Source organism: Apodemus sylvaticus, chromosome 19 (genome assembly GCF_947179515.1).
Source record: "Apodemus sylvaticus chromosome 19, mApoSyl1.1, whole genome shotgun sequence".
NCBI classification, from domain to species: Eukaryota; Metazoa; Chordata; class Mammalia; order Rodentia; family Muridae; genus Apodemus; species Apodemus sylvaticus.
In genome coordinates, this window is record NC_067490.1 from 11,622,646 (window position 1) to 11,834,817 (window position 212,172).

Consider the following 212,172-nt stretch of genomic DNA (forward strand, 5'->3'; position numbering starts at 1 on the left):
CCAACAGCTAAGAATTCTTAAAGGACCAGCTGACTTTCAGCAGGAGATCTTTTAAATAGCCAGGCCCACAAGGTAAATCACACTACACACAGGTGTGGATGTTTTTCTGGGAACTTTGAATCACCAAAAGGAAAAAGAGAATCTGTGAACCAAGTTCAGAAATGATTCCTGCATTGATCAGGCTTTTCTAGAAGAACAGAACTAAACTAGTATAATGAATATATGTAACAGGACCCCTTAGCATCCTGACATCCAGTTCTTAACACAACTGACTCCATGATGGAAGAACCATTCAGGCCTTAAAACTCAGCACATAGCACCACCTGACAAAACGAAAGCAAAGACATAACCCATCATAGTTTTGGGAAGGTCTCTAAATGTGCTAACCTTGCTTTCTGGTTAACTGTCCTCATTAACTTAAGTATGTCAACCCAGAACATGGTGTTTGTGCTTAAAAGTTCACCCTGAGAAAGGCTCAGGGATACCCCGAGATCCTGAATACCCAGGGTAGTAGCTGGCCAGTTGATAAAGACTTTAATTGACTTAAAAAGTCAATGACCGAGGGCTGACGTGGGGCACGCCTTTAATCCCAGCATTTGGGAGGCAGAGGCAGTCAGATTTCTGAGTTCAAGGCCAGCCTGGTCTTCAGAGTGAGTTCCAGGACACCCAGGGCTATACAGAGAAACCCTGTCTCAAAAAAACAAAAAAAAACAAAACAAAACAAAAGTCAATGACTCCCTTTTTTTAAAGATTTATTTATTTGTTTTATACATATGAGTACACCACCATTGCTCCCTTCAGACACACCAAAAGAGGGCACCAGAGTCCATTACAGATGGTTGTGAGCCACCATGTGGTTGCTGGGAATTGAACTCAGGACCTCTGAACCATCTCTTCAGCCCCAATGACTCTTCATTGTCTGTCTGTTTATCATGTTATTAATCATGCCCACATAGTGAACACCCCACAACATATAATTTATATATTACAAATTGTGTTTATAATATAGTTTATATATAATACACATGTAATTTATTAAGTCATATTATGCTGAAATAGTGAAGACAGCTGTCTTGCATCTGAGAGATTGAAAACCAGGTGGCTGTTTCATCCATGAGGCTGGGTGACCCAATATGATACTGAAAACCTGGAGGGTTTTCAGCTGCTGCCCTCTGGCAATGACAGAAGCTGGGAACGCTGGTTCTTATATCGCCAAAGGAATCAACCATGTGACAGCGCAAGACCATGCAGAGCACCCTTCCTCTTGTATTCCTGCTGGGACCATTTCAGGCTTTGCCTTAGCTAACCTAAATTCTGTTAGACTGCCTGCTTGTGCAGAACCCCCTCTAGCTAACTGCTTCTCTTAGCTTCTGTCAAACTGTTTGCTTGCTAAGCCCGCCCCCCTCTAGCCGGATGCTAGCCGGGCGGTGGTGGCACACACCTGTAATCCCAGCACTCTGGGAAGCAGAGGCAGGCGGATTTCTGAGTTTGAGGCCAGCCTGGTCTACAGAGTGAGTTCCAGGACAGCCAGGGCTACACAGAAAAACCCTGTCATGGAAAAAAAAATTCCCAATGCTCTGTACACTCAGAGCTGTGCTTAGGTCCCATATACCTAAGTGTGGTCCTAGCTGGCTGAAATAAAGACTTTCAGTTGGTTCTAAACTATGTCTGAGTTGTCATTTCTTGTGGGCTCTCATAATGATATATTTCTTTTTCTTTTCTTTTATTGAAAATATTCTCCATTTACATTTCAAATGTTATCCAGCACTTGGGAGGCAGAGGCAGGAGGATTTCTGAGTCTGAGGCCAGCCTGATCTACAGAGTGACTTCCAGGACAGCCAGGGCTACACAGAGAAACCCTGTCTCGAAGGAAAAAACAAACAAACAAACAACAAACAAATGAGAAAGGCATCTGTTAGAGTAGAATCCGTCTAGACCTTGACCATCTCAGACTAAGCGAAACAACTGTCAACCCAACAAAGGGAGTTCCAAGCCTCAAGCAAGAACTCACCAATTTCCATTGAGGGACCCTAAGGGCTTTTTCCAGTCCCACACCCTCCTTACAGCTTCCCTCTCCTGCCTGGGGAGTTCCATTCTCAACCCACAGGAAAATATTCTCAGAAAAATATTCTCAGAAAAAACTGCAGAATGTACTGACTGATAGTCACCTGACCCTCTGGAAAGTCCCAGGTAGAGTTCAAATTCCTGTCATGCTTGCTAGTCAATAGATTTAAAGTCAATATGCTTAGCCAATAAGTTTGAACTGTGACTGAAATAGAAAATACAGCCTAACTCCAGCCTTCTAAGGAGCCCCAAACACTTCATATTCCAGAGCTCGCTCTTTGTTAGAAAGTAGGTAAAAGGTCACATTCCAGAGCCCACTCTTTGTGCTCTTTGTTAGAAACTAGGTAAAAGGTCACATTCCAGAGCCCGCCCTTTGCTTAGAGCTGTCAAAAAGGCCTTGAACAGGTGACCCTGGCCTGGTAAGGTAACTGGAAATGAGCTAAGCTTATCTTGGTTCTGTAAACTGCTTACACCATTATCCCTATCCAGGAGTTCACGCAGCTATAGACATTCAAGAAAATAGGAAACTAATTACTCCACTGAGCGCAGGCTCCAATAATTTAAACTGATTGGCCTAAAAACTATGGAGTGGTACAAATTGATTGGCTCGCACTTCCGCAGGTTTAGCATCTTCAGATGCTAAGAAATGATTGGTTTGTGATTCGCGGCCTTTGTTGTAAACTTATAAAAGCTGTTGCAATTCAGCCCTCGGGGTCTACAGTCCTCTACCTCTGTGCAGTGTACGGCTGTGGAACCCAGCATTCTGGAATAAAGAAATCCTCGGGTTATTGCATCGAGACCGTTTCTTGAGAGTGATTTGGGGGTCGCCTTCTGAGGCATGGGGTGCTGGGGCACCCTCGGTTTTGGGGGGTCTTACATAACCTTGCTGATGTAAACTGTGCACCTAGAAAGTATAAAAGCTGCTTATAACAGCTATTCGGGGGTCACTTTCTAGTCACTCGCCTTGAGGGACTGATTGAGGGTTGACCCCATTGAGCCTGAAAATAAACCTCTTGCTTTTGCATGGATCTGCGTCATGGTGTCTCACTCGGGGGCATCTCGAAGTAAGTACCACTGACTGAGGGTCAGGGGTCTAACACACATTAAGGAACCTATGCTGCATGATAGCCAACAAGGAAGGCTTGTACCGATACCCAGTGCTAATACTGCTGATTCCTTCAATGAAAGGTGGATTGTCCCAGATTAGGCAGCCATAACTGTTGACGTAAAAACCACAGCTCTCCTCTTAAGGGAAAGAAAAGATAGCTTATTTTTTAAATGACCATGGCCCAGGAGCATCTAGGTTACTGCAAATTCCATGTTCCAATGGAGAAGCAGTTTTGTGAAGATTTTGTTTTATATAGCCTTACAGAAAGCCATAAAGCAAGGCAACTTTTTCTTTTTTTTTTTCTTTTTCTTTTTCTTTTTTTTTTTTTTTTTTTTTTTTTTTTTTTTTGGTTTTTTGGATTTGGTTTTTTCAAGACTGGGTTTCGCTGTATAGCCCTGGCTGTCCTGGAACTCACTCTGTAACCAGACTGGCCTCAAACTCAGAAATCCACCTGCCTCTGCCTCCCAGAGTGCTAGGATTACTGGCATGTAACACCACCGCCCAGTTTTTTTGTTTGTTTGTTTTTTTAAGATTTAGTTAGTTAGTTTATGTATATGAGTACAGATGCTGGATAGATAGTTGTGTGCCATCATGTGGTTGCTGGGAATTGAACTCAGGACCTCTGCTTGCTCTGGCTCCACTCACTCTGGCCCAAAGATTTATTTATTTTTATATGTGAGTACACTTGAGTCACACCTGAAGAGGAACTCAGATCTCATTATGGGTGGTTGTGAGTTACCATGTGGTTGCTGGGAATTGAACTCAGGACCTTCAGAAGAGCAGTCAGTGCTCTTAACTGCTGATGAGAGACCCCAACTCAATGTTTTTAGACCCCTAAACAACTAGCCCAGCACAGAGTAACTTGTTTTTCTGCTTTCATCTTGAGAAAGATAGCCCACCTTGTTCTAGTTCCAATGTTTAACTATACAATGCCCCAAGGACATTTGCTCCAGATAATCTCTAACCTTCCTTAAGGCATAAACTATTGCCTGACTTCCTCATTCTGTACTTCCCCATTCCATGCATAATTTGTCCTCTACCCCTTGCCTTTTTTGTCATTTTTGTCCTCCACCCCTTGCCTTGTGATTTTTCCCCTTTAAATACCCCTGACTTCAGTTGCACGGGGTCCCACAGCCCTCTACCCCTGTGCGGTGTATGACGGTGGACTCCAGAGCTCTGGAATAAAAATCCTCTTGCTTATTGCATCAAGACCATTTCTTGCAAGTGATATGGGTGTCCCCTTCCAAGGCATGGGGCGCTGGGGCACCCTCATTTTGGGGGTCTTACACTGAGCCTCTCCAGTCCCACAAAGGAATTTTAAAATACATTGGTGGGTACGCCAGAGCAGCAGGTGCAATGAGATGGGGAAGGGGCTATTTCATAAGCCCAAGATGCTGTCTAGTAACATTTTAAACTCTTGGATTGGTGGAAGATAGTATTCTGGGAAGATAAACAGCTTCTGCAAGGTTTTAACTTATTATTACAAGGTGTTAATTCAGGGACAGGGGATGGCTTGTTCCAGATGGCTAAAACTAGCCCAAGACAAAGTAATTAGCCTCTGAACCTACAAAATTCTAATCTTTGAAATGGAATACTGAAGCCCCAGTTGGTCCATCAATGTCTGTAGACACAGGCTCCTTCCAGGAGTTTTTTGGTCACAGACACTGCTCCTTTTCAAGAATTTTTGTTCACATGCCACACTTCCAATCCCAACGATGGCCCACTTTTATTTTTCTGGTTTCTGTTATCACTCCTAGAGTCAGGAACTTCAAATGAGAAAGAACATGTGACCTTTTGCCTTCCTAGGCAAATCTAGAATTCTACCTGCAAAGTTCATAATTTCACTCTTCTTTACAGATGAATAGTGTTATGCCCAAGTCACAGGGACCACCCAGGAGCCAATTCTGATACAAACACATAAGGGTCTTTATTACAAGCTCTCATGCAAAAACTCTCATGGTCAGCAGCCAGTCAGAGCCCTGAGTCTAGGAGAGCAGGGTATTTACTGTAGTTACAGCAAGCTTGGGGAATTTCTATAAGGGTCAGCAGGTTGCATTTCCTGGCATTATCTGCAGGACCCAAACATGGGAGCAAATCACCTGACCAACAGGATGACTAGGTTACATAGTCTCTGCAGGACACTGTACTGGCTAGTTTTGTGTGTCAACTTGACACAGGCTGGAGTTATTACAGAGAAAGGAGCTTCATTTGGGCAAGTGCCTCCATGAGATCCAACTGTGAGGCATTTTCTCAATTAGTGATCAAGTGGGGAGGGCCCCTTGTGGGTGGTACCACCTTTGGGCTGGTGCTCTTGGGTTCTATAAGAGAGCAGGCTGAGCAAGCCAGGGGAAGCAAGCCAGTAAGAAACATCCATCCATGGCCTCTGCATCAGCTCCTGCTTCCTGACCTGCTTGAGTTCCAGTCCTGACTTCCTTTAGTGATGAACTGCAACATGGAAGTATAAGCTCAATAAACCCTTTCCTCCAAAACTTGCTTCTTGGTCATGATGTTTGTGCAGAAATAGAAACCCTGACTGAGACAGACACCTTAGGTTATCTCTATGTACTTTGACCCTGCTGTTGTAGCTTGACTGAATGTTGCTAGGCAGGAGAGGTGGTTGACACAGGATGTTTGCTTCAACGGACTCTGTGGTTTTCTTCCTGAAATTGGAGTTCCAGTGACTTTACAAATTTAAAAAGAGACACTTGGGGAAAAGATTCATTCAAGAGCAAGGGTGGGCTTCTCATGAGCACCTTACCAGCAGCCATATTTACCATTTTGGTGCCCTGCAAGTGGTGCCTGAAAGAATTACTAAGAAATTTTCCTAACCTTTAAAAAAATGTACATATACATTTTGGTTTGGTTTGGTTTGGTTTTTCGAGTCAGCTCTGTATAGCCCTGGCTGTCCTGGAACTCACTCTGTAGACCAGGCTGGCCTTGAACTCAGAAATCCATCTGCCTCTGGCTCCCAAGTGCTGGGATTAAAGGCGTGTGCCACCACTGCATAGCGTACATTTACTTTTTTGTTGTTTGTTTATTGTGTATGTTATATGTGAGAAGAAGAAACTTGTGTGCGGCCGTACACAGGAGGTCAGAGAACTACTTGCTCGGGTAGGTCTGTTTACAGTCCGCCCTGGGGATCAAACTCGGGCTGTTAGTCTTGGAGGGAAGTGGCTTTACCCTGCCGAGCCATCTTGCTGGCCCTCGCGTCCTTTTGGAGCAATGAAATTATAGACTTATCTCTGAAGGTGCCCTGGGTAGGATTACAGTCTGATTAGAATCTACCGTGGTCCATGGAAGTTGCACAAGAGGCTGATAAGTCATATTCTTTACTACAAATGAGGTTTCTGGTGAGATTTCCAGAAAACTGCGGGTTTATATCTGCTTCAGTATTGGTCATTTTTACATTAGAATTCCTACCTGAGATATCTTTATACCAAAAGAATATTGTCTCTTATGTTGGCAGCCACTACAACAAAGTCTCATTTGGTTGGAATTCTTGACACTCGGCCACTAGAGGCATTGACTAGACTCCAAGAGAGAGAGGCACCTTTTTCTTCACTTTGCCCCATAACTCAACCTTTATTTTTATTTTCACTTATGTGTATATATTTCTTTACATGTTGCAGACCGCACTGGGGGTCTGCCGCGGGGGTAACCAGGGTTCCTTGGTCCAGAAAGACACAGGTCCGGCGGAAACACGACAAACCAACATGACCACAGAGGTGCTTTAAAACCTGAGTGTATTTCTCGGGTATCTCTCAAAGTCCAGTCTAGTCAACATCTCGAATTAAGCATCATATACATTTGTAAAAGGCTACTTAGGCTTTCTCGGGCAATACAGGGTGTTTACCCAAAGTCCAGGGCCCATGTGGCTAAACTGCTTCTTCATCTTGGTCTTGATGTAGCGCTGGCCTGGGAGCTGTAGAAGGATGGTTCTCGTGCCTAGCCTCCTGGCGAAAATGGAGACATTGTAGAACTTGAGAAGCTGTCTTGCTTGTGCTGTCTTTTAAGAGTCCTTTTGCCTAGCCTGCGGGTTGCATTCTTTTCAGTGCCATGCTTGGGGCCATCGTGGGCCCTGGGCAATCACCTCTAATGGTTAGCTCTGGTAGCAGTCTCTAGCCTCTAGCCTGGTAAAGCTAACTGGCTGCAGCTTGATGAATTAACTAACTCATTTCTCCTCTGAATGTCTCTCTCTTAGGTAGAGAGAATCTATTGCCTCTGTAAATCAAAAATATCTACTGTCTCTCTGTCTGCCTCTCTGACATTCTCTCTCTCTCTCTCTCTTTCTCTCTCTCTCCCTCTCTGTGACTCAATTTAGTCTCTCTGAGTTAGTAAGTATAAACTGTATCCTGAATCCCTGAATCACACCTGGTTAAGCTAAGAAAAGTTGTTTTCCTTAAGGGCTCCCTGAGTGAGGCCTGTAACACAAAAGGCCAATTCCTCATAAAGCTTCCCTTGCTATTCAGGTGGGCCTGAGATAGCCTGTCTGCAAGCAAAATCAAGAGTCAGCAGGCAGAGCTAGATTAACTTGTCCAGGAGGTAGCTAGGGACCAACTCAAATGTAAATTCTACCTTGCCCAAATACTCATCTTTCTGGCAGGGACCTAGTAAGATTTTTCAGATGTAAATATCTTTAGTCTGGGCTATTGTTTGGAAACTATCTGCCCTGAAAGGTAGTAGGCTAGAACCTGTGACTGGAATTTCTGGAATGCCTTCTTTACCATAATAACATAAATGGTTGAAGCAAAGCAGAATTTTTTGTTATAAGATGGATTCTAACATATCTATATTTGCTTAGTTGGGCCATGTCTCAGCTATAAGAAAATAAGAGAGTTTAAGAAATTGCCAAGTGAGATTTATCTGCTTCTAAATATACGGGGAGGTCCATTATTCCCAGGAGACATTTTTTCTTTCTTCTTTCGCCTCTGTCTGTAAAATATCATGTTTACAGACCTTCACAGGGCCACCTTGGCATTTACATATATAGTGCTTTGAATGAGGATGGTTGCCATAGGCTAATATATTTGCTTAGTCCACAGGGAGTGGCCCTATTTGAGAAGGATTAGAAGGATTAGGAACCTTGGCCTTGTTGGAGTAGGTGTGGCCGTGTTGGAAGATGCAAGTCACTAGTGGTGGGCTTTGAGATTTCAAAACTCACATGCCAGGTATTTTCTCCCTGTGTTTGTATACCTGCCTGCCACCATGTTCCATATTACCCTAGTTACAGACCAGTTGCCAAGTAATGTGATAGTTGGTATTGTCAAATTTACAAAAAGGAAAGTCACCTAGGAGATAGGTGTCTCAGCATGCCAGTGAGGGGAGGGGTTGTCTTGGGTGTGTTAAGTGACAAGACTTGCTCTCTGTGGGTAGCACCATTCCTTGGATGGGATTTTGAACAGCAGAATGGACAGGACAATGGACTTGAGCAGTACCATGCATCTGTTGCTTTCTACCGTTTGCCTTCACTTCTGTCTAAGTTAGGGTTCCTACGGTTGCAGCAAAACACCAAGACAAAAGAGCAAACCAAGGACAAAGAGCTTATTTGGCTTATACTTCTGCATAGTTTGGTTCATCTCCATAGGAAGTTAACGACAGGAATTCAAGCAGGGCAGGAACCTGGAGGCAGGAGCTGATGCAGAGGCCATGGAGGAGTGCTGCCTGTTGGCCTGCTCTCATCCCTTGTTCAGCCTGCTTTTCTATATTTTTTGTTTACAATCCAAAAGCTTTCCCCTTTCCCAGTTCCCCCCCCCCCATATGTCCCATAAGTCCTCTCCTCTCCGTCCATTCTCCTATCTTTCCCCCTCCCTTTTCTCTGTCCTGGTACTCCCCTACAATGCTGGATCAAGCCTTTCCAGGATTAGGGCCCTCTTCTTCCTTCTTCATGGGAATCATTTGATATGCTAATTGTATCTTCAGTATTCAGAGCTTCAGGGCTAATTAATATCCACTTATCAATGATTGCATTTCATGTGTATTCTTTTGTGATTGGGTTACCTCGCTTAGGATGATATTTTCCAGTTTCAACCATTTGCCTAAAAAGTTCATGAATTCATTGTTTTTAATTGCTGAATAGTACTCCATTGTGTAAATATACCACATTTTCTGTATCCATTCTTCTACTGAGGGATATCTGGGTTCTCTCCAACTTCTGGCTATTATAAATAAGGTTGCTATGAACATAGTGGAGCATGTGTCCTTATTGTATGCTGGGGAATCCTCTGGGTATATGCCCAGGAGAAGTATAGCAGGGTCCTCCGGAAGTGTCATGTGCAGTTTTCTTAGGAACCACCAGACTGATTTCCATAGTGGTTGTACCATCTTACAATCCCATCAGCAGTGAAGGAGTGTTCCTCTTTCTCCACATCCTCGCCAACACCTGCTGTCTCCTGAGTTTTTATCCTTAGCCATTCTGACTGGTGTGAGGTGAAATCTCAGGGTTGTTTTGATTTGCATTTCCCTAATGACTAATGATGTTTAGCATTTCTTAAGGTGCTTCTCGGCCATCCGAATTTCTTCAGGTGAAAATTCTTTGTTTAGATCTGTACCCCATTTTTTAATAGGGTTATTTGGTTCCCTGAGGTCTAACTTCTTGAGTTCTTTGTATATATTGGATATTAGTCCTCTATCTCATGTAGGGTTGGTGAAGATCTTTTCCCAATTTGTTGGTTGCTGTTTTGTCCTTTTGAAAGTGTCCTTTGCTTTACAGAAACTTTGTAATTTTATGAGATCCCATTTGTCAATTCTTGATCTTAGAGCATAAGCTATCGGTGTTCTGTTCAGGAACTTTGACCCTGTGCCCATGTCCTCAAGGGTTTTCCCCAGTTTCTTTTCTATTAGTTTCAGTGTGTCTTGTTTTATGTGGAGGTCCTTGATCCACTTGGAGTTGAGCTTAGTACAAGATAAGAATGGATCAATTCATATTTTTCGGCATGCTGACCTCCAGTTGAACCAGCACCGTTTGTTGAAAAGGCTATCTTTTTTCCACTGGATGTTTTCCCGCTCCTTTGTTCAAGATCAAGTGACAATAGGTGTGTGGATTCATTTCTGGATCTTCAATTCTATTCCATTGGTCCACTTGTCTGTCCCTGTGCCAATACCATGCAGTTTTAACACTATTGCTCTGTAGTATTGCTTGAGGTCAGGGATACTGATTCCCCCAGAAGTTCTTTTACTGTTGAGAATAATTTTAGCTATCCTGGGTTTTTTGTTACTCCAGATAAATTTGAGAATTGCTTTTTCTAACTCTGTGAAGAACTGAGTTGGGATTTTAATGGGGATTGCATTGAATCTGTATATTGCTTTTGGCAAGATGGCCATTTTAACTATATTAATCCTGCCGATCTACGAGCCTGGGAGATCTTTCCATCTTCTGAGGTCTTCTTCAATTTCCTTCTTCAGTGACCTGAAGTTCTTGTCATATAGATCTTTCACTTGTTTGGTTAGAGTCACACCAAGATACTTTATATTGTTTGTGGCTATTGTGAAGGGTGTCATTTCCCTAACTTCTTTCTCAGCCTGCTTATCCTTTGAGTATAGGAAGGCAACTGATTTGCTTGAGTTGATTTTATAACCTGCCACTTTGCTGAAGTTGTTTATCAGCTGTAGGAGTTCTCTGGTGGAGGTTTTCGGGTCACTTAAGTAGACTATCATGTCATCTGCAAATAGTGATAGTTTTACTTCTTCTTTTCCAATTTGTATCCCTTTGACCTCCTTATATTGTCTAATTGCTCTAGCTAGAACTTCAAGTACTATATTGAAAAGATATGGAGAGAGGGGGCAGCCTTGTCTAGTCCCTGATTTTAGTGGGATTTCTTCAAGTTTCTCTCCATTTAGTTTGATATTGGCTACCGGTTTGCTGTATATTGCTTTAACTACGTTTAGGTATGGGCCTTGAATTCCAGTTCTTTCCAAGACTTTTAACATGAAAGGATGCTGAATTTTGTCAAATGCTTTTTCAGCATCTAATGAAATGATCATATGGTTTTTTTCTTTGAGTTTATTTATATAGTGGGTAGCATTGATGGATTTCCTTATATTGAACCATCCCTGCATCCCTAGGATGAAGCCTATTTGATCATGGTGGATGATCGTTTTGATGTGTTCTTGGATTCAGTGGGCAAGAATTTTATTGAGTATTTTTGCATCGATATTCATAAGGGAAATTGGCCTGAAGTTCTCTTTCTTTGTTGGATCTTTGTGTGGTTTTGGTATCAGTGTAATAGTGGCTTCATAGAATGAGTTGGGTAGTGTTCCTTCTGTTTCTATTTTGTGGAACAGTTTGAAGAGTATTGGTATTAGGTCTTTGAAGGTCTGATAGAATTCTACACTGAAGCCATCTGGTCCCATGCTTTTTTTGGTTGGGAGACTTTCTATGACCCCTTTTATTTCTTTTAGGGGTTATGGGACTGGTTAGATGATCTATTTGATCCTGATTTAATTTTGGTGTTTGGTATCTGTCTAGGAAATTGTCCATTTCCTCCAGATTCTCCAGTTGTGGTTTTTTTTTTTTTTGTTTTTTGGATTTGGTTTTTCCGAGACAGGGTTTCTCTGTGTAGCCCTGGCTGTCCTGGAACTCACTCTGTAGACCAGGCTGGCCTCGAACTCAGAGATCTGCCTGCCTCTGCCTCCCAGAGTGCTGGGATTACAGGCGTGTGCCACCACTGCCCGGCAGTTTCTGTTGTTATATCTCCCTTTTCATTTCTAATTTTGTTAATCTGGATACTGTCTCTGTGCCCTTTGGTTTATCTATCTTGTTGATTTTATCAAAGAACCAGCTCCTGGTTTTGTTGATTCTTTGTATGGTTCTCTTAGTTTCTACTTGATTGATTTCAGCCCTGAGTTTAATGATTTCCTGCCTTCTACTCCTCCTTGGTGAATTTGCTTTGTTTTGCTCCAGGGCTTTCAGGTGTGTCATTATGCTGTTAGTGTATGCACTCTCCATTTTCTTTTTGGAGGCACTCAGGGCTATGAGTTTTCCTCTTAGCACTGCTTTTATTGTGTCCCATAGATTTGGGTATGTTGTCTCTTCATTTCATTAAATTCTAAAAAGTCTTTGATTTTTTTTTCTTTATTTCTTCCTTGACCAAGGTATCATTGAGTAGAGTATTGCTCAGTTTCCATGTGTATGTGGGCTTTCTGTTGTTTTTGTTGCTATTGAAGACCATTTTTACTCCATAGTGATCTGATAGGAGGCACGGGATTATTTCGATCTTCTTATATTTGTTGAGGTCTGTCTTGTGACCAATCATATGGTCAATTTTGGAGAAGGTACCATGAGGTGCTGAGAAGAAGGCATATTCTTTTGCTTTAGGGTGAAATGTTCTATATATATCTGTTAAATCTAATTGGACCAAAGCTTCAATTAGTTTCACTGTGTCCCTGTTTAGTTTCTGTTTTCCTGATCAGTCCATTGAGGAAAGTGCAGTGTTGAAGTCACCCACAATTATTGTGTTAGGTGCGATGTGTGCTTTGAGCTTTAGCAAAGTTTCTTTTATGAATGAGGGTGCCTTTGCATTTAGAGCATAGATGTTCAGGACTAAGAGTTCTTCTTGGTGTGTTTTTCCTTTGACCAGCAAGAAGTGTCCCTCAGTGTCTCTTTTGATGACTTTTGGTTGAAAGGCAATTTTATCTGATATTAGAATGGCTACTCCGGCTTGTTTCCTGAGACCATATGCTTCTAAAATTGTCTTCCAGCCTTTTACTCTAAGGTAGTGTTTGTCTTTGACACTGAGGTGTGTTTCCTGTATGCAGCAAAATATAGGATCCTGTTTACATATCCAGTCCATTAGTCTGTCTTTTGTGTGTGTGTGTGTGGGGGGGGGGGATTGAATCCATTGATGTTAAGAAATATTAAGGAATAGTGAGTATTACTTCCTGTCATTTTTGATGTTATCTTTTATATTTGATTGGTTATCTTCTTTTGGGTTTGATGAAAAGTTACTTACTATCTTGCATTTTCCAGGGTGAAGTTTCCTTCCTTGCATTGGTGTTTTCCTCCTATTATCCTTTGTAGGGCTGGGTTTGTGGTAAGATATTGGGTAAACTTGGTTTTGTCATGGAATACATTGGTTTCTCCATCTATGGTAATTGAGAGTTTTGCTGGGTATAGTAGTTTTGGCTGGCATCCGTGTTCTCTTAGAGTCTGCATGAGATCTGCCCTGGATCTTCTAGCTTTCATAGTCTCTGGTGAGAAATCTGCTGTGATTCTGATAGGTCTTCCTTTATATGTTACTTGGCCTCTTTCTCTTACTGCCTTTAATATTATTTCTTTATTTAGTACATTTGGGGTTTTGATTATTATGTGACGGGAGGTATTGCTGTTCTGGTCCAGTCTGTTTGGAGTTCTGTAGGTTTCTTGTATATTCATGGGCATCTCTCTCTTTAGATTAGGGAAGTTTTCTTCCATAATTTTATTGAAGATATTTGCTGGCCCTTTAAGTTATAAATCTTTGCTCTCATCTATGCCTATAATCCTTAGGTTTGACCTTCTCATTGTGTCCTGGATTTCCTGGATGTTTTGGGTTATAAGCTTTTTGCATTTTGCATTTTCTTTGACCGTTGAGTCCATGGTTTCTATGGTAACTTCGGCATCTGAGATTCTTTCTTCTATCTCTTGTATTCTGTTGTTGATATTTGCATCTATGGCCCCTGATTTCTTCTCAAGGTTTTCTATCTCCAAAGTTGTCTCCCTTTGTGATTTCTTAGTTGTTTCTACTTCTGAATTTAGATCCTGGATGTTTTTACTCAGTTCCTTCACTTGCTTGTTTGTGTTTTCCTGTAATTCTTTAAGAGATTTTTGTGTTTCCTTTTTCATGACCTCTGCCTGTTGATCAAAGTTCTCCTGTATTTCTTTAAGTGATTTTTGCATTTGCTCCTTATTGGCTACTATCTTTTTACCCATATTTTCCTGAATTTTTTTAAGAGATTTATTTGTGTTTCCCTTGTAAGGGCTTCTAGCTTTTGATCATTTTTCTCCTGAATTTCTTTAAGAGATTTATTTATGTCCTTCATGTGTTCTTGTAACAGCATCATGACCAGTGATTTTTAAATCCAAATCTTGTTTTTCTGGTGTGTTGAGGTATCCAAGACTTGCTGTTAATGGAGAATTGGGTTCAGATGCTGCCATACTGCCTTAATTTTTGTTAGTAACGCTCCTATGTTTGCCTTTTGCCATCTAGATCTCACTGGTGTTAGTTGGTCTTGTTGTCAATGCAGAACTCACCAGTACAAGCTGCCTCCCTGCAGCTGGCCTCCGGGTACACTGCTGGCCCTCTGTACTGTCTGGAGATGGGGCGTGTAGCCCAGGCTACTCCTGATCCAGAGGTAGCTACCACTCAGCCTGCTTTCTTATACAACCCAGGACCACCAGCCCAGGGATGGCACCATGCACAATGGGTTGGGCCCTCACCCATTGATCACTGATTGAGAAAATGCCTTACAACTAGATCTCATAGAGACCATGTCATCAACTGAGGTCCCTTCCTCTCTGATGACTCCAGTCTGTATCAGGTTGACATACAAAACCAACCACTACAGTTTCCCTGCTTTGATAGAGTGTACCCTGAAGGGTAAGCTAGAATAAACCTTATATCCAGTAAACTGTTCTTGTCAGACTGTTTTATCTCAGCACTGAGAAAAATAAGTGAGACTGGTGTATATACGTGCAGTACTGTAATAACGCTGTAGGCCACTCTTTGTTGCTGTAAGAATATGAAGGAACATCAAGTCTGATGTACAGCATTCCTCTCATAATTTTGAGTTTTGTAGATCTCCTGCGCTTATAAACAATCCACTGGAGAGATGGCTCAGCAGTTGGGAGCACTGACTGCTCTTTCTGAGGTCTTGCGATCAATTCCCGGCAACTATGTGTTGGCTTATAACCATCTGTAATGAGACTGATGCCCTCTTCTGGCACACAGGAGTACATGCAGATAGAGTATATATGCAATAAATAAAATAAATATATATGGAGGGAGTCATGGCTCCAGATACATATGTAACAGAGGATGGCCTTATTTGATATCAATGGGAGGGGAGGTTCTTGGTCCTGTGGAGGTTTGATGCCCTAGTATACGGGGATCCTAGAGTAGTGAGGCAAGAGTGGTGAGTGGGTAGAGGAACACCTTCATAGAGACAAAGAGGAGAGGGGGAAAGGGAGATGAAATGGGGGGTTTGTAGAGGGGTAACCAGGAAGGGGGCTATCATTTGAAATATAAGTGAATAAAAAGATTAATAACAAAAAGAAGAAAGAAATGGAAGGAAGGAGGGAAGGAAGGAAGGAAGGAAGGAAGGAAAGAAGGAAGAAAATCCACTGATGCTGACATACAAACATTTGTATATTAAGAACGTGAGAAAACAGTAAATCTTTTTAAACATTTATTTATTTATTATATATTAGTACGCAGTAGCTGTCTTCAGACACACCAGATGAGGGCATCAGATCTCATTACAGATGGTTGTGAGCCACCATGTGGTTGCTGGGATTTAAACTCAGGACCTCTGGAAGAGCAGTCAGTGTTCTTAACTGCTAAGCCATCTCTCCAGCCCCAGTAATTTTAATAAATAAACAGGGATGGACTGGATTAAAAAGAAACAAATATAAAGTCAGAATTATACAAACAGTATCTAAAGCCATGAACAAAGCAAACCAAGAAGGTTAAAATTACTGGTAAGTGTCTGAAGTAGATCTTAGCTTTGTATGTAAGAAGTTGAGGTCACTTGATTTTCTTTTTTGGGGGGAGGGAGTCATTTTTAGGTCTTCGAAAGTTCTCAGGTTTAAGAAACTTCAGTCTGAGCAAATTTTTTGAGGCTGTGATGACTCAAAAAAGAAATACTTTGTTTTGGAGAGAAGCCTGTTGGGGTTTATTTTTTTATATAGGTGTAAGTCGCTAGACGTCCTAATGAGGTTTCAGTTAACAACAGAAGATATTTATAGTGTACACAGGAAAGCATTTGAGTAAAATAGAATTCTCGGTATTTTGGTTAGAAGGTACCTGTACTTTACCAAGTTATGGAAAGTTAGTGGCTCAGTTTCACCTCTTGGGCTATCATGGAAACAGATCAGGCAGCCCCTTATGCCTTTCCGTATTATGACTGTACAGTCTTTTTTTATACTCCCCTCTAATTTTATTTACCCTTTTTACTTTTTTCAACAGATTTATTTATTTTATTTATGTGAGCACATTGTCACTGTTTTGTTTGTTTGTTTGGTTGGTTGGTTGGGTTTTTTTATGTTTTGTTTGTTTGTTTGTTTCGAGACAGGGTTTCTCTGTGTAGCCCTGGCTGTCCTGGAACTCACTAGACCAGGCTGGCCTCGAACTCAGAAATCCACCTGCCTCTGCCTCCCAAGTGCTGGGATCAAAGGTGTGCCACCACCACCCAGCTGTCTCTGTCTTCAGACAGCACCAGAAGAGGGCATCAGATGCCATTACAGATGGTTGTGAGCCACTATGTGGTTGCTGGGATTTGAACTCAGGACCTTCAGAAGAGCAGTCAGTGCTCTTACCCGCTGACTAGCCCTTGCTTGAGTTTTTTAACAGGAAAAATCCCCTGATAGTTCAAGGTATGCATGTACTGGTCCAGTCAGTACAAAATCAAGCAGTCCTAGGGGAGTGAGGATTATAGGAAAGATGGAGAAGACTCAGAGGCAAAGGTTAGAAATAGGGTAGGCTGTCCACTCAGGACTGTGGCAGCCCGAGTTTAATTCTCTTAGGCTTTATATACTTTACAGAATCGTGGGAAACAAAGTCCCAAGCCAGCAGAGACCGAGGCTGACATACATTCTGTATCCATCTGGAGGCCTCCCTCTTCCTCCCTGATCCTTCTGCCAAGACTAACAGAACGTTCAGCCCCTCTCCTTGAGCTTCAAGTGTATCCCCTCTAATCCTTCCACATGTCAGCAGGCCAGGAAATCTGCTGTTAGACCCTGGCCTGACTTCCCTCTGCCTGACAGGCAGGCTGTCACAGAAGCAGACAAAATGGCCCCCAACATATGTGTACAGTAGCCTAATTCCCATCAATGTGCCGTCTGTGTTATTTAGATTCAACTTTATCTAGGGATGTGAACTAAAACAGGAAAATAAGTAGATGTGACAGAGAATTGTTAAAAATGATATCATTGCAAGGTTTGTGTAATGAGATGAGATTTTTATGCTAGGAATAAAAAATAAAAGGGTAGAACAAGACTAGAAGCTTGAAGCCAAGGAACAGAGGTCTGGGTTGTATAAGGTTCGTGGACAATGTGATGACATAGGTCTGATGATTAAAGTCCCCAAGGGGATGGGGGGGGGGGAGGCTGGTGAGATGGTTCAGCGGTTAAGAGCACTGACTGCTCTTCCGAAGGTCCTGAGTTCAAATCCCAGCAACCACATGGTGGCTCACAACCATCTGTAATGAGAGCTGCTGCCCTCTTCTGGTGTGTCTGAAGACAGCGACAGTGTACTCACATACATAAAATAAATAAATCTTTAAAGCTCCAAGGCTAGACTGATTTACTCATGGTAACAAAGAATGAAGTCGTGTGAGATTTCTGAGAGCTTGTGAGAAAATTCCAAGAAAACAAAATGAGTCTGACACCCTTAGTTTCTTCAAAAACGCGCAGTTGCTCTTGGAATGTGTTTCCATGCTAAACAGGTAATTCTCAACAGAGGAATCTCATGACTGAGAAGCACTTAAAAGAAATGTTTGATGCTCTTAGTCATCAGGAAAATGCAAATCAAAATGATTCTGAGATTCCACCTTATACCAAACAGAATGGCTAAAATTAAAAACTCAAGAGATAGTACGTGCTAGTGAGGTTGTGGAGCAAAGGAACACTCCTCCACTGCTGGTGGGAGTGCAAACTTCTACAGCCACTCTGGAAATCAATTTGTCTGTTTATCAGAAGATTGGGGATAGTTCCACCTCAAGACCCAGCTATACCACTCCTGGACTGTACAGAGCCTTATTGGGGTGTGATGCCACAAGGTAGGAACTTGACATTGGCCAAGGACCAGGGCTTCTGGCAGGAATCTAACATTAGGGCATAATAGGGAAGTAGGTTACAGCAGAAATTTTTATCCTAGGGTGGAGAAACTCAGAGTGAAGGTTAAGTTCCTTGTTCCTCCAGGTCTACGAATTCCTGAATTAAGCAGGTGACCCACCCAGCTGCCTGAGCAGTAGAGCCAAGGACCGCCAGAAGACTTTTCCCAGAACTCAATCCAGAGTCTGGGGGGAGGGATTTGACCAAACTGTTAAAACGTCTGACCTTGATTAAAGTTGGGGCCTTGATCTGTAAACTATCATCCTGGCCTCCTTCTTTTCACCCCTTCCCCATCTGTCCCTCAGCTTCTGTTCCAGCAACCCAGTTCGTAATAGCTGCAGGGAGCTACAGAATACAACACCCAACAACATGCATGTTTATGTGGCTGTGCGTATATAGATGAGGGTGGCTCTGACACTGTGGTACGGAAAGCATTAAGTCAAGAAGTTTTTACAAGGTAAAAGCTAAATGTTAGATAAGGATCACACACGGAAACTCATTAAGACCCAGGGGGCATAAAAAAAAACTTTAAACTCTGAAGATTTGCTGTTAACTACAAGTCACTCTGTATTCTAATCAGAAAGATTGATGTTATCTGTAAATTGATCCTCTAAATCTGTTTATGGGAAACATTATTCCTGATTGATTTTGCATTTCCTTGGGCCAAATGGTTATGATAATTGTGCCAGCCTCACTGGATACATCTTTTGAAATGGTAATACCAACTCTTCATATATAAAAATCCTTACTTTAGATTCAAGCCACCTCTGTGGTTGTTTCTGTTTGTCATAGCCGAATCCATGCCTCCTGAATACCAAAGCCCCTCCTCGGTCTGAATATCCCCCCCACCCCCTGCACTGGGACCATCCATGGTACTTTACTTGTGTGATTCCTCTTAACCCCCAGAGTATAAATTGACTGATGCTCTGAATAAAGTTGGGGCTATGGCATGCTACTTCACCTCATCTTCAGGCTCCAGTTCTCCAGGTCCCACCATCTTTAGAGCGGGAAACAGGTAACAATTGTGGAAACTGGCTTAAAGGAACAAAAAAATGCATTAAACCTTAACCATGTGGAGAAGTGGAGTCATATCAAAACCAAGATTTAAAACTTTTGGGGTTGTTCTGCTTCCTGTTTCCCAACTCCTTCCTGCCTAAGCTTGGCTGTCCTGGAATTTGCTCTGTGGGATTGACCTTGATCTCAGAGATCTGCATAGCTCTGTCTCCTGAATGCTGGGCAGAAAGGCATGTACAACCAAAGCCTGTAAAAACAAGAGTCTTGTGACCTCAGCTTCTTCAGAAACACAGAGTTGTTCTAGAAATGTGCTTTCAAGCCCCTCCTGGATATAGCAGATGGGAGTGAGTTTGCTCAACTTACTCATTACAACTGGATATTATTAGTTGCTTAGATGCCTCTATAGAAAAACAGGTTTTTGTCATGTGCAGTTTGTCCTTGGCCTGTATACTTTATTCAGCTGACTCCTCTTAAGCCTCAGAGCACACATTGTCTTATGCTTGAAATAAAGTTGGCTAGTCTTCCTTTTTAGGCTGCGTTCTCCTAGGTCCTGACGCCTCTAGAGCAGTAAACACCCGAAGTGGAAACTTCTGGTTTCTTTGGAAAGTCAGTTATGTCTAATGATCTTTTGCTGGGGCACACACAGGTGAAAGGATGTCTTGCTAAAGCAGACACGAGAAAGAATGCTTTGCTATAGCTAATGGCACGCATGTATTAGTTTGTCTTTTTTCCCCCCTTAAGATTTATGTATTTATTATAGGTAAGTACACTGTAGCTGTCTTCAGACACACCATAAGAGGGTGTTGGATCCCATTACAGATGGTTGTGAGCCACCATTTGGTTGCTGGGATTTGAACTCAGGACATTTAGAAGAGCGGTCGGTGCTCTTACCCAATGGATGAGCCATCTCTCTAGCCCCTATTGGTTTGTCTTATGTAGCATTGTTCAGCTCTGCTTGTGGCCACACTGCTACTGAGAGAAATTCACTCATGAGGTTCAAGTGACCTCTTGCTGCTTCAGAGGCCTTGGGCCAGTCAGTGAGCCTTCCTGTTTCTTCAGGTATTTAACTACAGCTGCTAGTTCATGTGTGGTGTCTGCCTGCCCAGAGGACTGGACTGTCGCTGCTAATTTGGATTTGGTGCTTGCTATGGGACTGAAATGTTGACAAAGAATATCGAGCTCACCCCCAAAGAACTACTGCTGAATAGGTCCATTTCTTCCATACTCTAATAACTTCTCCACCCACCTCTGGTGGATGGTGGGCTAGAAGAGACGTTGGACATTAAAATAGGCTGCAGAAAAATGTATGCCTACAGACTCCTGCAGATAGCATCTCTCAGCCCTCATCAGAAAAGCTTCTTTCTGCAGTGGATGGTGATTAACACGGGCTCACGACTGATCAAGGTGCGGGGATTAAGAAACTACAGGATGCTTAGCCCCAAGTAGAACTCCAACATCATACCCTCTCCTGCCATGGCTCGGGGATTATTATAGAATAAGTGAGTGAGCAAATTCTAAGGTCCGGAAGCAGCAGATGACTACAAACAACAATAACAACAAACAAACAAAAAACACAGAGTTTTCAGGACAGTTGAACGTATGGACTCATGGGAGTTTCACCAAGGGAGGGAGTGGGCACAAAGCCCCACCTCTAGCTGAAGAGCTGGTGGTGACAGACTGAGAGCAGCCGAGGAGAGGAGAGTCAAGAGTTTTGTTTTTTAAAGATTTATTTAAGCCGGGTGGTGGCGGCGGCGGCGCATGCCTTTAATCCCAGGACTTGGGAGGCAGAGGCAGGCGAATTTCTGAGTTCAAGGCCAGCCTGGTCTACAGAGTGAGTTCCAGGACAGCCAGGGCTATACAGAGACACACTTTCTCGAAAAAAAAAAAAAATCCAAAGAACAAAACAAAACAAAAAAAGATTTATTTATTTATTATATGTAAGTACACTGTAGCTTTCTTCAGACATTCCAGAATAGGCTCACAATGGGATCTGACTCCCTCTGCTGGTGTGTCTGAAGATGGCTATGGTGTGTACTCCTATACATAAAATAAATAAATAAATCTTAAAAACAAAACAAACAGAAAAGTGAGGATGGTATGTATTCTCTCCTCTATCAAAGGGACAAAGGAGGATCTTTCTTTTTGTTTGTTTGGGTTTTTTGTTTGTTTGTTTTGTTTTTCAAGACAGGGTTTCTCTGTGTAGCCCTGCCTGTCCCAGAACTCACTCTGTAAACCAGGCTGGCCTCGAACTCAGAAATCCACCTGCCTCTGTCTCCCAAGTGATGGGATTAAAGGCATGTGCCATCACTGCCCGGCCAGTAAATATACCTTGAGATTCTAGTTTACACAGCTCTGAATGGGCCTTTCCTGGGTCGCTTCAAGACACCTGAAAGTTTTGCTAACGACACACATCATTTATTATGATTTGAGAAGAAGAAAGAGAAGTTTAGGGAATTCCCACAGAGACATAGCCCAGGAGTGCCTGGACTTGTCGGCTAAAAAGAATCTCACACAGAGGCCCGCTCTTATTGTAAGAAACAGGGTGTAGCAAAGAAGAACTGATAGCAAAGGAGCGGACCCTCCTCTTCCCTCTCGGCATCAGAGCCACACAAGCCAGTCGGTGGTAAGTGGTTTAAGAACCAATTCCGTAGCGCATCCCTGACCAGCTGAAGTGTGCACCAAGGAGGTAACTGTTGCTCCCTGGTGGTCTGAGTGATCGTCGGCATTGGTTCAACACCTGTGAGCGAGAACCTCAGCAGGACTGGAGCAAGACTTTGGCCATTGGCATCTGTCAGCTGGGCTATGCCTCCCAGATGCATAAGCAGAAAAGCGATATTGAGTGGGGAGATTTTTAAAATACATCCCAAAACATCATAGATTTTTTTTAAGCCAGCATTAAATTTAAAAAGGAAAGCATGTATTGCTTAAGAAATTTAGAGATGAGAATTAGCCAGGAGAGGAGCAGATGTCCTCACTGGCACAGTTTGTAAACCGCAGGGACTGGCTTTGGCTCTTTGTCCACGCATGCGCGCCAGCTGTTAGTACTTGCCGCGAGTTAATACCCCGAGAGAGAGCCGATGTCCAGTGGTGAGGTCTTTAGCTCCATATTGTTGGATCTCTATAAACGAAACACTTCATCCCTCCATGATGAAGCAGGCTGTCTGGGAAAGGGCAGCAGGTCCTGAGTCGTCAGGCAAAATAGATGTGGGCAGTAATGAGGAGCAGGAAGAGAAGCACCGCGCTGGCCTGCACGACTCTCCTCCAGAAGGGGCTGTCCAGGTCTTCGCTCCAGTCTTTCATCTTGTCCATGTGCTCCTCGCTCTTTCTGGCCGCCATTCTCCTGGCCAGAATCCCTAAGGCCGTTGACCTGTCCATGGATACCACCTGCTTCCAGGTTTCCTCTAACTCCTCCTCGGTGGTGATCTCAGGGCCTGTCTTAGACTTTGGCTGTGTGTCGAGACCACAGAACAAGTCCCAGAACTTCCAGAGGCAGGTGTGGGCCTCCCCAAACATACCTGGAAGAGAGGGAATGGATGGTCAGGGGCCAAGCAGGAAGGCAGTGAGGCCTACCTCAGCAGCACGAAGTTCCTCGGACTCCTTATATGAAAGCCTGTTGTCTGGCCGGAGAGATGGCTCAGTGGTTAAGAGCGTGGGCTGCCCTTCCAGAGGTCATGAGTTCCATTCCCAGCAACCACATGGTGGCTCACAAACATCTGTAATATCTGGTGCCCTCTTCTGACTGCGGGCATCCAGATAGAGCACTCATAAAATAAATAAAAAAGAAGAAAAAGAAAGCAAGAAAGCAAGAAAGAAAGCCTGTTGTCAGCCTGTGCAAGAAAAGTTCTTAGAAAAAACGACTAAGACACAGGGTGAGAAAGGGGCTTGGGGAATATTGGGGTGCTGAAAGCTCAGATCCTCTTGATTAGGCAGCCCAAGTAAGTGTTATAGGGACCCATTGTGTTCCATGTCAACAATACCGTTCTCCATCCTTTTAAGTATAGGACAAGCAAGTGGTGGCCTCTCTTCTGTCTACGTCTGCTGTCTTAGTCAGGGTTTCTATCCCTACACAAAACATCATGACCAAGAAGCAAGCTGGGGAGGAGAGGGTTTATTCAGCTTACACTTCCACACAGCTGTTCATCACCAAAGGAAGTCAGGAGAGGAACTCACACAGGATAGGAACCTGGAGGTAGGAGCTGATGCAGAGGCCGTGGAGGGGTGCTGCTTACCCGCTTTCTCAGCCTGCTCTCTTATAGAACCCAGGACTACCAGCCCAGGGATGGCACCACCCACCATGGGCCCTCCCACCTTGATCACTAATGAGAGAATGCCCTACAGCTGAATCTCAAGGAGGCACTTCCTTAAGGAGGGGCTCCTTTCTCTGTGATAACTCCAGCTCCTGTCAAGTTGACACACAACACCAGCCAGTACACCTGTCCCTGAGGCATTATGCATTGGAGGACAGGGGGAACCCCATAAGTCCTAGAAACAGACATTGTTCTCTGTAGTAACTTCTAGGCCGTGTCTTCTCCTGGAAGCCCTACTCCTCTGCTTGGCCAGCGGGGACAACTGCAGATACCAGGGCTCCGGAGGACCATCCTATGGCTACCCAGAAGGGGGGCCTAGTAGCTTCAGAAGGCTGCCACTCCTTTCTCTGGGACTCCTAACTGGAGCTGCACATCACACCAGAGTCTGTCTGCGCTGATGGTGCTGGCTGACCCCTCAGAGCCGGGGCTGGCCAGCAGCATCAGCGCCGTGCTAAGTTCTATCCCACTACTCAGGGCCCGGCCACTGCCCAGAACGTGACCTCTCCTAGTCACTCCTGGGAATAGGGCTCTGCTGGGTGACAAGACAACTCCACTTCAGTCAGAGCTGGTTGTGCTGTGACATCTGATGTCTCCTGAACCCGTGTCTCCTGCCCCCTGTCCCTGCAGCTGAGGCTGGAGATTTACCGCAACAGGGGAGGCCTCGGAGACTATGGAACTCTCAGCCAGAGAAAATGGCTTCCGTTACAGGAAGGACCCTTTGGTGACATAGTTATCTCATTTTGTGGCTGAGAGTCCCGATCCCCTGTCATCCTGTGGCTTCTGGTCTAAATTACGGCATTACTCTATCGGACACACAGGCTGCAGGGAGAAGCATTGGAGATATTCAGAGAAGTCATCTAGTGATTCAGCCAGAGTTCAAAGACACCTTCCAGGTAAGGCTGTGTAGTGAGCATCTGGCTGTTTCAGGGGCACGTTTCGAGGTTCCCGGCTTGCTGACTGGTTACCCAACCGCGGAACGCCTTCTCTCCCCAGCTTGAAAGTGACCGTTTACTCCAGTGGAAGTCTGACTGGAAGAAACCTGAGGGAGGCGTTCTCCACCGTGACCCTTCTTTTACACACTAGTACTTCTCCCCCAGCACTGTGCTTCTGGAGTGCTCTGTCAGAGGTACGGCCGCGTGTGCACTGTGTGTGCAAGGGGCTAAACCCAAAGGCTGGTTCTCGAGACTCGACCTTCACCCATCACACAAACATTTCTGGGAAATGTCTCTAGAGCACCAGGCTTCCCTTTCTCCCTTTCTGGTGCCCACCCCTCCATCATCACCTGGCTCCCCCATCCTTTGGTCTCATAGATTCCATGTGTGCAAACAACCCCAGAAACATTTTAGTGGGAAGAAAGTATAGCGCTTCAGTCCGGATGTGTCTTGGGGTAAGAATAATGGGGTAGGGGGTGTTTGGGGCAGCTGTGTGGAGAGCAAGGTTCCTTCCCAGTCACAGTGCCTCTCTGTGGTGAGCTGCTGGAAGCTTAATCTGTGGCTTCCCCTGTAAGAAACACAGAGATCCCCCTGGCTGAGGAGCTGACAGGCTCCTGGCCTTCACTGGTAGCTGGAGAGCAGAGTTTTTGAGAGCATAAACAGAGTTTTAACGTACAAAGTGACCAAGACAAGACAAAATCAAAGTAACATTTCTCTGAATCACCCCCTCTGCCCCTCCTGCTACTGGGTCCCAGGGAAGGCCACAAACTGTCAACAATCTTATTGCAAAAATCACTCTTAACCTGTAAATTTTAAAATATATTATTCATAGTAATCCACCCCCCCCCCCCTCGCAAATAGCGTATAAAAGATGTCTGCTTTCTGTGTTCGGGGCTGACTCTGCCTGCGAGGATGAGTGACCCCACGTACAGGGAACAATAAACCTCATGTTCTTGTATCAATCTTTCGTCAAGCTGTGTGCTGAGGGGTTGTGTGCCTGAGCTCAGACCCTGGCTTCGGGGTCCACACAGGGTGGCTTCCCCAGGCTGGGGGGGGGGTGGGGTGGGGGTGGGGTTACCGTTCATTACCTGGCTGGGATGTGAAACTGGGGAAGGTCTTCCACCTCATCTCTTTATCTAAAGCTAGTCTCCTCTGTCGGCTGTTACGCAAACTCCAGCAGAGACCGTGGAGCTGGGTGTGGAGAGAGCAGGGAAGGCGTGTCACCCTGGGGCCTTGGCCCACAGACATGTATCCAAATCTGCTTCTCTTCTTTATAACAGGTTTTCCCTGGGTGACCTAGGCTGCCTTGAAATGTGCTGTTTACCCAGCTGACGTAAACTGGTAATACTTCTGCCCCGGTCAGCTCTGACGTCACTCTTAACCAGAGAGTTCACCCTCTTGTCCGGACTAGGTAAAGCTGCAAGCAAGGCGGTCTTGCATCTCCATACCCGTCTGTGTCACTCCCTCTTGATTGACAGGTGCCCGGGACCCCCACTCCTGCCAACACCAATTCCTTGGACTAGAGTGGCATTGGAGTGTGTCATAACACTGTAATAGGCTCATTACCTTGGACAAGGTATTTAACTTCTCTAAGCCCAAGGTTTCTTTTTCTTTTTTTTTTTAAGATTTATTTCTTTTTATATTTAAGTACACTGTAGCTGTCTTCAGACACACCAGAAGAGGGCGTCAGATTTCTCTACAGATGGTTGTGAGCCACCCTGTGGTTGCTGGGACTTGAACTCAGGACCTATGGAAGAGCAGTCAGTGCTCTTAACCGCTGAGCCATCTCTCCAGCCCAAGCCCAAGGTTTCTAATAAATACGTAAAACAGATGACTGACACTTGCCTCCTGGGTGGGAGTGGGAAACAGCTTGTGAAGAGGAGGCTGACAGGTATCTCTGAGGCTTGTAATCCTGTCCCCTGGGCCTTCTGCATGAACTGCCCTGACGGCATGGGTCTAGACTGAGATCAGTGAACTCAGTGCTTCAGGGACAATAAGCCCTTTGTAAGTCCAAGTCTCAGACTTAAATGAGTTTGTAGCTGATGGACCATTGAACAGCTTTTGTTTATCATTATTTTATTGTTGTTGTTATTGTTGTTATCATCATTATTATTATTATTTATTATTATTACTGTGGGGGAATTTTTGAGCCAACACTCAATTGCAGCCAGGCTCCTTCCTATGGTCCTTTGCCCATTTCTGACCTACTCCACCCATGATGCCCCTGTTCCCAGGATCCAGCCATTCCTCCCCTCCTTGGTGATTTACCCTGTGGGACTGACTCTTCCTTGAGCCTCCTGACTGACCTACGGTGGCACTTACATAGTGATCAGGAATCGGTTCCGTGGCTAAGGAGATGGCCAGTATGATCAGAATGGTGATCAAGAAAAGGCAAAAGCCAAAATAGAGGTAATGGAGGCCGCAGATGAAGACGGGACACTGGCGGTCTACCCCGCAGGTCACGGGTCCGTAGTAAAACTCGGCCAGCAGTCGAAAGACACCAATGGCGCTTCCCGCAATCAAGCCCCAGAAGGCACCCTGCCAAAGAAGCCGGAAGACAGTTAGACAAAGACAATGTTAGGCAAGACAATGTGGCTTCTTCCTCCCTCTGCCGAGGAGCTGGGCTCTAAAGTTAGGTGCGTTGTAATGGGGGCACTGATACCTTGCAGGGTCTGAGCACGGGAGGAGAAGCCAGGCCGTGGCACTGTCCTCGCATCGAGCAGGGGACTTAGGAAAAGTTGGAAACACTTTTAACTGAGGCATCTCACACTGTCGGAAAGAGCTTCACCTTCCTTCTTCCAGCGTGGGCGCCCAGGTCCGAGAGCGCATGCTCGGGTCAGACCCAGGAGCCAGCTCTGGCTCATTCATTTCCTATGCTGTTCTCCCATCATCCCTCAGCGAATCATGTTAGCCTCTGCTTCCAACACGTGTCCCGAGCCCAGTCCCTTCCCCTGGCCCTCCCCTCCTCCATCTTTTCTCTTTCAGGGGTCCCCACCTCCTTCCTAACTCTCCCTTGGCTCTGCAGGAGCGTCTGCTAGAGAATGCTGAGTCTCTTCCTGGACCCTCCAGTGACTTCTCAGCACCTGTCACCAGGATCAAGCCTCAACCCTATAGTGTGCTTCACCCCTACGCCATGCCTCACCCCTGCGCCATGCCTCTCCCCTGCACCATGCCTCACCCCTACACCATGCCTCACCCCGACACCATGCCTCTCCCCTACGCCATGCCTCTCCCCTACGCCATGCCTCTCCCCTACACCATGCCTCACCCCTGCGCCATGCCTCTCCCCTACGCCATGCCTCTCCCCTCCACCATGCCTCTCCCCTCCACCATGCCTCTCCCCTGCACCATGCCTCTCCCCTACACCATGCCTCACCCCTACACCATGCCTCTCCCCTACGCCATGCCTCTCCCCTCCACCATGCCTCTTCCCTGCGCCATGCCTCTCCCCTACACCATGCCTCTCCCCTACACCATGCGTCATCCCTACACCATGCCTCACCCCTACACCATGCCTCTCCCCTATGCCATGCCTCTCCCCTACGCCATGCCTCACCCCTAACCATGCCTCTCCCCTACATCATGTCTCACCCCATATGCCATGTCTCAAATCTATTTTATTTTTTACTTTTAAGTATGTGTATTATGTGCCTTTCTTAGTCGGGGTTACCATCATTATGAAGAAACACCATGACTAAAAGCAAGTTGGGCAGGAAAGGGCTTAGCTGGCTTATATTTTCACATCACAGCCTATCATCAAAGGAAACCAGGACGGGAACTCAAATGGCAGGAACCTGGAGGCAGGAGCTGATGCAGAGGTCATGGCTTGCTCCTCATGGCTTGTTTGGCCTGCTTTCTTATAGACCCCAGGACCGCCAGCCCAGGGATGGCCCCACCCACAATGGGCCCTCCCCCACCAAACACTAATTAAGAAAACACCCTGCAGGCTTGCTGACAGCCTGAAGGCTCCCTCCTCTCTGATGACAGGTTTGCACACATACATGTCCAGAGGCCTCTACAGACATACCAGATGTGGGTCCTCTGCCTCACGGCCCTTCTTAGATACTCTGTCGCTATATCTGCTCACCTTGTGTCATCTGCTGCCCCCAGTGAGACCGTCTGCCTGCTCTACAAAGACAAGGACTAGATATTGGCTCAGGAGTCGTGCCTAGAGAGACTCTTGCAGGCTGGGGTGGGTGTAAGACAGGATGACTACAGAGGGGCGGGGGGGGGGAGCTCAAAATTTGGTCAAAGGACTGAAAGCAATCCCTTCTGGAAAGAGATATGAAAGAAGCAAATGGATACCCTACACAAAACTGGGTGGGAGAGAGAGAGAGCCTGGGAAAATGCTTTAGGTTAGTAGAGGTGACCAAGGAAGTGTGTACAGTATACCTGTCACCTTGAGCCGGGGACAGCAGGAGAGCTTTGGAGATGTGCCAATATCCCAAGTTTGTTGTCGCCAGAGAGAGGCTGACTTCTATGGCCCCCTCCCCTTCCAGCCCATCCCTTCCCAAGGAGAGCAAAGCTAGGCCACTCTGGGGCCCAGGTTCCTCCTCTGACATTTATGCTGCTACATTAAGTCTTCGTGAGCTGGGTGGACTGGCAGCCCTGGTGGGGGTGGAGGTGGGGGGAGGTGGGGGGTGAGGGGGTAGAGGGTGAGGGTGAGTGGGGGGGTGCTGGTGGGGTCTAAGGGACTGAGCAGCCGAGACGGGCCTTGGAAAGAATTCTCTGCCAGGTGAGGCAGCCGAAATATATTCCTGGCAAAGCAAGCAGTCCGTGTAGGAGAAGGGTCGAGGGGGAAGGGGGAAGATCAGCAGTTATTGATTTGGGGCAGCCTGGAACTGTGGGCCGTCCACAGAGAAGGAAGGGTCTGACACGAGTGTGTGGGGACAGATCACAAATGACCTTGGGAGTGTGCGTGGGAACTTGTGCAAGACTAGGCTGCTTCAATTCTGCCCAGGGTAACAAGAAAGTTTAAGACATAATTCAAAAAAGAAAATTAAAGACAATAAGAAATGTAAGACACTCGGGCTAGTTATGCCTTTAAAGGATCAGGTCCAAAGGAAATCCCCATTCCCTAAACCCCCAAAGGCAGGCCAAACATCCAGAAATGTGCTCAGTCTAGACTAGAGGAGGATTTCTGGTGGTTAGATAAAAGACGGCGTTCCTCCAGAGACTGTGAAGCTAGTCCCCTCTACCCAAAGGAGTGGAGTGGTTGGCAGAAGGGTCATGTAACTACGTGTGGTACCCATCGGCCCACCAGAGCTCACGATGGCCTCTGAACTCCCTCCGTATCACAAGTCCCTGTCACACACTTCAGAGTTCATGCTAGCATGCTCCTCCGTACCCTAACCGTCTGCTCTGTAAAGGTAAGGACCAGAGAGCAGCTCAGGAGTCGGATCTAGAGTCTCTCTCTCAGGCTGGGGCGGATGTAAGGCGGGATCTTGAATGCAGACAAATAGTAACACAGGGTATTTGAAGGGATGTGAGGCAGGGGTGGGGTGGGAGAGAAAGCTGAGGCTGGCGGTGGTGGCGCACACCTGTAATCCCAGCACTTGGGAGGCGGAGGCCGGCGGATTTCTGAGTTCGAGGCCAGCCTGGTCTACAGAGTGAGTTCCAGGACAGCCAGGGCTACACAGAAAAACCCTGTCTCAAAAAAACCAAAGAGAGAGAGAGAGAGAGAGAATTTGCTGCTTTGGTGGAGGACCTAAATTCAGTCCCCAGCACCTGTATCGGATACCTCACACCCCATCTCCTCCTGCCTTACCCTAAACCCTCTCCAGCCCATGGGCTTCCCTCCCTGAAACGACTCATTCTCCTTAATAACTCTGCTATCCCTGCTATGCCCCTCCCCCACTCTGTTCCTACCTCCCTCTATATATACTTTCTCTTGTCTCTCTCCCTCCCGACCCCGCCCCAGCACTGGCTATATCCAGTCTACTTCTTTCTCTCTCTGTCCTGGACTCTTCCAGATGCCTCTGACTGGTCTCTCTCATATCTATAATAAAAGGCTTCTCCTCATCAACCATACCACGGAGCAGTCACACCATCAGTTTATACACGGAAGATTGTTGATAAAATTAACCATCCATTGGAACCTTTTGGTTTGGGTTTGTTTTTTCCCTTGGGGCAGGGGAGTGGGTCTTTCTCTTTCCTTTTGCTCTGAAGCGTGACTGAAGAGTTGGTTCAAATAATCATCTCAGCACAGAGAAAGTGAAGGAATCTACCGCTGTAATTCAACACAAAGTGTGGGCTCCCTCCATGGGCAGAGGCCAGGGAGGGAGATAGTTGTCTAGAGGTAAGGATGCAGCAGAGGGGTTCGCTCTGGTTTTCATCACTTCCACAAGCTTACGGGGGCAGCTTTACTTGGTAAGGAAGAAAGGGAAGAAAACAAAGGTGATAGATTCCTTTCCCAGGGGCTGGAGAGGTGGCTCAGTGGTTAAGAACACTGACTGCTCTTCCAGAGGTCTTGAGTTCAATTCCCAGTGACCACATGGTGGCTCACAACCATCTGTAATGGGATCTGATGCCCTCTTCTGGTGTGTCTGAAGACAGCTACAGTGCACTCACATAAAATAATAAATAAATCTTTTTTAAAAAATCCTGGGTTCTGGAGAGGTGGCTCAGCGGTTAAGAGCACTGACTGCTCTTCCGAAGGTCCTGAGTTCAATTCCCAGCAACCACATGGTGGCTCACAACTATCTGTAACAAGATCTGACTCCCTGGAGTGTCTGAAGACTGCTACAGTGTACTTACATATAATAAATAAAGAAATCTTTTAAAAAAAATCCTTTCCCACAACAGTGAGTTTAGACCAACCCCACTGGGAAAGAGGTCATCTCTCAGAAAGCAGATGATGCCCTTGTGTGAACTCCTGATACCCAAGAGACTGGGCTGAGGCTGCTCTTGTAAAGATATCTAGGGTATGAAGACAGCCTCTCACACCATTCCACGTGAATACTCACCGGCTCGTTCACCCTCTTGCAAAAGACGGCCAGCAGAAACACGGCAGTCACACTTGGGGTCAGACAGCTCTTAAGAACCTGCATATACTCAAACAGTATCTCGTTGGGCGCCATTTCTATAATGGGGATCCAGACAATGGTGACAGCGAGCAAGATTATAACAAAAAACCTGTGAAGTAGACCAACACTCAGTGATGACGTGAAGATTTCCCTCCTGCACAGAAACCCTGCAAAGCCTAACCAGTAGCTTTTCCTTAGTTGTCTATGTTTATTATTATTATTATTATTATTATTATTGGATTTGGTTTTTTTGAGACAGGGTTTCTCTGTCCTGGAACTCACTCTGTAGACCAGGCTGGCCTCGAACTCAAAAATCCGCCTGCCTCTGCCTCCCAGAGTGCTGGGATTACAGGGATTACAGGCGTGCGCCACCACCGCCTGACTGTCTATGTTTATTATTATGACTACTATTGTTGTGGTTGGGATCTACTTGGGGGAGAGTTTAGTGGCTCTCAGCATTTGAAAGAAATGCACTCTACATGTCTACTAGAATCTATTGGATCTATGGTGCCATTTAAATCAGATGTTTCCCCGTTTGTTTTTTGGTAGAGTGAGCTGGAGAAACTGGACTATTGACATCGCCCACGCTATTAAATTGGGACTAATCTGTTTCTTTATTTTATAAAGTTGAATTCACCAGGATTCTTTTCTTTTTTCTTCTAATTTTTGTTTTTTACTTTTATTTTAGTTTTTTGTTTATTTATTTATTTTTGGTTTTTCGAGACAGGGTTTCTCTGTGTAGCCCTGGCTGTCCTGGAACTCACTCTATAGACCAGGCTGGCCTTGAACTCAGAAATCCACCTGCCTCTGCCTCCCAGTGCTGGGATTAAAGGCATGTACCTCCACTGACCTGCTTAAAAATTTATTTATTTATTTTATGTATGTGAGTACACTGTCACTGTCTTCAGTGGACATACCAGAAGAGGGTATCAGATCCCATTACAGGTGGTTGTGAGCCACCATGTGGTTGCTGGGAACTGAACTCATGACCTTTGGGAGAGCATCCAGTGCTCTTAACCACTAAGCTGTCTCTCACCCACCTTTATGGAAGAGATCTGGAGTGGAAATTTCTGGTTATGTCTTGGGATGCTGAAGCAAGACCTGTGAGAGGACATATTTGGAGAGAGTATAAATAAGTCTCAAAGACAGCGGTGGATCGCTTGCATAGCTAGCAAGCTTACCAGCTGTGCAATGCTTCATTGGTCTTGAATCTTCACTGATCTCTACTTCACTGAGTGAGGTGCCACAGGGCAGAGAACTTCTCCTGGCGTCCCTGATGGTCCTGGTCTCTCCCACTGACTCCTGCCAGTTCTGCGGAGGCCTGGCTGTTTCTGCTGGATCCTGCCACCGGTGCTGATCTGTGTTTGGTGACATTTTTTAAGTGGACTGCTGGTATCCCGACAGCAGAGATTGGAGTCACCACAAAGCACTACTACTAAACAGATCCACGTCCCCTTGTCCTATTTACCATCTTTTCTCCCCTATCTTTGGACGTTGGGCTAGAAGAGGGAACGGAGCATATTATTAAAGTAGGTTTTGAAATATCTAAGCCTACAGAGACCACATGTACTGTACAATGAGTTTTGATGTGGTCATACCTTAAACTCTATACTGTGCACACAGAATTGAGCTGTTACCAGGAAGCTTTTTTTTTCTTTCTAAAATTGTGTTGTACTTAAATATGCTTAAAATAAACTGTTCAATGTCTGGGGACTCAAGTTTAAACTAAAACTGGCTACTGAGTGGTGTTGAAACAGACCTTTTCTTGCCTCATGCGGACCAACACTCTGCTGGATGTGGTGTTTGCTGAGATACCACACGCACACACCGCTCTGCCAGTCCGTGTCTCTTTATTATAGAATTGAGATGCCATTAGTATTCAGAGTTCTTGAACTAATCCCTAATTCCTGTCACTTTGCTGAGTTGGCTGCGTTTTGTATTTTCTCATTTCTTCTTTGCTTACCCGCCTTTGCCCCTGTAGCCTTGTGAGTGTGTTTTTCTTCTCTTCAGTTCAAAGGATTCCTTCAGATACAGTCTGTAGGAGCTGGCTTAGTAGTCATAAACTCCTGTAAACTTTTTTATCATGAGAAGGTATCTTAGTGTTTTACTTCTGTGAACAGACACGATGACCAAGGCAACTCTTATAAGGACAACATTTGATTGGGGCTGGCTTACAGGTTCAGAGGTTCAGTCCATTATCATCAAGGTGGGAACATGGCAGCATCCAGGCAGGCATGGTGCAGGAAGTGCTGAGAGTTCTGCATCTTCATCTGAAGGCTGCTGGGAGAAGACTGGCTTCCAGGCAGCTAGGATGAGGGTCTTAAAGTCCACGCCTGCAGTGACACACCTACTCCAACAAGGCCACTCCTACTCCAACTCCCTGGGCCAAGCATATACAAAGTATCACATGAGGTTTTTCTTTCTCCTTCGATTGTAGAGGATAATCTTGCTGGATATAGTAAATTTAGGTTGGCAGTTTTATCTTTCAGAACTTGAAATACTTTATTCCAAGCCCTCCTTGTTTTCAAAGTTCCTGTTGAGAAGTATGCTGTTATTCTGATCAAAGGTCTGCCTTTGGGTGTGACTTGGTGTTTCTGTCCTGCAACTTTGAATATACATTCTTTGACCTATATATTTAGTATTTTAACTATAATATAACGTGGAGAATTGACTTCCTTGTTTCATTCAGTCATTTGTGTTCTCCCGAAATTCACCCAAGAGTTTGTGTCTTCTTTGGGTCTTTGAACATAATTATTATCATTCGTTCGAATTCCTTGTTTGGAATTTCATCTAATTCACACTTGTCACAGGCTTTGTAAATTTGGTGTGTGTGTGGAGGGGGATCATATGACTTGCTTTTCATGTGTCTTATGTGTCAATCTTTGTGCATCTAGGGTTAAGTCACAAAGTTAAATTACACTCATTATTTTCATTACCGTGTTTGCAGTGTTTAAGAACTAGATTGGGGGGCTGGAGAGATGGCTCAGAGGTTAAGAGCACTGGCTGCTCTTCCAGAGGTCCTGAGTTCAGTTCCCAGCAACTACATGGTGGCTCACAACCATCTGTAATGGGATCCAATGCCCTCATCTGGTGTGTCTGAAGATAGCTACAGTGAATTCACATACATAAAATAAATAAATAAATCTTGGCTATCAATCTGTCTGTGGTGGATTATGGTTTTTTTTTTTTTTTTACTTTTTTCTTTTTTTTTATTCGATATATTTTTTATTTACATTTCAAATGATTTCCCCTTTTCTAGCCCCCCACTCCCCGAAAGTCCCGCAAGCCCCTTCTCGCCCCCTGTCCTCCCACCCACCCCTTCCCACTTCCCTGTTCTGTTTTTGCCAAATACTGCTTCACTGAGTCTTTCCAGAACAAGGGGCCACTCTTTCTTTCTTCTTGTACCTCATTTGATGTGTGGAGGATTATGTTTTAAAGAAGAAGAAGAAGGAAGGAAAGAGGAAGAGGAGGAAGAAGGAGAAAAAAAGGAAGAGGGAAAAAAGGAAGAAGGAAGGAGGAAGGAGGAAGAAAAGAAGGAGGAGGAGGAAGAGGAGGAGGAAGAGGAGGAGGAGGAAGAGGAAGAGGAGGAAGAGGAGGAGGAGGAAGAGGAGGAGGAGGAAGAGGAAGAGGAGAAAGAGGAGGAAGAGGAAGAGGAGGACGAGGAGGAGGAGGAGGAAGAGGAAGATGATTGTATTATGGCAAGGTGTCTCTTTCCTCTGGCAGGCCACCAGACTGAATTCTCAGTATTCTACTGAGAACAGAATACAGCTCACTGCTGCTGCTGACCGGTCTCCGATCTCCTGACATTCTTTCCTGGGCTCTCAGAGATGCCTGTCACATACAGATGTGAGTTCCATAAGTAGACAATCCTGCATGGTCAGCTCATAGACTGGGTACAACTCTAAAGAGGTGTGCGCCGCTTGGATCCTGAGTCTGCGTTCTACTCCAGACTCTGGTTCTGACTAAGTTTTCACCTCACTGTTTGTTATGTGTTTTTGTTTTGTGTTTTTTAGATTTATTTATTTATTTTTTGTATATGAGTACACTATAGCTGTACACATGGTCGTGAGCCACCTGTGGTTGCTGGGATTTCAACTCAAGGCCTTCAGAAGAACAGTCGGTGCTCTTAACCACTGAGTCATCTCTCCAGCCCTGTGTTTGTGTTTTTTGTTGTTTTGGTTTGGTTGACTTGAGTTGGGTTTTTTCTTTCTTGCTTGCTCACTTGCTTTAAAGGGGGAAAGAAGGGGGCTGGAGAGATGGCTCAGCGGGTAAGAGCACTGACTGCTCTTCCAGAGGTCCTGAGTTCAGATCCCAGCAACCACATGGTGGCTCACAACCATCTGTAATGGGATCTGATGCCCTCTTCTGGTGTGTCTGAACACAGCTACAGTGTACTTAGATATAATAATAAATAAATCTTTTTAAAAAAATAAAAAATAAATAAATAAAGGGGGAAAGAAGGGCCACAGAGTGAGGTGGGTAGGGAAATGGGGGGGGGCATCTAGGAAGAGTTAGAGGAAGAGAAAAGTGTGACCATAATATATTGTTTGAAAAACTTTTTTTTCTCCAATTACAAAAAAGACAAGCGAAAGTTGCCTTTAACAGTTTCCCTCAGGATTAAGTGAAATAATAGGTCAGCTTGTATAAATATCCCTTGATGGACTATTTAGGAGAGGTACATTAAACTATGCTCATTTTTATTCTCGCTATAATCAATAGTTCCTTTTTTAAACCACATGGACACAGTACTCTTTGTGACAACCATCGCCTTACATTATCATCATGAAAACGCATAAGAATAACCCCCAACACCCACATGGACTGAGAAAAAAAAACAATAATTCTATGTCAAGTATTAGCAGCCTACTTTCTAGGCAGTCACTGACAGCGGTGACTGACATGACTGGCCACTTCACCTGCCAGATATCATGAGTTCCTTCTCGGTGGCGGCAGGCCGAATCCAGGTGTAAATGTTCAGCGTGAACAGGGCGCTGGAACTGTTGAAAATGGACGTCAAGGAAGACATGAGGGAGGCGCACACTGTGGACAGCATGAAGCCTTTCAGGCCTGGAAGAAAAGGAACACATTGCCTGGTCTTCCGGCTCCTCTGGCCAGGCCCGAGGAGGCCTCCGCCTCCAAAGGACCATCGCCAGACACCAGTGTGTGCTTTCAAACAAGCAGCCTGGGCAAGGCTGAAGCCGAATTCCATCTAAGACGCTGTGCTGCATTTGTCATTTGATGGTGACAGGACGCTAGTTTCCTGCTGCGTCCTTCCAGAATCATGGGAGCTACAGTTTCTTGGGGAGGGTTAGTCTGTGCCAGGTTAGAGTACCCTTGCTTACTACAGCCCTGTGAGGTGGATGGGGTGTGCCCCAACTTGGAGGGGCTCCTTGCTCTAAGCAAGAAGTACGGCTCTTCATCTGTGAAGTGGGCAGACTGTGCCTACCATTAAGATGTAGGTGTTAGGCAGGAGGTTTTGGGATGAAGGCCAAGATGGCAGGAACCAGGAGGTCCCTGCTTCTCTCTTCCGGTCAGGAGCCTACTCTCCTAAAAGCCCGGGGAAGATTACCTACACAGAATAGCAGACGGAGCTGACACCTGGTTCCAGATTCCAAAGTGGCCACCGGACCTAAGACCCACTTACAGGGCCCTAATCTCACCTAACAAAGCTAAACCCATACCTTACCAGCCCACCACCACTTCTTCTTCCATACCCTATAGGAAGCCCTCCCACCCCCCAGCCCAGGGGCAACTTCCCCGATCTCCTCCTGTGAGATCAGGGAAACCCACCCGCCCCCTGCCCCAGTAAGCCTGTCTTTATACTTTAATTTGGCTCACTCGGGCTTATCGAGTCTGTGGAGAAGCCATGCTGTAGAGAAGGTAAGTGCCCAAACAGAGGAAGCAGTCACCCATCACACTAGAGATGTAACAGCTTGTACCACTACCCGCTGCCTGGTGGGGGCGCTGCTCTGTTTGAATTTGTTTTGTTTTCTTTTGTTGGATTTTTCTTTCCCTTTTTTTTTCCCGTTTTTTTTTTTTTTTTTTTTGAGACAGGGTTTCTTTGTGTAGCCCTGGCTGTCCTGGAACTCACTCTGTAGACAGACTGTCCGTGAACTCATAGATTCACCTGCCTCTGACTCCCGAGCGCTGGGATTGAATGCATGCGCCACCACTGCCCGGTTGAAAGGTCCTTGTGCTATCAGGAGAGTCCAAAGGTAACCCTATCTGACCGCTCCTTGTGGCAGTATCCCAGCTAATTTTAGTGGGTCCTCCAGGGCTAGAAGACACAAGGGTGGGATTCCAGAATTTTCCCTCCTTTAAGCACTACCCTACAGTCCTAGCCCTGGCTGCTTTAGGACAGGGTACTTCCCAAGGCTCAGGATGAGAGTTAGATAGCTCCCTTCCTAGACTGTAGTGTGGTCAGTGTCTCCCTCAGTCCGTATTGGAGTTTGTGCAAATGTGATCTCCAGGGACGATGCCGACTTTTTTTTTTCTTTAAAAATATGTATTTGGTCGTTTCATTGGAATCCGGTGAAGTAAATGTGAAGGCTCACTGCCACCTGTTGAAGAACAGTGTGTGACTGAGCAGTAGCTGGTCTTTAATCCCACAGTATAATAATCAGTTTGAGAACCACACTGTTCCGTGCTGGTGTTTTGTGTTCTAGGGGCTTGCAACAAAGACTTAGGCTGTATGGAACCAGTTTTCTGAATAAATGAGCAGGTTACCTAAATAATACAAATCAAGTGTGCCCAGGCTGTGCCTCTGTGAGGATGTGTACTTCAGGCTTGGGAAGGGAAGAGAGGGCCGAGGCCTTGCTCCTGCCTGAGTCAGCAACACACAGCATGGCCTCTACGTGCAGAGTGATGGGCTGTCCAGTAAGGAAGCCATTCCTGTAGGCTCCTCCTATCGGCCTTTCCAATGGGAGTCAGCGAACCCTTGGTGGAGACGCCCACTTCTTACCGGGAGGCGCCACTCCTAAGACCAGCACTGGGTAGGCCAGGGCACTACAACCGGTTCCTCGGCCACAGAACTTCTGGCATTCTGAGGGCACGACGCACGCCACTTTGTCTGCAGAGAGCAGTAAGGGTTGGATCAATATCCTGGCTGTAGGGCTCTCAACTCTGAGAAGCTTGGGGAAAGGGAAGCTTGAGGAATCATACTCGGGGCTAGAAAGATGCTTCAGCGGGTAAGAGCACTGACTGCCCTTCTGTAGGTCCTGAGTTCAAATCCCATGTGGTTACATGGTGGCTCACAACCATCCGTAAAGAGATCTGACGCCCTCTTCTGGTGTGTCTGAAGACCGCTACCGTGTACTGAGCAGGGCCAAGCTGGAGCGAGCCAGCAGAGGTCCTGAATTCAAATTCCCAGCAACCACATGATGGCTCACAACCATCAGTACAGCTACAGTGCACTCATATACATAAAATAAATTTAAGAAAGAAAGAAAGAAAGAAAGAAAGAAAGAAAGAAAGAAAGAAAGAAAGAAAGAAAGGAATCGTACTCGGACAGGTAGGTGTCAGATCCCTGATCCACTGGATCATGGATCCAGTCCATGATCTTTCTATACAAAGGGACGAAGAGCTATGACTGGGGATCTAGGAAGTCAAGTGCTCTGTCCTACCGGCCCCAGAGCAGGCCACAGAACCTCTACCAGGCTTTCCAAGACCCCCACTCAGAAATTCACTACCCTTTGCGCTAAGATGGACATAGTTCAAGCTGATAAATTAGACCCTCCCGAGTCATAGAGAGCAGAGAGGTTGATTTTCTAGTTATAAATATCCATGAGACCCAATGGCACTGCTTGATTACTGAAGACCAAAGGGTGAGATGTTGAGTTGCCCTCCTCTCTATTAAAGCTGGGAGTCGGGTAGGGGAGTAAAGAAAGCACGTCCCAGGTCCCAGGGCAGACCGAAGGGTGAGGTAGAGTGAGAGGTGGCCACCGCGCATGCAACTGAATACTAAGAACTGTTCTCCATTTTCTTTGACCTCGACAGAGACACTTAGCAGGGATGCAGTGCTAGAATTCCCCCCATGCTACCTGGGCTGCTAGGTTTGTGTGTGTGTGTGTGTGTGTGTGTGTGTGTGTGAACCTAACACAAGCTAGGGTCATCTGGGGAAAGAGAACTTCAGTCGAAGAAATGTCCCCATCGGGTTGACCCGTAGGCAATCTGTGAGTCATTTCCTTAAGTAATGTTTGACGGGGTAGGGCCCAGTCCACTGTGGGCAGTGCCACCCCTGGGCACTGGGAGGTTCTGGGTTACATAAGAAAGGCTGAGCAAGCCATGAAGAGCAAGCTAGCAAAGGGTTTTCCTCCATAGCCCGTTTCAGTTCCTGCCTCCAGGGTCCTGTCTTGAGTCCCTGCCCTGACGTCCCTCCGTGATGGACTGTTACCTGGAAGCGTAAGATGAAGTAAACCCTTTCCTCCCTAAAGTTGCTTTTAGTCACGGTGTTTAATCACACCAACAGAAACTTAACTAGAGCACTACACTTATGGTAACACCTTCCAGAGTAACTGTTCTCTGTTGTCTCTCAGACTTGTTGCCTGAGAGACAGGTCGAGTTAGCAACAGTCAACGTGGGGGATGAAATACGTCATGGCATTCTGATCACTCATTAGGAGAGGCAGCCAAGTTGTTAATTGTATTTAGTGGAAAGAATGTGGGTCTTTCTTCCAGTCTCCCCACCTCCCCAGCAGCCTCTTCTAGATTGTCTCCTGAGTTCAGCAAGCACTGTGAATACCCAGTCTGGAACTGTAAGAAACACTGTACCAAACTGTATCAAAAAGATCCCTGTTCATCACCTGAGACCCATGGCATGAGGCCTGCGATGGGACGGAGCACCCGGAACTCCTAAAGACTGCGTTCCAAAGTTGTGGCTGGGCCTCTGGTGGGGAGGAACAAGACTGTGCCGTGGGGAAATGCTTTCATCTGTTTTTCCAGCCTCCTTATCGCCTTGGAATGTCTGTATTGTTGCAGGTCTGTTCAAACACACGGCCCTAGAGGCAGCCCCAAGAACCACTACACCTCAGGAAGACACACCCTATTTCAAACGTCCTCCAGGTTGCCAAGGGGGCATCAAGGGGGAGTCAAGAATTCACCTGGGAACAAGATGCGGCTGATCATCCCTGGCATCACCATGAGGAACATGGGGAGCAGCCTCAGATAGCCGCACAGGAGGCAGCCACCCTCCATGTGAAGCCTGCTCTTTCCTGCCAGGAACCGCTGGACAGAAACCTGCCAAGGAGAGGAGAGAGGATGGAGTCAGAGGTGTCTCAAGGCTGGGCTACCTCAGTGCAGATAAGATACGAGTTTCTGCTGCGGTGACACGATGCATTCGGAGTCTGCCGGGGTTCGCTAAGATGCTCGGACTTCACCCGTACATCTTTGGGCCCTCCAGGGTTGGAGAGACAAAGTTTACAAATGCACATCTTGCCCCATTCACAGCTAATGGATGGGGCAAGGCCATCGTGTATGGTTTGGACCTCACTGCTAGCATTACCAGATGTGGCAGTCCTGGAACTCACTCTGTAAACCAGGCTGGCCTTGAACTCACAGACACCCGCCTGCCTCTGTCTCCTGGTGCCAGGATCAGAGGTGTGTGCCACCACCACTGGCTCTACAGCCTTTCTTTTCATGTACAGACCTTCTTGCTAGGTTTGAAGGTACATGTCCTTGATCCCAGCATTCAGTAGGCAGAAGAAAATGGATCTCTGTGAGTATGAGGGCACACTGGTCTATGTAGAGAGTCCCAGGCACACTGGAGCTACATAGTCAAACCTTGTTTCAAGAATAGAAAGAAAGTATAGAGCCCGGTGGTAGTGGCCTACACCTGTAATACCAGCACTCTGGGAGGCAGAGGCAGGCAGATTTCTGAGTTCAAGGCCAGCCTGGTCTACAGAGTGAGTTCCAGGACAGCAGAACTCACAGAGTTCTATACGGAGAAACCTTGTCTCAAAAAAACCAAATCCAAAAAAAGAAAGAAAGAAAGAAAGAAAGAAAGAAAGAAAGAAAGAAAGAAAGAAAGAAAGAAAGAAAGAAAGAAAGAAAGTATAGATTCTCCCATTGTTTTGGGGACCAAAGGTGCTGTAAGAGACATCATGATGTCAGACCAAAAGGAATGGATCAGCCAGAGGGTAGAGAATCACTTAGAAGGAAAGGTAAGACAGAAGACAGGGTAGAGTGATCAAACCATCCAAATAACACACTAAATACCTTATTTTTAAAGAGCATTCAAACAGTGGGAAAATATGCCTGTATTGGCTGGTTTTGTGTGTCAACTTGAGCTGGAGTTACCACAGAGAAAGAAGCCTCCCTTAAGGAAATGCCTCCATTAGATCCAGCTGTAAGGCGTTTTCTCAACTAGTGATCAAGGGAGGAGGGGCCCATTGTGGGTGGTGCCATCCCTGGGCTGGTGGTCTTGAGTTCTAAAAGAAAGCAAGCTGGGCAAGCCAGGGGGAGCAAGCCAGTAAGCAGCACCCCTCCATGGCCTCTGCATCAGCTCCTGCCTCCCAGTTCCTGCCCTGTGTGAGTTCCAGTCCTGACTTCCTTTGGTGATGAACAGCAGTGTGGAAGTATAAGCTGAATAAACCCTTTCCTCCCCAACTTGTTTCTTGGTCATGATGTTTGTGCAGGAATATGAACCCTGACTTAGACGAGGCCCATGGTGACTTAAAGGCGCGGGATATAAAACAGTGTGTACACTGGGGAATTATTGTGTCTGAAAAAAATTCCACCAAGAGGAAATCTATGTGGTAATGTGATTTAGTAGTAAGAGGAACAGTGGATAGGATTTCCTCCACCTACCCCCCTACAACCCCCACTTCTGAGACAGAGTTTCTGCTGTTTAGCCCTGGCTGTCCTGCTGTCCTGAAACTCGCTCTGTAGACCAGGCTGGCCTCAATTTTTTTTTTCATTTTCTTTATTTTCAATATATATTCTCTGTGTAGCCACGGCTATCCTGGAACTCACTTTGTAGACCAGGCTGGCCTCAAACTCAGAAATCCACCTGCCTCTGCCTCCCAAGTGCTGGGATCAAAGGTGTGCGCCACCACTACCCGGCTCAATGTATATTTTTAATGATTAGGGAAGAATGGAATTATGACACCGTCCCGTGAGAGAGCTACAGGCAGCTGCCTCTGGCCTTGGAGTGGATAGAAGCCAATGCTGAGGGCGAATGGAGGGAACATAGGCTGCAGTTCCTGGTCGCAGAACAGCTGGTCTCCCACCAGAAGTACCAACCTTGAAATTGTGTAAAAGAGACACTGTGGAAACCGCCATTGACATTAAAACCTATCTTCTCGAGATTACAGAGGGAAAGAGGGTACCAAGCCAGAATAAAAGGAACTGGGGACTTTTATAATTACTGAAATGGGAGGAGATGTCTGATGCAGGAGTCACGGTGAATCTTAAACAGAAGGGTGACCGGAACAGCTTGTCTCCCCCCCCCCCCCCCCCCAGCCAGGCAGAAGTGGCTCCCTAAACTTAGAGAGAGGACATAACTCTCCACCTGGAGTCCTGAATTCATCGGCCAATTGTCGGCTGTAACTCACGCCTCGTTAAAATGCTGGTGAGCCAAACCATTTACAGTTTTGTCTTTTTCTTTCTTATTCAGTTAAAAGTTTTTATTAGGGCATTGGTCGGGCATCGTGGTGATCCTGGGTTCCATCCCCGGCGTGACAATTTCGCTTTTTCTTAGGCAATTTCCTTCGCGGTTCGGCTATGGATTTGACTCCCCAGCTTTTAGTTAAGTAGCCTTATATTTTCAACATGGTTTCATTAGTAATGCATACAAAGGTTTGAAATGAAAAAGAACGGCTTGGACATACATAAATCCAAAAATGTTTGGAGAGGGAGAGTAACACCAGGAAGCTCGGTGTTACCGCCAGGGGGCGCACGGGAAGAGAGGATGGAATTGTTAAGGAGACGAGTGCCTTTGAGGAGAGGCCTGGTCGGAGCTAGAGCAAAGCAAAACTCAACCAGCTAAGCCTCCAGCCCGGAAAAGACAACCTACGGCATTTTCTGCTCTCCTGGAACTCACTCTGTAGACCAGGCTCAGAGATCCATCTGCCTTGGGATTAAAAGCATGCGCCATCTTTTTAAAAAAAGCTGCTACTCAAAGGGGCGGGGTGGGGGGGGGGTGTCCGTCCCAAGATGGCAACGGAGCCTGACTCGGGAGGCATGAAGAATGCAGGGGTGAGTGGATTCCTGGGTTTCTGCTCCAGTCTCAGGAAACAGTTGAAACCAGGTGGTGTGTGGCAGGGGGAAGTATAAATTATATAAATACCGTACTCGTTTATGAAACTCTCAAAAAAAACTTTAAAGACATAAAAGACATCTGTAATTTATAAATCAGAAACACATGTGGAAGTTTCATATAAAGCTAAGGCCTCCAAATCACAAACGCTAGAGAGTGCTTCAAAAACATATTATCAAGGCTAAAGTATCATAAATACTTAAACAATACATTTCACCATTTAGATCAACTGGAGGAAAAAGGTATTTCTTACAATACTATTGAGGCTACAATTACAGATTAGGAGGCAAACCATGAGCAAGAGCAGACAAGCCGTGGTGGCCTGCATATGCAGGGACACTAATGAACAGTCATGTCAGTGACCGTGCGTTCAATTACCTGATCGGCACACCCATAGAACAGAGACACAGTAGTGGCACCTAAGATGAGTCCCGGCCAAGGGATGTCTCCAGAGACACAGTTTCGGAAAATATGGAAAGCGTCCTGACGGGGTGTGTAGCACTCGGGCTTGGCCGTCCAGTTCGCCTCCTGGATCCTTCTTGGGATGGCTTCTGGGTACTTATTCACCAGCTCCTGATACCCTCCCACTTCATAAAAGGCTTTGGAAACAAAAACAAAGAAAAACAAAAGATGTATTTATCAGTTCCTTGATGAATATTAGAAAGAACCTAACTGAAGACCCAACATTGGAAATAAGACCCACTGTGACCTGTCTCCCACTATAAAATATAAGAGCTGTGTAGAATCAACGCATCATGGGTGCGGGAAAAGACTGGCACTTCCAGGGAGAAGAAATTCAGTGGCCACTGGGCTGTGTGCTCGGAACCCCACCTCCTTTATCTGGTTCCAGAACCCTTCTTTCAAAGGTGTGCGTGCTTTGTGTAGCATGAGTCAAATCGTCCCCTTTTGAAGTCTTCTGGAGGACCCTGGCTTAGCTGGCGTTCCCTGTCTCCTGGTGAGCGACCAGTAAGGAGGAGCACACACAAGTCCCTGGCCGGACTAGAGAAAATACAATACGCTCTAGGATTCTGCTGAAGCTGTCACAAGTATTACTTCCTCTGGGTTCTTGTTGGTGCAACATCTGGGAGATCTTTTGTCTACCTGGTCCATTCTTAACTCTGGGTCCAGCCATGCCTAAAGGCCTAGAATTTTTATCTGTAGAAACTAAAAAAAAAAAAACGAGCCAGGCGTGGTGGCGCACGCCTGTAATCCCGGCACTCTGGGAGGCAGAGGCAGGCAGATTTCTGAGTTCGAGGCCAGCCTGGTCTACAGAGTGAGTTCCAGGACAGCCAGGGCTACACAGAGAAACCCTGTCTCAAAAAAAAAAAAAAAAAACAAAAAACAAAAAACAAAAAACAAAAAAGAAAGAGAGAGAGACTAAAAACGTTAGTTTCATACCAGTTTTTAACTGAAATTCCAACATAGATTATCTAAAGAATCTTGGTTTAAAAATAGATTAACATTATTTTCCCTTAGATGCCAACAAAATGTGTTACACATCTTAGGTAAACTTTCCTCCATGGCAAAGACCAGCTTTGGCATCACAGGGTAAACCAAGGCAGGCAGTTGATGGGGGTCAGCACTGAGAGTCAGTCCAGATACCGACAGGTATGGCAGCCAGTTATTAGAGAAAAGAAAGGAAAGGAAGGGAATCAAACACACACACATACACACTCACAGTCACACACACATGTACAACACACTTTCACACACTCTCACACACTCTCACATTCACACACTCACATACACACAATTACATACATACTCACACACAATCACATACACACTCACACACACTCTCTCTCTCACACACACAGAATGCCTCAAGCAAATGCCTCCGGTGATTTATTTCTTCTCTTAACCCCTTCTTATACCCCTTAAGACAAAGTTTTTTTTTAAAGTAGCCACAAGTTGCACATTCTCCAGAGACAGTCACCACAAAAACATATTCTTTGAAAACAGATTAAAATCATCGGACAAAAGGAAATCACAACAGGATAGTGATTACATATTTCTTATACGAAACTTATATCTAACTGAACAATTCTCATCAATCTTTCTTTCCAAGAGCTCACTGTGACCACAAAGCAGTGATTTTTTTTTTTAGTCACATATTAACAAAGTTTAAGCAGGCCAAGTCTGTAGCAGAATCTTTTCCCTGTGCTTGGTTGTCAACATCCTGTACTAAGAGGCAGGTCGTCTATCTCACGCCTTACTTTTTGAAGTTCTGATTGGCAGTGAGGTGGGCCAATCATCTGCTTTCTGTTCTTGTATTCGTAATAGATTTGCTCTTTATTATAACCTGCTACAAGGCACAAACCTGTCACCTCAACCCTAGATCCCAAGATCAAGGAGCTCAGGCTTGACCTGGGGTATACGCTTTCTTCATTCATTTTAACCTGTCCCAAGCCTAGCCTTCCTGCTCTACAGTGACATGCTTGTGATGATGTGTGGATGTAGCTGCCAGCAGCTACGAGAACTGGGTCCCTGGAAGAGAAGCTGGGGGATAGATAGGAGGGCGGTGGAAAGAATGAGGGCCAGAACAGCAGTATTGCCGATCAAGGCCCAAGTTTAATGGAGGTCTGACAGTTTAAGAGTTTGAGCGAGCCCCTCCCCCCCAGACTCCGGGGTGAGCTCCAGGGAAGTGGTCTGGGGTTCTTGGCTCCATTGCTCAGGCAGCTGGGTGGGTCACCTGCTTAATTCAGGAATTCGTACACCTGGAGGAACAGTGAGCTTAACCTTCACTCTGAGCACTCCACCCTAGGTGGAGCAGGATCCTGACTAGCAGGGAATCCCTGCTCAACAAAGGCTGGGAGAGGAAGTTCACCTGGCTTAAGTTCGGGTTCCTACCACGTGGCGTGACCCCCGCTATGGCTCTGTACACATGAACCCTGCCTGTGCTCCTCTCTCTAACTCAGGCAGCTTTTGCCACACGAGCAGGACAGGGCACACTTCATTCTTGGTTCTGTTTTGTTTTGTTTTGTTTTTATGGATTTGGTTTTTTGAGACAGGGTTTCTCTGTGTAGCCCTGACTGTCCTAGAACTCACTCTGTAGACCAGGCTGGCCTCAAACTCAGAAATCCGCCTGCCTCTGCCTCCCAGAGTGCTGGGATTACAGGCATGAGCCACCACCGCCCGGCTCACACTTCCTAAAACTACTTAAATCAAGTCAGAAATTCCATAAAATTATTAATTTATCTAGGCAAAGAACATTCATCTTCATATTGATGTGCAAGACATTTGCCCAACAGAGTGGGCTATCACACGGGAAGCAATCGCACCAGTGAGGCAGTGAGGGTCTCCTGAGGTCCACTCACACCATGCCAAATGAATGATGAGTGTGGTTGTGATGGTGTGTATGTGCTTGGCCTAGGGAGTGGCAGGATTAGAGGACGTGGCCTTGTTGGAGTGGGTGTGGCCATATTGGAGTGGGTGTGACCTTGTTGGAGTGGGTGTGTCACTGTGGGTGTGGGATTTAAGACCCTCATCCTAGCTGCCTGCAAGCCAGTCTTCTGCTAGCAACCTTTGAAGAAGATGTAGAACTCTCAGCTCCTCCAGCACCATGCCTGCCTGGATGCTGCCATATTCCCACCTTGATGATAATGGACTGAATCCCTGAACCTGTAAGCCAGCCCCAGTTAAATGTTGTCTTTACAAGAGTTGCCTTGGTCACCGTGTCTGTTCACAGCAGTGAAACCCTAACTAAGACAATGGCAATGACAAACATGAGAAGGCATATCAGGAACAAGAAGCAATCCCAGAGGTCCTGAGTTCAATTACATGGAGTTAGAGTTGGGAATCCTAGCGAAAGTGCTAAAGCAAAACAACAGACTCTCCTCCGCTTCGTGCCACACTCCTGCACATGCACACTCCTCCAGCCTATGCGCACGCACGCACGCGCACAAACCACACAAAGATCGGCTCTCAGCCTGAAAGAACAGATTAGCTTCATGCTCACAACCACTCTCATACATCAGCGGCCAAAAGCAAGTTCTGGAAATAAAGTGAGCATCATAAGCTAGTAATAAAAAAAAGGGGGGGAAACTGACTGAAAAGTGCTCAATCTTACCATATCTGGGAGTTAAGAAGTAAGACGGCTCTGAGAAATGAGACACTTTTTCAGCATGTTAAAATGAGCAAAACCAGCCAGGCGGAGGTGGCGCACGCCTGTAATCCCAGCACTTGGGAGGCAGAGGCAGGCGGATTTCCGAGTTCGAGGCCAGCCTGGTCTACAGAGTGAGTTCCAGGACAGCCAGGGCTACACAGAGAAACCCTGTCTCGAAAAAACCAAATAAAAAATAAATAAATAAATAAAAATAAAAATAATTAAAAATAAAAAAAATAAAAAATAATTAAAATGAACAAAACCCTTACAGGCTGGATGAAAACCAGAGGGGAAAAATGTGTGTGTGTGTGTGTGTGTGTATGTGTGTGTGTGTGTGTGTGAGTGTGTGTGTGCATGTCCCACTTGTTACAGCTCAAAAGTCACTCATGATAAACAGTGTGAGTAAAGTGGGAACAAAAGGACTCTGTAAAAGGCTGTCAATCTCCAGATAGCTTACAGCTTGTATTGAATAGTGGAGTGTCTGAGGTCTCCTCTCTGAGGCTGCACATATACCACAAGCACGCCTGTCACCTCCACTCTACTGAGCCCTCTCAATCGGCTATTAATTCATTCCCATTTAGAGAATGAGAGTGCTTAATTCTTTGGGCTGTACTTTCTGGGAAGGACACTTTGTGTGAGCGGCAGAACTTTTGGATGGAGCATGTGTGATTTATTTGTGAAGCAGTCATTGATATCTACGGGATGGCACGGGTATGCTGTGAGGCGGTGAACTGAGTGTGTCGAATCACACAGCTTGGGGTGACTCTTCTGGACCTGAGCAGGCAAATGGAAGGGGCTTCCAACCAAGAACATTATATGGGCTGGGGAGGGGCACGCTGGACCATAGCCGTGGAGTCACTCCCCTTACCCCTGCAGCGAGGGTGCCTTCAGAACTTACAGCTTGACCTTTGATCTGCTCACCTTTGACCTGTGCTCTTGGGTTCTGACTAGTTCAGTCACTTCATCTTCACCCATGTAAGATGCAGCAGCTCATGAGCCCCGTGTAACCCTAGAGTCAAAGATGTCGCCTGGGGGTGCGGGGGTGGGGGAGGAGTGGCACTTACTCACCGTAACCCATTAACAAGGCTGAGCCCAAAACCATTATACCGGCTTGTAGGGTCTCAACGTAAACCACAGTGGCCAGGCCGCCTGAAGAGGAAGAAGAAAGGAAAAGAAAGCCATAGTACTTCCTGTTCATAGCTTCATAGCAACTGGAAAATTGTCTGCTCTGTATGCCCTGCCCCACCCAACCTCCTTTCAGATTCCTTACAGATCTACATCTGATAAATCTAACCCATCCTCTCCTTCTCCCTCTCCTTCTCCCCCTCTCCCTCTGTCTCTTCCTCTCCCTCTTTCCCTCTCCCTCCCTCTGTCTCCCTCCTTCTCTCTTTGTCTCCCTCCCATATTTTGTGGACTTTGGGGTGGGTTTTTCCCCCCGTTTTTCCAATTTTGTTGACCCAATAAAACTCCTACTAAAAGCAATGGGATAAATTCTGAAGGTGTAAACTCCATACCGTTTCAGAAATAGTACTGTTCTGTGCCTACAAGTACAACTTTGCAAAGTAATGAAAGAGCAGTTGTGGGCGTCTCCCGAGTTAATGCGCCCACCGCTCGCTTGTTCCAGACGGGTTCGTCCCTTCTTTCTGTGTTCGAATGATGTTATCTGTCCCCAGACAGCAACAGCAGCAACAGAAGACAACATCGAAGCAGTAGAATGCTTTGACTTTCTAAGTCCAGTTTTCCTTTGCTATCCATGTCTTTTAAAAAGTGAGTAAACTCTGACCATTTTCCCAGAGACTCAGTCTGGAAGCTCCGTTCCTGGGCTCTACCAGATAGATGGCACCTTCCCTCAGTCCCTGCCCAGTTTTAACAGCCCAGACTGTCTCCAAGCATCACCGAATATCGCTAGGAAGAAAAAGCCAGCTTAGACTCCTTGCCACGACTGGGCAACTTGTGACTGCTTTCTCTCCCTCTGATTATCTCTCCTTGACCTCTGGCCACACTGTGTAGAACAAAATGACTGCTGAGAGCTCCTACCCTAGGCAGAGGTTGCATACGTGAGATTTGCCTTTTTGTATATAACATAATATTTTTAATTGATCATCTGGATAGTTCACATAATGTATCCCGATCACCCTGGCTTCCCAGTCCTTCCAGGTTTGCCGCCACCCACCTTGGTGGCCTCCCCAACTAGTAAATTAATTAATAATTTAAAGTCCAAGCTGTGTGGTCCATATAGTCACTGGAGCTGGGCAAACTTACAGAGGTCAGCCCCGGAAACAGAAGTGAGTCCCACCCTACCCCTACTCCCATCGGTAACCACCAATCATGTAGTGCTAATCTTCAATATCCCTGTCCCTCGGATGTCCACCGTCTGTGTCGCTGCCGGAGAGGCCATGTCGATATCCGTGGGCTGTGATGCTTGGGAGGTGGGGGGCGGGGCGTGCAGACAAAAGGAGCCCACGCTGCCTCCTCCAGGGGCCATGTCTGAGAATCGCCTTTCTAAAAGCCCATCTGAAGGCTTGACCAGATGTCCTCCTCGAGGGCCTACCTCATTCCCTTTCTCTGCTTTCTGCACTCCCACTTTGTCACCTGGTCACCCACAGTGTCGTGCCCCGTTTCGCCATACACGTGATCGCTGCTGATCTGTCATCAATCGCTCTGGGACGAGATTATTCCAACCCAACATGGCTGCTAGAGATAGCTCGGACCCCATCATACTTCCTGACATCTACAGACTAGGGGAAGCCCCAGTAGTTCCTAGGTCTCTGCCGGAGTGGTTGCTGTCAGTAGAAGTTCAGGTGTGATTAGGGCGGCCTCACCTGTGATAGTATACAGACCAATGATGGTCAGCACGGTCAGCATTGTCTGGTAAATATCGCTGTCCCAAACCATTTTCAAGAACATGGCGCCAAAGCCAATCTCCATCTGAAATGGGCGCGAGGTTAGCAGGTGCACCTTCATCTCCAGCCGAATCAACAGCCACCCCAGAATGAAACAAGCCTTGGAAGCCATGTGAGAGAGGTGTCCTCTGGGCAGCCCCCTACCACCAGTGGACACCAAGAGAGGTCTGTCCCAATTCTGTGCTCTCTGAGTTTAACCAAGGGCATGGGTTAGCCCAAGTTGCCCAGTTAATGCAGCTTTGCCTCAGGGTGGGGATTATGCTCTGAGAGTGTAATTCTACAGCTAAAGAAAGACCATGGCCTGTGCATGCGTGCGTGCATGTGTGTGTGTATGTGTGTGTGTGTGTGTGTAAGCATCTGTTCAAGAAAAACACCTTTTGCGTTATCTTTCTAATAATTATTGGTACCAGGTGTGTATGGGGCTGGGGGGGTGGGGAGGCAAAGCAAATGAAAGGAAATGAGGCCAGGCCTTCAGATGGGCTCTTCTAGAAAGCTGTTTCTTGGGCTGGAGAGATGGCTCAGTGGTTAAGAGACCTGACTGCTTTTTTCCGAAGGTCCTGAGTTCAAATCCCAGCAACTACATGGTGGCTCACAACCATCCGTAATGAGATCTGATGCCCTCTTCTGGTATGTCTGAAGACAGCAATAGTATACTTACATATAATAAATAAAACAGAAAGGTGTTTCTCAGACATGGCCCCTGGAGGCAGCATGGGCCGGCGCATCAATGGAGACTTTTAGTTCTCCATTTACCCATACATTTAACAAGCTCGCCGGGTTGGCAAGCTTATTGTACAAGACCACGTGATAGATATTGTAGACTTTGAGGGCTGTACACTGCACTGCCTCTAGGTTTTTCAGTCCTCTAAATTAGGTATGAGAATCGTTCTCACCCCAAGGGCTGCACAAGGCAACCATTCATTGGATTGGCCTGCTGACTGGGTTTGTCAACCACTGACGCAGCTGACCCTGACCTTGAACCACCTGCACATTACCTGGCTGACCTTTCTCTTTCTTTTCTTTTTGTATTTTTTGTTTTTGTTTTGTTTTGTTTTTTGTTTTTTTTTTTTTTTGAGACAGGGTTTCTCTGTGTAGACCTGGCTGTCCTGGAACTCACTCTGTAGACCAGGCTGGCCTCGAACTCAGAAATCCGCCTGCCTCTGCCTCCCAATCTTTTCTTTTTTTAAAGACTTATTTATTATTATATGTAAGTACACCATAGCTGTCTTTGATTTGAACTCAGGACCTTCGGAAGAGCAGTTGGTGCTCTTAACTGCTGAGCCATCTCTCCAGCAACCCCCCCCCTTTTTTAAAGATGTATTTATTTTATGTATACTATAGTACATTATAGCTCTCTTCACACAGACCAAAAGAGGGCATCAGATCCCCATTACAGATGGTTGTGAGCTGCTATGTGATGGCTGGGAATTGGCCTCAGGACCTCTGGAAGAGCAGTCAGTGCTCTTAACCACTAAGCCATCTCTCCAGCCCAACTTTTTCTTATTCTGCCCTCCAAAGTCAAGTATAAAATGGGCACAGATGGGCTGGAGAGATGGCTTAGTTAGGAGTTAAGAGCCCTGGCTGCTTTTCCAGAGGTACTGCGTTCAATTCCCCCTGCAACCACATGGTGGCTCACAACCATCTCCGGTGGGATCTGCTGCCCTCTTCTGGCCCGTGGGTGTACATGCAGATAGAGCACATACAGAAAGTAAATAAATCTTTAAAAAAAATACTTAAAAAAAAAAAAAAGACAGAGATTCATCCAAGGATTTATTCCCTCAGATGACTGCTAAGGCCCCACAATGCTGTAGACACTCTGCCGTATTCAGAAGACAAGGACTGGCAAAGCTTAGCTTCTGCCCTCACTGAGATCATGGGGAATAAAGAGAACGTGGCAAATGCCGCTCATTTGGTTGGTGACTTCTCTTCAGTGTCATGTGTGCAAAACTAGGCTCAGGTGGCAGCGCAGTAAACACCTCGGAAAAGGCCCATGGTCTCAGGTCACTTGAGTGGAAACGGAGAAGACATATAATGAGCAAATACGCCCATGAATTACCTTCACACACTGGTACTGTGCTCCTCATAAAGAGAATAACAGACTCGGAGGGAGTAGAGACAAGGAGGCACTTCCCTGTGTGTCTCCACACAGCTTTCCGTAGACGACACTCCCTCCCCATCATTACTCGGAGGAGGAAGGTCACCTCTGTGCAGAGGCTTTCCTGGGACTTGCCCGGCCGGTCCCCTTCTCCGTGTGCAAGGACTCACTGAGATCCTGCTGAAGATGTAGACTATTAGGAAAACAACCGTGAAGAACAGCTGGATCCGGAGGCTGCCAAACCTCTTCTTCAGATATTCCGGCAACGTCACCACCTGCCAAGGCAGCAGAGCAAGTCGCTGTCAGATGGTATGTCACGGAGATGCTGCCAGATCGTGGAAAAGGCACAGAGAACAAGATGTGGGCTCGCTGCCTTTGGCGGCAGTTGAGGTCTGATCAAGACGGGAGAAGAGGCAGCTTAGGTCTGTACATGCTGGTTTTGTGGGTTAACCTGATACTCTGGAGTAATCAGAGAGAAAGGAGCCTCCATGCAGGAACTGCCTCCATGCAGGAACTGCCTCCTTGAGGGCTAGCTGTAAGGCACTGTCTCAGTCTGTGATTGGTGGGGGACAGCCAGCCACTGTGGGTGGGGCCATCCCTGGGCTAGTGGTCCTGGGTTCTGTAAGAAAGCAGGCTGAACAAGCCATGGGGAGCAAGCCAGTAAGCAGCACCCCTCCGTGGCCTCTGCATCAGCTCCTGCCTCCAGGTTCCTGCCCTGTGTGAGGTCCTGTCCTGACTGCCTTCACTGATGAACAGCGATGTGGAAGTGTAAACCAAAGAAACCTCCCCAACTTGTTTTTTGGTCATGGTGTTCCTTCTGTCACAGCAGAAGGAGCCATGGACTGGGATGGCTGTCTTCCAACAGCTTAGGTTCCAGGCTCTGCTCGATCTTAGGAATGCAGAAATAAACCCAGCTAATTAAAAATGTGCAATAATAGTAAATTACCCATTACAGAACAAACGGGAGTGCTTTGTCACGTTTGGCTGGTGGGAGATGGACCCTAACAATTCAGGCAGTTCTCAGCTGCCCCTGCGTGAACACTCCAGTCCCGTAGAGTCCTGTTTTCTTACGTCATCTCGGGCGGTGTGCGCCGCCCTGAGCACAAGGACTGTGCCCTCAGTGATCACATGCCACTTGGCCCCAACAGCTCCTGGCTCAAGAGAAGTGAATCGGGGAGAGGGTAGTGCCTCCCTTTGTCCTGGCTAGTTTGTGTGCTTTGTCACGTACATCCATTGTGAGCTCCAACTCAAATTCTGCCTGGGTAGTGGTTTCAATACACTCAACCCAGGGAGTAGCATGATTGGAAGGTGTGGCCTTGTTGGAATGGGCGTGGTCCCAGTTTTTAAACTGTGCGTGGCTTTGTTGGTGTGGGCGTGTCCTTGTTGGAGGAAGTGTGTCATTTTGAGGGCGGTCTTTGAGCCCATTCTAACTGCCTGGAAGCCAGTCTTTTGGTTGCCTTAGGAACAAGATGTAGAACTCTCAACTCCTCCTGCATCATGTCTGCCTGGATGCTGTCATGTTCCCGCCTTGATGGTAATGGACCGAGCCTCTGAATCGGTAAGCCAGTTCTGATTAAATGTCCTTTCTACGAGTTGCCTTGGTCATGGTCTCTCTTCACAGCAATGAAAACCTAATGAGACTACAGCTTCACAAGGACTCGGCTGAGGTCCTCACGGGCCCGGAGACCTTTGCCTAAGCTCACGTAGGCTTCATTCTCTTAGCCTTTCTTTGACTCTACGTCACACTCTGACATATGTCAGTCATTCTCCCAGGAAGGTTCTAGAGTCCCCACCCTGTTTCTAAGGTGACTGTTTGGGCTCCCATAACAAGAGAACAGTTTACACCCCAAAACGAGTAGTCAGCAAGAAATAAGCAACCTCGGGGTTTAAATCAATAAAATTGAAATTTTTAAAAAATACAAAGAATAAAAATTTTAAAACCCTGAAGTTAGTTCTTTGAGAAAAATTAATACGATTGGCAAACGCTTAGCCAAGTTAACTAAAAGATAAAAGGAGAAAAAAATTAATAAAATTACAGATGAAAAGGGTGACAGCACCACAGATACTGGGGAAAATCCAGAGAAAAAAAACATACTTTAAAAAATCCATACTCGTGGCTGGAGAGATGGCTCAGCGGTTAACCGCACTGACTGCTCTTCCAGAGGTCATGAGTTCAATTCCCAGCAACCACATGGTGGCTCACAACCATCTACAGGAGAATCTGATGCCCTCTTCTGGTGTTTGAAGACAGCTACAGTGTACTCATATAAATAAAATAAATCTTTAAAAAAAAAATCCATACTCCACCTAACTGGAAAACCTACAAGAAATGAATACATTTCTTGATATATATGACTTATCGATGTTAAATCAGGATCAGATAAACAACTGAAACAGACCCAAAACCCCTAGTGAAATAAAAGCAGGCATTAAAGGTCTCCCAACCCAGTGGGCCCTGTGCACAGTGGAGCTGGCTCTGGAGGCCTGGGTGCGGGCGGGTCAGCCCTGAGGATATGAGAGTCTGAAGAGCTAACCCTGCCTCCAGCCTATGGACACCCAGATCCAGGGCTCTCAGTTGGCCCACCCCAAAATCTGCATAATCTGTGAACCGTTGGAGTATAAGATCTAAAGCTGCAGGCTCTCCATGACACGGGGCAACTGCGGATAACCCCGGAGGAATCCCAGTGAGGATCCAATACTGATGGTGTGACAGAAGCCAGGGACCTCTGAGGTAGCCGTGGAGCAGGAGGAAGCACAGCCAGTATTGCAATCCGAGGAAAACAATTCTCCAGTCAGCAAAGCCCCAGTGAGTTTACCTTGGAGAGGCAAAGTATGTTTCCCTTCAGCAAACAGGGCCCTGCTATGTTACTGACTTGGTCACCCTGTTTTTTGTCATGTATGAACATCCTAGGGGGTGGTCTCTAAGTCCCCACTGGGCAATACAATCACAATGCATAACAATAGTGGCTATTTCCCAAGGAGCATTGCCACTCAGATAGATTAATGATTGAGCTGAAGACTTCGTAGAAAAATGTTAAAGATATGTATGGTTTTAAAAATTAGGTTAAGGGGCTGGAGAGATGGTTCAGTGGTTAAGAGCACTTAGCATCTTCCAGAGGTCCTGAGTTCAATTCCCATTAACCACATGGTGGCTCACAACCATCTGTAATGAGATCTGATGCCCTCTTGTGGTGTGTCTGAAGACAGCTACCATGTACTTATATATAATAAACAAATCTTTTTAAAAAATGTGAAACTTGGGCTGGTGAGATGGCTCAGCAACCACATGACGGCTCACAACCATCTGTACAGCTACAGTGTACTCATATACATAAAATAAACAAATCTTTTTAAAAAGAATATGAAACTTGTAATCATTATGTGTAGTTGAAACACATGATTAAGAAGTGATTGTGGGGCTGGAGAGATGGCTCAGCAGTTAAGAGCACTGACTGCTCTTCCAAAGGTCCTGAGTTCAAATCCCAGCAACCACATGTTGGCTTACAGCCATTCGTAATGAGATCTGATGCCCTCTTCTGGTGTGTCTGAAGACAGCTACCGTGCACTTACATATAATAAAAAAAAAAAGTGATTGTGACGTGTGTGTGTGTGTGTGTGTGTGTGTGTTTCCTGCATGAGAGATTTCTTTTAAGTATATAAGGACTAAGAGAAAAACTAAAGTGTTTGGAGCCTTGCTTCATCCACCAAGTGTGTGTGCCTGGTTTCCATTACCCCACATCTCCTCCTTGGATGACTGAACTCACTGTTGGAGCCGGCCTCTGACAGACTTTAGACAGACCAGTGAGTGACTCATTGCAATGATCATTTGCAAGCGAAGACTTGATTGGATCTGGGTGTTTCCCCTTTCCCACTTTGTGCTGTCTGCATTATAACCACCTTTTAATTACTGCAACCAATACCTTAGGTATTTATTTTGGCTCATGATCCATGGCCAGTTGGGCCAATTGCTGTGTCCCTGTGGTAGCATCATAGCAAGTGAGCGTGGCAGAGAAAACCATTCACTTGGTGGGCGGAAGAAAAAGAGGGAAGACTGGATTGGAGTACAAGCATTCCACCCAAGGCCAAGACTCCTCACTCTACATCTCTGAAGCTTCTCTTGCTTCCCAGTAGCATCAGGGGATGGAGACTAAGCCTTTAATAGGCCTCTGAGGGATGTTTGTCTACACCACGGTTGTGTGTTCATCTCTGAATTAATGTAATATGGTTTTGTTGACCTTTTCTTTTTTGTTTGTTTGTTTGTTGTTGTTGGGTTTTTTGTTTTGTTTTTTGGAAACAGGGTTTCTCTGTATAGCTCTGGCTGTCCTGGAGCTCACTCTGTAGACCAGGCTGGCCTCTGAACTCAGAAATCTGCCTGCCTCTGCCTCCCAGAGTGCTGGGATTACAGGCGTGCGCCACCACCGCCCGGCTACACCTTTTCTAATACATGTCAACACTTAGTCTCAGACAGCTCTGTCTTTCTTTGACAACACCTTCACTATTTTTACACCTTTGACTTTCAAATAATTGTGTCAAGTTTCTCACAGAGCCCTGCTTTTGCCTCTTGGGTGGAATTTTATCCCGGGAATAGGCCAACTGGGAAGAAATAGCATTTTGGGGTGCTAAGTCTTCTAGTCACTGACACGATGGTTCTCTTCATTTTTCCGCATCTTTTTTTTAAATAATGTTTTGAAATATTTCCTGTAAAAAGCCTTGAAAGGTAAGCTCCTAAGTAAAAAGAAGGTTGTGTCTGTCTGCCCAAGACATTTTAGGAATCTGCAGATTTAGCGGAGTGTATAGCAGGGTCAAAAGACCAACCAAGCCGGGCGATGGTGGCGCACCCCTGTAATCCCAGCACTCTGGGAGGCAGAGGCAGGTGGATTTCTGAGTTCGAGGCCAGCCTGGTCTACAGAGTGAGTTCCAGGACAGCCAGGGTTATACAGAGAAACCCTGTCTCAAAAAAAAAAAAAACAAAAAAACAAAAAAACCACCAAATCCCAAAATACCAATAAATAAATACATACATACATACATACATACATACATACATACATACATACATAAAAAAGACTGACCAAGTGTGATCTATCTGTCATGGTGTTCATGTCCTACACATGCAATATTCACTTTTTAAAAAGATATCATAAACTATAGAGTAACTGATAATGGACCCACCTCAGCCTTGCTATAGATAGGCACAAATATCCAGCCAAGAACAAAGAGCATAAATATAGTCTGAAACCAAGAAAAAAAAAGAGAAGAATTAAATCAGGGGCCCATGTGGGTCAAGGTCATAAGAGAGATGCAGGTTCTACAACTGTCTGATTCCAACCTGGTGACATGTCGCTAATGGGCACATACAGAGGAAGACCCAGACGTGAACCTTTTGACGCCAGAAACCTAGCTTTCAAGCACATTATCCCTGAACGTTTATTAACTTACGGAGTTCCACTCCAAGTTATTTTTTTTTAGCATATTGTTTTTCTACTCCTGGATAAGAATTAAGGTGACTTATGAAGCAATTTTAAAATAATCTAAACAAAGAAAAGAAACTAGTCGTAGTGGAACATATATACAATTCCAGTGCTCAGGACACAGGGGCAAGAGGACAGCAAGAAATTTGAGCATGGGATTAATGTCTCTTATTAACTGATCTATGTAGGGAGTTCCAGGCCAGCCAGGACTGCATAGTAAGGTGCTCTCTCAAAGAAATAAGAAAAAAGAGAAGGAAAAGCAGGGGGAGAAGGGGAAGAAGGGGAGAGGAAAAAAGAGGGAAGGAGAAGGGAGGAAAGAAAAATGTAAAGAGGAAAGAGAAAGAGACAAGGTGATAAAGAAAAAGACATTTTATTAAGTTTGGGCTCCGTAGAAGTATTCTTTATCTCTTATAGTTTATAAGAATATAAAGCACAGTAACTTTCTCATCAGTCAAACGAGACAAATGATTTATATAAATAGGCGAATGATGCAAGATTAATTAATTTATCCCTTGGGCGAATAAGTTCTGTTCACCCAAATCCATCAACTCAAGACAAATCCATCAACTAAATAAATAATCCAGTAACTTTATATGGTTTATAATTTATCTTATGTTGTTTATAATTGAAACATGTGTTTCAAGTTAGAAACTTTGTAGTGACTAGTCCGCCATCTCAGGTTGCTTGGTTGAATCCTTTCTCAATATGTACTCAAGACACAGACGCTCATGTATGTGTGCTTATGTGCACGTACACACACACACACACACACACACACCTGTGCTCCTGAATACCACAGAGAAAGATGCATACACTTCAGTGTGGGACTCTTCTCCCCATCTGACTGATGTAACATTCTTTGAGCACTGTATCCCTATGACCCATGGCACATACATACCCTGTCTCTTGCCTTACTAAGGAGAATGAAAAAGAGCACAATCCTTTTGAAAAACCAAAAACATGGGCTGGAGAGGTGGCTCAGCAGTGAAGAAAACTGACTGCTCTTCCAGAGGTTCTGAGTTCAATTCCCAGCAACCACATGGTGGCTCACTACCATCTATAATAGGATCTGATGCCCTCTTCTGGTGTGTCTGAAGACAGCTACAGTGTAATCATATACATAAAATAAATATATAAATCTTAAGAGGGACTGGAGAGATGGCTCAGCAGTTAAGAACACTGACTGCTCTTCCAGAGATCCTGAGTTCAATTCCCAGCAATCACTTTGTGGCTCGGATGCCCTCCAGTCTGGTGTGTCTGAAGACAGCTACAGTGTACTCATATAAATAAAAATTAATTTAAAAAATTTAAAATAAAATATAATGCATAAAAAAATCTTAAGAAAAGAAAAGAAACACCGAAGACTTGACTCTGTTAATCCACACTTTCCAAGGCATCTTTTAACAGTCACTTAAGGTTAAAAAGCAGGTTTTTTTGTTGTTGTTGTTCGTTTGTTTGGGGTTTTTGGTTTTTTGGGGTTTTTTTGGGGGGGGTGATGAGATGTTTGTGCAATGCTCAAGTAGAGATAGCTTGGTGCAGAAGATATCACTTACGTTCCATTCAAGCGCCCCAACAGCAATTCCTGAAGCTGCGCCTGTGCCAGCCAGGGCCATATAGTGGCCGCTGCCAATGTTTGAAGAATAAATGGAAATGCCCATCTGAAAACCAGAAGACAATTGCATGTCAGAGCCCTGATGTCGATTGTGTTTCCGGGCTGCGAGTGTGGCTCAGCCATACAGCACCTGCCAAGCCTGTGCAAAGCCGGAGTTTCATCCCACGGAACCCACCATTCCAGCAGTTGGGAGGTGAGAGCAAGAGGATCAGAAAGAAGTTCAGGGTTGTAAGTTCAAGGCCGTCCTCGGCCACTAGTGAGTGTCTGCGCACAGAGAACCCCTCTGGTGGAGCTGTGGGTTTGTGGTTTGTAGGTTTGTGGGTTTGTGGAGCATTGCCTATTTCTTTACTTTGTGACAAGGCCTTGTGCATCCCAGAGAGGCGGTCTCAGCCTAGGCTCACAGTACTGACCATCCCAGGAATGCAACGGTCCTACCTCCTCGGTGACAGTCTATTGTTAATCACAGCTGACTCTTCAGCCGTGGGAACCAGATACCATAGATTCTTGGCACAAAGATTCTTGGCGCAAAGCTTCCAACAAATGGTCCAGAAGAATCCGTGAGAGACTCCCAAACTTCTCTCTGAAACCTCACAAGCCAGGCCACCATCTGTCTGCATTAATCTCTTCAAGGTTCCTACAAGACTACCTATTAATCTTTGAGCTTATATGCCATATGCTATATACTATATGCTATATGCTATATATATAACATATATGTGTCCCTTTAATATATATGTACTATATACTATCTTTAACATACAGTATGACGCATGCTTATAAACTATGTTATATACCATATATTATGTCATATAACATTATATATTGTATTATACAATATATTGTTACATATTACATATTGTAATATATTTTACCTTTCATATGAAATACTATATATTATATATGTAGTGTATATATATATACACTACATATGCATTTATAGTAGTGGCTCATATGTGTGTGTGTGTGTCTGTGTGTCTGTGTGTCTGTGTGTGTAAGCAGAGGCCTGGGGAAGTACTGTTTACCCAGAAACCCCCCAAAGCAGATAGATGCTGCCCATGTTTAGCTTTTCTGACATTTCCTTGGGCATCTACAAGAACGTACCTTTCCCCTCTCCCAGTAAGTCCATTCCAATGTGTGTTAACCAACTACAGAGCACTAAATGAAAAACTCGGCCAGAACAAACAAAAGAATACGTGAACACAATGTCATGGGTTTAATTGTACCCTGAAGCGGCAGGAGCGGCAGAGGTAGAGCCATATCTACAGTAACCCTGCTCCTAACGCTTGGCAAAGTGAGGGTTATAGCGGTGGGACTCATATGGGCCTCTGGAGCTGGCTCATCAGGCATGGTGTTTCCTAGAATTAAACAGATAAGAAGCTCTAGATCAGGGCTGGAGAGTTGGCTCAGCGGTTAAGGGCACTGAGTGCTGCTCTTCCAGAGGTCCTGAGTTCAAATCCCAGCAACCACATGGTGGCTCATAACTGTCTGTAATGGGATCCGATGCTCTCTTTCAGTGTGTCTGAAGAGAGTGACAGTGTACTCACATGTATAAAATAAATAAATAAATTCTTAAAAATAAAAATAAACTCTGAAACAAATAAAAGAGAGGCTGTATTAGATCACAACATCAGAGAATCATGCCCATCAACCAATTCCCAGACTTGGGTCCATTTACAGATCCCCAAGGCTCTTTAAGGAGGGAACGTGTCGCAATACCCGAGTGTTTGACAATTAGCCTTCCTCTTACCCTTCCCTAGAGAGATATATGGTCTTTTACTAGGATAACTGTACCTTAGAGACATAAAAACAATCAGACTTCCCAGAGGCTATTGGATACTGGTTCTTAATCAACACTGAATCCAGGAGACCCTAAGAATCATGTGACCCTCCAGTTAAAGTATGGTCTTGCAGAGGTCAGGTGACTGATGGAGTTTTAACTAAAGCCTAGCTCACAGTAGGTACAGTAAGTTGCCAAACTAATCCCGTGGTAACTTCTCCAATTCCAGGATGTATAACTGGAATAAATACACTTAGAAGTTGGCAGAATTCCCACATTGTTTCCGGGACCAGTGTACTGAGGGTCCTTATGGTCTGAAATGCTAAATGCTGTGGGAGGGGAAAATAGTGAACCCAAACCAACGTTGAATCCCTGGAGGAACTGCAGAAATTAGCGTCTTGAAAGATCAGGGACTTGAAAGATGCAGGAGCAGCGGCTTCCACCACATCTCCTAATTCTCCTATTTGACTCAAGAAGGAGTCAGGTCAGTCGCAGACAATGACTATCAGACATGTAATCAGGTAGTGATTCCAGTTGCGGCCATGCCTGGTGTGGTTTCCTAACTGTGCAGATTAATACATCTCCCAGGAACTGTTATGCAGCTATTGATCCAGCAAATGTTTTTTACTCAATACCCGTTCATAAGAAACACCAGCTTACTTTCACTTAATGAGGCCAGCGGTAAACCTTCGCAGTGCTAGGTCAGGGGTATAATAACTCTCCAGCCCCTTGGCAGGAAGTAGTCCAACAGGATCTGGGTTGGCTGTTTCCTCTGCCTAGTATTATCTGATCTACTATGTTGATGACATTATGCTGACTGGCCCAAGTGAGCGGGAGGTAGCCACAACTAGGTTGACTTGCAGGTAATGCATATATATGCATCAGAGGATGGGAAATAAACCCAAACAAAATTATTTCCCCCCCAGGGCACTCCCAGCACAGATGCAGAACTGTGGATGGTCAGAAGTCTCTACTGCTGTGGGGTTTGAGTCAGTCCTCCTGGACAGAATCTCCTTCCAAAACTCTGATAGTTAACGCTGGTTGTCAGCTCAGCTAGACCTGTGTGCCGGCTGGTTTTACGTTAACTTGACACAAGCTAGAGTCACCAGAGAGGAGGGAACCTCGGTTGAGAAGATGCCTCCATAAAATCGGGCTTTAAGCAAGCTTGTAGGGTATTTTCTTAATTAGTAATTGATGAGGAAGGGCCCAGCCCATTGTGGGTGGGGCCACACCTGGGCTGGCGGTGCTGTGGGTTCTGTAAGAAAGCAGGCTGAGCAAGCCATGGGGAGCAAGCCAGTGAGCAGCACCCTCCGCGGCCTCTGCCTCAGCTCCGGCCTCCAGGTTCCTGCTCTCTTTCAGTTCCTGTCCTGACTTCCTTCAGTGATGAACTACAAGGTGGAAGTGTGAGAAGAATTAACCCTTTCCTTTCCAAATTGCTTTGGGTCATGGTGTTTCTAAGACAACCTGGAATCAACCAAATTGAGAGCAGCTGCTCATTCCTTCAAGGTTTTTTTGTTTGTTTGTTTTGTTTTGTTTGTTTTGTTTTGTTTTGTTTTGAGACAGGGTTTTTTTGTATAGCCCTGGCTGTCCTGGAACTCACTCTGTAGACCAGGCTGGCCTCGAACTCAGAAATCTGCCTGCCTCTGCCTCCCAAGTGCTGGGATTAAAGGTGTGCACCACCACTGCCCAACTCTAGGGATTTTCTTGATCAGATTTTTTAAAGCAGGAGGACCCTGGGTGTGAAAAGCGCCTTCTGGCGCAGCGCAGATAAAAGGACGCAGCGCAGATAAAAGGACGTTGGAGAAGGAAGCCTTTGCTGCCTGCTCACCATCACCCCCCACCCCACCCCACCCGTCCCCCACCTCCCACCCCCACCCCCACCCCCAGCAAGTACATCCATCTGTTGCTACTGCATTCTTTTACTAACCAACATCACTAGGATTCCAACACAGACTGAAGGGCTGAGGAGAGGCTCCACGGTTAAGAGCACTAGCTGCTCTTCTAGGCGTCTTGAGTTCAAGGCCTCTAGAAGACCTGGTGGCTCACAACGATCTATAAGGGGATCTGATGCCCTCTTTTGGCCTGAGGATATATATGCAGCAGAGCACTCATATATTAAATATTTAAAAATTCATATTCACCATATATGTATACACCATATACTCATATGCTATATACATATATAACACATATATACAACATATAAATATGCAACATTTATATCATATACATATATGACATATACATATACATCATATATACATATACCACATACATATACAACATGTATGTATACAACATATAAAATGCAACATTTATATCATATACAATATATACAACATATACAACATATACATACACATCATATAAACATGCAACATTTACATATATATCACACACATACACACCATATACAACATATACATATACAACATATAAACATGCAACATTTACATATATCATATACATATATGCTATATGCAACATATAAACATGCAACATTTATATATCCATCATATTCCTATACACTATATATAACATATACACCATATATGTATACACCATATACATATATACCATATACATATATGCCATATGCATGTATGCCATATACATATTCAACCTATACATATACAACATATAAAGCTATCAGCCTGTCCTTTTAGAGGACCTTAACAAATACAATAACCAAAGCATTATTTAGCACACAACGATTCTCCCTTCTACCTCACCCCATGCAGCACCAATCTGTTCCGCAGCACCAGCTGAGGTACACGCCGTTCCTCTGCTCAGAACACCTCACACTCCACTGTCCCGGAAAAGGCAGGGTCCACTTCAAATCCCACTTGGGTAACTCTGCCTTCGAGAGATCTTTTCTGGGTTGCCGTACCCAGCACAAGCAAGCTTGGCTTTTGTCTGCATCTGGCCTGGGCACTTCCCGCTCGGCTTATGTCCTCTCAAGTCGGGCACTGTAACTTGTTCAAATAGGGATATTGGGTTGCCGGGGCGGCCCCGTGGGCCAGAGTGCTTGCTGTTAAATCGTGAGGTGCTGAGTTCAAACCTCAATGCTTGCACAGAAAACAGGTGCGGCTGCTGTGTGACTCTACCCCACCCCAACCCCCAGCGCTATGGAGGGCAGAGACAGGAGGATTGCTGGGAGCTCCATTAGCTGCCAGGCTAGCCCCAGGTTCAGAGAGAGACCTTGTTTCAAGGAAGTAAGTGAGACAAAGGGAAATGGAGAAGGACATTCAAGGCCTGTGCATGTGCACAAAGGAATGCGCATCTGTAAGGCGCGCCATTCCTTCGTTCTGGACTTCCACGTGGCAGAGGTGGGGGGTGGGGGACACCTAGACATTAAAGAAACCACCAATTACAGGGCACACACCTGTAACCCAAGCACTCAGGAGGCTAAAGCAAGAAGATTGTGAGTTCAAGGTCAGCCTGGGATACATGGAAAGATCTTTTTTTTTTTTTAATGAAATTTTGTGTTGTTTTGTTTTTTTAAGAGATACACATTCCCTTTATATTGTGAGAGTTAGCTTTTTGTTTTTTTTCTCCTCCCACCCCCACCTTCCCTTTCTCCCTCTTGCTCAGGCCTTGCTCGCTCCGCCCATGAGTTCTTTATTTTTTTATTTATTATTTATTATTATTTTTATTTTATTTTTTTATTTTTTAAATTTTTTTTTTCGAGTCAGGGTTTCTCTGTGTAGCCCTGGCTGTCCTGGAACTCACTCTGTAGACCAGGCTGGCCTCGAACTCAGAAATCCGCCTGCCTGCCTCCCAGAGTGCTGGGATTACAGGTGTGCGCCACCACTGCCTGGCCCATGGGTTCTTTATTTGTTTCTCATTACAGATGGTTGTGAGCCACCATGTGGTTGCTGGGATTTGAACTCATGACCTTCTGAAGAGCAGTCAGAACTCTTTTTTTTTTTTTTTTTTTTGGATTTGGTTTTTTTGAGACAGGGTTTCTCTGTGTGGCCCTGGCTGTCCTGGAACTCACTCTGTTGACCAGGCTGACCTCGAAGTCAGAAATCCACCTGCCTCTGCCTCCCAAGTGCCAGGATTAAAGGCATGCACCACCATCGCCCGGCTCACCTCCCTTTTTTAAAAAAGATTGATTTATTCATTATACATGCAGTGTTCTGCCTGCAGGTATTCCTGTGGGCCACATAGTTATGAGCCACCATGTGGGAATCGAACTCAGGACCTCTGGAAAAGCAGGCAGTGCTCTTAACCTCTAAGCCATCTCTCCAGCCCGAAGACTGAACCTTTTTTTAGAAAGGAAGGAAGGGAGGAAGTCAGTCATCCAGTTAGTTCTGATTTAGCAACTTCAAACTATTTCAGATTTAAGACAATAGTTAAAGTACTAAACAAGTCAACACAGACACACACACACACACACACACACACACACACCGAGCAGCCCGTCACAGAGTAGCTTACTCACCAACCACCATGCTAGGTTCTGGCCAGCCAGGAAGAAGTCTTTGATTGTCCCGCGACTATGTGACAGTAAGGCCTGCAACAAGAATGCTCTGTTGGGAAACAATGCACGGGGAAATCTGAGGGCGCGCGCTGGTCTAGCTATTCTGCACCTAATTAAATACAAGCCTGGTCTCTCAGCGTTAGTCCGTGGGAGGGGCGCCCCGGTATGTCAGCAGGGAAAGGCAGCACGAGGCAGCCAATGTGTACAATTGGGTTGTGCTCTAGAAGAACACACAAAGTATGCACAGGTGTCTGAGTGTTTGCCCAAGCTCTGGAAAGAACAGAGAAAAGATACAATCTCTGGTTATCGCAGAATGATGACATGGACAAGGGAAGAAAAACAACTCCTTCCTTAAGTCTTTTGTGTACATTTCGCTTGACAGGCTGTGATGGTTTGTTTATGCCTGGCCAGGGGGTGGCCCTGTTGGAGTGGGTGTGGCCTTGTCAGAATGGGCGTGGCTTTGTTGGAGTGGGTGTGCCGCTGTGGGTGTGGGCTTTAAGACCCTCATCCCAGCTTCCTGGGAGTCAGTCTTCTCCTAGCAGCCTTCAGATGAAGATGTAGAACTCTCAGCTCCTCCTGCACCATGCCTGCCTGGATGCTGCCATGCTCCCGCCTTGATGATAATGGACTGAACCTCTGAACCTGTAAACCAGCCCCAACTAAATGTTGTCCTTTATAAGATTTGCCTTGGGGGCCAGAGAGATGGCTCAGCCTCAGCAGGTAAGAGCACTGACTGCTCTTCCGAAGATCCTGAGTTCAAATCCCAGCACCCACATGGCGGCTCACAACCATTTCTAATGGGATCTGATGGCCCTCTTCTTATGTGCGGGAATACAGGTAGGCAGAACACTATATACATAGAAAATAAATAAATCTTTTTTAAAAGATAATATAAAGAAGGAGAGGGATCAAAATATGCCAGATAGCATACATGTTTTATGTCTCCAAGGAGAATAGTAGGGGCAACAGATGTACTGGTTCTCAAATCTTGGCCAGACATGGGTCCCAGCTAGGGCTGAAAATAATCTGGGATGCAGGGAGAATTTCTAATAACAGCACTGGAGGAAGAACCCCAAAATTAATGCTTAAATACTAGGAGCCCCTGCTAAGGTCACCAGGAAATAGACGTCCCATGACTGAAGCCAATGAAGGGAGATATTAATCTCCGTGGAGTTATGCTAAGGATCCTCTTTCCCGCTTAGCACAGAGCCTGTACAGTCGACCCTTGATGTGGATGGGGGCTCAGTTCCTGGAGACTTCGTGAACACTAAAATCTGAGGATACTCAAGTCGGTCATATGTCAGACAGCTTTGCATCTGAGCCTCCTCCTCCTCCTCCTCCTCCTCCTCCTCCTCCTCCTCCTCCTCCTCCTCCTCCTCCTCCTCCCTCTTATCCTTTCAGGATCTGAGTTCAAGTCACAGTAGAGGCCTGTGCCTTGGCGTGCAAGGAGAACTGGTTCCTGGACTCTTTCAGCTCAAGTCCCTTTTTATAAATGTCATATACTATTTGGATGCAACCACCGGTAGGTACATCCTCTAGCCCGCTTTACAATGCCTCTGGATTTATAATTTAGGAATTATAATACGTAAGCGCTGGAAATGAAAGGAATTCTCAGACACTTTGAGCATGATTGGCCAGATCTGCAGCTGGGGAACAGGTGTGTGGATAGAGAGGACGGTGTGTTAGAGCGGCACGCTTGTGTCCATCAATCACAAGCAATACAATGGTATTTCAAAATACCACTCAGGTTTGGGGTTCTAGGGAGCGGGGCGGCCACAGGTGAATTACTTGACTGGTATTTCGAGGCAGGGTGGCGAGGTGGGCAGGTGGGACGGTTGTAGAACATAGGAAGAGGCCGTGGTCCCCAATGGTCTTTGTTAACGTTGGTAGGTGGTGCTTGGTTGGAAGGGTGGGGAGAGGCAGGCAAAGGTGGGCAGGGCCATCCCTTCTGAATGACAATGGTAGGAGGAGGCCGGGTCTCTGCAGGAAGGGTGTAACCCCAGCCCAGAGGTCAGCACATACCCACAGCCCGACGCACACAACCAGCAAGAGGTAGAACGCCATCACCAGCGTGTCTGTGGTGCTGTGGATACTTAAACCCAGGGCGCTCTGGTTCCAGATGAAGCCACGGTAGTTCTCCGCGGGGTCCATGGCAGCGGTTCCGAGACCGGGAAGCACTCGCAGCCAGAACCCCGAACAACGGTTCTGTACCCCGTTCCATCTCTGGTTCGCAAGGCATCCTGGGAAGAGCCACGGTGCGGCCCGGAGGCTCTGCCACCAAATTCTTCCCAAGCGCTCAAGACGGCTTCCCTTGCCAGGTCAGTCCCTCTGCTGTCTCCCCATCATTAGCCACAAGGGATCATCCTCGGCCAAATTTTGGCGCAGGTGGGACTAACGTAGGACGACTGAAGAAGGGTCATTTAATGGTGTCTTTACGAGCCGTATCGGATCCTGGAGCGGAACCTCGAACCGGTGACATCGCGTCTTCATTTTCGGTTTATATTTTGATCATAGTGAATTTTTTGCATTAATTTTAATTAAACTGTGATGTCAAGATGCTATCTGCCTTTGTTTGTTGTTTTGGGTTTTGGGCACTTCTTAAACTGTGTGCAAAACTTACCTTACCACAGCCACAGCTCTGGGTGGCAGAGCTAACCTGAGCTAATCTCAGAAGCGTTTCGCTTTTATGCAGTCCAACTTCTTAAATTATTTATTTTCTCTGTATGGGTATTTATTTTGCCTACATTTATGTCCTGTGTATCACGTACATGCCTGTTGTCCTTCTCAAAACCCTGGAATGGAATTACGGACGTCTTTGAAACCACTCTACGGGGTTGAATTTGATCAAAGTATGTGATACGCATGAGAGCCGCCAGGGGGCAATATTGCACCTGTAGCTAACTTCTTACTCGAAACCCCTCACTTTGTACTAACAGAGGGAGACCTATTAGAGTCTTTCCAAGGATTTACTCTTCCCTAGAAAGAATGGGCCGATTTATCGAGAAAAACATCCTTGAGATAGGGAGTTCAGTTCCTGTTTCTTTTCCCACATTCTAAGACGGCCTGAGAGTGCTTAGATTCCCCACCAGGTGTCGCTGTCTACTCATAAATTAGCACACACAAAAAAGGCCAAGCTTGGTTTGTTTTTTGTTTTGTTTGTTTGTTTGTTGGTTGGTTGGTTTTTTCGAGACAGGGTTTCTCTGTTTAGCCCTGGCTGTCCTGGAACTCACTCTGTAGACCAGGCCGGCCTCGAACTCAGAAATTCGCCTGCCTCTGCCTCCCAGAGTGCTGGAATTACAGGCGTGCGCCACCACCGCCCGGCCAAGCTTGCTTTTTTAAAAGTTATTTATTTGGGTTTTGAGACAGGATCTCGTGGTGTAGCTTTGACTGGCATGGAACTTGTTATTTAGACCAGTGTAGTCGCGAACTCACAAAGATCTGCCTATTGCTGGGACTGAAAACGGAATGACCGCACGCTGCCCCAGATTGCCTTCAGAGGCGAGTTGGCAATGCTTCTGATTCAGCATCGCAAGTGCTTAGAGATCCCCGTGCCCTGCAAACGCTCTGACTTGGTTCTTAAACGTATCTACCAGTGGTGGCAATGACCAATTTACTAACACTGAGAACGTGTGGCAGTGACCTGCTGGAGAGCGAGGAGAGGTGAGATGACCAACGAGTTCTTTATCTGTCCCCAGCCATGTGGTAAATGTTTCCAGACTGAAAATCCAAAGATCTGGAATCCCAAACCGCCCACCTCTCTCGGGAGCTCATACCCCGCCAAAGCCTGGGGACACAGGACAAACGCTGGGCGCAATCAGGGTTTCCAAACTGGAGGCCCGTGAGTAATTGGGGAACCCAATTGGGGAACCTACAGGGTGGGCCAACTGTAGCGCAGGTGGGCCCGGTGGAGTGGAGCGAGGAGGACCAGTGGAGAGGACGGAGAGGGGAGCGCCTAGGCTGGACCCTGCTACCAGCTGGCCGACGGGGCGGAGCCACATCCGGCCCCCCAAGGGCCTGGAGCCCTGCTCCCCAGGTGTCCCTCCCCCCACCCCATCCCGCGACCCAGCAGCACCACCCCCAACAATCTATCCTCCCCTCCCCCAGCCGCGGGCACTTCCGGGACCACTCTAGGCCTCACGGAGGTCTCATCTTCTCTGTGCTCCTGCTTCTGGAGCCTGGCCGCTGGTGGCCTGGTGTCTGTCCCTAAAGCTTGCCCTGGCGGTGGGCACAGCGGAGCGGAGCGCGCGTCGCCCAGAGCGCACAGGAAAATACCGAGGCTGGGAAAAGCGAGTCTAGAGCCTCAAATTACTGCGGAGCCTTCCTTGAGCTAGGCTCAAGATGTTTTTGGTTTTTTTCCAAAGGTAGCCCTGACCAGACCTGAACCCGAGACCCCCCATCCCCCTTATAAGGCCACAAAGAGGTGATGGGGGGTGAAGGGCCAGAAGGTAGTCAAGAGTGTAGGCTAGACCCTCTTGGGTCCCTGTAACCCCCAAACCCGACTTCTGGGTGCTCATCTCCAGAAATGAGGTACTTCTTTGGGACACCAGAGGAGCAGCTGAATTATCTGTTTTTTATGTACGTTTTTATGTGTTTCTTTGCTTTTCTCTGTACTAGGGGTTGAGCCCAGGGCCACTGTTTATACTAAGCAAATACTCTTTCGCTGATCTCACACACACACACACACACACACACACTGCTAGCCCAGGAATTTTATTTTGGTTTGAGACAAGGGCTCACTCTGTATTTATCCTTGGCTGTAGGGAACTCCCCAAGCAGACCAGGCTGACCTTGAACTCCCAGAGATCTACCGGGCTCTGCCTCTGTGAGTGTTGGGGTAAAAAGGCGGTGTGCCACCACACTGGGTCAGGGATGTTTTAGAAAGTTCCAGTCCCACTCGATTCTGCTTCTAACAGCAAAGTTTGCCCCGCAGCCAATCGTGGCACCCCTTGGCCCGTGAGTGCTCGGGTGTGGTTATACCCGTCTGTGGGAAAGCTTCCCCCAGGAAATCAGTAGAACATACTGTCTGGGGGGGGGGAGGGTGCTTCATAATCTACTACCTTCTTTCAGTATCCTCATTTCTGACTGTAGGGGCCCTTCCGAGAACACCTGTCAAGATCATTGGGAACCTGCCCAAAGACTTCAGAAAAGAGACAGGGGCTCCCCTCCCCTCCCCTCCCCTCCCCTCCCCTCCCCTCCCCATCAGCATGAACTTCATGGAGACCCAACAACCAAGAACTATGAGCGTTGGACCACAATCAGTCGTGCAGAACTGGGGGACGGCAAATGTTGGTTCCTGTTCCTCTACCTTCAGGTCACTGGAAGGCCAAGAGAGAAGCTAAACCCCTAAGGGACAGATAGAGACAAGGCAGGCCTGTCCCCTAAGGGTGTCAGGTGTTTCCGCTTTAGACAATGATCAGAATCCCAACCTCCAGGTCCACAGATTTGGCTTTTTTTTTTTTTTAAACCCAGGATCTCACGGTCCTGGGACCGTGGTTGACCCGTCGGATGTTATTAACTGACTTTGCAGAGGAAGGAAAGCAAGACGTAGAGAAAAAAGAGGAGACTCAAGGTCAGGAGGCAGACATGGGAGACAGAAGACATTCAACCCAGCCCTAGGGTTCAGAGAAGTGGGCGATGGAGCAGAAGTAATCGGCGTCATCCTCCGGCAGCACCGGGCTGATAGTGAGTACCCAGGCGTTGTGGGCCACGTCCACCGAAGCTGAGAATCTGTCAGGGATGTCGACGGGTCGGTAGTGTTCCTCTTCTGAGTAGTAGTATAGAAGATGCGGGGCACCTCCTGGCTGCTGCTGATACCACGACACCCCAGTGCCTCCAACCGTGGCGTGCTGGGAATTGATGGTGCAGCTGAGTTGAGCTTCCTGACCCGGGAAGACCAGGAATGCATCAGGCTGGGTCAGGATTGGCTGAAACACTGAAAGATACAGACCCACTGGGGGCTAGCCTGGGCTCCTCCCTACCTTGCTACAAAGATTCTATCAGACCCCCAAAGGATTCCCACTCCCAAACTTTTTCAGAGCCTGGTGCCTTGGGATTTTTGGCCCTGGAGGGAGCGTGGCGGGCCTGGTTCTGTGAGACAGTTTGCTTGATCTCCTGCTCCGTTTTTTCCTCTGAGAATGGAGGCTTTGGAATAAGTGACCCCTAAAATTAGCATTACTGTCCAGTCTCCAAGAAGCCATGTTTAGTTGAGGGCCTAGTATTCAAGTGTGACCTTTCTAGGTCCCCCTAGTACCTACTACGCCCCTTCTCTCTACCCTTACCCTCAATCTAATAACTCTTCCGAACCTCAGCTACAAGGTAACTGCCCCCCTCCCCCAAACCTCCCAGAACGCATAACCAACCTTCATCTTGACTTTCAAACTGCTGGCCACAGGGGATTGCCTTAAAGGCCCTGTGGAGCAGGGGGCTGCCCATCTTTATTAGCTTCCTCTGTGAGAAACAAAGGCAAAAAGATACCCTCTCCTCAGAGACTCTGAAGGACCACAGTCTAAGTGGACCCACAAATTGGGAAACCGAGGTCCACACAGAAAGTAGCTTGCCCCTAGTGCTGAACAGAGCTGCCCGTAGCCGGGTCTCATCTCTACCTCAATGCCCCGCCTAGGATCCACCCCACTTACCTTATTGGTTTGCTTCTTTGCACGGTTCCCAACCCCCAGCTAGTGCCAACCCCCACCCCATTCCTAGGTGTGTCTTACCTGCCAAGAAGGTTCCCATCAGAAGCAGAGGCAGGCAACCAGGGCGGGCCATGACCAGAAGCCAACCTGGAGTTCTGCAGTACTGGGCTCTGGGTGTTTGTGATTCAGGGATGGGGAAGTCTCTGGACCACAATAGAACATGCAAATCAGCCCACAGACTGAAGGACACATGTGTCTGGGGCTAGTGTCAGGCCCCATCTTCTAAATGTCCTGACAACTCAGCCAGCAGGAGACATGGAAACCTTCACGTCCATTTGCAAGAAGTCGGCATTCCCCAGAGAGCCCCTCATACCCTTCCCTAGTCCTCTATCTACCTGTGATGACTGTGATTCCTGCTGTCAACTTGACTGTATCTACTATGCTCTGCCCCACTGAGCCATCTCTCCAGCTCCATTTTGCTACTGTTGTGAACTGTTTTGAACTATGATCCACAATTGGAGGGGTCACCTGTGATCCAGATCTCAGGCTGGAAGACCCAAGTTCCTGACCTGGATCTTGGCATGGAGATCTTGAGGCATAGTGGCCATGAAAAGTTTAGTCCCAGGCAAGGTAGTACACGCCTTTAATCCCAGAAGACTAAGGCAAGCAAATCTGTGAGTTCAAGGTCAGCCTGGGACAAAGCAAGTCCAGGTGTAGTGGTACACAACTTTAACCTGGGCCACACCGCCAGGCGGTGATAGCAGAGATTTTGGGCGGTGGTGGCGCATGCCTGTAATCCCAGTACTTTGGGAGGCAGAGGCAGGTGGATTTCTGAGCTCGAGGCCAGCCTGGTCTATAGAGTGAGTTCCAGGACAGCCAGGGCTACACAGAGAAACCCTGTCTCAAAAAAAAAAAAAAACAAATCCAAACAAACAAACAAACAAACAAAAAAACCTGGGCCACACCTCTAACCTGGGCCACACATTCTTCTGGAGGCCTCCATGAGGACACTGCAAGAAGGAAGCCTCACTCTTCTTCACCTGCTTGCACTGACTGGCCAGCACATCTGTTGGACCTACTTCCACAGAAGAGCAGCGCAAACACCAGCCTCGTGGGACTGAGCGACTACTAGATCCTTGGACTTCCCATCCACAGCTGCCGGTTATTGGGTTAGTTGGACTACAGACTGTAAGTCATCCCGATAAATTCCCTCAATATAGAGAGATTCCATACTTCCTGTGACTCTAGAGAACCCTGACTGATACACAACCCCTGGTAGGGTCTGGATCTAGAACAGCGGTTTTCCAACTGTGGGTCTGTACTCCTTTCAGGGTCGCACGACCCTTTCCTGGGGGTTGCTTTTGTCCATCAGAAAACAGTTCATAACAGTAGCAAAATGGAGCTGGAGAGATGGCTCAGCGGTGACGAGCACTGACTGCTCTTCCAGAGGTCCTGAGTTCAAATCCCAGCAACCACATGGTGGCTCACAACCATTTGTAACAAGATCTGATGCCCTCTTCTGGTGTGTCTGAAGACAGTGACAGTGTATTCACATATATAAAACAAGTAAACCTTTTGTTGTTGTTGTTTATTCGAGACAGGGTTTCTCTGTATAGCCCTGGCTGTCCTGGAACTCACTCTGTAGACCAGGCTGGCCTCGAACTCTGCCTCTGCCTCCCTGAGTGCTGGGATTACAGGCCAAGTAAATCTTTTGAAAAATGTTAGGAGGAAGTATGGGGGGGGAGGTATGGGATGTAGAACAGTTGGAGGGTGGACAGGGTAGGGGGAATAAAATCTGGAGCATAAAAAAATAAATTAAAAATAATGTTATAAAGGATTTTCCAGTATACTTACTTTTAAAATAGCTACGGGAGCATGCCTCTGCCGGCAGGTTAACGAGGGTGACCCCGGCTGACGCCTCCTGTTAAACCTTGTGTCTCCTATCAGCATAATTCTGCCATCCAGGGAGAGCGACCCCGGTTAACAGCTGCCAAGGAGAAGCAGCTGTGGTCTGTCTCGTGATAACTCTGGCAACAATTTTACATCGGAATCTCCCTATTTGTCCAGCAGCCAAACCTTAGGATTTCAGTCTCTGTAGAACATGACTAATTGCTCCAAATGTACACTGGGGCCGTGAAACTATATAAGTTAAAGGGTATTTCTGTTGGAAACTGGGCCCCCTTTTGTACATTAGCTGGAACCAATCGTACGCTATTATTACAGAGTTGTCCGGTTGTTGATCCCCGAATGTGGTGATTTCTCACTGGGAAGGCACATTAATTCTGTAACATCATGAATCAAGACCATCTGGGCTCCTGTACAAAACAACTAACAACAAGAAAGTATTGTGAAAGCTGAAGTAATCAGAGTCACAAGCACCCCGCTGAGTTGTGACGTGTGTTTCCGTGTGCTTTTTTTTTTTTTCAGATGGAAATAGCTAGGTTAACAAAAAAGCGTTTATCCGGAAGGCAAAGTGGGCCAGTGGGGCGCTCTAGGGAGGACCCAGACCCCTTCTTACCCATCCAGAGATGTGCCTGCCTACAGAAGGCAGAACAAACAGCTTAGCCACGGGGTACTATGGATTCTGACCCTTCTGACCCTATGGATTCTGGTGGAAGTTCCTGGAGAAGAGATGGAACACAGAAGGAGAGGGACGGGAGGAATATGAAAAGGAAAGATTGAGGAATAGAATAAAAAACAAAAAAAACAACAGGGAAAGGGGCTCTGGAGAGATGGCTCAGTGGTTAAGAGCACACACTGCTCTTCCGAAGGTCCCGAGTTCAAATCCCAGCAACCACATGGTGGCTCACAACCATCTGTAATGGGATCTGATGCCTTCTTCTGGGGTGTCTAAAGACAGCTACAGTGTACTCACATATAATAATAATAAATCTTAGGGCTGGAGTCAGCAGGGTCAGAGTGAGCAGGGGTCCTGAGTTCAATCCCAGCAACCACATGGTGGCTGAACAGTGTACTCATATACATAAATAAATAAATCTTTTTTTAAAAAAATGTAATAACCACAGAGGCAACCACATGATGGCTCACAACCATCTGTACAGCTACAGTGTACTCAATTACATAAATAAATATATCTTTTTAAAAATGGAATAACTGGTGGACTCAAAAGGGGGGTGGTGGAGCAGGGCAGTGGTGGCGCACGCCTGTAATCCCAGCACTTGGGAGACAGAGGCAGGCGCATTTCTGAGTTCAAGGCCAGCCTGGTCTACAGAGTGAGTTCCAGGACAGCCAGGGCTACACAGAGAAACCCTGTCTCAAAACACCCAATCCCCCCCCCCAAAAAAGGGGCGGTGGGGGACGTTAAGAGTGAAACATAGAACATAGAAAGGACTGGGAGGAGGAGGAAAGAGAGAGATGGGAAAGTATAGGACAGTGAATGCTGACTAGCATTGCTGATAGCTGGGATTATAGCTCAAAAGCAGGGCACGTAGCATCCATGAGTCCCTGGATACAAAAGAAGTGTGTGTGTGTGTGTGTGTGTGTGTGTGTGTGTTTGTGTTTTGGGGGCAGGGGGAATAACAGGGACACTAACAAGTTTCAAGAAAGAACAAGTAGGTACCAGGAGCAGCAGAGCCAGCTAGAGACAGAAAACAAGACAACGCAAACCAAGTATACAACTGGAAAATACACACGCACTCTCCTGTAAAACTGAGCACACGTTCACACCAGACGACCTGCAGTTCTTCCTGTGACATTCCCAAGAGGTAAAAACTGCTCCCACAAGCCCTCAAAGACTCGTAGACAGAAATCTATGTAACTTTTCATCATCTCTCCAAATTCCAAAGCAGCAAATGAAGACAATGAGTGAACAAACTCCTCAACTCCCAGAAGGCAGAGCAACCCTCAGCAAGAAAAAAAAGGGACGCAAATACAGATACCAACAACGGATCAGGTCTCAGGAAGAATGCATGTACCACATATGCTCTGAACCCGCTTATGGGACACCATGGCAAAGACCGCAGGAGTCGGCCGTGGATGCCAGGGAGGAGGGGCGATCATACGAATGTGAAAAGCAGGATTCCCTAAAGATGAAGGGGATTTGGGGGACGAAGGTAACATTGCAGAAGGGCTCCGCATGCTGTATGTGTGCAGTAAGGGCAAGCCGGGGACTGTCCACAGAGGCTTGAAGCTAGAGGTTTTTCAAAGGTGAAACGGATTACGTAAGGTATTTTGAAACAATAATCCTTGGCTACAAGGATCAATAACAAGGGTGGCCCCAGTCCAAGACTAAACACAGTTGCTGGGTGGATGGCCTTGCAGGAGCATTTCTGTGAAGTCCTGGTGGCCTTTGTGCAGAGATGTGGTTGTGGCAGGCTTGTGGTTAGCTTTCGTCATTAGACACACATGTATAAAGTCCCCACCAACAGCCACCCAGGTTAGTTAGGGGAGGAGGGTGGAATCTAAAGACCTTTCTTTCTTTGTTTCTTTCTTCCTTCCTTTTTCTTTTATATTTTATTTTTTGGGTTTTTTTTTTTTTTGGTGTTGTTGTTTGTTTTTCTTTCTTTTGGGGGGGGGGGTTGAGACAGGGTTTCTCTGTGTAGCCCTGGCTGTCCTGGAACTCACTCTGTAGACCAGGCTGGCCTCGAACTCAGAAATCTGCCTGCCTCTGCCTCCCAGAGTGCTGGGATTACAGGTGTGCGCCACCACCTCCTGGCTTGTTTGTTTTTCAAGACAAGGTTTCTCTGTGTAGTCCCGGCTGTCCTTGGACTCTGTATTCCACACTGGCCTTGAACTCACAGAGATCTGCCTGCCCCCACCTCCCGAGTGTGTGCTGGGATTTAAGGCTTGCAGCCCTGTGGCCAGCTAAGGGCTTATTTTTAGTCTCACAATTTCTGAGGGTCACCAATGGGAAGGGATGATGGAAATGCTCTGTATCCTGCATGTAGTCCTTTTTTTTCTTTTTTCAAGACAGGGTTTCTCTGTGTAGCCCTGGCTGTCCTGGAACTCACTCTGTAGACCAGGCTGGCCTCGAACTCAGAAATCCGACTGCCTCTGCCTCCCAAGTGCTGGGATTACAGGCTACAGGCATGCGCCACCACGCCCGGCTTGAGGCAAATCTTATAAAAGACAACATTTAACTGGGGCTGGCTGACAGGTTTAGAGGTTCAGTCCATTCTCATCATAGCAGGAAGCACGGCAGCGTGCAGGCAGGCAGGGCACGGGAGAAGGAGCTCAGAGTTCTGTATCTTCATCCAAAGGAAGCGAGTGGCAGACTGCCTCTCATGTGGCTAGGAGGAGCTTCTCCGAAGCCCACCCTGACTGTGACACACTTCTTCCAACAAGGCCCTGCTTCTTCATAGTGCCACTCCCTGGGCCAAGCATGTTCAAACCACCACATAAGGACTTCAGTCTGGAGCCTGGGCTATGGGTCTGACCAGATCTCCACTGGAAGGCCCGCCCCTGTAGGTCCGGTTACCAGGATACTGGGGATAAAAGCATTTCCTGCCTAGATGTCTTGGCAGCTCCCACTGCCATGGAGACCACTGGAAGCAGAAGGAGCTGCTGGCGCCCAGAAAGCTGCAGAAGAAGCAAGCAGTCAGTGGGCTTGGACTAGCTGAACCAGTAGGTGAGCAGGGGCTGGACCAGAGAGCCAGGAGCCAAGTCGACCTAATACAGCAAAACTCACACACACAGTTCCTGTGTGGGCACTGGAAAAGGAGCAGGAGGAAGAGGTTCACAGCTCCTTGATCTGTCTCCTTCCTTCTACAGCCATGTTTGTCACTGTGATGTTTGGAGGTAAGCAGAGACACCCCGCTCCCCCCATCCCTGAACATAGTAGCCATACTCAGGAGCTATGTCTCCCTCTACCCTAGAGACCTAGAAAGGCAGGGATAGACTGGGAGGGGGGTGGGTAGTTGAGAAAGCTATTCTCAAGAGGAAAGGACAAGAGGCAGGGCCAGAGTCTGGGGAGGACTTCGGTTGTGGTCCCCAACCCTCTATACAGCAAGAAATGGGACGAAAGAGTGCAGTTTGAGCATTCGCTGAGGCTGAGTCTTTGCCCCATAATCCTAGTGGCTTCTCTGGGCGTGGGGTGGAGGGCCTCTCAGTTGGAGGAAGCTGTCACTTCTACCCACTCATCTCTGCCCCTCCCTTAGCTGGTTGCCAGGAGCTGGTGAACCCCTGGTGCAGCCTGGTAAACTTCATTGTGCATCTGAAACAGAAGGCCCAGGTCCCCCCAGAAAGTGAGAAGGCCTGGGGGGCCTGGGGAGGGGAGGGAGGGCTTAGGGTCCCATGCTAGGATATTGCCTGTCCGTGTCCTTCCATGTCTTCCCAGTAACCATTGCCCTCCTGGCTGAAGACGGGCACTTGGTGAAGTTAGAAGAGGAAATCGCCCAGACCCCTTCCATGGCCTGTTCCCTGTTACAGGAGCAAGGGACCTATGTCCTGGTACAGGCCATTAGTAAGTGGGGTTCAAGACTCTCCTTTGCAGCTGCTACACTATAAGGGAGGGACAGGACCGTAGGCCACAGACCAACTAAGATCCTGTTTAGCCTCAGTCCTGTCCCCAACCGCCCCTATCCGATGCTTGTCCTAACCCCTAATCTGGGCCAGGAAACAGAAACAGAACAAAGGGTATTATGGGGACCAGCAGATGGTCTAGGGCCCTTTGTCCTCTCTGTACTCTGTAGAAGGAAAAGATGGGACCCCCACACAATATGAGTCGCTACTGGACAACCTGGATGACCAATATCCAGAGTTAGCAGGTGAGTGTTAAGTTTGGGTGGGGACACATCTACCCAGCTCTCACCAATTCCTGGGCCTTCCAGAGGAGCTGCGCCGGCTCTCAGGCTTCCCAACCACAAGCAATGGTCAGAGAAGACGCACGGGCATTCGGCGTGGCCACCGGGAGCAAGGCCTCCCTTCAAGGTCTCGAAGGGTGACCTCCTTATCATCCAGAAACCGATAACTGAAGCCAGAGCGGCCAGGTCCAGAAAAGGTAGGGAAACCCAAGAAGATGCAGGAGGGAGCTCCTTTACTGAGAGGCAGACATTGGTGCTGGGAGAGATATAGCTTTCATACACATACACACCCAGAAGAGTACACATTGTACTAGCGATACACCCCACTGTACCGCCGGATATAAGCATCCTAAAGGCAGAAATGCTCTGAGTTTTCTCCGGCCTAGCACATAGTAGGTGCTCAGTGCATAGCTGCTGTCTGAACCCAGGGACCATAGCGACCGTGTGATAAAGCAGTGTGAGCTGGGGTCTGAAGGGCCCAACTTCCATCCGGCAGGTCCTATGACCCGGCACACCACAGCCAAGCTGGACTCGAATCCAAGGCGACTGGCCCTGACCTCTGCTCTATGGTGAACTGCAAACAGACAGCAATCCAGCAGCATTCCTCTTTCAGAATCTGGCGTTACTAAGACGTTGCATCAGCGAGAAGGGAAAGGTCACAGACAGGATGTGAGAGCCCCCGCCTCCCCCCCCACCCCATCTGAGTGCAGAGAAAAGGATCCAAGGACAAAATAAGAAGAGAGAAGGCACAGATGTTCCTGTGGGCAGAGATATAGGCTCCTCTTGAGGTTTTAGGTCCCAGGGAATCACTTTCAAATGCCTCTCCCCTCTCCCCACCTAGGAGTGTCCTTGGTTATCCACAATGCAGATAACAGGGTTCCTCCCACCCCACAGGTTGAAGGACAGCCCAGGGTTACATAACAAGATCCCCCCCCACACACACACCTCCTCTCTCCCACCTCCACAAAGATGAGGCATAGCACATTAATGAGACAGCCATTCCCCTATCTCCCCTGATCCCGCCTCCCAGCAGACAGGGTAGTAAGTGGGAACGCAGCAGGCTGTGGTCTAAAGTAAACTCTTTAATTGAACATTTATGTCTCCGTGGGGTGAGAATTGTCCTTCCTTACTCCCAAGTACAAGGACCATCTCTCCATCAAGCTGTCGGTGAGGGGGTTAGGTGGTGAGCAAGCCTACAGCCTCTTCAGGGCAGGGAGCTCAAACCTGTTGGGGGAACCACAGCACAAACCGCTGATCAGCCGGCGGGTACCGGAGGGACAGCCGCCTCCCACCCCCACACGCGCCAGAACAGCTCCTCACCGTGATTGTATTTGCACTGTTTGAGGGCCTCGCTGAAGCCCTCACACAGGGTCAGATCGCTCTGAGTGGTGGAGCAGTCCAGGAACTGCTTGATCTCATAGGAGCAGGGCCCCATCTGCAGGGGGTGAGAGGCGGGACGGGCAGGGGCCTGGGAAGAACAGAAGAGGCAACTGTCAGCTCAAAGGTGGTGCCCTCAATTAAGGGCCAAAGCTGGAGGCTTCCTGCCTCTCCCAACTCCCTAGCCCTAGCACCCCCAGGATGAATGAGTACCCGTTTAGCCTCCCAGCTGCATCCCCAGTGAACCAGCGGTTCTCTAAAGGCCGCTCAACAGATACAGACGGGGTTGTCTTTCTGCCTCAAAACGGGCATGCTGGGCCAAATGCAGGAGGGGGAAAGAGAAGGCTCTAGAAAAAGCTGTCCACCACACGTGTTCAGAGTGTAAGCCCTACCCCAAAGTTACAGCACATTCCTGGCTCACCACCCGATTTCTCTACACTGCTAACTGGCATTTGGATTGGGCTCAAGATTGGCCGGGAGCGGCAGCCACCCTTGTGGGGCACAGGTCACCAGGGAACAGATACCACGAAGGCAGGCTGAGCTTTAGTGAGAACGAGGGCTTCAGGAAATACTGAATCTCTCCCCGCTCCACTAGGGTCAGGCGCCCTTGGACAAGTCTTTGTGCCCTTCTGAGCTTGAGTGTTGTCCCTCTTAAAAGATCTAATGGGTGTCAGTCTCCGACAGTCAGATATTTTGCCTTTGAATGAGGGCTGGGGCGAGCTTTCTAGCGAGTGCAGTAGATTTAACGACCATGAGGCTTAGGACCCTCAAAATCCCGGGCCTGACACAACTCTGAACATATTGGGTCACTCCTCACTGGACACTTAAGCATCGCCTTCTGCAACCAGGAGCCAATCCTGCCTCCGTTTCCCTTGAGCCCTCCCCACTCACCTGCTGGACCGCAGGCTGGGCAGGCTCTGAGCTGCCCCCACTGAAGGCACTGGTCAGGGCGCTACCCATGACGTGCCCTACAGCTGAGCCCACGGCTACGCCTGCGGCGGTGGATGCCATCTGAGCCATAAGACCCGGCTGGCCTGAAGAGGCAGGTGCGGGGGCGGCCGCCGAGGGTGGTGGGTGCGCAGGAGGGGGCGCTGGGCGGCTGCAGGAAGCAAGAGGAGAGAGACGGGTTTAATGCTCCGGGAACAAACCCCTCTACTCCAGGTACCCGGGCGACCCTCATCTTAGACTCGTGCTTCTGCGTCCCCGTCCTCCCGTCCTCCCCGCCCCCCATCCCAGCCAACATGGCGCAGCAGACTCCAAGGTCATTCTGCGGACGCCCTTGGGAGGGTACCTACGTTTCCTTCACCGGTCCCCACGGGGTCCCTGTCTCCTTCTCACCTGGCCGGCCTGGCAGCCGCACTGCGGCTTCCCCGAGGCATGACAGCGATGGAATCAAATTGGAGCTGAGTAAGAAGCGTGGACTGTCGCAGTCGCTCAGTGCGGGGCAACTAACGCGGCAGCTTCCCGAGAGTCAGGTGGAATGGGCGGGATCTGGGGGCGGGGCCTCTTGGACACGCCCACAAACTGGGTGTGGCCAAAGCTCGGCCTTCCAGTAACCTCCTGGATTTAGGGCTCCTGAGCCTTCCCGAGGCAGGGCGGAGCTCCGAGAGTCCTAGGATGAGCAGTCAGCTTTGGAAAGCAGAAGACTCAGGCAGGGGCGGGCGAGGGCAGGTCTTTCTGTTAGGAGCATCACAGAACCCAAGCGGAATAGGGTTTTGCCACAAGCCCAGGAGGGAAGAAAGAGGCACGTGGACCACCAGCGGAGAAGGGAATGGAGACTCTAGGCCAGGCTGTGTTCTGTAGAGTCCCATCACAAGACAGTTATTTTCAATAACCATCCCAGGATCACCAAAGGCCTTTCCCTGACCTCTGGAACTCGGTTTTCATAGTCTTTTCCTCAGAGACCTTGGCTGGGATCATGCCATAACCTCTGGGGAGATAAAAATTAAAAGAGCTGGGTAATCCAAGCACTTGGGGGGACATAGGTAGGTAGATCTTGCGTATTCGAGGCCAGCCTGGTCTACAGACCAAGTTCCAGGGCTACATAGAACTGTCTTCCACAAAACAAAACAAAATATAGCAAATACTCATAACCTTTGGCCAGAGTAGAGCAGGCACAGAGAGGCCTTGAGTTCTTTTTCCTCTTGGGTCAGTGTTTACTGTGACAACAGAGATTACCTGGCACAAAAAATTAAAAAGGAAGCCAGACAGTGGTGGCACACGCCTTTAATTCCAGCACTTGGGAGGCAGAGGCAGGCAGATTTCTGAGTTCGAGGCCAGCCTGGTGTACAGAGTGAGTTCCAGGACAGCCAGGGCTATATAGAGAAACCCTGCCTCAGAAAAACCAAATAAATAAATAAACAAATAAACAAATCAAAAGGAGCAGGGAGTCAAAACTATTCAGGACCACACACTGCCCCTTCTGGTGTCCCAAACTAAACCTGGTTTCTTTCAGCAGCCTCTGTAGCAGGCCTCTTTCACCAGGACGTCAGCTCTCTTCTGAAGTGGAATCAATCACCACCTACTTGCAGGGTAGACTTTCTGAAGAGGTAAGTAGGTAAAAGACAAGCCACTCTTTCCTCCAAAAAAAAAAAAAAAAAAAAAAGCCAGGCTCCCACTAGACTCCACTGGCTTGTCTACTTGGTCTCTGCTTACCTGGTATCCAGCCGGCAAGTGGTAACATTTTTCCAGCTTCAACTCTTCTGTGGGCCTCTGTGGCTAGCCCACCTGGATAAATTTGCCCTTCTGCCCTTCCAGATTCTCCACGAGGTGTGGTAGTGTGGGATAAGGTGGGTGCCTTTGGCTGGTAAACTGCAAGTTCCTCAAAACACAGTCGTGGATCCCTGGCAACACTGGAGGCTGTTTAGGTTGCATAAATAAATGTTTTTTTAGGGTTTGGGGGTTGTTTTGTTGAAGCAGGGTCTTTATATAGCCTGGCTGTCTCAGAACTCATTCTGTAGAGCAGGCTGACCTCAAACTCACAGAAATCCAAATGTCAGCATTAAAGGCATGCATCCAATAAACAGTTTGTTTTTAAAATGCTATACGTGGTGGTGCACGCCTTTAACAGAGGCAGATCTCTAAGTTCGAGGCCAGCCTGGTCTACAGAGGGAGTTACAGGACTGCCAGGGCTACACAGAGAAACCCTCTCTTGGGGGTGTGGGGCTGGATTATGAATGCCTCATTTATTTTATGATTCATTGACCAACACTGCTGAGGTGAGGCTGAACCAGACCTTGAAGTCCTAGAGAGGATAATACAACCCTGTAATCCTACCAGTCTCGAGCTGGGGGCCTGCCTGGGCTACATGTCTACATCATAGGCAACTCTGTCATGAAAGATAGAAAGAGGCGTGAGGAAGGCGGGAAAGGAGGAGGGATGACGGGAAGAAATGGCAGCCTTTAAAAGGTGAGGCTTTTAAAAAAGATTGCATATGGCCAAATAAAACCTTGAGGCTTTTAAAAAAGATTGCATATGGCCAAATAAAACCTTGCAGCACCTCACCGGCCCACCAGAACTCAGAAGAGAGCTGAAGGCCTGGGGGAAGAGCCTGAAGTGCCTTGTAGAGATGCTGCCATCCAAGAGGGGGCGCTGCACGCTTGGACACCCCCTGCAGAGATTAGAGTAGTCCCAGCAGTGGAGGCACACACCTGTAATCCCAGCACTCTGGGAGACAGAGGCAGGCGGATTTCTGAGTTCGAGGCCAGCCTGGTCTATAGATTGAGTTTCAAGACAGCCAGGGCTACACAGAAAAACCCTGTCTCAGAAAACCAAATTAAAAACAAAAAAAAAAACCCCGAATAGTTGAACTGTTCTCAGCTTGTGGACCTTCCCCCCAACCCCCAGCTCTGACTCTGTCCGTGTCTCAGATGGTTGAGCCTGACTGGTCAGGAAAGGCCTGTGGGCCAGTGTGCCCCCCGGCCAGAGAACAACCTGAGATTCCAGTGTCCAACTCAAACATCTCTGCCTCTCTCTTCCCAGCCTTCTGACCCATTTGCCTGCTTGTACAGAAAAATCTGGTCCCTCCCTCCAAGATCCTCGCTGTCTCTGGTCTGATGTCGTTGCATGTATGTATGTGCGTCAGCGAGGGCCAAGTGTCAGCGGAAGTGGGAAGAAGGCGTCAAATCCTAGGATAGCCACCATGTGGGTGCTAGGAACAGGAGCCGGGGTTTTGCTGCAGTAGCAACAAGTGCTCCTAACCACTGATCCATCTTTCCAGACCCGTCTGTTTTGTTTTAAGGTGTAGGGTTGACCAACTTCTGCCACTTGCCTCAGTTTCCCCCGAGGTCACATTTCAATTGCCGGCTCCTTGCAGGAGATACGGTACCACGTTTTGTTACCTAAGGCTGTTTGGATTGGGGATTCGACCACCTGCCACCGGCTAAAAGAAGTCAAGCCACCATGGGGACCTGGCGGGGGATGAAACTTCTGGAGTGGGGCTGGAGAACAGAACTGAGCTCTCCCCGGCTCTCACTAAGTTCTATGGGATCCAGCCCCTCGGGGCACTCCTCCCTCACCCGGACCGCTGTCGCAGGCCGGTTGAGTTTAGAACAAAAGGCAGGGGAAGGCGGGGCGGTGGGGGGTGCGGTCCCGGCGCCGGCGGGGGGCGGGGCGAATGCTATAAGGGGCGGCGGCCCGGCCTGGCCCAGCAGGCCCAGCAGCCCCGGGGCGGATGGCACGGGCCGCCTGCACCCTCCGCGCGGTTTCGCGCGCCCTTCTGCTCCCGCTGCCTCTGCTGCTCCTGTTGCTGCTGCTGCTCCTGCCGCCGCCGCTGATGGCCCGGGCCAGGCCACCACCGGTGAGTGCCCGCCACTCCTCCCCGAGGGAGGGCTGGGCACGCGGGCTGGGCCCACGGGCTGAGCTTGACCCACCGAGCGCCCTGGCTACCCTAATGCAGTCGGTCCTCCAAATGCCTTCTGGGTCTCTCTGAGCGTGCTAATGAGCTTTCCCGTGGTTGGCAGTGTGCAAGTAGAGCTGGTGAGGCGCGTCTCTGCGCTGGACTCAGTTTGGGGACCGGCTTCTCCAGCCCCAGCTAGGGATGCTGGGGTGTGTGTGTTGGTAGAGAGGTAGCAGAGGGAGTGGATGCCAGGGCCCCTTGTTCATCACAGGAATGAAGCAAAGCAAGTCTGAGAGGAGGGGGGAGCAAAAAAAAGGGGGGCAGCCTCCGGGTGTGTGGCTGCAGTGAGCACCCCTGCAAGGTGTGTACTGTGGATGGAGAATAAAGGCAGATCTGGAAAGGAGAAAATGGGGCCCAAGTTGAGAGATGTGCCGCAGCCTGCAGGAGGCAAGTCTGGGAGACCAGGGAGCCGACCGAAAAATGCACCTGAGAGCGTCTGCGTGTGCGAGCATCAGGTGGCACCCACAATCAAAGGGGGCGCTGAAACTGCGTGCTGTAGACTTTCGGGGTGCGTGCGCGAGGGCGCGGGGGGGGGGGAACAAAAGCACAAAGAGGGAGAGAAAGGAAAGCGGGTGCAAGGAGGCAAAGGGGGAGAAGAGGGATTGAAGGGCTCCCAGCCTGTGTGTGTCCCAACCGCTGCATCCTTCCTCCAGCGTGGTCCCTCAGGCGACCTGTCAGAGTAGTGACTAAACTGGACTGGAGCAGGAACCACTACAGATCTCCAGTGCCCACTGGATACCCCGCTCTCCGTGGCTAGCCTAAGCAGCCCGCCAGCTCAAGGCATGATGGGAGGAAGGTATGATAGGCAGGTGTCCCGGGACCGGTCCCTCAGTCCAGCCATACCGTAGGTCCATCTGCCAGTCTTACTGCACACTGGAAGCAAAAGGGTTTCGGAAAGGGGAGTGGGTAAGGTGGATCAGGACCTCCTCATGCAAATCATGGAGTTCCCTGCCCTAGAACTCGGAGCACAGTCGTTAGCTCCTCTCCCCTCCCCCCACCACCACACAAGCCATCAATTGGACTCATGCATTCCGGAATTGCGCTTGCCCTGACTTCTTAATGAGGACGCAGAGCTGGAAAGGGCATCAGCGTTTAGGATAAAGCAAGGCAAACCACCCCGATGTTTGCTTGTACAGGGCTTGGGGGGAGGGGGGGCAAGCCTGGGGTGGGATCCGGATCCGAGCACGGAGGATCTGTCACACTATAGATGTGCAGAGAGGGTCGGTCACCTCTAACGCTTTTATCCTTAGACGGCCATCAGCGGGGCCAAAGGAGCTCGGTAAATATTTATTCATCCCATCCCCCCAGCTCGTGAAAGCTTCACAACCTCGCAGCCAGGGAGCCAGCAGGGATGGGCATGGGCTGGGTGGGACGGGGTTTAGGCAGAAGCACAAGGGTGGTCTGTGTATCGCTTGAGTGTGCGGTTTGGGCTGTTTCCCTGATTTCTCTGCTGCTCTGCTGTCTGTCATGGTTACCCACTACTGACCCGTTTCATCCCTGTTAGACCAAAACCAAAATTGAGGTTCAGGAAGGGACAGCAGCAGGCTGGTCTTCCCCAGTGATGTCCTAGTTTCTTAACTACCTTCCATTTGGTTCCTGCCATGGTCTGTCTGGGTTGGGAGTCACTCCTAGGACTGACCTTGAGGGTCTGAGATATGCCAGGAGACTGGGTCTGCCAAGAGTCCCTTGAGTATGTCTGAGGCTGCGGATTGGCAGCTGCCAGGCCAGAGGGTGGGGCAGAGTGAGTCAGGTCCCTCGACGGGGAGGGAGGGCAGGAGCAGGCGGCAAGACAGAAGGGTGCTAGCTGAGAAAGAGAGAATGCACTAGAAACGTAAATGCTGCTTAGGAATGTGGGTCTTGGACCTGAGCCAAGCCAGTGGGGGAGCAGCGGGGAGCCCATAAGTTCTGAGGAGAGGCAGTAAAGTCCCAGGGCCCGGCCCAGCTCTTGTCTGGCTTGCTGTGTGATCCCCGGGGGAAGTCTTTAACCTCTCTGGACTCTGATTCGTGCTCTGGGATATTGGGGATTCAGGATAAAATTAGAATAATGACTGTGCCTCCAGACACTCGCCGGCTATAGATGAGACCAGGGGTTCTCTGAGCTCACCAGTCTCGCTCATTAAATCCTAGTAGTCCCGGGAGGACTGAGAACTTAGGAAGAGGAGGTTCTCATGTGGGAGGGAGTACCGGACCGAAGCGGGTAGAGTCTCCTTCCTAGGAGCTGCTCTGGGTCCTTGCTGCTGCAGGGAGCCTCTCAGATCCTTCTCCCACTGTAGCTGACGTCCAATGAAGACAGTGACTTGTTGTCCGGGTCACCATGGAACAGAATTCAGCTTTCAGAAGTTCAGAGCTACTGGCTATGACCACGATGCCCGATGATGGGGTGGGGTGGGATGTTGAAGGGACCGTGGTGGAGATGGGAAGGGTGATCCACTTCCATTTCTTTTCCCCCTTTTGTGGCTGCTCTACTAGTTTTACTGAGGGGCAGAGAAGAGGGGCCAGGCTGAAGGGCTGGACTTGGGGGATTTGAGGGCTGACAGCACCCTAACGTTCTTTGAGAGGGTCACTGACTCCCCCTGATAGAGGTGGGGAGAGGAATCTGTCTCTCTTGCTGGCCAGGTTGTGCTCATATAGAACCTGGTCTCCATCTTCATTGTGACACTTCTGGGGTCCCCAGGTAGAGTTTCAGCGACTACCTATGCAAATTACCTGGAAGGTAAAGGGCGCTTTGTAACTTTTCCAAAAAAAGGAGACCTGGAGCCAGGTGGTGGCAGCGCATGCCTTAATCCCAGCACTTGGGAGGCAGAGGCAGGCAGATTTCTGAGTTCGAGGCCAGCCTGGTCTACAGAGTGAGTTTCAGGACAGCCAGGGCTACACAGAGAAACCCCGTCTTGAAAGAACAAAACAAACAAACAAACAAAAAACAAAAAGAAACAAACAAACAAACAAAAGGAGACATGGAATCACTTTCATGGACAATAGGAGATGCCATCTGTGGTCCTGAGACATTGTCAGGATGGGAACCAGTTGTCTCTACCCTCCCTGCATTAAAGGGGCAGGAGGTCCCAGATCGGGCAGGGGGTCTTTATTAGAACTGGGGCCTCAGATGGGTAGCGTGCCTCTCAGTGGTAGGGCATAAGTGTAGGATGCCTTGGACTCAGTTACTAGCGTCCCACATATACCATGAAAGAAATCTCAGTTACTCGGTGCCCAAGGCCTGTGCTAAATGCTCAACACATATCACCTCGGGTTCTCATAGCAACACTTATTGGGAGTCTCCTCCCCATTTGTTGGGTGAGGAAGCCAAGGGCTGTACTGCAGGCTGCATGCAGTCCCTCCATGCTGGGGGAGCATGCGCACAAGCTTCCTGGGTATATGCGGAGAATGCAGTTAGGGCTTTATAAGCTCATGCTCCCCTAGTCTCAATGGGCTCCCATCTAGACCTCCTTAGCTGGATCATCAGGAGCTTGTGACAGACAGACAGCACTGGGCCCTCTAACAGGGCAGCAGGAGAAAGTGATGCCTTGGGACAGGGTCAGAAAACCAGAGGTCAAAGGTAGACTCACACATCCAAAACTCAGGCTGATGAACCTAACCTTGTGCCAGTATAGTTTGCAGCTCCTCCACTGCCCTGCAATCCAATGGGGCTGGGTTAAGCATTGCTGTGCTAAAGAACTCCATCTCAAACCTTAGGCCCTGGAGATCAGAAATCTGACTTGATTCTCGCATCGTTTTTTCTTTTTTGCCCAGGAGAGTCACCATCACCACCCTGTGAAGAGAGGGCCTCAGCTCCTACACGCAGCTCTGCTCGATAGCTTGACATCTGTCCCCGCCTCCCGATGGGTCCCTAGTCCCGCTAGTAGCTCCAGACCTCTAAGATGTGGTGTGCCTGACCCGCCCGAAGTACTGAACGCCCGGAACCGACAGAAACGCTTCGTCCTGTCAGGAGGGCGCTGGGAGAAGACAGATCTCACTTATAGGTAGGGACCAGAAGGCAGGGGAGCAGGGCACACCTTTATTCCATGATGCACAAGACCAACATGCACACCGCACACAGACCTGCATGCCCACTGACCCTCATCCCCCCAGCCCCTCATGAACCTGGAACCTTGGTCTAGACACACACACACACATTATGTTCTCTTGTAGCCAAAGGAGCCTCAGTTCATGCCTGGGGGAAGATTTCACATGGGCTTTAATAGAGACCGATAAGGCCCAGGCCTGGGTCCCCTAGTGATTAGGAAAAAGCCACAGCCCTGGTAGTTTGCTCGACTCCGCCATAACAACTTGGACCTTTTGTAGGTGGACACAGTAATGGTGGACTCCTTGCTGGTGATATGGGAGGCCCCTCAGCAGGTGGTGAAGAAGCTGAGACTTAGCTTAAGAGACAATGGGGTAGGGACACAGGGCGTTGGAGCTGAGTAAGGGGTGCACAGTTTCTGAACAAGTTCCTCACAGTGAATTGTATGATCAGATCTCGGGACCCCTGGCATTGTATCCTTCTTACTGAGTGCAAACAGACCCAACCCCATACAAAGGTGGACTCACACATCCAGAAACAGCGCTCCCTGAACCTGAGGGCCAGGACACGCCTCGCCCCAGCCCTGAGACACACACCCATTGATCATCCAGGGGCAATATTTCTTTCTTTCCTTCTTTCTTTTTTTGTTTTGTTTTTTTGTTTGTTGTGTTTTTCAAGACAGGGTTTCTCTGTGTAGCCCTGGCTGTCCTGGAACTCACTCTGTAGACCAGGCTGGCCTCGAACTCAGAAATCCGCCTGCCTCTGCCTCCCAGAGTGCTGGGGTTACAGGCGTCCGCCGCCGCCGCCACCACCACCCAGTGCAGACCGTGCTCTTAACCGTTGAGCCATCTCTCCAGCTCTGCAACATTTCTTTCTTGAGGGGAGGTGACAAGAAAGGCTTCCACATAATAGCCTAGCCAAGATGGCCTCAAACTCACAGACATCCACCTGCCTCTGCTTCCCCAGTTCTGGGAAGAAAGGCGGCATCAGGAGTCACCACATTCAGCTCCAAGGGAGGCTTGGCTCTTCAGTCCTCAGGGGCTTCCTTGCCCCATGCCCAGGCCCCTCCCCCTCCCCCCAGGATCCTCCGGTTCCCATGGCAGCTCGTGAGGGAGCAGGTACGGCAGACAGTGGCAGAAGCTCTCCAGGTATGGAGTGAGGTGACCCCACTCACTTTCACCGAGGTGCATGAGGGACGCGCTGACATCATGATCGACTTTGCCAGGTGAGACCTGTGGGCTGGGACCTTTCTGGGACCTTTCTGGGCAGCCTCTAACTGTGTTCTTCCCCCCACCCTTCCCCTCAGGTACTGGCATGGGGACAACTTGCCATTTGATGGGCCTGGAGGTATCCTGGCCCATGCCTTCTTCCCTAAGACCCACCGAGAAGGCGATGTACACTTTGACTATGACGAAACTTGGACTATTGGGGACAACCAGGGTATGTGGTGTAGACCCATCTTCCAGACAAGGCAACTAAGGAGCACTTAGTGGGGTCTAGAGATTAATTAGGCTACTGGTGGCAAGCGGTGGCGTTCACTAACTCACTCTTCCCCCTCCTCCTCCCCCTCTCCCTTTCCAGGCACAGACCTACTGCAAGTGGCAGCTCATGAATTTGGCCATGTTCTGGGACTGCAACATACCACAGCAGCTAAGGCCCTCATGTCTCCTTTCTACACCTTCCGATACCCTCTGAGCCTTAGCCCAGATGACCGAAGGGGCATCCAGCACCTCTATGGCCGCCGGCCCCAGCTGACCCCCACCTCCCCCACCCCAACCTTGAGCTCCCAGGCTGGGACAGATACCAATGAGATTGCACTGCTGGAGGTACGAAGGAGGAGGGTGGGAAGTCAGAGGTGAGACCCCGCCCCTGTTCCCTCTGCAGCCCTGCTGGTCTTAGGGCTCCAGCATGCTCTCTATTCTGGCCCCTTTATTCCACCACAGCCGGAAACCCCGCCAGATGTCTGTGAGACTTCTTTTGATGCAGTTTCCACCATCCGAGGCGAGCTCTTCTTCTTCAAGGCAGGCTTTGTGTGGAGGCTGCGCAGTGGGCGACTGCAGCCCGGGTATCCTGCCCTGGCCTCTCGACACTGGCAAGGACTGCCCAGCCCAGTGGATGCAGCTTTTGAGGATGCCCAGGGCCAGATTTGGTTCTTCCAAGGTGAGTGGCGATTGGAAGACAGCCAGGAATAGTGACAGAGGACTCAGGGACACAGTGGGTAGGGAGACGGTGCCCTGAGGACTTAGAGCCGCGAGAGAATGGGGCTCATTCCTTGGGCACAGCTGAGCGTCTCAGAGGTGGCGGCTCGGCTCTCGGAAGGTCTTGCACACTGCGGCTGCGCGCTAATGTGTGGGGCGGGGCTTAGAGATTTAGGCTCAGGGGCAGAATAACTCAGAGTGAAGCTTGCAAAGAGCGGAGCAGGAAAGTGATCTAGGCATAACCCTGGAGCCTGTGATTTCAACTCTCATCTGGCAGAGGTGACAACCTAGACCGTTCCAGGTGGCAGGACTTCATAAACTCAGGTGAGGCGTGGGAACCCTGTATATGCACTCCAAGGCAGGCAAGGGACCTGGGTTCCAGGGGCTGGGACCCCGGGATGGTCAGCAAACATGTGCAAAGGGCACCCCTCTGTCGACCAGAATGACCTTAATTTGGGTTATCGAACCTAAGTTTATCTTTCGCCTCACCCAGCTCGTTCTAGCGTCCCCCTGGGCTCGGGTCGCTGAGAAAGCACAACTGACCAGCAATGCTCTGCAGACAAAAGAAACAGGCAGGGAGAGTCCCTGATGGCGGCCAAGCCGATCCACAGGGACTGGGGATGGCAGTGGTGGTTTGGCAGCTCCTGGCAGCAGCCCTCTCTGGCAGGTGCCCGGTACTGGGTATATGACGGTGAGAAGCCAGTCCTAGGCCCTGCACTACTCTCCAAGCTGGGCCTGCAGGGGTCCCCAATCCATGCTGCCTTGGTCTGGGGTCCTGAGAAGAACAAGATCTACTTCTTCCGAGGCGGAGACTATTGGCGCTTCCATCCCAGAACCCAACGAGTGGACAATCCTGTGCCCCGTCGCGCCACTGACTGGCGAGGGGTACCTTCGGAGATCGACGCTGCCTTCCAGGATGCTGAGGGTGGGTAGAGGGTAAGGTAGCTGGAGGGGAGTGAGCATCCTGCTTCCCTCCCTCACTCTGCTCCCCCCATACCTCACCCCCCCACCCTGCCTAACTTCATAAGGCCCAGCTCATCATCATAGAGCCATTGTCTAGAGCCAAGAGCTCTCCTCTTGGTGGCCAACCAGTGTTATGCCCCATGTTAAAAAATGAAATGGAGCCGGGCAGTGGTGGCGCATGCCTGTAATCCCAGCACTTGGGAGGCAGAGGCAGGCGGATTTCTGAGTTCGAGGCCAGCCTGGTCTACAGAGTGAGTTCCAGGACAGCCAAGGCTATACAGAGAAACCCTGTCTTTAAAAAACCAAATCCAAAAAAAAAAAAAAAAAAAAAATGAAGTGGAAGGGGCTGGAGAGATGGCTCAGGATGGTTAAAAGCACTGAATGCTCTTCCAGAAGTTCTGAGTTCAAATCCCAGCAACCACATGGTGTCTCACAACCATCTGTAATGGGATCTGATGCCCTCTTCTGGTGTGTCTGAAGACAGCTACAGTATATTTATATGCATAAAATAAAATTTTAGAAAGAAAGAAAGAAAAGAAAGAAAGAAAGAACGAAAGAAAGAAAAAACGAAAGAAAGAAATGGAAGGCCAGAGGGGTACAAGGATTTGCCCAGGTCCCTTGGCCACAGCCAATGCTTACCAAGGATAGACAATGCTTCAGGCAGGGCACCACACTTCTTACATGTCTCTAGTAGGTCTCAGAACAGCCTTCTGACATCACGAGCTCTCTCCAAACTGGTCCCGCACAGCTCTTTTTGTTTGAGGCATAGTCTTCCTACATACCCCCTGGCTCACCCGGGACTTGCCTTGTAGACCAAGTGAGGCTTGAACTCACAGAAATCTGTCTGGGATGGAAGGCGTGCATCACCATGCCTGACCATAACGGATCTTACTAGCATAGTGTCAGGGGCAGACAGAGGCATTGGGAAGAAGGTCACTGAACGTCATAGATGAACAACGGTGTTCCTGAGCTCCTGAGCACTGAAGCACCAGGTTTTGTCCTAAGTGCAGAGAACTCTCCTCTGCTTCTGTGCTCCCAACCCTGGGTCTCACCGGGAGCACTTTGGAGTAGCTTCAAGCTCTGTATCTCTAGTATTGCCTTCTGTGGTGTGGAAGTTAGGGGGAGTTTGGTAACAGGAACAGTATTTGCTTTCCTGCAAGGTAGGATTTGAGCTGAGGTTCCTGGTACCCACTGAACCTGTCTGCCTGGTGGGCTTACAGAAAGGTTCCCTGAAGGGAAAGGAGGTTGTCCCTGCAGGGCGTGGCGGCACACACCTGTAATCCTAGCACTTGGGAGGCGGAGGCAGGCAGATTTCTGAGTTCGAGGCCAGCCTGGTCTACAGAGTGAGTTCCAGGACAGCCAGGACTCCACAGAGAAACCTTGTCTCAAAAAACCAAAAAAAAAAAAAAAAAAAAAAAAAAAGAAAGAAAGAAAGAAAGAAAGAAAAAAGAAAAGAAAGAAAGAAAGAAACAAAGAAAGAAAGGAGGTTATAGTAAAGCCAGCTCTGGAGTCTGCAGTTTATTTATTTACTTATTTTGAAGGCAGGGTCTCTTGTAGTCTAGGCTAGCTTCAAACTTAGTATGTAGCCAAGGATGCCCATGAACTCCTTATTCTCTTGCCTCTACCTTCTGAGAGCAGGGAATCCAGACACGAAGCTACCATGCCTAGCTTGGCAGATGCCTAGCTTGGTGACCAAGGCCTGTGTGGTGTCTGACCCTCGGCCCAGCCTGACAGGCTTGTGCAGAGTTTAGTACCCACTGACGGACTTCCTTCTCTCTTCAGGCTATGCCTACTTCCTTCGTGGCCATCTCTACTGGAAGTTTGACCCTGTGAAGGTGAAGGTCCTAGACGGCTTTCCTCGCCCCATAGGTCCTGATTTCTTTGACTGTGCAGAGCCTGCCAATACGTTCCGCTAATGACACCTTGGATGCATTCAGGGGTACTGACCCCTGCCGGGGGCACTTGGATCATTAAAGAGACCCACAGCCGTATTCATGGCTCTGGGCTTGAATTCAGGCATGGGACAGACAGGGCCTATGTCTCCTCAGGGGAGTGGGTTGGGTGTAGCCACTGTTTCCAGGGAGGACCATGCTGGTCATGGTCACCTGCCAACAATTGTCTCAGACTTGGCAAAGGCTTTGGCATTACTTAAAAATAAGGGAGGTTTTGGGCTGACAATATTTTTCAGCTACTGATAATCCGCAGTTAACCTGCCTGGCTGCCCAGGGTCTCCATCTCTGTCCCCCAAAGTAGAACCCCCACAGAAATTCAGGAACCATGGTGTGTTTGTTCTGTTCCTGTAATGAGGTTCCTGGTGGTGGTGGTGGTAGTAATGAGATGCCCAGGGTACCTTGTCGCCCCAGCTGGTCAACTGAGCCAGTATCTTTCCTGGTAAGTCAGCTCTGGAGAGATATTGGACTGATCACATTCTGTCAAGTGATTTAGACAAGTGTTTCCTGGAACTCAGGCCAAAGGTACACAGCCAGCCAGGGAGGCCGTTGCTTCCTCCTAGAGACACTGAACCTCAGAGGCCCACATACCTCACAGCCTTGCCCCAGGCCACTTCTACCTGGGGCTCTCTTCCTAGCACAGGTACCCTCCAAAGCCATGTAAATGTGTGTACAGTGTATAAAGCCTTTTTTAAAAAAAAAAAAAAGCCGAGACTGTCATTAAACGTGTGTTTTTAAGTGCTTGTCTGGTTTGGTTTCTCTTTGCAATTTGCATCAAGATTTGGGAGTTAGGGTTAAAGCCTTCGTTCCAAGACTGTTAACCTGGGGCTAGGGTCAATGTTTAGAGTTTCTCTTATTCCGTTCCTGAACAAATAGAGGCACACCCACAGTGGCTTTTTTGATTTGTTTTGTTTTTTGTTTTTGTTTTTCAAGTCAGGGTTTCTCTGTGTAGCCCTGGCTGTCCTGGAACTCACTCTGTAGACCAGGCTGGCCTCGAACTCAGAAATCTGCCTGCCTCTGCCTCCCAAGTGCTGGGATTAAAGGTGTGTGCCAACACCGCCCCGATGTCACTTTTACCTTCATGTTCTGTGCAATACATATTTTATGTATCTATGTAAACTCTAGAAAGCACAAATGAGACAAAATGTATTTGTCTCTTTGGCTTGATTTATTTAATAAGATATCTCCAGGTGCATCCATTTTCCTGAAAACAATTTAATTTTGTTTTCTTGGCAAAAATAAATTCCATCAGGTGCACACATTTCACAATCTTTTTGTTTATTTGTTTGTTTGTTTGTTTGCTTTCTGAGACAGTTTTTCTACATACCCCGGGCTGTCCTGGAACTCACTATACCAAGTTTGCCAATACCTCTCCTACAATCCTCCAGTCGGCCTACGAGGGCTGGGACTAAAGACCTGTGTCACCACACCCAGCCCAGATCATTTCTGATTTTTCGAGACAGGGTTTTTCTTTGTAACCCTGGCTGTCTTGGAACTCACTATGTAGACCAGGCTGGCCTATAACTCACAGAAATCCTCCTGTCTCTGCCTCCCGAGTACTGGGGCTAAAGACCTGCGTCATCACATCCAGCTTAGATAACACTTTCTTCATCCATTCCTCTACTGTTGAATAGCAGCTATCTAGGGCAGGCTATAACTTAAGCTCCTGGAACAGTGATACAATAAACATCTTTTAAACATTTTGGAGTCATCGTTCCGTTCAACAGGGGGTGGACTGCTTGGACACTTTGCAGAAACACTGTCTTTCCTCGGAGCTGTTGTGTTTTTTCCTTCATCCCAGGGCGGAGTGCCAGCTCTGGCTGTGCGACTAAGAAAGCTAACGCCTGAGTCAGGGCCTCAGTGACTATTTCTGTCGCTGAGAAGTTTTCCTCCATACCGGTAGGCCTGGGGAAGCAAAAAGAATTCGGGTCCCTTTAAGGGCCTACGGGGACGCGCTCGGCCTTGTGCCGCACAGGCGGCAGCGCGCACGTTAGCGTCAGATCCCCGCGCATGCGTAGCGTAAGGAGGGCGGCCTGCTCGTCGCAGAGACGGCTAAGGAACCCAGTAGTGACGCGAGCGCCTGCTCGGTTCACCCGGCTCGCTCTGCCCGTCCTTCACCTCCCGGCCTCCGTTCCTTTCGGTCCGACGCGCCTCGGCCCCGCCCCAGTCCACCGGATTCTTTCCAGCTCGACCCCGGCTGCCGGTTTCCCCCGCCGCCATGATGATGATGGCGTTGAGCAAGACCTTCGGGCAGAAGCCCGTCAAGTTTCAGCTGGAGGACGACGGGGAGTTCTACATGATCGGCTCCGAGGTAGCCCGCGGCGCGTTCTCGGCTTCCCGGGCAGCGGCTGGCCGGCTCGAGTCCTGGGGCGGGCTAGTGCTCCCCGAGTGCGCGCCTCCATTCATCGCGGAGGCGGGCGCGTGCTCGCAGCTGGGGCGTGGCCTGGTGGGCGTGGCCTGGTGGGCGTGGCCGTGCCCTCACCCTCCTGGACCATCCTGGGTTTTCTTACTCGCTTAACGTTGTTCAGACCCTAAGCATCTGTCCCATCTTAGCGCCGAGCCGGTACACTGTAGGCAGATGGGAAAAGGATGTTAGGGAAGCCCCGTGCAGTACTGTCCTTGAATCCTTTGGCAGCTCTCGTGCACCCCACTGAAATCTCTAGTTTTGAGCCTGAGGCTTAGGAAAGCCTCCACCCCTTTTGTGTTCCTCCTTCTGAGGTGGACTGCAGAAGCATTTATGAACTTTACGATGTTTAGAAAGGGATTGGAGATGTTTGCTTTTGAGTGCATGCGGCCCGGAGGCCGGAAGCACTAACATTTTGGAGATCTGTGAACTGACTTTGAGTTTTTATAGGAGATAAATCTGTAGGATCGCTAACCCATAACTCATAACTAGAAGAGACAGTTTCTGTTCCAGTCAGGTGGACACGGTTTCTTAGGTTTGTGCCTGTGTGTTCCTACCCCTTTCACAGGGGTCGCATATCAAATATCCTGCATATTAGATATTGACATTATGACTCGTAACTGTAGCAAAATTACAGTTATGGAGTAGCAACGAAATAATTTTATGGTGGAGGGGGTCATTACAACATGAGCAACTGTATTAAAGGGGCACAGCATTAGGAAGGTTGAGAACTACTACCTTAGAAAAACCCTGCAGTTAGCCCTAGAGACCAGCCAAATGTATGAAATGTCTTTTCTTTCTTTTTCTTTTCTTTTCTTTGGGGCAGATTGTCTCAAACTAGCTTCCTTCCATCTAAAGGCAACCCCCAGCCAGTTTTTTGTCTCCCCTCCCCCCTTCTCTTTGAGACGAGATCTCATGTACCTCTGGCTGGCTTGTAACTCCACTTTGTAGACCTGGCTGACCTTGAACTCACAGAAATCCACCTGCCTCTGCCTCTGGGTGTTAGGATCAAAGCACTTGGTGCCACCACTCTCAGTTTATATGTTCGTTCTTTCTTTCTTTCTTTCTTTCTCTCTTTCTTTCTTTCTTTCTCTTTTTTGTTTTATAAGATGCGGGTGGCCAGGCACTGGACTGTGCCTTTAATCCAAATACTCAGGAAGTAGAAGGAGAGAGTGATTTTGAGTCCAGCCTGGCCTAAGTAGTAAGATCTTGTCTTGAAAGGAATAAAAAAATAATAATAAAATTCAGATGTGTGGATGTCATCCAGTAGACATGTAACATGTGTAAAGAGGTAAGTGCAGCCCTGGAGAGCTAATACCATTTCAGACTGCCAGGAGTCACCTCCCGGCAGCTGTGACATATATTCCATTTCATTAGTGTGTCGGTTGAATCAGGTCGTGGTACCAATGTTGTCAGAAACATCCAGACTTAGTTTCTGTTTTCACCATTTTTCCATTAAACACAAAGTGCGATCCACCATGACAGTTCCCACCGTCACGTCTGTACTGCTGTTGCTTGGTTGCTGTGCTGGGGACATGCACTCAGGACCCGTCCATGTTCCACGGCTCAGAAGGGTCCTCGTTGGACACTAGGCATTTGCTCAAATGCAAGGCATGTAAGGCAGTTGAGGACTTTAAACAGTCTGTGCAGAAGGACTTGTTGAAAGATGTTTATTTACCTGAACTGACCAGTGAAGGGGTAAATCTGGCCCCAGCTCTAGTTTTGAAAAGAAAATTCTCATGTGGTGGATCGACTGGAAGGCAGCTCCTAGTCAGGTGGGAAGAGCTTCGGGAGGCTTAGTGACAACTTGCTCTGCCTCCAGACCCTCGCCCTCATCTCCCTCTGTTTTCCTCAGTTCCCATTCCTCGTGCTGGGAACCCAGAGCCTTGTGCGTGCTAAACACATGCTCTTGTGCTGAGCGCTTCTCTCGGCTGGTTGCATCTGAGATGCTTACACTGGAAACAAGTGCTTTTTGAAGTCATCGTTTTAGGTTTTAGAAAGCCTAACCACAACCTTCTTTTGGCCTCTGGCCTCTTGGCCTTCCCAGTTGATTGAGAATAGTTATCCTGAAATCAAAACGGGCAGTTTTCTCATTCTGGGGCCTGGCTTTGATTTGGGAAGAGCAGAGGGTCATACAGTGCTTTTGTCTGCAGTTCCTATAGCAGGATTGTATGGATGATCGATGGTCCTGGTCCCTTCGTCATAGAAAATGAACTCAGTATTCAGACAGATGGGCCAGACACAGCAACACTAGCAGTGTCTCTGATGTCTGCAATGGATGTGACTGTGCCCTGTGCCCCTGTCTTTTTTTTTTTTTTTTTTGATTTTGATTTTTTTTTTCCGAGACAGAGTTTCTCTGTATAGCCCTGGCTGTCCTGGAACTCATTCTGTAGACCAGGCTGGCCTCGAACTCAGAAATCCACTTGCCTCTGCCTCCCAGAGTGCTGGGATTATAGGCATGTGCCACCACCACCCGGCTGACTGTGCCCCTGTCATCCTATCATTTGCCACAGGAGTCACAGAACTTTGAAGAAATCAGTACCCAAATTCAGAATTCTTTATTTTGTATTCCAGAGAGGGCAAAGACTGACTTAGGAAAAGCTAAGTGGTCCAGCCTGGTGTTCTAGGGTTTGCGATACAGTACCCTCCCCATAGCCATGGGAGACTACTTTGCAGCACTTCTTTAATCCCAGCACCCAGTAAGCAGAGGCATGCCCATCTCTGAGTTCAGGGACAGCCTGGTCTACATAGTGAGTTCCAGGCCAACCAGGGCTATGTAGTGAGAATCTATGTTTAGGAAAAAATCGATAGTATTGCTAACACTTTTCTACAAATGGATGGGAACAATACTTTTACCTTTGGGTGATAATGACCCACAAACCAAACAGTAACAAGGAGTCTTTGCTGTTCTATGTATAGATTGTTTGCCTCTTGGGCTCAGCAGCTCTGGCTGCTGGTCATGGAAATCTCTTCTGGAAGAAAAGTGCAGAGACTGCTCTCACGTAATAAATGTACGCTAACTAGGTAGAGAAGATGAAAAGAATAGTTGGAGTGATGCTTTTAAAGCAGAGTCCAGACTCGAGGGCCTGGCGCGGCCGAGTGGGCCTTTAATCCCAGTATTCAGGGGGCAGAGGCAAGTCGGTCCATCTCTGTGAGTTTGAGGCCAGCCTTGTCTACATAGGGAGTTCCAGGCCAGCCAGGGCTACACGGTGAGATTCTGTGTTATGGAAAACACGTCAGGGTTGTTAAGTCGTGACTGGTGATTAAGAGGCCTGATGTGTTGCCAGTTGCCCTCACAGTGTGACTCTGAAGATAGCATTTCTGAAAAGTCGGTGAGACTGTAGAACCCATAAAAAACCCATAGGACGAGCTTCTTACGAAGGCCATATTTACAGTATTGCTACAAACAAACTGAAGCTATTACTTGGGGGAAGTAGTGATTTATAGGAAAGGCTAGGGATTACTAATATAGTGCTTTTTTTAGACTCTAGAAAATTCTTTGGCATCTCTGGCCAGACTTTTATTACTAAACAAAGCAACATAGGCAACGGGACAAATTATCTCGCATCTGTCTAAAATTAAAGACTTTTTGGTGTTTATTGCCTTGTAAAAATATCAAAGTCTACATCTTAAGATGAAAGAAGGTCACAGGAGTCTTGGATTTCAGAAAAGTGCCAACGTCACTAGTCAGGTCGGAATCACAAGCCTCTTACTAAGCTCTGGGATCCTCCCCTGGTTCTGAAGTCAGGAGACACAGATGCCAGCCAGATGTGCACTGCTCTTGAACCCTTGATGTCAGCAGAACATGCTTGTCGACCGCTGAAATCTTGGCATCTGGAGGCATTGCCTCGACGTGGTGCTAGGTTGCCCGACCTTCATAATGAGCCTTCTTGCTTTACCCATAGGTGGGCAACTACCTGCGTATGTTCCGAGGTTCTCTGTACAAGAGGTATCCCTCACTCTGGCGGCGACTAGCCACTGTGGAAGAAAGGAAGAAAATAGTGGCCTCGTCACATGGTAAAAAAACAAAACCTAACACTAAGGGTGCGTCTTCACGAGGGTTTGTAAACCTGTTTCAAAACCACTCGCTTATGTCATGAAGATAAAACGTTTTCACTCCAGTGTCTTCATTGCAGCCTGACCTTAGATCGGTAGGGAGCATCCCGGGGCGGGCCACCCTGCCAGAGCACACAAGCTTCAGGTGAGAGTGGCTCAGGGATAGCCTTCTGTACTCCACTGGTGTATGGTCCTGGCTAGGCCAGGGGGTGTGCCAGGGGCTGGGGCCAGGGCAGTGGTAGGTGCTGTGAAGACATGTTGGTCTCAAAACGTTTTAGGAATGCTGAGATCTGCTTCCATTTGCTGTGAGTGTGTCGCTGTAGTCATCCTTGCAGCCGGAGATGGCGGCCCCAGCCCTCTCTCTCCTCTGGGGCTTTCACTGCTTCCCTCCCTCAGCACATTCGTCCTGTAATACTTCATCTCGACAGCCAGTGTGCTAAGCTCACATGCATGTACCCACCCCGTGTGGCCTGCCCTGTGCCTGGGGCTGGCCAGGTGAGCCATCTGATGCTAGTGAAACTAGTGTGGGCTCTGGGCTGTGGCAGCTCTGTGCAGCGCGATGCTGCTGTTCATACACTCTGGCGCCTCCGGCGTGTGGGTTTGGGTGTGGGTGCAGCATGCCATCTGGCTGGTGGCAAAACTTCTTTGCACTCAGCAGACGCACCCTGTAGAGAGCTGCCCCGGGCCTGCATGTGCACGTGCATGCATGCATGCTCATAGCACTGTCGTCTGTCTTGTCTGTAGGTGCTAACGTAGTTTTGTCTATTATGGTAAACTGGGGGTTCTTTTAATGCAGGAGCCAGAACTGCTTTTATTCACTACTAAAACATAGCCACTGTTGCCTAAAACAGGCTTTTTTGTGTCCCTGTGCTACAAGTAAAGGACAGTCGCTAGCATGGTGACTGCCTAGCTCTGCCTCCCTACCCTTCCTGGAGTTCCCATGAAGTCCTACTGGTCTTTCTGCTGTGGTCCTTCCTTCCCTGTGACTGAGAGAGTCCTCCGGTGACGCTAAGCTAAGCAGGCCCTGCCGATAACTAGCAGCTCTTGGCAAAGGTTCTGTCTTGTTTTTTCCACACAGCACATCTGGCCTAGCTCGGGGATGGGAACTTCTGCTTGAACGAAACATTTCTTTCCAACTCTGGGCTCTTGTTTTAAAAGAAAAGTAGTCAGTCTTCATTGTGTCTCATACATTGCTTCATGTTTTAGATTGTGGTAGTGTCAGACCTCTTCCCACTGGGGTGTTATTCGGAAGCCTTCCTGGCAGCCCCTGAGCTGCCGCTGCCCCAAACATCTCTGCCTCGGAGCTCATGCTCTTAGGAGGCGAATTCCTCCAAATCCACCCCGCCAGAGGCGTTCTCTACTGCAATGTCTAGGCAAAGCCTCAGTCTGGCTGCCCTTTTGGAAGAGGCTCGACCTCAGTGGTAGCGAGTTTGACACCTTGCTTTCCCGCCTCCTGCATGTGAGGACCTTGTGCTGGGTCAGTGGTTGGCAGCTTGTTCACACTACTGCAGGGTGACCGCAGTGGGGTCTCTCTGCTTATAGATCATGGCTACACCACCCTTGCCACCAGCGTGACGCTACTGAAAGCCTCAGAGGTGGAAGAGATTCTGGACGGCAATGATGAGAAATACAAGGCCGTGTCCATCAGCACAGAGCCCCCGACCTACCTCAGGTACGCCTTCTGTATCCTGGTGCTTCAGGGGCATGGAGGGGGTGGAGGGAGCCTCTCACACTGAAGAGCACAATGAAGTGAACTGTCCTTTCCTCAATGTGTTTATAATTGCCTGAAGAAATATAGGCCAAGTCTTGCATTCTGCAGTGTTCTGAAACTGGGATTTATTTACAAAAAAAATTGATTCAGATAAACTCCCAAAAGAAACAATGGATTTGAATATATATATATATGTATATGTATATGTACGCATGTATGTACATATATATATATGTAGTACTTTGAAAGAACTTTCTTTCTTTTTGAGGTGGGGGTCTCATGTAGCCCAAGTGGGCCTTAAACTTGCTGTGTAGTTAAATATGGTGTTAAACTTACGATCCTCCTGACTCCACCTCCTGGATGCTTGGATTACAGGTGTGTGTGCTACCAAGCCTGATTATAACAGTGCTGGGGCTTGGGGGTTGGGGGCTGGTGAGATGACTCAGCAGTTAAGAGCACTGACTGCTGAGTTCAAATCCCAGCAACCACATGGTGGCTCACAACCATCTGTAATGAGATCTGATGCCCTCTTCTGGTGTGTCTGAAGATAGCTACAATGTTCTTAGATATGATATAATAAATAAATAAATAAATAAATAAATCGTCTAAAAAAAAAAAAACCAAGGCGGGGGTGGGGCAGGACCCTGCTAGGCAAGCACTCTGATGATTGACCTACATCCTCGGGTCCAAACACACTTATGTTTTATTTTGTTTTGTTTTCGAGTCGGGGTCTCCCTGTGTAGCCCTGAGCATCTTGGAACTCACTCTGTAAGCCAGGCTGGCCTCGAACTCAGATCACCACACTTGGAAAGCAAGTGCATTTACCAGAGCCATCTTCCCAGCCTAGAACAGAACTTTCATTAGGAAAATATTTGTGGCAACAAGATGGCAAATGACTACAAATGCACCAGGTTGTATCTTGTGTTTGCACATCTGGACTTAGAAGTGAACTAACTGAACTCCAGTAGGTTTGGAGAGGAGATGGTGATGTTAATAATTGAACCCAGGACTCCATGAGTCTGTGTTCCATTTCTGAGCTGCACCCCAGACCCCAGTGTACAAGTAACTAGAGTCTAGTCCATATCCAGCAGCAGAAGAGGTAAACAAACGTGGGAAGAATGTCTGTCTTCTGCCGTAATCTTGTTCTGCCGCAGTGGGGCTGAACATGGAGCCCAGGGCCTCACTGTTCATCATGGCCACGCTGTCCCATTGAGCTTCATCAGGTTGCAGCCACTGTGGCCCTCACCTCTAATCACAGACCTCTGAAGTGAAGGCCAGAGGGAGGGTGTGGTGCTAAAGGCCTGCGTGGGCTAACAGTGAGACCTTATCAAGGGACAGAAAAGGAAGTTTTAATGTCTAACCCCGAGGTCCTGAGCGAGGACGGTATTGCTCAGGGCACTGCGGTTGGGGACACATTTCCATCCGGGCTTTTCTTCGTCTCTTGGTAGATTGCCCTCAGATCCCCCACGGCCCCGGAGAAGGCGGCCCTCCTCCAGTCTGAGAGCCACGCAGACGTGTGCTCAGCAGAGTCTTGTTCCCCTGGGGATGTGGTGAGAACATAAGGCTAGCTGGACCTTCCCAGGAAGTCACTGAAGGAAGTCGTGTGCATATGGATGACACTTTTATGTGTGCACATGTCAGCTGGGAACCCTTTATGCAGTGGTAAACAGTTCTTGGTTGTGTCAGATGAGGACCAGCTGAGGGAGTCGAGCCCAGTTGTCTTGGAAGCCAAAGCAGCAGGGAGAGCTACCGCTCAGTGAGCCTCACAGTGGGCCTGGAGCCTGCCTGTCCTGTCCCCTCTTGGGATTCTTGGGAAAGCGTGGAGATAGGGCAGGAGTTGGGGGTCAAGGGTCGGTCAGCACAGAAGGGTGAGCAGTGAAGATGGGTAGTTTCCAAATACAAGCCCAGCTGCTCTGGGATTGCCTGGAAGGTTCCAAGACTGCCAGCCCTCCCAGAGACAGACACTCACTTGATCTGGGTGAGGCTTAGGAATTTGCTACTTCAAATTTCACACTCTTCGTGACCTGTTTGTCCACGTGGACTGAGATGGAAACTGGTCTGCTGCCCCTGCTGTTAAACCCTGGGCAAACGAGTCCCCTGCTCTTCGGGCTGTGTTCCAGGGGTTCAGAGGTGGGAGCAGATCCAAAGGCAGAGCCAAACCTCCAGTGCTTGAGACCAACCTCTCACTGTGCCCTCCGCCTCACCCTTGTCCAGAGGTGATCCCAGACCTTGGCATTAAGGGTCTTAAGTGGCCCTGGGTTTTTTTTGTTTTTTTAATTTCCTTCAAAATTAAAAGTTACAGTTAGGCAGGCGGTGGTGGCGCACGCCTGTAATCCCAGCTCTCTGGGAGGCAGAGGCAGGCAGATTTCTGAGTTCAAGGCCAGCCTAGTCTATAGAGTGAGTTCCAGGACAGCCAGGGCTACACAGAGAAACCCTGTCTCGAAAAAACAAATCCAAAACAACAACAACAACAAGAAAAAGTTACAGTTAAAGGCTCTGCCACAAAAGACCAAGTCCCGTCCTCTCTTAGGACTCACTTGGAACTCGAGTGGCAGTGTCTGCAGGCGCTGAGTGCTAGGTTAGAGTTCACTGTGGAGGGGCAAGCAAGGTGGGAACTCAGTGCTAAGCCACTGTCCGTCCATGCCGGGGACAGAGAGACATGCACTGCCCTGACATGGGTTTTATTCTCTCTTCTCTCCCTCTCTCCCCCTCCCCCACCCCCTCTTTTGTCAGGATTTCTCACTGTAGTCCTAGCTTGCCTGAACTCAGAGAAACCTGCCGCTTTCTCCCACCTGAGTGCTGGGATTCAAGGCTTCCCTACCATTCCCTGCCCTGCATCTGATACTTCTGTGCCCTTTTCACACAGGTATCTCTAGGTGCCAGGAAGAGTCCCATGGTGTAAGAAATGCCCTGATGTCCTCCACACGACTGTGGAGGCGGCCAGGCACAGTAGTGCCCACGGTGGCAAAGTGACTGAGTACGGCGCCTCAGTGAGCAGAGTCCGAGCCCTGGGCTGACGGGGTTGCTTTCTCCTTCTGTCTCTCCAGGGAACAGAAGGCCAAGAGAAACAGCCAGTGGGTCCCCACCCTGCCCAACAGCTCCCACCATCTGGACGCCGTGCCGTGTTCCACCACCATCAACAGGAACCGCATGGGTCGGGACAAGAAGAGAACCTTCCCCTTGTGGTGAGTACACGCCGCTGCCGAGCCTGGCCTCTGCACGGATTCCCAGCGTTCTCCAGTGTGCTACCTGCCCTGCCTCCGATGCTGTTCTCTTCCTGGAAGGACGCCATCCTTGGCCTTCCCTATCCTCCCCGTCCCCTGCTGTGCTCTCTGTCCTTCCTCTTCCCTAGCACTTCAGTGTAAATCTTGGGAACACAATCCTGAGGCCAGTCCCTGCCGCATGTCCTGTCTGATGCCCACTGCCAGTCTGGAAGGTGTCAGGGAATACCCACGTGACTCCCACTGTGTCGGGCCTCTGTGGCTGCTGAAACAAACAGCTGTAGTGACTTAGAACAAGGTGGATTTAGTCTCTCCTAGTCTAGAAGTCAGGAGTCTGAATTAGGCTCCCAGGCCAAAGTGAGGATGTGAGCAGGCATTGCTCCCTGAATTCAGAGGCCCTTCCTCAGCTTACAGCCACAGCGACACCACTCCAGCCTCTGCCTCTGGGGCCCTGTGGACCCCTCCACGTGTGACAGCTCCCTCTGGGTTCCCTAGAAGGACAGTTAACATGGAGGGCCTCCCCTGTCCATGCATGCTGACTTGGTTTTGTGCATATCACTAGCGGTCAGCACAGCTGCTTCGAGTGTGTGAGTGACACTTGCCTTTCAGGGTCCCCTCCTCCATCCCCGTCGCACGGCCTCCCTCTTAGGCTTTGACCTATGACTCTTATCATTTTCCTACCAGTTTTCTGAAATATTTACTGAGCTTTAAGGGAAAGAGGTGATTTTTGTTTTCCCAGCATGACCTCAGACTGTTGGCCGTTTGTCTCAGCCTCCCGAGTGCTGGGATGTGGGCCTGAGCTTCTGGCCCGGCTAACACGGCTGGGCCTTCTTTCAGGGCAGCAGCTTCCTCGCTCTAACTGCTGCAGTGACGAAGCACGCTGCCCGGCCCTGGTGCACACTGGAACTGTAGTGGTGTTTGATGACTGCCCCCTGCGCTCCTTTAGACTGCCCTTGGGACTTCTGATAACCTCTTCTGTGCTGCCCCAGGGCTAGGTGACAATGCCTGGAAGGAATGGCCTTTCCCTTCCAACCAGCTGTGCGCTGGAAACCCAGGGAACCCAGGCCCAGGGAACCCTGAGCCCTGACTGGCCGCTGCTGCCCTTTCCCTTTCAGCTTTGATGACCACGACCCGGCTGTGATCCACGAGAATGCATCCCAGCCTGAGGTGCTGGTGCCCATCCGACTGGACATGGAGATCGACGGGCAGAAGCTGCGAGACGCATTTACCTGGAACATGAATGGTATGTGAGAGCTCACCTCGCCTGAGCCTTATTCAGAATGCAGTCCCCCCCCACCCCCCCATCGTCAGACTCTAGCCTTGACACTTGAAGTGTTGTGGCATGGTTCTTAAGGCTGTAAACTCTGGTTTGTTCTGGTTCTGCCATGTGCCCGATTCCTTGTGTACTGCCCATGTGTCTAGTTTTGTTTGTTTGTTTATTTTTGCTTTTGCTGTAGCAGGATACCCAAACCTGGGCAATTTATAAATAAATATAAGAGACTCGCTCTGGTGTGTCTCTGAGGGCTGGGGAGTTCACGGTTCAGCTGCGAGATAAGGTGGGCATCTGTAGAGGTCTCACACTGCTTCAGCTCCTGGCCGAAGGTGGAAGTGAGGTGAAGGTTAATGTAGTCTGCTTTGTGGACAAAACCAACCTAACGAGAATAAACGCACTCATTAGAGAGCTCTGCCTGCCGCCTGCCTGCCCACCCCCTTCTACTTCCAGCTCTCAATAAATAAATAAACACGTGGTGGTGCACTGCTCTAAAGACCAGCCTGATCCAGCCAGCCACATAGCCGACAAAGTAAAATCATTTGTGACAATCTACAAAGTGAATGGCTGGGGGAGAAAATTAGCATGAAAAAAACAGAGGCAGAGGGAGGGAGGAGGGGCCAGCAACACTTAGGATACTTGCAAAGGCACAGGGAAACATCTTATATGTCTTTAAAAATAAAGCTGGATGGCTGGAGCGATGGCTCAGTGGTTAAGAGCACTGACTGCTCACAGCCATCTGTAATGAGATCTGATGTGTCTTCTGGTGTCTGAAGACAGCTACACTGTACTCATATAAATATAATTAATTAAGAATAATAAAGCTCCCAAAAAAAAATAAATAAAAATAAAAAAAAACCAGGTGGTGGTGGCACACGCCTGTAATCCCAGCACTCTGGGAGGCAGAGGCAGGTGGATTTCTGAGTTCGAGGCCAGCCTGGTCTACAGAGTGAGCTCCAGGACAGCCAGGGCTATACAGAGAAACCCTGTCTCGAAAAAACCAACCCCCCCCCAAAAAAAAAATAAAAATAAGAATAATAAAGCTGAAAAAGAAGAAAAAAGCTGGGCAGTGGTGGCGCATGCCTATAATCCCAGCACTCTGGGAGGTAGAGGCTGGCAGATTTCTGAGTTCGAGGCCAGCCTGGTCTATAGAGTGAGTTCCAGGACAGCTAGGGCTACACAGAGAAACCCTGTCTCGAAACAATAACAACAACAAAAAAAACAAAATAAAATAAAAAATAAAGCTGGAGCTGGGAGGTGGCGCTGTATGTCCTTAATCCAAGCACTGGGAGGCAGGTGGGCCTCTGTGAGTTCGAGGCCAGCCTGATCTGTATAGTAAGTTTCAGGACAGCTAGAGCTATATATTGAGACCCCGTTCCAAAACATAAACCGACAAAAGGGCACTGTATTGGGTGCCTGTGATCCTAGCACTTAGGAAGTGGCAGTCTGACAGCAGTGTGTGAGCTCCCCGTCTGCCTTCCTGTGAGTCGCTTAGTTCTAGGTTAGTGGGTCTCAACCTGTGGGTCACGACCCCTTTTGAGGTTATATATCAGATATTTACATACAACTCTTAACAGTAGCAAAATTATAGTCATGGAGTAGCAATGAAATAACTTTATGTTGGGGTCCCCAGAGCCTGAGGAATCATTAAAGGGTCGCACAGGAGGAAGGCTGAGAGCCGCCCTGCCAGGGCTCAGCATGGCAAGTATCTGTAGTTCCAGAGACGCCCAAGGCGGGATCGAACTCAGTCCAGCTGTGCCCTCGCTGCTCACCCACACCTGTGTCTCCAGTGTCACAAGGCCACCCTGTGCTCTCCTGCCTCCCACCCTCACCCCTCTCCTAGTCCTGCTGATTTTTGACAAAACAGTGCAAATGCGGATGGTTGGAGGAAAGGTAATCCTTTGGACAAAATGATGCTAGAGTAGCCGGACATCCAAAGATAACCTCAACCTAATCTCACACCTAATAGTGAACTCTTAAAAAAAATCACAGCTTCATGTGTGTAAAACACAAAGCCGTGAAACTTGTTGGTTCCGGAACATATAAGAGAAAATCTTGGGTGTTAAGGGATAAACAAAGATCTCTAGACATTAGCAGCACGGTCCAGAAGAGAAAATACTAAAACTCAGACTTCATTAAAACTTTGCCTTGCAAAAGACCCTGCCAGAGGGTTTACCCTAAAGGATGCAGATGGAGAGGGGCACACAGCCGCCCTCACAGCACGCGGGCGGGCTCCAGGTCTACATAGCAAGTTACAGGCCAGTCACGGAGAGCTAAACAGTAAGGTGAGACCCAGTCTCAAAAAGGAAAAGGATGACAGGAAAGGTAATATGATCACAGTGTTTTACATAGTTGTATGAAATTGTGACAGAACAAATCGTAAAAATTCTAGAAAGCAACAATTTAATAAAATAAGAACAGAGAGGCTTAGACTTAAGAACACTGACTGTTCTTCCAGAGGACCCAGATTCCATTTCCAGCACCCACGTAGGAGCTCACAGTGGTTTATAATTTCATTGCAAGGGAATCTAATGCCTTCTGGCTCTAAGGACTTAAGACATGCAAGTGGTACACAGATGGATATGCAAACAAAATAACCGCACACATAAATAAATGTAAGAATATTTTCAAGTGAGGGTGAGCACCGTGGAAACACTTTTCACTGAAGATATTCAGATGGCGTAAACCCTGGGGAGTGCTCTGCCTTGTTAGCTGTTTGGGAAGTGCAGACTAAAGGCTGTGACAGAATCTCTTAGTGCTGGTGAGGGTGCGGAAGCACTGAGTCCGCACACACTGGTGGAAATACAAATGTCGAAGCTGCTCTAGAAAACAGTTCAAAAACTAAACATGACTACCATACCAGTGAGCAGCTGTGGTGGTGCATGTGTCCCAGAGAAGTTCTGAGGACATCTGTGTGCACCGGAACCAACATGTGGATATGATAGCAGCTCTCTGCGTAATAGACAGAAATTAGAAAAGGCCCAGATGCCCTGCAGTGGGCAGACAGACAGAAGCCCGGATGCCCTGCAGTGGGCAGACAGACAGAAGCCCGGATGCCCTGCAGTGGGCAGACAGAAGCCCGGATGCCCTGCAGTGGGCAGACAGAAGCCCGGATGCCCTGCAGTGGACAGACAGAAGCCCGGATGCCCTGCAGTGGGCAGACAGACAGAAGCCCGGATGCCCTGCAGTGGGCAGACAGACAGAAGCCCGGCTGCCCTGCAGTGGACAGACAGAAGCCCGGATGCCCTGCAGTGGGCAGACAGACAGAAGCCCGGATGCCCTGCAGTGGGCAGACAGACAGAAGCCCGGATGCCCTGCAGTGGGCAGACAGACAGAAGCCCGGATGCCCTGCAGTGGGCAGACAGACAGAAGCCCAGATGCCCTGCAGTGGGTGAACAAGTAACGGAATCTGAGTGCTCTGCAGATGCTAATCACAGTAGAAAAGAAGGAACAATCTCATGCATTGCTCAAGGATTTTTGTTGCTCTTTTTTTGGTTTTCTAAGACAGGGTTTCTCTGTGTAGCCCTGGCTGTCATGGAACTCACTCTGTAGACCAGGCTGGCCTCAAACTCAGAAATCCGCCTGCCTCTGCCTCCCAAGTGCTGGGATTAAAGGCGTGCGCCACCACTGCCTTTTGTTGCTCTTTTGTTTGTTTTTTGAGATAGAATCTTACTACATAGGCCTGCCTGGCTTAGAACTCATTGTATAGACTAGACTACCCTTAAAATCATAGTGATCCACCCGCCTTTGCCTCTCATGTGCTGGGATTAAAGGCACATACCATGACTATCTTCTCTGAAAAAAATTGCTGCCAGAGAAAAAAAGTTACCCCAAATTGTATAAGGTTTGATTCTAGCTTTTCAGATACTCAGATTACAGAAACATATCACAGGTGCAGGATGAACAGCGTCACGTAGGTGTGGCTGCAGAAGAACAATAGAGAGGTCCTGGTACTGATGGAAATGTCCCTGCATCCTGACAGCCCACGTATCACTCTCAGAGCACACTCTGGTTTATAGGCCCGTGGGCAGGAGAAGGTATTTGTAGGATGTGGGCCAGAAGGGAAAGGATGCTTCTTCTCTGCACTGTGAGTGTCTGGGAATACCAGGGTCAGTTCCCCGGTCGTCCATATCTATGTGAGGAGGAAGGGATGGGAGAGAACCCAGGACAGGTGTGAGCACCATGAAATGAGGCACTACAGAGAGATTGGAATGTTTGCATTTTTCTGGTTTCAGAGAAGCTAATGACCCCTGAGATGTTTTCAGAAATACTTTGTGATGACCTGGATTTGAATCCACTGACTTTTGTGCCAGCTATTGCCTCTGCCATTCGGCAGCAGATTGAGTCCTACCCCACAGACAGCATCCTGGAGGACCAATCAGACCAGCGTGTCATCATCAAGGTAGGTGCTAAGAGTACACTCAGCCCTTGCGGGCAGCCGTCGGCCCTTGCTGTGGGGTGCAGTGTCTGGGATGACATCTTTCAGGGACAGCCTGAGTGCTCAGGAATGAGTAGCTGACTTTTCTCTGTAAAGTGTCACATTGTGAGTAGGAGGGCCAGGACTGCTGTGTCTCCATCAGGTGCTGAGCCAGCTCCAGAGTTAGGAGAGCCCACCGTGAGATGTGCAGCGTCAGTGTAATGTTCTTATGGCCTGGGCCAGAAATACTTTATGATTCAAATACTTGTTTATATTTCTGCTTACAGTTTTTAGGATTTATACTCCATATTAAAATTCAGTTAGTTAAAATTAAGCAAGTTGAAATTCCTAGAACACGGTGGTTAAGAGCACTGGTTGCTCTTCCGGAGGACCTGGGTTTAAAACCCAGCATCCACATGGCAACTCACAGCTGTCTGTAACTCCAGGATCTGACAACCTCACACAGACATAAGCAAAACACCAATACACATTAAGTAAAAATAAATAAATCTGAGAAATTTTCTAGGTCACTTGACTATCCTTGATTATTTTAAGGACCTACCAGACTTGGCACAGGAGTTGCACTATCTTATGCCCCCACTACCAAAACACTACAGTTCCAGTTTCTCCTCAGAGGCAGTAAAAGGTGTTATCACTGACCTGCCTCCCTTTTTTCCTTCATTCTGCCTTTCGTCCTTTCTTGTTTGATAGTAGCCATCCTAATGGGTGTAAAGTACCTGATTATGTTGGTTTTAAGCTTCCTTATGAGAGTGAGTGAGAGAGAGAGAGAAAGAGAGAGAGTGTCACCACGAATATGTGGAAGTGAGAGCACAAATTTGTGGAGTAGTCTTTTCCTTCCACAGTTTGGGAATAGGCATATCTTTCTAAGGGCTGGCAAGTAAATAGGGCAGGTGTACCTGTGAGCTGCTTGGCATGGTTAATTGTAAAGTGGTGACACGGGGTATGGACAATGGCTTCAAACAGGCTCAAGGGCAGTCTCTGAAGAGTGACATGTAAGCTGAGCTCTGCAATGCCAGCATAGCTACATAAGGGTTGATTACCGAGAGGTAAAGGACAGAAGACACTCAGCCAGCACAGGGTTTGAGGGCTGAGAGGAGGTTACAGTGGGATCAGGTCCCAGAACCTTAGTGCCCAGTGACAACCTGGGAGATCTGGGGTCGGTTCTAGTCTATAAATATGCAGCTAGGCAGCCCAGGGCCAGCCTAGGTCCTCAGCTTCTGAGTGGTGGGCAGACTGTCCTCCGACCTGGCAAGTGACAATGGCCTGTCCCCACCTCCTCCCAGCTGTCCTGGTTGACTAACGTTCCGGTTCTCATTGTGCTTCTTGGTTCCTGCTACAGCTGAACATTCATGTGGGGAACATCTCCCTGGTGGACCAGTTTGAATGGGACATGTCAGAGAAAGAGAACTCCCCAGAGAAGTTTGCCCTGAAGCTGTGCTCGGAGCTGGGCTTGGGCGGGGAGTTTGTCACCACCATTGCATACAGCATCCGAGGACAGCTGAGCTGGCACCAGAAGACCTATGCCTTCAGGTAGGATAACTAGCACGGTCATCTTTCCCACTGGTTTTGCATGCTTGTCTTCTTCCTTGCCCCCACTGGAAAAAGGCTTTATTGAGAACTGCAATGCTTAGGAAAAGCAAGAGCCAAGGGCTTTCTGCAAAGAATTGGCAGTTCAGTTTGTTAGTTGGCTTTTGACTCAGATAGGTTAACTAGACATCCCAAGAATCGGCTTCCTTAGGGATTTCTGTAATATGAGCAAGAGAAAAGAGGGTCTGGAGAGAGGCAGCTTCAGTCCCAGGGGGATCCAGTGCTCTCTGTGAGCACCGGGAACGTAAGGGGTACATAGACGTCCTGCAGTGCGTCCAAGCACAGAAAGTAATAGAAACATTTGGGGGCGGGGTGTAAGTAGAGGACATGAGGCACATCCAAAGGGGTTTGGGCCTCAGCCCGAGCACTGGCTCTGCTAATCAGGCATAGGAGCTGCTTGCTGAGATGCCTCTAGCAGCCCCTTGGCCAAGCAGCTCTGTCCTCTAGCCGAGGTGTCTGTCCCTTGCCTCACCATCCCTGAAAGAAGCCCACTGGGTGCAGCAAGGGTGTCCATTCACCGGCACAGAGTCAGCCTGAGGTCCTGGGAGTGTCACTGACACAGGATGCATCCACAGCCGGTGGCTGAATGGGAACCCACTTTCAGAATGTGCACACGCTCCTAGCAGCGAGATAGCGAATGCCTGCCCCACCCTGCTGTGTGGCAGCTGGAAGGTCAGGCTGGAGCTTCTTTGGTTTTTTGTTTGTTTGTTTGTTTTGTTTTTTGGATTTGTTTTTTTCAAGACAGAGTTTCTCTGTATAGCCCTGGCTGTCCTGGAACTCACTCTGTAGACCAGGCTGGCCTTGAACTCAGAAATCCGCCTGCCTCTGCCTCCCAGAGTGCTGGGATTACAGGCGTGCGCCACCACTGCCTGGTTTAGGCCCTTGATGGGTCCTGCTGGCGTCATTTTCCTCTGTTGCCAACACTTAGCAGCATTTATGCTGTCAGGCCCCAGGTGGCTTCAGGTCTCCTGGCCTCCTGCAGTTTTCATGCTCAAGAACAAGCTCTCTGGAAGCAACCCAGTTGTGGTGCGTAAGACTATATTTCGTGAGTTCCAGGTGTAGGCAGGAAGGCCCTGGCTCTGCTGTGGTTCTTAGTTCTGGGTTCACAGTTCAGATATTTGGGAATAAGTGTAAGCCTAGTCTGGTAGAAGTCTGAGCCAATAAATGTCTCTTCCACTGTGGCTCGCCAGGATTCCTGGAGCGTCTCAAGCACTTAATTCCAGAATCAGAAAGGGCTGTTTTATATTCTCAGCCAGTCGGGCCTGGTGAGCTCTCAGTACCTGTCCTGCGTGTAGGACCATTTGGGCAGCTGGGATGCTGCCCACATTGCATGAGACGGAGCAGTGACAGTCAGACAGATGAGAGTCGGAACCCTGAGGGGAGCAGCCAGGACTCCTGACTCCCTGCACTCTCAGCTCTGCACCCCCTCACCCCACAGACACGTACAGCTAGGGATTTTTTTAACCACTTGCCACAGGCACATGAGTGTTGTCCCTGTCATCCTTACAGCTCCTCCCTGGTAGGAGGAGTCCCAGCCTGGCCTCACAATGCACAGAATACGACTAGCATTTGTTCCTTGACTGCTTGAAACAAGTTCTAAGTTCTAAGCATCTATCACTTCATGTTGGAAGCATGAATCCCTTTCAGCCAGGCTGCCAGTCTCTGCACATCTTTCCCATCCCCCTCCATCCCAGCCCACCAATCTCTGGCCTTTGGTTGTGTCCACAGAATAGCAGAGAGCACTGCTGGTCACAGGACATGTGTGAACAAGACCATGATGCCCATGCGTTAGAAGGTTGTACTTGTAGCACTAGGACAGACAGGCCTGGTAAAGGCCGGGGCAGGATCAAGGCATGGGGAGAGGCGAAGGGGTGGCAGACAGGCTCCGGGCTTCTGGAGTGCAGGACTGGATAGAGCAGCAGACATCCCAGAACCGAAACGAGGATAGAGGGCTGTCACGGGCACCGAGGGATGGCACAGTGCTTAAGAGCACTAGCTGCTCTTTGGGAGGACCCAGGTCGATTCCCAGCACCCACCTAGTGGCTCACAACTATCTGTAACTCGTTTTAGGGAATCTGGCACCCTCTTCTGGACTCCCGTGTGCACTCCAAATGTGCACAAGGTATGCATGCATATATGGAGGCAAAGAACTCATACATGAAAAATAATAAAGCAGAGAATCTTTCTCAGTTACACCTTTTTTTTTTTAAAAAAAGAAGGGCTGTAATGGGGCTGATGAGATGGCTCAGTGGTTAAGAGCACTGACTACTTTTCCCAAGAATCCAGGTTCAATTCCCAGCACCTGCAGGGCCGCTAACACCTGTCTGTAACTCCAGTTCCAGGGGATCCAGCAGATATACATACAGTTAAAACTGATGAACATAAAAAATAAAGATAAATTATTTTTAAAAGAAGGGCTCTGACAAATGTGGGGAAATGGGATGGGTCTGATGTGGATGGATCGGGTGATGCAGCAGGAGTGTTGCTCTTAGATTGCCTACAGCCAAATTACTAGTAATTTCTCCTGAGCCAGCCCCGTGCTCCAAGCCAAGCACCAGAGAACAGCTTCCCGTGTGGCACAGGAGAAAGACAGGCGTGTTATGTGCAGCCACTAATGAGCTTTGATTCCTAGTGTACCAGAGGGAAGGTGGCTGGGGGTGGGCACACAGCCTAAGGGGGAGCTGTGGTGCGGGCTGGCCGGGGCAGGAAGAGCAGAGGAGAGGAGAGAAGGCAGCACTGCCCATGCCAAGCACTGCGTGGCATTCAGTCACTTGTGTCTGCCCTGCCAGGATCACGTGCGGGGCAGAGGTAACGGTGTCCTCAGTTAGGCTTGGCGGCAAACCTAGTGAGGGACTGAGAAACATGGTCCTCTGCTGGGGCAGCATCAGCAGTTAGGGGATGGGCTGGTTAGAGGGTAGGTGTCCTACAACTCCACAGCCAAGCCATCCTGGTATGACTACCCACCCAGGGACAATTCACAGCCCACATTATGGAGCTGTTGGCTTTATTTTAAAGCGTATTTAGTTTGTTACTGTTTGTTCTTGAGATAGGATCACACTAACTTCCTTGAACTCATTCTGTAGTCCAGGCAGGTCTTGACTTCTCATCTTCATGCTTTGCCTTCCAAATGATGGAGTTACGGGTGTGAGTCGTCACACCTGGCATTTACATGCATGTTTGGTTTGGCCTGGTTGGTTTTCCTTCTGTTGAGCCAGGGTCCTCCACATAGCTTAGGCTGGTACTATATGACCTTGTGGTGTCTAGCTTCCTAAAACCACAGCTCATGATGCTGTCTAGAATGTTTTCAGTGATCATTTATGTTGTAATGTTGTCAGAACTCTGTTCTTAAAGATGATTATTTCTAGTGGTTAATAAATACATTTTACTTGTTCATTCAGTTGTGGACTGTTTCTCTTTTGGGCTATAGTAAATATTGCGAAGGACATTTGAGTTTTGTTTAAATACACCTGCCAGTTCTCTTGGCTGTCTACTCAGTAGTAGTATGTCTGGATTATGTAACTGATTAACTGTTGTTTTGTTTATTGAGACAGGATTTCACTTTGTAACCTAGGCTAGCCTCTAATAATTCATGGCAGTCCTCCTGGCTGGGTCTCCTAGGAATCTGGATTATATCTAGCTATCACACCTGGCATTTGAGGACCTGCCAGGCTGCTTTTTATAGTAGCTGCATCATGTTAGAGAACCCACTGGGGTGTGGGCTTCAGGTCTGCATCCTGGCCAGTGCTTGCTCTTGTCTGACTGTTGCTTTCCTGGTGAGTGGGAAGTGACAGAGCCTGGGGTTGGGTTTTCTAGTGAACATCTCTGCATTCATTATTGGCCCTGTAAGTGTGTGTGCTTGTGTATGTGTGTGTGCGCGCACGTGCGCATGCGTGTGGGTGTGTACCTGTGTCTTTGGAAATGGCTTGTTCAGGTCATTTATTCTGCCCCGGTTTACTGGTGGAGGGTGTCCTCGTGTGGAAGTCAGAGCACAGGCTGTAGGGGTGAGTTCTTTCCTTCCACCACGTAGGTACCCTGGATTGGACTCAGGACCTCACCCCGGTCCTTTTTACTGGCCTATATTTTTAACTGGCTTCTCTTTATTGTTGATTTGTAAGGGCTGTCCCTTTATTCTGGATACACATCCCTTAGCAGGCAGGATCTGTAAATATATTATTCTCCGTCCTTGGGGTCGTCTTCCCACGTGTCCCCCCCCCCCCCCAGACAGGGTTTCTCTGTGTAGCCCTGGCTATCCTGGAACTCACTCTGCAGACCAGGCTGGCCTCAAACTCAGAAATTCGCCTGCCTCTGCCTCCCAAGTGCTGGGATTAAAGGTGTGCACCACCACTGCCCGGCGCCCCACTTTTTTTTAAAGTCTTGTTTACTCATTTTATATATGTGAGTACACCATTGTTGTCTTCATACACACCATAAGAGGGCATCAAATTCCATCATAGATGGTTGTGAGTTACCATATGGTTGCTGGGAATTGAACTCGGGTCCTTTAGAAGAGCAGTCAGTGCTCTTTAACTGCTGCGCCATCTCTCCAGCCTGCCTTTCCACTCTTTTGACACTGTTCTTTGCAGCACAAAAGTTGAGAGCTTGCTGAAGTTCCTAAGTCCAGATAATAGTGTCATCTGTCATGGATGTCTGAAGTATATATGTGCAAGTATGTGTGTTTGTGTCACATCTGTGAAAGCACTGCCTACAGCGGACACATACTGTATCAATAGCTTGCCCATAAGATCACCTTTTCCCAGTGAGTGCTGTAGAACTTGCCTCTAAAAGGATGGCAGCTGAGGCACATTTCTTTTTTAAGTCCATTCTCTTCTTTATAGTGACAATGACTGCTTTGTAGCTTGCCTGTCTGTTACAGGTCATGAAAACAAAACTTCCACATCAAGATTCTGGCATGGTGGCATACACCATTAAAGGTGTATCCCAGTATTTGGGAGGCAGGCAGGAGCAGGTAGATCTCTGTGAGTTGGAGGTTCACTGAGTGCCAGGACAGCTAGAGCTACTCAGAGACTCGGTCTTAAAAAACAACAGCAGAAACCCTTCAGTACAAATAAACTCAAATATACTCCATTAGCATCTGTCTTTCCTCTCACTGTCATCTTCTCACAGACCCAGGACAATGTTCAGGTTCTCCCGGGCCTCAAAGTTCATGAGTAAGAATTCCCTTGAAACAACGGCTACTGGCTGACTCCAGAGGACCACAGACTTCGGGATTCAGAGCAGTGTCTCTGCCTGCATGTTGTCCCCACAGATCTGAGGCAGCGAGTGTTGGCTCTGAGCCCATCCTTCCATGGTCAGCCCTAGCATTTCTATTTTTGAACAAACCCACTGGTGTGAAATCTTCCCAGAGTCACAGGGAGGTAAACAAAGGGGCTTCTGGGACTGTTTGCCAGCTCTTGTTTAAATTCAGAGGAAAACATGTTTTGCTTCTTACTGCCTAGGCTTGGCGCCTTTGAATTCTTCCCTCCTGAGGGAGGTGACCTGGAGATGAGGGATAAGTCTGGCTGGCCTGTGTCTGGATTTCCAAATCAAGCTGCTGAAAAGGGGCTGGCCCCAGGGACTGAGCACAGGGTAGGGCTGACTGAGTCATTAGCAGGAGCTGGAGCCTCCAGATCTGTGGAGCCTGTGGGTATGGATGTTGTAAGCCGAGCTTCAGTACTAAGTCAGCCACTGAGCCGGGCCTCTCCTGGTCTGTGGAGCCAGCTTCAGCCATACTCTGGCCTTGATCCAGGCTCAAGGTCCTTGAAGCCTTTATGTCAAGAACTGGCCCTAGCCAGCCTGAGGTGGTTGAAGGTAGGCTCTCCACTGCCAGCTTTGGCCTGTACTGGTTTGGTACAGTGATGAGGAAACGTGACTCTGCCACCAAACCTGGGATAGATAGGCTTCGCTTTTGTGAAATCCACCATTCCTAAAGCCTGAGGGAGCCTGCCTGGCTCTGAAGAACTGCAGTGAATGACTGCTGGCTGCATTCGTGTTAACCCGCCCAACCCCAACAGTTAACTTTGCTCCCATACTTTAGATTAACCCGTAGCCGCCCAGTCAGCTATTTATCCCATTTTCATCCGCCAAGTGATGATTACTGCAGGGTGCTTTAGGATGGCCATCTCCTGAGGGACTGGACCTCAGGAGACAGGGAGGCTGGAGGGGAGGGAGGCTCAAGGCTCTGGAAGGCCATGACAGTGGAGGGAGAAGAGACCTAGTTAGAGCCTTGCTGTGAGGCGTCCTGCCAGGCTAGGATTTGCTCCAGCACATTGGGCGCCTCCTTAGCGTCCTCTTTCCGACTGGAAGCCAAGGTCTAGAGAGGCACAGCCACACCACACAATGAATGTACTGCCCGCAGTACTCGTACCCTCCTAGCCTTTGTCCCACCTCCTTCATGCTGTGTCCATTTGGCAAGAGGCTTGAAGAGATGAGGTGGAGTCAGGTGGTCTCTGAAGGACTCCGAGGCTGGAGGTAGCGTTCCTAGGCTGGTTCCTGCCAACTAGCTGTCTGCCTCAAAGCAGAGGGCTGGCTTCTCCAGGGCTTAGTGTGGACTCCGTGAATGAGCCAAGGGATAAATGTGAAGCACACTTGAGAGCAGGCCAGCCCAGTGGCCCTCCATGAGGAGGTTGAGGCCTCTGGAAGTCTTTTTGCACCCCCATCCTCATTCCTGGTGTCTATGGTGTCTTCCTGAGCCATGGGTCTTAGTTGGTACCAGCTGTTGGCAGAATAGGATAAATAGGCCTGTTCTGTTACCCGTATCTGTGACACTATTCTGTCCAAAGAAGCTATCTCCATAGCTAGAAGCTCCTTCAGTTCTTTTCAAGAACTGGCTTTAAGGGAAGGCTCTCTGCTAGAGGTGACAGCACTGTTCTGTCAGCGCATGGTGCAGGTCCTCACATCATGCTTGAGGCAGCGACAGAAGCCATCCCCCAGCTGCCAATCAGCACTGCTGCTGAAAGCCACTAGGATAAGGAAGCGGGCCTCCCGCCATGCCCTGGCCATCTGCTAAGGGTTAGCAGGGTGGAAAGCAGTGGTTTCTGGAGGACTTCCTAGCTGCTGTTCTGTTAAGTAGCCCCTGTCTCCCTTCCCTCAGTGAGAACCCACTTCCCACAGTGGAGATTGCTATCCGAAATACCGGAGATGCTGACCAGTGGTGCCCCCTGCTGGAGACACTGACCGATGCGGAGATGGAGAAGAAGATCCGGGATCAAGACAGAAACACGAGGTACACACAGGCGCCCATCTTCCTGGGCAGAGGCAGTTCTGTGGAGGTGAGGCCCCAGGGTACCTTTCCTTACAGAGAACAAAGGCAAGTCCTCGGTCAGGTCTGTGCATCTCCTGGCAGGTCTCAGGGTTTCTGTAGACATAAGTAGGGTTTGTGCAGCCGACCGGCAAGGTCAAGAAAGGGCCGGAGACTATTCCTGCTTGATTGGCACCACACCTAGCTCCTCTAAGAAAATAACATACCAGAAGGGAGACAGCCACCCCGAGCTGTGACCAGCCCCAACTGACCACCTAACCTATTCCCCTACTTTAGGCGAATGAGGCGTCTCGCCAACACTGCCCCAGCCTGGTGATGAAGCCATCCACGCTCGACCTCCACGGAGCATCTCAGAGGACTGCCTTTCTGCCCTCTGTGGAGCGAGAAAGGCAGAGGGACAGCTGGTGCCATCCTGAGGACTGGGGTAGGAGCCTCCCGGGTGCCTTCCTTCAGCACACATTCCATTTGCTAAACCCCAACACTGTCCCCCGGAGTCTAGAGTCGGGAAGCAGCCTCATTTGGTTGTGTTTTGTTTTTGTATAGGAGCCCCAGACAGGGCTGGTAACACTTTTTAAATAAAAAGTACCATGTTCAATTTCTTTGGTCAGTAGCATGAGACTGAGAGCCAGAGTCCAGCCTGAGGTAGGGCCAGTGCGGATGGAAGGGTGTGGCCAGGTGATGTGTCAGTCCTTGCCCTTTCCGCCCTCTAGTTCTGAGTCTGTGCGGCCAGCCGCAGCCCCCAGAGCGGGGCCAGTCATTGTCCTTTCTCGTGCCTCCCAGCTTCCCGGGCTCTGCTCAGCCAGTCCTTGTGGAGGTTGACAGTGTGTCCTGATGCGGCCAGACGGGCTGCAGCCAGCTGGCAGGACCGCGCTACTCTAGAATGAGTCCTTCTAGAGGATTTGGCCATGTGTGGACGGCACCTGGACAGGACATAATGAATATACAAACGGAAGTCTGTGTCAGAGTTCCAGCAGCCCCAGAAAGGTTGAGTGTGGCCTCGTTCAGCTTCTTCTTCCCCAGGAGAAGGGAAGAGGGAACTGACACGCCAGCTATGTGCCATCCCTTTGAGTTAGCAGTGTGTAGACGGGAGGGAGGGAGCGCCTCTCCCTGTCCCCAGGCTATGCTCGTTCCCGGTGGTGGTTGTGGTATAGAACGGACACAGGCCTGCACTAAGGCAAGCTCTGCTTGGCAAACGGCATGCAGGCCGTGACTGAGGACAGTGACGCTGGCACCGGCTCCACACTGCCACCCTCACAGTGGGTCCCCTCGGAGTGCTCTACTCCGTCCATCCACCCATTACACCTGCCAGTCTTAAGTCTCCTCCACACTCCACAGCGGCGGCCACACCAGTCGCACTACCAAATTGAGTCAGACTCAGTAGAAAACAGTTTTGTTGCCATAGAAGTAACAGGCCATGGTTGGGGGATTCCCGTACTGTTGGGCATCCAGGAGAAAGCCCTGTGGGGCACATGTACAGTGTCTAGGAAAGCTAGGTAGGAAAGCCCACACAGGCCCGAGCTGTAAGACACATAGAAGGACTGTCCCGAACTGCTGTACAGGGGCTGCTGCTTCAACAGCGCTCAAGGCCCTGGACTCATTAGTGTGGTAGAGGGCCACACTTGGCCTCTGCTCCTGAGACCATAGGACCTTTGGTCAGCAGCTGGAGAAGGTGAAGACTTGCTTGTTTGAAATGAAGACAGAGAGGCTGGGTGGATGCCATGGGCCCCACAGGCGGGCTCCTGTTGACTGGGACTGAGGGCTCCATAGAGGCCCTGGGAGCATGCAGGAGAGACCTGTGATTAGTCTGTGATTTGAACTCTGCTAGGCGTCTGTAGGCAGTTGTGGGCCTCTCTGGGCCCTGTGTCCTGTCATTACAGTTGAGCAGAGAGATGGTACAGAGAAGTGGGGCATTGCTGGCTGAGGCACTGAGGCTTCCGGATGGGCAGCTCAGCTGGAGCTGAGGCGGAGGGAAGGACAGTGCTGTCAGAAGCCTCGGGCTGGCCAGAGTGGGCTTACTGCTCCAGGGGCTGCAGTTGGGGCTCTGGCTGCTCTTCAGGAAGGGGCAGGTAGTTGGGGTCCTCCGGAGGGTCATCTAGTAACAGCTTCCTGTGGGGAGGGGACAGTTAGCTGAGCACTGCACTAAACACAAGTCCTCCCCCTCCCCGTGGAGTGGGTAGGTTGCCACCTAAGAGGCAGTGGGGGGAATCACTGTCCACCACTCACAAGAAGCTGGGTGTCAGCAGCAGTCTCTTGCCTCCCGGCTGGTTAGGAAACACATCTTCTAGGAAGTAATAGATGTGGCCCACAATGATCCCTGTGAGAGAGCAGAGGCTGGAGGCCATCTTTGACAGCCCAGTGTATCCCCAGGTTCCAGAGCCCAAGTACCCTGCTATCTGCCAGAATAAGATCAGAACTGGCCTTGAAAGACGGGCTTAAAGGGACCCCAAAGTGGCCCGTCCCCGCAGAGGGGGAGGAACTTGAGAACCTCGGGGGAGTAGGAGGCAGGAAGCAGAAACTGTAACCACCCCCAGGCAGACCAACTCAGTTCAGAAGGGCAACTGCAGATGCAAATCCTGTGGGCCAGCTGGACTGCTTGAGGGGCATTAGTAACAGGCGCCAAGTTAGGATAAGCTAAGGGGGCTGTGAGCAGCGTGTGGAAGGGAAGTATAGGAACTGCACTGCCTGATGGGAGGGAGCACCCGCTTGGGGCGAGAGGGCGGGCGGGCGGGCTCACCTAGCAGGTCTGTGATAACCGAGTTGCCCAGCAGCAGCGAGAAGCCCATGAGAGCCCAGGGCAGGAATGGTGCCTGGAAGCTGAGTAAGCCGAAGAAGTTGACTCTCACGTGAGGGCTGCGACGGCTCCACACATAGACCAGCATGGCCATGAGGGCCTGGCCCAGGAAGAACAGGCTGCCCAGGAATCCCAGCAGCTGCGCTGAGTCAAGGCTCGCCGGAGCAGTGTGCTGCCCACAGCGCTCTGACCCTTTGCGCGGGCTCCCTCATGTCCCTGGTCTATTCCAGAGATGAGGACCCCCTTCTGTGGTTCCCAGGTACCCAGGCCCCATCAAGTCCCGTGCCTGCTCTTTCTTCTGCCTCTTGCACCCATGTTTCAGAGCCTCGGTAGTCTTACCAGACTACCCTGTATCTGTCTGTTGTGCTGTGCAGGGACACTGAAGATATCTAGCTGGGGCACCTAAGCTACCGGGCTCGGGATGCCTGTCCCTCCTGGTCTGCGTCACGTCACGACAGATAAGCTGTCTCTGTGGTCCAACAATCCTGAGCGTACAGAAGGATACAGTCATAAGAACACCACCGAAGAGAAACATGAAAACGAAGTCGGCCTTGCGGCCTCGGAAAGACCCCTCCTCCAGCATGCGGCAGTAGCGGAACCTGCAACACTGGCATAGGAAGTACCACGTCGACTGGGCCTCAGTTTCCCCGTTACTAGCCCAGCATAACCCCCACCAAGGCTCACCCTCGCCTCCCCACCCCCCTCCAAGGCGGCCCAGGATACACGAAGAGCATGTTGAAAAAGAAGCCGAATCCCAGGGGCCCGAAGAAGAGGAAGGTAGTGATGAGCCTCCAGACCTGCAAAGAGGTGGGGGTGACGGTGAGGCGCGGGGACGGGGTTGGGGGGGCAGGGGCCTGGTTGCCGGGAGCCCGGGTCAAGGCCGCCTCACCTGGAACTTCCGGAACACCAGGTGCGGGTTGAAGTAGAGCTGGAAGGGGCTGAGGAGCTCCAGCTGCTGTGGGACGGGGAGCGTGTAAGACCCCGGAAGTGGGTGACATCCCTAACCCCCTCTTGCCAGCCAGGGACTGTAACCACGGCCATGCCGCCACGCCCGCCCGGCCCGCTCACCACTGCGGCCGTGGTGAGGACGCAGGCCGCGGTGTAGGCTCGTGTCACCGCGGGCACCTGCAGGAAGCCCGCCGCCAGCCTCTGCCCAGCCATCGGGGAAAAAATCCTCCGCGCGCGCGCCGGCAAACCCGCGCTCTTTACCCGCCCCAAGCCCCGCCTCGCTCTCTGGGGGCCAATCAGCGTCGGAAGAGCTGAGCCCGGCGACTGGGAAGCCAATGGGAAGAGGAAGCGGGCCGGCCAGGTGTATCCAGGCGGCTAGCCAATGAGGAAGTCCCACGGTAGAGCACGTGGCGGTTGTTGTGGCTGCTATGGGGGCGTGGGGGTGTTGTGGCCAATCAGAACTGTCGTTTGACAGCATCTAGACGAGAACCAATAGCAAGGACCCACGAGTTGCCACGGGGCGGGTCTATGAAAAAAGGAGGCACACAACGAGTTGAGCGTGGGGCGGGAGGAGGATGCTGGGCCTGCTTCGGGCCAACCTCCGGTTTACTGGTGACACTCTGTGAAACTTAAGAGTCCAGCTATCACATGCTGGCCCCAGTCGCGATCCTCCTGGGTGTACGCTGTGGGGAGGACCCGGCTGAGGCGGCTGAGCCATGCTGGAGCAAGTGGGCAGACTGGAGATGGGCCAGCTTTAGCCAGCCATTTATTGAGGACCTACTGTGTGTCGAGCATTCTGGATAAATGCTGGGGATCCTGTAGCCAACAAAAGTCACTGTCTATCGTGGTCCAGACAGTTCAATAACCACACGACCTAGAACAGCTTCTTGAGGGAAAATAATGCCTGAGACGAAGCTCCTCGGTAAGTAAGGTGACCTGGGAAGCCTGTATGAGGAGTTGACATTTAACTGTCACTTCTAAAAGATCCCTGTGCTCACTAAAAGGTTATACAAACAGAACAGGGACGTGGTGCTGTCCAGGATATGAAAAGGGACATGGTTTTCACGAGGTTTTGTGGGGATTTAAAATGGCTCAGCCACTATGGGGAACAGCAAAGGTGGTACTCAAATGTGTAAAGCAAGACCACCACTGGGCGTGGTGGAGCTCGCCTCCATTTCCAACATTCCAAAGGCAGAGGCAGGCAGCTCTCTGAGAGTCCGAGGCCAGTCTTGTCAACAGAGAGAGGTCCAGGCCAGCTAGGGTTACATAGCGAAACCCCATGTCTAAATAAATAAATATACAATTATCAGATGTTCATAACATCTTAGTACAAGGAAACTGGAGACAGGATAGTGAGTTCTCGTCATGACACCTGAGCTACATACCCAAATGCAATCTCTGAAAACTAAAATACTGATTTCTTTGATTCAAGTAAAACTTTAAACATAGAATTACCATATGCCCCTTAGCAAGTCTACCCAGAATAACTTAAATAGATACCTTTGCCAGGCATGGTGTCATATACCTTTAATTCCAGCACTCGGGAGGCAAGTTCCAGGCCAGTAGAAGCTACCCCCCAAAAACCAAAAACAAAAAACTCAGGAGGCAGAGACAAGCAATCTCTGAGTTAGAGGCCAGCCTGGTCTACAGAGCAAGTTCCAGGACAGCCAGGGCTACACAGAGAAACCCTGTCTTGGGAGAAAAAAAATGTATTAATTAAGTTACCATACAAAATAATGGATTTCATTGTGGTATTCAGTGCATATGTGTCATTATGCTTTTTCCTCTTTTATATACTCATAGAATTATTTACAATGGTGAAAGAGGTAAAGCAGCACCTCTTGACATATTAATGAAGAAGCAAAATTCAGTGGAATAGTATACAGCCTTTAAGGAAGGAAATGCTGTCCTCCTGATGAAACATAAAGGCATCTTGTTACTTGAGATGATACCACAAAAAAAGACAAGTGCTGCGGCCGCCTGCCTAGGAGGGAATGGAGTTACTGTTTCATAGACGCAGAGCTTTCGTTTGGAATAGGAAAGTTCTATGGGTGAATGGATGCTGATGGTTGCACAAAACGTGAGCAGCACACAAACTATAGGCTTGTGGGCTGGAGAGATGGCTCAGCGGTTAAGAGCACTGACTGCCCTTCCGAAGGTCCTGAGTTCAAATCCCAGCAAACACACGGTGACTCACAACCATCTGTAATGAGATGTGGTGCGTCTGAAGACAGCTACAGTGTTCTCAGATATAATAAGTCTTAAAAAGGAGAAAAAAATGTAGGCTTGTTAATGGTTGGGGCAGATTTCATGATGTGCATATTTTATTGCTATCTTAGTTTTTGTTTGTTTGTTTATTGAGATGGGGTCTCAGATTCACACAGGTGGCCTTGAACTCACAAGCCTGCCCGATACTCACAGTGCTGGGATTACAAGCATGTGCTACCAGGCCTAGCTGCTAAGTCACTTTATTTTATATATATGTTATGATGCTCACGGTGGAACCCAGAACCGTGCACGTGCTAGGCAGACAGCCTAGCACTGAGCTGCACCCACCCACTACCCCCTCACTCCTCCATCCCCCCACCCCCACCCCCACCATGCTGCTTCTTAAAAGGAAACCGTTCGTCCAAAAGCAGTGGCTGTCTACCACAGTGAGGCATCACTTGCCACATTTGACCAGGCCAGTGCCCACAGGAACTTAGGGTTGTATAGTTGGGGGAAGGGCTCGTGATGTTCCGCCCAAGTCTGAGATGTTATTAACAACCGGGTGCCTGCTGGGGAGAGAGATTTAAGTTTTCTTCAGTGATGCGGCTCCTGAAAAACCTACCTACACTGCAGTAGATGGTCCTACACTCATACACATATTCAGGCAACACTAAGTGAACTCCAGGTGGAGGGGGAGAGAGAGAGAGAGACAGAGAGACAGAGAGACAGAGAGAGAGAGAGAGAGAGAGAGAGAGCACATCACACGAAGCAGGAAAAGTGGTGAAAGGAATTGGAGGGTAAAGGGAGGGCATAGGGGGTAGAGTTGATAAAAACACATACATGGGTATGAAATTCTCAAAATAAAAATTAAAATGTGTCTAAGGGCAAAAGATGGGCAAAGTGATCACTGGCTTGGGTGGGTGGAGCCTGGAGGTCCAGGGGGTGGGGTGCTTTTACCCCATAGCATGAATGCGGCTGTGAGGGAGGGGTCAAGGGTGATTGAGAGGTCTGAGCATAGAGAATGGATGGCATAAATGTGGCAGAGATGGAGAACGCTGGAGAGAAGGCGGGAGGCAGAGTCTTGCTCTGGCCTTCATTGATGTGGGGGCATCTACCTGACCTCTGCTTGGACAAATCTGAGTGTGGTATGACCAAATGTCAGTCGTCAGTAAACCTATGGCTCTTGTAGTCTGGGCCTGTGAGAGGTTATATGGAGAAGCCCTGGGTGAGTGAAGTCCTGAGTTAATGTGTATTGTTGGCAAGAACAGGGCCATTTTGAAGCCTCCAAGGCCTCTGACCATGGGACAGTTTGGCAAAGCCGTTTGGCAGAGCTTTCGCCTGGAAACTAAGAATATGAGTACTTATGACCAGTGCGTAAAGACCGGCAGCTACAGCTTCCTCCTCTCCCAGATGTTTCCAGCCTAAGCAGAGAAGAAGCCAGGCCTGGATGGCAGTCAGAAGCAGGAGGCCAAGAAGAGAGAGGTCCAGGAGCTAAGCCAGGAAAGGATTTCAAGACAAAGAAAGGCAGCAAGCAGCCCAGGGAGGGTGGCCTGGGCAGGGACTGTGGGATGCAGCTAGGCAAAGCCTCTGGTGACCCGGCAGGAGGAAAAGGACGGTGCCCAAACACATATGCCATTGTCAGCATGAGGAAGTCAGCTTTGGACACCAGTGTAGAAGATGAGGTAAGTTTGGAACTGAGGTCCCCTGAGGTCCCCTGAGGATATGATCTAGCCCAGAGAGAAACTAGTTCAGGTTGTCTGAGGTAAATGCCAAGAGCAAGAGGGCTGCACAGGGACAAGCGCCCTCTGTGGGTACAGGTACCCTGTTATGCAGAACAGGGAACACTGAAGTGGACACGCCTTCCTGGGGGCGTGGCACATAAGCCACCCCTTGGATACTCCTTTAAGGCAGAAGTTGGACCAAAGCACTTAATGCTACCCAGGCCAGGCAGAGCAGATCCACCCAGGCAGAGGCAGTGATGTGCCGCAGTGGGGTATCCAAAGGAGCTGTGGGGAGAGGTCTGGAAGGAGGTCTGGTCTGCCAGTCCAGAAGGAAGTGGAATTCTCTCTGCACTCCATCATCCTCAGGGTCAGGGGAGGGCTAATGGGAGGGACAGTGGTTGTCACCGGGGAGGCAAAGGATGTTTGTCTGTCTCCCCTGAGACTGGGGGCTGAGAAGGCAGGCGCCTGCACTGAGGGCCTGAGAAGTATCCAGGGATGATGCAAGCAGTCTGTCTGGAGGCAGGGTCAGGCCTGCCAGGGGAGGGCAACAGGAATGCCACAGAAGGTGCTCCCTGCTCGGAGTCTGCAGTTAGGGGAAGCATAGCAGGGCCCTGACATAAGTCCATGTGCAGTTCTGCTCCCTCCATGTCCAGTCCTGCTTCCTTGGACTGGTCAAAGCAGACACCTCTGGCCCATCCAGTAGCTCTCTAAGTAGAGAGCTATTGTAGTGAGGGGAAGCTCTGGAAACCCGAGGTCTAGGCGCCTAGAGACAAGCAGTACTGGACACTTTGCCTGAGCTATCCTCAAACTCCTGGGTTCAAACTAGGAGTTCAAACTACCTCCCTACCCCCACCTTGCCTGTCTCCCAGGTAGATATGCACACAGCCACTCATCCTAGAAAGAATGAAGAGACATCCTGTGAAGAGTCAGGAAAGTGGTACCCTCTCCCGGAGGTCTCTCCTGTTCATCAGAGGGCCTCCCTTATTTTATTTATATGTATACACTGTAGCTGTCTTCAGACATACCATAAGGGGGCATCAGATCCCATTATGGAACCAACATGTGGTTGGTGGAATTTGAACTCAGGACCTTCAGAAGAGCAGTCAGTGCTCTTAAGCACTGAACCATCTCTCCAGCCCAGAGCGCCTCCTATTCTTGGGGTTTGAGTATACAGGACCCACCCCTTTATGGTCCTCCATCACAGCTCGAAGAAACCCCACCCAGAAGTGGCTAGACCCCTTGTAGGCCCTTCCTTCTGGGCCATGGGGTATTTTTAGCACTGAATTCTGAAACCACACAACACCTGCGCTCTCAAGACGGGTGTGAAGAGGCAGCTGCACCCAGCCCAAGTAGGCAGTGTAAAGGCTAGACCCCAGAGCTGGCTACCTGACCAACGTGGCCCTCCTCTGGACCTGGTAGCTGACTCCAGACTTTGCAAGAATGTCTAGCCCTCTGGGTAGGATGGGCAAGAGGAGGGATAGCCTGTACAAACACCCGGTGCTTGCTAGTTTTATGTCGACGAGACACAAGCTAGAGACACATCTGGGAAGACAGGATCGTGATTGAAATGCTGCCTCCATTAGGACCCCTGGGCCCCCGGGCCCAGGGAATTGCAGTCTACAGTCTTCTTTGGATTTGTTTCCTCTGCCAGCTAAAGAATGGAAGAGGCAGGGAAATTCTGGAGCGCAGCGGGTGGCAGCTGAGAAATCTCAGAGGCAGACAGATGCCTGCAGAGCCATGAGGGCAGAGAAGGGGGGCAGAGAAGGACAGAAGAGAGTCCGCCAGGAACACGTGTGAGAGACTGGAATGGTAAGCCTGCAGGTCATTTGCTACCTATACCTGGAGGCAGGTAATGGCCATCTGCTGAGATGCAGCCTTCAGAGCCTCAGGCAATAGCGGCCATAACTGTCATTCCAAATCCTTGCGTCTCCCCCTTCAAACCCATACTCTGTCTTCCCCTCCAAATGTAAACTCAACTGTACTTTTAGAACAACCCACAGTGGTCACTTTCCCCTTTGTGTTTTCATTTTATTTAAGACAGGGTCTCTCTATGTAGTCCTGGCTATCCTGGAACTCACTCTGTAGATCAGGCTAGCCCCCCTGCCTCTACCTCCCAAGTGCTGTGATTAAAGGTGTGTGCCACCATGGCCAGGGCACATTTTCTCCTCCTAACTAGGCTGGTTTCAAATCTCCCTTTCCAACCAGCCCCGTTGTCTAGTCCTCAAATATCAAAGAACACCCAGGAGGTTGAGTTTATTTTATTTTATATTTTTTTTTGTCTTAAGCTATGAAATTGAAAATAAGATCCGGAACCCGAGTGAACACGTCCCAGCTCCAGGGGAGAGAGGAAGGTTGACTGTGGGTTAGGAGCTGGCCCCCAGGCCTTGGTCACCCCCATCTCCAGCCTGGATCGAGATATGCATCGGCTGTTTAATTCCTACAACGTGAGTCTATCTGAGAAGGGAATCAGAGGGCTTAGTGTTAACAGGAGGCTGGGTATTGGCACACACAGGGGCCTGAGGGCATAACATCTGTGTACTGGGCCGGTCAATTCTTACAGTGTCCCCATTTTCCAGGTGAGCAAACAGAGGTCAGGGTAGGGCAGGCACGCATGAGAGCTATAAGGAGCCCCATTAGTATTGCTGTGGCCAGCCCTGTGGCCAGCCTACTATGCTTAAAGGCGTCTCCCTCTGTGTGTGTGTGTGTGTGTGTGTGTGTGTGTGTGTGTGTGTGTGATTGCCAGAACTACTGTTCTTCACCTTGAGTCAGGGCTGGGGGTTGGGGTGGAGGGGACAGAGAATGCTGCTGTGGGGGAGGGATTTTTGCACTTCCCCCAGGCTACAATAGAGACAGAGAGGAGGAACTAAGAGACAAGATTGCAACTGCTCCACCCACTGAGAGTGATGTTCTGAGCAGCTGGACCCCTGTCCTGGCTGTTTCTGTGTGTCACCTCGACACAAGCTGGAGTTATCACAGAGAAAGGAGCCTTCCTTGATGAAATGCCTCCTTGAGATCCAGCTATAAAGCATTTTCTCAATTAGTCATTGACGTTAGGAGGGCCCCTTGTGGGTGGAGCCATCCCTGGGCTGGTAGTCTTGGGTTCTATAAGAGAGCAAGCTGAGCAAGCCAGGGGAAGCAAGCCAGTAAGAAACATCCCTCAATGTGGAAGTGTAAGCTGAATAAACCCTCTCCTCCCCAACTTGCTTCTTGGTCATGATGTTTTGTGCAGGAATAGAAACCCTGACTAAGACAATACTCCTGGGCTATCTTTAGTTCTTTTGCTAGCCTTGCTTATCTCTGTGCCTGACCTAGCAGACTCTTGACTTGCAGGTAAAACCTTTAGGATAATTCTAAATAGGCTTCAAACTTCCGCTGACCCAAAGGCTAAGATCGACACCAGGCAGCATCTAAGACCAATGACTGTGACTTCCTGAGATCCCAATCCTATTTCCTGAACCTTTCCAGGGTTCAATCCCCCATCGCAGACCAAAGTAGGATTTTCCCAGAGTGCCCCTGGGGCAAACCAATGAGTTCATTTGACTTTGAGAGTATGGAGGAGGGACTGCTTACTGGAGTGTGGTGACTCCGAAGCAGCCAGTGGCAAGTCTCACCTCATTGTGAAGGACAGCCTCTCCACACCTGCAGAGATAGAGTCCCCTTCAGTTAGCCTTCCATGTTCTATGTACACTGTCACCTCCCAGGACCACACACGCAGGGACAAAAGTACACACAGCTGGGACAAGAGGCACGGAAAGTGGCGGGAATCTCAGCTGCAGGGCTAATGACCCCGTTTTGTGAGGGGTGTCCACAGGCTCAGTCCTGAGGGTCCTTTGCAAGTAACAGCACTGCTCTGGTGATGCTGTTATGCTTGGAGGATAGTGTTTGAGAATGCCCGCCTGCCTGCCTCTCCCAGAAATACATTTAAGACCTGCCCTGACTCTTTGTTCTGTGACTGCAAGCATTCATGTAACCGCTGCTGCTTCTTCTTCCTCTTCTTCTCTTCTTTCTGTTTTTAAAGATGTATTTATTTCTTTTATGTATATGAGTACACTGTTGCTGTCTTCAGACACACCAGAAGAGGGCATCAGATGTCATTACAGATGGTTGTGAGCCACCTTGTGGTTGCTGGGAATTGAATTCAGGACTTCTAGAAGAACAGTCAGTGCTCTTAACCTCTGAGTCACTTCTCCATCCCCCCCCCCCTCCTGACACACACACACACACACACACACACACACACACACACACCCCGCCCCATTTTTGAGACAGGGTTTCTCTGTGTAGTTCTGGCTGTCTTGGTACCCGCTCTGTAGATCAGGCTACTCTTGAACTCAGCAATCCACCTGCGTCTGCCTCCTCATTGCTGGGATTTAATGCCTGTGCTGGCCACACACATTAACAGCTTCTTGTTAGAACATATTCAGGGAAATCTAAATCTATGTTCCCAAAACATGGCTCCTTTGGGGTGGAAGCTGGGTTTTGACAGCTGTGGTGCTCAGTGGGGGCCTTAGAACATCGTTTTCACTAGAGGAGTCGCCCAAATCAGTGCCCTGTGCCAGGACAGGCCTTTATGCCCACTTTGTGCCCAGTTTGCTTCCTCAGCTTGGCAAACTTTTTGGAGCCTGGACATCCCTTTTGGTCTGACCAGTGGCCACTGGTCTGTGTGGAGCTGGTTAGCCATTCCCTCACGGGGAACACTAATTTGGGTTCAACACTAATAAGAGTTGTCTCAGAGCATTCCTGTGTGCACGGTTGAGTAGGAGCATTTGCTTCAGAGCATTCAAATGTTTTCATCTGTGGCTCACCGGACACCTCCAACTCTCTCTCCTGCTCACTGCAGCCTCGCCTCTTTGAGTTCACAAATGTTAGGACATATGTGTAATCATCACAACACACTAAACTGAAAGTCCTAAGCCATTGGACTACAGATGAGTCGTGGGCAACCTACTCTAATTGAAACTTAAAAGCATGTATGAGCCCAGGCATGGTAGTACATGCCTGGAAACCCAGCACACATACATGGAGCATGCGTATGCCACGGTACATATGTGGGGGGGAGAAGAGAACTTTCTCCAGTCAGTTTTCACCTTCCATCAGCTTCTGGGGATCGAACCCAGGTCTTTAGGCTTGCATTAAGCAAACAAGACCCACTGAGCAGTCTTGACAGCCTATGCAATCAATCGGTCATTATTATTAATGTGTGTTGTATATTTATGCACGCATATGTATACATGGTATGCTGGTTGAGGTCACAGGACAACTTTGTGGAGTTGGTTGTTTCTTTCCACCATTGCATGGGAATTAAATTAGCATGGTTGTCAGGCTTGCTCTGTAAGTATCTTTACCCACTGAGTCATCTTCTGGGCCCTTTATTTATTTATTATATGTAAGTTCACTGTAGCTGTCTTCAGACACACCAGAAGAGGGCATCAGATCCCATTACAGATGGTTGTGAGCCACCGTGTGGTTGCTGGGATTTGAACTCAGGACCTCCGGAAGAGCAGTCGGTGCTCTTAACCCCTGAGCCATCTCCCCGCCCCCCTTTTTTAAATAGGGTCTCATGATGTAGTATAGTGGGTCTAAAGCTCACTGTGAAGATCAGGCCGTCCTTGAACTTATGACAGTTTGCTTGCCTCTGCCTTCTGGATGTTGGGCTGCAGGCATGTGTCACCATGCTCAGCTTAGGGTAGTTCAGTTTTCAAACCCCTGGGGGCTGAGAGCAACAGAAATTCTTACAGAGAGAAAAGGGAAGAATTAACTGGGTCTGACCAACTCTCTAACTATCGATGTTAGGAATGTTAAAATACAGCAAAGTCGTAGAGATAACGGGCAAGTATTTTCTGTCACAGTATAATTTATCCTAATGACCATCTGCACTTTTAAATGTGGCTGAATGCCCCCAAATCACAGGACCTAACCACAGCAATCAATCATATAGATTCTGATTTATTTGTTTGTTTGTTTGGTTGGTTGGTTGGTTTTTCGAGTCAGGGTTTCTCTGTGTAGCCCTGGCTGTCCTGGAACTCACTCTGTAGACCAGGCTGGCCTCAAACTCAGAAATCCGCCTGCCTCTGCCTCCCAAGTGCTAGGATTACAGGCGTGCGCCCCCACCGCCTGGCGTAGATTCTGATTTATAGGGGTAAGGTAACTTGATGACACAGACTCCAGATGGTGCACATGCTAACTAGCCCTTTGTCGAACCCGGACTTGGACCTCTTGAGGCAACTTCTCCATCATTTCCTATTAGAGAACCTGAACGCTCTTGAGTTGACTCTTCTTATCCAGATTATACAAAACCAGTCCGTTTCCGATGAGTGTGGCGTGGATGGCTATTATTGTGCTTGTTTGGTTTTTAATTGGCCAAAATCCAGAGCCCAGAGAGGCTTCGTAGGAATTTTAAGTGCAGGAATAGGAATTTTAAGACAAGATAAATTTACTTAAAAAGAACAAAAACATACTTTTAAAAAATTTAACATGAGCATTGCGGGGGTGATTCAGAAGTTAAAGGTGCTTGTTGCCAATCCTGATAGCCACACACACACACACACACAAAAGACTGACTTCTGCAGAATATGTAGTCTGTCGCCTCCTGGCGACAGAAGTGTATGCGCCCTGTGGGAAATCTCCAGAATTAAGTCTGGACGGGGTGGAGCAGAGCTGCGGAGAAACGGTTCCTGGCAGAATCTGTGGCCAGTCCTGGCGAAGCCCCGGCGGGGGCGGGCTCCAAATCTAAGACCCTGGGGGAAGCACTGAAGAGCACAGTGGCGGAGGGACCGGCACCCGCGGACGAAGGACGCGCACCTATTGGGCTTCTGAGTTGTCTCTAATACGAGCTGCCCTCTACTGTTCCTGCTGTGTGCCCGCTCCGGGCCTCAATTCTGTTTAAGAGCCCAGAATGAAGGAGCAGAAGGCAGGGAAGAGAGCAAAATCTGACCTCAATAGATGGGCCTGTGATTAGCACGGCAGCAGCTTTTCCCACCACAACGGAAGCTGTACGAAGGGGAAGGAGTCTGCCCTGGCTTAGGTATCGGGAAGTAGATACAACAGTAGAGGGTACGTGCAGGTGACAACGGTGCAGGTGACGACGGTGCAGGTGATGACGGATTTAAGGAATTTGTAATTTTTATTTATTTATTTATTTATTTATTTATTTATTTTAAGATTTACTTATTATATGTATATGAGTACACAGTACACTGTAGCTGTTAGACACACCAGAGGAAGGTGTCAGACCCCATTACAGATGGTTGTGAGCCACCATGTGGTTGCTGGGAATTGAACGCAGGACCTCCGGAAGAGCAGTCAGTGCTCTTAACCGCTGAGCCATCTCTCCAGTCTAATCTCTTATTTATTTTTTTTCAAAAATATTTAATTGCTTGCTCAGACAAAGCAGACTATCTTGAGAACTGTTTAACTCAATAAACAGTTCTCGCTGAGATACAGGTGTGGCTGACCAGGTGGTCTCAGCACAGTGATTTCTGGATTTCTACAGCTGGGGGATGCTATCCTGTCATTCACCATCTGCAGAATAAGTGATCCCAGCTGGTAGGAGGGGTCGGGAGTAGCTGGTGTTCATGGACATTTTACCTCCACTCCCAGCCTCCCCCTGGGTAAAAATATTGGGGGAGGGTCCAATCCTGGAAGCCAAAGGCTAGGAGTGTGTGGAGGCGAGGAGGTGTTCTTTGGATAGCCCTCTTTGATCTCACCTTTAAACAAAGCCTGCTGGGTTTCCAGGCTGGCTTTGGCATTTGGATAAGACCAGCTCCCATCTTCCAACCTTGTAGGCGGCTGTAGGCATGTGCTTGACCTCAAGGTTTTCTGGCTACAGAAGGCAGAGCCACCCACTCGTGGGTCGTTGAAGACTAGAAACCGAAGAGCAGAAGCCAGTGCCAAGAGGCTAGAGAGACAGGACAGCTATGACTACAACGTCCTTACACTGTTGGTTAATATTTGCCGAGACCGAACCTTGCACTTGCTGGCGAAAGGTTGAGGGAAGAGAGCTTTCACACATCAGAACCGTGACCCTGTGAAGCGGGGATATCTTGGGGGGAGAGCTAAAGAAACCAGTTATCCCTATAGCAGTGATGGGGACGAGGGAATGTGAGAACCAATTTGCACTTGCCCCACCGGAGGTTTCTTTCTCTTGATATGCGCTCGATTGTAAAATAATGTACGAACGTTTGTTTGTTTGCAAGCTGCTTCCCCTCCTCCACCCCTCCTTGTTTTTTCCTCTGTTCTTGTGAACCAAGGTGTCTGTGTAGCCTGGGCTGACCTCCAGCGCTCCACTGTTCGCCATAAAGGTGTGTGCCACCACGCCTGGCTTCCTTCCAACTTAATGCCCCTACGCGGATGATTCTACCCACACACATACTCTGTCTGGTCCAGTGTGTGTGTGTGTGCGTGTGTGTGTGTGTGTGTGTGTGTGTGTGTGTGTGTGTGTGTGTGGTGTTATTCTATTATATACCAAAGTTTATTTCTTCTCTGTTTGCTTGATGATTGACATCTGAGTTGTTTCCAGTTTTTCCAGGCTGTAAACAATGCTGTATTTTTGAAGAGTTTTTGAACATAGGCATAACAGGTTCTCCAAGGCAAACCATAGATCTCCTGGTGTTTGCTGGTTCCGAGCTATTTATTTTTTTTTAAAGATTTATTTATTATTATATGTAAGTACACTGTAGCTGTCTTCAGACACACCAGAAGAAGTCGTCAGATCTCTTTACGGATGGTTGTCAGCCACCATGTGGTTGCTGGGATTTGAACTCAGGACCTTTGGAAGAGCAGTCAGTGCTCTTAACTGCTGAGCCATCTCTCCAGCCCCTCAGAGCTATTTATAACCTAAATTTGCCAACACCCAAACTTCTCTCCTAGGTTGCTGTCCCAACTTATGTTTTCTTGGTCGGTAAAGCAGTTTTACTAATCACAACTGTTGGCACAAAACCACAGTTCTCATCTCAGAGGGGATCAGGGATAGTTTGTTCTGCAGGCAGATATGAGTAACATGGTCTGGGAACGCAGACAGATTCAGGTCTGCACAGATACCATGGTCCACTATGGTCTTAGTTCCAGGAGACTTTATTAGTTGCAGAACACAGAAAATAATAAATCAAAGTACTTACTGTGATGTGGGCTACAGTTTGGGGGTTATAGCAAAGGAGGGAAAATTCTATGATAGGCTCCAGATATTAGCTGATAACAGTCTGAGGTTTTGGACTGTTGAAAGCCAGTGGTCTGCCAAAAATACATTTTAAGATGTTAGGTCAGACGGGGGTGGCGGGGGAGGGAGGGAGGTGGTAAACAATGAAGGCTTTGAGACTGACTGAAAGAGCCCAAGGACTCCACAATCTCCAAGTTCAGTCACTTGGCCTCATAGAATCGTTAGCCCAAGTGCACCGCCCCCCGTTTCTTTTGGTATCTCTAGTTCCTATACCACCACTTGGCACTGTCAGAAGGAATCTGTTCATTGGGTGAGGCAGAAACTGTGGGAGGCGTTTAATCGAGGCTCTGCTGTTGTGAATTTAACTTGCAGGTCCTGGCTGCCAAAACAAGTAAGTCTCTTTTGTGTGGGCGTAATGTAATTGTGCATTGACATGAAATTTGATGTATAGAGGGGCCTAGAGGTACAGTGCAGCTCTCCTGTCACACCCCTCAGGCTGCGCCTCTCGGGCCACGCCCCCAACAGCTTCCCCTAGCAGCACGCCCCCTCGTGCTCTACTGAGTCAGCAATACAGAAAGGCCCAGATGGAGGATAAACTCAGTCACCTTTACAGTCTGGGATCAATATGTCATGTATGAGGCAGCATGTCCTGTAGCCCAGGCTGGCCTTGATCCTTATGTAGCAGGGGAAGACTGAACTTCAGATCCCCCAGCTGCCCTCCATCCCCACCCCAGGTGTGCACCACTGTATCCAGGCTGCTTGATATTTGGAACAGGGCCTTGCTCTACTTGCTGATTTGTCCTTGAACTCAGTGGCCCCTTGCTTCCTTCCGCACTCCCTCAACAGTTCCCCAGTGCTAGGATCACAAGATGCCACATTCGAAGTTCTGTTCACTCGCTCTTTCCACAGCATTTATTTGCAGGCAGCTTCACTGTAGACTGACAGACTGAGGAGGGAATCTCTCCATGGCAGACTCCAGTCGGGTCTAGGCTTGCCTCTCATGAATTATCACTGGCTGTCAAAATCGAGACTCCCTTGAGCTCCAAGGCTTTTCCTGATCTTTTGTTTCTAAAGAAAACATTATGTTAAAGGGGAGAGAGAGAGAGAGAGAAAGAGAGAGAGAGAGAGAGAGAAACATTTTATTCAAAGAAAACCATAGCAACAGGTGTAGAGACTATCACCTTCTGTAAGGAAGCAGAAACCAGTGACAAAGGCAATTCTTTTTTTTTTTTTAAAGATTTACTTATTTATTATATGTAAGTACACTGTAGCTGTCTTTAGACACCCCAGAAGAGGGCATCAGATCCCATTACAGATAGTTGTGAGCCACCATGTAGTTGCTGGGATTTGAACTCAGGACTTTTGGAAGAGCAGTCAGTGCTCTTAACCTCTGAGCCATCTCTCCAGCCCCAAGGCAACTCATCAGGACGACATTTAGCTGGGGCTGGCTTACAGGTTCAGAGGTTCAGTCCAGTATCATCAAGGCAGGAGCATAGCAGCATCCAGGCAGGCATGGTGCAGGAGGAGCTGAGAGTTCTACATCTTCATCTGAAGGCTGCTAGCAGAATACTGGCTTCCAGGCAGCTAGGATGAGGGTCATAAAGCCCACACCCACAGTGACACACCTACTCCAACAAGGCCATGCCCACTGCAACAAGGCCATGCCCATTGCAACAAAGACACATCTACTCCAACAAGGCCACACCCCCTAATAGTACCACACCCTGGCCCAAGCATATACAAACCTTCATAGAAGCCAAGATTAATCATTAAAAAGAGGATGTCCAGGTGCTCCCCACACACAGTCTTTCCTAACCACATGGCTTCCAGTCACAAGCTTGAAGTGTCAGCTCTGGGATATGGCACTCTTTGGAAGCTGAGCTACCTGTATGGAGCCTGACCTGTGCTTGGGGCTGTGCCAAGTCTGTCTCTGTGAGCCCAAGTCCCAGTCTGCCCAGTGGAGAGAGTAATGAAGTAATACAACTGTCCTCAAGTATCCACAGGAGACTGGCCACAGGACCTTATGTGAACCCTGAAACCTGTATATGCTTGTCCCTTACATAATGGTTGAACTTTTGCATAGAAACTATATATATTATCTTGTAAACTTTTTAAATCATTTCTAGGTTACTTGTTATACATTATACTTCATAATGATATATAAGCATATATAATTGATATATTTACAATTTATATTATATTTATAATTTATAACATTATAATTTATATGTATATAATATACTTATAAGTATATATAATATATACACATTTTATATATATGGTGGTTTGAATATGCTTGGTCCAAGGAGTGGCACTATTTGGAGGTATGGCCTTGTTGGAATAGTGGCCTGGTTGGATTGGAGTGGGTGTGGCCCTGTTGCAGGAAGTGTGTTACTCTGGTTGTAGACCCTCTTTCAGACCCTCTTCCTAGCTGCCTGGAAGCCAGTCTTCTTCTGTTTGCCTTTGAAACAAGATGTAGAACTCTCAGCTCCTCTAGCACCATGCCTGCATGGACACTGCCATGCTCCCTCCCACCATGATGAATGGACTGAACCTCTGAACCTGTAAGTGAGCCCCAATTAAATGCTGTCCTTATAAGAGTTGTCTTGGCCATGGTGTCTATTCACAACAGTAAAACCCTAGCTAATATTATATACATTCATATACATCCTATATAATAACAATGTAAATGTTGTCTGAATAGGTGTTAGAGGAATTAATGACAGGAAGTACTCATGTTTAGCACAAATAAGATTTCCTTCTCTAGCATTTCAATGTACAGTTAGTTGAAGTCACAGAATCAGAATCTGTAAATTCAGGAGATTGCCACTCCAAGAGCTTCTGCAGACTGGGCCTCATAGAGCCTCGAGATGTATCAGGTCATTTTAGGTGTAACAAAGGACAATTCACAAAGGATTAACCAAGGCATAGAGAACACACAAGGAAGCAGGAGTCACACAGTCAGTCTTGCCATCCCTTAGCAGTGTGTAATGGGCCATACCACAGAGATTCCAGCAGAGGAACCTTGGTCAGATGGGTGATGCCAGTCAGAGTCTTTCCCAATCCCTGGCCTCTGAGAAGAGAGGAAACTGAAATTAAATTAAACTAAACTAATAAGCAAATAAACAAACTCTTGACACAGGTAAGGTAGGACAAGCCTATAATACCTTATTCAGGGGCAGGAGGATTGAGATAGCAAATCAGCCTGGGCTATATAATTAGACACTGTCTTAAGTCCTACTCTGAAAAGGGAGAAGAAAGGAGAGTAGTAGTCGGAGAGTTTTGTTTGCTTTGCTTTTGAATAATGAGCCTTCATGAGCTTACAGATCCGTGGTGAATGCTATGGGGTGCTGGGAAGGTGGTGTGCCCAGAAAGGAGAGGGAAGCTTCAGACACCAGCCCCTCCCTGAGAATCTTGCCTTGTGCATTTCTTTCATCTGGTAGTGCCTGATTTGTGTCTTAATAAGCCAGTAAACAAAAGGAAAACACCTCTTTGAGTTTTATAAGTTGCTCTGGCAAATTGTGTGTGTAGGAAGCTAAAACAAGAACTTTCCCTGGTCCAAGAACTGAGAATGTCATCTCGGGCCTTCAGAATACATGTCCCCATCTCCTGGACTCACCTCTCTGGTGTACCCACCAGTGTATTTTACAGATGCCTTGACTGATGACTTTTTGTTCTGTAGAACTAGAAAAATCATCTGAGACTTCTTCCACAATGGGACATGGGCTTTGGGGTAACCCAAATCTGTGTTCCTAGGTCACGGTCACTCAGAATGGCTCCAAGATAAACAATGTCTTATTCCCTTCAAGAGCTGCTGGCCAGCCAGTAGTGGTGCATACCTTTAATCTTAGCATTCAGGAGGCAGAGGGCAGAGGCAGGTGGATCTCTGAGTTTGAGGCTAGCCTGGTCTAAGAATGATTTCCAGGACATCCAGGGCTACAGAGAGAAACCTTGCCTTACTTAGGGTTTATTGCTGTGAAGAATCACCATGACCACAACTCTTATAAATGAAAACATTTAAGCGGGCCTGGCTTACAGTGTCAGAGGTTCAGCCCATTATCATCATGGTGGGAGCACGGCAGGAACCAGGAAGACATGGTGCTGGAGAAGGAGCTGAGAGTTCCACATCTTCATCTGGAGGCTGCAGGAGACTCTGGTCGTACTGGGAGTAGTTTGAGCAAACAAGACCGCAAAGCCCCCCCCTCCACTGTGACACACTTCCTCCAACAAGGCCACACCTACTTCAACAAGGCCACATCTCCTAATAGTGCCACTCCCTATGGGCCAAGCATCCAAACACATGAGTCTCTGGGGGCCACACCTATTTAAACCACCATAAACCCTGTCTCAAAAAACCACAAGGTGGGGGTCAGAGGGGAAGAACCGTGGTTTTGACTTGACACATCTGTGTTATTTGTCCTTTTAAGCTTTTTTCTGTTTCCTCTCCAGCCCCACCTGTCTCTCTGTGTTTCTAATGCAGTTCTTGGTTGGCAAGCAACAGAGACTCCTGATATAATTTGTGTCTCTCGGGCTGGAGAGGTAGTTCAGCAGTTCAGAGCACTGGGCTGCTCTTCCAAAGGACCCAAGTTCAGTTCTCAACACCCACACAGTGCCTCATAACCTTTTAGAACTACAGTTCCAGAGGATCTGACACCTTCTTCTAGCCTCTGTGGGCGCCAGGCACACTCCCAGTGCACAGACAAAACATACATATTTATTATGGGAAAAATGCATATTTAGAATTATCCAGCTGGACTCAGTTTAGATGATCCTGATATTCTTGGCAATATTCAGAGTGCCAGGCAGAAGCCATAGAGCTTCTTCACTACCTTTTCGATCTGGTGCTTGTCAGCCTTGTCCTACCCAAGGAGTTCATGTGTGTTGTTATCTTGAGTCTTTTTCATGGCTGGTTGTGTGGTTGGGAGTTGTGGAGAACAGGTGATGAAGGTGTAATGGTCAGCCTTGTTTCTCCTGGGTGTGCTCCTGAGAGGGTGTTCCTGCTGCCTCTGGAGCCACAGGTAGGAAGTATAGCTCTTTCTCTGTGACTGGGGATGCCTCTCAGCATGGCCTTCGTAGCTGTAGGATAGCAGATTCTTTAGGTAGCCCTGGTTACAGAGTCCATGTGCATCTTCTGTTCTTGCTCCCCTTCCTGATTTGCTGATGGATGGACAGAGCAAACTCTGAGATGGGCAGCTGAATGCCCTGCTTGGAGTGAGAGCTGGCTTCTGTGTGTGTGATGATGTAATCTCTTCTGCCGTGGCCAGAGGCTCTGGTGGGCAGAAAACAGAGGCACTGGATCAGGTTCTGAGAGATCAGTCCTTTCTGCCTTTCTTTACACATCCTGAAACTGTCTGCAGATACTGCTTTGTCCAAGACTTTATCCAACCCACTTTGGAAAAGGGACAGACCCCATGCTCAGTTCTATCACTCTCTAAAAAACTGTAAGTCCTTTAGATCAAGTGGAGTCATGCTGACGAGATGGACCTTCTTGGGGGAACACTCTAGGTCAGCTTGAGTTCAGGCTTGCTATATTCTGCTTCTATTCACTAATAAGAGTATGTGATCAGTAATAAGATATAAGTAATAAGGTAAGTCATAAGTAATAAGAGTATTTCTATATGCTCAGCCCAGGGTGTGTCAGTATTAGAAGTTGTGGCCCTTTTGGAGTATGTGTGGCCTTGTTGGAGGGGGCATGGCCTTGTAGGAGTAGCTGTGTCACTGTGGGTGTGGCTTTAAGATCCTAATCCTAGCTGCCTGGAAGCCAGTATTCTGCCTTCAGATGAAGATATAGAACTCTCAGCTCCTCCTGCTCCATTCCTACCTGGATGCTGCCATGTTCCCACCTTGATGATAATGGACTGAACCTCTGAACCTGTAAGCCAGCCCCAATTAAATGTTGTCCTTATGAGAGTTGCCTTGGTCATGGTGTCTGTTCACAGCAGTAAAACCCTAAGACATGCTGAGCCTTAACAGAGCAGAGTCACATGGCACCCAGGTCTTGAAAGGTGCAAGAATGCCAGGCGGTGGTGGCGCACGCCTGTAATCCCAGCACTCTGGGAGGCAGAGGCAGGCGGATTTCTGAGTTCGAGGCTAGCCTGGTCTACAGAGTGAGTTCCAGGACAGCCAGGGCTATACAGAGAAACCCTGTCTCAAAAAAACCAAATCCAAAAAAAACCCACACACACAAAAAAAACAAAAGGTGCAGGATCCCACAACCTGGCCTAGCAACAAAGCTAGGAACAGTTTCCCACTAAGAGAAACTCACTGAAGTAGAGCAGCTTTATCCCAAGCCCTACGAGTTTCTTTTATTATATGTGAGTACACCATACTGTCTTCAGAGTCTTCAGACACTCCAGAAGAGGGTGTCAGATCTCATTATGGATGGTTGTGAGCCACCATGTGGTTTCTGGGATTTGAACTCAGAACCTTCAGAAGAGCAGTCAGTGCTCTTAACTGCTGAGCCATCCCTCCAGCTCTAGGAGTTTCCTTTAAGCTATCTGATTGCCACTAAGAAGTCAAGTGTCAGAGACTTGCATATGTCTTTAGCCCCAGCACTGGGGAGGCAGATCTCTGCGAGTTTTGAGGCCAGCCTGGTCTATATAGAGAGTTCCAGGACATCCAGGACTACATAGAGTCCCTGTGTCAAAAAAAAAGCAACAACAAAAGTAGCCTGTACTGAGAGTGTGGGCTGTGCATTATGAGGTACTTGGCAATTAGGATGTCCACACAGGATCTGTCTTTTGAATATGTTCAGTTTTATTTACACAAGCACTAATATAAAAATTAAACAGGCACCTCAACTCCATTATCAATACATCCTTTCAAAATGCTTTATATAATAAATAAATAAATATATTTATAGTTATTTATTAATAAATATAATAATATTTATTAATAATGTAGATCATAGGGCAGTGGGATGAATCAGACACAGCTGTTTCTAGGCTAGCTGCTTCTAGCCCAGGGAGTTAGACACACACACATACACACACACACACACACACACACACACACAAATACTGAACTTGCCTGATGCCAACAGTTGTTCTGGTTGGTTGATGGGTTGGTTTGGATATTCTGTAGCCCAGCTTGTCCATGAAGTCCCCATCCTCCTGCCTCTGATTCAAAATTTATTTATTTATTATTATATGTAAGTACACTGTAGCTGTCTTCAGACACTCCAGAAGAGGGCATCAGATCTTGTTATGGATGGTTGTGAGCCACCATGTGGTTGCTGGGATTTGAACTCAGGAATTTCGGAGCAGTCCGTGCTCTTAACCACTGCTGAGCCATCTCTCCAGCCCTCTCCTCTTTGTTTTGTTTTGTTTTGTTTTGTTTTGTTTTGACAGAGTTTTACTATATAGCCCTGTCTGGTTTAGAACTCACAGAAATCCACCTGCCTCAGCCTTCCAAGTACTGGCATTTACGGCATGTGCTGCAGCACCTGGCTTTTTGCATGTCTTCATTGATGCAGAGAGGCAGGGACTAGAGTAGCAAGTTTGTTTGTTTGTTTGTCCTGTGTGTAGCATACAGGTTGACAGAGACACAGAGGCAGGATGAACTGAGCAGCTGAGAGGGCACAGAGCAGCTCCCGGAAGTTTTCAGAAGCCCCTGGCAGTCATGTTGCCTGGCCCCAGGTCAGAACAAGCTCCTTGATGAACCTTTGGCTCTTCCCGTGGGAGAGCTGCTAGGCTACTGTTCCCTCTGTCCTTGCTGCCCTCTGGGATGTCTTCCTTTCTCAGAACCGTCTTGACATTCTGCACTGAGTCTTGGGAAAATGTTCTGATTGCACAAAGGTCTCAGCTGAAGGCGGGAGGCATCAGCGGCACAAGCCTTTAAACCTTACCTAGCACTTGGGAGGCAGGAGGCAGGAGGCAGGCAGATCTCTGAGTTCAAGACCAGCTTGGTCTACACAACAGCCAGGGCTCAGAGAAACCTAGGGAAAGGGGGAACTTTTTTTTCTTTCAAAGGGGAAAGAAAGGATGCTGACTGTGGTTGAGATGAGCTGGAAGGGAGCTCGGGGCCTCCCCTCTCCCCCAACTCGGTGCAGCCCAGAGGCACTTTCATGACTTGAATAAGGAGCTGGAAGAGGCTCAGGCTGTGTACTGCCCGGATTACCAGGCATGGCGCCCACTGGAGCTGCTCCAGGATTGTATGCTGCTGAGTCGGGTGACCAGCCTCATGGTGCTGAGCAGTGCTACAGACCTCTGTGGTGATGTCTCCATGAGTCCCCTGTCCTGCCTCATCCTGCTCCTCTGTGTGCCTGGTGAGCCTTTCAGTAGCCAGAAGTCATGGGAGGTTTCAGGGAACCAGCGCCTCAGAGTGGCCCCTCCACTGACCTAAACATCTCTTGGGAGGCTGTAGCTTGCCTTCTGAAAGACTCCACCATTAGACACAATGGCTATCTTTCTGTCCCTCAATACTGCCAACGAAAGGCTCTAGCCAGAGAACACTTTACTGCTTGTTGTTGGGTGGGGGAGGGGGATAGCTTTGGGCACAGTGTATTCAGATGCTGATTTTTGTGCCTGGGTATCTCATTACAATCATTGTCATGGTTATTGTATCATCATCTCCAGTAGAGAGAGAAGAGGAGTGGTGGCCAGGAGGAGAGGGTCCCTCTGGATGAACTGGTCTCCAAGGGATTCCCAGTGAGGACACACATGGTCCAGAGTCATGTGCCAGTAACACAGGGCCCATGACTGGGCAGTAGATGGCTTAGAGAGTTAGAATAGATGAATATCTGTCAGGCCACAGTGCTTAAGGCTTGTTAATAAACTTAATAGGCCTTTGTGTCAATTATGTGGGAGCTAGGACGGGAACAGATAAGGCTATCATCCCTGAATTACTGCCTATGGCACTGCCAATGTTATCTGCAGGAAGCCCTGTCAAGGTCCCCCTCTTCCTAAGACTATCTGTGTCCCCTCCGTGCAGAGGATATTTTCTCCAGAGAACCCACTGCCGTATCCACTTACTTGTGGTTTCTGCCAAAACGCCAGTCAACTACTTTATGAACAGTAGTCGATTGATTCCTCTTGATTAGACGCTGAAATAATTTAAAGGTGGAAAAGGTGGTGTCTTTAATAGTGTATCTGGTATCCACTAAAAAAAAAAAAAAAGACTTTTAACTTAGCCAGGGCTGGAAAGATGGCTCTGTGATTAATAGCCAGCTGCTCTTGCAGAGGACAACAGTTTGGTTCCCAGCCCTCGGCTGGGGTGGCTGACAGCTGCCTGTGGCTCCAACCCCAGGGATCTGACACATTCTTCCGTTGTCTGTGGGCACTGGCATGTACTTATGCACGCATATGTATTTAAAAAGTTAATTTGAAACTGATCAACAGGCACCTGAAATCTAAGCCAGAAACAGGGTAAAGCCATTTACTGTGCAAACCTGGCAGCTGCCCTCAGAATCCATGTCAAGGTAGAAGGAGAGGGACGGCCATCGACACAAAGTTGTCCTTTGACCTCCACACATGTACCATGGCACGTATGCTCACACACACACACACACACACACACACACAAATTTAAAGGCTAAAACCACTATTTTCATGGTTATATATGTCAAGTAATTTTTTTTTAAATATAAGATCTCTCTATATAGCCCTGGCTGTCCTGGAACTCCCTGCGCAGACCAGGCTGCCCTTGAATGTATGTACAGGCACACTGAGATCCACGTGCCTCAGCTTCCTGAGTACTGAGATTAAGGGTATGTGCCACCACACCTGGCTTCAAGTCACTTTTTCAAAAAAAAAAAAAAATTGTGCAAAAGGCAAGAGATTTATTATTTCAACGTGCCAGGGTTGCCCGTCCTACCTCGACGAGATGATCCTGAAGGAACATTGTAAGCAGTTTATACGCTTTAGGGGTGTCAGTCACATCAGCAGAAGTTATACTTTAAACCTATTAATGTGTGCTCTACCTTTATCTGGGACTTCCTGGAGGGTCAGTACATTCTGAGAATGGTTTGCCCAGGCTGGGTCTTCCCAGAGGGCCAGGTTGTTCCCAGAATGGGCAGTGGGGGGCCACAGATTATTATCTCCCATTACCCCCTTTTCTTTGGTCTTCTATTTTAATCTTAAAATTTTAGAGTTTGCCCTCCTGGTCTAGCTGTAGATTTTGTCTGATTACCATGATCTGCACAGCATTAATACATTCTCTAATAAAAACAACTAATTTATTAAAAAATATAGGTCCCAGCCGGGCGGTGGTGGCGCACGCCTGTAATCCCAGCACTCTGGGAGGCAGAGGCAGGCAGATTTCTGAGTTCGAGGCCAGCCTGGTCTACAGAGTGAGTTCCAGGACAGCCAGGGCTACACAGAGGAACCTTGTCTCGGAAAAAAAAAAAAAACAAATCCAAACAAAAAACAAAAAAATATAGGTTCCTGTCAAAGTATTAAAAGGAGACTAAGAAGCAGACCAAGGAGGGGAAGAAGGTGTGGCAGAGTTCCATTCCAGGCGCTCCACATAGGATTATTAAAAATAATAATCTCTTTTCTAATTCTTCTTGATGTTTCTGAATTTTATCTCTGACTATCCCTGACTTGTTGGCATAGAAGCAACATTTCTCTTGTAGGGCCACACATACACCTCCCTTGTCAGTGGTTAGGAGGTCTAACCCAAGCCTGTTCTGTAAGACCACTTCTACCAATGAATCTACCTGATCCTGAACAGATCAGAATACCATATTAACATCATCGATTAACTTCTGAGAGAGCTTTTTGAACAAGTCTACCGCTATTCCTATTCCCACTGAGCCCATAACATCTCCAGTTATTCCCAGCCTGATGAGGAGGGAAATGAACTGAAATGCCCTCCTATGTCTGGGAGTGAAGGTGGGAAGTGGGGCAGGCTGGTCCCCAGGGAGCATTTCTACATCTGTAGGAGCATAGCAGGAGAGACAACCCCATCCAATTAGGAGGAAGGGATGGATAGGCCATCTTATCTCAGCACACAAAAGCTCTCCCCTTTCTTAAGCCCTGGAAGCATTAATGACTTGGTTGCAAGAAACAAACATAGCTAAACCTAAATCTACACCAAAAGATTTCTGAATTGGTTAAAGAAACAGGTTGAGTTACTGAACCCAGTGGGTTTACCTTAAAAGGTCTTATGGGGCTGCACTTTGCATTTTCTAGGATGGTAAACCAGAGTCATTTAGCAGGGGTACCATTAGGGGCCAGGCAGCCCCCATAGCGAGGCACAGCCAACAATCATCAGCCAATGCAGGGTTGGAAAAGTTAAGAGCTGTCAAAAGAGTATAAGTGGCTGTCAGTATATCAGAAGTCTAAGGATCTATATCAGTATCTCTAGACTTTGGTAGCAAAAGTGGGTGATAATGAAGTTGAGGCAACAGGTTATCAATCTGTGCCTGGACTTGCTCCTGTGCTCTTTGGGTCCTAATGTAGTCATTAGGTCCCCCATCTGACCCATATATTGGTGGCTCCTGAGGCCAACAAGCATGTTTGCCAACTAGGGCCAAACAGTTGGCTTGAGAATATTTCTGGCTTGTCCCTAGCACTTGGGGGGATAATTGACTAATCTCCCCCAAAGAGCCTGTGTAAGAGGTCCAGGGGGTGGCCATAAAATAGGGCACCCCGTCCTTGGTACATTCAGTGAAGGATGTATAGCAGATCACATTCATCTGATCCACAAATGAACAATTGCCATCTGGAGACTTAGGCAAAGGTTTTGGTTTGAGACACATGCGAGGATTGTTGTAGCCCTCCAGTTGAAAGACTATGAACGCCTAGGTATGCTATCCTTTCCCTGCAATCAATGGATTGAGTATATCATGGGGGAGAAGCCCGGGTACCTCCTTGGCAGTCACAGGGGTTACCATATAGCGAAATCAGAAGCTGGTGTTTGTCAGCAGGCCAATCAAGAACGCTCCTCATCTGAGTTACCATCACAGTATTCCAAGAATCATCAGCATCTTGGGTCTCTTTTGTTGTGGAGATCTTGATCTTGAGAGGATGTCCTGTTCTCTGTTCTCTCTACTCTCCAATCTGAAGGGTCACCAATCATGATGGACTTTACATGTGATGCATGAATACAGGCAGCAATTCCTTCAACCTTTATGGTGGTCAGGTGGTGAGCAGGACCAAGTAGGGGCCTTTCCACCTGGGTTCTGAGGTCTGTGCCTGATGTCGCTTCACGTACACCAGGTCTCCAACTTGGAAGATGTGTGTGGCATCAGGGGTAGAGGGAACATATGCTGCTACCAGTGGAGCCCAGACTTGCTGCTGGATGGTCTGTAGGGCCTTGAGCCTGACATATAAATCATTGTCATTATGGCAAGTGACCTCAGGGACCCCTCCCATCAGAATAAGAGGGGTAGGAGTCCCACATAGTATCGCAAAAGGAGTCAATTCAAATGTGAAGGCGTGTTCTGGGCTCGGAACAGGACAAGGGGCAGGAGCACAACCCAGTCTGTGCCAGTCTCTAAAGTCAATTTAGTGAAGGTCTCTTTTATAGTTCTGTTTATTCTTTCTCCTTGCCCTTAACTTTGGAGGTGGTAACCATAATGAAGTTTCCAATCAGTCCCCCAAAATCTGGCTAACTTCTGACTTACCTGGGCTACAAAAGCTGACCCATTATCTGGCCCAATAACCTTAGGTGTTCCAAACCTCTCCCTGGTCTCATTTCTGTGAAGTCTACCTCCCAATAAGTCCCCAGTCGATCTCCTCTGGGCCTCTTACCCATTTTTACTTTTGTTCTGCATGCATTCACTTTCTGACAGGGATTCGCAATGTCAAAATTATTAACTATTGGTCAAACTAATAAGTTCAATCTTGGGACTGAGTTCTTTGATCTCAAAACAGTTTATATGAACTTATCGCCCCTCAAATGAATCCATTGATGCTTCTATTTGATCATGAGCTGGGCTTGTCTTTGTAGTAAAATAATCTTTACCTAGGGGGTGTGCCACACCCCTCTCTTAGTGTCATTGGGGTTATTAGGGTCCTGGTGAGTCAAAGCCAGGTCTAATGTCCTGTACTCGGGCCCCTTCTCTTTACTGGGAACTGTCTAGATGGTCGGGATTAAGGGAGCCTGTTGGGCAGCTTCTCTGACAGCCTTGTCTGCCATGTTGTCCCCTCTGGCCACGGGAGAATCACCTTTTTGAAGGCCAGGCCAATGGATTATGCTCACCTTCATTGGCAAGAAGAGAGCTTTTAGCAGAGCCAAGATTTTGATTTTATTTTTGATTTCTTTTCCTCCTGATGTGAGGAGGCCTCTCTGCTGGTAGATGCCCCATGTACATGAACAGTGGCAAAGGCATACCGGCTATCCGTGTAGATGTTAACCCTTTTTCCCTCTCCCAGTTACAAAGCCTTTGTGAGGGCTATCAACTCAGCCTTCTAGGCAGCTGTCCCCTCTGGGAGGGATTGGGCCCAAATGGTGCACCGTCCGTCTACCACAGCTGCCCCTGCCCTTCTCTACCCATTTTCAAGGAAACTGCTCCCATGCGTATGCCAGGTTGCTTCTGCATCCGTCAAAGGCTGATCTGACAAATCCTTTCGCCAGCTGTGCGCTTCTGCTAACAACTGTTGACAGTCATGGATGGGAGGTTCGAGTTCTGGATCTGGGAGCAAGGTAGCCAGGTTTAGGTTTGCAGGAGGGGGAGAAAGTTACTCGGTCAGAGTTAAGCAACAGAGTTTGGTAATGGGTCATTCGGACATTGGTAAGCCAGCGGTCAGACAGTTGCTGCGAATCACTTTCCAGGGCATGTGGTGCCATTACCACCAGGTCTTGTCCTAGAGTTAGTTTGTCTGCATCTCTGACTATCGTGGCCACAGCTGCCATAATATGTAGGCAAGCTGGCCACCTCGCCACCACAAGGTCCAGTTTCTTTGACAAGTAGGTGACTGGTCTCTTCCATGGTCCCAATTTCTGTGTCAGAACCCCTTTTGATAGTCCCTTGCTTTCAGCTACAAAGAGGTGGGAGGGCTTGGTAACACCTGGGAGTCCTAATGCAGGAGCTGTCATTAAGGCCTGTTTGATGGAGTCAAAAGCCTGCTGTTCTCTTTCTCCCTAGTGGAAGGGATGTCCTGATTTTGTCAGGGGATATAAGGGAGCAGCCAGTTCAACAAAACCTGGTATCCAAAGTCTGCAAAATCCCACAGTACCCAGGAACTCCCTCACTTGTTTGGAGTCGTGGGAGGAGGAATGTGGGACACAGTCTCTTTTCTGGCATCGGAGAGCCACCACTTGCCATTCGTCAACAGGTACCCCTGGTAACCTACCTTCGTTGACAGATCTGAGCCTCCTTAGCAGAGGCTCGGTGGCTGAGTGTCTTTAGTTCAGGAGTAGCTTCTTGGTTCCATCTAGGCACTGCACTTCAGTTTTAGCTGCAACAGAAGATCATCTGCATATTGAAGTAAGGTTACCTGAGGGTTAGATTCATGAAATATGGCGAGGTCCCGATGTAGTGCTTCGTCAAAGATGAAGTGGGGGGAGTTTTTGAATCCCTGGGGCAGTCGGGTCCACATCAACTGGCCCATAACCCCCAATCCAGGGTCTTTCCATTCAAAAGTGAAATACTCCTGGCTTTTGGATGCCAATGAAAGGCAGAAGAAAGCATCTTTTAGATCTAGTATAGTGTACCAAGTCCTATATGGGGGCAAGGAGCTCAACAGGCTATAAGGGTTAGGCACAGTCGGATGTAGGTCTTTGACCCTTCTGTTTACTTCTCTGAGATCCTGTACTAGTCAGTAGTCTCCAGTTCCTGGTTTCTGAATGAGCAGGAGAAGCGTGTTCCAAGCTAATTGGCACTTGCATAGGCACCATCTCTGGCTTCCCTGGACATGGAGTGCTTCCGTACTGCTATTGGGCTGGTGAGGGCTCTTGGCTCTACATGGACAGGGGTTGATTTTTAGCTTGCCTCAGTCCTCTAGTCTCAGCCCAAGCCTGAGGGTAGGTTTGTAGTCAGTAGTCCATCTTGGAAGGGGCCTCCTTTTCAGGCTAAAACAGTTGATACTCATCTTCTAGCCACATAGTTAAGACCTGTATAGTCTCCAGTTGGTCCTAAGACTAGTGGTCCTCTCTGGTTGGAAATGAATTTGGGCTCCAATTTTAGTTAATAAATCTCTCCCCAGTAATGGGTTTGTATACTCAGGTATCAAAAGAAATGAGTTGGCTACCCGGCCCACTCTGAGATCTACAGATCTTTGGGTAGTCCATGAATATTGTTCGATACCAGTTGCCCCTTGGACCCACAATTTTTTGTTTGGCATTGGTCCTTCCATCTCCAATATCACAGAGGACTAGGCTCCCATGTCCACCAGGAACTGAATAGCTTCCCCTCCACCTTGAAATTTACCCTGGTCTCAGGGAGGGGTTCCGAGCCCCACCCTCCCTAGTCGCTATCTTCCTGAAGGGCCAATATTTTGGGCCTTAGGGCTGAGATGGAAGTTTCTTTTTCTTCCAATTGGGGTAATCTTGAACCCAGAGTACCTTCTCTTTACAATAGACACAATGGTCTCTCTCTAGTTGGTCCCTCTGGGGATCTAGTCCCATCCGTACACTTCTTTATCCCTAACTACTGTGGCCAAAATCTTCTGAAGATTCTTGTCTCCTGTCTCCTGTCTCACTTTTTCTCTCTTTCTTCTAATTCTTTTTATTTCTTAGCCTCTTTTTCTTTCTCCACTCCATTTCCCTGTTCTGGAATACCTTTTCTGCCACCTGTTCAAGATCCTTTAAAGACTTATCTCCCAGGCCCTCTAATTTCTGAAGTTTCCTCTTTATGTCCCAGCTAGACTGGTCTATGAAAGCTACCATCACTGTGGCTCTGTGCTCCTCACTTTCTGGGTCATAGGGGTTGTATTGTCTAAAGGCCTCCATCAGCCTTTCTAGGAAGGTAGTGGGCGGGGACTCATCTGGTCCTTGAATGACCCTTCTTACCTTGGCCAAATTAGTGGGGTACCTTGCCGCCCCCTTGAGACCTGTCAACAGAGCCTGGTGATAGATCTTGAGGTGCTTCCTACATTCAGAGGAGTTGTAGTTCCAGGCAGGGGGGCAGAGAGGAATCCATCATCAGTGGTAGTAGGGTTCTGAGTGGGGGTCCTATTTTCCCCAGGAACAGTTTTTCTGGCCTCTAGAATGATCCTCTCTCTTCAGTGGTAAAGAGAATCTGCAAAATCTGCTGGCAATCATCTCAGGTGGGCTGATGGGTAAACAAGACAGAATCTAGAAGGTCAGTGAGTCCCTGAGGATTCTCAGAGAAATGGGGATGTTGAGATTTCCAATTGTAATGATCTGCAGTTGGGAACGGCCAGTATTGAAACACTTGGTTGCCATCTGCATCAGGTGGCCCATAAGCTCGGAGGGGGAGGGCCAGTATCTGGAGGTGTAATCCACCTACCCTGGGTCCCCATAGCCAGTCCGGGATTACCAGACTCAGAAGGAGGAGGAGCCAAAGGTGCTGGCTGTGGTCCCTGCGGACTTAAGGAGGGTGGATAAGGGGGATGGGGATCCAGAGTAAATCAGGAGGGGTTGAGTCTCGAAGAACATTCTTTTTGGATGCAGGAGGGTCCTGTAAAGCAAGGACTGAGGTAGTAGGGGAAATTAAGAAGGGCTGGACCCAACCTGGGGGATCCGTAACCGGACTTTCCCAAACCAAAATATATGGAAATTGCTCCGCATGGCAATGGGGCCCGGGGTGGAAGACCTGTTTTCGGACTACTCGGATGAGGGTCAAGACAAAAGATCCCTCTGCTGGCCACCCAGCTCTGAACGTGGGCCACTTGGAAGAACAAAGAGTGGTCCATTTGGACTTTTTGACCTCCACAGAAAAGGTCATGGCCCCGTCTTCCAACTTCGCCCCAATGGCTTAATGTCAAACCAAAAGGAGTTGAAACAGTCTGTCCCATGTCCGTCTGTTGGTTTGTCAGAAATTAAACACCAAAAATGAAGGCAAAGAAGCAGAGACAGGCAAGGGAAATGGGCTCCTTGATCAGGATCTGATGACCCACAGATCCACAATCTCAGGGAGGAGGTACAGGTTCTTGGAGAATCTGAGTCATCCCACAGATCCTCCCTGGCCGCAGCGTTAAGACACTGTGCTTGGCCAGTTCTAGACCAGTCACAGATCACGCTGGAGTTTACGCACAAAATGAGAGTAAGAAAAATACAAACAATAGACATGGAGAGGAAATCACACAGACAACAGACATTCTACCTGCTCTGGTGATCCCTCCAATTGCTGGGGTCTGGTACTGAGAAGGGGAGAGGCTTCCCGGTCAACGCACCAAATGCAAGACTCGAAGAGTCTTGCTCTGGAAGACCCCCCTCTCAAGAAAACTCGGAGGTAGTAATCGATGCAAAAGGCAAGAGGTTTATTGAGCCGATGAGCCAGGGTCACCCGTCCTACCGAGACAAGACGACCCCAAAGGAACGTGGTAAAGCAGTTTTTATACTCTTTAGGAGTGTCGGTCACATCAGCAGAAGTTATACTTTAAACACATTAACATGTGCTCTATATCTGTGACTTTCCGGAGGGACAGTGCCTTCCTAGAATTGTTTGCCAAGGCTGGGCCTTCCCAGAGGGTCAGTTTGTTCACAGAATGGGCCATGAGGGCCACATGATTATTATCTCTCATAGGGAATGATACTGTTGGGAGGCGTGGCCTCATGGAAGTGTGTCATTGTCAGAGTAGGCTTTGAGACCCTCCTCCTAACCACATGGTAGCCAGTCTTCTGTTTGCCTTCAGAATAAGGTGTAGAACTTTCAGCTTCTCTAGCACCATGTCTGCCTGGATGCTCCAATACCAAGCTTACTGCCTTGATAATAGACTGAACCTCTGAACCTGTAAGCCAGTCCCAATTAAATGTTGTCCTTTATAAGAGTTGCCTTGGTCATGGTGTCTCTTCACAGCAATGGAAATCCTAATTAGATAGGGTACTTAGCTGGGCAGTGGTGGTGCATGCTTTTAATCCTAGCACTTGGGAGGCAGAGGCAGGCAGATTTCTGAGTTTAAGGCCAGCCTGATCTACAGAGTTCCAGGACAGCCAGGGCTATACAGAGAAATCCTGTCTTGAAAAAGAAAGGGCTGGAGAGATGGCTCAGTGGTTAAGGGCACTGACTGCTCTTCCAGAGGATGAGTTCAATTCCCAGCAACCACATGGTGGCTCACAACCATCTGTAACGGGATCCAATGCCCTCTTCTTGTGTTTCTGAAGACAGCGACAGTGTACTCATATAAATTAATCTTAAAAAGAAATGATTAAAAAAAAATAAAGACAGGGTACTTAGAATGTAAGAATATCCAAAAGTACAATCTAAGAACTTAACACCAAGCCTTGGAGGCACTGGCTTTTCTCTAATCCCAGCACCTGGGGAGGCAGAGGCAGGCAGATCTCTGAGTTTCCAGTCTGGCCTGATCTACAGAGTGAGTTCCAGGACAGCCAGGGCTACACAGGGAAACCCTGCCTCAGAAAAATACCAAAGAACTTTTTAAACATTTAGTGGCACATTGCTTTACATCTACAGAGTGCACATGTGTTTAAGTGCTGAAATTCTACACAACGTTTTTTTCTCTAATCACATGCACACACACATGCATATGCATACTCGCTTGCGCACGCTTGCGTGCACAGACACACATTTCGAGCATACTCTCCCCATTGTGTGGGGTCCCAGGTTGGAGCTCAGGCTGTCAGGCTTGGTGAGATGTGGCTTTACAGACTGAATCACCTCACCATCTCCCTCTAAGTATGAAAACCTCTGGGACAGACTCCTGAATCTGTTCCTGACTGCAGATGTCAATTGCAAAATGTTGTCTCTGGAATCCAGTAATTCCACCAGTTGAATGTCCTTGGGGTAGAGAGATGGCCTAGTCATTCTTGCTGAGGACCCAGGTTCAATTCACAGTGCTCACATGGTTCACCGTCATCAGTCACTCCAGTTACTGTGTATCTGATGTATCTGATCAGACTTCTGAGGGCAGTAAGCATACATGCGGTGCACATACATGTAAGAAAAATGGTAATATGCATAAATTTGGAAGCAGGAGAAATAGTCATTGGATTTGGGGACTCAAGACATTGAAGGGCTAGAGAGGTGGCTCAGTGGTTAAGAGCACTGCTCTTCCAGAGGTCCTGAGTTCGATTCCCAGCAACCACATGATGGCTCACAACCATCTCTAATGGGATCCGGATCTCCTTTTCTGGCATGTCTGAAGACAGCAATAGTGTACTCATATACATAAAATAAATCTTTAAAAAAAAGAGGGACAGAATCAGAATTTCCTTTTGGGTAATAGAGTTAATACTACAGACAACATGGGAGATCTGAAGAGAGTTCAGATCTACATTAAGAGGGGGTTCCCTTATAGATTTCAGAGGTGGTGGTAGGTTTCATGCCATGCAGTTTGGTAGTCTACAGTCCTGTAGTCCAGCTGTCCCTGATTCCAAGTGGGAAGGAGTATGTAGCCCTTGAGGATATGGGGGAAGGAAAGGCCCATTTAGTTAAGGTGCTTCCATTATGTGGGAGAGTGGTGTGCTGTCTTGATGTCTTGGGAGGCCCTGGTACCCTAAAATTCTAAGCAACATTTTTCTAAACACACTCCCTATTGTATGGGGTCCCAAGATGGAGCTCAGGCTGCCAGGCTTAAGAGGGGCTAGGGAAAACAAAGGGAGTCCCAAAATCCCTGTTGCATGTCTCACTTTTAATGAGAAAGCTATACAAAGCCTACCAAGGGCTCTGGATGAGGGTGACTCGACGGGATCCAATCTGAGCAGGGTTTCCCTGAGGGCCGGCCATTGGCCAGTAAATCGGGCATGTAAACCTCCTGGGGGGAATGAGGATCGGGGTGCCTGCTAATGCTATGGACACCAGGCACTGGGCGGGTTTGGGGAGTTAGGGTTACAGAATCATGGGCAGGAACTTGTCAATTGGATACGGGAAGCCAGTGAGAGACAGGCTGCTGGGATTATCTCTGAGTACAAAACCTAGCATGGTATAGCAAATTGTTTTCTGCAACCAATATCTAAAGGACCAACAGGGAAAAGAGCCCAAAGCTACCAGGGAGTGTGTGGAAGGCCCGGCGTGCCCAGGGAGCTTCTAGCACCCTTGCCAAACCTGGAGGGCAACTGTGAACAAGTCAAAATTACCCAAATATCAAGTGTCCCCCAAGAATAATGGGGAGCTGTGTCCCAAGATCAAGGACCCCGAACCAGAGCCCAGAGAGTAACCCTGGAATAGACCCTTGGCTCTGGCTGGCCTCAGACTTGCCCATTTTACCATTGATGTGCCAGGAACCGAGAGGCCCAGAGCCTGGATCCCGGCCACTCAGAGACCCTCATTACTCCAACTACAGAGACGATGAAAAGCAGAGGAGATTTATTTCAATGTGGCCACACTGGGAAGAGGAACACATGAAGTCCAGTGATTCTCACCCCAAGTTCATCTTCGGGGTCCTGTAGTATGTTTAGATTTAAATAGAGGGCAAGAGGTACACATAAAATGAGAGCCTGCTCAAGATGTGGCCCTGCCAGCAGCATTGTCTGAGCTCCAATCTCTTCTGCAAGCTCTTTACCTTCAGCCTGGCGGTGGTGGCGCACACCTTTAATCCCAGCACTTGGAAGGCAGAGGCAGGCGGATTTCTGAGTTCAAGGCCAGCCTGGTCTACAGAGTGAGTTCCAGGTCAGCCAGGGCTATACAGAGAAACCCTGTCTCGAAAAAACCAAATCCAAAAAAAAAAAAAAAAAAAAAAACAACAACAACAAAAAAAAAAACAAAAACAAAAAACCCAAAACAAAACACACACACACACACAACAAAACTCTACCTTCCAGAGGAAATTCCATTTCCTTGGGAACCATTGTTTCAATAGTCTGTTAGCCAAAGGGAGGGGCCTAAGTGTCTCTTTAGAATATCTTCATTTCTGTCAGAAACCTTGATGTCACACACAGAACTGGTAACCCCCACACTACATCCTTTTGACCGGCTGTAAAGTTTTTATCAGAAATAAATTAAGGGCTAGGGAAAACAAAGGGAGTCCCAAAATCCCAGTGACATTTCCTGGGCACCTGTCGGGATGTCTCACAGGTTAATGAGAATGAGAAATGGAAATGAGAATAACATTGAGGTTAATGTTAATGAGAAAGCTGTACAAAGCCTACCAAGAGCTCTAGAGGAGGGAAACTGCTGGATCTAATTTGAGCAGGGTTTCCCTGAGGGCGGGCAATTGGCCAGTTAAAGAATACACCCTTAAGGCTTGAGGAGCAGAACTAGTCCTTCTGGCTCACAACCTACTCCCCCCCCCCCCCCACTCTCCCCCAGGAGATCTCCAAGCATCCTCACCTGCTTGGAACAAGAGACGCAGGGAGTGACTGAACGGCACTCCGGCCCCATTTCACACTCACAAACCTACACCTGCGGGATTAGAGGCCTTGTGGACACACAAAAAGTCTCAGTTGAAAGTGGCCGGGACGAAGGTGGGACTGTGCTAGGAGACCGAGGGCTGGCTGTCGGTACAACAGGAGAGCAAAAGCCAGTAAGTGATGGGGCTTGGCTAATTTCTTGAGTTTAGAGAAAGTTCCCAAGGCAAGGAAGGATTTTTTTTTCTCCAAGTGCAAGCCATCACGCTTTTGGCTCATTGTTTGAGGTTAAATCTTATTCACTAAAGTCGGCCGATCCTAGCCCACTGGCAGGAGAGCTAAGGCCAAACTACAGGGCCCACCAATGGCTTAAAGTTCTCTCTACTTAGAACAGAAATCTCTCGGACCTGAACTTACCCCTACTGTACGGTTAATCTGTAACATCTACCTGGAATGCCTCGACGAACCTAATCGCTAGAGTCAAGTCCTCACTACCTAGCATCCTCCGTTTCTATCTTAGAGCCCATGTAATACTGTTTTTTGGTTTTGTTTGGTTTTTGGTTTTTCGAGCATGTAATATACTACCGGCAGCACCAAAAGAACACCAAGACCCCAGCCGAAGCAGCGCGCACGGGCAGTCACCGCCTCTTTGGGACGTGGCCTGACGTCAGCAGAGGCGTGGTGAGGGGCGGAGCTGCAGCCGGCTTGGGGCGGTCCTGAGCTGGGTCACGTAGCTCAGGTCTCTGGCTTGGGTCGCCTCGCGTATTTCCGCCGTCCTCCGGTCCTCGCTCGCAGTCTCTCCGCCACCATGCCTATGTTCATCGTGAACACCAATGTTCCCCGCGCCTCGGTGCCAGAGGGCTTTCTCTCCGAGCTCACCCAGCAGCTGGCGCAGGCCACCGGCAAGCCCGCCCAGGTTTGCAGGGAGGACATGGGAAGACAGTAGGGTGGGGTGGGTCGAGTGAAGAGGAATGGGGCTGGAGGCCACGACGGGCTGGCGGGTGGTGGCTGGAGCTCTCTGGGAGACCGGTGGCCCTGTAGTCAGCCTTTCAGGAGGGTTGACCGCGTGTCTGTGTCCCTCCCGCCTTGCCGCCCCTCCCCCACCCAGTACATTGCCGTGCACGTGGTCCCGGACCAGCTCATGACTTTTAGCGGCACGAGCGACCCCTGCGCCCTCTGCAGCCTGCACAGCATCGGCAAGATCGGTGGCGCCCAGAACCGCAACTACAGCAAGCTGCTGTGCGGCCTGCTGTCGGATCGCCTGCACATCAGCCCGGACCGGTGCGTGGGGTGGTGTGGTGTGGTGGGGTGAGGGGCGCTTGGGAGGTCCGCAGGGAGGGGGATGCTCAAGTGACTCCTGCTCGCAGTACGCTCTCCGAGACCGCGAGCTTAGCTGAGCCAGGCTTTCATTCTCTCAGGGTCTACATCAACTATTACGACATGAACGCAGCCAACGTGGGCTGGAACGGTTCCACCTTCGCTTGAGTCCTGGCCACACACTTACCTGCACCGCTGTTCGAGCCTCGCTGCACGCAGTGTTCTGTATTTATCCACCCGTGGCTATGCCCACCTTCCGGTCGGGAGAAATAAATGGTTTAAGAGACCACAGTTGCCTCGGCTTCTGCTTCCTTGGCTTGCGGGAGAATTGGGTGCAGGGTGGAGGCCTTGAATGGAAGTCTCTCTAAACCAGTCCAGTAGTTTAGATGTCCTTTGTTTTGGCCTTACCTCTAAAAGAGGCTGACTTAGTCACCTGGTCAGGAGTTGTATCAGAGCTTCCTAAGCAGTTGTTGCATCCTGAACTGAGTTCTTCACCCTGGGCGGGAGTCCTGAATTGTGTCCTTACCACGGTGGGAAATGAAAACAAATAAACTGCTATGGAAGGGGGGCCGGGGGAATTGCTTGAGAAGGATAGGGATTAAATTCATTGTGCTCCAGCTGGTCCTGAACCTTTCTCAGCCCTATTTTCCTTCCCAAAAATCACTGTGCTAAGCCACGTGGTCTGCTTCGTTGATCTGGACGATTAACTTGGTGGGAGAAGTAGCCCGGATACAAAGCTCCCAACAGTTCTGCTCCAGTGAGCTGGGTGTGTCGTCCCTGCCCCCCCCCCCAACCCCTACCACCGCATCAATTCTCTGAGAATTCGTGAAGGCGGAGGGAGTACTTGACTATTGTCGTTGGCCAAGGCCCAATGTGATTTAGATCTATTGGCCTGGGGTCATTCCTACCCAGCCCAGAGACCCTGGTGGATGGGACTGGACAGAAACCCTGCTTGGGCCCTGAGACCCACTTCTGCGGTGAGAGGGGCTTGCCTTCCAGTTAGGGAGGCCCAACCCACTAGCTGGCAAACCACACTTCAGCTGAGGTTATAGTCAGTGTCAGGGCTGGCTTGAGTCTTTGCTAAAGAAAGCTCGTCCAGGCCCAGCTGTGGTGGCTGGCCCATGCCCTTAATCCCAGCACTCAGGAGGCAGAAGCTGGTGGGTCTCTTGAGTTCAGAGAGAGTTCCAGGGCAGGTAGGATTACAGAGAGAAACCTTGTCTAGGAAAAAAACAAAAACGCAGCCTGTTAACCACGCTGCCCTTCAATAGATAAAAGTCTATGACATCCGCTTTCACAGAGAGGAACTCTGGCTGCACCCCATTAGCTTTAGGAAGGGTGGCATCTTGCCTCAGAGGACTCCTGCTGGTCCCAGATCTGTTAAGACTCTTGCTCTTTAGCCTCTTGTCAAGGTAAGAACATTGTAGATGAAATACAAAAAAAAGTTCTTTAAACTCCCAAAGAATTCACATTTGCTTTTGGAAGCTGGCAAGGCGGCGGCAGGGGGTGGGGGTGGGTGGGGGTAGGGGTATAGCTGCCTGAGAAGTGACTCCTGACTGGAGTGAGGAGCTTGCCTGTCTGAGTCTGACAACTATGAACAAGTCTAGCCTCCCTGTGCGTGCAGGGAGCCGATTGCCTAGTGTGGGTACAGAGTCCTTCCTGGGCATAGTTGTCAGCATCCTTGTCCCTTCTACCTCATCTTTTATAGAGGATACATTAGACACCCCGCAGCCCAGGCTTGAAGCCAAGGAAGTCCTGGGCATCTTCCCAACCACCCAGGCCCTAGAGGCATGCACCTACCCCAGCTGATCCACACCCGTTCCAAACTGGCTTCCTTTGCCGCCTCAGTGCTTCTGCCTAGGCTATGTGCCCCAGGGGCAGCTCGCTAATCTGTTGTGCTGCTTGGGTTTGTTTTGGAGTCCTGACTTTGAGAGAAGGAAAGCTCCCACCCAGACACACCACCACCACCCAGTCCCCCAGCCCCAGCACTAGGATCAGGACAGAAGTATCGACAGGAGGGGTGGCGGGTAGCAATAGCTCACTAGATTAAATGCGCCCTTCTCAGTGCAGAGCCTCTCCTTACTGCTTCAGGCCAGATGTCCGTCCATGGAGGTTCTCAAAGCAACTTTTCCTAGCTTACTGTAACCCACGGTCCCCTCAGCTTCCTTCCATCTCATTCTGCGTTCATGAAGGCACCTCATGACTGCCTGCATACTGGGAGGCATGCCTTTGCCGCAGCCAAAGGAGCAGTCTGGGGCTGCTCTCTTGAATCTGGGTACCTCGTATGGACATCTTCCCTCAGTCTGGTCCTTTGCCACAGCATCCTCTTGGCCCCACCGTAGCCTTAACTACAGAGGCACACTTGAGGGTGAACCTTACCCAAATTCCTGAGTTGCAGCTCAGAACCTCTTGCTTCGCTGAATTCTTGCCGGGCCTGGCTCCAGCGAATCACCTGACTCACCGGCATGCTCAGGCAAGACTTCCCCCTTTCTGCTCTGCACAGAGACAGGGCCTCCGCTGACTCTAGTCCAACTCCCTCATTTCACAGATGAGGACACTGACCCTGAGGTATCTGACAGTGTCGCTGCTGTCTCCCAGGGCGGAGTCATGGACTCGGTTCTGTTCCCCAGCGAGGGCTCTGGCCTAAAAGGCCGTTGAGCAGGCCTCAAGTTAAGGTCTCTGAGGCAAGCTTCTGGCCTGAGGACCACACGCGAGTCTACAATTGAGGTCTCTGTGGCAGAGGAGGCAAGCTGAACACCTGCTGTGTGAGTGTGGGTGGCTTGGAGGGGATCACATGAATCAGAAGAGCCACCCCCCCTCAAAAAAAAAAAGCCTCAATGTTTAGGGCTTTGTAACCAGTGGGAGCATCTACAAAGTGGTCACACCTTGGTACGCAGGAAAAAAATGGAACAGGGGCCTCTGACTTCAGCCCTCCACCGTATTTCTTAGTCAGTCTTACGTGTTGCAGGAGGAAGCTGCTGTCTCTCCCCAACCCCCTCCCTGACCCCAGTCACTCCTGGCCAGCCCTACTCTCTCCAAAGCATGATCCTTCACTACCCATTGAATGAGGCCGGTTCCTTCTCAAAACCAAGGCCCATGGCCCAGTCAGCTTTCCAAGGGGCGTGCCCGGTGATACCTCAAACCTCCAGGTTGGATAGGTGGACCTGGGCATAGAACGCACCTGTCCTCCCACCATAGTTCCCTAGGGCTGTGTCACCCTATGAGGTTATCAGCCTATATAACAATAACGGTCCCACCCGTGCCCATGGTCACTGTCTGCCACAGTTGGCCAGCTCTGGCAAAACCTTGTACCTTTTCAGGTGCTGTTCCTTCTCCGGTTCCCCACGGCTTTGCTCAGCCCCACTTCATGTGTGCCCTTCTGGTGCAGAAGACACTCACAAATGCCTGTGTCTTGGCCCAAGCCTCTTAGATGGGCTACTCTGGTCTCCTGGGCTGCTGCTGCCCTGGTACCACTCAGGGCTTCCCCACCCATGCAGGATCCCCCTCCCCCCCAAGAAACACCCTCCGACCCTGCCCTCCTATCAGGCACAACTGCATCTCAGAGAGTTCCACCATCCCTTCTCCAGACCCCTTGCCTTGGGGATACCACCCCTAGCCCATCCGCAGCCCTCACCAGCCAGTTTGTTCCCTCTGGGAGCCAGATCTCAGTGAGATTAAGATTAGTCCCCTGCTTCTGCACCATCTTGGGCCTCAGTTTCCCCCATCTGTGAAATGAAGGGGCTCACTATGTAAATATGTCTTTCCTCCATATTCGCCCAGTCATGAAGACGGATCATCGGTGCATTTCACGTGGCAGGTGGGTGGCCTGTGCCCGTACTCGGTCCTTGATAAACTGTAAAAACCCCTCCTCATGTGCCGCAGCAGCCTCCACGTGCGTGTGGCGGGACATCTGAGAGAATGATCAGGTGTTAGGCTGATGCGGCGGACAGAGGCCTGGAGCAGAGGTCTGAAAGGAATCTGCTGGGAGCCAGCGTACCCCACTGGCCCCGTGCTGAAGTGCTCCACCGCTCTCTGAAGCTGGCACGCGGCCTGATCAGTTTGAGTCACTGTCTTCTGAGCAGTAGATGAAAATGGAGTGGGTGGCTCTTCCAAAGCAACGTGTCTCTTGTTGAGAGGGTTTAGCAATGTTCCAGAGGTTTTCGTTTGTTTTCGCTTGAACGGGACACTCAGGTTCGTGACCCACCACCTTAGTTTCTCTGCATTCTAAAAGAAGTCTAGGAGCTCAATTGGTGAAGAAAAACGGATTTATTTACAGTTGTGGCCAAATTAGAGGAAAAAGTTATTTTGGGTGTTTCCTTGGCCTCCTTGAATTAGGGTTTCATCTTCCGTAGTGCAGACCAGTCAAGGCCTAAAGCACCTTTCGGGAGGCAGGAGCAGCTGGAAGGCAGGTTGCTGGGACTGTCAGACTTTCGGGGGGGGAGGGGGTGTCTCCTGGCACTAGCTCAGGCTCTCGACATGGGAGCCATCTGGACAAGCCCGTGTTCCTTGGTTCCATCCCTTGCGTCTCTTGTGCCAGAGTTACAGTTCTAGACCACTATGCTGCTTGGGCCCTCACTACTGTGGGCTGCTAAATGCCATCCTCACACCCACCCCTTTCCCCTCCCATTCTCAAGAAGCAGCAAAACTAGGCCCCAGGCCTGTAGAACTGCCTGGGTGAGAAGTCCCAGGACCAGGATAGGGACATGATGCAAACAGGTCCACCACTGGGCCTCGCAGCACCCGCTAGCCCCCACCCCGCCGAGGCTAGGGTGTTCAGGGCAGTGTATAAGACGACAGGAGTTGCCCTGTCCCCAGTGTCTTCCACTGGGCAAGCATGGAGTCAGTTCTCACAATCACTAACTTACTGGAACATTCCTAAGCTCACTAACAGCCAGATTCCAATAAGGCTCCAGACTAAAAAGCTATCAAGGAGATTCCATCTTTGTGTTCCTAGAAATCTGTTGTTTTTTTTATGTATATATTTTTTATTTCTTATGTATATATTTACCCCCCTCTTACAATTTTTTATTATCTTTTTGAGAGATCTACGAGGACTGCATTTTCGTCACCTGTTTCAACTCCTCCCATGCTACCCCCCAAATTCCATGGTCCTTTAGTTATTATTGTCTATATACTGGGTTATAGCTCTGAGGGGAAAGGTATCCTGGCACTTGAGAGCCAAGGCTTACCTAAAAGTCATCCTACAAAAAAAGCCTCACACAGATTGGGAGGGAAAAATCCCAGGAGGGTGTCTGCCACTGCTCAAAAGAAGTAGAGAACTTAGCAGAAGACAGGGTTTATAAAGCATTAGGGAGCTGTCCACAGCAGGGATTGGTGGGCTTGGCCTTTTCAGTCTGAGGTCTGTGCTATTAAAGTACTTAGGCTGTTCTATGAGTGGAGCCTAGCAGTTGAAAGAATCCCTTCTCAGAGAAGGGATCTATATATATATATACATTTATAAAAATGTGAATATATTTGTATATTTATAAATGTCTACATTTATGAATACAACCTGATGAGTTCCCTTCAGTGTCTGTCGCTCATATGTACATGTGTTTAGGCCTGACTATCACGTCACCTGGGATTGGATAATGTTTGGGTGCCAAGGAACTCAAAAGGTTCTCTTCTGCCACTTCCCTCCTACCCCAGGGTGACCCTTCTCTCAGATCTCTCCAGAGAAGGCGTGAGTTCATCCACATCACACATCACACATGTCCACTCAACTCCAGCTTTCTCCACAAGTAGCATCACTTTACACAACTGTCTTAAGACATGACCAGAGTAACTCCATCTTTTAGCCAGACGCTTAGCTCTTCTGTGCGCCGGACTGCAGCGCAATAGGCCAACCTTCCTATCACAGTGTTCCCTGACAACAAGGGCAGTGTGTATCTTTCCTAGAGTGGGTTTTCTCTCTGCCCTTTGGTCCTCTCAGCGCCTCTAGTGAGCCACCTCTGATGCTTCAACACTAGGGGGCGCTCTGATCCCAGATCTCCTTTTGCTCTGTGTGTAGGGCAAAAACAAAAAAACAAAAAACAAACCAAAAAAAAAAAAAACCCCCAAAAACAAAAAATCTTGGCGTTCTGGTGCCCAGACCATTATAAGTAATTTTATTTTTTATTTTGCCAAGGTAGATTTGTCAGAATCTTTGATTTACTGGGCCCTCATTATTTGGGGGTGAATCCATGTTTCTTTTCCATCTCTCTAAGAAAATCATACTACATGCATTTTGTTTTTTTACTCTGGTGCCTGAAGATCACTTTTTTCGCCCCCATGCAGGACGGGCCACAGTTAAGATTCAACCTAATGACGAGTTCAGGTCACTTTCAGCCTTTTCCCTTTGCTATGTGTGAAACTCGTAAAACTGCTTACTCAGAGAGACAGGGGCGGCTCACCATAGGGCTCAGAGGGGGTGGCCCAGCCGGGCAACGCATAGGAGGCCCTCCATAGTCACTTTGCCATTTTGGGGAACTTGTCACTCATAGCAAGAGGCTCTGGTCTTCGCTGGGTTTGGGCGCGTGTGAGGGGGAGGGGGCGGTACCTAGTCAGAGGGTGGCCAGACGTTTTTCTCATCATTTTTGAGGGTCCTTTTCCCTCTGGGTTGTGTTTTGCCTTAAGAACTCTTTCATCTGAACCTTGCCGCAGCAGCACGCGCCTTTAACCCCAGCAGTCCAGACACAGAGGCAGGTAGGCAGGCAGCTCTCTGTGTGAGTTCGAGGCCAGCCTGGTGTACATACAGAGCAAGTTCCGGGACAGCCAGGGCGACACGGAGAAACGCCGTGAAAGAGAGTTCTTTCATCCATCCAAGGACCTAGGTCTTGGCTGACTGCAGATATTTTCCGAGATTGTCATCGGCCTTGTGGCTCTGGATTAGGGCTCTGAATCCATACAACTCTTCAAGGTTCCTGTCAATCAAGGTCCCCCTACCCCCATTAACTCCTTAATGGTTTTGTTTTGACGTTTTCTAGAATTCCTCATTGCGTGGGACATATCTGTTGTTCTGGATGCCACCCGAACCCCTTGCTGTCTGTTAATTTCTCATGCACTAAATGTGTTTTTAATCCCAAATGAATCCCTACTTTTTATCTTAGCTGTAAGTCCAAACTCTTGGCTCTGCGCCCCGCCCCACCCCGCCCCCTCCATCAGTCCGCCTTGGGCTCACAACAGTCAGAGCTAGCTTTCCTCCAGCACTATGGTACCACCTCGGTCATGAAACGCTGGGGAAATTTTCTATCCCTCCTTTGGGGGCTTTCCAGCTCGGTCTTCTTTCTTGCCCCTCCCCCTCCATCGTTCCCTGGCCGTCATTTTCTCCCGTTGCCCACCCACCTCCACTTCACCTGCTGAATGCCCACCCTTCTGGTCCTGTTTTTTTTTTTTTTTTTTTTCCCTAAAATGTGTCTGCCAACCCACGAGGGGCCTCAGCTGTGTCTCCTATGAAAGAAGCAGGTCGTCGATGCTTAGATGCCACCGGGAGAAAAAGGCAGCTGTGATACATCCCAAGGCTGGCTTAGGGCTGAGACCTCCTTCCTGCCTTCCTTAGGCGTTGGCCCTCTAACAGCAGGCCCGTCTTAAGAGGGGTTCTAACCTTCCACTCTCCCCACTGTGAGCATGGGTGAGCCCTTGAAAGTCCCGGATGGTAAGGCAAGCCCATCAAAACAAATCAAAACTGAAACAAAACAGCTATGTAAAATCAGGGCTTCCACCAGATGGAGCCCGGGTGGGCAATCCTTGGAAGCCGTCCAGGAATCCTTCATTGTGCCAGCAACTCTTCTGTTCCCCACCCCCCACTCTGAGAGTTCAGAGGAAACATGGCTTGACTCCATCATCAGTCTGTTTTCTTCATGTCCAGAGAGACGCGAAAAGTGTTGGAATTTGTGTATCATGCCTACTACGCCTGCCCTTTCCCACTGCTTATAAGACAGGCCTGTCCTGCTGCTGGATCTCAAGGGAAACCTCGGGTGGGGGAGTGGACGGTAAGCCCTGGGGGGCGGGGCAAGGCAGGCAGCGAGATACCCCTCTCCTCCAGGACCCAGAGGCTCAAAGGTGTCTTGACAGTTTTCCTTACAGTTGTGACCGTAAACAGTGGTCCCCAAGCTTCCCTCGCGGACATATGTCCCGGACAGGGACTGGGGGGCAAGCTGTTCGTTCATTCTAATGTTAAAACCTCCACCAGGAAACAGTTAAGCCTAATGTCCTTAACATGGGAGGCATGCTGCCACCCAGCAACTCTGCAGGGTCGCCCCTGTCATCCCTGAGGGTGGTGGCGCTCTCCTCCTCTGAATATGCTGCTACCATAACCTGAAGGAAAACAGTATCACGTGGGAACAGGGAGTATGAGCTTTGGAAGTGACTCCGTTTGTTGCTAACCTCACTGTGCGTGACATCTTCGCTTGGTTTCCCATTCTGATCCCACATTCCCAACCAGGAGTGTGTGTGTGTGTTTTGGGGGGGTGGGGTCCGTACTGAATCTATGACAGAAGCGGGCTCTTCCTAATGGGGTAGAGCTTTGGGGAAGAATATGAAGGAATCTGCTAACTCTCAGAGTGGTGCTGATGGTACTCAGGTGGGTGATGTTCTAAGCATAGAGGAGGTAGCCAGGTAAGAGGTGGTGGCAGGAGTCCCCCCCACCCCATCTCTTCTTCATGCAGTCTGACAGATAACCCTCGGCCCAACAGCATTGGTTTTCCTAAAAATAAACAAGGCTCGGCAGTACCAGGAAGAGAGGTCTGTGGGTTGGAGAGATGGCTCAGAAGTTAAGAGCGCTGGCTGTTCTTCCAGAGGTCCCAAGTTCAATTCCCAGCAACCACATGGCAGCTCACAACTATCTGTGACTCCAGTTGCAAAAAAGTCTCAGAGAGAGAGAGAGAGAGAGAGAGCTGGACTGTGGTGGCATTCACCTTTAGTCCCAGTATTCAGGGGGCACAGGCAGGCCGATTTGAAGGCCAGCCTGCTTGTACAGAGTAAGTTCTAGGACAGCTGGAGCTACATAGAGACTCTGTCTCACAAACCAACAAAAATGAGGTGTGTGTCTTAGCTGTTGATGTCTCCAGTCACTTACAGATTCCTCCTCTTCCCTCAAAGCTTGGATGATCGCTGTGTGCTCAAAGAACATCAAGTTTCCAGAATGATACAACAGGGTCATTTCTTGGTGAATTGTTTGAGCCAAACAAAAAGCACAGCCCAGGGAGAAAGAGTGCAGCTTTTAGAATCCCTCTATGGATACAGCAAGGCATTGAACAGGCTCATTCCTTGTACTGACATTATGGATAGGACCATAAAAACCTGGGCAGGCTTTTTAAAGCCAATATTTGTATATTTTAAATAACTATGTATGGGTTTAAACATCTAAGATATAGGATAGGATATGTATATTACAATGTATTTTTAAATTCTAAAAATACTTAAGAGCCAAAGGAGAGCAGAGGACCAGGCAGAGTGAGCGATTCACACTCGCGCACACATATTTGTGCGTATTTGCATGTATTTACATAAGTTACCTACAGGTTGAAATAGACATTTCCCAGAATAAAATATGACTCACAGGTACCCTACAGACTATGACGCCACGCACACAAGGAAGATCAAATGTGAAGGGGGGGGGGGTGAAATAGAGGAAGGAGGAAGTGCCCTGCACTTAGTCTGAGATGTGAAAGCTCTCCAGGGAAAACTGACCCTGGAAGGTCATTACCAATGAAATAAGAGACCAACCTGGGGGGGTTATGAGGGTGACAAGCTTTCTTCTGTCCGCTTTGTTGGAGTCACCACAGACACATTCAAAATTCAAAGAGATTTTTGTGGGTTTTTGTTTTGTTTTGTTTTTGTTTTTTGTTTTTTTTGAGACAAGGTCTCACTATGTAGCCCTGGCTGGCCTGGGACTTGCTATATTCTTCAAACTCACAAGAGATCCACTTGCCTCTGCCTCCTGAATGCTGGGCCCTAACACAAAAGCAGATAGACAACCCAGTTCTACCATGAGATTCCAAATGATTGAGAAGAGGCAGATCATTCCTTAAAGAAAACAAAGGACGAGGACTGCTTTCTCATAGGTCGTGTAGCTACAGAACCGATCAATGTGGCGCTTATACACAGACAACAGTGAGCTCAATAGAAAGTTAGTTAGGCTTCCCAGCACAAGAGGTGAGCAGGCTAGCCCCGAAACCCATGTAGAGTGGAAAATCAAAAGTTGTCCTCTGGCCTACACACATGCACACACACACACACACACACACACACACGACATGTGTGCCCCTTCCCCTGATAACTAATTTCAAAAACTATGAAAGGGAGAATTCTCCAACTATAGCTAGGCTCCTGCTATAAGGGGAATGAAATTGAACTCCCATTTCATATTTACAAAAAAGAAGCTTTATACTTATTAAAGTCAGGTGACTAGGCTCAGTTGATTTATTATATGAGATACAGAAGGAAGCTATTCCTAAGGAAGCCAACACCAAAATTAGAACAGGAAGGCCTGCTGGGTTTTCATAATTCATATCATGGCTGGAGGCCCCCATCAAGAATATATAAACAAATCGCTAATAGACAACTGTTATGATTTGGATCTTAAATGTCCCCCTGAGGTCATGTGGTGAAGGCTTGCTTGTCTGTGGTGCTTGGGAAATGGTAGACCTTTTAGGACTTGTCAGTGGTCAGTAGGAGCAAGCAGGTTCTTGACAGCACGGGACCCCCACTGCTCCTTTTGTCCTTCCCAGTCACCATGAGGTGGGCACAAATCAAAGCAGCAGGGCCACTCAGGCGTGCACCCAACCCTCTGACAGTGTGCTGGGCCACACAGGTGTGCACTAAAGCCTGGGGAACTGGGTCAAACTCTCCCCTCAGCTTACTATTTCAGGTGGGTTGTTTTTGTTTTTTGTTTTTTTTGTTTTGTTTTGTCAGTTACAGAAACCTAACATTAGCAACTGTATAAAGAGGAGTAAAGAAGCCAGACCACGCCTTTGATCCCAGCGCTCGGAGATGGATCTCTGAGTTCGAGGCCAGCCTAGTCTACAGAGCAAGTTCCAGGACTGACAAGGCTACACAGAGAAACCCTGTCTCAAAAAACAAACAAACAAAAAAACCAACAACAGGAACAACAAAAAGTCAAAACGAAACAAAGAGCAAAGAACTTCAGAGTAAACTCAGGACCCTGAATGAAACCCCACCACAAGATCCTTTTACAATCTTGGTTATAAGTAGGTACAGAAAACTTCTAGGTATAAAAACGACAGAGGAACTGGTTTCCGGAAACAACCCAGATGCCTACCGAGGAGGATACTGGACACATTGTGGTACGTTCATTCATGAGCCGGTGCATAGCAGTACAATGAACAAGACACGACGGGTGTGACCATGGGTGACCACGACAAGTAGGGCACACAGCAAAACCTACAGGCACAGATATGATCCCATTCATTCAAACTTCCAAAGCAGGCAGCCCCAAACTACACCGTGCAGAGGGCCTGTGTGCGTGTGTGTGTGTGTGTGTGGGGGGGGGGGATGGTCAAGCAAACAGGAGCTGGAAAAGGGTCGTTCCCAGGAGTGCATGCTAGGTTACAGACCCTCGAACTTCTCCGCCTCAGGAATCAGGGCACACCCTGTCCTGGGCAGGTACCAGCGGCTGCTGTGAATGTTAAAAGAGAGCGCAGGTCTACGGAGGGGAGAAGTAAAGGGAAGCAAGCCCCGCCTCTCTCTGCCCCTCCCCCTCCATGGCTGCAAGATAAATTTATCAATTCATGGAACTACCCACTACCCAGCTCCTTGGCACATAGACTAAACCAAGCTAAATCACTTGATGTGGGACTTCCTGCCAGCCCCGCCCATCCTCTCCCCCACCCCCAACCCAAGAAAGTCAGAAAATCTCCTTTGGTCAAAGGATTTCTCTGAATGCTTCTCCTTTGAGCACCCATCGTGCACCCTGACTCTCTCACTTGAAGCCTCCCATCTAATGAAACTCCTCTCCCTGCTTTCTAATGCTTTCTAATGCTTTCCTCCACCCCTGTGCCCCCCACCCCCACCCCTGAACCTCAAGGTCAGATCATAGCACCCCAGGGTCGGTCACAAGTCTGGCTCTCATTCTGAAGGGCCATTTGGTGTAAACTTCATTCTCTATGAGCCAGCTTCTAACAGGATCTCTTTGTTCTAACAAGACAGTGGTACCTCTGATGGGTTTGTGTGTGTGAGTGAGTGAGTGATGGAAACTGGTACCCAGACAGTCATATGGTGGTGTTTTTGCTTTCTGTGTGTGTGTGTAGGTGCGCATGCACACGCTCTGGTACACACACACAGTGTGTGCATATGTGTATGAGACAGGGTCTCACTATGTAGCCCTGGCTGGCCTCAAACAGAGATCTGTCTCTTGCTCCTCAGTGCTGAGAGCGATAAAGGCCAGTGCCAAACCCAGGCTCTATGGTACTGGGTTCTTTGTTATTTTTTTTCCTTTGCTGTTCTTACAAATGCCTGCTTTTGTATCTGTGAAACTGTATAGTTTTTGTATCTCATACTTCACAACATAAAAGACATATACCGAGGTGAAGGACAAAGAGCTACATACAGGTAAGTCCATTGATTCCCATAGCCTGCAAAGAGGCTGCTAAGCTCTTCCATGTCTCTAGAGCTTGCTTCTGGCCCATGCAGGCAGCTGGCCCCATTTTTCTTTACCCTTCCTTTCCCATCCTCAGCCTCGCAGAGCATCCACCAGTGTTCCTGCTGAGATCTGGGACCCGGGAGACTCCTTCTGGTCCCATCTAACCTGTGCCTCTAAAGTACTGTTAACCCTGGAGAACTGCCCACCCACCCCTCCCCCACCCCAAAGGCCCTGACATGGTTAGCGTTGATTGCCAGTTTGCCAGTCTCTGGAATAACCTAGGAGAGGCAAGCATCTAGACCCAGCTGTGAGGGATTATTTAGATGGGTGGGCGTGCCCTCCGAGGACTCTGTTGATTAAGTTGTGGCAGTTGTGACAGGAAGAGCCACCCTAACCGTGGCCTTGATCCTGGACTGTATAGAAAGAAGAAAGCCAGCACAGACTTCATCATTCTTTGTACCCTGACTGGATGCCGTCTGACCTGCTGCCTCAAGCCTGTTGGCAGGACTTCCTAGTGGCTGTGATATAGACCATGCCCTCAAACAGTGAGCCAAAATAAGTCCTCCCTTTCCTTGAGTTTTGCACCCTCTGCACCCCCCCCCCCAACTGCCTGCTCTGGCCTTAGTTGGACACGGGTTATTGTATGTCTTGTCTTCTCTAGGCAGAAGGAACACTTGCTATTTTGGAGTAGAATTGACCTTGACCCCGATTGCCAATAGTCAACTGATTGAGCATAATACAATACAAGATCTATGGTAGTGCTAACAGAGCCTCTATATTCCCTAGGAGTGGGAAGGAGGAGGGTCTTAGAACCCTCGCCTGGAATTGCAGCAGTCTCTTCTCCTGCTCTGCTCTAGTGTGTGTGTGTGTGTGTGTGTGTGTGTGTGCACGCACACACACACTCATGGACCATGCTAGACTATATAAAAATCAGGTTAACTGTAAGGGGACACAGCTCCCATAAATTTATCGCCCATAATGGGGTGGAGTTCCTTTAGTGATGTAGTTGTTGCGGGAGGGGTGCTCACCATCCCGTGAACCACCTTTCGCCTCTGCACTCAAATAAACGAACTCATTTGCCAAGTTGGACTTCTGGTAGAATCATTAGTCTCTCCCTGGTGACTTTTGAGGTAAACAGACCTTTGTTCACATCTTCCCCCAGGACGGCAGCCCCCACTTGTGGTACCTGCGTTCTGGCACGCGCTATTTACTAGAACTGTGGATGGAGCCCAATACTGTCGTTGGACAAAAAGGGATGTTTTATGTGTCCCTCCTTCAAACCGAAGCCTCTCGTTCACCGGCTTTGAGTCCAGATGAATAATTCCTGTGAAAAACTGAAGGCTTTGGGGAGTGTTGTGTGTGCATGACGCGCTTCCTATGGCTTTGGGAGTGTTGTGTGTGGTGGTGGGTTTCATGAGAGCACAACAGGCTCTGTCCTTGCCAGATCCCCACAGTACTTCTGAGGTTGTGTAGCGGTCGGCTTTTAATGTGTGGGTGGGTGGTCTCTATCGTATTCCTGTGAGCAGGGTCCTTTGGGAATCTGACATTGGTAGCTTGGGGCAGAATCTGAGCCATATTCTTTTGTCGGTGAATTGTCAGCCAGCCTTGGCTACAAGATCAGGAGAACAACAGGACATTAAGCCTCCCGGAGCAGCACCTTAGAGGCAACAGAGGTTGGAGACAAGATGCGGACGGACCCTCCCTCCCTCCCTCCTTCCTCCTTGCAAAAGCTAGGCTTGCTGCCCTTCCTGTGTTCTCAGCCAAATCTGATGTCAGCATTTTCAAGGGCAATTTCAGCAAGAGTCTGGAGCCCCACGGATAGGATGAGTTCCCCGCCCCCAGCCCCCCAGCATTCCCAAAGGTTCCTGTTAGGACTGGGGCAAGCTAGGATCCCTTCCGGATTCTTTAGCCCTTCAGAGTTGGTCCCCTGTTCGTGGGCTTGTGCATTCCATCACTTCTGACTCTGGAGCCACCACGGAAGCTTTGTTTATCGGTGGGAAACGGCATTAAAAGGAATCGGGGCCCTTCAGAGAATATGCTATTTTCTTGGGTTGGGATAGAGAAATAACTCAATGACATCGCTAAGGGTTTGCAGAGAGGCCACTTTTGAACGGTTTATCCCGGGGACAGTCCTATCCGGAGAACATTCACTTGGGTTAACCCAGAAAGCACTGGCTCCAGTCTCAACCTCAGAAGCGAGGTAGTGGGGAATACTGAGAAAAGGCGGCCAGCTAGGTAGAAGATCTTTTAAAGATGAGAGTGAGGTCGGAAGGTGAACAGAGCAGAGATGAAGGGGCTCCGTGAGACTAGACAAGGGTGGACAGGCGAACACGACAGGCAAGAGTAGTAGAGGCTGAAACTGCTAGAGTCTTGAGCTGGTGGCCAGTCAACACAGCACACAGGGGACCCGGTGAGAAACGGAAGTTATCCCATGAGCCTGTCTGACTCCTGGGATTGGGGGCACTGGGGAAATCTAAGAACCAAAGAGCATCACTAACTAAACCTTCGGGAGATTTGGGGAGCATTGGGATGGCAGCGAATTGCTTGAGAAAATAAGATCACCATTTTTTTTTTTTTTTGGTTTTGTTTAATGCGTAGATTATGTCTTGAGGAAGGCTTTTTGGGAGGACAGTAGAGCCATTGAGGGGAGAGGGCCTGGCATTGGGTGACCAATGGCTGCTACCTCCCTGGGGGAAAGCCCAGAGCCTGACACCAGGCGCGATTGGTTTGCTGCCGGTCACTATGGGAGATACCAAGACACAGCATCTAGAGAAACATGTCATAAGAGAGGCAAGGGCTTGGCTTAGCAAGCAAGGAGGTGGTGACAACAGGGAACAACAATATTGGGGTCAGCAAGTATGGTCTGCCTTCATGTGGGGAAGGAGCCAAGGGGCAAACAGTCACCCAGAAGAAGAGGCCCCAGTCTGGGGCAACACTGCTCCAGCCCAAGCAGTTGTGAGGACACGTGAGTGGAGCTATTTCCTCAGGTACTGAGAACTATGCTGTAGCAACAATGATCTCACAGGCCAGGGCCGGTCCAAGGGGGGTGGGGGGCGGCAGGCAGTGTCCAGAGCCCATGGCCGGAGGAGGGGGAGCTCGGTGAGCCTTCTAGGTTGGAGGAGAATTTCTCAGGGTTGAAGACAACCTGGTGCATAGGTGTGAGGGGGCTGGATGGGAGGGAAGTAAAGGATAAGATTTCAAACACTGTCCCTGGGGACAGCCTCCACAAACACAAGGAGTGACACGGAGCACTTAGAAGAAGGGACACCTTGGAAGCCGCTTGGCGGGGTGGGGGTGGGGGTGGGGGTGGGGCGGCCCTATTGACTCTACTCCCCCATCAGCTAAAAACGCCAGAGCACTCCTGCTGGGGGTCTTGGGACCTCATAAAAAGGTGTCCAAGGAGCAGATACTGGAGACATCCAACAGCTGCAAGGCTATTTGAGAGATCTCCCCTGTGGTCAGTGGGCGGCGGCTGCGGCTGTCTGGATCATCCTAGGACTTCTGGAGCGTGCAGGATAGCTCAATCGAAAGGTTGAGAGTGGGTAGAAGAACCCCACTTTTCAAGAGTAACCTTTTAAGCCTATTCTACTGCCCGAGGGGGGAGGGGGTCTGGCTGGTGGGGGAGGGGTGATAAACTGGGGTAGTAAGCTTTCCCCCAGTTCTTTAACAGACCAGTGAGCTCTTTGTGAATGTTTAAGGATTAATCCTTCCACTTTTAAAACTTCTGTTTCATATGAGGAGTCTAGGTTTTAAGGAAGACATGATACCAGTCAGAAGGGGTGGAGGATTTGGGAAGAGGAACAGACCAACATTGAGGCGGGACAGGAAAGGATGGCAGGTGGGTCAGCAATTAAGAGACACATATGAAAATGTCACAACAAAACCCATTGCTTCGAATAATTAATACTTTGCCAATAAAATACTGTCACTTTTCATCTCTTAGGACCTTAACCTATAAGGGGAAGGAAATTCCTCCGTTCCACCCACCCACCCCTGTGGACCCGAAATTTGTAATGAGAGGGCACTTCTCTCTCGACTGGTTTTCATGGTAGTAGTTATTGTGTTTTTTATATCTTTGGAGAACTCTAAGCTAAATTTAGACTTTGATGTTGGACCTAACTTAGAATTTAAGGACATCCAACCAGGTGAGGAAGAGGTAAGACTTTAGTTTGTGGTTCAGTGTACTCTTCAAGTTAAACATGGAATTCTAACCTTTTCCAAGGCTGTGAGAAGACTCTAAACTTCTTAGGGATCCCCCAAAGCAGGAGGTGGGGTGGGGGATGGGCAGCAGCATCCTAGTCTGTGGGAAATAGTTGAGACTACTCAGAGAACTTCCCCCCTCCCCGTCCCTCCCCTTTTCAATGGTTCCAACTCTGCCCAGCAAGTAGCAATATGGAAGATGCTTAACTTTGCTCTTCTGGGTCTTGTCTTGGGAAACCTGGCTCTGTGGGTACCTAGTGGTACTTTTCCCACTTTTGAGCAGAGGCAGAGCTAGGGGCCCAGCTTGTGAAGGTCTATGTTGCCTTGGGCCTCTCATGAATTCTTAGCCGGGCTGCTTCGGCTGGGCAGCCCTTCCTGGGGAGCACCGAGGTTACTGCCTGGCACCCTGTTTTGCTTCCTAGCAATGCTCCCCACTGTCCCCCTCTCCTCTGTCATGCCTAGTGCCGCGTGCTGCCGGCACTCAGGCTGGGATTTCTCTCCCCGCACTCCCTGACTTCTGCAGGTCTGAACCTGGAATCCCTGATACCCATTTTCTCTTCTGGATACAAACCCGAAACTACCCACCAGGAAATCACTCTAACGCGCCCGCTCCTGTCCATCCCGGAAGAAGAAGAGTATGTTCTGATAATGAAGGCAATGGAAAACAAGAAACAAGAAGGGATGTGGAAGAGGCGGTGCCACCTGTCTGGGTCTCTCCCTGTCATCCAGCCATTTGTGAACCCGGCACCGCACCAGGCCACCAGTGCTGCTGGAAGCCGATTAGCAGAGCCAGCCTAGAGATCTCAAGTTACTCTCTGGAATAACATTCCTTGCTTATTCCTAACAATTTCCCTGCCAGTTTTTTTTTTTTTAAACTGTACTCGTGTGTGTGTGTGTGTGTGTGTGTGTGTGTGTGTGTGTGTGACTTCTGGGTCACCTTCTGCTGGCTCTCTGCCTGGTGGTCCTTGGAAAAGCCAGGCTGGGAGAGAAATAGCAAGCCCCGGGGCTTTCCAAGCACTTTTGGTGACTGAACTCAGCGTGTCTGTCTGACTCCCTAAACCCGGAGGCTGCAAGGGAGGTTGCGTGGGTCAGGGTCCTCCATTAACTTTAGGGCCAGCATCAAGTAACCGCTGAGACCTCATCTCCCAAACAGGTAAGGTCTAGGCTCAACTGTACTTTGACCAACAGAGTCGTGAGGGGATTCCTCACCTGAATGGCCTAGTTTCCCATGTCCTCCGACTTGCACCTCACGTTAGCCTACTTATGACACTATGAGGTAGGAACTAGCTGTCCTACTCTTAAAGGTGAAACTCAGGCCTGCTAGTAAAGAAGAGGCCTCTTCTCTCCAGGGAAGGGCAGGGCCGGCTTTTACCATAGTAGCTGGCACAGAGAATTAAGGGACAATGGATAGAACAAACAGGGGTCTAACTCTCATGGGAGGGGGGAAGGAGCTGAGTGCCCTCCTCTCTTGACTATTCTTGCGCTCCTGTTTCACTCCTGGTGACAATCTTTTTTTAAACTTTCAGCGTTTACAGTCGCTCTCTGAAACAGTCCTACACAAAGGCGTGTTTTAAGACATGGGACCATTAGTAGTAGTTCGCGTGGGGTGTTCAAAGGCATTTCTGACTTCTGCTTCTCTCTCACCCTGTCCAAGGGTTCCCATCTGCACCCCCCACCCCCATCCCCCAGTTTGGTCGACCAGCTCTATATGTTCATGAGAGGGTGGGACACGTTTGCTAGAGGAGTCATGCTCATGTCAAAGGTGTGGCTTATCCTGAGATGAGGTTTTTGAAGGTAGAGGGGTACTCATTTTAGAAGCTCGCTAGGCGGGTGCCGGTGAGGTTGGGTGCAGAGGCAAGATTATTTTGGGTAGAAACAGAGGCTTGTGCATTCTGCAAAAAAAAAAAAAAAAAAATTCCACATTGGCGCAATCACCCCTTAAGAAAGGCAGATCTGCAGCCCAAACAGCTAGAGATTAACCTTCCAGGGTCCTCATTTGGCCTCAGGAGGAGTCCTAAGCAACTCTCTTGCTATGCCCTTCCTGAGAAGTTACAGGTATATTTTTGACAAAGTTGTTTGTGGCTGACTGTCTTTTCCCGCTGTAATGTCTGTCCCTCGTCACTCAGCCTCTTGTCCTGTGAAGATTGGCAGGGCGAGGAGGTAAAACTGAGCACTCATTTTGTGGGGGCTCAGTGGGGAGCTGTGTACTTTGAGGTCACCTTCTTATGATTTGGAATCTGCCCCCAGTCGCATGAGGGAACTGGGGGCCGTGGGCTGACGCTGAGGTGACAGGATTGGAGGGGGACACGGCATGACATCTATGTACTTTGAAGTCATCTTGCCATCCTAGATTACTGGGGTTACCTACGTGCATACAAACAGCTTTGGGGATGTACCTACTGCAAAAGGACTCATTGCTCAGGGTTCCCGGCTCAGCCTCCGTCCTGGATGGATCTTAGATCGCGCAATGAACCCACTTTACGAGTTATCTACGCGATGGTGATGGTGCAACTTCCAAGAAGCTTACTGACGCTTTTGACGCCCTCCCCGCCCCCAGTCACACATGAGGAAACAGAGGCAGGTCCGTGCTGGTGTTGACAGGATCGAAGGTGATGCGGCATGATAGGAGATGACCTGTTTTCTTTTGAGGCCACTCTAGTTGGTGACAAAAGAGAGAGCTAGCTCTCAGATCCCCCTTTTCTTGCCTATTTCCCCCAACCCCCCCGACATCAGCTGTCTGTCTCTGAGAAGAGCCAGAGAGGCCTTGGTTCACATTCGAAGGACCTCTTGTCTCGGTCCAAGCAGGAAAGGACTGAAATGACTTGCTCAAGGTCACCCAGCTAGTAACTGACAGGACCCTTGGTTCAAATCCAGGAGCATGGACTAAAGGCACTCGTGCAAAGAGAGGGCATGGAGACTGCCCCCTCTCACCCCCCTCAAACTGATGAATCTCTCTTGGCAAATGTGGAAGTGAGGACAATACGATAGCAACCGGCTGCGACCACAAACTGCCTCCAACTATTTCTCCCCCCTCAATGGTTCTCCAAGCCCTGTGAGTAGGAATTTCTCTCTAAATCAAGAGACTAAACTGCTCTCAGTGTGTCACTAGGTCTCTGAAACAACCCGGAAAGGAAATATTATTTAGGGGGTAACAAACTTGGGGAGCTTGGTGACTCCCCAATTAGGATGTCCTCCAGCAGGGGCCATCCGTCAGTGCTCAGGGCGGCTGGGTTCACCAAGGTGCCTTGATAAAAGATGTACAAAGCATGAACATCAACCGGGGGGCGGGGGAGGGTGTCATAGCCCTGTAGTGGGACGGCAGTGCTTCTGATATAGCCAAGGGCATACTTCTCTAAAAAGCCCGGTGTACTTCTAGACTGGACCTGGGGGGGGGGGGGGTAATCTACCTCGCATTGCCCTCTGCCCATCTTTTCCCTCCTTTCCATAGGTAAAAATCTCACAGCTAGAGGTAACATTCCAGTGTGATTAAGATGGAGATTCAGAGATCAGAAAGAGCTGTGGTCAAAACTTCCAGCCACAAGAGAAACCGGCCTCCATCATGTCTTCACGCTTCAAGAGCAGGACCCTTGATTTCAATCCTAATGAGTTTTCTTTGCCTGTTTTCTCCTCCGACGCACACCCCCCCCCCCTTCCTGCTCTTTCCCGATCCTATCGTGCACATTTAAAAAAAATGGCTTTGCCACAAGTTCGGTGTACAGGAGTAGGAGAGTGTGGGTGAGCACTGTTTTAAGCTTTGCCAAAGTTTCCCCCATTCTTTTTCTTCTCCCCTTGCCCCCCGACTCCCAATCTCGCTTTCCCATCTCCAGGGATCTTGCATAGATCCTTCCAAAGGACCCAGCCTGGACCAGGTTCCTGAAGTGCAGGCTCTGCTGGAGTCTCCATTCCCAGCCTTCCGCGATTGGCCGACTTCCCTCCCTCCCTTCCTCTGCTCCCATTGCGAAGTATTTTTCCACAATCAACCCTCCCAATCCGGGGGGCAGTGGCCGCTGGAGATTGTGGCAGCTACTCTACGGGTCGGCTAACCGACCAGCTCACGCCCGTTGTCCGCGTGAACAGTTGCCAAGGCAACCACCCGGCAGCCCCTCCTCCCTGCAGCGTAGGGTCCCCAGCATGCTTTGCGCGGCGGATTCTAGGAGGAGGGCAGGAAATGCGGCCCTTCCCAGAAGCCCCTTGGTGGGGGCAGTCCTCTGAAGTAGGGAGCCGTGGGTGCCTCTCAGACGCCCACCCTAGTGGTGGGTATGGGAGCTGGCGTTCAGAGTTAGAGCGTGTGTTCAAAATTTTAAAACTATAGCAGTTTGTGATCTGTTAAAAAGAACATTTAGAGTATGTCTAATGTTTTGATGCTGTAATGATTGTAAGATCATATTGAGCATGCCAGTCCGATAATCCGCATCGTAGCTCCTGAATCCATGGCTCAGGGAACATCACAGAATACCAGGAAGTCTGAGGTGAAACAGTCCCTAGACATAGCTGCAGAATTGTCAGCCTTCAAAGCTTATATGCACAAACAACAAAATAGAGCTAGCAGGTTTATATAATTTGTGTACACACATATATATGTATGTACCAATAATTTAAAAGATGAGAAGAACTAAGAAAGCCAGCCAGAGGCCAGGATGGTGGTGCACACACCTTTTGTTTTGTTTTGGTTTTGGTTTTTGATTTTTTCGAGACAGGGTTTCTCCGTCTAGTCATGGCTGTCCTGAAACTCACTCTGTAGACCAGGCTGGCCTCGAACTCAGAAATCCGCCTGCCTCTGCCTCCCAGGGTGCAGGGATTATAGGCATGCCCCACCACCGCCCAGCTGGTGTATACACCTTGGATTCCAAGATCTGGGAGGCAGAAGCAAGAGGATCTCTGTGAGTTCAGAGTTAGCCTGTTCTGCATAGACAGTTGCAAGACAGCCAGTTTATATAGACAGACCCTGTCCCAAAGAGCAACAAAAATCCCTCAAACAAATTAGCTTACAGAGCACTGGGGTCCCATGTGGGATTTCCATGCAGCCTTGGTTTTGGTTAGCCCATCCATACCCACTCCTCACCTTCCCACTTTACCCCATTCCTGCCTAAACCTTTTTAACCTCCAATATTACCCGCTTCTTGGTTGTCATATTTGATTTACAACCTCCTTACGCTGTAAGACCTCTTTTTTGCCTTCCTGTCATGGGCTCTTTCCAGCTCCCTTGGCTGTGGAGACACAGATCTAAAAATTCAAAGTGATGTCCCACATATGAGGGAAAACAAGCAGCATTTATCCTTTTGGGTTTGGAGTTCTGACTGTCATCCGCCATATTGCTTCCTCCAGTATGTTTCTCTATGTCGTTGTGGAAGGAGTATTTATCTTTTTTTTTTTTTTTTTTTTTTTTTGAGACAGGGTTTCTCTGAGTAGCCCTGGCTGTGCTGGAACTCACTGTGGAGGCCAGATTGGCTTTGAACTCAGATCTGCCTGCCTCTGCCTCTCAATTGCTAGGATTAACCCACCACTGCCCAGCTTCTTCCTTTCTTTCGTTTTGTCTGTTTTTGTTTTTGAGAGAGGCTCTCTCTATGTAGTCCTGACTGTCCTCAAACTCAATAAATAAACCAGACTGGCCTTAAACTTACAGAGATCTTCCTGTGTCTACCTCTCAGTATATAGAAGTTTTCTCATGTGTGTGTGTGTGTGTGTGTGTGTGTGTGAGAGAGAGAGAGAGAGAGAGAGAGAGAGAGAGAGAGAGAAAGTGAAAATTAAAGGCATTTGTTCTTCAAGGCAATCAAGATCAAGACAAAGTTGATTATGTCTGATGGACAGACACTTGGGCAGTTCTTTGGATTTCTTTGGATTGCAGTTGAGTGTATGCTAATAACAGGAGGTAATGCTATCTATCAGCGTTTGTCAAACTTTGTGCTCTTGCATCAATTCCAGAAAGAAACTCATTTCTCTGGTTGGAGCTATAGCTCAGTGGTAGGGCACCTAACAAGCTCCCATTAGGCCCTGAGTTCAGTCCATAGCACAGCACAAAAACAGATTAAACTTAGCTTTCAGAATACAACTATACTATAATTGAAGGGATAGCCTGGACCTGTTTGGAGCACCAGAATCAAAGAAAGGAAATTCATACCATGTTGTTTTTAATAAGAACGGTGCCCACTGCTGGGAGCAGTAAGCTTTTTTGCAGAACAACCCAGTCCTAGAATGGATTCTTTGTCCTCGGAAGAGCACAAAAAAGTTTGGGTAGTTCTTGTCCAAATAACTCAGTTTTTAAATTGAAACTCAAGAGACAAGGAGTGTTAGCCTGGAGTTTTCTCTGTGCGGGCGGGGTTAGGGGAGGGGAGGGGAGGGGAGGGGAGGGGAGGGGAGGGGAGAGGGCAGACAGCAGACGGGGTTTCCTAGAGTGTGCAAGGGATAAGCAGGGGTTCCAGCCTAACATCACCCACAATTATCACTGCTTTGACTTTCTCAAGAAGGAGCTGCCACTCAGGACTCTCAAGCATGGTGGTTGGACAGTGACAGTCTTGAACCTGGCTGGTTAAAGTTGCAATTTTAGTCCACTTCTCGGAATAAGATCGTAATCGAGGGTAATGGTTGCTTGGATGCACCTGCCCATCTTCTCTGAGGAAGATGCTTCCTGTGTGGATGGGGAAGAGCCAACAGCCTTCACTCAGCATTAGGAAGGTTAAGAACCAATGCTCACTAACAGAACACTTCAATTCCGTACTTTATGATATTTATTATCATAATGTACTAGGTTTTGCTGCATTATGCTTATCAAAGCCATAACTTTTTAAAAAAAGATTTATTTATTTATTATATGTAAATACATTGTAGATGTCTTCAGACACCCAAGAAGAGGGCATAAGATCTCATTAAGGATGGTTGTGAGCCACCATGTGGTTGCTGGGATTTGAACTCAGGACCTTTGGAAGAGCAGTCCGTACTCTTAACCGCTGAGCCATCTCTCCAACCTGTCATAACTCTTTAAGAAATCTGTTTTTGTTCCTGAGACGGGGCCACATGCCTTTAATCCCAACACTCACGAGGCAGAAACAGGAAGATCTCTGTGAGTCAGAGGCCTGCCTGGTCTGCAGAGTGAGTTCCAGGATAATCAGGACCACATAGAGAGACCCTGTCTCTAAATAAACAAACAAACAAATAAATAAACAAACAAATGTCACAGACCACCCCAGCTGGGTATGATGGGGGTCCCTGGGATGAGAGTTCTTGAAGTCCAGGTGGGTAAGGATTCAGCAAAGAGAAACAAACACAGAGGCAGTTTGCATCTGAGTATATTTTGCAGCTCTCAAGCAGGGGATTTTATTCATTAAACCAAACATGACACAACTCTTAGGAACCATGTCTAGTGAAACAATCATGAATACCAACAAGAATCATTTGGCACAGTAAAATACAAAAATCATCTAAGCATTACGACTCTGAACTACATGTTCAGTAAATCACTAACAGGACAGGTAACATCATCAAAAATATAACAATTCTAAATTCTACAAATATGTTCAATAGGGCAATCATTCAAGGCTAGTGGCATATTCCCAAGAACAGGTTAATCTTTTTGGTCAGTGCTCTTAACTGCTGAGCTAACTTTCCAGCCCCTCTGGTTAATTATTGGTTTTTCGAAACAGGGTTTCTCTGTATAGCCCTGGCTGTCCTGGAACTCACTCTGTAGACCAGGCTGACCTCAAACTCAGAGATTTGCCTGCCTCTGCCTCCCAAGCGCTGGGATTAAAGGAGTGTGCCACCATTGCCCAGCTATTGCTTAACATAATGCCTGATTTTTTTTTTTATAAATCTTCAAAGCATAAATTTAAACTATTTTAATTCTTTCTAATTAAGGTTTTCTTTACCATATACCAAAACCCCACCTCCCATGACACACGTGTAGCCATATGAAATTTTATTGCTGGGGAAGTTTTTATCTATCATAATAATTTTGTAAATGATTTGAAAAGTATAGCGTTGGTTTCCCTGGAGATAAGGTTGTGTAGTGACCCGTCTGTCTCAAGGGGTGGTTTGTACCCATTATTCTTTTTTTTTTTTGTACCCATTATTCTTACTTAAGATCATGGTCTAGGCTACCAGGAACCTGTAGGTAAGAAAAGGAATGAAAGAGAGCAAAACAGAAAAATTTCCATGAGAATTACGACTCAATATGTTTTGTCCAGCTGAGAGTTCCACAAACAGTTCCAGGAGACCTCCTTTTGAAGTCTAATGCCTCAGTCTGTGGAACTTGTCACACAGATTTTACTGGGGTTGGTGTGGCAAATAAACAAATAAATAAGAAAGAAATATGGGAGTCTTAGTTTGGGTTTTATTGCTGTGAACAGATACTATGACCAGGGTAACTTTTTTTTTAAAGACTTATTTATTATATTTATATGACTACACTGTAGCTGTTTTCAGACACACCAGAAGAGAGGGCATCAGATCCCATTCTAGATGGTTGTGAGCCACCATGTGGTTGCTGGGAATTGAACTTAGGACCTCTGGAAGAGCAGTCAGTGCTCCTAACCACTAAGCCATCTCTCCAGCCCCAACCAGGGTAACTCTTATAAGGACAACATTTATTTGGGGCTGACTTACAGGTTCAAAGGTTCAGTCCATTCTCATCAAGGCAGCATCCAAGCAGGTATAGTACAGGAGGAGCTGGGAGTTCTGCATCTTTATCTGAAGGCTGCTAGCAGAAAACTGGCTTCCAGGCAGCTAGGACTAGGGTATTAAAGCCCATGCCCAAGGTAACACACCTATTCCAACAAGGCCACACCTACTCCAACAAGGCCACACCTCCAAATAGTGCCACTCCCTGGGCCAAGCAAATACAAACTACCACTTGTAGGGTTTTTGTTTTTGTTGTTTTTTATTTTTGAGACAAGACTTCTCTGTATAGCTCTGGCTGTCCTGGAACTCACTTTGTAGACCACACAGACTTTGGATTCAGAGATTGGCCTGCCTCTGCCTCTTGAGCCCTGGGATTAAAGGTGTGCACCACCCCTGCCCAGCAAGAAATTGTCTTTGAATATTGTTTGCTAATACTTTATTTCGATAAACCTCAAAATATAGGGGCTGGAGCAATGGCTCAGAGGTTAAGAGTGAAGGGAGTTGGGACTTTTCAGAATCCATAGTTGAGGCAGCAAGCAGACTTAGAGCACGGGCATGTCGGACAAGCTTGAAGCAAGGTTGTGGTTGAGTCATTCCACAAACAGACCTGCCATAAAAGATAAGGGGCATGTCTGGGCAATCTCCTATGGGTCATACACCATCTGGACTGTAGTCTCCTGTCTCCTGTCCCTTGGATGCAGTTTACTAATGTCAAAGTGACCTTCCTGCTAACAAAAATAAACCGCCCTCCTACATTGCTGATGGGCTGATCTGCACGTATGCCAAAAAACCCACCCTGTGTGCCAAAATTCCCCACCAGTGTTTAAATCAGCAAATCATGTGTAACCGCTCCAAAACCCCCTGACTTCTCCTATATAAACCCCTAACTTTTGAGCCTCAGGGTCGACTCCTCTGTCTCCTGTGTGAGTTACCTGTCGGCCCTGAGCTCCGATAATAAACTACCTCATGTGTTTGCATCAAGTCTGTCTCTCTTGTTTTCTTGGGTGTACGCTATCCCGAGAATGGAGTGGGGGTCTCCCCAAAAGGAGGTCCTACATTTGGTGGCCCATAAGGGGAAATTGTTGGCACCCAGGAACCTCGAAGGCCCCTTGGAGGTAAGTCTGTGTGTGTCTGTGCCGGCGATGTTTTTTGTTCTAGATGTCCTGAGTGTCTGAGTGCGGAGCTGCTGTGTATGTGTCTTAGTTTCTGTTTGTTAACAGAAAGAAGTGGGCCCGGCGGTGGCAGCGCCCGCCTGTAATCCCAGCACTCTGGGAGGCAGAGGCAGGAGGATTTCTGAGTTCGAGGCAAGCCTGGTCTACAGAGTGAGTTCCAGGACAGCCAGGGCTACACAGAGAAACCCTGTCTCAAAAAAACCAAATCAAAAAAAAAAAAAAAAACCCAGAAAGGAGTGGAAGCGAAATCCCACTCCGCGGTTTGTTTGCTGCTGCTGCTGCGAGCCATCAGGTCCCAGCGGCTGCAGAGGGAGGTGTCCTAGAGTCCCGCAGGCTGCAACCCTGGAGGACTCTCCAAGGTTGTCAGTTTTTTGTGTCTTTGTCTACAGTTTGACCACTAGATGGTGCCACGGCTTGTTTTCTGTCTGTCTCACCATTTGTCAAGGTCTGAGGCTATAAGCCTGTCTGAAAGCTTTTGGTTTTGCTTGCAAGCTTCTGGGGATTGGAGAGCCTGTCTGGTGCAGGGCATTCAACTGGCAGTTGCTAGAGTCGAGACCACGGGGGTCTGGAGGAAGCTGAGCCCTGGAGAGAGCTGAATAAGGCTTTCCTCCCTGCAGTTTATGCAGGAGCACCTGAAACTGGGCCCTTCTGGGGGCAAATTGTGTGATTTTCCTTGCTCTGTGTTCTTGAATCTAGAGGCCTGACGGTAGCAAGGTGAGGCTGTCTGTCTATGTAGTGTTGTTTTTATATTGTGTTTTATGTTCTTGGATTCAGACAGACGATAATATTTAGACTTTGGACTGAAAAACAACTTTCAAGCATGCCAAAATCAGGTCATGTGACTCAGCCAACTCAGAACAAAAGGAGAGAAACTTTATGGTTCTATTGTTCCTCTGGAAGAGAGGTCAAAATAAGGGAGACCTCCAAAAGACTAGATTCTAAAAAATTAAATAAAAAAATCTGTCTTTATGATACTAAGATCTTGTTTTGAGATTTACATTACAGAAAATAGCACTCCCCTTCATATCTCAACATCCATGTTGAGACTGAAGAAACGGTCTTTCTAGAGAATATAGAAATGGTCAGATTTAAAACGGGGAGAAAATAAAATTAATTTCATTTAATAAAAATCTTTATAATTATTAAGTTCAAGGCATAAGTTCTTATTTGATACAGGTTTTATTTTGATACAAAATCAAGTTTTTCATTGGTATAAATATTAAATTTGAAAGTACAGGATTTACACCCAGTTCTTTGTTATTATTACCAATCTGAGATATTTAAGCCTGTCAGTTTAGGGCCAAATAGAAGTTTAAGGCTCTGAGTTTATTGTTAGGGTGTTTTCTAAGTTTTAATCAGAAATAGCTAAAGATAGTTTAACAGACAACAGTCCACATTATTTTACATAGATAGTTGTTTTTCAAAAATGTCAAAAATCCATGGAATATGATATTTAAGTCTGAAAAGCTATGTTAAGCTTTCTATGTATTTTTAGTTAATATTGGTCACTCTTAGATTTCTGATGGTATTGAAGACTGTTAGTCTCACAGACAGTCCAAGCTGTTTAATCCTGAGAAAGCTGATATAGATTTACATAAATAATTTTCAGATGATATAAAATTTAAAGTTAGGACATGAGTCAATTCTTACAATGTTAATTGAGTGTTAATTCCTATAGTCTTTTAAAATAATACAGATGATAGGGTTCTGTTTAATTACCAGGGATGATAAACTAGGTGTAATGTCTATCTTATAGTTTATAATTTACAAAATGGTAATAATTATGCTCAATTGATATTTAGAGAGTACCACAGAATGGAGCAGAGAGGACCTGAGACCAATTATCCTGATACCATGGTAGCTCTCACTAAGGGTATATTTCCCAAGAGACTAATCAATCTCTTTGAGACTGTTTTATTTGTAATACAGGAAGCCAAGAAGATTACCCCCTCAGACAAAAGGTAAGAGGCACCTGAAAGACCAACACACCAGACTCCATTGGCAGGTCTCGAGGGCATGGCAGCCCACAAATTTGACCAAGGTATGTAAGGTTAAGCAGGGACCAGATGAGTCACCTGCAGCTTTTCTAGAGCAGCTCATAGAGGCATTCTGTCAATATACACACTATGACTCCAGGGGCAAGGAATATAAAGCTATTATATTATGACAATGGCTTTTATAGATGGGGCTAATAGAGATATCAGGAAAAAGCTTCAGAGGCTAGAGGGTTACTGAGAAGGACTGTGAATGTGGAGAGGGCATTGTGAAGGGATAGAACCTTTAGAAGATGGTCTTTGAAGATGGAGTCTAGTAAAAGTGGGGACAAGTGACGAGCAGTTTGGAGGCAAATGGAAGAGCTAGTTTGCTCCTTCAGCTATGTTTCCTTGCCTTAAAAATAAAAAAGTCTGTAGAGAGATTTAGTACAGTTTGCTGAGACAGGGAGACAAAGGAGGAGAAGAAACAGAAAAAAAGAAAAGAAAAAATTACAGAGAAATAAGCTACAGAGGATCCTGGCTATAATAGTTAGAAAAAGGAGAAAAGAAAAACAGAAAAGGACCAATGCGCATACTGTAAGGAGAGAGGCCACTGAGCCAGAGTGTGTCCTAACAGATAGAAGCCGGGAACAAGAATTCCCAGGTCTTGGGAAAAGTGCACCCAAATGGCAAACTCAGGTGTTAGCCCTGGGTGAAGACAGCAACTGGGGGAGATGGGGTTTCTGACCGCCTTCCCCAACCCAGGATAACTGTGGAAATGAAAAAGAAACCCACTCAGTTCTTGGTGGACACAGGGGCTCAACACTCGGTCTTTCAAGCCAATGGCGCTGTTTCCAAGAAAAGATCTTGGGTCTAAGAAGCCACTGACACCAAAATGTATTCATGGACTACCTGAAGAACAGTGGACCTAGGGATGGGATGGGTAGCCCATTCATTTAGGGTCACCCCAGACTGTTCCTACTCTCTGTTGGAGTAAGACATACTCTCCAAAATGGGGGGTGGGGAGCGCAGATATGTTTCCTGCCCAACGGGATGCAACTAACTGGCCCAAAAAGAGACTGACCCCTGCTGAAAGTCGCTACAGACCGGAGCAGTTTTCTCCATGATGGAAGCAGGTGCTGCTATGGTGGATGGCACAAATGTCATCTAGGTAGAAGAATCATTACCTCCTGGCATGTCAATGCAAAAAGTAGAGTTCGTTGCCCTCACCAAGACCTTGGAACTTGGAACCAGCAAGAAAATCAACATCCACACAGATAACAGGTACGCCTTTTCCACAGCCCACGTTCACAGGGATATATGCCAAGAGGACTGCTCACATCAAAGGAAACCAACGAGAAGTCTTGGAGTTCTTAGATGTCCTAATGAAGCCAGCCACTATGAATATTCCCTGCCCAGGACACCCAAAGAGAAAAAACTAAATGGGCAATAACCAGGCAGAGCAAATGGCTCTAAAAATGGATATGCAGGAGCCTATACTGGTTATGGGTCTATAAGAGACACCCATTGAGAAATGGAACAAAATTAAGGAACAGCCTCACTTAAAAAAAGACTGAGATTTCTGACCACCCTTCCAACTATTACCAAGAGAAGGTGCACACAAGAAGGGAGAACTATACTCCCCAGAAAGTAAGCCAAAGACTCACTAGGCCAAATGAACAGATGGACTCATTTAGGAGATTAAAAACCTTGTCCTGTGCGGGGTGGTGGTGGCTCACGCCTGTAAACCCAGCACTCTGGGAGGCAGAGGCAGGCGGATCTCTGAGTTCGAGGCCAGCCTGGTCTAGAGAGTGAGTTCCAGGACAGCCAGGGCTACACATAGAAACTCTGTCTCAAAAAAAAAAAAAAAAAAAAAAAACCAAATCCAAAAAACCTTGTCCTGGCAGTTAAGGGACCAAACGTATATATTTATGACTCAGGTTTTAGGCTAGAGAGATAATAGAACAATGTAAGTATGTATAAATAATTTTCTCTAGATGGGTTGAGACTTTCCCCACTAAGCAGGAAACAGCTGCCAAGGTTAGAAGAAAGTTTCCCGAGTTTCAGAGTGCCCAAGGTAATTAGATCAGATAATGGTTCTGTTTTTGTTTCTAAGGTAAGTCAGACATTGCCAGAGATATTGGGGACTAATTAAAAACATTATTAGACTACTGTCCCCAGGGCTCAAGACTGGTTGAGAAAATAAACAAAATCCTATTTGAGACCTTAACTAAATTGACCTTAGAGACTGGCTGAGGCTGGGTGGTGCCTCTCCCCTTGTTTCTGAACAGCCCCTACCATTTTAACCCGACCCCCCTAGAGATCTTCTTTGATACCCCAACTCCTTTGGTGTCCACTGGGCCCTCCCAGGACGTGTCCCACACTATGTGATTTGCCTTAAATGCTCCAGGCATGCCAGAGACTCCTCACTGCTTCCAGATAGGTGACTGGATCTGTATAAGAAGGTTTCAGGAACAGTTGCTGAAACCCTGATGAAAGAAACCCTCACCAAATGGACCACAGAGACTGGTGTTAATGATTAGATAGCTCTCCTATCCATTGTGCTCTTCAGGCTTTTGTTCTCGAGGCTCAGGGTGCTCGAGTGGGTGAGGCAGCGAGCATAGAAGCAGCTCTGAGAGGCCTACTCAGGAGGAGACTTGGAAGTCCCACATCGTTTCCAATTTGGAGATTCTGTCTACATTAGACACCACTGCGCAAAAAACCTTGAGACTTGGTGGAAAGACACTTATCTTGTACTCTTGACCACCCTGCTTTCTACTTTGATGAGACCCTTTGTAATTTTACTCCTTTTGCTTAGAATTGGAACCTGTGTGATTAACCGGTTAATAGTTTTTATTAGGGAATGTATAAGTGCTGTGCAGACTCTTATGCTATGCCAACAATATCAGAGATTAGGGCAGGACAATCCAGAATATATAGAGTCAGAGATTTAATTCTATAGTTCTAAGATTAGAACTCCTAACAAGAAAAGAAGAGGGGACATGAAGGGAGTTGGGACTTTTCAGAATCCATAGTTGAGGCAGCAAGCCGACTTAGAGCCCGGGCACGCCGGACAAGCTTGAAGCAAGGTTGTGATTGAGTCATTCCACAAACAGACCAACCATAAAAGATAAGGGGCATGCTTGAGCAATCTCCTATGGGTCTTACACCATCTGGACTGGAGTCTCCTGTCTCCTGTCCCTTGGATGTGGTTTACTAATGTCAAAGTGACCTTCCTGCTAACAAAAATAAACCGCCCTCCTACATTGTTGACAGCCAGATCTACATGTATGCCAAAAAACCCACCCTGCGTGCCAGAATCCCCCACCAAGGTTTGAATCAGCAAATCATGTGTAACTGCGCCAAAACCCCCTGACTTCTCCTATATAAACCCCTAACTTTTGAGCCTCAGGGTCGACTCCTCTGTCTCCTGTGTGAGATAGGTGTCGACCCGGAGCTCCGATAATAAACTGCCTCCTGTGTTTGCATCAAGTCGTTCTCTCATGTTTCCTTGGGTGTACGCTATCCCGAGAATGGAGTGGGAGTCTCCCCAAAAGGAGGTCCTACAAGAGCACTTGACTGCTCTTCCAAATGTTCAGAATTCAATTCTTAGCAACCACATGGTGCCTCACAACCACCTGTAATGGGATCCAATGCGATCTTCTGGTGTGTCTGAAGACAGTAACGGTGTGCTCATGGTACTGTGTACTGTGAGGTGCTGGGCTTAGATATGAGGCAGGCAAATCCCTGGTTTTGATGAGTAACCATTTCTATCCAGTCAGTGAACTCTGGGTTCAATGAGAGCCTCTGCCTTAAATATAAGGTGAGGGCCAGCAAGAACTTAGCAGGTGAAGGTAATCGCCACCAGTCTGATGTACATGGAAGTTCGCAGCCAACCTTAGGCTGCATAGAACTCTTCTGTTTTATAACAACAACAAGAAATAACATCAAAGGACCTAAGACCAGGCTGGCAAGATGACGCCATGGTCAAAGTGTTTCCTGTGCAGGTGTTCAACCCTGACAACCTTAGGTCAGTCCCTGGAACTCACACTGGAAATAAGTAATAATAAAACCTTTATCTGCGGGCCTGGAGAGACGGCTCAGTGGTTAAGAGCACTGACTGATCTTCCAGAGGTCCTGAGTTCAAATTCCAGCAACCAACCAAATGGTGGCTCACAGCCATCTGTAATGAGATCTGACACCCTCTTCTGGAGTGCCTGAAGACAGCTACAGTGTACTTATTTATAATAATAAATAAATCTTTGGCTCTGAATGAGCAAGGTTAACTGGAGTGAGCAGGGCGACCAGAACTGGCCAGAGCAAGCAGAAGTCCTAAATTCAATTCCCAGGAACCACATGAAGGTACAACCATGTGTACAGCTACTGTGTACTCATACCCATAAATAAATCTTAAAAAAAACCCCACCGGGCGGTGGTGGTGGCGGCGGCGGCAGCGCCAGCGCATGCCTGTAATCCCAGCACTTGGGAGGCAGAGGCAGGCGGATTTCTGAGTTCGAGGCCAGCCTGGTCTACAAAGTGAGTTCCAGGTCAGTCAGGGCTACAGAGAAATCCTGTCTTGAAAAACAAAAAACAAAAATCAAAAAACAAAACAACAAACAAACAAACAAAAACACGCCGGGCAGTGGTGGCGCACGCCTGTGATCCCAGCACTCTGGGAGGCAGAGGCAGGCAGATTTCTGAGTTCGAGGCCAGCCTGGTCTACAGAGTGAGTTCCATGACAGATAGGGCTACACAGAGAAACCCTGTCTCGAAAAAACCAAATCCAAAAAAACCAACCAACCAACCAACCAACCAACCAATCAAAAACCCACCTTTATTTACTACGTATGTAGTGTTCTGTTTACACATATGTCTCAACACCAGAAGAGAGCACCAAATTTTATTATAGATGGTGTAAGCCACCATGTGGTTGCTGGGAATTGAACTCAGGACCCCGGGAAGAGCAGCCAGTGCATTTAACCGTTGAGTCATCTCTCCAGCCCTTTTCCTTATTTTTAACAGTAGATATCTCTCCCCCCAGCCCCGAAATCCCTATGCTCCCCAGAGGACTGAGATGTCTCTAGGAAGAGATGTTCTCTGTCCTCTTTTGTGTTTGCTTCAACATGTGTGCGCTGTGATCTGAATCCAGTGCCTTTCCCAAGCTAACCGTGTACTCTGCCCCTGATCCCTGACCTCCCTACCCCCGCCCCGCATCAATATTAGTGTACTGTAGACTTGGTGTCCTTTCTCCCGGGCCAGCTGCTTTCACTCCAGATTTTGCACACTCATTCTCCAAGGCCCTTTGCCAGCTCGCTGTTGCACAGATCGATGTCAACATATTTGAATACTGTGCTCTCTGGGACTCAGTCATTCCAACTTGGATTCCCACCACTTCAGTAATTGCTGGGTCAGATTGTGGACCTTGGCTTCTTTCTAGTTCGGTTGGGGTTTTGTTCTTTTGTTTTGTGGTGCGGAGCGTTGAATCGGGGGCTAAGGTTCACTGACCCTAAGCAAATGCCTAGTCAGCGTCTTCTTCTAGCTACTGATTTTCTTTTGTGGTGTTTGTCAGATATGCTCTCACTAGGTGGCGCAGGGTATAAATTGCCAAAGCCTACCACCCCAGCGACATACTTCCTGTAGCAAGGTGGCACAGCCTAAAAGTTAGTGGCATAACCCTCTCAAAAGGGACCACCAACTAGGGACCAAGTAAGTGTTTGAATAGAGGAAACTTTGTGGGATGGGGAGTGTGTGTGTGTGTGTGTGTACATTTCTCATTAAACCACCCCTCTGGCTTTAGGTATCTGACAAGATGGAAACAGGTAAAGATCAAGAGAGAGTGGCAACAACTGGATATTTTTTGTCAAGATTCAAGGAAGCATTTGCAGGGGAAAAGAAGCCAGAAGAGAGGAAGAGATCTAAGAGGAGAGTGAGGCAGCCAAACCAGGGGACGAATCTCTGCAGAGTAGTGATGCTAGTACCTGAGCCTGCAGGGTGAAAGAGGGGGGTGGGGAGGGGAATACGATTCAGGGTCCATCTATTCAGTGAGCCACATCTGACCCTGTAGTGAGAGGGGATGTCTGGAAATGTAAACAAGGCCAGGAGACTTCTAAGGGCCAATCACTTCAGAGGGCAGGTTCATCTCTCCAAGTGGGACAGACTGTTTGGGTCACCTGCTCTCCCTGCCGAATTTGCACGAGCAGGGGCCACGTGCTGCGCAGGGCTTCAGACGAAGTTGCTCTGCGACGGCTTTGTGTTTTTTTTTTTTCAGAACCCTTTGCCTCAAAAAAAAAAAAAAAAAAAAAAAAAAAAAAAAAATCCAACACCTATTTATTTAGGCAAAAGGGGAATTCGGCTTCAGCCGGTTCTGGCGGTGGGAGGGGCGAGGGGAGGGGCCGCTCCAGAGAGTTCGGTTTGAGCCTCCAGCCTACTACAGCTCTTAGCAATCTTTGAGTAGCAACTCAAAACTTTCAGGGTAAGCCCGGTGCTGTGGCAAATGCCCGTCCGTGGTCCTAAGCACTTGGGAAACGGAGTGAGGAAGGGTCAAGAATTCAAGGTCCCTCTGGACTACTTATTAAATTTGAGGGCGATCTGGACTATATGAGTCCCTGTTTCAAAAACCAAAACCAACCAACCAACCAACATAAATTCTCTGGAACGCCAGGCAAGAAAGACCGGTCTCACCTTTAGTCCCAGATACTGGGGAGAAGGGGGTGCGGGGGGAGGGGAGTCCTGTTACTACCCCAAGCTTTGACGCTCAGCCTCCCATATCTCGTGGTGAGATCCAGTGTTCTTAGGCAACCTGCTTTGCATGGGGGCAGCTGGGCCATTGACAGTTTGTGTGTGTGTGTGTGTGTGTGTGTGTGTGTGTGTGTTTGTATTTTGGTTTTTTTCGAGACAGGGTTTCTCTGTATAGCTTTGGCTGTCCTGGAACTCACTCTGTAGACCAGACTGGCCTCGAACTCAAAAATTCGCCTGCCTCTGCCTCCCAGAGTGCTGGGATTACAGGCGTGCGCCCCCACAGGTGCTGACTGTTCTTCCTTAAGGCCAAGTTCCTAGCAGCCCGGAACAAGTTTCACCCTTTAAAGGAGGATACCGCAGCGACCAGCCTCTAAGATTCCCCTCCCACAGTAACTGAGAGCTGGAAGCGGAGCAGTCTAGTTCCCTTGCAAAAGACAAGGTCCACAGAGCTCTCTGGGTTGGGTCCGGGAAAGCCGGAGTTAGGCTATTTCCGGGTCCCGGTGAGACTGAGGTCCTGGACTGGATTCCAGGCTGGCTCCACTGCACCCAGGAGCAAATCAGGTCTGTCCGTCTGAGTGCGCGCGCACCTCAGCCCTGCTTTAGGTTGCAAAGTCCTCCAAAGCGGCTCCCCGCCCAAGATCAGCAAGTGTCAGCTATCCAGAAGGGAGAAATTGGCTTGGCCAACTGAGGCTGTGCGGGACGCCTATTGGGGAATCGCTGACACTTGCTACCGTTGTCGTACGCAGTCCGTCCACACCGACTTGTGTCATTACCGCCATGGGCCTGGAGCTCTACCTGGACCTGCTGTCGCAGCCCTGCCGCGCAGTGTACATCTTCGCCAAGAAGAATAGCATCCCCTTCCAGATGCGTACGGTGGAGATACTGAAAGGTTGGCCCGTTTACCCCTAGACCATGTTAGTCCATCACATTCTGCTTGGGTACAACCCCCCCCCACTCCCCCCCACCCACACCCACATCCCAACACGGTCCACCAAGGAATGCTCTGCTCTCTTTGGAGCGGTCATAGTTCAGACCCCTCTTTAAACTTAACTTCCGCTCTGACAAGAGAGACTTTCTGTCCTGGGACGTGAGGCAGAAAAATGAAAGATTCCCACAGTTCTTTCTTTGAAGGCACGCAGTGTTTAGATTCACAAAATCCCAGAGACTTTGCAGGGAAGAGACACACAGCTGAGCCATCTCTGTGCTACTGGTCCCTGGCCCATCCTGATCTTGGCCGCTTCGGACTTTGCTCTAGTTGCAAAGAGTGGACTATAGGAGCGCTGCCTGATCCCTTGCACGCCTTTTCTGGCTTTTTCCTTCCCAGGGCAGCACTTGAGCGAGCAATTCTCCCAGGTGAACTGCTTAAAGAAAGTTCCTGTCCTCAAAGACGGAAGCTTCGTGTTGACCGAAAGGTGCAGCTGTAAATAAACCCAGAGAGCCCTCGCTACCTCCTCTGGCTTCCTCGGGTCTCCCGCTCCCTCCCCCCCCTCCCCCCTCCCCCCCCCCCCCGTCCTGCGGGGATGGGGGTGGGTGGGGGAGTGGCTAGAGCAGAAGGTCTGGGAAGGAGGCCGGAGGACTAGGGGGCTGATCAAGCATGCGCGTCCTTTGTCCCTGTCCTGTTTCAGCTACTGGACCCTCAATCCCACCTCCAGGTCTCTCTACCCGATCAGATCGAGGGGTATTGGAAGGCAATAAGGGGACGATTGTCGAGGGTTACGGAAAAAAAAATGTAGATTCAACAAACGACTAGAAAGAACTTCTCCTAACTTTCCAGATGTCCTGTTTAATCTGTCAAAGCTTAACCCCAGAGACCAGTGAAAGGGTTAGGGCCCAGAGACTGTCTGGTTCTCCCACTAAAGTGTAGTGCAGAGAGCTCAAAAACAAAACAAAGCCAAAAAACCACAAAACAACAACAACAACAAACCAAAAAAGAAAGACAGAAGGTCTGGCCAGGGGTGTCAGTGTTCACAATATCAAAAGAAGGGACTAGCTAAAGAGGGGCAGAGCTCTTGCTGTGTGTGTATGTCTGTGTGTGTGTGTGTGTGTGTGTGTGTCCCTGGGTTCACAGCACTGTAGAGAAGAAAGGCTCAAGGCCCTGTGGAGGAATGGGAAACAGGCAAGGTTCTAAGATCCCTTCTTCCCATGGACCTTATAGCCCCTCTTCCTATGGTCCCCAGCTCAGCCATCTTGATTTACCTGAGTACCAAGTACCAGGTAGCAGACCACTGGTACCCCGGCCGACCTACAGGCCCGTGCCCAAGTCCACGAATATCTGGGCTGGCATGCCGACAACATCCGAGGCACCTTTGGAGTCCCCCTGTGGGTCAAGGTATCCAGGGTCCTCCGGGGAGGAGCTGAACCTTGGGCACCTGGTAAGAGTCAGGCTGATACACTGAGCACGGCTGTTGTTCTGCCAGGTGTTGGGGCCACTTATTGGGGTCCAGGTTCCCGAGGAGAAGGTGGAACGGAACAGAAATAATATGGTCCAGGCTCTGCAACGTCTGGAGGACAAGTTCCTCAGGGACAGGGCCTTCCTTACTGGCCAGCAGGTGACGGTAGCGGATCTCATGGCTCTGGAGGAGCTGATGCAGGTAGGAGAGTGGGGGTAGCAGGTGGGGTAGTTGCTAAGGGCGGGACTCTTCTTTTTTGCCACTTCCAAAAATCCAAAGTTTGGTGGTCTGGGAAAAGCTAGAACTGTAGAGGGGAACTTTGTGTGACTTGTTTACTGTCTAGGTGGAGGGGGATGGGGGGGCAGCTTCTAGCTGCTGTCAGGTCCTGGATCTGATTACAGTGCCCTGAACCTCCCATGGGTTTGTGTCTATGATATTTGCGCTGAGCTGACTGCTATGGGACCCTCAGTATCTCTTCGACTCTTGCGTCTTTGTCCCTACAGCCCGTGGCTCTTGGCTATAATCTGTTTGAGGGAAGGCCTCAGCTGACAGCATGGCGAGAGAGGGTGGAGGCATTCTTGGGTGCTGAGCTGTGTCAGGAGGCTCATAGCGCCATCCTGAGCATCCTGGGACAGGCAGCCAAGAAAAAGGTACCAGTACCCCCTCCGGAGGCCCACCCCAGCATGCAACTTCGGATTGCTAGGATTCCCTGAGTGGTCTGACCAGTAATAAAGATTTATTTTGTATTTTGCCTCTTTCTTTTAAAATTATTATCATTTTTTTTGCCCCTGTCTTTTTTTTATGGCTCCCTCTCTGCCTCTTGGAGAAGCTTTGCTCAAAAGGAACACCTGCTATCTTTAGCATGCTTCTCTTGAGGTACAGTAGGCACAATCTATAGGAGACCCAAATCAATAATATATAAAGGATGCTAAAAACAAACAAACAAACAAAAACAAAAGCAGTAACCCACCCAAGAAACCCATCAAAAGTTAGTAGACATCTGTGTATAATAAAGTCTGAATATTTTAAAAGAGTTATTGGTTTTATTACATTGTCCTATAATAATAGGTATGGAATAAAATTATGACTCAGTAAAACATGGTTAATCAAAGAAAAGTCACATAACAATCCACATAAAATTATTACATAGGCAAAAAAAGTATTATAACAAACCATTCAGGGATGTAGACGATGCTTTATAAGATTTGGTCTTTGAAGGGTAAGAATAAATATCTTTGGGCAAACACTTTAGTTACCAGTAACAACAAATAGGAGGACTTATTTACATTTTTATGAAAACCTCCATGAGTGTCCATGGTTGAGAACTCAACAACAGAAAGGATTTAACATTAAGAATTAAGAGGTTGCCGGGCAGTAGTGGCGCATGCCTGTAATCCCAGTACTTGGGAGGCAGAGGCAGGCAGATTTCTGAGTTCGAAGCCAGCCTGGTTTACAGAGTGAGTTCCAGGACAGCCAGGCTACACAGAGAAACCCTATCTTGAAAAATCACACACACACACACACACACACACACACACACACACACACACAAAGAATTAAGAGATCAACCAGGGGCTGGAGAGATGGCTCAGCAGTTAAGAGCACTGACTGCTCTTCTGAAGGTTGTGAGTTCAAGTCCCAGCAACCACACGGGGGCTCACAACTGTCCATAATGAGATCTGATGACCTCTTCTGCCTGAAGACAGCTACAGTGTACTTACGTATAATAAGAAAAAGTAAGCGGGCAGTGGTGGTGCACGCCTGTAATCCCAGCACTTGGGAGGCAGAGGCAGGCAGATTTCTGAGTTCGAGGCCAGCCTGGTCTACAGAGTGAGTTCCAGGACAGCCAGGGCTATACAGAGAAACCCTGTCTTGAAAACAAAACAAAACAAAACAAAACAACAACCCCCCCCCAAAAAAAACAAAACAAGAAAGAAAGAAAGAAAGAAAGAAGAAAGAAAGAAAGAAAGAAAGAAAGAAAGAAAGAAAGAAAGAAAGAAAGAAAGAAAGAAAAAAGTAAAAATACTGAAAAAAAAAAGAGAGAGAGGTCGGCCTATGAGAATTCTTACAGCCAAGGCTCTTGACTGTGTTGGTTCACCAGAGCCTAGGTAGTGGAAGGAGAGAAGCAAGTCTTAAAGACTGTCCTCTGACCTCCTATACAATGTATTCCTATACAATGGAAAATGGGAAAAAATATTAATGAGATATTAACATGCTGCAAAGACAGCTAGATTATCACAGAGGTTGTCACTGCCGGAAAGTCAGTATTCTATCATAGAAAATATTTATTCTCAATCAGAGGCTTCTACCCTGCCTTGGATTATTCAATTCCCAGAAAAAAAGATACACTCAATTTTTAATTTATCAGCAGTAAGGCTGGGCACATACCTACTTTCTAATGCTATTCAAACCTTCTTTGCTATGGATAACCCTGTGTTATTATTTACTATGAGCTGGCTGGGCTGGCCGCTGTTAACTCCAAGTGGGTAGCCCTCATGGCCATGATTTCAAGATCCTTACCCCATGGCGGCTGCTTCTCTCCCCACCTTTCTTCTTCTCCTTGTGGTTTCCTCAGACCCCAAGCCCGGGAACCTCAAACCCCACCTATGTCCAACTATTAGCTATGGGCATCTTTATTTAATCAATAGTTTTAAAATAAACAACAAGGTCACATTGTGTTTGTGACTCACATGTGTGGTCTCTTGTTCCCTGGAGCAACCAGGCCTTGGGGGCCAATATTATCATTATAATACATATCAAAAGATCAAACCGCAGCCGTATCCCTAGGGCCAGAGAGCCACAGGAAGACACATTGGTAAAGGAAGGGTCCTTAGAAATCAGGCTTCTGAGAACCGTGTTGCTCAGATCTCCAGGCATCACCTTTGAATCATGTCCTGGGAACTAGCAAGTTCCTCACAGGAGGGCTCACAGCTGACATGGCCCTCTGTGAGATGCAGCAATTCTTGAATATGACAGCAGGTATCACTTTGACATGACAGGGATCCTAACAACCTGCCCATCTCAGGGAGCCTGATGCTCCTCTGGTGCCTTTTCTGTGCCTTTCAGGCCAGAATGGCTGGTGCGTGACCACCCACTTAGATACCTTTGGTTTTCTCTTCCTCTCTGAGACTACTGTTAGGGCTGCAGGATTCCAGGCTGCCTGACAAGAAGAATGCAGGAAAGACTCCAAAGTGATCTCAAATTCCACTGTCGCCCTAAGCAGGGCTTTATAATGCTGGAGGGCTCTGCATCCGGTTTCTAGCCACCCACTTATTTCTAGCAACCATAGTCCCAGGACAGTTCTTAGGGCTCTCCTGTGTTAAGGGGTGAAGGTGAAGTTGGCACTGGGCAGGAGTTGAAGCCAGGGGAAGACTGGCTTTGGGGCCATTATTGCCTAAGTCTTTCCTCTGGCGTGAAAGAATCATTCCATCCTGAAAGTATGAGGGAGACCTGTACGGCACAGGAAGTACATGAAACTTACTAAATAAAAAGTTAAAGGGCCCTCCCTAAGGCTGAAATAGTAGCAAACTGTTTCAGCGAGAGCATCAGCCTGCAAGTTGCCTACAGGGTGTGCAGAAAGTGCCTACATGATGTAGCTTTTGTATGTGGTCACCGATGCTGGTACTGGGTACTTGCTGGTTTTGTGTCAATTTGATCCAAGCTACAGTTATCAGAGAGGAGAGGAAGGAGCCTCAGTTGAGAAATGCCTCCATGAGATCCAGCTGTAGGGCATTGTTTTTTCATTTAGTGATCAATGGAGGAGGGCCCAGACCATGGTGGGGTGGGTGGTACCATCCCTGGGCTGGTGGTCCTAGGTTCTGTAAGAGAGCAGGCTGAGCAAGCCAGGGGAAGCAAGCCAGTAAGCAACACTCCTCCATGGCTTCTGTATTGGCTCCTGCCTTCAGGATCCTGCCCTGTTTGAGTTATTGTCCTTCAAGAATGATCAGCAATATGTAAGTGTAAGCCAAATAAACCCTTTTCTCCCCAACTTGCTTTTCGGTCTTGGTGTTTTGGTGTAGCAGTAGAAACCCTAAAACAAGTTGGCACCAGGATAGTGGGTTATTGCTGTGACAGACCTGTGGAATGAGGGCTATGCTGTTTAGGGTTATGCTAAATGGAAGAAGTAAATCAGAAACAGTATCAATGCCTTGAAGGAACTGCAGAAATTAATGCCACCATCAAAGACTTGAAAGATGCAGGGGTAGTGGTTCCCACCACGCCTCCCTTTCACTCTCCTATCTGGCCAGTGCAGAAGACAGATGGATCATGGAGAATGACAGTTGACTATCGAAAACTAAATCAGGTAGTAACTCTGACTGCAGCTGCTGTACCAGATATAGTGTCCTTATTTGAGCAAGTTACCACCTCTCCTGGTATACTGCTGTTGATTTAGCAAATGCCCTTTTCCCCCCAGTACCTGTCCATAAGGACCTTCAGAAGCAATTTGCTTTCACTTGGCAAGGCCAGCAGTATACCTTTACAGATTTTCCTTAAGGATAAATTAACTCTCCTACCCTGTGTCATAACTTAGAAGGGTACCTTGATCGTCTGTCTCTTCCACAAAATATCACATTGGTGCACTATATTGATGACATTATGCTGATTAGACCAAGTGAGCAGGAGGGAGCAACCACTTTGGACTTATTGATAACACATATGCATATCAGAAGATGGGAAATAAATACAGCCAACATTCAAGGACCATCTACCTCAGTGAAATTCTTAGAAGTCCAGAAGATTGTGAGTGGATCCCAAACATTGGGTGCTTGGTGTTTGATTTTGCTTTGATTTGATTGTGACTGTGCCCTGACTTTTCCTTCTTGAAGTAAGGTTTATTTGGTTTATTTTTTTATTATACTGGGACCCGCAATTGAGAGACTTTTAAAAGACTTTGGATTTTTAAAAGAGATTGCTTATTTTAAAGGGACTGAAGGGCTAGAGAGATGGCTCATTGGTTAAGAGCACTAACTGCTATTCCAGAGGTCCTGAGTTCAATTCCCAGCAACCACATGGTGGCTCACAACCATCTGTAATGGGATTTGATGCCCTCTTCTGGTGTGTCTGAAAACAGCTACAATGTACTCATATACATAAAATAAATAAAACATCTTTAATAAAAAAATCAAAATAGGGAAGTAGTGTCGCATGCCTTTAATCCCAGCACTTCGGATGCAGAGGCAGGTGGATTTCTGAGTTCGAAGCCAGTCTGGTCTACAGCAGAGTGAGTTCCAGGACAGCCAGGGCTATACAGAGAAACCCTGTCTTGAAAAACAACAACAGCAAAAAAAAAAAACAAAAACAAAGAAAAAACAAAAAAACCCAAAAAAAACAAACAAAATCAAAATCAAAATAAAGGAACTGAAAATTTAATGTGCTTGAATTTGTCAAGACTGTGGGACTTTTAAGGGATTATTTATTTATTTATTTATTTATTTTTTGTGATGGGGTTTCTCTGTATAGCCCTGGCTGTCCTGGAACTCACTCTGTAGATCAGGCTGGCCTCAAACTCAGAAATCCACCTGCCTCTGCCTCCCAAGTGCTGGAATTAAAGGCGTGCGCCACCACTGCCCGGTTGGTTATTTATGTTTTTAAGGTGAGATCTTGGGGATGAATAAGAAAGGAAAGGTTGTGCCTTAATAGTGAAGTCTTTGTGTGTCGCATTGACAAGGCGTCAGTTGTACTGACTGGTTTTGTGTCAACCTGATACAAGCTAGAGTCATCAGAGAAGAAGGGGCATCCATTCAGGAAATGCCTCCATGAGATCCAACTGTAAGGCATTATGTTAATTAGCGATCGATGGGGGAGGCCCAGCCCCACTGTGAGCAGGTGGTCCTGGGTTATAAGCAAGTTGAACAATCCAGTAAGCAGTGCTCCTCCATGGCCTCTGCATCAGCTCCTGCCTCCAGCTTCCTGCCCTGTGTGAGTTCCTGTCCTGAGTCCCTGTCACAACTTCCTTTGGTGATGTGCAGCAATGTGGCTGTGTAAGTCAAACAAACCCTTCCCCCTCCTCAGCTCATGCTTTGGTCAGGATGTTTCATTGCAACAATGGAAACCCTAAGATTGATGGGTCTTTCAGTAACATCATGACTGTTGTGTTATCCATGCTCCTGTAAGTAACCCCAGGAAACCCGAACCCCACCAAGCTAGACTCAGGTAGAATCATTTTCTTTGGCCTGTCATTCACTGACCTATCTGGGTCACCTCTTTTCAGGAAGTCAGTGAGGAGAGGGCATTGGTTCCCAAGCAATGGGGAGCCTACCTGGGTTTATGAATCGGAGATAGGCCCTGACTGCTAGATGGTGGTTCAAGGTTTTAATGGGTGGGGACAGGACACACTGGGCAATCTATTGAAAGAATAAAAAATACAGCCTAACTCCAGTCTTCTAAGGAGCCCCAAACACTTCATATTCCAGAGCCTGCTCTTTGTGTTCTTTGTTAGAAACTAGGTAAAAGGTCACATTCCAGAGCCCGCCCTTTGTTTAGAGCTAGCAAAAAGGCCTTGAATAGGTGATCCTGGCCCCACAGGTTACTGGAAATGAGCTAAGCTTATCTTGCTTCTGTAAACTGCTTAAGCCATTACCTATCCAGGAGTTCACGCAGCTATAGACTCCCAAGAAAATAGGAAAGTAATTGGTCCACTGTGCGCGGGCTCCGATAATTTAAACTGATTGGCCTAAAAACTATGGAGTGGTACAAATCGGTTGGCTCTCATTTCGCAGCCTCTAGATGCTAAGGGATGATTGGTTGGTGATTTGCGGGCTTCACTGTGAACTTATAAAAGCTGTCCCAATTCTGCACTCAGGGTCCACAGTCCTCTAACCCTGGGCAGTGTGCGACTGTGGAACCCAGAATTCTGGAATAAAGAAATCCTTATGCTATTGCATCGAGACCATTTCTTGCGAGTGATTTGGGTGTTGCCTCCCGAAGCGTGGGGTGCTGGGGCACCCTTGGTTTTGGGGGTCTTACACTATGAACTATCATTGATTATAGCCCCTCAGAGGAGGAGCCAGGCTAGCATCTGAGGGTCCTCAAGACCCTTGTTATGTCCTTGTCCATTCTGAATCATAAATTCCAGGGAGTGATATGTGGGTCAGATCTTATATAACAGCCAGCGCTGGCTGACACAGTTACTATGTCTAAGAGCATTTTTTTTTTCACATCCTATGAATACAGTTGAGGACAGATCAAGGCATAACACCAAAAGGCACAGGGGAGGGGTCCAAGATTGTAGGCATTTTCCACTGCCTACTAACAGGTGCTGGCTGTCTCTGAGGAGAGCCAGGCAGGCAGGTCACCGGGATCACAAGCTGAGGTAGGGCAGGTTAGGCCTTGAATCCCCTTGCAGGCCACCAAGTGACCCCACCTGAGCTCAGAGCAGCTATACAAGCTTTCTTTTCTCTTGTCTTTCTTAGACTGTCACTCAAAATCTTCCTGTCCCTGCCCGTCAGTGATAACAGCTTCCATAGGTCCACTCAGATTCTGCAACTGTTCCCTCCCTGCCCAGGGCCTCAGGACAGGTCAGGTGCTTTCTGTCTGTGTAGTATCTTTCTTTCCTCCACTTCCAGCCTCCCAGGAAAGGCTCACTGCCGCTAAATGTGTCTTCCTGCTTCCTCCCTGGACCACATTTCTGCAGGCATTGCCTCCTGCAGGGGCCCAGGTCTGCCCTCTGTCTGGGCCTCACTCATTCCTGTTAGCATCTCCACTCCACATGAGGGAAGCAGCCCTACCTCACGGGCTAGCATCACAGGAATTTCTGAAGTTCAAGTCTGGTCAGTTTGCCCCTCCATTCAGTACTCTTTTCAGTGTGCTCACCGTGGTCACACCCCCTGGGCCTGGTTTGGCCTGGGCACTTCTGTAGTGATGTAGAGGGCTGGGCTGTGGGCAGCAGAGTCACTGCGTACCTGGAGGACAGCTCCTGTGTGCAGAGGGAGCCAGGGTTTGGCTTCCATACTGGAAGATGCTGATTGAGTAGGGTGTGGGGGTAGGCTGTAAGCCAGAGTCACCTAGGTTTTCCTGGGCTCCCAGCCAAGAACCCCTGGGAAGCTGGCAGGACCCCATTCTGAAACCTGAGCAAGTGAGAGTCACTCTCCAGCCCAGGCACATGGAGTTTGGCCACACTTATCACAGGTTCTGAAGCCTACCAGTAGTTAGGACTTTGGGAGATGGACATCCCTACCACACACACACACACACACACACACACACACACACACACGCATACTCAAATTCACACCGTTTATAGATGGCATCTTCCATGGTTTTAGGGGCATCTCATGGCTCAACTGGATGAGTGAAGACCCCCTACCATTTTGTCTCTCTGTGTCAAGCAAGATCACTGTGCTGGCTACTTTATTCCAATTTCATACAAGCTAGAGTCATCCGAGAGGAGGGAGCCTCAACTGAGAATATGTCTCCATAAGATCAAGATGTAGGGGAGCCTAAAGCACATTTTCTTAATTAATGATTGATGGGGGAAGGCCCAGCCCATTATGGGTGGCAACATCCCTGAGCTGGGGGTCCTGGGTTCTATAAGAAAACAGATTGAGCAAACCAGTAAGTAGCACTCACTCGGCCATGGCCTTGGCCTCTGCATCAGCTCTTACCTCCAGGTTCATGTCCTGTTTGAGTTCCTGTCCTGAATTCCTATCATGATAATCTGTGATATGGAAGTATAAACTGAATAAACCTTCCCTCCTCTACCTTGCTTCCAGGCAGCTAGGACAAGGGTATTAAAGCCCACACCCACAAGGCCACACCTTCTCCAACAAGGCCACACCTCCCAACAGTGCCACTCCCTAGGCCTAGCATATATAAACCATCAGACCTCCTCAACTCTGTCCTGCATATTAGGGCAAGGGCCAGGACTGCAATTGATGGAGGGTACCACTTGGTACCTATACTGACTCCCTTCCTTTCCTTGTCCTGAACAGACATCATCAATCAATCACAGAAAACTTTCCTTCAAGGATCCTCAGAAGACTTCTAAACGTTGAGCCCCAATGCACCTCACCGACTGTTGGTAGTGAGGAAGACAGGTAGAGGGCATCAAGGAAGCTTGTGAGGACCCAGGGTGAACTGCTGGCTTAGCCTAGCCTCTTGGGCTCTTCTCCCTGAGGAGGTCTTGGGTGCTATGCAAGTCCAACAGAACCAGAGAACCAGAACCAGGACCAGGTTCTCAGGACCAGAGGTCGAGTCCAGCCCCGCAACAACTACATCAGTGGCTCAAGCATCCAGGACCTTCCGGGCTACTGAGTTGGTCTCCCTGTAGGTGGTAGGTATAGTGGTATTCATAGATTGAATGAATATAAGAGAGGCCTTCACACCCACTTGCCAGCAGCCATGGCCTGTGGTGTAACCTATTTAAAGCTTGACCTCAGCTGGCTGTTAGACTCATGGGCAGATCATGCTGGGAGATGAGTTAGTCCAGGAGGTCCACAAGTTCATACTATAGTCACTGAGAAGCTATAAGGCTTGGGGGGCCTTCCACTGGTATAGAAGCTGATACAGCAGCTTCATTTAAGGAGAAGTAGCTTGTTGGGACTTATTCAGCCAGATACTGAGGCCTAGTGAGGGATCCTGAGCCTTTGCTGGAATTTAGAGACCTGTCTCGGTCAGTTCCATATTGGAGTGACCCAGTATGACTTGCTTAAGCCCGCCTTTGCCTAGCTAACACTGACATAGAATAACTTTATTGGCCCTGTCAGTCACTCCATACCCTCCGTCACCGTCGCCCCCCCCCCCATCATCTCACCCCACCAGAAATCCCCACCTCCTTCTTCAACCCTATATAAACAAAGACTGATACAATAAAATGAGTTCCTGCTTTGACAGACTCCTGGGTGGTTATTCTCTGGAGGCAGGAGATCCGAGCCACAAGAGTCATCATCCTGTTTCAGGGCCAGAGAGACTTCACTGGACTGGGTTCTCTCCTCTAAGCCTAGACGTGCAGGCAGAGCACCAGCAGTAGCTTGCTTTCTGCCATGCACGATACTGTTACAAACATGCTCAGAACTCTCTCCTGATCCACATGTCATCCTGGGGAAGTGAGGCCTAGAAAGACAGGGGCTTCTTCCAAGATCGTTGTCCTTCTCAACTTGACAAAATCTAAAGTTACCTGGTTCAGGTCTCAGGCCATGCCTGTGAGGGATTACCTTTTTTTTTTTTTTTTTTTTTTAAGATTTATTGATTTATTTTATGTATATGAGTACACTGTAGCTGTAGCTGTTCAGATGGTTGTGAGCCATCATGTGGTTGCTGGGCATTGAACTCAAGAACTCTGCTCGCTCTAGACCTGCTCACTCTGGCCCAAAGATTTATTTATTATGATATGTAAGTATGCTGTAGCTATCTTCAGATACACTAGAAGAGGGTGCCAGTCTCATTACAGATGGTTGTGAGCCAACATGTGGTTGCCGGGATTTGAACTCAGGACCTCTGGAAGAGCAGTCAGTGCTCTTAACTGCTGAGCCCTCTCTCCAGCCCATGAGGGATTATCTTGATTGAGATCACTGAAGTGGGTGGTGTCATTCTTCAGGTTTGGATCCCAGACTGGATGAAAATAAATGTGCACTTACAACTCTCTTGTTTGTGACCCCAGAAGCAATATAACCAGCTGCCTCAAGACACTGCCCCCATAGATTTCCACCATGCTAGGTTATGAGACTAAATTAATCTGTCTTCCTTACCTTGTTTGCCCAAGCATTTTATTGCAGCAAAGAGGAAATTAACTAATATAACCATATAGGCTAAAGCCATGTTGTGGCTTTATTGTGGATCTCCATTAGCCTTCCTCCACAGCTGCTGAGGTGCACAGTGTGATCTAGGTTGCTTTAATTGAGGTGAGAAAATTTATGGGCTTATGCATGGTACAGTCTGGTGGGCCACACTCTGAACATCCTGGATGTTGTCCCTTTGTTCTCCAAACTCCTCCAGAATTTTAGCTTCTATCACTGTAACTAAATATCCTAGACAGTTAACATATTTTTTTTTAAAAATATTCATTTATTATTTTATGTAAGTACACTGTAGCTATCTTCAGACACTCCAGAAGAGGGCGTCAGATCTCATTATGAATGGTTGTGAGCCGTCATGTGGTAGCTGGGATTTGAACTCAGGACCTTCAGAAGAGCAGTCAATGCTCTTAACCGCTGAACCATCTCTCCAGCCCAATAGTTAACTTATACAGAAGAAAGGGGAGCTGGAGAAACTGTTCAGCCCTTGGTGGTGTGTATTGCTTTTGCAGGGGAGCAGAGTTCAATTCCTGTGGGTTAGCTCACAACCACCTGTAACTCTAGCTCAAGGGGATCCTATTTTGACTTTTGGATTACATAGGTATCTTCACTCATCTGTTGAGGTTTGGTCTGTTGCTCTGTATTGTAATGCCAAATTTTATATACAAAGGTCTAGACCTATGAGTGACTGCTCATGTTTATAAGCTTTTGCAGTACAAACCTTGTTCCTTGATTCAAAACCACTGGTTAAATAAAACTGGCTACAGCCAATTACTGGAGGGATTAGAGTGACCTGGTTGGAGGAGAGAGACCAATGGGGGAGGAAGAAAAGGAGAAGGAGGAGGAGGAGAAGGAGGAGGAGGAGGAGGAGGAGGAGGAGGAGGAGGAGAAGGAGGAGGAGGAGGAGGAGGAGGAGGAGGAGAGGAAGCAGCCACGAGGGGAGATGGACCATGAGCACATGACCAGGAGAAATAGCAAGTATTTGAGGATACACCAATGGGGAGTTAGCCAGGCCAGCAGTTAGAAGAATAGATTAGAGGTTAGGCCCCCATATTTGTCAAAGCCAAATAAAATATTTTGAGTGTCATTTATTTGTAAGATAGTTGCAGTTAAACTTAAAATGGTTCTACTACACTTATGCATGTACTCCTCCCTATATACATAATTTTAAAATAAAAAATAGATGTTTAAATAAAAAAATTAGGGCCTAGAGAGATGGCTCAGTGGTTAAGAGCACTGTCTGCTCTTCCAGAGGTCCTGAGTTCAATTCCAAGCAACCACATGGTAGCTCACAACCATCTGCAGTGGGATCCAGTTCCCTCATATGGTATGTCTCAAGACAGCTACAGTGTACTCACATACATGAAATAAATAAAACAAGTCTTTAAAAACAATTTTATGTATAGGTGTTTGGCCTACATGCTTGTCCATGCACCCCATGCATGCCCGGTGACCACAGAGGCCGGAAGAGGGCATCAGATATTCTGGGACTGGAGTTTTTTAAAGGGCTAGAGTCATGCTTGGGTGGGTGGGTCCATTGCTTCCAAGCCTCTGGTGGCAAGGTTATCAATGATGGGAAGTATATGTTGCAAAGAGAACTGTTGACCTCATGACTAGGAGAAAAAAGAAAAAAGAGACTACCATTCCATTGCCCCCTTAAGGAAATGTCTTCGATGAGCTTAACACCTTCTACTCCTTCAAGAAATGTCCTCAGTGAGTCAGTGCCTTCTGTCAAACCTCACTTTTCTTTATTACCAGGACATGTGAAATCCAAGCTGTACCGACTACCTCTTCCCAATCCTTTCCCAATCACATTTCCGAGTTGATCTACCCATAGATTCCCCGGTCTTTACTCCAGGCTATGCAAACTCAGTCTCTGTCTTTTTCTCATTCTGGACTGTCCCAACCCACAGGACAGTCAGCAGGGTCCCCGGACCACCTAGGAGAAGGCGAGAGACAGACTGCAAGACAGTATTCTGATCAAGCTGTCAAATTTTATTTTTTACACAAGGCAATTTAAAGGGAAGCAAGCAAGGTGTAGGGAGGGGTGAAGGGGGAAAATCTCAGGGGGCTGGCGTCATTTCCCAATTTCTGGGAAAAGCTGGCTACTGCTGTAGGAATCTTGGCACGATAAAGGGGTCATGATAACCTAACCACAGGTGAGCTCTGTTTGATCTAGCCCACTCAAGTGAGCTCTGCATGTACTGATTTTCTAACTATTTGATTAATCTTTAAGCTAGGATATTTCTTTCTAAAAGAAGGCTAGAAAAAGCAGGTTAGAAATGGCTGAAAGGAGGGGGTTTTGAGATCTATGTGAGAATGGCTCCTGGCACTGGACTGCAAAGCCTCTCTTGTCCTGTTCTGAAGAGAGGGGCTGGCCCTGGGAATGCTCAAGCGTGGGCTCTTCTCAAACAGATGTCTGTGAGGCCAAGCCACAGAGCATACACATAACAGGAGCCTATCCCAGCCCTGTGCCCTGTGCTCCCTCCCCCAAGCTCTCCTTAGAATCCTTGTTGTTGTAAGAATTCCAGGAGCCTGGCCTCATAAGTACATCAAGGGAAGGAAGTTCCAGAACGCAGGTTCCTCAGATCAGGAGGGAGAGGGCCTAGAGCCAGGTGCTCAGGCTAGCCACAGACTGGGTCTGTGGGACACCCACTGTAGCTGTGGCCCCTCCCCTGCAAACGCATTTCAACATGGGCCTGGAGCTCTACATGGACTTGCTGTCAGCACCTTGCCGAGCTGTCTACATCTTTGCCAGGAAGAATGGCATCCCCTTTGATTTCCAATTTGTGGATCTATTAAAAGGTCAGTTCCTAGCATTGCCGGGCCTGGGCCTGAGGCACTGCCAGGGTACACAGGGTCTGATGGTCACAGGTCAGCAATGGAAGCAGAGGTGAAACAGAGATCAAGGTGATCGGGCCATGTCCCATCTAGTCTACGTTTGCTAGTCACCAAGAATGAATGTCTCCCCGTCACGGTGATTAGGACCTTTGGGGGTAAAGGGAGGAAGGGTGCTAGGAGAGGCTCAGATTCTCAGGCCAGAGATTTTTGTCATCTTTGGAGTTCTCAAATCTTGTGATCCGTAGCACCCATCAGCCAGGCTGGTGAAAGACACAGACCCACTTCCACGCAACAGGCTGGTGAAAGACACAGACCCACTTCCACGCAATAGTATATTCCTTACTCAGTCTGTCAGCTCTCCCTCAGCCTGTGCCCGCCCTCCCTCAGCCTGTCCCTGCCCTCCCCCAGTCTCTGTCTGCCCTCCCTCAGTTGTGTCTGCTCTCCCTCAGTCTGTATCCACCCTCTCTTAGCTTGTGCCCGCCCTCCCTCAGCGTCTACCCACCCTCTTCCAGTCTGTTCTCACCCTCTCCCAGTGTTCAAACTTGCTCTGGGACTAGGATTGTGACTCAGTGAG

General features: G+C 48.3%; 10 protein-coding genes and 1 long non-coding RNA gene across 17 annotated transcripts in view; 7 read left to right on the forward strand and 4 right to left on the reverse strand.

The window, feature by feature from the left end:
* Positions 1–22,397: 22,397 nt before the first annotated feature.
* LOC127670210 (sodium/glucose cotransporter 1-like) lies at positions 22,398–68,324 on the reverse strand. Its single transcript, XM_052164587.1, has 14 exons — positions 68,196–68,324; positions 59,852–59,956; positions 58,000–58,059; positions 52,998–53,102; positions 50,652–50,757; positions 48,898–48,978; positions 44,103–44,323; positions 40,570–40,705; positions 38,434–38,541; positions 36,389–36,539; positions 31,413–31,581; positions 26,770–26,985; positions 25,536–25,638; positions 22,398–22,723 (listed from the first exon to the last, which is right to left on the reverse strand). Exons 1-14 carry the CDS (start codon positions 68,322–68,324, stop codon positions 22,398–22,400), a joined length of 2,016 nt encoding a protein of 671 aa, XP_052020547.1.
* A 2,543-nt stretch (positions 68,325–70,867) lies between these two features.
* Vpreb3 (V-set pre-B cell surrogate light chain 3) lies at positions 70,868–72,999 on the reverse strand. Its single transcript, XM_052164609.1, has 2 exons — positions 72,887–72,999; positions 70,868–72,105 (listed from the first exon to the last, which is right to left on the reverse strand). Exons 1-2 carry the CDS (start codon positions 72,936–72,938, stop codon positions 71,786–71,788), a joined length of 372 nt encoding a protein of 123 aa, XP_052020569.1. The 5' UTR covers positions 72,939–72,999; the 3' UTR covers positions 70,868–71,785.
* Positions 73,000–78,263: 5,264 nt separating this feature from the next.
* C19H22orf15 (chromosome 19 C22orf15 homolog) lies at positions 78,264–80,657 on the forward strand. Of its 2 annotated transcripts, XM_052164606.1 has the most exons (7): positions 78,264–78,392; positions 78,536–78,562; positions 78,922–79,008; positions 79,101–79,226; positions 79,456–79,530; positions 79,594–79,763; positions 80,063–80,657. In XM_052164606.1, exons 2-6 carry the CDS (start codon positions 78,538–78,540, stop codon positions 79,731–79,733), a joined length of 453 nt encoding a protein of 150 aa, XP_052020566.1. In that variant the 5' UTR covers positions 78,264–78,392; positions 78,536–78,537; the 3' UTR covers positions 79,734–79,763; positions 80,063–80,657. The 2 variants fall into 2 exon arrangements, with proteins under 2 accessions (XP_052020566.1, XP_052020567.1); XM_052164607.1 differs by lacking the exon at positions 78,922–79,008 and having other exon boundaries at positions 78,264–78,562.
* Chchd10 (coiled-coil-helix-coiled-coil-helix domain containing 10) lies at positions 80,629–82,434 on the reverse strand. The gene is made up of 4 exons (XM_052164608.1): positions 82,282–82,434; positions 81,835–82,042; positions 80,887–81,034; positions 80,629–80,790 (listed from the first exon to the last, which is right to left on the reverse strand). Exons 1-4 carry the CDS (start codon positions 82,320–82,322, stop codon positions 80,771–80,773), a joined length of 417 nt encoding a protein of 138 aa, XP_052020568.1. The 5' UTR covers positions 82,323–82,434; the 3' UTR covers positions 80,629–80,770.
* A 3,148-nt stretch (positions 82,435–85,582) lies between these two features.
* Positions 85,583–95,722, forward strand: Mmp11 (matrix metallopeptidase 11). The gene is made up of 8 exons (XM_052164592.1): positions 85,583–85,741; positions 89,588–89,817; positions 90,940–91,083; positions 91,165–91,298; positions 91,440–91,684; positions 91,802–92,018; positions 92,724–92,981; positions 94,802–95,722. Exons 1-8 carry the CDS (start codon positions 85,616–85,618, stop codon positions 94,933–94,935), a joined length of 1,488 nt encoding a protein of 495 aa, XP_052020552.1. The 5' UTR covers positions 85,583–85,615; the 3' UTR covers positions 94,936–95,722.
* Positions 95,723–96,968: 1,246 nt separating this feature from the next.
* Positions 96,969–121,508, forward strand: Smarcb1 (SWI/SNF related, matrix associated, actin dependent regulator of chromatin, subfamily b, member 1). Of its 2 annotated transcripts, none has more exons than XM_052164596.1 (9): positions 96,969–97,279; positions 101,278–101,416; positions 102,971–103,100; positions 106,187–106,324; positions 107,476–107,603; positions 111,866–112,032; positions 113,408–113,598; positions 120,746–120,877; positions 121,190–121,508. In XM_052164596.1, exons 1-9 carry the CDS (start codon positions 97,187–97,189, stop codon positions 121,227–121,229), a joined length of 1,158 nt encoding a protein of 385 aa, XP_052020556.1. In that variant the 5' UTR covers positions 96,969–97,186; the 3' UTR covers positions 121,230–121,508. The 2 variants fall into 2 exon arrangements, with proteins under 2 accessions (XP_052020556.1, XP_052020557.1); XM_052164597.1 differs by having other exon boundaries at positions 101,278–101,389.
* Positions 121,509–122,287: 779 nt separating this feature from the next.
* On the reverse strand, positions 122,288–124,897 carry Derl3 (derlin 3). Of its 4 annotated transcripts, none has more exons than XM_052164600.1 (7): positions 124,773–124,896; positions 124,594–124,656; positions 124,428–124,501; positions 124,210–124,303; positions 123,648–123,843; positions 123,137–123,227; positions 122,288–123,019 (listed from the first exon to the last, which is right to left on the reverse strand). In XM_052164600.1, the coding sequence occupies exons 1-7, from the start codon at positions 124,863–124,865 to the stop codon at positions 122,926–122,928; spliced, it is 705 nt and encodes a 234-aa protein (XP_052020560.1). In that variant the 5' UTR covers positions 124,866–124,896; the 3' UTR covers positions 122,288–122,925. The 4 variants fall into 4 exon arrangements, with proteins under 4 accessions (XP_052020560.1, XP_052020559.1, XP_052020563.1 ...); XM_052164599.1 differs by having other exon boundaries at positions 124,594–124,659; XM_052164603.1 differs by lacking the exon at positions 124,428–124,501 and having other exon boundaries at positions 124,210–124,311; positions 124,773–124,897.
* An 84-nt stretch (positions 124,898–124,981) lies between these two features.
* On the forward strand, positions 124,982–182,820 carry LOC127670228 (uncharacterized). Of its 2 annotated transcripts, XR_007974485.1 has the most exons (6): positions 124,982–125,574; positions 130,867–131,025; positions 177,668–178,297; positions 179,495–179,725; positions 180,019–180,196; positions 180,593–182,820. It is a non-coding gene; the product is annotated as an uncharacterized LOC127670228 (long non-coding RNA). The 2 variants fall into 2 exon arrangements; XR_007974484.1 differs by lacking the exon at positions 179,495–179,725.
* Mif (macrophage migration inhibitory factor) lies at positions 159,735–160,658 on the forward strand. The gene is made up of 3 exons (XM_052164610.1): positions 159,735–159,966; positions 160,159–160,331; positions 160,469–160,658. The coding sequence occupies exons 1-3, from the start codon at positions 159,859–159,861 to the stop codon at positions 160,533–160,535; spliced, it is 348 nt and encodes a 115-aa protein (XP_052020570.1). The 5' UTR covers positions 159,735–159,858; the 3' UTR covers positions 160,536–160,658.
* A 13,242-nt stretch (positions 182,821–196,062) lies between the features above and the next one.
* On the forward strand, positions 196,063–198,773 carry LOC127670219 (glutathione S-transferase theta-2-like). The gene is given in 7 exon segments (XM_052164598.1): positions 196,063–196,198; positions 196,384–196,526; positions 196,962–197,049; positions 197,815–197,869; positions 197,871–197,966; positions 198,055–198,228; positions 198,531–198,773. Coding segments are annotated over 6 exon segments (735 nt in total). The 5' UTR covers positions 196,063–196,198; positions 196,384–196,414; the 3' UTR covers positions 198,741–198,773.
* Positions 198,774–211,450: 12,677 nt separating this feature from the next.
* LOC127670222 (glutathione S-transferase theta-4) overlaps positions 211,451–212,172 on the forward strand; it is an 8,978-nt gene continuing 8,256 nt past the window's right edge. Inside the window, exon 1 of the mRNA XM_052164605.1 lies at positions 211,451–211,562. Coding sequence (XP_052020565.1) covers positions 211,451–211,562 — 112 coding nt within the window. The remainder of the gene's footprint in view (positions 211,563–212,172) is intronic.

What these genes read in the sequence shown, in the direction of transcription:
- LOC127670210 (XM_052164587.1), bottom strand. Translation starts at nt 68,324, where the DNA reads ATGGACCCCGCGGAGAACTACCGTGGCTTCATCTGGAACCAGAGCGCC. An exon ending in CTATCTATAGCAAGGCTGAG is followed by an intron (nt 53,103 to 57,999) that starts GTGGGTCCATTA and finishes CTGCCTTGGCAG; the next exon opens with GTGGTGACGTTGCCGGAATA. An exon ending in CAGCCGCATCTTGTTCCCAG is followed by an intron (nt 38,542 to 40,569) that starts GTGAATTCTTGA and finishes TGCTCTCTGCAG; the next exon opens with ACAAAGTGGCGTGCGTCGTG.
- Vpreb3 (XM_052164609.1), bottom strand. Translation starts at nt 72,938, where the DNA reads ATGGCCCGCCCTGGTTGCCTGCCTCTGCTTCTGATGGGAACCTTCTTG. An exon ending in GATGGGAACCTTCTTGGCAG is followed by an intron (nt 72,106 to 72,886) that starts GTAAGACACACC and finishes TGTATCTTTCAG; the next exon opens with TGTTTCAGCCAATCCTGACC.
- C19H22orf15 (XM_052164606.1), top strand. Translation starts at nt 78,538, where the DNA reads ATGTTTGTCACTGTGATGTTTGGAG. An exon ending in TGTCACTGTGATGTTTGGAG is followed by an intron (nt 78,563 to 78,921) that starts GTAAGCAGAGAC and finishes CCCCTCCCTTAG; the next exon opens with CTGGTTGCCAGGAGCTGGTG. An exon ending in TGTCCTGGTACAGGCCATTA is followed by an intron (nt 79,227 to 79,455) that starts GTAAGTGGGGTT and finishes TGTACTCTGTAG; the next exon opens with AAGGAAAAGATGGGACCCCC.
- Chchd10 (XM_052164608.1), bottom strand. Translation starts at nt 82,322, where the DNA reads ATGCCTCGGGGAAGCCGCAGTGCGGCTGCCAGGCCGGCCAG. An exon ending in GCGGCTGCCAGGCCGGCCAG is followed by an intron (nt 82,043 to 82,281) that starts GTGAGAAGGAGA and finishes TGCTTCCTGCAG; the next exon opens with CCGCCCAGCGCCCCCTCCTG. An exon ending in CCCAGCCTGCGGTCCAGCAG is followed by an intron (nt 81,035 to 81,834) that starts GTGAGTGGGGAG and finishes TGTTCTTCCCAG; the next exon opens with GCCCCTGCCCGTCCCGCCTC.
- Mmp11 (XM_052164592.1), top strand. Translation starts at nt 85,616, where the DNA reads ATGGCACGGGCCGCCTGCACCCTCCGCGCGGTTTCGCGCGCCCTTCTG. An exon ending in ATCATGATCGACTTTGCCAG is followed by an intron (nt 91,084 to 91,164) that starts GTGAGACCTGTG and finishes CCTTCCCCTCAG; the next exon opens with GTACTGGCATGGGGACAACT. An exon ending in TGCCTTCCAGGATGCTGAGG is followed by an intron (nt 92,982 to 94,801) that starts GTGGGTAGAGGG and finishes TTCTCTCTTCAG; the next exon opens with GCTATGCCTACTTCCTTCGT.
- Smarcb1 (XM_052164596.1), top strand. Translation starts at nt 97,187, where the DNA reads ATGATGATGATGGCGTTGAGCAAGACCTTCGGGCAGAAGCCCGTCAAG. An exon ending in TCTACATGATCGGCTCCGAG is followed by an intron (nt 97,280 to 101,277) that starts GTAGCCCGCGGC and finishes CTTTACCCATAG; the next exon opens with GTGGGCAACTACCTGCGTAT. An exon ending in GAGCCCCCGACCTACCTCAG is followed by an intron (nt 103,101 to 106,186) that starts GTACGCCTTCTG and finishes CTGTCTCTCCAG; the next exon opens with GGAACAGAAGGCCAAGAGAA.
- Derl3 (XM_052164599.1), bottom strand. Translation starts at nt 124,865, where the DNA reads ATGGCTGGGCAGAGGCTGGCGGCGGGCTTCCTGCAGGTGCCCGCGGTG. An exon ending in TTTTTCAACATGCTCTTCGT is followed by an intron (nt 124,304 to 124,427) that starts GTATCCTGGGCC and finishes CCAGTGTTGCAG; the next exon opens with GTTCCGCTACTGCCGCATGC. An exon ending in GGTTATCACAGACCTGCTAG is followed by an intron (nt 123,228 to 123,647) that starts GTGAGCCCGCCC and finishes GCTCTCTCACAG; the next exon opens with GGATCATTGTGGGCCACATC.
- Mif (XM_052164610.1), top strand. Translation starts at nt 159,859, where the DNA reads ATGCCTATGTTCATCGTGAACACCAATGTTCCCCGCGCCTCGGTGCCA. An exon ending in CCACCGGCAAGCCCGCCCAG is followed by an intron (nt 159,967 to 160,158) that starts GTTTGCAGGGAG and finishes TCCCCCACCCAG; the next exon opens with TACATTGCCGTGCACGTGGT. An exon ending in CTGCACATCAGCCCGGACCG is followed by an intron (nt 160,332 to 160,468) that starts GTGCGTGGGGTG and finishes TCATTCTCTCAG; the next exon opens with GGTCTACATCAACTATTACG.